Here is a 240,958-nt window from a genome sequence, read left to right on the forward strand (position 1 = left end):
GGATGGACTAGTATATGTTTAGTTGGACTTCTAGGATGGACTAGTATATGTTTAGTTGGACTGCTGGGATGGACTAGTATATGTTTAGTTGGACTGCTAGGATGGACTAGTATATGTTTAGTGGACTAGTATATGTTTAGTTGGACTGCTAGGATGGACTAGTATATGTTTAGTTGGACTGCTAGGATGGACTAGTGTATGTCTAGTTGGACTGCTAGGATGGACTAGAATATGTTTAGTTGGACTGCTGGGATGGACTAGTATATGTTTAGATGGACTGCTAGGATGGACTAGTATATGTTTAGTTGGACTGCTGGGATGGACCTGATGGAGAGCCTGTAATATATCATGGATGGACTTTAACCTCTAAACTTCTTCTCAGTGATGTACTCATAGATGCCATTAAACCCTACGCGTTCAAGGTTCAATTCTTAAGCAGTTTATTTAACTAACCTATATATCTAATATCTATAGTCTATACTACCTTTCAACCTTTCTACTTATCCTTCTACCTACCTATTTATCAATCTTCCCATCTGCCTTTCTATCTATCTATCTACCTACCTATTTATCAATCTTCCCATCTGCTTTTCTATCTATCTATCTACCTACCTATTTATCAATCTTCCCATCTGCCTTTCTATCTATCTATCTACCTACCTACATATCAATCTTCCCATCTGCCTTTCTATCTATCTATCTACCTACCTATTTATCAATCTTCCCATCTGCTTTTATGTCTATTTCCCTATTTATCAATCTACCGCATTCTCTGTTACATTTTGTATTACTAGAATTCTGTGTATCCTCTTATTCTCTCTATAGAGAACCATTGTAGCAAGGAACAACAAGATCTCATGGCAAACCTTATGAAGGTAGTTTTCTTTTTTAATAGGTGATCTTGATATAATAGGAATATGTTTACTCTATACAGCGTGATCTTGAAATAATAGGAATATGTTTACTTTATACAGAGTGATCTTGAAATAATAGGAATATGTTTACTCTATACAGCGTGATCTTGAAATAATAGGAATATGTTTACTTTGTACAGAGTGATCTTGAAATAATAGGAATATGTTTACTCTATACAGGGTGATCTAGAATTAATAGGAATATGTTTACTTTATACAGGATTATCTAGAAATATTAGAAATACATTCATATGTAATACCTTAAATCTTTACAATCCGATGCCGTAGACCTTTGATAGTTTAAACTATGAATTCTGCTAGATAAAGCAGTTACAGTTTGAAATATCAAAACAGATACTTCTAAATTCTTTTATCAATTATTGTTATTATGTAGATAAACAGGGTTACCCACAAAGTTTGAGACTTCAGACTCAGAGACGACTGTACGGAATTATTACTGTCTGTTTCCTTACATTCATGATTCCCTGCAACTGTAAACTTGTTTGTTCTCTGACAAATCATCAAATAAGCCATTAAAAGATGATATGAAAGTCTAAGGCAAAAGACTTAATTTTACCTTAAAATTGTCATGTTTCAGGTCAAGTCGTCTTTACAGTCTTATTCTTGGTTGGTAACCCAGTATATATATATATATATATACATATATTATTTAGGAAATACTTGGAGATATGTTGTACACAGACCCGGTGGATAAGAATAGAACAATGCTACCATCACCAGAAGATCTTAAATTCAAAGTAAACAAAAAAAAAACATTGAACCCAAAATACTATTTGCTTGTTCCGCTGGACGGAAAGCTGTTGATATTTAAAACTATTTAATTTTTACAGTAAATTTTGTGACCCCCCCCCCCCTTAAAGAAAACTAATTTTGAGGAAAAAATCGATTAAAAAAATGGAATTTTTTAGCCTATATTACCACCAGGGTACCTGTACTCATGGGTTCCCTCAAAAATTGTCAGCCCATTCGGTCCAGCCGTTTTGCCAGCTAGCTATAGCTGACAAATATATATGAGCGAAGAACTTTATTATATAGATAATATTTTTAAACTAGGACTGATCTAAAAATTGTTATCTGCAACCATTTTTTGGATTATTTTTCCTCAAGTCATTTCAGGGTAAATGTTTTTTCGAAGCTTCTAAATTCAGTTTTCTTGGTTTAAATAAAAACAAAACCGAAATCCGCCAAACATGAAAATTCAGCATATTTGAAAACTGGTTTTATTCAATGGTATCCTGGACAAAAACCATAAAATACAATAAAATATTTATTTCAAGATTCTGGTAAAAGCGAAGAAGATTCGTCTGACTGCTACCGGAAGTATCGACGAAGAACCGGAAGTTCTAACAAAATCCGCATTACAAAAACTATCGAATAAGGGAAGCAAAATATTAGAGAAAATGAACAGAATACTCGCCTCAAACAATAATTTTCTAGTCTAGCTTTGTCTGATCAAATATGAATTAAATATCATCTTCTTTATGATACTCCAGTATCAGATATTTCTTTATGATACTCCAGTATCAGATATTTCCATTAAACTCGGAATTTTTATTCTTTGAATAAATTTTATTTTTTAAATGTTTAAGATTTGTAAAAAATATCCCAGATACAGGACTGAACCAGTTAGGTTAGTATATTAAATATTTTATATATGATCGATAGTAAAACCTGGGAAAAATTAAATTTTAATGTCTGAGTTTTTAGTTTTTAAAATTTATATTGAATTTAATTCCAACATTGCATGATTAAAAAATTGTATTAATTAATTAATAAAAAGATATTTCTTTAATTAAAATAAGTTTGTTTTTGTATAGAAGGGACCAGTACGTCCCCACAGAAAAACAAGGTAAAGACTTAAAAATGTTGAAATTCGGTTTATTTAAATTGAAAACCATAAAAGGTTTAGAAAAAGTATCATTATTTAGAAATCGTAACGTCTCGGCTCATTTATAAGATTTTATGTAAAACTGATTTTTTAAAAATATTTTCGTTATTTAAATTTAGCATTTACTTGTGCCAAATAAAAGGGAAATTGGTCAGTAACGAGGATTTCCAAAGCAACTTTACGTTATACGTTACCCAATACATATCTAAAGCTTTCTCCGTCTTTAAAGGGCCGTATATAGGCGTAATTTCAAGTGATCCTTCTAAAGTTCGTGTTCGATCTACCACAGTAAATTAAAAACCTTTATCTAAGTAACGATTTGGAAGATATTGTTGGTTTCTATCTCGAAAACGTCAGCTGTTATGAGCTAGCACTGTAAGCTCGCGTACACTTCACTTAAACACCAGTTAAGAGATAAAAACACGTAGTTCTTTGCCCTCACTTGTCAGGAAAAGGTTTAAAGGGTACTGTTGTAAATCAGACACTTCCCTCTGTGCAAGGAGGGTCACTTACGCTTATTCAGTTCCTAGACTAAATCTAAAAGATATATATCATAGATTAATTAACAATAACAGATAGAACACTAGATGTCGTCTTTTCAATATTTAGGAGTTTTTCGTTCACAATAACTCTGAGGCCGCTCCTTTTTTAAACTAAAATGGTCAACAACTTGACGTCTCCTAGTTTGGTCGTCAAATGTACGAAGAATTATCTATCTATCAGATAAGAATTTAGCATCAGACATATAGCGGCCAACATATCGTCCCCCAAAGTCCGTGAACTACACGACCATTTTCTATGGAGAGAGCGGGCTCTGAGGCAGAAGCTAGAAGGATTTATGTGGCGTTGAGTTATAAGACATAGAGAGAGCATACGCATAATTCCTTTGGGCTTCTACCTTAGGGTTATTGTAAAAGAAAAACCCCTAATTCTTAAAAGGACGACATATAGTGTTTTATCTGATATTGTTAATTAATCTATAATAAAAATTTATATTTATTTCAGTGCTAAGGCAAAATTATTCTCAGCTCGTGATTTGGATATTAGCAATGAACCTTATGGACCGCAATCCTCCAAAGTTGACGAAAAAGACTCGAGTTCGAAAACTAAGACAGAGATCGGTTCGAAAGATGACCCATTGACGAAAGATAAAGGTCCGACTGTTGGACGATGCTCGATAAGCAACGAAACACTGGTTACAAACTCAACCCAATCCAGACTCCTCAGGAATCCGAACTTTAAAAATAAAATAAGAAATTTCAATAATTTTTATTATCTTTTTAGAAAGATTTTTCACATTGGAATTATCTTTTTTATATTGATCTTTTTAAAATAGTTTTTCGAATTGTCATTCCTTTATAAAAAGCTGGTTTTTGGTGTGCAACAATTTTGATTGAATCCTGCTCATGTGAAAACTTATCTATACAGGTCCTTGTTTAAACTAGCATTTTACAAAGGAATTTTATTTACAAATGATACCTTTAAATAATCTAAAAGTAAAACATTTTTGAAATTAATGTTTTAAAAGTTTAATATATTAGCGATATTGTAAATTACTGCGAGGCATCAAAATTTAAAGATTTTGAAGAAGGTAACACTGAACTTCTCCTTTTTATCTTTTTTGTTATATCTAATTATTTTAGAAAGAAATTATTGGGAAATGAGCTCTTTTGATGAGTCGAAGACAGAGCAGGTCTGACACAGGAAAATATGATTCAAAATACAGGGTTACTCACAGAGAATGAGACTTCAGAGACGACTGTCCAGAATATATACTGTCGATTTCCTTATATTTAGGATTCTCTGGAACTGTAAACTGATTTCTTTCGTTGCCATGTCAATAAATAGGCTGACAATATTCAATATTCAACATTGTATAATCGACATATTTTATGAGTTTCAGGTCGTCTTTTAAGTCTCATCCTTTGTTGAGATGTTTGGTACTTTCCAAAATGATTTTTCCCAAGTGGCAACTTCCTAAATGTGCAATTTCCCAAGCGGCAACTTACCAAGTCTGTCCTAGCCGCAGCTCTTGACCCCAGCCTGTTCAAGCCTCGGCGCTAGGCCCCCTAGCTCATTCTAGCCGCAGCGCTCGGCCCTCATTGCATCCTGCGGCGCCTCAGAGGTTATAACCTAACCTTTGGGAAGTTGCTGCTTGGGAAATACCCTTGGGAAAATGCTGCTTGGGAAAAATCCTTGGGAAAATGCTGCTTGGGAAAAATCCTTTGGGAAAGTACCTAACACCTTCGTTAATAATGATCACCCTGCATAGAAAATAATTTATTTTTAATTTTTAGTTTTGTACTTCTGATAGTACAGCCTTAAAGTTTGTGGAGTACAACAAGAGGAACTTGAGTAGAATATATCCAAGAGGAACAAGATTACTCTCATCTAATCTTGGTAAGTTTAACAAGAGAAACTTGAGTAGAATATATCCAAGATAAACAAGATTACTCTCATTCAGTCTTGGAATGAACTTAATAGACTGTTTTTAGATGAGGAAAAAGAAGGGGGTTCACTGATGACGGATGTTTCTTATCTGTTTAATGTTTCCGATATTTATTCATATTTATTCATATTTTACTTGGTCTGCTGGCTTACTCATATAGTTTATCTTATATCTTAGAAATACTATCTTAGAAAGTTAGAAACTCAGGGCGCTTCGTGCCTCACATTCACGTATTTTAATGATTTAGATCCTATCCTACCCTGGGTTTCTGGTTGCCAGATGGTTGCTCTAAACTTCCAACAGGTTTGCAGTACACTTTAATTCCTGATACCAATCCGCCTCCGCCCAATTGGAACAAACTACCAGAAATATAACCATTTTCGACTTAAAATATTATGGTTATATTTTTGTTCAGAAAATTGTGATATTTTCGATTAGTTATAGTTTTGAATGGTTATATTTTTAGAAGTTATATTTTTGGCCAGCAATTGATTAAATGTTTGGTCGATATATTTTTGGTGGTTATATTATTATAGAAATATTTCCCCCGCCCATCTTTGATTCTAACGGTCGTCTTTCTATTCCGCAGTTCAATAAGTCACATTGTACTCTAGGCAGACACGTACAACCTGTACAACAGGGCAATGTTCCAACAAAATGGCGGCTGTGGATACGTTCTTAAACCAGAATTCTTGCGGATTCCTGCATCTGCCTCAGCATCAACATCAGCTTTAGATTCATCATCCGCCGCTGATTCTATATCCGCCTCGGGTTCAGAATCTGTCTCTCATAACATTCCAGCCTCTGTTTCACCTGGTGCAAGCTCATCATTGTCCTCTTCATCTTATTCACCTTTAAGAATAGAAAAAAATATTAATTTGAAGGTAATTCGATAAATCGATTATCAGAAATTAATGGCAGTCTTGAGAAATATTCAAAATATGTTTTAAAAAGTATTGAAAATATTTACTTCTCCGAAATTTGTTAAGACTGAAAGGTTTTAATGGTATCTGATTTTTCTCAAATTTGTTTAATTTTTTTGGTTTGTTGATTGTGAACAAGTTTAAATGACTATTTGTTTTAAATGGATACAATTAAAATCTGTCAGAAGGTTTTAATTCTGATTAGCGATTTTTCATTATATTTCAAGAAGAAATTCTGAATGTAGATGTAAAACACATTTATTGCAAATGTTTTTTTTTGTTGTTGACTATATATCTTTTTCTTTGTTACAGTGTGTGAAACTAACTATTCGGCTCATTTCCGGTCAACATCTCCCTAACCCTAGTGACAGACAGGTAGACAAGACAATATTTAAAGGGACTGTTCAGCCTAATAACAGACAGGTAGACAAGAAAATATTTAAAAGACTGTTCAGTCTAGTAATAGACAGGTAGACAAGACAATATTTAAAAAGACCGTATAGTCTAGTAACAGACAGGTAGACAAGACAATATTTAAAGGACTGTTCAGTCTAGTAATAGACAGGTAGACAAGACAATATTTAAAAAGACTGTATAGTCTAGTAACAGACAGGTAGACAAGACAATATTTAAAGGACTGTTCAGTCTAATAGCAGACAGGTAGACAAGACAATATTTAAAGGGACTGTTCAGTCTAATAGCAGACAGGTAGACAAGACAATATTTAAAGAGACTGTTCAGACATGGAGACAAGAAAATATTTAAAGGGACTGTTCAGTCTAGTAACAGACAGGTAGACAAGACAATATTTAAAGGAACTGTTCAGTCTAGTAACAGACAGGTAGACAAGACAATATTTAAAGGAACTGTTCAGTCTAGTAACGGACAGGTAGTCAAGACAATATTTAAAGGAACTGTTTAGCCTAGTAACAGACAGGTAGACAAGACAATATTTAAAGGAACTGTTCAGTCTAGTAACGGACAGGTAGAAAAGACAATATTTAAAGGAACTGTTTAGCCTAGAAACAGACAGGTAGACAAGACAATATTAAAACGAACTGTTCAGTCTAGTAACAGACAGGTATATAAGACAATAAAAGGGACTGTTCAGTCTAGTAACAGACAGGTAGACAAGACAATATTAAAAGGAACTGTTCAGTCTAGTAACAGACAGGTGTATAAGACAATAAAAGGGACTGTTCAGTCTAGTAACAGACAGGTATATATAAGACAATAAAAGGAACTGTTCAGTCTAGTAACAGACAGGTAGACAAGACAATATTTAAAGAGACTGTTCAGTCTAGTAACAGACATGGAGACAAGACAATATTAAAAGGAACTGTTCAGTCTAGTAACAGACAGGTATATATAAGACAATAAAAGGGACTGTTTATTCTAGTAACAGACATATCTACTGTCTACCTGCAGGTGGACAAGACAATATTAAAAGGGACTGTTCACTTCTTCAAACTTTTAATCTCATCTTAATCAAGAAATTAACTTTTTGCGAAATTTCCAATTCGACTTTGAAACCTGTGAATGACATGCATGGAATTCAAAACTTTTGTTTCAATAGCTATTCAAAAAATAAAAAAACTTTATTTTTATTTTTTTACTAAATATCACATTTAATTACTAATAAAAGATTAGATTTTTATCCACAATTAATATGAATTTAAATAAAATTATTTCTTTTTAGGCAGGAGATATAATTGAACCTTTTGTTAGAATAAAAATAGTTGGACACCCTCAGGTATAAAGTATGCGATTGGAGGGAGGGGGGGGGGGTATCCCCCTGTTTTTAATTTCTTTTTAACCTCTTTTTTCTTCTAGATGTTTGAATTCTACTTATCGTGATACAAATAAAAATATTTATACGAAAATAAAGATTGCTATACAGGGTGTCCCAATAAACATGGGAATTAAGAGACGACTTGAAACTCGTCTTTGATTTCTGATATTCCGACATAGAAAGTACAAAAGTCTTTTAAAAATTTAAACTTTGAAATTTTGAAATTTTGAAACTCCCGAGACCGGGGTTTTCGATATCAGTAGTTTAACCTGGAATACTACAATAATTGTGTTCATGCAAAAATTGTCGCGTAAACCGAAGACGATATAAAAAAGTCGCCCATTAAATCTAATGTTCATTGGGACACCCTGTATATGACATATTAATTATTTCATAGTTTTATAGAAGAAAAGACGAATATCTTATTCTATTATTAAATCTATCATTCCACCATATAAGACTTTTATTCCCAAGGATTGCTGTGAGTGGAATTCGAAAACTGTTCCAAGAAATGGGTTTAATCCAATATGGGATGAACAGACGACATTTAATCTTCTCGTTCCAGATCTTGCAATCATATATTTCAAGGTCATCTAAACTCAATAACTAATTATTGATAAAAATACGCGTGTACATGGGCGTATACAGGGTTGCCCACAAGGAATGAAACTTCAAAGAAGACTATATGGAATCTATTCATTCTTTTTTCTTTAATTCCTGGCACTCTGCATTGGAAGGGAAGGCTACCCACACCCGTTTTACCTCCGACCCACAAATGACGGCACAGAATAGTATTTGCGGCATGCTCTTACTCCGACCCACACCCGTTTTCCCTTCCGGCAAAATGTCTGTACTTTTGTATGCTAATTATAGACGAATGCAGCATTAATTCAGACACCCGCAGACGAATATCTTCTCAAAATAAGTTTGGAACACAAACAAAAATTTGTGGGTCGGAGGTAACATGGGTGTTGGTTAATGTTTAGCTATACTTCAACTGAATGGCACACCAATCTGTGACATTTTGTTTGAAAAAATATTTTTTTATAATGGTTTCAATGCTTTGTTTGAAAAGATTATTTATAGCCCATATAAATTTACCATATTTGATAAAGAGTAAATTAAAAAAAAACATACTTTTTACTATGGATTTTCACAACTATTGCTTCCCTAAGCCAAGATATCTTCTACTATCACCAAAAAAATGATTATTAAGTATTATAAATATTAACTGAATTATGCATAAAAATTCAAGTTTATTCAGATCGTCATATTTCAAGAGTGTCAGGTCCTCATTAATGTCTCATCTTTGAGAGTAACCCTAAACAAGATTAACTCTATAATTAAGTTTACATTGCGGGAAGCGCAAAATTTGCTCATCTTCTTTTATTTTTCGTCTATTCATGGTAAATTTCAGGCCCCCCATGTGCCCCCCTTTTACCCCGGAAGGGGGGCACAGGGGGCACACTTTCTGAGACAAAAAAGAAGAAAATGAAAAAAGGAAAAAGGAAACGAAAAAATTGAAAAGAAGGAAAAAAAGGGAGAAAATTGACATAAAATCTTTTTTGTTTCTAATATTATGTGTAAAGGATTATTTTGTCTTCAAATTAAAGAAAAGTTTAGTGCTTTCTGAAATAAATTATTTGGGAATTTTTATTTCTATTCCCGTCTTGTGAAATATATTAATATATTAACCTTTTTAGTATTTTGAGAAGCTTATCCTTTTCACTTCTTTTCTTAGATTAATGATTTGAATGAACCATCGAACAGCAAAAAGTAACATTTTGAGGCATATGAAATTATATACAAAATATGACCAGGTTTAGGAGAAGCTGTTTGTACTTATCCTCAAGCTTGCGGTTTTTTTCTACTTCGAATTTGAGTTTTGAGAAAGCTTAATATTTTCATACTTGAGCTTTTCTTAAATCTTCTTAAATCCGCTTTTTGTTTTCTTTTGATGCAAATAGCTCCTCAATTATTGAATAGCAGTTAAGGGAACGAAAACAGGCAAAATATCTTTCTTAAGTATAACTCAGGGGGCGGGCATAAATCTCCTAATTTTGCCTGGCTAGGTTTATACTGTACAGTGAATTTTGTCGAAAAATGTTTCCTTATGACTGAGTTGGTATCATTGAGTACAGTGGGTTTAATCCTAAGTACATCTGTTTGTACGGTATTGTGTGGACAGTTAATTTTAATATTTTTCAACAATGAGATATTGTAGTGTCAAAAATTGTGTAAACAACGATGTTTCGGGTTCAGAAATTTTTCATAACATACGAAAAGAGTGGATAGAACAAGTTATCTGGAAGACAAAACACCCAATTTTTATATGCAGTGAACATTTTGACAAAAATTGTTATAGAAACAAAGATAGCAAAATACCAAGAAATGGCACAGTTCCCTCTATATTTGAAATGGGTTGTGTAAACAACTCATTACAGGTCGTAAGGCATGACCATTCATACCAAAGAGAGAATCTAAGCAAAGAACAGCTTTCCGAGGTGGACTTATTTATCCGTCGAAAGATTTAGTAATAAAAGTTTGTGAAATAATTGAGAAAAAAATAAGGGAAACCAGAAATAATCATAATCTTTTTTACAACAAAAACGTTCTTCATTATTTATGCTAAAGTGATATCTACTCTCACAACCCAACATCCAGAAATTCTAAAAGAATGCCAATCATGAAGCAATGCACAAATATGAACTTCTCAAAAAAATTTGCAGCTCCTACTGCACTCAACAAAAAGAACATGTTCACAATTTAAATAGAAGATGGGCGTGAAGGGCCTAAAAGCCTAGTAACTTTAAAATTAAGTCTAACCTAATTTAGATCTATTATTAGTTCAGAATTGCTTTTCATTCTAAAAGTCAGAAACCTATATTCCTAAGAGTTGATACACAATGTAGATTTCAGAAGTATTAAGAATTTTATAAGAAACAAGATGTTATTAAGGAGAAGGATTTTATTTTTTTCTCTATTTGTCATGTCTCATTTTTATACAAAAATCATATGGCCTTGTTTTCTTTGCTTGAATATTGTAGGCTTCACTTTCAAACAATATAATGTCTTAAAACACTGATCTACGAATTATGATCCTCCCAGGTAGAATTTCTGATCAGGTCATTGTGTACAGTGGCTGTACAACAAGAAGTCTAAAATTCCAGATGCCCCCTCTATTACTAATATCTCGATGGTATAACTATAATGTTTGATAAGTTGAAAAATTTAGTTTTTTTTTCAAAGATCGTTCTAAGGGTAGAAGAAATTAGGGATTTATCTGAATAGTGTGTACGCTCCGTACACTTGTAGATGACGTCATTGGTTGCAGATTGGTTTTGATTTCAAAACATCAACATTAAAACTTTAAATTTGTAAAATCGTTTACAGGATAGAGGATGCTCTCCTGCTGAAATAAAGCTAAAATTGTGATTTTGTTACGCATCTCATTTGTTTGAAAAATATCACATATTTTAAACTAAATTTGTTAGATGTGATTATTATGTATAGTTTTATAGAATTTTAGCCTAGTAAAGTGAGCAAGGCCCGTAAAAACCCTTGTTTAAAGGTGGCAACAAATTTCAACCCAATTACATTGCAATCTGTTTTAAGATATGCATTTCTAAATGCATATTGCGTAAAAAAGCAAGTTTTTGGTGAGACATATGCTTAAAAAGCCCTTAAATCTTTTTAAATTTTAGAACAAACGACATTCTGTTGCTTCTTAATCGAACCAATTGAGGGGTCTGGTTTTGCGTTAAAGTCCCAATGCCTACTCTTGTATATTACCAGCTCTTTGTTTTTTTAGTCTACATTGATTAATTTTTAACCTTATTGAGTTTATCAGGTCAAACAAAATTTTCTCCTGCGGCGCGCCTCTTACTTATATATGCTATTTATAACTTTTGTGCCCGCACTTTAGAAATTCCTAGCTACGGGCCTAATATTGAATGGTTTGGTAACGTTTAGCTGTAGAGAAAATTAGAAAAGCATATTAAAATAACCTTTCTAAAATCTTGGGAATTAAAAAATGCTTATACTTATGTATCAGGTGAAGAGTAAAACTAAGCTTGTGGATACATTAGATGATTACCTGGGATCTTATGCAGTTGCTTTCAATTTATTAAGGAAGGGATACAGGTTAGATTTAGTATAATTAACCCCCCTCCTGGAAGTGATTCTCGTGCTATTTTTAAAAAATTAAATTTGATAAATATATGATTTAAGATTTTTTGTTTGTTGGTTTGAATTGTTTGGAGCGCTAATGTTCCAGAGAGAAATATATTCTTCACCCTTCTTCCTTCAACTATTCTTTTCTTTATATGCGTTCCCTTACCTCTCCTCCTTATCCACTACTCTCTCATCAGTCACTCATTCACCCTCACATATACCCCCTAATCCCTCCTCAGTCACTCCTTCACCCTCACATATACCCCCTACTCCCTCCATCTCCTCAACTATCTATTCCCTCTCCTCAATTACTCGTTTTAAAACTCCCTTTTTCTTCAACTACTCCTCCTCTATCTGCCTACTTCTCCTTCCTTCCTTCCTTATAACCACTTTTCCTTCCTTCCTTCCTTATACCCTCTTCTCCTTCATTCTTTATTCCCCATCCTCATTCCCTAATTATACACTTCCCTTTCTCTCTTTCCACCATCCCCTCCTTCCATTCTTCCACTTTGGAGAACTTGGGATAACCACGGGAATGTTTTTAGCTTAGTTTTGAGATTCTAAGTTAAATGGGTCGACTTTTATCAAGAAAATTTAGTTTCCCGGTAAAATCGACTAAATGCGGGTAAACAGCGTGTAACAGCAGTGCGGCAGCGCCGTGTTCCAAACTCATAATCTGGAGATCAACCTGGGTTGATCAATTTAAATCTGAGATACCTCGAATTAAGGAATTCTTATAAAGGCGGAGAGGAAAAAAACTCAGTTCTGCGCAAAGTCAAAAAGCGGGAAAAGGATTATTTTTGTATCCTTACTGTTTATTATTCACCCTTTACATATATTCTCTTACTTTAGCTGTGTAGAGTCTACTGTGTACACTACAGTGCAGCGTTAGGATTGAATGATAGAGAATATATTTGCTAATCCATCATCTTACAGAATCTAAAGACAACAAGATATAAATCTGTCCATTGGGAGATAAATAGACAATTAGATAGCCAGACAGCTAGACATCTAGACAACTAGACAACTAGATGGTCAGACAAATAGATAGTTAAAAATTTAGACAGTTAGACAAATAGATAGTTAGACAACTAGATAGTTAGACAGCTAGCTAGTTAGACCACTAGATAGTTAGACCACTAGATATTTAGACAACTAAATAGTTATACAACTAAATAGTTATACAACTAGATAGTTAGCCAACTAGATAGTTAGACAACTAGATAGTTAGACAATTAGACATCTAGATAACTACACATCTAGACAAATAGACATCTAGACAGGTAGATAACTAGACATCTAGACAACTAGACATCTAGAAACCTAGACAACTAGACATCTAGATAACTAGACATCTAGACAACTAGATAACTAGACATATAGACAACAAAGCAGCTAAACAATCAGACAATTAGACAACGACGCAGCTAGACAGTTAGACATCTAGACAAATGGATGTTCAAATTAACAAATTATGATTTTTGTCAACTATTTATCTGTCAATATTATTAAAAGGTTTACGATGTAAAAATATTTAAAGGTTGATCAGGAGTAGAGAAAAGTATTAAATATAGATTATATGAATATTGTTATGATAAAAGGATTAATGAAGGAAGGATTGATGAATGGATAGTGTATAGATGAATACACCACTTACAACCCTATTGTCTGGGATGGATTCTAAACCTGAAGAAAATACTGCAGAGTTTTCTTCTTCAATGATTAATAACAAGTTTGAAGTTTAAACTATGTATTAATAAACATTGAAAAATATTCAGAAATATCGAACAATAGACTCATTGTCCTTGAATCGTGATCTGCAATGGGACTTATATAAAACTCTAGACAAATTTATGATATTTATGCGATCTTATTACACATGATTTGTGACCTCGTAGCTTCTCTAGTTATAATTTACATTTTAGTTCTTCTCAATAGATCTGTAACAAGAGGAGTTATTATTAAAAACATTTATTATTAAAATAATACCTACAATTTACTTCAGTTTGGCATGCAGTAATTAAAAAATCAAATTGTATAGTGAAATGGGCCTGCACTGCATAATAATAACCAACCAACCTATAATTTCTTTACGTTGTGGAAAAATCTATATATCTACATAATATATATGTATATTATAATATTCACTAGATGTATATATTTAACATACTATAATCATTAATCTCTCTCTGCAATGCGACTGAAAAACCAGCGCCATGTCAAGGCACTGCTCCTCTTTATACAATAGTTAAATAGAAATCAAAACAGGAATATCAAAATGTAAATAAAAAGTCAACTAACTTCAGACTTTTTTCTATCAAATTTCATGCCTTGATCTTCATCTCATGCAGAACCATAAATCAACTTAGTTCCTCTTCTATAACCATTGTTGGGCATACCGTACAGGTCCAAGGATACCAGACATGGTCCAGGGATACCAGCCAGGGTCCAGGGATACCAGACAGGGTCCAGGGATACCAGACAGGGTCCAGGGATACCATACAGGGTCCAGGGATACCAGACAGGGTCCAGGGATACCAGACAGGGTCCAGCCATACCAGACAGAGACCACATCTTCACATTTATTATTGCTCACATGGTATATCGAGATCAAGCGTTGAAAATGAAAGATATTCCACACAAAAGTTCAAACTTATAAAACTAGATATATACGAACAACTTAATTCAATGTGTTTTCTTTTATAAAAACTAAGAATTTTTGGTTTATTTAATCCAAAAAATGGTATCAGTAACATTTTGTTTAATTTATTTTAGTTTAATAACTTTTTGTCTAAGAATAAGGCATAGTCTAAAGTAACACTAGGTCTAAATATCATTTTGTCTAAAGTAACAAATTATGTATAATGTAACTTTTGGTGTAAAGTAAAATTTTGTTTAAAGTAACATTTCGGTTAAAGTAACATTTTGTCTAAAGTAACATTTCGTTTAAAGTAACATTTCGTCTAAAGTAACATTTCGTCTAAAGTAACATTATGTCTAAAGTAGAGACAGCATATTATTTAACATTAAAAAGGCCGCAGCACTCGGCCCATTAATCGTCTTAACCCTCCTATAACTAAGACCCATCACACTTTTCAAATCTGAGACTGAAGAGTGAAGAACATTAAAAAAATTAGTTTACTGTTTTTTTCTTCTAGTTTTGTTTAAATGAGAGATAAAGTAGTCCTTGTAAGGTAATTGGACTGTATGTGTACCTTGTTTTGAGTTTACAATTCCCCCCCCCCTAGGAGCTTCTAAGGGGGCAAAAAAATTCTTCTTAGTGCATATTTATTTCTTAATACTCCCTTGACTGAGTGAAAAGTACCTTCAGACTAAATGTTACTTTAGATCAAATGTTACTTTAAACTAAATGTTACTAGATCAAATGTTACTAGATCAAATGTTACTAGACCAAATGTTACCAGACCAAATGTTACTGCAGACTAAATGTTACTTTAGACCAAATGTTACCAGACCAAATGTTACTGCAGACTAAATGTTACTTTAGACCAAATGTTACCAGACCAAATGTTACTGCAGACTACCAAATGTTACTGCAGACTAAATGTTACTTTAGACCAAATGTTACCAGACCAAATGTTACTGCAGACTAAATGTTACTTTAGACCAAATGTTACTAGACCAAATGTTACCAGACCAAATGTTACTGTAGACTAAATGTTACTTTAGACCAAATGTTACCAGACCAAAAGTTACTTTAGACATAATGTTATTTAGACCAAATGTACTTTAGACCAAGAAAAGTTAACAAAATTGAACGTAGAAAAATGTTACTAAGACTAAAATGAATTAGACAAAATGTTACTGAGCCAAAAAATGTAGGATCTCTTAAAATGACGCCAATAAGCTGAAAAGGTAGCTGAACTACTTATACCGACGGTTCAAATCCTGAATCACCGATTCACTCTCCAATTAATTACCTGAATCCTCATGAACAAAAGTGTGGGACAATTTGGCACATTTTTATAAAACTGTTCAGATCCATTCAGCACGTGTCTTAAACTGTTCAGATCCATTCAGCACGTGTCTTAAACTGTTCAGATCCATTCAGCACGTGTCTTAAAAGTTTCTGTAATTATTTTTTCCTCCAATTATGTCGATATGGGTAACGTCATAAAACACTGAAATGTTAAAATTATAAAAATCTGTTAAAAACTGAACAAGTTATAGACAATTAACAGACTTTTCAGTGGAAATTTGTCCAAGTCCTCAAAAAACTAGTTTTTAACCCTATAAATTAAACCATTTAAAAATTTAAAAAAATCAACAAATGGGCAAAATTCAGTGGTTCAAGGGGCAATTTTATATATTTATATATCCATATCGACATGTTTTGAATAAATAGTAATTTATGTTTTTTTAACTTGCTTGCGCTGACAAAATTTAGAATTTTTTGTTCTAGTTTAAATGAACAAGTTTGGCTGGGTCTTGGTAATTTTTTTATTAAAATTACATATTGTTCCAGGGTTACTCTAGCTTAGAATTGGTGATTGAGGATTAGGTAGTTCAACGATTTCTAACAACTCATAAAATCCGGCCTCAGTCCCTTTAAAAAGTTTTCTATATTTCTAGAAACAAATATGAGCTCGGAATTTATTAATGATCTGTCCGATGTGCATGGAATCAGCATAAATAATTCTACAAGTTAATATTTTATACACGCCGGCTAATTTATTTATATATTCAATATCATTAATATAAAGAACAATATAAACAGCTCCCCTCCACTTTATAAGAAACCTGTTAAAAGATCTTCAATTTTAAACATAAAAAACGTATCAAAACCATTATGATGTAATTGGGGGCAGTCACTGAGTTGCCACCCGTCAACCCCTTGCCTCAAATTGCCCTTATGTTTATATCCAGGCCCGGATCTGAAAGTTTTTTTTTGTGGGAAGAGGGGAGCCCACCTAAACTCACTATTTCTTTGGTCAGAGCACTGTATATCACTGCAGTACGCACCCAAAGCTTAGTCCTGGGTGCCTGGAAAATGGCCAGTAACAATTTAGAACTTTCATAACCCCTGGTTTATTGCCGGTAACGATTTAGAACTCTCATGACCCCTGGTTTATTGCCGGTAAAGATTTAGAACTCTCATGACCTCTGGTTTATGGCCGGTAACAATTTAGAACTTTCATAACCCCTGGTTTATTGCCGGTAATGATTTTGAAATGTCACTTTAAAGATGTTCTGCGAACTTAATTTAGAACTTTCATGACCTCTGGTTTATTGCCGGTAATGATTTAGAATTCTAATGACCTCTGGTTTATTGCCGGTAATGATTTAGAATTCTAATGACCTCTGGTTTATTGCCGGTAATGATTTAGAACTCTTATGACCTCTGGTTTATTGCCGGTAACAATTTATAACTCTCATGACCCCTTGTTTATAGACGGTAATGATTTAGAAATGCAACTTTAAAGATGTTCTCCGAACTTAATTTAGCGTAAAAATAAAAAGGCTCACATGTTTAAAGGGGGAGGATGTTAGTTTTCGTTTACCTCAAAGTAACTTACTTCTTTTGTGTAGGGGGGGGGGCAACTGGCTTTGTTAATTGTCTTGAAGTTTTAATCATAGGTTTGCTCGTGAAATATATTGCATTGCCAGGCAGAGAATGAAGAAGTTTAAACCTGGAGGTCGAAATACTTTCGAGGTTTGGTGAAGTTTTGCCTAAAATTTACGAGGTAAAAAAATGCTTTTTCACTTATTTATATTTTCTTGTGTAAAGTAAATTGTACACTAGACTGCATAAATCTCTTCAAATAATATCTAATTTTGTAAAAAAAAGTTTTTTTAATTTTTCTAATTCTATAGGAATTTTATTTGTGTTTGTAACCAACCAACGCATAAAAGCAAATTAACCAAAATATAGGAAAAATCGCCAAAATTTTTTTTTATCGTTTAAAAAGGGAGATAAAAGATTCATTAAGACAAACAAATCTAAGTTATTTATGTACAAAAATGACTTCATGCATTTTCTAAGAAATAATAATAAAAAGAGTAAATATTATGATGTTAAATTTTTTAATGTGTATTTAACATTATGTATGTATAGAAAAAGCTTTTTTAAAATATTGGTTTGCAACAGTAATTTAGCATTGCTGCGACAAAAATTCGGGAAGAATTCATCATCGCTGGAGTACTATCGGAGACCCAGATTCATCATCGCTGGAGTACTATCGGACACCCAGATTCATCATCACTGGAGTACTATCGGAGACCCAGATTCATCATCAGTAGAGTACTATCGGAGACCCAGATTCATCATCGGAGTTCCCTATTCACCATCGAAGGCCCCTATTCATTCTTGGAGACACTTATTTATCATCAGACCCCCTTATACCTCATCGGAAACCCTTATTGATCATCGGAGACCCACACAATTTTATCGGATACCCTTTGAATTTCATTAGAGAACATCATTCATTACAGGAGGCCTATCGAATTTCATTGGAGACCATGTGTGCCCCATCGGAGTGGAGCCCCTTATTATAATTGGAGACATCATATATATATATATTTTTATTGGTATTCGAAAAAAGATGTGAGGTCCCCGATGAAAAGTAAGTTGGTCAATAACAAAAGGTGAATGAGGCTGCATGGTCTTTATTTCTACCATTACCCCTAACAAATTATTCATTAATAAATTAGCTCTAACAACCTTGTATAAATATGAGCATTAACCCACTAAGTATATGGACTGAATACTAGCAAGAATAATTGCATAAAATTTGCATTCCAATGCAATGCCAGAGCGAAGGCAGTTCTGAATTAATTTTTCGTGTTAATTTAAAAGAAAGTTAATATAACTTCCCATGATATGAAACCCGCACACAAAGAAATTAAAATGGTTATGTAAAATTTGTCTATGATTTAGCTTGAAGATTTCAATGGTTAAATTGTGTTTTTTGTTGTAATTTTTACGACCAGCAACCCCCCCCCTCTCAGGCTCTTCTTTTCTGTAATCTTAACCGAGTCTACTCCAATGTTGAAGAATTTAAATTAATTGAGCATAATTTATATTTTACTTAAATAAAATTGATGCGACAAAATTCAACACATTCAAAATTATAATTCCTTTATTTGTTGAACTTCAACACAGGATTTCAATCCTCTCAATATATCTATATATCTATATATGTATATTATTTTCTTGTCTGTCTGTTTGTATCCAATGAACGTCAACACGGCTGAACCGATCGGGCCAAAATTTTGTGTGGGACCTAACATGACCCCAGGGAAGGTTCATGGATGCTCAAAACTACAAAAAATTTAAAAACGAAATATTTATATTTCCAATTCCTGTTTGTTACATAAAATAGGTATTAAAAGTATAACATTTTTACTAAGTTTAACATTGCTATTACTATTATGAGTTAGGTACTCTGGATTGACTTTTAAGTAAGTTACAGGGTGTCCCAAAAACATGGGAATTCAGTGACGAATTCGATATCGTCTTTGTTATACATTAGCATTGTGATACCTGATTTCAACAGCCATATATTATTATGTCTGCTAGAGTTTATTTTATGTAAACGGTAAATGGCTGTAAAGATGTGTCTATAATGTCTCCGCAAGATGAACAGTGAAGACGGACAAATTTACTCTGTTTGTATACTGTAATTTTCTTGTTTTACTAAGTACAACCGTATGCAGTCAAAAAATAAGCAAACAAATTGTAAACATAGCAGACGAAAATCTTATGGATTACAGCTTTCTCAGTAGGTATCACTATACTAAATCGAAGAATTTTTTAAAAAGACGATATCGAATTCGTCACTGAATTCCCATGTTTATTGGGACACCCTGTAGATTATTTTTGCTGAGATTTAGACTTTTGTATTTTAGAATAAAACGGAAATGAATTCACGGTACTGATTATTCCGTGTTTGTTGACGTTTAAAGGCATTTACGCATAGCATGTTAAAAACGGACATTTTCAATGCATGGTAATTCAAAAGAGATAGGACAGAAAATCTTTAAATCCGTCGTATTATTATTTAAGATTTTGAATGATATATAAGATTATCTTGATATATGTGCACAAAGTAAGAGATTAAATTAACAGGATAATGTTCATCTCTTCATTTATCCCATCTATATATTAAATATGTTTATCAGAGATATTTTGCGAGTTTGAGATTTTGTAACTCTAAGTTTAACAACTTTAAACTTCGTAGACTAGATAAAAATTAAGTCTCTATTAATGAATTAAATCGCAAAGACGCGGTAATTATAAGAACGTTTTTTAAAACTTTTGACGGTTTTAATTTTACTCTAAATCTGACCGTCTCATCATACTTCACGGTCTGGAGAAGATCAAGATACTGCCTCTAGAAATAATTATCCCGTTAAAATCCATGGGTAAGTACGGGTGCCCCAATAACCATGGGAATTCAGTTAGAGAATTCGATATCGTCTTTGATTTAGTATAGTGATACCTACTGAGAAAGCTGTAATCTGTAAGAGTTTCGTCTGCTATGTTCACATTTTGTTTGTTTATGTTTTGACTGCATAAGGCTGTACAGACTTAGTAAAACAAGAAAATTGCAGTATACAAACAGAGTAAACTTTTCCGTCTTCACTGTTCATCTTGCGCAGGATATATGATATATAATATATGATATAAGATATATGATAAATGATATATGATATATGATATATGATATTTCATAAAATAAACTCTAGCAGACATAAAAATATTATGGCTTTTGAAATTAGGTATTACAATGCTAATTCATAACAAAGACGATATCGAATTCGTCACTGAATTCCCATTTATTTTTTTGACACCCTGTAGTTTTAAAAAGCATTTGTCAAGTTCTTCTTTATTGGAGAAAAGTTGACAATGTTGCAACGTTCTCCGTTTCTTGTAGAATCAACACTCGGGCTTCCTTCCTCTCAAACACTCGGTTCCTCCAACATAAACATGTTATATCATCTACAAAACTACAAAAATGTGTGTCCCAAAGTTATTAATTTTTGTAAATTTTTTAAAATGCGCGAAAAAAAATTATGCTGTCCGCTTACTTTTTTGTTTGTTATTTTATATTGTACACAGAGAAGATGCTCACAGATACAGCCACAATTAAAAGTAGAAATAAAAGATGTGAGCAAAGCAAAGAGCCTAGTCTATTTATATACTTTGCTTTACTGTCTGTCTGTTTGTCTTTCCTTTGTATCCAATAATCGTCAAAAGAGCTAAACCGATCGCGGGCACAGATTTTTGTGGGACCTCGTCAAGGGGCGGAAACGTCATGTGTGTGTATCTGTACCAAAAGAGTGTGTGTAAGGAATACCGAACCGAAGGCGCGTACTGTAATTATATACAGTACATGAGAATCTCGGTATTTGTACAGTCTAAGAGAGTACATTTGCTAATTATTAATAGTTTTCTTAAAATTTACATATTTAAGTCAACACTATAAGCCAAATTTTAATGCAAAGAATATAATTTGATTAAAGTTTACAATAAACTACTCATTATTCAAGCTTAATTATATTTGACGACATTGTTCTGCAATTTCCTTGACTGTAGTCATGTTGTGTGTCTGTACTAAAAGAGTGTGCGTGTGTGATACCGAACTCGTCTGAACAGCCGTGCGACTGGCTTTCTCATGACAGTCCAGCGCCCTTTCCGTTCTATGAGCTCCTAGTTTAGTCTTTTGTCTAGGGGTTCTCTATATATCTATGTATGGTGTACTCTGAGCTCCTAGTATTGTCTATTGTCTATGGGATTCTCTATATATCCATGTATAGTGTAATCTAAACTCCTAGTATAGTCCATTGTCTAGGGATTCTCTATATATCTATGTATGGTATACTCTGAGCTCCTAGTTTAGTCTTTTGTCTAGGGGTTCTCTATATATCTATGTATGGTATACTCTGAGCTCCTAGTTTAGTCTATTGTCTAGGGATTCTCTATATGTATATGTATGGTATACTCTGAGCTTCTAGTATAGTCTATTGTCTATACTAGGGATTCTCTATATATCCATGTATGGTATACTCTAAGCTCCTAGTATAGTCTATTATCTTGGGATTCTCTATATATCTATGTATGGTATACTCTGAGCTCCTAGTATAGTCTATTGTCTAGGGATTCTCTATATATCTATGTATGGTATACTCTGAGCTCCTAGTATAGTCTATTGTCTAGGGATTCTCTATATATCTATGTATGGTATACTCTGAGCTCCTAGTATAGTCTATTGTCTAGGGATTCTCTATATATCTATGTATGGTATACTCTGAGCTCCTAGTATAGTCTATTGTCTAGGGATTCTCTATATATCTATGTATGGTATACTCTGAGCTCCTAGTATAGTCTATTGTCTAGGGATTCTCTATATATCTATGTATGGTATACTCTGAGCTCCTAGTATAGTCTATTGTCTAGGGATTCTCTATATATCTATGTATGGTATACTCTGAGCTCCTAGTATAGTCTATTGTCTAGGGATTCTCTATATATCTATGTATGGTATACTCTGAGCTCCTAGTATAGTCTATTGTCTAGGGATTCTCTATATATCTATGTATGGTATACTCTGAGCTCCTAGTATAGTCTATTGTCTAGGGATTCTCTATATATCTATGTATGGTATACTCTGAGCTCCTAGTATAGTCTATTGTCTAGGGATTCTCTATATATCTATGTATGGTATACTCTGAGCTCCTAGTATAGTCTATTGTCTAGGGATTCTCTATATATCTATGTATGGTATACTCTGAGCTCCTAGTATAGTCTATTGTCTAGGGATTCTCTATATATCTATGTATGGTATACTCTGAGCTCCTAGTATAGTCTATTGTCTAGGGATTCTCTATATATCTATGTATGGTATACTCTGAGCTCCTAGTATAGTCTATTGTCTAGGNATTAATCACCCAATGCATCATACTAGTCTACAGTTAGCCTAATAATCACCCAATGCATCATACTAGTCTACAGTTAGCCTAAGAATCACTACATGCATCATACTAGTCTACAGTTAGCCTATTAATCATCCCATGCATCATACAAGTCTACAGTTAGCATATTAATCACCCCATGCATCATACTAGTCTACAGTTAGCCTATTAATCACCCCATGCATCATACTAGTCTACAATTAGCCTATTAATCACCCCATGCATCATACTAGTCTACAGTTAGCCTATTAATCACCCCATGCATCATACTAGTCTACATTTAGCCTATTAATCACTCCATGCATCATACTAGTCTACAGTTAGCCTATTAATTACCCCATACATCATACAAGTCTACGTTTAGTCTATATTAATCCCCAAAATATCACGAAAATCCTTTATCTCACAAAAAAAGTGTTTTTAAAATTACGATTTTTTGTTGTTTTTGTTGAGACGTTTATTTTCCTTAACTTTTTATTCTAAAAGAAAAAATGATCTTTTCTAAACTTTAGATTTTATTGCAGTTATGTTGCAGATTCAATTTATTGTTAAATTGTTAATGGTTGAATGAATCCACTGTGTAAAACTGTGATACATCCCGTTATTTTCCTACTGAAGCCAGCATTTTAATCTTATCATTCAATACTACATATTGTCATTGAAAACATTACAACTTTATAGTACAATCAATACAAGGTTGGCACATTGTATACAGATATAAATGTTTATTGTACATTCATCTATGTGTTCTTAGTAATCTCTGTTTGGATGTTCGATTATAACTGAACCGATTTGCCTTAAATTTTGATCAGGAAACTTGAGAGAACCACGGGAATGTTCTCAGCTTGGTTTTAAATTCTACGATTAGTGGGTCGACTTTGATAGATTAACTTCAGGCAACGCTGGGTGTCCAAGCTAGTATATTGATAAACTTTAAGTTCATGCTCAAATCTCATTAGAAAAAAACATTAATCTACTAAAATTATTTTGGGTAAGGCCTTGAGACGTTAAAAATCCTTAATCTATATTTTACACCAAGAATGAGAGAAGAAACTGCTCTTCAAGAGTTGTTCCGAAATAATTGCAGTTGCAATAATTTAGTATTTGATATATTAGCTTGGGAACACAGCTTTGTCTGGAAATTAAGTATAAGTCAATCTGCTCAACTTTAAAATATAAATTATGATCAGGTATAAAAACAAACTATATATATGAATATATATTTATTCTATATCCTCATTGCATTTATTCCACTCCTATCCCATGTTTATGAATTAACAAGCACTTATTCTTCTAAATCCACTTCTTTATTCCTCTCCCATCCCATGTTTATGAATTAACAAGCACTTATTCCTCTAAATCCACATCTTTATTCCTCTCTCTTTCGTTCTTTCTTATTTTTTTTCTCTCACTATTTCCTATAATTCATCCCAACTTTTTTCCTCCTGCTTTTTTTGTTTACTACCAGCTAGATGTCTTAATCCTTTATTTACCATTTTGGATCCTTGGACCCCTTCTCTATATATTCTATATTTTCTTTTCTATTCCATTAGTGTTGGCTGGTTCTTAATGAGGGGAGTTGAAAACCATGGAAATCTGATCCAACACTTAGACAGACAACCTACTCCTCAATGAATATAAAAGAACGATGAGAAGTACAGTATATATATATATTGAATATAAGGAACTGTATGGATGAGTATAAATGAATGATGTGTAGCACAGTATATATATATTGAATATAAGGAACTGTATGGATGAATATAAATGAATGATGTGTAGTACAGTATATATATTGAATATAAGGAACTGTATGGATGAATATAAATGAATGATGTGAAGTACAATATATTTATATTGAATATAAGGAACTGTATGGATGAATATAAATGAATGATGTGTAGTACAGTATATATATATTGAATATAAGAAATTGTATGGATAAATATAATTGAATGATGTGAAGTACAGTGTATATATATTAAATATAAGGAACTGTAGGGATAAATATAAATGAAGGATGTGAAGTACAGTATATATATATTAAATATAAGGAACTGTATGGATGAATATAAATGAATGATGTGTAGTACAGTGTATATATATTGGTGGATATAAATTCTAAATATTGGTTTCTAGACCAAGCCTTCTCAAGGGAATAGACGGCCTTTATGGTCACAAGAATAAAATATATTTCAATATATTATTCTAAATATGAAAATAATTATTTCTGTCTCTCAGCATAAATCTGAAAAAATATCATCCTATAAAACGTGTAAAAAGGGGTGGTCTACTGCACTGATTTTATTCAGTCATCTAAATATAATCTTTGTTTGTCTGTGAACATTAAACGCTCAAACTTCTGATCGTTTTAGGTCCAAAGTTGCGGCAACTTACATGACCCCAATTAAGCTTTTTGGATGGTTAAAGATGAAAGATTTTTTACCCCAAAAAATTTGTATTTTTTCTGATACGCAAACTTAAGAAGACTGCCAAATACTGTTTACCCAGAAAAAAGGGAGCTGGAAGAGAAACAGAAATAACAGCTATAATTGGGAATAGAATAGGGGCGCCCATAGAAAATATAATACATCACCCTGGGAAGAGCCTTATAACCCTTTTATTCTCTTAATAAATCATAATTAATATTATTTGTAATGCAGATTGAACCAAATAAAATGTTTAGATATTGTTATTTACAGAAGTACTTCTCATTCTATAAGCATATGAGTTTAGTGTATATGTATTTGTATTATGCATTGATTCTGTAATGTTTTAATATTTCAAGTCATGTTGTCAAATATTTTGAGATTACAAATATACTTCATGTTTTTCAATTAAAAATCCGAACTTGTTGTCTATGCTCTTAGGTTCTAGGTGACTATTAACTATCCTTTATTTTCAAATAAACTTATGACACAGCAACGTTGGTATTATGCGTTTATTGTCTTGATTTTAACAAATTTAAAATAAAATAAATAAAAGATAATTTAACAAATTAAAAAACATAATTTTTTTTTTTGAATGTTTAGCTATCAACCAAACTTACTAATAGTGGTCACATGTTAACTAATATCCACATATAAACACTAGTAGTGAGTTGATGGATTGTACTCTATATTAAACAAATGATATAATCCTCCTTCTCCTCTACTGGTAGTAGGTGTCCTCCTTCCCCACCCTCTACTTGTAGTAAGTGTCCTCCTGCTCCCTTCTCTACTGGTAGTAGGTGTTCTCCTGAACGGGGGAGCTGTACTCATTGTAGTAGATGGGGAGCTCGTAGTACTAAATATCAAAATATTTTCTCTTGGTATTTTTAAATTGTTCCTCCCCCTATCCCAAAAATACATTAAAAAATGAAATCGAGAAAAAAAGCTCAAAAATTTAAAGATATTATCAATCTGTTAAATGAGGTCCCAGTTTGTTTTATATTTGAGAATGAAGTTCTCCGGCTGCAAAGTTTAGGAATTGAATTTTTTTATCCTTTTCTCTATGATAATGGTTTTAAAGAGAATACTATGATCATAAATTTTTTACAGCATTTATTTAAAAGGGCAAATTATACATCAACGCTTGCTTAGAATTATCAAAAAAAAATTTTGTTAAAAAAGTTTGTATAGTATACCTGGGCCTGTGCAAGACCAGCTCTCTCAGATCTGACGAGGGCAGGGAACTCAGCAGCAGCAGCTAGCTCTATTGGGTCAACTGCGACCTGCTGGGGCTGGCTGGTGAAGAAGGAAGGAACATAAACACTAAATATTTAGAAATATTAGAACATGAGTAGAGAATATAAACTCTAAATATTTAGATTTTAGAAGAATTAGAACATGAGTAGACTATATAAACTCTAAATATTTAGAAGAATTAGAATTAGAGTAGAGTATATAAACTCTAAATATTTAGAAGAATTAGAATTAGAGTAGAGTATATAAACTCAAAATATTTAGAAGAATTAGAACTTGTTCATATTCAGAACCGGTAGAGTAGAATACAAAAATCGTTCTCGTTCTATCAAATACATCGTTAATGCTAAATTAGATACACATAGAAGTTATCAAAAAGCTTTGACAGGGTGTTAAAAAGTAAAAAATTTAAAAAGAAACTGAGTGTTTGCCACAAACTAAAATTTTCCAATCCATATATCTTTGTAAAACTGTTAAAATTTAAAATAAGATATTAGGAATTAACAGAATGTTTGAAATATTTTGTTGCAAAGATATAGAGATTATAAAATCAGATTCTATGACAAGAATTCAGTTCCTTTACTTTAATGCATAGCCTTCAGCCAAGGACGGAATAAAATTTAAAATCCCAGCATTGTTTTAGAGAAAGTCGGAATAACCATGAAAATACTTGTTGTAATCTTTCCTAGTCATAGTTTCTCAAAGGTGACTAAAGTTGTTAAGTGCGTCTTAAACTTGTTTGGGTTAAAGGTCATCAACATCATAATATAATTCAAAATCACGACCAGCATGATTTAAAAAACTAAGAACAAAACTTGTAGACTTATTTTTGGTTTAATGTTTTAGATTAAATTATGCAGAAACATTATCATTAAAAATATAATAATATAAATAATGATAAAAATTTTAGTATTTTATGTGAACTTTGCTTGTGGATTATTTTTTTATTTTTAAAATCCCAACTTAAATAATTTATATTGTTACAAGGGAAATCCAATTTTAAAATAGTCTTAATAGAAATTTCCAGCTGTCTCTCTAACTTAGTTTATTAGTTTTGAAAAATATTCAAAACTATTCGTACTTCACGTCAAACTAAAGTAAATAGCATGTCAGATTAAAAATTTTATATAATTTCAATCATAACTCCGCTTATTGAACAGCTTGTGAGAAGAACTAAAATGTTTTGAAAAAAATAATAAAATGCAACGAATGAATTTGGTTTATCTTGAGCGTAAATTCAAAACTAGAGAAGCTTCGAGGTTACAAAGTTGCATCAGTGATACCTTCCCTTGCTGTCTATGGTTTCCAATGGTATTCATGTTACATTATAATATCACAAGCGCAAATAAGGGTTTGCTGAGAAATCAAAGAAAGAAAATATTTGGACATGCCCGGAAAATTTGAGAAATATAAATGTGACCCTTTAAAGTGACTAGTCACGTAGTTTCAAGTAATCCTTCAATTGTAGAGTAAAAAATTTATTTCTAAATGGTTCCCTTTAAAATTTTGTTTGATCAAAGATGAATATGAGAGAGATATCTTTATTTCTCTATTTGAATATTGATTACTTTTAAATGTTGTTTCTCGGTAAAGTTCATGCTTGAAAACAATGAAGGAAATTATCAGAATTCAACACTTTTAAGCGAGAAAACACCGATATCTTCCTCATTGTTACTCAGATAGTGGTTTTAAGGGTACCGTTATGAATAGGACATACAACTCTTTTTCGTCAATTGAAATTATGCCTGCAGTTCACTGAGATCTTGACAACTGGGAAAATTATTCTGAAAATTTTTAGACAGCCTCCACTTTAAAGAGTCGCAACCACCCTCAACTAAGCTTTCGGTGTATTCTGCAGTAATCTGTGCACTACTCTAACCGTAGATATAGAAGCAGTTAGTGGAGAGTGCAACGCCTTGGCCTTTTCTTAGCCCTAGGGACATACAATTTTAAATTGCAACGCGCTTGTTTCTAGTTTTAGCAGAAAAGAAGTCATTGGTAAAATACTGCTATATTTTAGCATGAGAGCATCATCTTGTTGGGTCGTAGTGAGTTCATTTGAGAAAGGGGGGGGGAAGAGCCGAACGCCCCCCTCCTCAGTTTTCCAGGTTACCTGGTGGCACGAGCAGATCTTTCCTCCTCTCCTAGAGTGAGGGACTCGTCATTAAACAGGTCGAGGGCCATCTGGGCTGAAATATATCATACCATAGTTTAGCAATATTAAAGGAATTGTTCACAAAGTTCGACAGTGGTGAGGTTTAAGAGGCAATAGGCAAATTTTTCCGCTGGAGTGTCATAAACGACTAGTTTTAGTTTCAGTTCCGACCGGAAAGCCAACGAAAAACATTTCCATCTTTTAGAAAAACAGTGAAACCGGAAGTAACCTTTCACATAGTGACACAAATATTTTTATAAGTAAGACATTTAATTCGCAAGCTTTCCTTTTTTATAAAAAAATATTATCTTACAAGCTTTCTTAGCGTGAGACATATAGTCCGCCTTCTGGTTCATATTCTTGTACACGCCTCCAATACCAGTATACCCTCCAGGCCGGGACATAGCCACGCCCATCAAGCAGCAGATAACAATTATCATCTTCATCTAAACATGGGAATAATAATAATTATAATACTTCACTAAATAAAAATGGCTTAATAATGCACGAAACTGCAAAAACAGGGTTGTAAATTATTCTAAAAACTATTTTTTTAGTTGTTGGGGGGGGGGGGGGATTTGATAAAATGTTTATATGTAGAGATTAAAGATTAAAAAGTTAAGGCTCTATTTATGTATTACTTTAAAAATAATAACTTGCTATGGGCTGAAAAATTCATGATACTTTAAACAGGGTTGTAAATTATTCCAAATAGGATTTTTGTTTTTTTTTAGATTAAAAAGTTAAGGTTTTATTGTTGTATATCTTGCTATATAAAATATCTTAAAATGCTTATTCTAACTATCTATTTAAAAAATGTTTATTTGATTTTTTATTTTTAAAAAGGTTGTATAACAAAAACCTTTGTCTAGGTTCCGGTCTGAAGTTGGTTCCGTGTTGCCGTGTAATGCAAATAGCAAAAATATTTATTTGATCTAATTTAAAATTAAAAGTTTATCTATTATTTATGTATCTAATATATGACCTTAAACCTCAGTGAATAAAAATGTTATTTTTGTTTCGATACTAATAATTAAAATGATAGTCTAACCTTGGTATGTTTTGTACAGCAACGTTTGTTTAACACTGAGCCAATGCTATCTGTAAAGGCAGGTTTTCAACGAACGCTTAGGCGCCAGGCGCCAGGGGTAAAGAGGCGCCAGGCTAAATACCGGTTGGTAAAGTAGGAAGTCGGAGAATAGACTAGATACTGAGAATACAGGGCTACATATAGGATTAATATACATATCCATAAATTTTTTTCTAAGAAAACGGGTGCAATAGTATCATATTTAAGTTCGTCTGTAAATATGAACAATTAGTGAATATATGGGAATAACCTTTTGACGTCCGCATCGTCTTTTTTCTACGCGGCATTTTATCTAATCCCAATTTTTATATTCCAATTTGAAAAGTTAACTCCAAAAAGTTAGTCTAAAGATTTCCAAATTGTGGTCTGCCATTTTCGTTACTTTAATTTTCATGGAGTTACTGAGTAGGACTGCGGGCTAGGACAGACTTGGGAAGTTGCCGGCCGCTTGGGAAATAGCACCATTGGTAAGTTACCACTTGAGAAAGTACTTATCATCATTTTATATTCAATTTCGATTTGTCTCCATATCGATATATTTTGCTAGTATTAACTTATAAAAAGAATGAAGAAGGAAAAGTTAATCAAATACAAGAAATAATTGAAAACTGTTTTCTTCTATCGACTCATTTATTTCTGAAAGAAATGAACTTTCAAAAAATTACCTTTAACACGTATTACTGGTAATTTTTTATAATTTCTTGCCTCTTCCTTCACTTTTTTTTCGCATTCGTTTTTTTTTTGTCTCAAGAGTCTCAGATAATGGGCCCCCCATTTCTGGGAAAGGGGTGGCAACTGCCTCTCCCCCAGCTACGGGCCTGACATGTATTATTTCTAAAAAAATGAAAAAAAAGTAAATCAGAGAACAAACACGTAAATCAGTTCGAAGACTTTTAGTTCTTATTATTTGGGTATATTCATTGCAAAAGGTATTAATGTTCTGTACAAATATGGTTCAATGGTTGAAACAGGAAATCCAACCTTTAAGAAGTCTCAAGTTTCCTTCTTGATATTGCAAATTAACTAGGTTTCTAACATTACAAAGTCATATTCCCAGCCAAATGTTTTTATTCAGTATAGTGACCAGAAAACTCTAAACAGACTGCCATCTTCGTTCGTACTTTCAGGAGAAGTCGATGAAGATTTAATAATTTCTGCTTGTTGACACTGATTTATAAAATTTTATAATTTTAGAAATAAATTACCAAAATCTAGAATAACATTTCATGATACAAGAATATAAATAAGACAATGATTCCACTGTTTAACAAACAAGACGTGTCCTGCCAGTTTAGGAAAAAATGTATAGAAAGCTTCATTAAATATAACGTTTAAAGGACGAAAGGCAAAGTGATCTGTTTGTACGCGAAATTAATTCAATTACAACTAAATCAAAATCCACATAATTTGCCCAACTTAAGTCGGAAATTTAATTGAGTGTACTAGGGCTCCTAGGGAAGATATATAATTTTATCTATTAACTAGAGCAAACAATAAATTAATACCTTCAGGGTATAACCGTCACGGGATAACGAAGATGAATTATATTGATTCGTAGATCTGCATAAGACGGAGATCAACGCTTTATTCCAACATTTCTGTTATATGACATAAAGAATAAAGTTTAGGCTTAGCCGGATATCCATCATACTGAAAGTTCTGTTTTCGCTAATTTCGATTTTCCTCAATTTTTTTTCTGGGAATCCAGAAGAGATTTAGATGTGGGCGGATTATTAAATCCGTCCTTGAGAAGTCGAGAAGCTATTATCCTATATGCAGTCTAGAACGGGGATTTCCATAAAATGATCTCATGGAACTAATCTAGAAAAGGTCATGGAAGCTCTGTTTTTCACTGCGCAACATGCATTGTTATCTTGAATAAATGAAAGCTGTTAAAATATAAAATCTTAATATACGTTCAAGCAATAACAAAAAAGTAGAATTTGCCTCCATTTACATCAACGCATAATATCTTGTAAACTTCTGCTGTCCAGTCTAGTCGAAAATGTTAGAGAAAACTAGAGGCTTATGAGAACTAAAAGAAATTCATACAAAAAACAGATTGTGTTAGACGTATACGTTTGTTACTATAGTTTTATTTATTCTAACACCAACTATTAGCAGTTATAAACTTAAACCCGCTTTAAAGAAAAATATTAGGCTAAATTTTATTCTCATTTGTGTTTTCATACGCTTAAAGACAGTTAGTACGCAGAAACGTATATCTACTTATTACCAATCATTTCTAGTTTAGTTTAATGACAAAATTTCCCACAATTAGTTAATTTTATACATTAATCAAACTCACATCCGCTCAAAAGGTGAAGTACTCAGTACTCANGCTTAAATATATTAACTTTTATAAGAGGAGAGGCTCTTTATGGAGCTAAACCCCTCTTGAACAAGCCTAGATCCAACAGTTCGGTCCTTCTTCCAGCAGGTTGTCACATTTTACTCTTTTTTTACTTTTTGTCGGTAGATGCGATTTCAATGAAAAGTATAATCAGGACTTCTCTGTTTTAAAGATATTTGAATTCTATGGCAAAACGAAATTATTCTAAAATTGAAACTGAACGCAGTTGGTAAGGGGAGAGTAAGTAAATTTTCTTAGTTTTATCACCAATTTTATTTAAGTATCTATTTACATTTACAATTTTTTTTCTCACAGAACAATTTTTGAACTTCTTAACAATTTTCTATATAACATAACTATAGTTTAAATTAATTACATAAAAGCTAGTAGTCAACAAATATTATCTGAAATTCATAAAATTAATTCATGCTGAAATTTTGAGGTTTCTAAAATCAACGGACAAGTTTCGTAGTTATCAACGAATAATTTTTAATTCATGTTTACAATAAATCTTTGATCAAATTTAGAAAATATTCTAGGATCGAATTTAATGAATTTGAGCAAGGTCGCTGAATTGCCTACCGAAGATTCAAATACTTTTACTTAGTTACTAGTTATCATCTATAGAGCATGGGATCTTGAATCGGTGATTCAGTTTTCGTCTGCATGTTCTTATCTAAACAACTAAACTGCCAGAACTATACAGGCATTTGAATCAACGGTAGAAAGTTCAGCGACTTGGCTCAACTTCATAAAAAAGAGAATATAAACTAGCATTAGCATAACAACCTATCGGAGCAAAACATAAGCACAGAAATGTTTAAACCAAGAAGGTATATGATCTCTTAATGAATTTATCCACTCATGAAATGGATTAGGATTATAGAAGAGTTTTCAGATTAAGATGATCACAATCTTCTTCTAAACAATGGAACTGAGAGCATCCCTGTTTGGTAACATATTTATTAGTTATTTATAGCTCTGATATCTCTGGGACTAATGAAAAGTTGTACTACGTAGACATAGTTGAACCCCTATAGTCTACTACTTGAACCAGCGCACTAGAGAAATGATTGAACTCGTTTCCGATATCTATTAAAGGAATTGACTTTTAGTCAAAATTTCCCCATCCCTATATCCTCGCAACCTGGTGGTTTAAATAAATATGTTCCTGCCTTCAATAATTCGTTTGGTAAGAGGCTGTTTCCGTAGGATATTCTGTTGTATAGGACTAAATAAAATTCATATTCAACACCTTTTATCAATAAAAAATCGGCAACCGACATTTCATATTCAAAATCATAAACTTATCACTCAAAATTTAAAAACATACTTCTTAATCGTTCGGAATCTCATCCTTTATGGGTATCTCTGTAGAAAAGTGTTAAAAAACATAGAGTATTTATGAAGGCATAATCTGAAGCAGTGCTTAGAATTTGGTCCGCAAGATTTTGGCTTCCTGGATCCGGATCCGCAAAAATATGCGGAACCACGGATCCGGATCCTAGGGACAAAATATCAACCAAAAACTGTAAAAAGAAACTTTTTGCTCTCAAACCTAAATCTCAAATGTTAAAAAAAGAGATTATTAAAAACCATATAATCTCTAAATGGTGTATCAAGTTTTAGCATATAAATAAGAGAAAAAAGAAGAATAAAAATCGGAACTGTCTAGTGATGTCAATCAATAATCTTTAAGAAATGTTCATAACCTGGGTCCGGATCCGCATCAAAATAAAATGGATCCTAAGCACCAAGGAGAATTGAATAGAAGGAGGGGGCGATAAGGTTTCCGTACACTTTGCTGTGACGTTTTTGGACTGCTGAAGAACTAGTTTTTGCGTAACAACAATAACAAAGATTGTAAACATTAACACAAATGGTAATCAGACATCTGGCGCATCTCTGGCGTTAGATGAAGATTCACCGTATACTAACTCATGTTTGTTTACATTAGATCGGCTGCCTTTATTATTGTTGTTACGCAAAAACACTAGTTCTTCAGCAGTCCAAAAACGTCACAGCAAAGTGTACGGAAACCTTATCGCCCCCTCCTTGTATTCAATTCTCCTTGCTAAGCAACAAGATAAGGTAAGGTGATAAGAGAATTTTGTACTCAGAATACACCAAATTCCGTAATTTAAACAATGAACAAATTTTCGTTTGCTGTACAATTGTATGTGGGTTGTTTGAAAACAAATATGAAATTGAACCCAGTATTCAAACCTTGGTCGCAGTCCAGAGTTATAAAGTTACACATATAAGGTTAAATGGAGCGAGGTAAATTAATAAATTATTTTTAAATATTTATCAACCCCCCTCTCACGTCGAAACTGTAAATCTTTGTTTCGGCATTATCCTAATATAATTTAATGTAAACCATAGATGTAAACAAACCGCTAAATCAGATTTTCTCCGTCGAATATTCCAGAATAAATTCTTTTATGGCCCACCCTTGCTAAGCACTGAATAATGTTGAATATGTTTCCTGAGCATAGCAAGGTTGAGTTCTCTCTCAACTTCCAGTCTACACCGTCTATACGTAAACCAACCAACATGGAACCTAGGAACAGGTTAGATATACTATACAGTATACAGTGGTCTATACAATATACTAGGAACAGGTTAGATATACTATACAGTATACAGTGGTCTACACAATATACTAGGAACAGGTTAGATATACTATATCAGTATACAGTGGTCTACACAATATACTAGGAACAGGTTAGATATACTATACAGTATACAGTGGTCTACACAATATACTAGGAACAGGTTAGATATACTATACAGTATACAGTGGTCTACACAATATACTAGGAACAGGTTAGATATACTATACAGTATACAGTGGTCTATACAATATACTAGGAACAGGTTAGATATACTATACAGTATACAGTGGTCTATACAATATACTAGGAACAGGTTAGATATACTATACAGTGGTCTACACAATATACTAGGAACAGGATGGTTATGAACCGAATTCCCTGCTTCTTATAAAAACACTAGTGTACCTGGAGTAGTGTTGTAGAAAGATTAGAAAAAGCCAGCATTGAAGATAATAAGGAAGAATGTTTTGAAAATGGGTTGAAACCTTCCCCTGCTAAATAAACCATGGTTAAATGATTATAACAAATTGAAATAAGAATTGATTTTTTTTTCACAATCTCAAATTTTATAATCTTGACAACTAATGATGCTAACAGAATTCATACTTTAAAACATCAAAGGTCTTTAACATCGGGATACAAAGACATAGGGATTAACAGAGTTTGTGACAAAAACGCAATTTCTTTGAATATATAAATTATATTTACCCATATGTGCAAATCTTTACAGATTTGAAAAATATAAAATTTTTCAAAAACTTTTTAAAATGTTTGACAGCTTTCTTTTAAAAACAAGTCAGAAAACTACGCTCTGCAGCTCACGGGCAATCCGTTTAATAACACTCTCCATGCAAAGATGATGTCAAATTTCTAACCTTGAAACCTTTCTTGAAATAATGTGGAAGATATTGTCCTTTATCTAGGTTTAAAAGTGTTTAGTTATTTTAAATTTTCCTGCAGTAGAATGCGCAAGTCACTTTTGGTTAGAAACCACAATTGAAAATAATTAGTTTTCAAAATTATAAACAATGACATACAATTCGTAAATTATCAGACTAAGCTTTATGGGTACCGTTGTGAATCGGACATGGGAATCTTTGCATAGAGGGTCACTTGAAATTACGCTTTTTCAGTCCCTTTAAGGACTTTTTATCTAAACACAACCGTCAACCAATCAATTTCAATCAACAGTCAAACAGATATATTTAGTTTAACAAAAAAACTATTTTTACCAATCAATAAATCAAATAAACTGAACGTAGCAGACGACATTTCAAACATTGGTACTTTCTAAACGATGGATAAATGATCTTACCAGATCTAGATCTGCTTCATGTCTATGTTTAGTTCCTACAAGTCCACTCTCCAGACTTTACAAAGTTTGAATTCAAAATTTAAAAAAATCAGATTAAATAATAATAATAATGGTATATAAAAGTAAGTAGTGACAATAGAGGTTCGGTTCGGTTCGGTTCCGTTGAGTTGAGTTGAGTTGAGTTGAGTTGAGTTGAGTTGAGTTCGGTTCAGTTGAGTTCGGTTCGGTCGCGGTTCGGTTTTCTAAAATTTGTATTTGGGAGCTCAGTATATCCGCGGAAATCTTCTTGGTTTAGCTCATAAGCTCTTCGCGTGCGCATATATATTTATTTGTCAGCTATAGCTGGTCAAACACCTGAACCAAATTGGCTAACATTCTTTGAGGATATCCACGGGTACCCAGGGGGTGACATAGGCTAAAAAAACACCATAGATTCTTTTTTCAAAAGTGGAACACTTCAGCTAGTGTATGATAAAATGATTGATTTCTTTGTTCCTAAAGATGATGACAGTTCCAATGAAAACTAGAAGCTCGAACTCGAACCCTCCATCTGTATTCTCGAACCTGTATCTCGAGTTCTGGTGCCGGAACCATTCATCTCTTAAGATGGAACAGTAACCGATGATAACGCAGGCTGAACAAAATAAAATAATTAAAGCATCAATTAAATAATTGGTTATGCTCAATTCTCTTAAAATAACTACATTAATCAGAAACCTTTTTCTAAAGTTACTTAATAATGTGTAGGATTTTCCTTAAGCAATTTAATGTGATTTCCTTTATCAGTGCGATATACTAATATCTCAGCAAAATCCTAACAATCCCTAAATCGTTTTTTAAGGAATCTCTTCATTTTGGGGTTAGCTGGAAAATTGACTGAAAATACTAAATCCAAACATAACCTTTGTTCAATAAATGATATAATGAGGGAGCAGTTTTTACAAATATTAAAATTGTTTATTCTTAAACATTTGCTTTTTATTTTACGCCAGAGTTTTACCCCAATAAAAAATATATGCAATAAACGAACAAAAAACCATTTTTCCCCTTTTATTCTCTTTAGATAAAAATATTGCAAAGGAGTTGAGTTTTGCCACAAACTTGAATATTCGAATCCCTATATCTTTGCAGAATGATGGTGTAAACCTTTGATATTTCAAACTTGGGTTATTTAATCTAACAGAATACTTAGTTTGAAATATAAAAGTTCTACAACATTGGGTTGCAAAGATAAAGGGATTAGAAAATCGGAAATTGTGGCAAAAACTCAATTCCTTAGAATAGAAGCAAACTTTGCAGATTTTAGTTCTGAAATGCTGGAACTTCACAGTATTAGTGAGATGATCTCTTTAATGTCTATAAATCTTCACAAACGAACCAAACTATGTCCCCCAAAATCAAAAATTTTAAACCTTCTTCTAATTTATCATTTTCTTTACCTGAGCCACATAACTCTAGGATTATAGTAGTTGCCAACCTTCTCATATTCTCACCTTGAACCAGGAGTATCCAGGATACAACTAGGATATATAAACAATATAATCTTGAACCAGGAGTATCCAGGATATACAACTAGGATAGATAAACAATATAATCTTAAACCAGGAGTATCCAGGATATACAACTAGGATAGGTAATTAATATAATCTTGAACCAGGAGTATCCAGGATACAACTAGGATCGATAAACAATATCTGCTATAACTCTTGACTGATTTGCTTTGAATTTGTTAACTAAAGCTAGGGTTGAAAAATTAATTAGATCTCTATTCTCCAGGCAAAGCTCTGTTCCTACGCTAGCTTAACACTAAAAAGTATCTAATTAATACCTGTTAGGAAGGTGAACAGGTAAAAGAGGATAACCACAGCGCCAAATATCATCCTCACGTAGAATCTCATCCGTAGTCTTCGAAACAAAGGAGGAAACAACATCGGTAGCGGAGCAATTATGAAGGAGCCAATCAAACCTGAAATATATTTTACATTAGATTTAATATGTTGTGTACATTTATGTACGTATCCCTATTCCCTATATATAGATTAAAGTTTATGGCCAACACTCAATTCCTTTGCTGTGGATTTTAAATGTGTTTTATAAAAACGTTGAACTTGATTTTTTGTTGGAAAACAAAGGATTTTTAGTTAAAGCAAATCAATATATAGTTTATATCAATACAATGAAAACGACAAACAGCATTTAAATTTTTTTTTTGTTAGCGCGCGCGGACATTTTTGGCTTTAGAGTTAAATTTTATGAGCGAATACTTGTTTCAAGAGTATTAGGATAGATGTTCAAGTGCAATCAATGCTATTAATATTGATTTACTGCCATAAAAGTAGGATTTTTTGACAAAAAGCGCGCGCGCACATTTGCTCAAATCCGTTACAAACCAAAAACTCCATGCAATATACATATTTTTGGGTTCGCACGCAAAAAAAACAGCGTCCTAGCTAAGTTATGTTTATACACTGTTTAAATTTTCTAGAGAGTAATAGGTTTCGTGCCCCCCCCCCCTTTTCTAATAAGCTTTTTACACTACAAGTTAACCGTGTAGAAAGAGAAGGTTAATTGCCAGCTTCTCTTTGTTTATAAAGTATCCATGTTGTTAGAAAGCTTAGTATAAATCTAAATTGATGTAAAAGTCGTCTTCATTTTATTGATATATACGACGACGACTGTAGTATCATAAAAATTAATAATATGATGAACTAGTACAGAATAAACTCAAAAAATTTAGAATGTAGGTGAATAAGTACATTCACAAAAGTATATTTATCGATAATCATGAAAAGAAGTACTTTCCTATAAACTTATTTAAGTTCTCCAAGGTATGAGATCTCCTGTTTGAAGTGTTGAGATCAACGCCAATGGTTGCCGTATTGTCAGTGATCATGACGAAGCCCAGAGTTAACATCCAGAACATCATGCAGGCCCACACAACCATATATACCAGGGTTCGGTAGCTCACTGGACTAGGTTCCTCCTGGCCAAACAATAATTTGAAATTTTCAGACGAATCTAGAAAGATCCGTATCCGCAGCGTCTGGATATTTTTAAAGCTTGATTTAACATTTCGATGATAAGGGATGTTTTAATAATCTCTCATTGAAACTAAAAATTTGTATTTTGAGCGGATTTTTTTATGTTTTCGCATTTTTTTTGTAATTTGGATCCAAAACCGTGGATATTTTTGCCTCTGAAAATCAAAACTCAAAAGCTTTCTTAAAATTTCTCTTCATTTAGGTCACAAAATGTGAAATAATCAAAGAGTTAAATTTTAGATCATTAATTTACAGAGGCGCAGTACATCGGCATTTGGATATTTCATGAAAAAAAAGTTAATTTTCCACAGAAGACATGTTCCTCGTTAAATAGAAATAAAATGAGAAATGAATTTGTTAAAATGTAACATTACTGGTACGTTTTTATGATATTGTGGGTCTACTATTTCTGATTTTATGAACAATCATGAAAAAAATAAAGTTTTATAACTTCAAAACTATTTTTTTCTTCTTCTCAATATCTCTTCAACTACATAGTACTGATTTGAAACAGTAAGATTTCGATGGAACGTGCATTTGTCTTTAGTTTGACGTGATATCCATATATTTCAATCAGAATTTTGAAGAATTAAAAGACATCGAAGAATTGAAACAGTGTTTAGAATTACAACCTCTGTGTTAATATTGTCGACGTCCTCAAAAGAAATGTCTTGAATTGATTCCTCTTCTTCCTCTCTCTCCTGCTTCTTGAACTCCTGAGGAAAATTTCATAATTGTCTTGTTTGTTAAAATGATTTATATACAGGGTTACACGCAAAGGATGAGACTTCAGAGAGGATTGTGCGGAATTTAATCCGTCTGTTTCCTTATATTCACGATTCCCTGCAACCTTAAACTTTATTGTTTCTTTACCAAATCATTAAATAATATATTAGATAACTATATCCAAGGCAGAATACATAATTTCAAGGGTTTCTAGTCCTCTTTACAGTCTCATTCTTTGTGGGTAACCCTGTATCTTAAAACAAGAAGAATTACACGACTGATGACGTTAATATCTCAGTTACCAGTAAAACGACGTTTGAATAAACGCTTATAAGCTTGAAATGCAGTGTTTCCCGGACAAATGGAGAGGCAGCAAAGATAGTCTTTAATCTTAATTAGTTTCATAATGACAAACTTGCTCTGCCTTATGAATTCCTTGGGTATTCCATAGTTTTATGGGGACCACTGTCAGTTTATTTTACCTCCAATGAATCTATATCTTCGTCTATCTGAATGTTATGATCATTGACCACTACAGGCTCATCAGGCTCATCTTCTTCACCCTGCCGACTGAAACCTAATCCCATTTTATCTAAAAGCGTTTAATTTTTAAAATTTTGAACTGTTAAAACTAACCAAATATGACCTTCAGCACAGGAATAACCGCAAAGAATGAGAATTTAAAGGGACTGTAAAGGAAAAAAGAAAGGGGGTTTAGGATGAAACCTGAGAATCTCAGGCATTATACACGATACATATAAAACATCTATCTGATGTTCCTCTCTCCAGAAATTGATATGAAATGTGTCAATACGAAAATTCATATATATGCAATTCTGTATAAGAGTTGCCGTATTAAACAGATCTTATTCAACAACTACGCAACCAATTTGAAAACGACGATGTCCCACAGGAGTCTGAGAATCTCGGGTTTGCTCCTAATATAATTTTTATTTTGCATTTGAAATAGATATTATTGATAATATTATCTGTATTACGTCACCAGAGCTTCCGCCAATGGCAGTGCAGTATCGTTGTCACGTGATACAGAAGGAAATCACGTGACCAATACACTGAACTACAATTGGCTGAAACTCTGCTGATGTAATATGGACTATAGGGACTATATGTAATAATATTATCAATTATATTTATTAAAAATGCAAAAAAATTATAATAGAAGCAAACCTGATATTCTCTGGCTCCTGTGTGATATTGTCGTTTTCAGATTGCGCGTTGCTTATTTTTAGTAAGATATCTGCTTTTTTAAACAAAATTACATATATATGAATTTTTGTATAAAATTAACACACTTTCATATCAATTTCTCGAGACAGGGACATCAGATAGATGTCTTATACGTATCGTTTAACGCCTGAGATTCTCAGGTTTTATCCTATACCTCATTTCTTTTTTCCTTTTCAGTCCCTTTAATGACGACCTTAAGCTTTTTTTTCCATTTCTCCATGAAGGAATTAATATGATTCTAGTCCTTTTATATTTCATTTACCTTGACTCTTTATTCCTTTGTACATTAAATTTAACAAACAAATTGCAATTTAAAAAATTGTAGGATTTTTTGTTTTCATGGTTGGATTTCCAATAAATCTTAATTCTGGCAGTCGATAAAAAAATCAAACTTACATATGAATAAATTACAAAATTTTGACCGAATAGGATTTTTTAAAACTATAAATAAAGTCATCTGTCAAAAATTTAAGTGTGTTCATCGTAATGTAATACTTTGTTTGGTCTTTATTTCAGTAGGTAAAGTTACTTCTGTCCTACAGCATTTCCGATCTACGATACTTTGGCAATCTCATTTACATAGTGTACCTCTTTGTAATACTGTAGGAGTTCATCATATGATTATAGAAGGTAAAATTCAATTTAGGACTGTGGCAAGAAAATACCAATTATACTTTGTACTTTTCGCTCACATTAATTTCGAGTAACATATGGTAATAATTGAGCGTGAAATAAGGATAACAAAATTCCAGTCTCAAATTTGGGTCCAGTATGAGAAATCAATCTTTTATTTTTTGATCTTAATTGTTTCCAATAATTACGGTCGATGATTAGTATTGTGTGATCAACTTCAATGACTATACATCATTTTACTCAAAAACGTGGTCCAACGAAGACGTAATATAAGTGACCCTCTATTTAAAACTGTAACATGTCTGATTCAATACAATACCATTTAAAATCAGGTATTTTTTTTGAGCTAAAAATTGATTATATTCAATTTTGGGTTCTCCGTAAAAGCGACTTGCAGATTTATGCTCCAGAGACAATATAAGAAATTGCGAGATTTTTACATTGATGACAAAATATTTCCTATCTTTTAAATAGCACGGAGCACCGTTGTAGATTGACTATGCAACTATTTAAATGAAGAGACTTGAAATTGCTTCTTAAGTACCTTAAAGAAATGAGTCTTGAATCTATTTATTAATGCTGAAATCATAACGAACAACGGAAATGACTTCTATTCTACCTAAAAATGTATAGATCTAAAGTCAGGGTTGGTAGGACATGATAGAGGCCTGAAGTTTTATTGTGTAGCAAGAAAAATCAATACCTTGATGAAAACTGCTCGATTATTAGATCGGAAACCAATTAAGGCGGTTTCAACAAAAACATAACGCAACTAGATTATAATGCCAATTAACATGTTAAGATTTGAGATAGATCATAGAAAGTAATCTACAAGACAAGTTATCATACTAATCTTCAAAATTTGAGATATCATAGATCCATAAGATTTGAGATATTAATTGATCTTCAAGATTTGAGATATAAATTGCTTTTAAGACTTGAGATATCAATTGTACTTCAGGAGGTATATTCCTAGAGAAAGATTTTTGGACCCCCTCCCCCTCCTATCAATTTTGTACATGGGTCTGACAGGAATTGTGTCTCAACTTAACCTAACCCGTGGCCGCAGCGATCGGCCCCTTGGCCTGTCCTAGCCGCAGTGCTCGGCCCAGAAAGTGTCTTAACTAACCTAACCCGTGGCCGCAGCGCTCGGCCCAGAAAGTGTCTTAAACTAACCTAACCCTAAATAACAATAAAAATAAATAATAATAAATTTGCTGAAAAATAAATGGTCATGTCCAAAAATCGTTTTCTAGGACAGCCCTCTTCAAGATATAAAAAATCAATTGATTTAAGATTTGCGATATAAATTGATTTCTCTGGGCAAGTTTTCCATCTCTAGCCACTAATGAGATATCCAGCGATTCAGCATTTTTTCATTTTCATTTCATATTTTGAACCGTTGAAGGAGAAATGAACCGTGAAATCATAGGCTGAAGATTCAAAAGTTTCGCCCTCTGTATTAATGACAGAAAGTTTATTCTTTACGCCAGGAGGGAATTTAAGAATTTAAAAAGTCGCAGGCTCGTAAATTTTAAGGAAAAGGTTACGAAGAAAAAGTTTTATATTTCATTCCTTTAAAATCCAACATAATAACAGGTTTCGTAATATCAGAATTATTGAGCAGTTTAGATAAGTAAGAGAAGACATTTTAGTCAAATTCACGCACAATTTACAATATTGGACGGTGCTTTCTCTAACATAATAACAGGTTTCGTTATATCAGAATTATTGAGCAGTTTAGATAAGTAAGAGAAGACATTTTAGTCAAATTCACGCACAATTTACAATATTGGACGGTGCTTTCTCTAACAGTTAATAGGATAAGTTGGTTTGAAGTTTTAATATAAGTGAAAGATTAAACAAATAAAAAATTTAAAAAGGTAAATAGTAATTTCGTCAAGATTGTCCCAGTTTATATTTGCTAGGACGAACTGTGCGTGAAATTGAGCTAATGATACAAAAACACAGTTTCTAGTTTTTATGAACATTAAAAATACATTTTGCTGAAATACTTTTGATTATTGTTATTTCACAGACACAAATCCTATTAAGCATACATATATGAATTCAATTGTTTTCATCTAAAGGGTCAATGGAAAAAACACTCGTTACTGCGACTAAAAATGAAAAACTGTCATTTCTTGAAAAATTTTAAGTTTTAAATATTCACTTAAAGGGACTGTAAAGGAAAAATAAAAATGAAAGGGGGTAAAGGCTGAAACCTGAGAATCTCGGGAGTTGAACGATACATATAAAACGTCTATCTGATGTTCCAGTCTCGAGAAATTGATATAAAACTGTGTCAAATTTATACGAAAATTCGTATATATGCAATTTTGTATTAAAGTTGTAGTATTAAACAGATCATATTCAACAAATACGTAATCAATCTGAAAATTACGATATCCCACAGGAGCCTGAGAATCTCAGGTTTGCTCCAACTATTATTTTTTACTTTTATTTTGCATTTAAAGATGATATTATTGATAATATTATTACATATAGTCTGTATTACGTCACCAGAACTTCAGCAAATGGCAGTGCAGTATACTGGTCACGTGATTACCGTATGTATCACGTGACAACGATACTGCACTTCCATTGACTGAAGTTCTGGTGACGTAATACGGACTACATGTAATTACATCATCAATTATATCTATCAAAAATGCAAAATAAAAATTAAAAAATTATAATAGGAGCAAACCTGAGATTCTCAGGCACCTGTGGGATATCGTCGTTTTTAAATTGCTTGCGTATTTGTTGAATATGATCTGTTTAATACTTATACAAATTGCATATATATAAATTTTCGTATAAATTTGACACAGTTTTATTCCAATTTCTCGAGACAGGAACATCCGATATATATCGATTAACGCCTGAGATTCTTAGGTTTTATCCTATACCCCCTTTCATTTTTCCTTTACAGTCCCTTTAATGTTTTAAACAATTTTCACCAGAAACAGAAATGAAAAATTAGAATAAAAAACTGTATTTGATTTTCTCGGTATCTAGAGGCTACTACATTGATCATATTAAAACTAAATCCAAAAATAAAATATACCTAACCCCATTATTATGGGTATCATTTGAAGATTTGTTGAAAAATACAGAGATAATACAGATAGTTATTAGGAAATGCTAGGATATAGATACTTCAGATCAACAACATGTTAGCTCCTTGCAGATCCGGATCAGCAAAGTTATGTACTCGGGTGGAACATTCAAGCAAAACATAAAAAAAACTTTCTAGAGATATATCTTTAAGATATAATAGATTAGTAAATCAAGTTTCTATCAGAAGATTAGTTTCTAAAGAAGAAATTAGAAATTAACAAAACTTTGATGTTTTTTAAGCTGGATCCGGATCAAAACGAAATGGAGCATTTTTATGAGGAAAAAACATAGAAATTCAACAATTCGATTATATCAATATATTTATGAGCAGTGCTGAGGATCCGGATCTGTTGGATCCGCAACATTTAGGCTTATTCGATCCGGATCCGCAAAAATATAAGGATCCACGGATCCGGATCAAAGGGTCAAAATATCCAACAAAAGCTGCAACAAAAACGATGGCTCTCAAAACTCAAATTTGAACTGTTTAAAAAATGTCCTTATATCTAATTGGTTCATTAACTTTTAGCATAAAAATAACTAAAGATAAATTTTCATGACCCAGATCCGAATCAAGATTAAATGGATTCTAAAGAGCACTGGGGGGGAGAGGGCGTCACAAAACCCGCAACTCTTATTATTTCAACCCAAAAGAACTAAAGAATCCCAAAAAAGTTGCCTAATCCCACTTGAAAACTGTAAGAAATCTATCTCTTTTTTGGAATTCTTAATTTTTAAACTTTGACTTACGTTAGATCAACAAATCGAGGTTTAAATTATTGAAGGTTTACATAATCGGGTTACAAAGCTTAATTTGGAATTAGAAGATTTAGAGTTTGAGGGGACATCTTAATTACCCCACCTATTTTCATGATGAACGTTTTCATTATGAACATTAAAATATTTGACCTGGTAGGTGCAGAAGGTTTCTTCCTGTTACTGTCTCCCTCCTCCCCAGTCTCCAAGAGTTTAGCAGGACGGGCTGGTGGAGGGGGTGGAGGAGGGATACCAGAGATACCAGGGGGCAGCTTAGCTCCAATCTTGATGATCTAGAGAATATAACAATGGTAATTAACACCGATTGGACTTGATTTTTTTTCTTCAGAACTTGACAGAAATGTTTACAATAAATCTATCTTTCTACGAGTGCACCATTTCTTGGTTTGTTTAAAATACAACCCCTAGAAACCATTATCAAGTATAAGGATTACTCAAAAAAGAGTTACTCATTAGTCGATATACATACATGGTTACCCACAAAAGAGGAGACATCACTGACGACTTTACAGAATCAAAACTGTATATATTCCCTTTCTTCATGATTTCCTGCAGCAACTATCAACTTATTTCTTTCTTTGCTCTATCAATCATTTAATAAGCTATTAAATAGACAATATTAAAGGGAGTGTTCGCGAAAAATGAAAGGGGGTATAGGCTTAATGCGATAAAAAAGCGCTGTTGATCGCTACTAATCTTACTTCTATCTGTTGCGTCTATAAGGAGAAAATTGTTAAAAACGACTAATACTGAAGAACGTAGTGTCCATACAAATTCAGAAAGATGCAACATACGACTTAGACCGTAAAAAATCAATTTAATTTCAAACAAATCATTCAGATATTACAACCTTTAGTCATCGATTATCTTTTGCCACATTTGTATATAGTTGAATTTTCGTACTATATTTTAATTGTTATGATCTGAGAGTTACTTATAAAAACATTTATTCCTGTTTCGAGGATTTTTGGTAATGAAGACGACATTTTCATATTTTCCAGGAATGTTCGAAAACAAGTTGTAAGATAAATATTATTTTTTAAAATAAAATCAGAGCAAATTATGAAAAATCAACTATATACAGATGTGGCGAAGATAATCGATGACCATAGCTTGTAATATCTAAATGATTTGTTTGAAATTAAATAGATCTTTTTACGGTCTAAGTCGTATGTTGCATCTTTCTGAATTTGTATGGATACTAAGTTATTCGTTATTAGTCGTTTTTTCTCCTTATAGACGCAACAGATAGAAGTAAGATTAGTAGCGATCAAAAGCGCTTTTTTATCGCATTAAGCCTATACCCCCTTTCATTTTTCGCGAACACTCCCTTTAAAGCAGAACATACAATCTAACCTTGGGATCGTAATAACTTTAGAGTTTCAAGCTTACAGTCTCATCCTTTATTGGCAACCCAGTATATAATATGAATCCAGTCATATTTCTTTCATTTATAGCTGTATACTTTTTCTTCCAAATAATTGAGAATACCAATAGAAGACTTATTCAACCTTCCGACTGTTAATCTAATTTATAATACTTATTTTTTTAACCTTTGATAACTATGTGTTAAGATATATTATCTTGAGTTATTACGTAAGATTTATGTACAAATGATCTAAACACAGTTCTCTACAGAAATATACTTTAGGTCGTCAAAAAAGTCTCATGCGTTGTGGGTAATAAAATATACTAAGATTTCTTCATTTCTAAGCACTTTAAACTTTGGAACATTAGCTAAAAGTTCAAATAATTTTCAATCGGTAAATTCAAATTAAATTATATTTAAAAAAAATAGTTTTTCCAAAGTGAAGTTTATAAGGTTGAGTTTGAATCTATGAATAATAGATAGGTTGAGTTTGAATCTATGAATATTTGATGCAGGATTGGAGGACAGGGGTTATATGTGTATGTTGATCCTTGTTCCTATGTAACACGGTAGCAGGGGGTGGTATCGTTGACTACTTACGTAATTATTTGAAAGTTCTGCTTTGCTTTATTTTCTGTTCAGTCCTCCGTTTAAACCATTCCATTTACATATTATATAGCACACTTCAAATTAAAGCAAAAAAATAGAGCAATCTATGAAACAAACTATTATTTTATATATTTAAATATATATTTTCATTACCGATGATTTCGTATGCAAAAATTGACCATGCGATGTAAATATTTTGAAAAAAAATTAAATTATTTTTTTTATTAAAAAAATTGTATGCTTGAACTGTTGCCTTGCTTTTATCCAAATTTGTTAGCTGTTTATTACCGTGACTGCTTTAGTAGATTTTTGCCGGTTTATTTTTATAATTTTGATTTCTTCCTCTGATCAAGAAGAACATAGAAACGGTGCTATAAATTCAAAATCAATTTCCATTTTCACCCAAAAAAACCGCAATTTTTCCTGATACAGGGTGTCCCATTAAACATGACAATAGCAAGACGACTTGAAAGTCGTCTTTGATATTTGAATTTATTTGTGACATTTAGTCTTCTATCTACTTTAACATGTATGATTCTCGTAACAATTATCACATAATTCTCCTAGCCCTGGCGTTTCCAAAAAGTGGTCTGCGTTTTTTGTGCTTTCAATATTACCGGAGATATAAAGAGTTTGGTTCAGATCTCAATTTTGTTAAATAAAAGCAAAATTGTCGAAATCTGAACGAAATTGCTCATATCTCGGGCAATATTGAAAGCACAAAAAATGCAGACCACATTTTGGAAATGGCAGGACAAGGAGAATATTGTAATTATTATCTCTAGAAATTTACTTCTAAAATTAGGTTGACAAAAAAATGCAGCAAATTATATCAACAACCAAGACGATATTCAAGTCGTCTTGCATACTGTCATGTTTCGTGGGACACCATGTATATTAAAACCTACCAGTAAGTTTCAAATCTAAAATGTCTCCAACAGTCAAATTACAAAAATCTTGAAATTTTTTAAACTTAATTTTACTTTTTCAAAAGATTACAATAAGTGTTGAAAATGGAGACAGAAAAAAAGAAGTGTAGATTTAGTTCTTTTGTGAAATATCTAATTACAAATTCATTCGGTCTCTTCGTCCTTCTTATGCTGTATGTAGTTGGCGGAGCTTACCTATTCATCTACCTGGAGCTACCCTACGAGACAGAGCAGAAAAATGTAAGATTTAAAGGGATTGCTCAACTATTAGCAAATTAACATAGTATTACTTATGATTTTAGGAATTAACAACATCACTAAGCCAGTTTTATGCTTTTAAAGGCCAAAATCATCGATATTTTGACAGAAAATTTGGGTTTCCATGCAAAGGAATTATTTATTTGACAAACTCAAATTATTTGATCTAACAGAAATTCATAGTTTGAAATATCTAAGGTCTACGACAGATATGGGATTAGATATTCAGGGCCATCCATTTACGCGACAAGACTGACTAAGTTCTTTTTTAAATCCAAAAATACTGATGTTATGTGTATCTCCTATAAAGTTGTAATCTACATATGTTTGTTTGTTTGTATGTACGATCATAACCCATGAACCCCTTAACTGGTTTGCCTCAAATTTTTATCAAGGAACTCGGAAGAACCAAGGGAGTGTTCTTAGCTGGTTCTTAGTTTTCAGATTCTTAGTTGAGTGGGTCCCTTTTCAAAGGGAAAAATCGCTAAAATCTTGATTTACAACTAAACGCGGGTAAACGGAGGGAGTAACTTTGAGTACCTCGACAACGCTGGGTTCTCAAAGCTAGTTTACAAATAAGTTCACAATCCCTTTAATAAAACATACTTCTTCCCTACAGATAATGCTGGATGAGTCTGACAGGATGAATGCTAGTATGGTGTTTATTGCTGATTATTTGGCAGGTAGAACAGAAAACAGAAAAATTTCCCCACTCAAAATATGAAAATTTTAAAGATAAGTTCTACCATGTGTTAACCCCCCCCCCCCTCCTATAAACGCCTCTGATTTAAAAGTGTACAATAACATTCAATAACAAAATGAATAAAAACTAACAATAAGATATGAACTTAAACTTTGGCCGCTGTGAACTTAAATTAATTACTGAAATCTTCACAACTAAAATTAGTTTAACACTTTCGGCAAATCCGAAATAAGAAGTTCAATAAAAAAAACTGTACAAAAACTGAGATGTTGACACGATATAGGATGAATTTTCACAAGAATAACTACATTTGTTTAAACAATAAACAATGCCGACAAACTAGTCGCCATGTTGGATGGATCGGAATGAGGCTTCCAGAACAAAGACGACTTCACCGAAAGTTCGGAAATCGGAGCAACATATTCTTGAAACTAGATTATACGTTGTTGTAGACTGGTTCCAGGGTTTTGGAAAACTGAAACGGAACTTCTTCGTACATAATCTCCCTGAAAAAAATATTAGTTAAAAACTGTCAACGTGATTTCATGTAACTCTTCATTGATATTATTATTTATCATTTACAGAGCGTCCCATATCATATTAGATTATCTCCAAGCTTTGACGTCAAATCGAACACGTAATACTCGAAGAGCCTAGCATTTTTTGCAAGAATATTTTTATATTGGCCTTTTTCAATTTTTTCAAAATAATTCAATCTTCTTATTTTTTCATTAGTCCCGAAAATCGTAATTTAGACCCATTGACGATTTAACATGATGTGGGACACCCTGTACAAAATAAATAGTTTTGTAATTTAATATTCATAGACGTTACAAGATTTGAGACAGATTTTTTGCAAACCCTCCCCCTGGAAATTCGTAACTTCCTTGTTTATACTCCTTGCAGATCCGGATCAGCAAAGTTATGTACTCGGGTGGAACATTCAAGCAAAACATAAAAAAAACTTTCTAGAGATATATCTTTAAGATATAATAGATTAGTAAATCAAGTTTCTATCAGAAGATTAGTTTCTAAAGAAGAAATTAGAAATTAACAAAACTTTGATGTTTTTTAAGCTGGATCCGGATCAAAACGAAATGGAGCATTTTTATGAGGAAAAAACATAGAAATTCAACAATTCGATTATATCAATATATTTATGAGCAGTGCTGAGGATCCGGATCTGTTGGATCCGCAACATTTAGGCTTATTCGATCCGGATCCGCAAAAATATAAGGATCCACGGATCCGGATCAAAGGGTCAAAATATCCAACAAAAGCTGCAACAAAAACGATGGCTCTCAAAACTCAAATTTGAACTGTTTAAAAAATGTCCTTATATCTAATTGGTTCATTAACTTTTAGCATAAAAATAACTAAAGATAAATTTTCATGACCCAGATCCGAATCAAGATTAAATGGATTCTAAAGAGCACTGGGGGGGGGGGGGCATCAGAATTCACACGGCTTTTACAAGAAAGTTTAATTGTAAAGAAAGAAAAAAATTGCATAAAAACCATGGGTCAACATTTAAATTTTTCCCCCCGTAATTTTTAAGTTTTTAAATGTAACAATCATGATTGAGTATTTCTTTTCACCAGATATTAATACTATATTTTTGTGTGTGTGAAGGATACAAATAAGATTATTGATTATAGTTTGCTTCAAAGAAAAAAAAAATCTTATTTACATTTTAGGAATACTAGAACTGAGCTTACAACTACTCCTACCTGGAGTTATTTAAAGTTAAAAATCTTCAACTCAAAAATAGTAATCGATTAGATGTACAATGTACATAAAGCCTTTGATTCGGAAGACAATTTACTCAACAAAGAAGATTTTAAGTCGTAGAATCAGAATTCTTTTAAGACACATTTGGTTCAACTTTATAAGTATGCATACCCACTAATTGGCTTTACCCAGACAAACCTAGGTTTACAAATCTCAATTCAGCTTCATAAATATATATAAATATAAATATCTTACCAATTGGGTTTACTCAGACAAACCTCTAGACTTAAAGATTTCATTTCAATTTTATAAATATATATATCTCTTACCAATTGGGTTTACCCAGGCATACCAAAGTTTACAGATTCCATCCAGGGTTTCTTCTATACTAGAGTATACCAAAGAAACCCCGGGTTTACAGATTATATCTCTATACTTGAATATACAGATGAATCCCCAGGATTACAGATTCCATACAGGGTTTCTTCTCTATACTAGAGTATGCAAATGAAACCACAAGTTTACAGATCCATCCAGGGTTTCATCTCTTAACTAGAGTAATGAATGAAACCCTAGGTTAACAGATTCTGTCCAGGCTTTTATCTCTTAAACTAGAGTATACGGATGAAACTCCAGGTTTACAGATTCTGTCCAGGGGTTCAAATGTAAATTAGAAACAACCGATGAAACCACAGGTTTCTTATATCCGTCCAGGGTTTCATCTCTATATTAGAGTATAGCGATGAACCCCAGGTTTAACTCTCTATCTCTTTAACTCCATCTACTCGGACAAAACCCGAGTGTACAGACATAATAATTTCATAAACAAGTGGTAGTATCCTTATAATAACTCAAGGATATATATTTTCCACCCCATAACAAAATAACTCTTTGTCCCAATTTTGTTATATTTTCCAACAGAAAAGTAGAAAATTGTCTGAACCATATGAACACAATGGTACCAGTAGAAAACCTTTGTTTTTAAAAAATCAACCAAAATTCAGGAAAACATATACCCCTGCAAATAATACTAATATTTTCGTCAAATCACCCCACACCCTCATATTCAGAATGGGGTCGTAAATATAATGCATGCCATGACAAATATCAATGAGAAAAGAATCTGAGTATGTGCGAGTATGCTGTAAATTGTATAGATTATAAAACCCCAATAAATTCCAAGATTTGACCATGTCTCTTGATCTAAGCTAAATATAATAAGAAACCGGAACTTTTAAATAAAACCATGGAACTCGATAACCAAGATAGAAACTTTTGATTGAAGGAGATACAAATCTGTGAAAACAGCTGTTTCGTTATTTCACAAAAATACACACTCGTTTCTCTCATATGTAAATATACAATAGTAACAAAAAACTTTGGAATGATTGACGTCTTACGGTCTTTCTTCATTCTTTTTCATCAAGAAATGTCAGTAATTTCAAGTTTTTATAGAGCATAAGGGCATATTTTTAAAAAATAAGGACAATTAAAAAATCTAATAATCATAGGGTTAAGAAAGAAAGAGGACGACAATTGTTCCAATATTTGTAGCTTACTACTGTATCCGTTGATATAGTTACCTAGACAGGCCTAGGTTTACAACACGACATGCATTTAAAAAAAATCCCTCACAGGAGAAATCAAAGTTTAAAAATCGGTAAAATGATAATAGTTGACCCAGACAAGCCCAGGTGTACAGTTGTACGGCAGTATGATGATATATACATACATGTACACAACCTTTACATTCGTCATATAAGGCTTTAATTATTATTTAGGTGGATAAATAACTTTTGTTTAGCGGGCCTTTCAGTAAAACTATTTAACTTCTAAAGAATAAATAATTGAAATAACCAAATGTAAAACTAAAAAAATTTCAGGTACAATGAGTAATGACAGGTACTGATTTTTCACATTTATATCACAGACGTTGCTGGCACAAAGAAAATAAGCCCCCTTCCATAGAAATACGTTAATTTTCCCCCCCATAATATTAAAATAATCCAAAACCCAACAAACAATAAAATAAATTATATAGAAAGCAGTAAAAATACCAACGAAAACTTAATTACGTTCTACTTTCACTGCTTTAGTACAGAGAAAACAACAATAGTTATCAACACATCTTTATTGAATTACAGAAAATAATTAAGAGAAGAAATGGTGTTGGGATTTCTGCAGGTTCTTTTAAACGATCGATTAAATTTTCTTCAGGATTATCTGTTTTAAGTTTTGACATTAACGAATCACTAAAAGCGAATTTTCTTCTTTGTTTGAAAGATGCATCCATCCTAAGTTGAATGAGGATGGAAACCACACAAAAGGAACATTCGGATCATATTATTTCACGTGTTTTTAAAGAATTATTATCAAGGGTAAAATTTGATCTAGGAGATCATTTATCTCCTCTCCCGTTCTACACGTTCATCCCTCCTCTCCCGATCCCTAGGTTCCTCCTTGATCACCCTGCTACTGGATTCAGGATGGTCTGGACCACGTTCTCGTTCTCTCTCACGCTCAGGGTCTCCCCTTGGACGTTCTCTCTCCCTACCACGATATCTATCATCGTAGTACTTATCATCTCGACGATAATCGCGCTCCCTGTCTCGACTACGAGATCGCTCTCGGTACCGATCGTCATACCTAGGAGATCTATCTCTGTAACGATCCGGAGTATGATGGCGACCGTAGGATCGATGTCTTCTGTCCGGAGATCTTGAATGATGTCCCCTGGATCCATAGCTCTTACTCTCAATACCGTGCAGTGTATCCTGTAGAGATGTAATCAAGATCTTGCATCTCTCATCGTTGGCAACCTTACTCTGCTTAATCAAAGATATAGCAGTGACCAGGGTCTCGATGGCACTCGCATATTCTCCGTTGGCAGCGTCCTGTACTGCACGGGCTATTGCACTGCTGGATACAGTACGGTTCCTTGACATAATTTCCTCAAACTCTGGTTCCGACAAACCGTGAGGTTCATGGTAGACAAGTGGTGCTCCGCCGGGGAAAAATGCGGGATTGACGTGAACACCGGCGATTGGCGGCGGACGACCGGCTAAGCCTGGGGGAGGACCAGTAACTGGTGGAGGACCATGCATGACTGGAGGAGGTCCTACGTGAACACCGTGAGGGAGATGACCAGGGGGAGGACCACGAACTGCAGGAGGAGGTCCTCGGACTGTCATAAGTCCTGGAGGTGGTTGACTGATGGGAGGAGGACCTCGGAGACCTGGTGGAGGCTGTCTGTATCCGGGAGGTGGCATACCTGGTGGAGGTAGCCCTGGAGGTCCTGGCCGTCCTGCCTGAGGTCGGAAACTTGGAGGAGGTAAACCAGGAGGAGGAGGTCTAGCCCCCGCAGGAGGCTGTGTGGGAGGACGAGTTTTCGACTGAGACTCAAATTGGGACAACGCTTGTTTCGTAGCGTAGGTGACAACAGGGTTTTGTCCATGCATCTCCTTCTTGGCAAGGTTCTCCATTATCTTCTTGGAGCTTCCTTCACTTCCAATAGAGATACAGCAGAACCCTTTACTCTGACCGTTAGCTCGATTCTCGTAGAACTTGACCTCGACAAAGTCTGGAACTCCAAGGCTTTGAACTGCATCCTGGATATCTTGGTCCGTGGTCCACCAGGTTAGATTTCCAACATAGAGTTGAAATACACGATCCCCCTTCTTGACAGGACCAGGTTTAGTACTCAGAGTAATATCTTTGCTGGGAGTAACGTCCTTCTTTTCCTCCTTAGTTCCAGCGGTAATAACGTCGTCATAGAGATCAGTGTTCTCTTGTGAGAAATCATCGTTTGGGAACTCTTGTTCCACATCCGCGTACAGATCTATATCCACACCATCCGCCATATTGGCGGGGATCAATATCTGAAAATAATGAATTTACATAGGAGGTTTGTTAAAACCAATATCCGCTAGAAATTAAACGGAAATTAAATGTTCATTACTGCTATTGTAAGAAAACCAGGGGCGTATAGGGGGTTGAGCCCATTTCTGACAGGTTAACCCCCCCCCCCCCTCAATATTTATATCTTAAAGTCAACTGTTGTTGCAATTTCAAGTAATCCTCCATTTATACAGCGGCATAATCAACTCACTACAGTACCTTAACCCCTATATCTGATAAATTTTCCCACTTTAAAAGTGGTTTATTCTGACTGTTCCTTCGTTGTTTCTCTTACTTCTAAATAGAAACCAGAAAGGAAATAATAAATTTTATAAAAAGTATAGTATTAATTATTCATTCTAATTCAGATAGGGGTTTAAATGGTACTGCTGTGAATAGGCCATGCCACCCTTTTTTTAAAATGAATGGTCACTTGAAAATACGACAACCTTCCCTTTAATTTTAGGTCTGCACCATGAGAACAAGGTTGATATGGATAATTGCACTACCTTCCTCTCCAGCCCTTACTACTCATACCATGAAAATTACGCTAAGGAAGTTTATTCTCACATTAGATCGAAACAGATACTGATTCATATCCAGCTCATTATGGTTTCTTAAAAAATTTGCCAATTTCTATTACCTGAACAAATTCCTAAAATGTTCTTTTTTTTACTCTTAAAACTCTATAACTATTGAATCCGGATCCTAGTCACTGGAGTTCAAAATTTAAAAAAAAATACATAATAAATTTTAAAAATGTAGAGATAATCAAAATTTTCTAGGCTTGTCCTGCTTTGGCGTTTGAAGATCCATTTTGTATTTGCATAAAGGAGTTAAGAAGCAGGTAGGAATTATAAACCTGACTTTAATGATCAAGATCAATAGAGTTACATTTTTACGGAATAAACATAGCTTTTTTATTCAACAAAGAAAAATAAGTGAAATACCAAAATGTCATTTATCAAATACAAAACGTTATTCATGGTTTTAAGTTCAATCATCAAATACAAATTTTAATGATTTGTCCAACAATTCAGAAATTCATGAAAATATCAATTTTTATCTTTCCTTTGTTCTGATCGTCTTTCAGCATTTATTTCTCTTGTTATCCTTTTAATAGAACCTTTCTTAACAGGAACTAGAGGAACAAGCAATTCAAGTTACTCTCCACATAAAAAATGGCATGTCTTATTCACAGTCACAATGATGTCCTTCAAAACTTTAAAATTGAGTTGAACAGTAAAGAAGAAATAGTAATTTTTTTTATCGAAAGAAGTTTTAATATTCCTGAACTGTTTTTGCAGCATAAACCAAAAAGAAAAATAATCATTTTAAGCTTGATCAGAGAAAGGTTCTAAGTGTACCGTTGTGAATTTTTAGATATTATTTAGATATTCTTTAGATATTCTTTAGATATTATTTAGATATTATTTAGATATTGTTTAGAAATTATTTAGGTATTCTTTAGATATTATTTAGATATTATTTAGATATTCTTTAGATATTATTTAGACATTATTTAGATAATATTTAGACATTATTTAAATAATATTTAGAAATTATTTAGATATTATTTAGATATTATTTAGAAATTATTTAGACATTATTTAGATATCATTTAGATATTATTTAGATACTATTTAGATATTATTTAGATATTATGCCGAGGCTGAAGATAGTTTAAGGAAAACAATTGATCAGATTCTGTTTTTAACCAGCGAGTACGGGTATGAAGGTTTGTAAAAAAAAGTGCTACCTAACACCCTCTTATTCCCATAGCTTATATAAACTGTTTTTAAAAGTTGGCCAGCATTTTCTTCTATTGTAAATCTTAAAATGGCTCTAGAAAAGTCGCAAACCTTTATAATTTTAAGACTTATTAATTCAGGACCTGGGACTGAATGGCATGACAACTGGAGTGTAACTAACTCCATGCTTTTTACCCTTACTACTCTCACTCTTATAGGCTATGGACATATTTGCCCTAAGTAAGGTTTATTATAGTCTCTCATTCGTTTATTTCTTGTCAAATATTAAATAGTTTACGCAAAATACAAGGTCAAATTCTAAAACTTGTCAAAATTATTCAAGTTTTGGACTAGATGTCAAAAAGCGGAAACCTTAGGTCTCTTATATTTTATTCCTAAAATCAAACTCTACATAGTTAAAAGAATTTTTATTTGAAGGCACTTAGTGCTTTATCTGTAAAAAATGGCTAACCTTAAAAGATCTGACCACAAAAAATTCAGATTGGTGTTTTAAGAAGAAATTAACAAACTAAAGTTTGGAGCTCTAAGTCAATAAAATACATTCTTTCAAATTTTTCTTTTATTGTCTCTCTAATTTCTCATAATTAATAACCTTTATATGGAAGAAATATATCACAAGAGTTACGGATTTATGTTGATGTTTTGTAAAGGGATTAACAACACAAAAGTTCCTACATTTGGTCCCAGAAATACCCCCTTATTAATTTGATCTTGCAAATCAATTATTTAGAACCTTTATGGGTAAGCTGATGTTAATCCTCTACAGCATTTTTGGGCTTCCCCTCATGATGGTGTTTCTGGCAAATATAGGTGGACACTTATTAAAATTTAAATATTAAAACAAGCAGATGTAACTTCACATAAGGGTTTATATTTTACTAAAACGTCAGATTTTCCCATGCCTTGGAGTAATTCAATACTTCATGTAATTAAGTCATATCTATATATAAATACATTGAAGAGAACTAATTTTGTTTGACTGAGGTGACTTCATGGCCGATCTTACAAAGAGAACTTACTCACGAATTGCTTGCCGAATGTGTAGAGTTAGAAGACGCTACTCAGAGTTGGAAGATAAGGTAGCTTGTCATTTACAAATATATTTTAGCAAAGTATAACTAATTTGTTTTCAGTATACCCCAAGCAACAAGATATCAAATGATATTGTGGGGAACGAAGATTACATGCCCTCAGACGAAATAAATGTTCCGATCATCATTTCACTACGTAAGATAATTTACAATTGTATAAAATGCTAAATAAATCTAAAATTTTTATAAATCTGAAATTTAAAAGTAAAAAACATCAAGGCTTTAGTTTCAAAAATAAAAGTTTTACAGATAAAAAGGGGATTGCTACAGCTCCATACACATTGAACATTAAATGAAAATGTTGTTCTTGAATAGATTTTAGAAACATGGTTCAAAATTGCAAACATAGCATTCTAGAATGATTTATGAATCACCATAAGAAGTTATTCAACTTCTGATTACCGCAAACTATTGCAGTGTTTATGGGCTCCTACATTGTGTTTGGTGCGTATGTGTTCTCTGTTTGGGAGGACTGGGACTTCCCTAGTTCTTGCTACTTTGCATTCATAACACTGACTACTATAGGTAAAGTTTTTTTAACACTATTTCGAGTTGTGATTAAATATAAACCATACATTTTCAGCCCATGATAAATAAGGTTCAATTCTTAATAAACCCGGCCAACATTGTTAGCATTTTATATGACTTGACATCTGTGGATGGTAAGCTTCGTAAAAAATGTAATTTTCTAATATTTTTTTTGCTATATCAACAAACAACATTGTTTTTATCTACTTAATATTTTTTGCTGATTCCTTGAGTTCGTCAACTTTGATTTGCCCTGTTAATACAAAGTATATTCAAAAACTGACTGTCTTTAACTTAACTCATATTGTCAGTTTTATTTCAATCTTAGGAAAAACTCCAGGAACGTACCCAGGAATTTGTCTAAGGAGGGGGGCCCTTTATTTTTTCTTCTTTCCAAGGAGGGTTTAGTTACCGTTGGGACCTGAAACCCCCTTGGAAACCATAGCCCCCCCCCCCCTGTTTCCGCCTCTGAACAACTGATTTAAATCTAATCTTATTTCACTTCACTTCACTTATACAGGATTCGGTGATTATGTTCCTGGCAGCAGTTTTACTGGAGAATTAACTCTTAATCAATTCATAAAAATGACATTTACAACATTGTACTGTTTGATGGGACTGGCTCTTATTTCAATGGGAATAAATTTGGCATCTGAACAGGTTATGTAAATAAATTTTTAGAAAGAATTTATTTTTTCGAGATACATATAAAAATACTTGGGCAACTGTGAAGAAACTAATAAATTGATCTTTATCAGATTAAGATCAAGGTAATGTGGATGGCTGAACAAACCGGAATGGCAGAAAATGAGCAGACAAGGAAAAAATACTTGATAAAAAAATCTAAAGGTAATTTGTAAAAAAAACTGGAATAAAAAAAATAAATTCTGGAAAACATTGAAAAAAAATAATTCCCCATCCGGCCTTGAAGATAAAAGATGATTTGAAAGGGAACGTTAATGATATTTTGGATAAAAAAAGAGGAGAAACATTCTATCCAGTTAAAGTTTAACAATCCGAATCTTTGGTAAAAGCTTAATTTCCCTTACTGCATAATTTCTAGGAATAATTTCCCCAAGCTTTTATTTTTAATGTTCCAGGGGTGAAGGAAACCCCTGTGAACAAGATGGGGAAGAGGTCCTGGTGGATCAAGAAGAAACCAGCGATGAAGGTTGAAGACCTTGATACACTGGAAGAGGTGGACGAGGGCGGAGATGAGATTGTGGATTATTAAATTAAAATAAGTATTGAATATATAGTTAGTTTTATCCTGGAATAAATAAATGTATTTTTTATTCTCTGTTTTGAGAAAGATGAAACAAGAAGCTTTATCATGACTTACCGGTTTGAGAGCTAGTTCAGGTTGGGTTTCTTCATCCATCTCCAATCCTGCAGCCTGGATAAACATATATAACAAGCGGAATAGAATTTTCTGAAAACTAATCACTATAACCCTTTCCCCCAATCCCCTTTCAACAATGGAGGATCTTATCATTTAGGCTTTTAATAATATAGCATTTTTGGAAGAATCAAACGTAGTCGGTAAAACTACTCGGTCTCTTAAAAGTCAACATTGTTTCAGAACCAACAATTATTTACTGAAATAAATATCACGTTGGATCCAGATTAAATTTTCATGAGACAGATCCACATTTAAATGGAATGAATCTAAGCACTGATTTAACAGTTAAAAAAGAATTTAGTAACCTGTGTAATATTCTTGTAATGGAAGCAAAGTGTAGAGAGACTGGAACCTAGAGCAATCTCCAGACAAAGAATGGCTGCTCTTGCTCCTCCAATGGTTTTCTGAAGATATAGATTGGTTCAGAGAAATAGCAACTTTAAAACTAATTTTACGGTTTTCCAATGATTTTCATTGATTCATAAATAGGAGTTATGTTCTAGGAAATTACCAAATCAAATTGATTCATCTCACCTTATCGGTTTCTGGTGAGTAACTATAACTATTGATTGTTTCTATTCTTGGGCTATAATTTTCTGTGAGATAGTTTCCAGTTGAGAATACTATGTTCATGAAGACCATGAAGCAACCCAGGATACAGGATATAAACAGTCTATTGCTCGAAGAGGAGTAGAACTCTCTAAATATTGAAAAATATGTTTAATTAAGAATAATGTGTAGAAACAAATTAAACATTTTTAACTTTACGTCAATGCCGTCAAGAAAAAGAACCAATTCATTGTTCACGGAGCAGGGATAATCCCCCATAAAATATAATCAGTGTTACTAAGAAATTTAAATTATAAGACAAGCTATAATGACATGCCTCAAGGCGGTTTAGAGCTATTAAATAAAATCTGCAAAATAGCAAAGAGAATTTTGACTAAAAGAAAGTGTTAATCATAAAAGCTATATGATTCCTATCGGTCAAGGATACAGAATCAAACCTGAATCTGCATAAGAATCCCTAGAAGGATGTATTTTAAAAAGCATATTTGGTACCTAGGGAACTTATTTTTGGTCGAGTATGTTAGCACCGGCAAAAAAGCTGGACTTGATAATTTGTCAGTACAGTTATTCTATGAAATCCTTGCTTACTTGGGATTCGTACTTTACTTTAAGTTCTTAAAAATATCTATTACTATATTTTGAATGAAGTTGAGCACGAGGCGCAGAAAATGATAGTATTTTTTTTTCGGCGCATAATAACTATTGGGGTCATTTGGGGAAAATGGCCGATTTTATGTGAAAAAATGGTGTTATTTTCTGTTTGGATAAAAATTTTGCGTAATTAAATAAAAGCGAATTTTTTACAGAAATAGTGACAGTATTTGTGTAGTGCCTTTTAAAGTCCAAAAACCTTAAAAGTTCTAGAAAAACGAACCAAGTTATTTCCCATCACTATTTGCTAATTTGTGAAAACTTCGGCGATTTGTCCTACTGAAAGGAATGGGAGTAACCAACCTAGCCTTTGTATCGTATGTCTTGAACTGAAACGCCATGAAGATGATGGTTACACTAAGAAGAGCTTGAATCACACTCACTCCTATACCAATTCCAGTCACCGTCTAATGGAAACAAATTCAATCTATATAAATATTTAACAGCTGAACCGATCGGACCCCACAGTTTTTGTCGTAACTCCAATGGCCCCGGAAAAATTTTCGATTTTTGAAAATTCACTAATTTAAACAGAAATTTCCGCTAAAATATTTGTTTACAGAAGTACAATAACAAAATAGCGACTTGAAAATCAACAATTAAAAGCTAGAACTGTAACTGGAAACAGGGTACAAAGGATCCTAAAAGCGTAATACTGCAAGATTTCATTAGTCAATGTGGCCATTAATATTCACTCACAAGTAAGATAAAATAGCAAGTTCAATATGTTCAGAGGCCATGATTAAAAACCTAGTCTTGAGTCTCATGAGTCTACTTCCTTAGTCTCAACTCTGAAGTTAGACCGGAATTGACTTAATTATTAATGTAACGCCAGTCTTATTTTAGTGACAGCTTTGTCTTGAAGACAAATTCTAACAGAATTTTTAAAAACAAGGCCTTAAATCAATATAAAACCTAGCATTTCTGGGTCCCTTCTTCTTGCAGTTCTAATTATACGTAAATCAAAATAGTTGACAAACTTTAAGGAAAAAATCGACCAATAAAACTTGATAATTATCGCCTATTGACAAATTAAAGACACGACCATCATTACCACGTCAATTTGATTTATTCATGAACAAATAATTACAGATAACCTAATTCTTGACAAATTTGACAGCAGCAAATCTTTTGACAAAAAAAGCCTTTTATTTGCCCTCAAAATCAGAGAAATAACATCAAACTGACGGTGTTACAGTTTATCCAAAATCAAATTGAGACTAGCACGACATTTTTTTGCTATTACAGTGTCGCAATAAGGTTGTCCGATTTTAAAATAACTAGCCGAGGTGTCCAGAGTTTAGAAAACAACCTTTCGTGTCGAAAGGGAATAATTGCAAGGTTCCAAATGTTAACATTCCGATAAAGTGGATAACTAACTGGGTGAATTGGGCAATAATTTTTTTTCCTCACTACAAAAAAAAATCTTTTAGAACTGTGACTTTACCGGCAGATCTAAATTTTAGTTACCGTTCGTATTAACCCACTTTTACATTTCGCAAACACTCCCATTAAGTCCATAGTATTTACTTACGTTAAAGGTGTACAAGTATCCGATTGGTTGTGTAATAGAGTAGAGCTCCACTATGAAGAGGGACAGGGATAGTGCTAGAAGACTGGTGGAGAGTAGTTTAACCTTACTGATCACTTTAATCAGATGAGCAGGAGTAAACTCAACCATTATAGATCTATCAACATAATAACAGAAACATCATATATGGATAAGTAACTTTTTAAGATTCTCAGTTTTGAATTGGAATCGAGAAAAAGTAAAAAATAGAAGTTTAAACCAATTTCAGATTTAAATATTATCACAAGTGTTCTTAAAAACATTGTTTTGCTGTTTGTATTATTTATATATTTGCAAAATGATAACAATCAACTAATCCATGGATCTGTAAACAATCCCCGCCCCCAGCTCCACTCCATCACAGCTGACCACGCCTTTCGTTAGATCTACTGAGAAGGATGCCTCGCTAGGTATCAACGTGAGACCCTGGAGCTGATTCTCAAGGTTTGGTACTTTCCTGGGACCCAGAGTTGAATCCGTCCAGCGGTATAGAGATATCTTCTTGCCGTCTATAAACAAGAAAAAAATTTAGAAAAAAATAAAGGAAATGACGTTCTTAAAAGATGATAGATATGTATTATAATTGAAAATGATCAATTTTCAAAGAAATGATAGGTATTCCATGAATTCCTTCCTAATCCACAAATCTTATTAAGGGTATCGTTTTCAATCGGACATTCCACTCTATAAATGAAGTCAAATTAAGTTTTGTCTACCGAAGTCATGTGAGGTATCAAATCATAGGTTTTAGGGAGTTCTGATTCCATTCTGATATCTTTTTAACCTCAGCTGATTCTGGAGGCATTTGACTTCCAGATATTAATGACCTCCGGAGGTCAAAATATGAAATCAATGAAATCTGATACCCCTTTTTGACCTTAGATATCAAATCTTTTATGTGGTTAACTTTTATATATTGATAACCCTGAATCAACAAGAAATTCATGCCTCAGAGAGAAGTTTTAAACGGATGTTGTTTCCTTTAAATGGTTAGAAGAATTGAAGATTAGTTAAGATGTTTTATACATATCTTTTCAATTTTAATTTTCTAAGTCTAATAAAGAAAATCCACGAAAAAACTGAGAAGTAATCTGCCAGTTCTGCGCACCTGAACAGTGTTTACCAGCAAGCATGTTATTATATTGTTAAAACAATTAAAAATTTTACTCTCAGATTCAAAAAAAGTTAAATATTGGATTCAGAAAAACAATGATTTGATATATAAAATGACCCATTTTCATTGATTTTATCCTTAGACTTACGGAGATCATCGATATTTGGAGGTCAGCGACCATTAGAACTATCCCAGTTCCAAAAGGGGTACCAAAATAAAATCAGAACACAAAAAAACCTATGATTTGAAACGTATGACTCATTTTCATTGATTTCATATTTTGACCTCAGGAGGTCATTAATATTTGGAGGTTAAATGCCTCCAGGATCATCTGAGGTCAAAAGGGGTATCAGAATGGAATCTGTAACTCCCAAAAACCTATGATTTGATACCTCACATGACTTACTTTCAATGATTTAATATTTTGACCATTTTTGGAGGTCATTATCGAAGGGAGGTCAAATAGAGGTTGGATATATGTGTCAATATCAGCGCTCGACTTATTTGGCAGCAAAAAGTATGAAAACATGTCTGATTATCAAATCATATCATAAGTTGTAGGGATGGCCGAAGGCTCCAGTTGTGGATCGGAGTTTCAAGTCCTCTCCATTTCTGGTTTTTCAGCCCTGGCCTTCCGAATGTAAGATTAATGCACTCTTTTTTGTAGTTGCGAAGCGCCAAGCCACACGACCAAATTTGAGCCATGCCCCGCTTACGAATACCTGACATCCAAGGATTGACTACAATTTTTATAATAAGTTTGGATGTTGGGTATTGACTTATTATAATTGAATTAGAGTGAAAGTGGTATTTTTCCGTATTTTCCGAGTTCATAGAGGATGACCTTAGATCTAAAATTTTCTACGTGGTCAATGTAGATGGCCACAATTAGAGGCTGCATGCAAAATTTCAGCCTTTTATCTCAATTATTAGGACCTAACGCAGCCTGTACAAAATTTGGTGTCACAAAGTGTCGAATTGCCACCCACCCTTTCGTCTAGCGCCTCTTAAAGAAAATTAAATTCCGTCTACCGCCCCTTTAAGAAAATTAAATTTCGTCTACCGCCCCTTTAAGAAAATTAAATTTCGTTTACCGCCCCATTAAGAAAATTAAATTTCGTATACCGCCCCTTAAGGAAAATTAAATAAGAATGAAAAAGTAAAAATGTTTTTAGTTTTTAACCTTTGACAGCTCTCTCTGTTCTGGAGAGCCTGGTGGTGATCTTGTTGACAGTGTCCCCGTCTAGGATTCCTAAATCTAGGCTGAACAGACCAGAGTGCGGCTGGTTGTTGGTTAGGGTCATCTTTACACTTGGCTCCGACCTAAACAAAAATCAAATTTTTATTTCATTCTTTCCTAAATCTGGTTTTACTATTTTAGCAAATATTGACAGACTGAATTTGGAAGAATTAGGTCCTAAAATAATGTCAGCATACCGTTATTATAATAATGGAGGCTTCAAAATTAAATCATTATAAAATTGCTAAAAGCTGCAGCTTTCAAATTTTAAGAAGTCAAAAACAGAAAAATATGACGGATTTGTCCTATTCTAATAAATAAGTTTAATAAAAGTCTATTAGATTATAATTAAGGAGAGGGGAATATATTCTACTACTATGACGTATTAGGACAATTAAGAAACTAGTTTTATTGTAAATTATAACAGTGATTGTAGACAAGGTTTGGCATCCCTGAGTAGGGATGGAGGACCAAGCATGAGCAATTACTGATTACTAAAAATTGTTTTATGACAATATGACTTATTTCATCACAGTCGTAATTCGTTGCAGTAGAATGTGAACAAACCCTATCCCCCTCTCCTTAGTTTTATTTTCCTTGGTAGCTTGGTAGAAATTACCTGAACGCTATTAGAGGTTGTCCAGGTTTACAATCCTCTCCTTTCTCTCCTAGCTCCGTACTCCAGGATAGCTTGCAACCCTCTAACTGCAGACTGTTGACGATGTACTCTAGGTTTTCCTCGAGAACCTTCATCTCGTCCCAGGGGAGGGAACTCTCTAGAGCAGACAACCCGGAACTCTCAACCTTCTCCTTCATGAACGCAACAAAAGGCATGACGCGTTTCATGAACTTCTTGAGCTCCGGGAGTTTACCCATCTCTACACTGATTGCCTTATTGTCCGGGACCCCCGTCTTGTACATCTCCTTCAAGGTGTCCAGAATAGTACACTGCCAGGTTGGGTAGGACTTCGCTACATACACAGTGCAGTGGGTTGGAGGTTCACTTGCAGCAGGGGCGGGACCTTTCTTAGCCTTGGGCGGAGCTAGGGCAGCCTTCAGCTTCAATCTGAAATCTCTAACAGCCTCCATTAGGTATTCTGACTGTTGAATCACAGTCAAATTAACCTTGGCGGCCTTAGGCCAGTCAGTAGAGAGGATAGATTCCGGTTTACGCAGTAAACCCCAGATATGCTCGCATACATGAGGACAGATAGGAGATAGGATTATACACTGCCATTCAATATACTTGAGGATAAGATCCCGACACATACCATCCTCCCCACACAGCTCACGGTATTTATCTCGAGCAGTTTGCAGTTCAAAGAATCCTGTCTTCAAGGCCTCCTTGAACAACAGTTTATCGTAAGCATCGTGCGCCTGCGCCAGCTTCAAGTTCATTTCATTCAAGAACACATCATCGTGGAAGTTTGGTTTAGTTCTCTTTTTTAAACTTTCATCCGCCAGGGTTTCCTTCACCCATTCAATAAAGGTGTAAAGGCGGAGGATACCAGCATCGGCGGAAGATGTTACAAAATTTGCATCCTCGACGGAGTCCCCGGCATCTGCCAACGCCAGTCTCATCCCATCCGCCGAGAACTTGTTGATCGCCTCACTCAGGGTCAAGAAGTTTCCGGTAGATTTGGACATTTTCTCCGAGTTGAGAAGAAGATGACCGTTAGCTCGGATACCCTGGATCCAGTTCTCTGGAGTATCCGGCCACATTGCGACATGATTGTAGATCGTATACGTGAGATGGTTCGGAACTAAATCCTTCCCGGATACACGGATATCACAAGGATACCAGTATTCAAACTCACGTTTCAATCTATCCAAGGCTTGTTTAGGGATCTTGGTTTCGGCAGGGAACGGAGCTTTCAGGAAAATATAGTCCCAGACATCCAGGCTCATTTCTTCAGCCTTGATATTCAGAACATTAGGCTTACTAGAGTCGTAGGTCCCCCCCTGGAGAAGGTGAGCTACGGTATAGTACGCCATGTAGATGGTGGAGTCCGACAATCCTTCGATCAGCCAGGATTCATCCCACGGCATTTTACTTCCAAGCCCGTACGTTCTACTGCAAGCATGCTCCTGGAGCCAACCCAGCGTCATTTCAAAATTTTTCCTCACATCGTCGCTGAAGGTGTTCATCCTGTCCAGGGCCTCCTTGGTTCCCTTCTTCCATTCAGCATCACCGTAATCCAGGTACCATTGATCACATAGTGCAACTACACACTCATCCTGGGACCTAGAATAATTTTCATTTAGTTAAAACCTCCTGAAATCGGGAATCTAGAATGTTAACATTTTAAAATATTACTTATTCAGAATTTATGACTCAATTTTTACATGAGGGTAAAACATTATTACATTTAGTTAAGTATAAAAAGATCTATAAAATAAAACTTTAAAGAAATGCATTTTAGACAATTTAAACTTAGAAGTCATTTTTTAAACATGGAAATTCAAATTGAAATGATTTAAAGATAAAAATTATGTAAAACCAAATCCAGAATAAAAAATAAAAATTAGCGAGAAAGGGCAGAATCGAGCAACATTTCCATGTCGAGACAGCAATACAAGATTTTGAAATGAATTTGCTTACCTTGAGATGATAGTTTTCTCTGGTTCCATATAGGTGACAGCAGACCCCATATCCACCAGTTCCTTCTTTATCAAAGGTTTAGCGTCCTGTACACTCTTCCCCTTGTGCTCCCCAACCACCATAGTTCCCTCGTAGAACCCCTTCAAGTAAACCATCTCTTTCGCCTCCGCTAACTTGTCCCGGTCGTTCTGACTCTGGATTTTTAACTTGTCGACGACGGTGACAGCAGCGAGGTCGCCGAAGTCAGGGATGTTAATGATGGGAACAGGGTCGAAGGGAAGAACCATCTCATCCGTGAGTCCATACTTTTCCCTATTAAGGAAACAGTTTAAAAATTACATTTCAATTCATAATTTTACTGCAGAATGTGTTTAACAACAAAACTCAAATTGACTTGCACCAAATGGAAGCGGCATCAAAATACCATAACTCTGACTAAATAGTCCATATCGGAGAAGTTTCAGTAACTCAAAGAATACCAAACTCTAAGCAATACGGGATTGAAAACAAAAGTTTCTTGCAGATCTCATTCTCATAAGTCATAAGCATAAAAATTCTGCTATAGACGACAAACTATTTCACCTGAAAGGTTGTTTGTTCTTCAAGTCCCTGAGGGCGGCCCAGTCGTCCGGACTATCACTAGGAACACTCGTCACTACACCAGTACCCTTGTCGTCCTATTCAAAAAGTAATAATTAAAACTTTGAAATATTTTAAAAAGCTTTAAATAAATCATCCCATCAATCATTCATCAATCAATCAATAAATCGGTAATATAATCTTAAAACGTAAAAAAGCTAGAACTTCAACTTAACGTAAATTTCAAGTTAGATTGCGTAAAGTCTTACAGGTTTTCAATCAATGTTCTTATAAAGTTCTAGCATGTAGCCAAATAGAGTAGTTTATTTTTACTTATACGTAAAATAAAAACTAGGAGCTACGAGGTCACAAAGTAATGTCGCATAAATTCTACTTTCTCATTCTGTCTAGTGTAGTGTTGGTGTACCTTGATGGTTAGCATAGGCAGTGTGTAGATGATTTTGTAATGAGCTAGAGGAGCGGAGAGAGCTAGTCCTAGAATATCTTGTCCTGTCAGTTCCAGCAAGATTGAAGGGTTTCCTTCCTCCTTCATGAACCCTTGGTAGCAGAGGTTCCTAGCAGCACGCTTAGTACACACCCACACCTCACCACTCTTCAACCTAAACAGGGTAATATGGTTAATATAAGGTTAGAGGAAACATACCCGTTTAGAGCACTTCTCAATACAATACTATTTCGGGGTCAAAAGAAAATCCATCAGTATTGGGACAAAATACCCCAAGCATCGACTCTATGACAGGTAAAAAGGAAAGGTTTAGAGAATATATTAAGGTTTAGAGCACTTCAAGGTTTAAAGAATATATCAAGGTTCAGAGGATATATCAAGATTTAGAGAACATTTAGTGGCTTATTGGATATATCAAGGTTTAGAGAATATATCTAGATTTAGAGGATATATAAAGGTCTTGAGAATTTAGCAAAATTTAGAGAATATATTAGGGTTTATAGAATATACCAAGGATTAGAGGAGATATCAAGGATTAGAGGATATATCAAGGATTAGAGGAAACATCAAGGTATAGAGGATATATAAAGGTTTAGAGAATATATCAAGGTTTAGAGAATATATCAAGGTATAGAGGATACATAAAGGTTTAGATGATATATCAAGATTTATAGGATATATCAAGGTTTAGAGGATATATCAAGGTTTAGAGAATATATCAAGGTTTAAAGAATATAGCAAGGTCTAGAGAATACATTCACAGTACAGTGTATACTGTATAAATGTATAAATGGTTCCGAAATACATCCAGATTTATATACGAAGGATGAGCTGACCTGCATGCTGCATACGCCATATCCGGCCTGACCCAGCAGTTTGTCTGTCCGTACATTGTCTCCGGTCTAAGAGTAGCTGCAACAAGGTAGACTCCATCCTTACTATACTTCTCCAGTACTCCACTGCAAAAATAATTAATAGAATTAAGTAAAAAACATGGATTTTTTTTGTAGTATTCTTTAAAAATTTCACAGAAAAAAATCATTTAGGGATGCCATGCATACTAGATTATACATATAATATAATATATATATAATATAATTTTATTAGTGTTAAAATCCAAAACATCATTTTAAAAGAAAACCCGGTAGGTGATCATGACGAGGGTTTACTCCTGGAGAATCCTACCTGGGTTTTATGACCTTCATCTTTACAAGGGTGTACTCCTGTGGACCAACTCCTTCTCCTGAACTCCTGTCGTGATCCATGCACGGTTGTCCGTCCTAAACAAATTACATACATCCTAACAGTACTGGACATTGGTTGCAAGAATAAATGGAATTTGAAAGACAAGATTTTTCATATTTACGCTAATTCTCCACAATCTTCCCATAAGATATAAGATATAAGATATAAGATATAAGATAAGAATATGTACCTTGGGCGAATAGATGGTGTAGCGCTTTCCAAACTTAATCTTGTTCCTCTCCTTCAGCTTAATGAACTGCCATCTAACGAAGGAATCATAGAACGGATTTGCGTCGGTCGTGATGAAGCTTCTACGCCAATCAACGCGAAGACCCATAGCCTTAAAAAACCATTTATTTTCAATAACAGTGCTAAGGGTCCAGGATCCAGATGACATTTTTTGACATTATATTCTCCCAAACTTAGGGAGAGGTTGGATACTAAACTTGGGACAGTTTGGATACTGAACTTGGGAGAGGTTGTACATTAAAATTGGGAGAGGTTAGATACTAAACTAGGAGAGGATGGATACTGAACTTCTAGAGGTTGGATGCTAATCTTGGATAGGATGGATATTAGACTTGTAGAGGTTGGATGCTAAACTTGGAGAGGATGGATATTGGACTTGTAGAGGTTGGATGCTAAACTTGGAGAGGATGGATATTGGACTTGTAGAGGTTGGATGCTAAACTTGGAGAGGATGGATATTAGACTTGTAGAGGTTGGATGCTAAACTTGGAGAGGATGGATATCAAACTTCTAGAGGTTGTATGCTAATCTTGGAGAGGATGGATATCAAACTTCTAGAGGTTGGATGCTAATCTTGGAGAGGATGGATATCAAACTTGTAGAGGTTGGATGCTAAACTTGGGGCTCAGTAACATTTCGTCTGGTACACTTTCGTCTTAGTTCACTTTTGTCTAATTCATTTTCGTCCAGTAACCTTTGGTCTAAGTAACATTTGGTCTAAGTATCATTTGGTATAGAAGTAACATTTCGTCTAAGTAACATTTGGTCCAAGTAACTTTTGGTCTAAGTAACTTTTAGTAAGTAATTTGGCCTGAAAAAAATATTACGTTATTTTATATATACACTGCAAAAAAAAAAGAGAAAACCCGTGAAATAAAATCAAGAAATCCGCAATTTCTATAGGAGACATTCTCCGCTCTTCTAAAACACGTTGAACTGGGAGGAACTCAATGGCGGGATTAATAAGATACTCAACCATAGACCAATAGTAGCGTATGAATGAATATGGGAGTGATGAAGTACTTTTGACAACCATTTTATATGGGGCAAGGTTCACATTCTAAAGAAGATTGTTACATCTTTCTGTAGACGCACTACTTCACGGAACCATCTCATTTAGGCAGTTTAGTTTTAGACCGAATTCCTTACTAAAAAGTACTTATACCAAAAGTTACTTGGACAAAATGTTACTTACTCCTTTCTTAAAGTAACTTAAACCAATTCTGTAGTTTTAGAACAATTTACTTACTAAAAGTTACTTAGACCAAATGTTATTAGACGAAAGTGTACTAGACGAAATGTTACTGAGCCGGGGAGATCTTAGTACTTTTGAAGCATCCTGTATACCATGATTATGATCATAAAGCAACTTGTTATTGAGTCTATTGACATTTCTGAAATATTCCTTTGTGATTTCTAGATCAATTATTAACTTTTTTATTGTCTAGAATGTTCTTGAAGCTGAAATGAGGAATGAAATCTGTGAATAAATGTTTTCTAAAATTCAGTTTTTATCATAAAGTGAGCTTTTTAAGGAGGGATACTAATCTTGGAGGATGGATACACACCTAGAGAGGTTGGATACTTAACTTAGAGGATGGATGTTGGATAATAAATTTGGAGAGAATAGATTGGATGGATACTAAACTGAAGAATTTATATTGCATAAATTGCTCACCCTGAGGTCTGCTTCTGTTTTGGGTGGAAAGTATTGAAGCCAGTGATTGACATCAGCAAAGTTTTTAATCTCGTCGTCCTGGAGTCCCAGGGATCTCATAATCTGCCATTGATACTTTCCTACAAATATTGATATTTATGCTTATCTGCTCATATGTACAACTATACAAACTTAGTTCAACTGCTATTCACTAACTTCAGTTATGATTTAATTAAGCATTTCAAAGGATTGGCATCCAGGGGGCAGAAACGTCATGTTTGTGTATCAAAAGAGTGTGCGTGTGTGATAAGGAACTGAATAGTTGTACAGTCTAAGAAAGTACATTGTTTGCTAAAAATAAGTTTAATTCAATTCAATACATTATTTATAAATTCAAGTCAACATAAACTACTCGTTATTAAAGCTTAATTGTTATTAGCGACAAATTATTCTGCAATTTTCTTGACTTTAGTCATGTTGTGTGTCTGAACCAAAAGAGTGTGCGTGCGTAATAAGGAACTCGTCTGCAAAACAGTGCGACTGGCTTTCTCATGCCAGACCAGCGCCATTTCCCTTCCCTTTATTCTTATTCCCTGTTGCCACCCCCCCCCATCCCCCACCATCCATTCGTGTTAAAATAAAGATATCAATCGACATTGCATGTAGTTAAATATGCATTGTAGTGATTAAATTACTGAATTAAACAAAAATAGGAGAGAAAAAAAAAACATTTTTGAATTATTAAAAACTTTAATAACCTGTTCCAGCTTTAGCCATTGCCTTGCTCTTTTTTCCTTTAGATTTATCCTTGATAATCGGTTCATCACTCTTCCTTTCCTCCACCACTTCCTCAACATCCTGTGATAAAAATTACGTTGATAGTTTTTCCGCCAAAGTCCTGCATCAAGCAAGAATGAAGTAGCTGGACCCATGGCTGCCTTTTTATGCTCGTCAAAACTGTTTATAAAAGCATAAAGGGCCATAAACCTTTAAACTGCCTCAAGCAATTGGTTCCAGCCTTTAACAACTCGAATGGAAAAAAGTTTTTTCTTATATCCAGGTTTGATCTCTTCATCTCCAGGTTGAATGGAGATGAATTCATTCTCATGATTTTGACGTTGGGGTGCGGGGGGGTTATTTCTGTTAAGGGTAAAATATGCCAAGAACTGGTACTTTTTTTGACAATAACACTGTGACAGTTTTATATCAGTTTCTCCAGACATGGACATCAGATATGACTTTCATGGGTCGCGATCAAGAGCTAAAGTGATTACTTTCAGACTATACTCCCTTTCATTTTTCCTTTACTGTCCCTTTAAATCAGATCAATTCAGATTACTAAACGCCTCTAGCTCTCTCTTGATCTTGTCTGCGCAAGCTTTGATCGGCATACCGGTCACATGGAACCCGAAGGGAAACAAACATTTCTTTCCCTGATAACAGAGTTTCTAATTTGCAATATTACCGCAATCAGAATTCAACACGTCTGAATTTTAAATCCGTAGATCCAATCAAATCAAGTTTAAATCTGAAATTAATTATTACTTATTTCCTGCAAGTTCTTCATATCGAGATTAAGATACTAATAAATCATATTAATTTAAACCTCATTCCTTGTACACTAAAAACAAGCTACCCTGGTTAGACGGGACTATACTTCATGGTAAATTGTGAAAGTTTATTTGTAATAACTCATGCTTTGTAGTTCAATAAAAATATGAATATGAATATTCCATGGAGCATTATTTACAACAGAAAGGAAATTTCAATTTTAAAAAGATAAAGAATAATTCCTTAATAAAATTTAAACTTATCTGGGTAACAAACAGCTACTTGACTGAGGATGAGTCTAAAACTTTACCTTGAGGCGTTGAAATCCCACGGCAAACTCGCATTTACAAATAGTGAAGGTGTGCCCCAAGTGTAATCGACCGTTCATGTACGGATAAGGGAAGGTTACCATGTATTTCTCATCTAAACATTTCGTTGTATCATTGTTTTTATTTTTGGATCCGCAATAAATTAATAGGTCGGCACTTCAATCCTCGCCTTCTATACGTTTACTGCGGTCGGCAAAATCATGGGAGGAGACTTATGCGCCAAAACATTTAAATCCTGCAATTCTGTTAAATTATTTTTGCACAACTTTTTATTTATGTATATTACATTAAAAATAAGTTAGAGAAAAATGTATGTGACAAAACAGGTTCGTTAAAGTGCGTAAAGATCAGTTAGAAGGTGTACGTCAATGTTTTTAAGATTCCATTAAGCAAAAATGACTGGAAAGTATTACACTTGCAAAAATATTATAGTTTTAATAATAATGTTGGTCGAGACGAATCACACCAACCACGTAAGCCTATTTTTGTGCATATGACGTGCTGGACTGGGTCCACTACAAACTTATAACACTAGACCAGCCGGTACCACTAAATGATTAATCCGGTTCGGATTATGCAACCATTGTACTGATGTGGAATTAACAGGGTTGTTTAGTACGATTGCTTACTCTCGCTGCGCTCCAATGCACGGGAAATGTTGGCTACAAAGCAAATGGACAGTTTAAATCCTTAAATGACGTAACAATTTATCATTACTTAGGAAGACGGTTGGCTGTTACAAAATGAAACCGGTCCGAGAACCTTCAAACCGTCTCTCTAAGCACACTGTCCAATAAATTTTTACCTCATAAAGGGTTACCAACAAAGGATGAGACTGTAAAGACGACATGAAAATATGACGATCTCGAATTAAAATTAATTCTTGAATCCTTGAATATTTAATGATTTGGTAAAGATTGAAAGAACTTTACAGTTGTAGGGAAACATGAATAAAAGGCAACAGACAGTAACCATTCCGTACAATCGTCGCTGAAGTCTCATCCTTTGTGCACATCAAGAGTAAACAACTTGACTAAACAACCGTGGGAATATCGTACCTGTTGTTCCTTCTCCTTCCTGTGGAGCATCCACCTCAAATATCTTAAGGTTCTCCCACTTCTCCTGCGCTTCCTTCTCCACCTCCTTTAGAAACTCAACCTTAAAGGTTCCCTTCCGATCTCCTCCTGCCATTCTACCAAGCTTCTATCTGAAATATTTAATAATGTAAATTTAATGTGCCGAGATGATAAGGTACGATATATATATAACAACTATGGAATAAAAACGGTGTAAAATTATGGTTATACTTGAGCTAAGAAATAAATCTAAGGGTTAACTGTTGCAGTTATTAAATGAACTGTTGACGTAATTGTAAGTGACTCTACATTTAGAGAGGGACAAGTTCAATTCCCAACGGCACCCTTTACACCTTTGTCTGTTGACTAGAAGTAATTATGTTCCAAATTATATAACAATTTATATAAACTACTGTAATAATATACGAAATTTTGACTAGGTTGGACGGAATCAGGTGAGTATTGTGCATTTTCAAGTACGTAAGAATTATTAAGAATAGACCTTAAATACATGTAACATATATATATGTATATATAACTGATTTGTAAAACTATTTGCACATTTCCTTCAGTGGTGGAAATAAGAAGACACTCTTTCACTTCCTTAGGACTTGATTAGTATCTCCTAAGAAGATACTGTTCAGGACTCCATCAGCATCTCCTGGAGTAGATGGAGTAGAGTGAAGTATACAAGAAGATACTGTTTAAGACTCCATCAACATCTCCTGGAGTAGATGGAGTACAGTGGATTATTTAAGAAGATACGGTTCAAGACTCCATCAACATCTCCTGGAGTAGATGGAGTACAGTGGAGTATATAAGAAGATACTGTTTAGGACTCCTTCAGCATCTCCTGGAGTAGATGGAGTACAGTGGAGTATATAAGAAGATACTGTTTCTCTCCCTCCACCATCCAGGGATGTCTCTGCTTCCTCATCCCCCTGACCAACTCTACCAGGCAGATCTCCTCGTTTAACACGATCCCAGACAGACACTCAGCTGAACCAGTCTATACAAGGAAGAATATAATAAGGGAAAAAATTTAAAATTTTAATTTCTTAAACAAATCTTGATGCATTCTTTAACAAAAAAGGGAAGATTTAAAGGTTTGTTTGTTATCATTGACAATTTAAATAGACAGTGCTAAGCAAAGGAAATAAATCATATTTTAAATTAGTTAAATAAGAATTTGTGAATAATATTTTAATATTTGATTTTAATGAATTAACTTTTATTGGTTTAAATTGTGCTGTCAGTTCTAATTTACCCTATATATGCTGAAGCTAACTGCAGAGGTACTTCAATCCCAATTCTTATATGAGGAGGGGGGGGGGGAAGACATTGATCCCTGTCTAGCCCCTTAAAATCCTGTCTCGGATGTTCAATTGTGATACGTGATCTTTACTTGGGAATCAATGATTTTCCAGAAAATACCCCTGAAGTAACTACAGACTTACCTCAACATATTTGTTTAGAAGATAGAGGACGGATAATATTGATGTAAAGGCTCCACTCCGTCCTATACCACCAGAACAATGCACTATCACTGGACCTTCACAAACTTGGGTTGCATCTAAGATCTAGAAATAAAAGAAAAACATTATTCCTTTTAGTACGTTCAAACTTTTCTACATCTACTTCCAGAATTGATTCTAACTAAATTGAATTCAGCCGAGTTTAAACAAACCGGATGCAAATAAAAACCGGATATCCAATTAAATTGAAAAAGTGTACTACAATAAAACACCATTTCATTGAAAACCTGTATTTTACCTTTTTGACGAAATCCGCGAGCTGAGAAACATTTTCTACAACTCCATAGTTGGGCCAAAGGTTGAACTGGGAGTGGTTTATCATGCGTGAATTTCCGTCCCAGGTCAGGTTCAAGGTTCTGTCCACAGAAACATCTTCCTGGCTAATCTCCTTGTCCAGTGTTAAACTGTACTCATCGAAGGTCACCAATTCTTCTTGTTCCGTTGGGAAGTACTGTGCACAGCCTGTATACCCAGACTCAATCTGATTTTCAGAAAAAAAATATTTATATTTTTTAAGAAGTTATCTCAAGGTACTATCGTTTTGACTTCAAATGACTCTCAATTTCAAGATAGGCATGCCAATTCACAACAGTACCCTTGCAACGTTTATCTGATCAACTATGTGTTTAATTTTTATAATTCCTGCATTGTTTTCCTGCAGTAGTAATGCGCAAGTAACTTCAAAGAAAACCCAAAATTGAAAATAATAAAGGCCAGTCCAAGAGTCCGGTATCTTAAGAGTGGTATAAGAGCGGTATTAGCTATTCAAAATTAAATGAATTTTAAGCAATGTTTAAATATTTATCCTAACCTTACACAGCATTATAACCCTTTTTGAATCCGTTTGTTGAACCATTCTCCAGAAGTCAGCACAAGTTGATACGGAGCTATTCATCCCGAAATCAACAGGACGGGAGGAACTGAAGCTACTGGGATGAAGCGGAGCCATTGTTAGGATAAACCTGATCTCTACTCCAGGAATTTTAATCCAACTAGCGTTGATATAATCTGATTTATCTTTCGGAACCTGCAGTTTCACTCGATCCGAGTCAAAGGGGAAAAGATTGCAGTATCGATTCTTTTCACTGTTTTTAACAGCTGCCTCGCATAGTCCTCTAAAGAAGGAAAGTAAGTTCATCATCATGATACTATTATGTATCCTATTCAAAAATAATCAACAACGCGGGCTTTCTTACGTTAAAAAAATATTATCAACAAAAAGATTGGATGTTGTTATTATTATAATTATCCAACTCAATTCTTAAAATCCCATAAGTTAACTAAAATTTATGAACTCTAGCCACATTTTCCTAAGTAACAGTAAATGTAAAGGTTTAAACTTAAAACGTGAACAGTACTTGGTAACCTTTACTAACCTGCTGACCATCGCATCATGCTGGGCCCAGGCATCACCAGGAGTGGGTCCAACATCTTCTACCTGTAGAATTAGACTGTAAAACCTCTACACGTCAAATTTACTCTTTCAAATTTTTATTTAGAAAAAATACCGACATGCTTGGGTCTGTCCTAGAGAACGATTTTAGGGACCCATAGGAAATTACCGACATGCTTAATAAATAAAATGCGTTAATGACAAAACAAGTCGAGATCATTGCGACTATTGTTTACATCTGACATATAGACATATAAATGCAGCAATTTATTAACATGTAAGTGTTAAAAAATACATTTAGTCTTTAAAAAGTGAAAATTCAAACATTACTCAAAACAAATTTAATTCCTGAATTACCTGTTTATATTCTTCACTTAAACCTTTTTGATACAATTTCACCAAGGTGTTCTGCAGAATAATTTCCAGGCATTTCCGCCGTGCAGACTCCATTGCGCCATAAGTGAAGTTGTAACTATTAACTAAATTATTTCGTCAGCATGCATGCGGTATATTTTACAAATTGTTTTCGTCTGCGCCTGCGCAATCTGTAAGGTTTGCCGCGTTTATTCTTGAAGTTCGAAAATCGGGACAGTTGCTTCTGTGAAGACGATTAATTTTTGTAAATCTTGACAAAACTTTCGCGGCAATCAATACAGATCATTCGTAATCGTATTCAAAATTATAACTTTTAGTTGTTTTTTCTCATCTGAATCAAACCTTAACGTTTGTATCGATCCTTAACATTCGTAACCAGATTGGATCAACAATCAAATCCATCCTCATAATTGCTATTCAAGATTATAACTTTTGCTGATTTGAATCAGACCTTAATATTCGTATCCATCCTTCTTGTATCGATTATCGGGTAATTTCCAAGAGAACGATTTTGGACCCCCAAGCGCTCGGCCCTCCTAGCCTATCATAGCCGCAGCGCTCGGCCCTGAAAGTGTCTTAACCTTTAACCTAACCCTAAATAATAAAAAAAAAATACTAATTTACTAATTTCGTCATGTACAAAATTGATAGGAGGGAGGGGGGTCCAAAAAATCGTTCACTAGGGCAGACCCCAAAAATCGTTCTCTAGGACGGACCCGATAATCGCATACATCTTTTGCTATATTTGAATTCAACCTATATCGGTAATTTCCTACAGAACGATTTAAGCCCCCCCGGCCCCCCATGGATCTTAAATGTAAGACATGGATATAATTGACCATGCGGCCCCAGCGCCCGGCCCCCTAGCCTGTCCTAGCCGCGGCGCTCGGCCCCCTGCTTGTCCTAGCCGCAGCTGCTCGGCCCCAAAAATCGTTCTCTAGGACGGATCCCCTATATCCATACTTTGACATTTGTTCATAACATTTGTATCGTATCAATTTTTAACATTCGTATCCAGTCTGGATCAACATTTGAATATATCTTTTATGTCCAATATCTATCCTAAATCAACGCCAAGCTACGGGCGATGCCTACGATTTTCGAACAGAGAACGATAAATAGACGCAGTTAAACTGGTTTATAAACTTTAAAATGCCTCAAAAAGTTTTTTACCCCCCACTTAACCCCTCAAAATTTTATTTCGCCCCCCCCCCCCTCACTAAAGTGCTAGTGATTGCATTAGAGTAATACAGCACATTAGTGCAATTAAATGTGTTAAGGAGATGAATTAAAAAATATTTGAATTTCATTCAATAATTCACAATCGTCAATCTTGAGAATTAGTTTTCCATAGAGAGAGCTAGTCTACTTCTATAAGAATTGAATTTACTTTGTTTCTGGCATGGATTGTAAATGTTATAATTGAAATAATTCTTTAGTTTTAGATGAAAAGACTTTAGAAACTGTGCTGTTTCTATAAAATACAGTAAATACCTATCACACATTTAATTTATTAGGGGTGAAAACCCACTGAAATAGGTGTATTTTAAGTGTTCACTAAAATGCCTGTAAAGTGGTTGTAAAAATATTTTGGATTTGGTCTGAAATATGTTGGCAACCCTGCGTCCTCATTCGTAATCGTAGAAAAGACTCGAGCACGCTGTGGGCTCAAATTTCTCTCCGGAAAGTTTGAAGTGTAGTTTCAGAGTGGTTCTTTGTAGATTTCTTAATTTTTGTATAAGATTTACCAGTAAACTTTTAATTTGAAAAAATTTCAATAGTTAAGTCTAAAGTTGAATATTTCGCATGAATAAGTATTAATATTCTGAAAAGTTTTTCGTTTTTCATTGAATATTTTGTCTTCATGTTATCAAGTACTTGAATATATATAGCGCGATCAAGCCAATATATATATTTCCTTTTCCTATGAAAACAGTCGATAGCCGATAAACCATTTCGCAAGCTTGTAGAAATTTTTCAACCATCTTCCATATTTGCAAGAAATTCTTTGCGTTTTTTTTATTGCGTTCTGTCTTTTAATATGTATCAGAACCTATGTGTTAAAATATGTTTTTTTTTAAATAAAAGTATTTGAGGAGAAGAAGTATGAATATTTTAATATCTTGTAAATGATGGAAGTCGTAAGTCATGAACAAAAATTAATTGAGGCTGTCGGGGGGGGGGGGGGGATTTAACTTTTTTATTTAAAGCATTTCGTAGTAGTTCGTTAAAATTAAACATCAGCTGTTGTTTTTATTGACTTTTGTGTGTGCATTTTCACGTTTTACAGATTCCATGATATATTCTGTTTTCTCTGTGCTCCTGATCCTGGGGTCTCTGGTCTCGGGCACGGAAGATTTTTACCCGGAGAAAGATGAGATCAAGAGTTATGCAACAGTTCAGTCCCCGTTCAGGATGCAGAAGATAAATCTAGGTTGAGTAACAAACCAGTTTTTATCCTCGAAATTTTTTTTAAGCATGTATTTTAGGATACTTCATATCTTTCAAATAGTAAGCCTTTTTATGTATATTTTTCTTGAGATAATTTGGGGGAACATTAAAAAATACTTGCCAGCTTTCCTATCTCGTTATTACTTTCTTATTGTCCCGAAAATAATTTATTTACAAATTAATTCAATATTACTTTGATTAAGTTTGGGAGAAGGCGAGATTGAAAATGGAATTGACTGAGACCAAATTATCTAAACTCTACAGTGAGCTGAAGGTTTGTATTTTTATCAAGTATTTGTTATTATTTGATTTTAGATATATATTAAAAACTATAAGGAGGATTTCTTAAATAAAAAATAAATTATTCTGAGGCCAAACTTTTAATTCTTCCCTGCCATAATATTTTCAGGGGTCATATGAGTTTTCACAAAAAAAATTGCGTAATCGGTTGAGTTGTTTTGACGTTTTTCGGATATAAATAAACAAACAGCCTGGCTATACAATTAAATAGACTTCTTAGATTGTGTTTTACAAATTCTTTGTTTTAGGTTCAGGACAAGGAGGAGCTAACCTTAAAAAAGTTTAAATCGGAAGGTGGAGACAAGGTTGGTTAAAGAGAGTATACGCGTAATTTCAAGTCACCCGCCATGCCCGATTTGAAAGGGTACCCCTAAAAGCCTTGTCTGCTCTATGTTTTTAGCCTTATGCTGATGATTTTCCATCGTATTTTGTCTACAAAAGGGACCAGTGAAATTTCCCTGCAGAAAAAACATTAGGAATTATTAAAATACGACAATATCTTTAATTGATCAGATCAAGGTTTTGGAGACTATTGAGAATCGGGTATTGTCATCTTCGCATGGAGGCAAGAGGGGCACTGGAAATTACGCGTTCAGTCGATTACTTAAATGGTTATTCTTAGCTTTGAAAGTATGTTTATATTATTTTAAAAATATTTAAGAATTTTGAGAAAACTTAAAATATTTTCTAGAAATAAAAAGTAAATGCAAAAAAAATCATTTAAGTTTCCAAAAATTCCTTAAAAATCGAAAACATTTCTCCCAAATTTCTCCCTGTCTTAACCAATACTCCACCATTTCTATCCAAATTTAATCTAAAGTCACAGCAAGATTATTTTCTTAATTAAAAATTAAGATCGAATTTATCTGTAAAAACCCTCTCACATGGTATCCCAAGGCTGCTGTTTAAAAATCTTTTATGAAACATTATGCACTTCATGGATACGCTCGGTGGACAGGAGCGCCGGCCCCAACTTCACTGAACGACGGGTTGTCATTTAATATATAATGCACTTCATACTCAGCTAATGCTCAGTTCCATTAAAGCAGTGTTATAAAGTAATCATGCTATAATGTTGAATTAGCTGTATTTAATAACACTGTTTTCTTGGTTCACGGAATAGAAAATAAAGTTGAAGTAAATTTTTATGTTTAATTTTGTCAAAAAGATTTTTAAATTGTATCAAGACAAACACTTCACAAATTACCTTTTTTATTATTTCTAATTTCTAATTGTAGGAAGGATTGAAGGAGAACGAGATCAGAAAGAAGTTCAGTATGATCTTGACCAGATATGGTATGGGAGGATCAGGGGCTGGTAATACAGAACAGCAAATACAAACAGAGATACCTAAGGAATTCTTTAAGGACAAGGTGTGCTCATTTTTACCTATAGGAGACCAGGTAATAACTACAAACATAAGAGCAAACATGAACTCTTTCTCTTCCGCTCACCTCTATTTGCACTGATTAAATCTTATGTATATATTTCAGGTAGGCAGTTTATACAGGACTCAACCGTGAACTGAAAACACAATAAATCAGTCCAGGGTTATTATAAAAATTGGCCTTTAAATAGTTATACATTAAAAATCTCAATTAATTATATAGATTTGAACACGTGATTAAATGTAGAAAACTGTGCATGTAGAGTTCCGTGTGATTGATCGATTGTTTGAAGATAATTCCTGGTTGAACACACTGAATAACATCTTGTCGCTGAACACCCTGAACACACATTAGTTTATAAAGATCCTCAGATCTTACACAAGGTATACATTATTCAACATACACTTATACAGTAGACAGTATACACACTAAAAGAAATCCCAAAAAAATTTATTTGGTAGAAATCAACGAATGTACTAGAATCTGTAGAAATTTAGAAATGTTCTAAAATCTGTGGAAAGTAAGGAATATACTAGAGACTAGTGTAGAAGTAGTGTGTAGAAAATAAAGAGATTGAGATATTTACGTATCTGTAGAATAGAAACTCAAGAATATTCCGCATCTTCAGAAAGTACAGAATGTTCTAGAATCTATTGGAAAAAATATCCTAACATCTAGAGAAAAAAAGAATATTCTAGAACCTGTAGAAAATGAAAAATATTCTAGAATCTGAAGAAAATATAAAATGTTCTAGAATCTAGAAATTGAATAATATTCTAGAATCTGTAGAAAATTAAGAATATTCTAGAATAATAAGTAGAATCTAGAGAACATTCTAGAATCTGTAGAAAATTAAGAATGCTCTAGAAGTTACAGAAGCTGTGGGAGAAAGCTGAGAAGTCTGGTTTGACCTCCATGGAACTGGTTGCTCTCCAGGAAGAGTTTTCGCATCATCAACAAAAGGCAAATACTTAAAATGATAATGATTGCAATTAACCATCATTTCTTGGAAAGCCGGCTTGAATCATCTTTACAAAATTCTTTTTACTGAGCTTTTGTTGTTTCTTGCAACTTCACTTTAGTTTTCTTCATATTATACGAGTTTTAATTACAACAAGAAATTCAATCTTTTCCCCAAAATCATAAATTCAGCGAAATAAACCCAATGAAATATATTTTCAATTCACTCAAAAAAGTTTATAAAAAAGCTTTGTCTGATCAAGCATGCATGAAATAGAAAGGAAATTGTCAGAATTAAGCATAATCAAGACGAAAAAGCGATATTTTCTATATTATTGATCAAATAAAGGTTTAAATGGAGGATCACTTGAAATGTTGAGACAAGGAAGGGAAATTATATGTTGACTCTGTGTGTCTAGGTTGATGAGTATAACAGGTTGCTGGAGTTGGCAGGGAAGGACGAGTATCTTCTCTCCAACAATATTCAGAGGAATTCAGAGAATGAGGCGTTCGATATCAGGTGAATCCCCCCCCCCTCACCCCCTCCTCCAGGGGTATTTATTCTCAAGAATTATCTTCCTCAAATACAAAAAACAAACATTTATTTTCCCCCAAAATCCGTTATTTTCCCCATTTGACATACGGGGGTAAAATGATTGTTGAAGGGGAGGGGCCCCAAGAAAGTATATACCCCTCCCCTCCTAGGCCTATCTTCAGGTTCCTTCCTTCCCTTGGTTGATGGACGATGGTCTTCCATATTGGGTTAAATATGCTGTTATACAAGAAAATGGTCTGATATTCATTTAAATTTTTATGATCTTCATTTTTTATCTCGATCCTAATGAAATCGTGTTGCTAAACAAATTTAGAATATTGTGAATATTTTTTTTTGAGATTTTCCTTAGGTAACATTTTGTTTTATTTAGAGATACAAATTCCCTGAAGAAGAAAGCAAAGGACGTGAAGAGCGGGTTTGATCGTCTCCACAGACTAGCAACTAATCAGGTTCTACATTTTAATAGAAGTACATTAATCTTTCAGTTTTTATTATCTAAAAAAGTAATGAAACACATTCACAATGGTACTCTTTAAAGAGACTGTGAAGGAAAAATGAAAGGGGGTATAGGCTGAAAGCTTATCTCATTAGCTCTTGATATAGTTATATCTGATGGTCCTGTCTCGAGAAATTGATATAAAATTGTGTCAAAATACGAAAATTCATATATGTACATTTTGTATAGAAATAGTAGGTTTAAACAGATCATATTCAGCAAATATGCAACTAATCTGAAAACGAAGATATCCCAGAGAACTTTGTTTTTTTCCAACTATTATTTTATTTTTGAGTCCGTATAACTTCACCAGAACTCCCGCCAAAGGTAGTGCAGTAAAGTCAAATAGTCGATTTTCAAAAGAATCTGATGTATATGCAGCATTATGCATTTTTTATCAGAGCAAGCTTTCAAGGGTATATCCGAGTTGTGAATCGGGCATGCTACTCTTTTGAAATGTATAAATTTCTACTGTAGTCCCTGTGAGCGCAATAACTTAAATTTAAAAAGAAAACCTTAAAGGGTGCTATAGGGTTTGCACTACTGCCGTTTGAACTATTGACTTTTTTAACTCTTGGTTGTTTGAACTATTGCACGTGGTACCACGTGTAGTAGTTCAAACAACCAATAGTTCATTTGAACTATATTAAATATAGTTCAAATGACCCAAAAAGTAGTTCAAATAAGGAGAAAAATAGTTCAAATGAGCAAACAAATAGTTCAAGTAACCAAAAAATAGTTCAAACGAGCAAAAAAATAGTTCAAACGAGCAAAAAATAGTTCAAATGACCAATAGTTCAAACGCTCAAATAAGCAGAAAAATAGTTCAAATGAGCAAAAAAGAGTTCAAACGAGCAAAAATAGTTCAAACGACCAAAAAATAGTTCAAATGAGCAAAAAAAATAGTTCAAGAAGATTTTTTCAGCTAATTGGTAGACATATTTAGGATTATTGGTCACGTGGCCGCAGCGCTCGGCCCCATAGCCTGTGCTGGCCGCAGTGCTCGGCCCAGACATGTGGCCGCATCGCTCGGCGTCCTTGCCGCAATGCTCGGCCCAGAAAGTGTCTTAACCTAACCTAACCCTAAATACGTATACTCGCAGCGCTCGGCCCCCTAGCCTGTCCTAGCCCTAGCGCTCGGCCCAGACATGTGGCCGCAGCGCTCGTCCCCCTAGACTGTCCTAGCCGCAGCGCTCGGCCCAGAAAGTGTCTTAACCTAACCTAACCCTTAATATGTATACTAATTTTTTTAAAAATAAAAAAAAAATAGCTCATTTGAACATTTTTTTGCTCATTTGAACTATTTTTTGCTCATTTGAACTATTTTTTTTGCTCATTTTAACTTTTTTTTTGGTTAATTAAACTATTTTTTTGCTCATTTGAACTATCTTTTTTTGCTCGTTTGAACTATTTTTTTGCTCATTTGAACTATTTTTTTGCTTATTTGAACTATTTTTTTTTCTCATTTGAACTATTTTTTTTGCTCATTTGAACTATTTTTTTGCTCATTTGATCTATTTTTTTTGCTCATTTGAACTATATTTTTTTTTTGCTCATTTGAACTATTGTTTTGCTCATTTAAACTATATAAGTCATTTTTGAAATATTTTTTGATCATTTAAACTATATTGTGATGATTGTTTGACCTATTATTTTTCATGAAATATAAAAATTTTAAACTGCAAATTTAATAGTTCAAATGAGTACATAATGTGTTGTTTGAACTACAGGAAATGACGTCATTATCAGAAGTTAGAATGAACAATAGTTCAAACAATCAATAGTTTAAATAATCAATAGTTCAAACGGCAGTAGTTCAAATGCGGATCCACCCCCTAAAGAATAAATACTAATTAATGTTGGTATCTAGGGTGAATATCAGGGGTTTGTTGAACCTAAGGTAGCTGGACTCTGGAAAATAGCACTAGAAGCAGATTTTGAAGCTGAGGAATTAGAAAGCCTTAGACAAGAATTAAGGAACTGTGATTATTTTCTGATTTTTTTTTTAATTGAATGCTAGCTCAAGATCCATTTCATTATGAATCTTCCATTTCGAAGTTTCGGTTCCATGTCAAATTCATTTACTGACTAAAAATAAAATTACACTTTTTGATTCTTTTTTTGGCGATCCTTATACATTTTAAAAAAACAATAGGCCCAGAGTTAAGGTCCTAAATGCCCAGTCTGTGCTTTCTTATGTTTTATTTTCATAATTTTGATCACTTGTTGGATGAAAAAATACTTAAAATGATAAGCTTCAAAGGTTACCAGTTATTAAATCTAATCATGTTTCTGCAGCCATTATGAGAAACGGCTTGAGAAATTAAGATTTCTACAGAGTGAGCTCGAGCTAGTCGACGAAAGGTAAATTCGTAAAATTCCGCCAGCGGAGTGAAGTTCAATCGGGGACGACAGGGGTATTTTTCTCATAATATTAATTCGCAAGTTCCAATAATGGGGCTGTAAAGAAATTACATGACTGAGGAAGAGAAAAATCGGGATGTTTTTTAAATCAGAACTTATCTATTTTTCGTATTTAGTGATGAAAACGTTGCATATCTATGGTTTAGACCTTTGATATTTGCTACTATTATTCTGCTAGATCAACAGTAAAATTTGTAAAGATAGAGAGATACGAAAACTAGAGTATGGAAGTATTGAGGGAACAATTTTAATGAATAGTGAGAAGTAGTTGAACCTTGCTCCGCCGGTTCAACCAGTTCTCCTCTGCGCTGGGCCAAGCTGATGAGAAGGGGTTCAGTTTACATGTTAAATTAATTGATTCATTAAACCTATTTCCTGATCCTATATTCTTAAATAAACATCATTTATGAACATTAACCCCTTTTTGACCTTTGAAAGGTGTTTACTTTCCTAACTACTAAATCTATTATTTAGACGCAATACGAAGTACGAAGATGAAGTTGATGATGATGATAAAACAGAAGGAAGACGAATTATGGACAGGTGACTTGGTCCTTTTAATATTGTAAGTTACGCGCTAATATTTTTAGTTTTTAATGAATGCCCATTGCCANGCGCATTATCCAATTAGAGTTATGAATTTTTCAATCGGCACTATCAGTAAATGGAAATATTTACTTCTATTGAAACTAGAGTGTGGAGCAGTATCTAGGATACTATCAGAGGTAGTATAGAACTCAAACCGAGTGTCCGAAGGTCAAGGAGCAGCTCAGCTTCCGTCGGCATCACCCTGCATGTTCCAGACTCAGGGTGTCAATATTAGTATGTATGTATGTATGTCAATATGAGGAGGAGAGATTATCTTCATCTTAAAAGACAAGCATACAGGGAAGGTTAACTGTCTGCTGTTGTAGGGTACAGCTCATCTGCGAGTCAGCGGAGAGGATACAAGTACTGGAATTAACATAGACTCAACGCAAGCCTTAGCATGAAAATTAAGTTTTTGTGAGATTTTAGCTCAACTTTGAATGTTCATACTTAATCACCTGGTTCAGTGCGTGGAGACGTGCACGGAATTATTCGCTGTCTCGCATGTTCTGCTGAACCAAGAAGATTCATTAACATTATCATATCCATGTAGAATTTTCCAGGTCTGTATTAAATCACCACGAAGTCGTCTGGCCTCTAGAGAGGTCAAACCAACCTCAATCAATCTTTCCTCATACATACATACATGGTTACATTTTAAGGGTTGATGGTATTGCACGTGCTTCCTTTTATATAGTTTAAAATCTTTTCTTTTTGCTTCAATTCACATATAAAATTGTAAGTTATGGAATAAACAGAGTAAATATGCATTTAAAAGCAGGGTTGAATATAGGCTAAATATTATGAAAGTTAATAAAAGTACTTCATATCTTCATATGGTTGATCTGGTGATTATGCTTGAATTCAGTTCAGTCTTGAGTTCTCGGTAGGTTTCCTACTTCAGCCTTCATTCTAGTTCTTTCCTAAACAGGGCTTAAATATAGGTTTTACACTTGATCTGCCAATTTTAATCTTGTCTTGATCTGCCAATTTTAATCTACTCTAGATCTGCCAATTTTAATCTACCCTTGATCTGCCAATTCTAATTTACCCTTGATCTGCCAATTTTAATCCACTCTTGATCTGCAAATTGTATTGTATACTCGTGATCTGTCCAATTTTAATCTACTCTTGATCTGCCAATTTTAATCTACTCTAGATCTGCCAATTTTAATCTACTCTAGATCTGCCAATTTTAATCTATTCTAGATCTGCCAATTTTAATCTACCCTTGATCTGCCAATTCTAATCTACTCTTGATCTGCCACATCAATCTTTTTATCTAAATCATAAACAAAATTAATAATGCTTGTTTTTAGAAAATCTTCATATTCTATTTCTTATTTTATTTAGAAAGCTGGCGAAGAATATAGATGCAGTGGATAAACTTCATACCAGCCTGGAAAGCAAAATCCTTGCGCGGCATAATGAACTTTAGAATCTTTGCGCGGCATAACGAACTCAAGAAACGAAAATAAAAATCTAGGATCTAGGTTTATGCAATAATTGTTATGATTACTAATTTTTCACAAAACTGAGCAATATTTTTCTTTTAAAACAGATCTTCCAATGTTAATATTCTATATTTAGGGTCAACTACCAAGAATGAGACTTTAAAAACGATTGTACAGAATTTGGTCAGTGTTTTTTCTTACATTTATCATTTCCTGCAGATAAAATCTAGTTTTTTCTTTGGCATATCATTCAATGTACCTTTGTGAAACTTTATAATATTTACGGCAACGACTTTCTTTAACTGACAGTTACAAAAAAGAGTTTCAGGTCGTCATTTAACTCTCGTTCTATGTGGTTAACCCTGTATAATGTATATGCATGCATTGATAATATAAAGATAGTATGTATTATGTAATGTTTAGAATTACATTTATTGCTTCTAGTTGTAAATACATTATAAATAATGAGTATAAAAGGAGAGGAAGTTGATTAGGTCTTCTCTTGTTCCAGGATCTGACACTACTGATTTGCAGATCTTATAGTCCTCGTTCGGGGATTTCTTCCTCTACAAATGGCATTTTTATTTACTCACAAAGTCAGTATTCCAGAAAGCAAATGCTCCTTATATAATATTTTTTATTTTCATATCTAGTTGAAAATTAGTACTTTTTAAATTCTTAACTGTTGTCTTCCATCTTATGTACGTATAATCTTTTACAATGATTGTGCTGAAGTTTTATTTGATCTGAAAATATACACTAGACATTTATAAGATTTACTTTTTGAATTGCATTATAATTTTATTTTAGTTTTACATTTTAAATTCCTGTCACTTATAATACATGTCAAGTGCTATATTCCTGTGTTTTTAGTCTAGGCAAAGTGTAGTTTACGTTTATATTTGTGATTTAATTGATCTGATCATTTGTTTAGTTTTCAACAATTAGTAATGTTATATTGAAATATGATTATGTTTTGTAACATTTTAAAATTGTATTTGAATATTAACAGATTTTAATATAGATCTGGTTTCATAGTTCCGAGATTATTTGCCAGCTATTGATTGTTACTCAACTAAGAACCACTATCAGTTTCTTGAGAAACTTTTTTTTCTGATCCACATTGAAATGCATGAATAGTACTTTTTGAATAATAAAAAATGTCGTCATTACAAGCTTATGTTAATTTCTAGTTTTTAAAGGAATCTTCCATTCCAACCAAATAAAGAAAATGAGATATTGATTCTTGAGGGGCACCAAGCACCCTCAATTCTAGGTTCACACTAAAACTGCACAGACACACACTAAACACTCACACAAACATCTTTTCTTTCTATCTCACCTTACAAAACAAGATAAGAATGAAATTTTTAGTTTAAGATCTAATGTAGAATTGCATGTTTAGAATAGATTCCTCTTTACTCCTTTCATTCTTCTTTATATACTAGATCGATCATTCCTCCTTACTCATATCTTTCATTCCTGATTTAATAGTTCTTAGGATCTTCATGGTTCTTCCTTGTAAATATATATCCTTGTTGTCCTTTGTTTATCCCTCTTCTCTATTCAGACTCATTTCACGTTATACTAAATATAAAATGTTATTAGTGTTGTGAACTGTTTATTTTGAGATAACATGTATTTTATTAAGATATTATTCGAATATAGTGCTTTAACTTATGTTTTGAGCCCTCCCTTTTTATCTAAAAGAACACAGAAACTATATATATATATATAATTGTTCAGAAGGTATTTTGTTAGAAATTTTATTGATTAAATATTTTTCAGAAGATCTTAATAACGCTATCATGGAATATTTTGCATATGAGGACCTCCTTGACTCCAATATGACGTATACAGAGAAGTTCCGAGACGAGAATATAGATAAAAAGGATGGATTGGAAGATGTACAGATGAGCGGATAGATGTTGATGCCATAGATGAAAAAAGTGTAGATGAGAAGAGTGCAGTACAAAACGTTCAGAAGGATTTTGTCCGAAAGGAAATAAACCAAGTAAAGTTTGAAGATGAATATGATATTATTGGTGCCCATAAGGAAAAATACATGGCTTTATTAGAGGAGGTATTGATGCCAGTAACATTGTGATAAATAATCTACTTAAGAATGAAAGGAGAAAATACAGTGGGAAGGAGCAAGGAAGGAGATTGTTGAACTAAAAGCAGATCTTTAGACTGATCATGATATTGATTAACCCAAGGCAAAGAGACCTAAGATTATGTTTACCAAGTCAAAACAAAAGAAAATTATTGGTTTTCAGAAGAAGATGCAGGAGTGGGAGCTTAAGTTTCAGCAGGAGATGCAGGAGTGGGAGCTTAAGTTTCAGCAGGAGATGGAGCTCAAGTCAGATCAGGAAAAGCAGGAAATTAAGCAGAAGCTAGAACAAGATAAGTGGGAAATGGAGCAGATGCTAGAACATCTGCTGACAAAGGAACAAAATGAGAAGGAAGACTTACGTCAAAAGCTGGCGAAAGAACGATATGAGAAGGATGAACTATGTAAGAAACTACAGGAGGAGCTGAGTTGTCCAGTCTGTTTTTCCATCCCAAGGAGTGGTAAAATACCAATGTGCAAGAACGGACATATCTTCTGTGACAAGTGTATCAGCAAAGAGTTAGTATTTAAAACTTGAAAAGAAAGAATGTTACAAAAAGTACACATACATTTTTATGTTACATAGAAGGACTATAAAACATATATTTTGTGTTTGTTTCCATACAAATGTAGCCACTTTTTAGTAATTTTATTTTAAAGGAATTGGAACAAGACTTGTCTGGAGAAAAATATATTTAAGGTTTATGTAGATTTTCGTATTAATGACCATAAATGAATAATGTTCGAATCCTATCTTAGAAAGTTAAAAGCTGCCCTCTTAACCCAGTTGAACTCTCATTTCTCCAGGGAGGAGACCATCCCAATTATTTCAATCAGTCTTCCAATTCCTTCTAGTTATTGACCATTTTTCATTTTACCATTTTACTTCACATTTAAATATTCTATAATGTATAATTTATATCTAGGGTCGTAATGTATCTCTTCGTGGACTGAAACTATTGAAGGAACATGAGAATACTTGTAAATACACAGAGAACATACCCTGCCCTGGTTTGTATTTAATGATTATTCACCTGGGGATAACTGGAACTAACACCTTTGTCATAAAAAATAAATAACAATTGTGCTAGTTTATGTTTTTTAGCGGGTGTGGCAGTTTGTTATTGATTTGAATAAAGATTTTAGTTTATTACTACTAGGAATGGAATATTTATTTTCTTAGACCTTTTTAAAGTCTATCGGATGTGAATCAGACTTGCCACACTTCAAACTAGGTCCATTTGACATCATTGCTGTGTACGTTTAGATGTTTCTTTCAAGCCGTTAGTTAAAACCGTTAAAAAATTCACGTAGCCGTTCGTTATTTATTTTAAGAATCTCATTTTTTCACTTTATTTTTAAAAGTTACCGTTTTTAACGATCTATTAATGTCGTTAATAAAATATAATTAAGAAATTGTTAAAAGGTACCATCCGTTAATGATCTATTAAAGATTATTTCAAAAAGCTAAACAAATTTGATGACAACATTGAAAAACATCAAAATAAAAAATTTCTGCACGTTTCATGCAATTTTGAGTAGCGTTATTTAGAAACAACTCCGTCCGATCTTTTTTAAATTGTTGACTTCTTTCAAGCATGGCTATTTCCGTTATGTAACAATTTAATTAACGGTTTTTGCTATTCGTTAACGAACTCTTCCGCTAATTTGTTGCACTCCCGTTTGGAAAACTGAAATTACTTCTACAGACCTTGAACGGATTTATATTAACGAATGATGTTAAGTCTTAATTTTTCTAGGTTACAAGGTATCCTGGATGAGTAATACTCATTGAGTATACAAGAACACTGGAAAACCTACCCTGGCTTCTATAGAGAGAAGTGCACAGCAGGCTTGTTAATGAGAACCCAACGTCATTTGAGGTCATCCGGACAAAGGTTCATCAGGTCTTATCAGTTTGTCAACATTGATGAGTTATTCTTCCTGGTTGGAGTTAAGATCGGAGAAAGAACCGTTAAAGTTAAAACTATCAGGAGTAGAGAAGTGTATATCCTACCAGCTTGATGCTGTTCCTTTCTCCACTGTCCCTGGTAGTGCTCTGAGAAAAGGGAATGCATTAGAAGTGCAACCTAGTAGTTTCCAGAAATTCATAAGGACACCAGAGGGCGGATTAAAATGTTTTGATTAAAGTAACAAAAATGTAAAGATTCATCATATCAATTTAATCATATTCAGATTTTTTAATTATGTTTTACACATAAAACTTGAATAAAATCTGGACGTAAGGATGTTACCTTATTTCTTGATCATGTGTGCAAATATTATTTCTCCGCTATCAAATCCGAATGCATAAGCGGAAATAGTTGATGGTGAGGGCTTTCGGAACTGAACGTTCATATGTCCACTGATGACCAATTTAGAAAATAAATTCGCTTGGTAACTTTTTCCATTGCCCTATATACCCTAACCTTTCTTCGACTATACACCATGAGCACTAATCTGAAATTTTAGCTCAATATATCAAGAACTAAAGGATATTTAATCGCAAGTAAAGTTTTAAAAGCCATATAACGTGCACCCAAAAAATTGGAAGATTTGAACCAAAAATGAAGGCAGGGCCCCCCCCCCCCCCCTACATCAAATGTGCCAACTCCACCATCCCCTTTTCATTTCATGCTATTGAACGACCTTGAAGTTTTAATAATTACCAGATTAATATTGTAACTATTCATATAAAGTTAAAGTATTCTCTGTTTTATCTTTACTTTTATTTGTGTGTCTGATAATAACTAATTAACCCTTTACCAATTTTCATCAAATATTTATTGGGAAACTCGTTAAAACCACCAAAATTTCTACGTCTGGCTTTAAAAATTCAGATTTAAGTAGGTAGAATTTTCCGAATTTTTTTATGGCGTTATTATCCATCAAGTACTAAATTACGTGGAGCGAGGACACATAGTAAGCTTGGACATATGTATTATGTATGCTGAAATTTCAGCCATATTTGCTCAGTCAATTTTTGTTAACAAATGGCTGACAAAAATGTTTTTTACTATTTCCCTTAAAATTCCTTAAACATGAAGTTTGGCACAAATATTATCCATTTTTTAAATATAAGGTTAAACTTAGTTCAACATATTTTGAAATTTGCAAATTTTGACCCATGGATTGAAGAGATAAGTCTGAACAAAGCAAAATCAATTGTTAGAAATCGAACCCAAGACTAGGTTTATGGCGAGTACATACAGCTTTGATTAGACTATTTTAAGCTATTTAAGTGAGTTATACAATACATGGTGCTAACTGTTAACTGTTTTAGGGTTGCACTGTAAAACCAAGGTATCCCGGATGAGTATACTAGAACACTGGAAAACCTGCCCTGGCTGCTATTCCTGCTATAGCGTCAATGATGAATTGTGTTCTGGAGATGAAAGAAGGGAAATAGAATATAAGCATCCAACACAAATTAAGAGAATCCGTACAGAGGTCTATAAGTTTGACAAGTTTAATGAGTTATTTTTCCTTGTTGGAATTGAGATTGGAGAAAGAATCGTGTTCCTGGTAAAATATGGTGGATTAGAGACGAGATACACTGTCGAGTTAAAACTATCAGGAGTAGAGAAGTGTATATCCTACCAACTTGATGCTGTCCCTCTCTCCACTGACCCTGATAGTGCTCTGAGAGAAGGTAATGCACTAGAAGTGCATCAAAGTACTCTCGAGAAGATCACAAGGAAACCAGAGGGTGGGTTTGAACTGGTTGTCGAGATGAAAGTAACAAAATTGTAGAAATATGATTTCAAAGTTCAGATTTCTGGACACTGTCGAGATCAATCATATGACGATTATCTTGAACGACTTGAACATGTTTTACAAACACTTGAAGTAAGAAAATCCATTATTAAGGAATTTACCTTTTAAAAAATGTAAAAGAATTTGTAAATTTGTAAATTTCTCAACACTTTGAAAGAGAACGTAAATACCTATGAAAATTATGATAAAATAATTTCAATATGATATTTAATTATGTGTGAACTATTTCAGATGATTTTACGCAACAAGAGAATGGACAATGTTGAATATAAGGACCTCCATGGCACCAGCAGAATGGATGTTGAGAAGTTCTAAGTTAAGACTAAATCAAACATAAAGATGGATGACAAGAATGGATTGAAAGATGTATACAGAATGAAAAGATGATACTAAAGATGAAGTATAGGAGGGAGAGAATTCCAGTAATATTGTTGATGAAGAATCTACTGTTGGAAGAATGAAGACGACAATACAGGAGTTGGAATGAGCAAGGAAGGATATTGTTGAACCAAATTCCGATCTTCAGACTGATCATGATCTTAAACAACTTCAGGCAAAGAAACCTAAGATGATGTTTGCTAAATCTGAACAAAAGAATGATTAAAAATGACATTAGATTTGACAGCTTGATGATCGTCTTTGATATGTAAAGTCATTTGCGGCATTTATTCGTCAACCTGGTTTTATTAGTAAAATTCTTGTAACAATAATCTCATAATCACTTTAAATATAGATAATTTCCTTCAGATTTCATTTTATTAAATGAAAACAAAACTGTCTAAATCTAAACCAAATTCTTCTTAACTCTGGGACGAAATCACTAAAAAGGCAGACCACAATTCGGAATATCTTTAATTATTGAAAAAGTACTGCAGACCCTGGATAGCAGACTAGGAATTATTGAAAAAGTACTGCAGACCCTGGATAGCAGACTAGGAATTATTGAAAAAGTACTGCAGACCCTGGATAGCAGACTAGGAATTATTGAAAAAGTACTGCAGACCCTGGATAGCAGGCTAGGAATTATTAAAAAAGTACTGCAGACCTCTGGATAACAGACTTGGAATTATTGAAAAAGTACTGCAGACCCTGGATGGCAGACTAGGTATTATTAAAAAAACGGAGCCAAAAAGTCAAACAAATAATTTTTATAAATATCTAAAGATGGTTACCATTTTCTATTAAGAATTATAGATTTCAGAAATCAGACTTGCGATAACTTTAAATGAATCAAAGAAACAAAACAAAAACATAAAACTCGGTCCATTAATTATTTTAAGCAACTATAATTCTGGGCATTCAGTCCCTTTTATTTTTAATGTGTGTAAAACCCAAATGTATATTACTTGGCTTTCCAGGCTCTATTTTGATTGTCAACATTTTTTCTTTGTATACCATGGATCCATAAGGGAATTTTTCATGAACATATTTATATTAACATATTCTGTTAAGTCTTAATTTATCTAGGTTACAAGGTATCCCGGATGAGTATACAAGAACACTGGAAAACCTGCCCTGGTTTCTAAAGAGACAAGTGCACAGCAGGCTTGTTATTGAGCACCCAACGTCATTTGAGGTCATCAGGACAAATGTTTATCAGGTCCTATCAGTTTGACAAGATTGATGAGTTATTCTTCCTGGTGACAGTTAAGATTGGAGAAAGAAGTGCAACATAGTAGAAATGCATAAGGACACCAGAGGGCGGATTAAAATGTTTTGATTAAAGTAACTAAAATGTAAAGATTCATCGATATCAATTCAATCATATTCAGATTTTTCAATCATGTTTTACATATAAAACTTGAATAAAATCTGGACGTAAGGATGTTACCTTATTTCTTGATCATGTTTGCAAATAATATTTCTCCGCGATCAAATCCGAATGCATAAGCGGAAATAGTTGATGGTGAGCGCTTTCGGAACTGAACGTTCATATGTCCACTGATGACCAATTTAGAAAATAAATTCGCTTGGTAACTTTTCCCATTGCCCTAAATACCCTAACCTTTCTCCGACTATACACCATGAGCACTAATCTGAAATTTTAGCTCAATATATCAAGAACTAAAGGATATTTAATCGCAAGTAAAGTTTTAAAAGCCATATATACAGAGCTTCCTATATCATATTTGATTATTACTCAGCTTTAACGCAAAAATACGCACATACTACTTGAAACCCCTAGTATTCTCTGCATGCAAATTTTTATTTTATGTTTACACAATTTTTCAAAATGAATCATTCTTTTTTTATTTTCTGAAAAGCCCCGGAAATTGCAATTTAGAGTTGTATACAATCCAGTATGATATGGGAAACCCTGTACTAAAGATCTAAAAAAAACTTTCTTGATTTTATCATGTCACACATTATTGTCTATTGAAAAGTCCAGAAAAATGGAATCAGGTTGGAATTTTTGCAAAAAATTTAAGTCAGTATCTTTTAGTATTCATTTTCTCAATACTTAGAAATAGAGCGGAACTAGGCAATTAATCTATATAATAAAACAAGACATTCATATATATATGTTGCGCATAGCCGGCCAAACGGCTGGACCAATTGGGCTGTAATTTTTTTGTGGACGCTCATGGGTGGCCCCCCGTTATAGGCTAAAAAAATCGATTTTTTTTTTCAAAATTCGAAATTTCTTTTCCACGGTCAAACTCATTTTATTCGGCTTTATTTATTTGTAATAGTTTCTAAGCTTATTTTGGCCGTATTCTTATAAACATACTTGCCATACTCATTATACAATATTTATATTAAACTACACACAAGTCAAGAAAAGTGTTATATTCCTGTATAAAAAGGTTTTCGTACATTGTGATTTATATTTATATTTGTGATGACATATATCTGAGCATTTATTTCTAATGTTATTTTTACTTTTTAATGCTTCATCAAGCTATTATTCATGTTATTTAACTATTTTTGTTTTTGTTTAGTAATTCCAAACTTATCTAAACTTATCTAGACTTATCTGCAGTATTATAATTGATCCATTTATTTGCCAGCTTTTGTGTCATAGCTAAGAACTATCATCTATTTCCTAATAAACATGTTTTTTTTCTATTATGAAATACATGTGTGCTAACATATGACATCTGTTAAAAACAATGTAATTTTTGATCTGATTTAATCTGCAAAAGAAAACTAAGGAATCTGGCGCTGTGCTTTGTTGCTGCTTTGCGAAGCATGAATATTAAGAACTAGCTTGGGAAACCAGCTTTACCTGGAACCTGATTTTTCTTTATAAAAATTAAACCACTAGACTTAGCATTTTTAAACCAAACTAAAAACATTCTCTTGACTTTTCCAAGTTTCTAATCCAAATTTGAGGCAACAAGGGGTTCCTGAGTTATGATCGAATATATACATATACAAACAAACCAGGATAGATTACAACTTTATATATGTAGATTAGGCTTGAAGTAATTGAGTTATTGTCCAGATTTTTTAGAGCACGTACAAAATGTTTCCTGCACAAATGTTTCCTTACATATTTCCGAAACAAAATGTACCCGACACCGAATGTTTTTAACCACAAAATTCCGACCACAAAACGTTTCTGACTCAAAAAAAGTTTTCAATCAAAGAAAGGCACATTAGATGCGTTTTTCTGTTATTTTTTAGCAGAATTATATAAATACCAAAGTCTAAACTTGTTTATATCACTAAGCTTGGGTATACAAGCCATGCACAACGATACCGGTTTTTTATGCGACCAGCTCTCACAAAAACATCCAAAAATAAATTCTTTTTTTATTTTCAAAATCAGCCGAATCTGATTGAAAAGATGTACGAACAAGAAGAAAATGAAGAACAAGAAATAAAGAAATCTCAAAATATTTCCATCTGATATCATATAAATAATTAAAAATATTGTAAAATTTAATTAAAATAAATTATTAAAGTTTTAAAGGCTCTCCATATAAACTTTCAATGGTACATTATTACAGCCTCCTGCCAGAGCTTTCAGATCTTTCCTCCTTTGCTCGAACCCCATCAGCAAGATACACTGCCAACATAGAATCTTTTCTAATAAAAGCATCAATTCAAGCACATAAAAAATAATTCATATTAATTTAACTTTCAAATATTAAATATTTAGAGATTGGAAAAATTTTGTGGTCGGAAACATTTTGCGGTTGGAAACATTTTGTGCCAGAAACGTTTCGTTGGGAAATATTTTGTGGCTGAAAAATTTTGTTAAGAAACATTTTGTAAGTGCTCGAATGTTCTAATCCATATATCTTTGCAACTCAATATTGTAGACCTTGGATATTTCAAACTATGAATTCTGTTAGATAAAATAAATTGAAAAATTAAAGGTTCACGCCATCAGATTGCAAAGATATAGAGATTAGAAAATTTACTTTTGTAGCAGAAACTCAATTCCTGTGTAATGATCTTAACTTTTTGTTACTTATAAACTTCTTTTTTCAGTTTTATTCTTATTCAGTCTTATTATTAATTAAAATTGGTTTATTGATATATCAAGATACAAGAAGCATAAGTCTGGTGATAAATATTAAACTTAGAAGTATTCTTAGCTTTTATTGGATATGTTGAATTATATTTTTGAAGTATCATTAGTTATAACCTATTGCCTTCTATGCCTGCACCAAAGCTTAATATATAGAAACTATGCCTTATCCAAATCATTATCAAATTTTTAATGTTGTTCTCAAGATGCCATATTTTTTTAATTTCGATAATTATTTGATTGATTTCTAAAAAATTACATTTTTTTATTCAATCTTCTTCAATTTCGACCGAATATGAACTTTTTCAACCTTTTTATGAAGTCCAAACAAACAAACAAATATTGCTAGGATTTCTGACAATATAGGGTTGACAATAATATTCAATAACTTTTGTGTTAAATTTTATTATAATTACTTTTCCTATTTTATTAGAAGCAGAATGAGTATAAAGGATGATGACCTTTCTACCACAAACCAGATGGATAATGAACAGGAGAAAAGCAAGGTTGAGGATCTTGGAACTGAGAATGAAGAGAAGGGAAGAATGGAGGAGGACAGAAGCGATCAGAACAGTCTCAGATACGACAATGGGAAGATTGAGGAGTGCGGTAATGATCAGAACAGTCTCAGATGCAACAGTGGGAAGAGTGAGCAGTGCGGAATGAAGAAAGAGGAATACAAAGTTCAGAATGATAATGAGGAACACGAAAATGGAAACAAAGATGAAATTGGTAATAACAAGGAAAATGTCGAAAAAGATGGAATCAAGAATGAAAAGAAAGAGTTCACCAAAGAATGGAAGAACGACATCAACGACGATGAAAGAGACGACTTTAACCAGAATTGTTTTGAAGATGAAAAAATGCAAGAAGATCAGATATACCAGAGAAATAGAATTGAAGACATCTCTGAATTAAGGAACAAATCTTCCACTCTTACAGATGGCCACTGCAATGGGCTGGAACAATTTGGTGGAACAGAGAATTCCTTGTTTAAATCTCAAGAGGAACAGAAGAGAGAGAATGTTAAGATTGAAGAAGATACTAGTTCTGGAAATCTCACACCTGGAGTTCAGAAGGAGCTGGAGAATGAACCTGGAAAAGTGGTAAAATACCAATGTGCAAGAACGGACATATTTTCTGTGACAAGTGTATCAGCAAAGAGTAAGTATTTAAAACTTAAAATGGTAATCACTAAACATGGTACTAAAAAATGTAGATTAAATTTTAATTTTTTAAATTTTTTTCTTTCTAGGAACTGGAGCAAGAGTTGTCCAACCTGTAGGGTTGAGTTAGATATAAACAATATCCAGCATTCAAGTCTAGCTGCTAGTATTATAGACCTACTAGAGATTGCTTGCATTAACCAGGTATACATATTTATTTAACCTGAGCTGAAAACTTTAGAATGGTGGATATCAAGTTTAACGCTTAAACCACTCTTTTTCTTAATATCCAGTTTAAATATTGCTTGTTCTCCACATGAATTTAAACTCCAGAAGAGTTAACCGATCGGAATTAAGGATATCCCATTCTAAAGTTTTCAGCTCAGAACATTTTTAAAATATAGATTTTTTGGGTTTTTTTTGCTTGAATGGAAAATGCAGGCTTTGTTGAGTGTTCATAAAAAATGAGATTGATACATTTTTTTTTAAAATTTTCATTTTATTCTATATAACGACCTTGAAGTTTTAATAATTACCAGATTAATATTGTTTCTATTCATATAAAGTTAAAATATTCTCTGTTTTATCTTTACTTTTATTTGTGTGTCTGATAATAACTCATAAACCCCTTTACCAATTTACATCAAATATTTATTGGGAAACTCGTTAAAACCTCCAAAATTTCTACGTCTGGCTTTAAAAATTCAGATTTAAATAGGTAGAATTTTCCGAATTTTTTGATGGCGTTATTATCCATCAAGTACCACATTACGTGGAGCGAGTACACATAGTAAGCTGTGACATATGTATGCTGAAATTTCAGCCATATTTGCTCAGTCAATTTTGGTTAACAAATGGCTGACAAAAATGTTTTTTACCATTTCCCTTAAAATTCCTTAAACATAAAGTTTGGCTTAAATATTATCCATTTTTTAATCATTAAGGTTAAACTTAGTTCAACATTTTTGGAAATTTGCAAATTTTGACCCATGGATTGAAGAGATAAGTCTGAACAAAGCAAAATCAATTGTTAGAAATCGAACCCAAGACTAGGTTTATGGCGGGGCTTTGCCACAAAATGATTTTAAATTTTTTGTTTTTTTAAATCCACTAATAAATCTGAAAAATCTGCGAAATCTTATTTTTTTTATAATTTACGAAATGTTTTGCAGATGGATCAGGAACAAAAAGTTAAGATTATTAAACCAGAAAGGTAAACGTAGTATTTAATATTTAAACATTTTTAACTTTCCGTTTATCTAGGGTTGTAATGTATCTCTCCGTGGACTGAAAGCATTGAGGAAACATGAGAATACTTGTAAATACACAGAGAACCTACCCTGCCCAGGTTTGTATTTTATTTTTACTCTCCTGAGGTGGGAGAGGGGGGAGGTGAATAAGAACCAACACCAGTGATGGAAGGTGGGAGGGCCTTTTTATTAGAATTTCAAATTCAACAAATTTTCCCCGGTCATTTCAGAATATTTAAAATTATCTAAAGCAGTATGCCCGGCCAAATGATAAACATTTCTTGTAGCGTACATTAACATTAACATGTGCTTCTGCTCATAAAATATATATTTGGGGTTAATTTTAAATGATAATAGTGTACTTGAGAATAAGGTAAACTTTCTCAATGGTTTTGGCTCTATAACTAACTGAAAACCACAATAAAGGTGTGAATACTTTCTTGAAAATCATTCCCCCTTATGAAAGTAAAAATGTCTCACCAGATGTTAAACCCCTACACTGCAGTACATAATGTTAAGATTGAAGAAGATACTAGTTCTGGAAATCTCACACCTGGAGTTCAGAAGGAGCTGGAGAATGAACCTGGAACAGAAGGATTTATTATTGGAATGTGTGTAGCTGGGCTTAGGATGTTACGAAATATTCAAGGATTTGTTCTTAGTCTGATTCTCTTTCTACGATTGCTAATACAGGGGTTCAGACTTGTTCTCATCTCTCTAGATAAACCAGAAGTTACCGAAGTTGATCTGTGTGAAACCACAACTATCTCTGACAAAATACAAGCTGGAGATGATGAAGTAGTTTGTGGTCAGGAAGATGTTGGTGATGAAGATAGTTCCACCGAAGTTGATCTGTGTGAAACCACAACTATCTCTGCTAAAGTACAAGGTGGAGATGATGAAGTAATTTGTGGTCAGGAAGATGTTGGAGCTGAAGGAGATAGTTCCAATTACAACGTTGATTTAGAATCTACTCTTGGAAGAATGGAGAAGAAAATCCAAAACTTGGAGTCAGTGTTGCATTTAGCGAAGGAGGAGATTGTTGAACTGAAATCAGATCTTCAGACTGAACTGATCAAAAACACAGATCTTCAGTATAAGGTGGAGAAGTTAGAGGCTGAATTAGAAGACAAGGATAAACTTGAGAGGTCAAATTATCTTGAGTTCAAGCAGGAGAAGTTGAAGATTGAGCAGAGGCTAGAACAAGAGAAGAATGATCTTGTACAAAGTCTGAATGAGCAACTGACAAAGGAACAAAATGAGAAGGATGAACTATGTAAGAAACTACAGGAGGAGCTGAGTTGTCCAGTCTGTTTTTCCATCCCAAGGAGTGGTAAAATACCAATGTGCAAGAACGGACATATTTTCTGTGACAAGTGTATCAGCAAAGAGTAAGTATTTAAAACTTAAAATGGAAATCACTAAACATGGTACTAAAAAATGTAGACTAAATTTTTTTATTTTTATTTTTTTTTTCTAGGAACTGGAGCAAGAGTTGTCCAACCTGTAGGGTTGAGTTAGATATAAACAAGATCCAGCATTCAAGTCTAGCTGCTAGTATTATAGACCTGCTAGAGATTGCTTGCATTAACCAGGTATACATATTTATTTAACCTGAACATTTTAAAATATAGATTTTTTGGTTTTTTTGCATGAATGGAAAATGCAGGTTTGTTGAGTGTTCATAAAAAATGAGATTGATACATTTTTTAATATTTGTTGAAAGGGGATGGTGGAGTTGGCACATTTGATGTAGGGGGGGGGGGNTTGGCTCTATAACTAACTGAAAACCACAATAAAGGTGTGAATACTTTCTTGAAAATCATTCCCCCTTATGAAAGTAAAAATGTCTCACCAGATGTTAAACCCCTACACTGCAGTACATACAGCTTTGATTAGACTATTTTAAGCTATTTAAGTGAGTTATACAATACATGGTGCTAACTGTTAACTGTTTTAGGGTTGCACTGTAAAACCAAGGTATCCCGGATGAGTATACTAGAACACTGGAAAACCTGCCCTGGCTGCTATGACGGCAATGATGAATTGTGTTCTGGAAATGAAAGAAGGACTTCTTATGAGCATCCAACACCAATTGAGAGAATCTGTACAATGGTCTATAAGTTTGACAAGTTTAATGAGTTATTTTTCCTTGTTGGAATCAAGATTGGAGAAAGAATCGTGTTCCTGGTAAAATATGGTGGAGTAGAGACGAGATACATTGTCGCGTTAAAACTATCAGGAGTAGAGAAGTGTATATCTATCCAACTTGATGCTGTTCCTCTCTCCACTGACCCTGGCAGTGCTCTGAGAGAAGGGAATGCCCTGGAAGTGCATCAAAGTGCTCTCGAGAAGATCACAAGGAAACCAGAGGGTGGGTTTCAACTGGCTGTCGAGATGAAAGTAACAAAATTGTAGAAATATGATTTCAAAGTTCAGATTTCTGGACACTGTCGAGATCAATCATATGACGATTATCTTGAACGACTTGAACATGTTTTACAAACACTTGAAGTAAGAAAATCCATTATTTAGGATTTTACCTTTTGAAAAATGTAAAAGAATTTGTAAATTTGTAAATTTCTCAACACTTTGAAAGAGAACGTAAATACCTATGAAAATTATGATAAAATAATTCAATATGATATTTTATTATGTGTGAACTATTTCAGATGATCTTAGGCAACAAGAGAATGGACAATGTTGAATAAAGGACCTCCATGGCACTAGCAGAATGGATGTTGAGAAGTTCTAAGTTAAGACTAAACCAAACATAAATATGGATGACAAGAATGGATTGAAAGATGTATACAGAATGAAAGGATGATACTAGAGATGAAGTATAGGAGGGAGAGAATTCCAGTAATATTGTTGATGAAGAATCTACTGTTGGATGAATGAAGACGACAATACAGGAGTTGGAATGAGCAAGGAAGGATTTATTGAACCAAATTCCGATCTTTAGGCTGATCATGATCTGAAACAACTTCAGGCAAAGAAACCTAAGATGATGTTTGCTATATTTGAACGAAAGAATGATTAAACATGACATTTGATTTGACAGCTTGATGAAGACCACTTAATGAAAAGCTCGTCAGACATACAGCCTCGTTTTTCCCCTTTTTTGCTATGCATTAAATATCAGTATCAAAGACGACTTTCAAGTCGTCTCTCAATTTTATATTTATTGGGACACCCTTTGCTATGAGGTGGGACAAAATGATTCTTAAACTTTTCCAAAACAATTTGAAAAAATTGTAAATATTTAAATATTCTTATTCTCCCGAAAATTTAAATCTTTTCAAATTCTTTTGCTAATCTTACGAATAAATATTTTTACAGAGTTCCTTGTATATGGTTGGTGCACCGATAAATAAATAAAAATATTTTTAAAGATTTTTAAATCTTTTTTCTTATATACCAGAGGTTGATACTTTCGTGTGGATATTGTTAATCTTAAATTCTTGATCTAGATATTCACTCTAGGCGCTTTTATATTTGAGAATCACCCTAACTAAGCTTTCGGGTGTTTACATGCAGCGATCTGCAATGCATGGAGAGTGAGATACATGCTTTATCCCTCAATTAAAGTTATCTCCTGCAGGTTATGACCATCACTGGATATCAATAAAGATGGAGGTCAATGCTTGATGCTGAGATTCGCAACACAAAAGTTTTGACTTTTGGGGGCATTTAGAGGAATTTTTCAAGGGAACGGAGAGAGGTAGATACCTTCCCATTGTTCTTGTAGCGGAAATCTTTAATTATTTTGTAGGAAATTTTATAAAATATTACAATTTAAATTTTAAAAATTATTAAATTAAAAATTACTAGCTTGTGAGGCTATGGCCCGCAAACTTTTAGTCTCCGACATGCCGATGTCAAAACAAGAACATTCCGATGGTTCTACGAGGGGAGGAAGGCCAGCCACAACAACTTCTCGTCTGAGCCACATTCTCCTCATTTTATCGTCCAAGCCACCTCGAAATCCTCGTCCTTCGATTATTATGTGTTTTTAAGTTTCAATTTCTCGAAGATAAAACTATTTTTTTAAATATGGCCACGTTAGGGCATAAAAAGTATTGCAAAAATGTTTGAATCTTCAACCCATGAGAATGATGTCAAACTTTATTTAGGTAAAACTTAAATCTCTTCTGCCTTCTTAATAGCTAACCTTCGCGGTATAAAATAAATAGCAAAACATTTGGCGTACCTCTGCCTGTAATTTTTCCCATTTAAACACCATGACAAATTCTATGGGTTTCACTATAGTTAACAAAAAAAGATCAAAGTTCTATAAACTCAGAATTATTTTCGGCATTCTACTCTAGGATTATCTGAAAATGCGCGTAAAAAAATAGAAAATTTTTAAGGACATTAAGCTTGAAAACTTTGATTTAATTTAAACTTTTTTTCGATCTACAAAAATTCAGTAATTCTTATGCCCTTACGTGGCCCGATTCTTAAAAAATAGTTTTATCTGGGAGGATTAGACACTTAAAAACATAATTTTGAAATGACTAGGATTTCGAGGTGGCTTGGACAAGAAAATGGGGAGAATGTGGCTCGGACGAGTAATTGTTGTGGTTGGCCTTCCTCCCCTCGTTCTTCAAAGTTTTCCCAAGTAAAAATGTGAAGCAAATTGATCAAGGGGTTCATGAGTTATTATCGAATATACAAACCAAGATTTCTACGTCATATATGTAAAGATAATCGAATTAAACCCGCAGTTTTGTGTACTTTTAAATTAAACGCTATCATTAATATATAAAATAAAGTGAGTATTTTTAGGGTTAATTTTAAATATAAAAAAGGCTATGGAAGACGATGAAAGAGTATTTATATTTTGTTATAAAATTAGGTAAAAAATTACAATAAACGCTTTCGTTTTCTTCTAGAAGGTGGGGAGGGTTGAGGTAGGTTCCTGAAACAAACAAAAAACGTGTTGATCAGAGATATTAACAATTAATAAAAGTATTTGTAAATGCGTTTAATTGGATATTAAAACATACTTAGTTATTCCGGGCAAAACTACTTTTTAAATGGTATATTTAGGGTCTTTAAAGTGTGAATTTCAAAAATCCAGCCGCGTCTCGCAAAAAACAAATATTTAAATCTTTATATTTAAGTGCTAATATGAAAAAAGGATGATTCCTCTTAATGTAAACTGCAAAACTTTTTTGCAAATCTAAATTTTAATTTTCATAAAAAATGGCTTGTTTTTGAGAGCAATATGAATATTTAAAATGACGCACCATAAAATAAATTTTAGTTTTAAAGGGTACCCTTGTGTGAAAATGTGCAATGTGTTAAGAGGAAATCGCTAAAAACGTTATTTGATAAAATCTGTATTGCACAGTAATGACAGTAAATATTGTGATTTTTATAATATTTTGTTTTATTCTTTAGACTACTCTTAACAATTTTTCTCTGCTCCCACAATACGAAAAATGACTTAGTTTACCTGCTAAAATATAAAACAAACGACCCCTTCTATATATAAATTTGGCTTGTCTGTCTGTTTGTTTGTATCCAATAAGCGTCAAAACGGCTGAACCGATTGGGCCCACATTTTTTGTGGAACCTCAGAAGACGAGGGTTTCCAATCAAAAAATTTTTTGCACGAAAATCGGGCAATGATCGCGCAAAGATTTTCTTCCGTTTCGAGTAGAAATTGCACGAAATTTCGATATAATTTCGCATTGATGCGCAAAAGCTATTTTAAGCAAATTATGAAGAAAATCTTGGTTTTTGCGCATTTCCCTATTCCTGCTATTTCTTTAAATTTCAATAAACAATTCCAGGAAATGATAAAATCTAAAATTAAACCAATCAGAGCCCCACACTCCGGCCCGCTCTCACCCTCACCTTTGGCAGTGACCTCACCTCTAAGGTTATGAGTAAGTCACCATTTAAGATAGGTAACAATAGGTAACACCCAAACAAGAGAAATGTATACATATCTGTATACATTGATACATATATGAACATCTAGTGCCCTCTTTAGCGTTTTTCAAACCATATTTATCATAACAAATTTTTTTAGAAAGTAACCAACATTTTTACCGTGTCAAATTATAGAAAATGATAATATGAAATTATTGTTCATAAATAAAATACTGCAGCTATGGAAGTTGTTTATTACTGAAACTAATTCACATCATACTGTCCAAATATTTAAATCTTTTATATATTTGAGCAATATGTCATAAAACAAATATAACTTATTTTTGCATTAATGCTCAAAATCATGCAAAAATTAGGACTTTTATTATGTATTCATCCGGAATTTCGTGCAAATAAATAACATTTATTTCGAATGAAATTTCGTGCATACCTGGTTTCGTATTGATGCGAAAATTATGCGAAATTTTGTGCAAATAAAGTCAGTTCGTGCAAAAAAAGGAAACTGTTGCGTAAGAGAATCTACTGTTTCGTGGAAACCCTACACGTGACCCCAGGGAAGGTTTATGAATGATTAAATTTTAAAAATTTGTGTTTAAAAGTTTTTTATTTTTGTAAAAAATTTTAACTGCGCGAAAAAATATAATGAAATCTGCAAACTTTTAAAAAAAAAAATTTTTATACTGTACACAGAAAAGATGCTCGCAGATAAAGCCACAATGAAAAGTTGAATGGGCACGAAGCGGCCTATAAGCCTAGTTTTATATATTAATCTTATGTAGAATTGAGAAAATGGTTTGAGTTGTGCTTTTTGCGTGACGTAGATGGATTTTAGAAAATCACACTTCAAAGGCTCTAATTATAATAAGAGAAAAAAGCTAATATGTGACACGGAAGGGGAAATAATGGTGACTTATGTCCGCTAGCCTTCCCCCGCACCTCAGACTGCATGTCAAAGAAAACGCAAATAAAGACAAAACAAAAATGATAATTGAGGGGAAAGAAGATTAGTCACAACAGTTTCTCCTCTTTTTTTCGTCACCTCGAAATCCTTGTTCTTCCAATATAATAAGTGTCCAATCAAAAAATAAAGTTTGACATCATTCTCATGGATTCGAAGATTCCAATATGCTGAAATCAATGCAATACTTTAGTTTGACAATTTTGGCCAGATTAAAGAAAAAATAGTTTATATTTAAGGATTGGATACTAAAGAAAAATATTATTGGATCGAATGACGAGAATTTCGAGGTGGCTCGGACGAGTAGATGAGGAGAATGTGGCTTGGACGAGAAATTGTCTGGCTGGCCCACCCCCCCCCCCCCCCCCCCCCCAACGATTAATAATGCTCCGAATTATTTGAAACAAAATAATGTCTAACCTCTGGACAGCTTCCATTGGATCATAATCTTGAAATAATATATGTGAATAGGCGGATCTATTCGCCATTGGCAGCTGGAGTTCCCCTCGCTCCTCCGCCTTAATAAATACATTATACAAGGTAAAAATAGGTGTCATATCAATTGGAAATATATTGATAAAAAAAACATATATCTTAATTAATAAACTATATTGATCGAAAAAAAACATATTTCCTAAATAATTAACTATATTGATCGGAAAAAAAATATTTCTTAATTAATTAACTATATTGATAAAAAACAAACATATTTCTTAAATAATAAACTATATTGATCGAAAAAAAACATATTTCCTAAATAATTAACTATATTGATCGGAAAAAAAATATTTCTTAATTAATTAACTATATTGATAAAAAACAAACATATTTCTTAAATAATAAACTATATTGATCGAAAAAAAACATATTTCTAAAATAATTAACTATATCGATCGAAAAAAACATATTTCTTAATTTAAAAAGACAATGATAAGCTTCTGAAAAAAAGATAAATATAAAAGATCTTTTTATAATGTTTCACCTGAAGAAGTTGACCGGCAACTACATCAAACTCTGACGGGGTCATGTTAATTGCCTCCGCCATCTCCGCCTTTATAAACTGTTCATCACAATACCTAACATTTTTAGATTTAAAGGGGCTGTGGACATGCATACCAAGGGTACCTTCAAAAGTTGATCACTTTCACGTATGAAGATATTCATGATTTAATTTTTGAAAATGATCATTCTCTAAAAAAACATTGGGATAATTTTCAGATCAGATAAAGGATTTAAGGGTAGCGTTGTGAATCATATGCATGCCTCACAGACACGTAAGCAAAGAGTCACTTTAAATTACAAGGACAGTCCCTTTAAGTTCTATATTTTGAGTTTTTAAATCAAATTGTTTTACCTTCCTAGTCCTTCGCTGGTGAGCGCTCTCTTGATCAGTTTCTCCCCTGGCCTTTCCTTTCCCAGCTCAGAGTAGCGCAGGGATCTCGTCAGATGGGTGTCATCCGCCTCTCGGAAACTGACCACACGACCTTTAGGGGACCGGAGGTCAGGGTCAAACAGGGCGACGTCGTGGGGTCGGTTCGGTCGTCGCAGCTGAAAAAAAACAATGGTTATTTTAATTGTGTCTTTATCTTGGAAACTAAAATGGACATCAAAGATAAAAAATGATTAGTATAGATATGTAACTGGAACTCTTATATAAAATTTACGTAATTCATACTGTTTTTAGGACATTAGTTTATTGACATTTCAGTAGATTCTTTTCAAGAGAAATATAAAATAATCTGCTCTTTTCATCCACAAAATTCAACCCAGCACTTTTTCTATCTTATCTTCCAATCCAGAATTCGAAAATTGTTCAATCCTTTAAATTTTCCCATCATCACAAGAACCCTTCCTCGAATACCCTTAATTCCACTCTACCTCCATTACCCTTAATTCCACTCTATCTTCAATACCTTAATATTCCACCCTATCTCCAATACTCTTAATTCCATACTACCTCCAATACCCTTAATTCTAGCTATCTCCAATCTCCTTAATGCTACCCCTCCTATAGTCCTTATAACTCTACCTCCAATACTCTTAGATTTGTCTTCCTCCAATCCTCCCCCCTTCATCCTTCTTGTCATTCCTTTTCCTTATTCCCTGGCTATGGACCTTGGGAAGTAAAAGAAATATTGAGGTTGATATCAAAGAATTATAGTTTCTTCTCCAGATTTATATTCTCAATTATTCGAATCTTCCTTTTCTACATTTCCTTTGAATATTCTTATTTCAAGGACCAACGAGAAATATTACAGTTTAATATTTAGACCCAGAGGCTCAGAACTTTCATTACATTTTCATGTTTTACTAAAAAGCGTAAGCCTCTAAAAAAATATTTTGGCAAATCTTTTTTGAGTTAACTAAAACTTGTACAGTACAGTATGGAACTAAACTACAGTTGTTGACTTTAAAAGTCACTATAATAAAATAAAGAGATCCAAATGGATATTTCTAACATTTATTTAAAAAACGAAAGTTTTGAAATATTTGTATTTAAGGCGGAGTTAAAATTGGTTGATTTAGAAATTAACAAAGGAATTAATGATGGATATTTGATGGCGCTTCATGGGAGTGTTGTAGAGCTCATGTTGGTGGAGCAGATCAACAGGAACTGGGACAACAGGGCTTATCAATGGAACTAAGGCAATGCAACTCGAGATAGCGGAAACTTCGGATCGGAGCCGTGTATATGTTTCCTAGGTAAGCTTCTCAAGAAGTTAATAGGAGATCAGAGGTATAAGCACGCCTGCTGTTAGCTCAGTATCTGCATCATCAGCATGAAGGAGTCAAGAGGCTCCCTGTGTCGGAGCTGTTACCAGCCCAACTCTCCTAACCTGACTGAGGGCTGGGGTGTGTAGGGGTGAGGCGGGGGGACGAAGGAGCGAGTGTTACATGGGTTTGCTTCATGGCGGAAATGGATTGTGTGTATACACACATAGTTGACTGCAATTGAGTCGGTAAAATTGTCTTCCTTATATTTCGAATTTGTGTTAACTACAGTACAGTAGAGGAACTAAACTACAGTACAGTAGAGGAACTAAACTACAGTACAGTAGAGGAACTAAACTACAGTACAGTATGGTAACTAAACTACAGTACAGTATAGGAACTTCAGTACAGAAGTGGAGCTAATTATATTATAAGAAGCTGAAAAGCTTGCAGTTAATAATTCCCTGAATTAAACAAGAGAAGTTTGCCTGGAGGCCAACAGGGAAATATATCTGAACAGTGTTATCTAGAGAATCTAGAAGGGATTTTGCATAGGAAAATATACCAAATATTCTTAAATCTAGGGAATCAAAATCCATCTTTAATATTCATGAGACAGAGACGAGTTGGGGGGGGAGAGTGGTTAGAAATGAGAGGGTAGGGTGGAAGGTTTAATTTGGGTTGTATAAGATTGGATAGGGGTTGAGGTTAATACAAGATGGGAGCGAAGGAGGGATCGAGATTAAATTGTAAATTTTTTCAGCTCCATTCAAGCACTAATCCTCCAATTTAAAAGTGCCCATAATGGATATAGCGATCAGGTTCCGACCTAAGGCTCTATAAATTGACGTGACGAAGAGAAATATAGCGGTGGCTATAGGTCTGGTAGAGAGGCAGAGAGTTGTTAAAAGAAATAATTATTTAGTGTAAATAGTGAAAGAAATGGAAGGTTGATGTTTTTATGTAGACTTCAAGAGAAATGGGCAAAAAGTTCATTTATTAGCCAAATAAAACGAAACTTTGTTGAATGAGAAGTTGTGCTGAAAATATATATAAATATAACTTCATTTATAATTTCCGGAAAAGGAAATACAAGTTTTCAATTAGGAAAAATATTTGGCAAACAAGGATAAATAATATCCTGCAGATAATCAAGTTATTATTTAACTAATCAAACTTTATCAAAAACTTTAATGCATTTCATAAAGTTTAAATATATTTGAATATTTTATACCATTCATTATAAAAGAAAGAAAAAAGATAAGCTACATACTTTTTATTTTAAACCCTTTTTAGTGCGGCCCCATTTATGCGTCCTGTATTGTGCGCCCATTTCTCTGTAGATGAGGGAAATTGGACTAATGAACAGTATATCTATTAATATTATAGAAGCTTTTCAAAACAAAATGTATCTTTTTTTAATAAAGAGGGAGCAAAGTTTTTAACCCTGGGATATGGGATATGGATACAAAGTTGTGAAGTTTTTTATATAAGTTCCAAATTAAAGAGTATGCAAAATTACAGAGTTTTTTCAACTTGTCGCAGTGTATAATTGTTTACCCCTTGAGATGTGTTAGGAACGCTGCAAAAACGATTTGTCTTCGAAAAAATCAATGGGATCTCTCTGTGGAAACTTTTTTCGAAATATTAATAGTTTTTCATCAGAAAAAGATCATTATGCCATTATAAAAATAAACTGCTGACCAATAGGAATGCAACCTGGTAACCTTGAACTATGAATTCTGTTAGATCAAATAGTGTAAGTTCAAAGATCTGTCAGATTGGGTTGCAAAAATAAAGAGATTAGAAAATCAGTTAGTTTGACAGATTTGAGTTGACCGTTTTAATACATGGTCGAAACCAATAATAGCATTTCTCTATGAGAAAACAGTTTAGAATTTTCAATAAAAACTATCAAAATAATTCATAAATACATCTCAATAAAAGCAAACAGCCTCTTTTCATATTTACCATCATCTCTGTCTACAATTTGAAAATAACGCTGGTTAAAAATGTCAAGAATAAACACTATATTTGTTCAATATTACTTCACATAAAAATATTAACAACATAACTGCAGAAGATTTTACCCGTAAAATGGGTGTAAAATGAGAACAAAATTCTTCTAAAACAATTGTAAAATATTTATCGCCGGATTCAAACTGAATTTTAAAAAGGAGAATTCGAATAAAGAAAATGGACGTTTTAGACAAAATTATAAAGTTCATTCATTAAATGTTTGTTGTTAAACAAACATTATAAATAAATAAATAATATTGAGTTTTGCTACAAACTCAATTTTCTAATCCACATATCTTCTTAACCTGGTGGTGTGGATCTTGGATCGTTCAAACTTAAATTACTTGATCTAACAGTGTCCGAATTTAATGAGTTTAAGACGCGTCTCAAATACCCCAAAAACCGGTTTCAATAGAGCGCCGGCTTAAATCTTGAAAAATTTAATAAAAATTTAAGTGGAATCACTAAAATTTAAGCCGTGACTTACATTTAAACCGCGGCTCAAATTCTTTAAATTCAGCCTCAGAATTCATAGTTTAATATATCTTGAGGTCTAACACATTGGGGATTAAAAAATCTGAGTTTGTGGCAAAGACTCAATTCCGTTACAAATAAAAGTGACCAAATCTGTGTAAAATATCAGATTCAATAACTAATCAAATTCTAATCAATAGTATAGAAAAATAATCAATCTCTTTTTTATCAAAATAATCAATCTGTTTATTATCAAAATAGTCAATCTGTTTAAAGAATTGAATTTTATTTTTAATTAAATGTAAGAAATTGAGCGTAACATATTAGTGATCCATAAATTTCTCTGGGTTCCAATATATTGAAAATTGCTGTCTCAGTCTTCAATGCCGATCATAAAATGTTTAAGAGCATGGAAACATTTGGAAAAAATAATCTTTTCCAAAGGTTAAAAGGTTTTTTCTTCGATCAGGGGTGTTCATGCTTTCTAATTTTTATGTTTTATTATTATTTTATGGTTTGTTAGTTATAAAACTGAGATTATTTTAAACCAAAAACACAAGACTTGTAATCAAATAAATAAAAAAAAATTTTATTCATGAAATTTGTTTGATTTTACTGAAATCAATTGAATTTAGATTGAAATTTCTTTTTTTTTATCATTTTTATATCTATAAAATAAAATAAAATAAAATAAAAAAACAAATTTGAAAAAATAGAATTTGAAAAAAATGAAATTAAATTTTTTTAACCTATGTTACCCCCTGTGTACTCAGGAGTTCTCTAAAAAAAATCAGCCAATTCGGTCCAGCCGTTTAGACAGCTATAGCTGACATATCTACAAACAAACTAGCTGAAGTTCCCGGTGTTGCCCGTGGAATTTTTTTAAATCAATATTTTAAAAAAAATTTTTCTTTCGATTTTTTGGTACCCATGGGTTTCTTTAAAAAATGTTAGCCCATTTTTGGCCAACTATACATATATATATATAAATATATATTTGACCGAAGAGCTTTATTATATAGATTATATATACTGCCGGTTTTTTAAAAGCAGACGTAAAAAATAATGGTATCATTCCAATTTCAAATTTAGAAAAGTCCATAAAAAATAGAAGAATCTGCTGTTTGACGAAAAATGCCTTCAGCTAAAAGAAAATTAAGACTAAAAAGATAAACACGAAGCACCACAGGATCGGAGTTTATAATATGTGTAACTTAATTACAAAACATGCATTGCCTGGACTTACCCCAGGACAAGATGTATTCAATCACGGGTTTGACTGTAATTCAGCAATACTTTATATTTTCGACTTTTTATTTAAAACCAAAAAAGGAAAAAAGTCATTGATCATGACCGAACCGTTGAATCATTGTGAACAAAGGGTATACGCCGTGAAATAGACAGACGGAGAAGGTCAAATTAATGCGATATTACTGGTACGGTTTTGTGACCTCATAGCTTCTCCAGTTTTTATTTTATAAATAAGTATTATTAAAGTAAATATATTCGGTTACAAATTACAAATTGTAAACATTTTTGTTCTTCTCAATAGCTTTTCAAATAGAGGAATCGTGATTGGAAACTTATATGATTTCCATTTTACTTGTGATTTGCTTTAGTTTGACGTGGTTAGATATTAAATGGGGGGGGGGGTAAGAATAGAAGTAGGTAAATCACAGCTCCTGTTTCTAGATTAAGCTTTATCTTTTAATCCAGTGAAAAGCCATGTCTGACCTGGAAACTAATGGAATATTTATACCTAGAACATTTCACAGGGTAAATCCTGGTATTCTCTTCTCCATACAGATTATTTTTAATTTTGAAGAAATTTTTATTCACAATTTTGTGACGTTAGAGGAAACATTTTTAGACTTATTACATGTTTATTTTCTAGACGCATGAACTATGCTTCAAAGGGATAAATTTAAAAAGTTAATTTAGAAGTTTAACCTTTACGTTTTCACTTCGAATTTCTTATTGATTGCGAATACGCAAACTTAAGGTAAAGATCCGCAAACATAAGATAAAGGTCCTCAAACATAGGATAAAGATCCGCAAATATAAGATAAAGACCCGCAAACACAAGATAAAGATCCGCAAACATAAGATAAAGATCCGCAAAAAATAGGATAAAGATCCGCAAACATAAGATAAACATGTAACGCCGTAACATATGTAAAAGAATGTAATATCTTTTATCAAATAGTAAACTATTGGATTTTAAATAAATATCTAGATTTTTTAATTTTTTATTGAGCAACACGTCAGACTCAGATCAGATGATAGATCAGAGCTAGGGACTAGTTTAACTTTTTCTTCCATTTAAAAGATACCAGATCATTTTTCTCTTATGCCAAAATGTTTTATAAATCTAATTAGCAGAATCAAACATCCTCTGAAGTAATTAGCAAATTTTAGTTTAAAACTTTTTGCATTTTTTAAAACTTTTGGCAGTTTAGTGAATAATTGGTACATTTGTAAATAATACATAAATATATTTAATTCATGTAATTTAAAGTTAAAACTCGATGTTGTAATTTGCTGTTGCGGTTGTGTTTAAACATTTCCAATGGGTTCCAGGAAAGGTCAGAATAGTGACGAACTAAACCCCTTTGAAATATGACAATTTTGTATTAGAATAATAATCTTTCAAAAAAGTGTGTGAAAAAATGGCTGCCGTAAATTTTGTTTTTTGAAAATCAACAGCGAAATAAATTTTCAAAATAGCATAAATCGGACATTTCTTAAACGAATGCAAGTAAAAAAATATCCCCCAAGTCCCAACACGTTTGGATAGGACATTTTTTAGAAAATCCGGCACAGAGAAGGAAAATTATACATTTTTAGAAATAAATCTGCATTCGGAAATCAGTATTCATTTCTTAGAAACATCAAGCGGTTTACAAAAATATTGAAGTTAAAGAAAGAAAACTTTAAAAATTGAAAAAACGTACCAAAATCCCGATTTCCATTTCCTCTACACAAATAGCAATACATATAACAAGAAGTTTTTTTTCATAATTCATTTTACATTTTCCGTGTGGTCAGAGACTGTGTCAGCATATTTTTAAATTTAATATTCATAAAATCATAGAAGGAGTTGAAGGAAAATAATTAAATTAAATGCAGAGGGGGCGGAGTCTTTTTTTCTTTTAAACTTTTGCAAATGTTGTGTATAATAGAAAGTAAATACAAAGAGAAATGAATTTCTAGTTTTGTAATTCTTTAAAAGCTCTTTCCTTTTCCTTGTTTACAAGAGTAAACAAGGAACTTACTGAAGCTACAATATACAATAGGACAGATTTATACAGAGTTAAAGTTTTAGATAATACTTTTATTAGATTTATAAGTTATTAGTTTCAAATTGGGGCCGTTTTTGTGAGGGAGGGTGGCAGATTAACAGTTTTTGGTGGGGGAGGGTGGCAGATTAACAGTTTTTGGTTGTGGAGGGTGGCAGATCAACAGTTTTTGGTTGGGGAGGGTGGCAGATTAGCAGAGGCGCAAACTGAGATAGTTTATGAGGAGGGGAAGGCAAAGTTTTTATGAACGAAATCTTTGAATGTTGAATAAATCCCTTTATTCACTATTTTCCCCTAAATTGCCATCGAAGTTCTATTTTCAAAATTTGTATTCCTCCTCCCCCTGGAGTTAACAAAAATTACAGATTATCACTAAAAATTGGAATTTTGTTTACATAAAAAAAGTTCTTTATAATCCCTTCTTATTGTAAGTTTGTCCGATCAAAACTCATGTTTGTTTGTATGTTTGATCATAACTCTTGAACCCCTTGACTAATTTGCTTTGAATTTTGATTGAGAAACTCGATAGAACCACGGAAATGTTCGTAAATATCTTAAGCAAACAAATTCTTAGAAAGATTAGTTTTCCAGGTAAAGCTGGGTTCCCAAGCTAGTTTTAAAGTAAAGTAAGTGAATAGTTTCTTAAAGATTCAACTTGGAAAATTCCTTTAAAAGTTATAGAATATAGGTGCACAAAACATGGAAGTGTTTCCAGGAAAAAAAGACCATTGTTCACAAAATTTATGTAAAAAGTTGAGACTTAAAATTGAATTATGAGACTGAATTGTAGGACTTGGAACCTAACTCCATAGAAACATCTTGAGATTTGAGAATTTTTAGTTTTAAGAAAGTATTGATTGTTTGAATTGTGACAAATATTATAACAAGCCGGCACCTCTAGCTGTCACCAGCAGAACAATCAAGGATATTATTAATCTTAAACAAACACGAAACGGAGACAAAATATGCAAATTCATTTCGCTAGATGCAGGGTGTCCCACGAAACATGACAGGAGCTAAACTATTTGAAGGTAGTCTTTGATCCTGGAAAACATTTGCGACGTTTATTCGTAAAACTAATCTAAAAGTAAAATTCTTGAGTTTATAATCACAAAATACCCCTAATCTTGGCATTTCCAAAATGCGATCTGCCTTTTTTGTGCAATAATAAGAAAATTTCGTTCAGATTTGTAGAGTGTAGATAGAGTTGTCTCTGAAGTTTGTTTTGGGGTTAAACCTGCACCATGTAATACCATAAGAAAAGTATTGTTCAACTTTTTTGTAATGTTTAGAAGAGGAGGAGGGGGGGGGGTGGTTAATTTATGTAAGTTCTGTATGCCTGATTATAAACTTTGTTTCTTCTTTTGGTTTGGAAAGGTTGCCTGACACCAAGAATTGCCTAAAAGTCCAATAAATCCTAGACCTTACTTCTATTCTATATTCATTCCCTATTCTACAATTTATTACTGATATTTTATCTATCTATCTACATCTATTGGAATTCAGACTCCCTGACTAATTGGTTTACACTGTTCCAAAAGTATATTAAAAGAACTAATTTCAGTTTGTTCATTTCAACCTGAAATTGCATGCCGGAGGCTGGGCAGAAATGTGCAACCTTTTAGAGACTGGGTTGAAAGTTGCAACCCCCGAGGCCGGTTTTAAAGTTGCAACCTGCCCCCAGCTGGAAAGGAAGTATTGATTCTGGGTGGAGTTAAACCGAACCAGGCACAGCTGATATACAAACTGCTTAGAAGACAGCAGACAGAAAAAGAAAGATAAAAACAAGAAAATGAAGTGAAAAGAAGAAAACGTGATTATAATGATTTTACGCTTTAGATAAGAGACCTAAGTATACAGTATATAAACAGACTATATATATATCTATTAAGATTGAATTTAAAATAAAATGAACAGGACCTTTCATTTAATCTGATAAAGCTTGCTTACTCCTTTCTCTTGACAGATTGTGAGTTTATATAAAGTATCATGCCTAAACCTAAACTTCCGCCGCAGGGCGGAGAGAAATGGCTTTGCCTTGGCATGTTTTTAACAATAATGTTCAGCGTTGTTATGGTAGTCACTCTGATCTACAGCACTGTTATCATCTATAAACCATCCTTTGAAGAGATGTCTAAGAACATCATTGGACCTAAACGCTGTACTACAACCCTAGTACAGAGGAATATAACAGGAACTCCAGAGGATGGAATCTGTGCCTGGTCCTCCTGTGAAGAATGGTGTTTATCCAAGGGTGCTAGCCCCTGCAGCAAAGTGTTTGGAGTGCTAAGGGATCGTGGAGCAGACATGACCTGGGAAGGATGTACTCTAGAAGAACCCTGGTTCTTTGATCATGTTTGCACCACGCTAGCAGATCTAGAACCTATGAACTGTAAGAGATCAAAATGGGAAATTGAACGGAACGGAAGTAAGGAGATATGTAAACAGTTTGATGACGTCATATCCTGTGAGATGGGAGAATGTAAGAACGTGAGTATGATATACAGTTGCACCTTCCAGGACACCCTGGAGGATCTCAAGATGTCCTGGGGTAAGGAAGGATATGTAACGGATGGATACTGTAACTGTAACCAGTGTCCTGAGAGTAATGTAAGCCTGGTGGTGGATGTAACTCTAAGTGCTCTCCAGTGTCCTAAGGATACAAGATACTGTTTTGAGAAGGATCGGAAACCTGAACTCTATAATGCGGAGAGAAGAGAGCTTTGTAAAGCTCCGAAATGTCAAACCTGCGATGACATGTGCAATGATCAGTTGCATTGTCTAAGCATGCACTCAAGACAAGATGTTGCATATTTTGGTGTTGATATGACGAGAAACCCTCCAGAGCCTAAACTAACCTACTACAGTTGTAAAAAAGGAGAGTGTACAAAGATCTATGACCTAAAATGTCAGAGAGTTTGTGATTTTAAAAAGTTTGATTTAAAAGACAAGAACATGGTTTTGTTTAGCGGTGAGCGGGTTGTCATGGGTCACTGTAGAAAGGCGTTTATCAACGGGAGTACGGAAACACCGATGCCAGCTCAGGCTGTACAGAACGCGAACTGGACCCGCCTAGCTGCAACCTGCTCCAGGATACGGATAAACCGTGAGATGAATACTATATATGGATCCGACTGCACTAACGGAACCTGGTTGGATGATCTGGGAGTAACCAACTACTCCCACCTCATGTCCGTGTACAGTGTAGCGAGGGAGGATAGGGACAGGTTCATCAAGTACAATGCGTCCAACTTCGAGAGTTTGATCCCCCTGGAGTCTGATATCACTATTGTAAATAATACTAAGATAATGAAGAATGTAGAGGGTTGTGTGAACACCCTGAGTATGGAGTGCATGAACTTCTATGCTAAGTTTGCTAAGGACGGAGCAAACTACACTTCCAGGTGAGAAATAAGGAAGTAATAAGTGAAACCTAGCATCTTATTTAATGCGAAGAGGTTGAACTACGTTGACTTAATCTAACCACTTCTCTTGTGCGTTGGTTCAAGTTCACGTGGTTTAACGTTGTTTACGTTGTCTATTTTGAATTACTGTTTCGCTATTTAAAACTAACAGATTAAAAATTTTTACCAAATGAAAACTTTGGTTTTATTAAATCAAATTTTTTTTTTGATGATAATTAAGTTGACTTATATCCGATTTTAATCCAAAGTTGGTGCACATCATCTAAAAAATTGATTAGGAAAAACGATGATATCTTTCTCATTGATAATCCAATAAAAGGGTACAGGCCCGACAAGGTACCATTGTAAATTGAGCATGATGTGGTTAAAATTGAAATTACATCAATAATCCCTTTAAGCATTAATGTTCAGGGTTTCCTTTGATTGCTACCACGACCCTGAGTTTCCTGATTTTGTTGTTGTTGACTACACCCCTGACCGGACAATGATGTGGTTACTGCTGTGGTCAGTAGTTCCAGCAGCTGTTATGGTCTGTAGCTGTCTATATATATGCATCTGTAGCAGGTACCTCAATAAACTTTTAACATGATGCAAAATAACTATAATTAATATGCTCTTCTCTGATACGAGGGTCCTGTCTTACTAGTTGGTGAAATATATTCGTAGTTGTACATGTTCAGGTTTATGTACAATATCTACAATGTACATGTTCAGGTTTATGTACAATATCTACAATTTACAAGTTTAGGTTTATATACAATATCTACAATGTACATTTTAGGTTTATGAACAATATCTACAATGTACAAGTTTAGGTGTATGTACAATCTCTACAATGTACGTACATGCTTAGGTTATTGTATAATATCTACAATGTACATGTTTAGGTTTATGTACAATATCTACGATGCACATTTTAGGTTTAGGTACAATATCCGCAATGCACATTTTAGTTTCATGTACAATATCTACAATGTACAAGTTTAGGTGTATGTACATTGTACACAATATCTACAATGTACAAGTTTATGTGTATGTACAGTATCTACAATGTACATGTTTAGGTTTATGTGCAATATCTACAGTGTACATTTTTAGGTTTATGTACAAATCTACAATTGTACATGTGTAGGATTATGTATAATATCTACACTATACATGTTTAGTTTTATGTACAATATATACAATGCAGATGATTAGGTTTATGTGCAAAATATAGATATTGTACATGTGTAATGCAATATCTACAATGTTCATGTTTAGGTTTATGTACAAAATATATATATTGTACATGTGTAGTACAATATCTACAATGTTCATGTTTAGGTTTATGTACACTGGAGAAGATGGTCATATGAGAATATTCTGCTGTGGGAAATCTGTGACTGGAATCGGACATGTCGTCGTTTACAAACCTCCCCCCAAGAAAGAGCGACCCAAGAAGCGAAATTTCGACAACGAAAAGAACGACCCAGTCGCAATATAGCAACTCTTAGTCGGACACCAAGATTCCGACATTGAAGAAAAATAAGTTAATCCACAAAACTGATGAGTTGGTTAAAAAAAAACTAAAGTAAACTAAACTGATCACACACCAATCTACAAAAAGTATTAAAAACATTCAAATGATTATATAAAGAATGCGTTTTCTTTTTAAAAAAGGAAAGAACCATGAATTGCACAATTCGACATGAATCTGTAGAAACTAAGTTTTGCAAGTACTCTGTAAATTGCCAAATTAGTTGTTGAACTCTAGATGATGAATTGGCAGTTGAAGATAAAGATAAAAAGTTGAGTCCAAGGAGTCCAAGCTTCCAACGATAACTTGGCTCCGCTCAACAAAGAAATAAAAGAATGAACAGGGATGAATAGTTCACACCTCATTATCTATTCCCTCAAAAACAGCTGAGCCATTCATGTAAAAACTGCTGGATATTTCCCAGATATATTCTCCGGTTTCAACCTGTTTATAATGACCAAGTTTAGCTGCCAATTAATTTTTATTGAAAAAAGTTTATCTTCTTTGGAAAGAAAATTACTGAGTAATGAACCATCGGAGGAGTAATGAGGAGAACAGGGAGAAAATTATTTCAAGTTTTAATCTTAATATATTCTCTAAATTAGCAGTTTTTGGCACTTTTCGAAAAAACATCGTTAACAGTTTAAAAAACTGGCATTTTTCAAAATGAGAATTTAATACACGCAACAAATGTAGTAGAATTAAGTACAAGAAGCCGAAATAAGTTTAAATAAGTTGAATCAAGTTTTCATGAGCTCATTAGAGCTGATTTGAGCTGAATTGAGCTGAATTGAGCCACAATGAACTAACCTGAGCTAATTTAAAGGGACTGTTGACATAATTTCAAGTGTTCTAAATGTTAAAGGTTGCTTGCACGATTATATCTTCACTGTAATCCACAATGTATTCGGTCAGAGAACGGCAGATTACAACAGTACGGACCGGAAGCTTAGCTTAGGGGTGGATTTACAACAGCACTCTTTAAACCTCGTCTCAGCAAACATGACAAAGATATTCTTGTGATACCAGCTGAAAATTGATCATTTTTACAATTTGATTCTCTTCTAAAGTGTCTAGCAGATTAATGCCGAGGCAAAGAAAGTATTTCACAGATTTCAGCAAGTTAAATTCTAATCTTAATTCATCATCGTCGTTCAGAGATATCATGCCTCAAAGTGCCATTGTGAATCGGATGCATCCGTCTTTTATTGGGGAATCACTTCAAATTACGCTTACAGTCCCTTTAAGCTGAGCAGAGTTGAAGTCCCTTTAAGCTGAGCCGAGTTGATTGCTAAAATGAGAATTTACAATAAATCCTAAATATTTCCCTCTCTCATCCTTTTGTCACTTTATTGACAGGAATATAATTAAATATGCCAAGCTCACTAACCTTACCCTGTAAACTATAAACCAGGTTGTTGAAAATATATCTTAAAAAAGCTGAAACTAGTCTCCTCAAAATAAAATAACTCAATATTGCTCAAATATCCAATAATCTTAGTTTTTGTCATACATTTCCAAATGAAAATGGCACAGTTTATGTTCAATGTATTTAAATATTGGAAAATTTCTCTATTATTCTGTCCTATGGAGTGTGCCTCAAAAACCAAGCCTAAATTAATTTATAAAAAATATAAAATTTTAACAAAACTGTAAATATATTTAAAATATATTTATCTTCGCTTTGCTTTCTCTAATGTCTAAAATGTTGTGCTTGCATTATAATTTATTCGTAGACACACTTTTAAAGTGTTGAATTTAACATTTTGTTGAAATTAAAAATATTTTAAAATCTTTTAAACTTATATGTTCCTCCATCCTCCATCCAAATGATCAATATTGCATTTAACAAGATTTAATTTTTCTAAACTTACATAAACTGTTCCGGTTTATAAATTTTAAAACAAAAAAAAAATTAAATATTATTTATGACAATAATCGTGTTCTAAAAATTTTAATGTACTTGCTTTAATGCTGCTTCTAAAACCCCTTAATGAATGTAAACTGTACCAGTGGTGTACACTGTACAGTGTTGTACACTGTACAGTGGTGTACAATGTACAGTGGTGTACACTGTACAATGAATGTACACTGTACAGTGGTGTACACTGTACAGTGGTGTACACTTTACAATGAATGTACACTGTACAGTGGTTTACACTGTACAGTGGTGTACACTGTACAGTAGTGTACACTGTACAGTGGTGTACACTGTACAGTGGTGTACACTGTACAGTGGTGTACACTGTACAGTGGTGTACACTGTACAGTGATGTACACTGTACAGTAGTGTAAACTGTACAGTGGTGTACACTGTACAGTAGTGTACACTGTACAGTGGTGTACACTGTACACATGCCTATTGCCTAAAATGTAAAACATTTAACAGTATATATATATGTAAAAAATTTACTAAAGATATTTTGGATTTTCATGATTTTCCTTTTTATTTAATTTTCCTTTAATCTTATTATCTCATGGACTTAAGATTATGCCTGTTTAATGGATTTCTTCAGAATCTCAAAATATAATGTATTAGCTTAGGAACCCAGCTTTCCAAGGATACTAAACTATTAGCTTAGGAACCCAGCTTTCCAAGGATACTAAACTATTAGCTTAGGAACCCAGCTTTCCAAGGATACTAAACTATTAGCTTAGGAACCAGCTTTCCAAGGATACTAAACTATTAGCTTAGGAACCAGCTTTGCGAGGATACTAAACTATTAGCTTAGGAACCCAGCNGTACGGTACAGTACAGTACGGTACAGTACAGTACGGTACAGTACAGTACGGTACAGTACAGTACGGTACAGTACAGTACGGTACAGTACAGTACAGTTCAGTAAAGTACAATAAAGTGCAATTTAGTATACAATACAGTACAGTTAGTATATGAAAGCAAATCCTTGGACAGTTAAGTATATGTAAAAGTTCTCTGTTTTACTAATTCTATAATGTTCAGATAATCATATAATGAACTGCATTTAAAAGTTTCTATAGTTCTATCTCTTGATTAGAATGCACAAATAACCCACGGGAACTGCACAGCAGGGAAATGGTCTCCAAGATGATATCAGTAATTAATATTTATTGTTTTAAAGGGAGTGTTAGCGAAAAATGAAAGGGGGCATAGACTCACTGCGAAAAATTATCGATGGTGATTGCTTTCTTCTATCTGTTGCGTCTTTAAGAATAAAATTGTTAAAAACGACTCCTACAGAAGAATGTAGAATTCAGAAAGTTGCAATATTCGACTTGGATCGTAAAAAATATATTTAATACCAAACAAATCCTTCAGATATTACAACCTTTAATCATCGATAATTTTCCAGCGCATTCGTATATTATATAATAAATTCCCTGGGTTGATTATGCAAACAGTTTATTCTCTATAATATATGGTTATTTTGTCAATGAGNTCTATAGTTCTATAGTTTTTCCTTCATGATACCTCACCAAGTTTTGCTTCAATAGCTGCTTTTTTCGTCCTTATCTTTTGCTTCCAAATACGTGACATGATTATAATGAACAGGTTTGAAAATCCTTCTAAATCCACAATTAAGAAAATTAGGAAATCATACAAGTTAAAAGAAAACTGAAAACTTTCTCAAATTCTAAAGGAACTTAGTTCATGCTACAAATCCCTATATCTTTGCAGTCTAATGTCGTAGAACTCAGATATTTCAAATTATGAATTCTGTTAGATCAAATAACCCGAGTTTGAAATAACAATGGTTTAAATCACCAAGTTTCTTAAATATAGGGATTAGAATATTTGAGTTTGTGGCAAAGAATCAATTTCTTTACCACTTTATATATTTAAAACTTGATGTTGTTGACCTTGATATTTTAAACAATGACTGCTGCTATATCAGAAAGTCAAGGTTTGAAAGATGAAAGGTTTACACCATCAAACTGCAAAGATAAAACAGCATAAAACATGGAGAAAATTTGTAAAACGTTTTCAAAATTTAGATCATTATTGCATAGTATTTCGACGCGCTGCAGTTAAATATAACATTAATATTTATTTATTGTTTGATTTGTAATAAATAACACATATTATAATGTATGAATATATGCCTTTATGTTAACTGACAATCTAGAATAAAATATCTAAAAAGATAATTTTTAAGAAATTTTTATATTGTATGCAGAGAGGTCAGAACTTTCATTCTTTCAGAACATTTATATTCGATTTTGTGGAATGTCAAAAGATAGCGTTTTTTTCAATTGGATATCTCAAAGGCCTGACCAATCAGAATTCGCAAAAAAATTTCTTTTAGCCAATGAGAGTTCGTGAAAATACAAGTCAGCTGTTTGACCTGGATATCGAGTTTATGCGTTGTAGATTAGCGCTTTCTCATTTAAAAGTTCACACTTCCTGGCCGGGAAACCGATAAAAAATGCCTTTCTACGAAGTATGATGACGTTCTACAAATGTTTTTGTCTCGAAAGGAAAAATCCTTGACACATTGCTGAAAGTATAATAAGGGGGGGGGAGCTGATGCCTATTTTTATCCAGCTTCATCTAACTTTTCCAGACTTTATCACATCTAGTTTTATTTAAAGTATATTTGAAAGAACTTGTAATGTTCCTTTAATCCATGTTAAGAGCGCATAATGGATTAACTTTCATGTTAGGACAGAGATAGAGAGATATAGAACCTTCTCTTAATTTTCAAACCTTCTGTTAATTCATAGACTTTCTACTCTTGTATGTAGTACTAGTGTTTCGGGCGCTTCACACCATCATCATAAATGTTCCTCTTAATCATTTTATTTATATATATATATATATATATATATATATATATATATATATATATATATATATATATATATATATATATATATATATAATATAAATTCAGGATTATTGGCAACCTTTGTTTTCATAACATTTAAGAAATTTGCCCTTGCTAGATACTTGTGACGTCAGGGCTGGGCGTCGTTCCTGGGGAACAATCATTTTTTCAGGAGAACAAACGGAATTAAGATCAATCTCATCGTGCCCAGCCCTAGTGACGTCAGTATGGGGCAGCACATAGTTCGTATTTTAAAGCAAGATTTTAAAAAGGCGCGGAAAGCGTGGGTGGCTTGGGTTTATCTTTGTGCAAAAGTTTGTAGAGAAACAGTTTTGAGAATAGTAAAAATCGCTACATTATCCATCTAAATAATAAATTCACGCTCAAAGAGTTTAAAGTTTTCTAGTTGTAAAGAGAAGTTTAAATATTACAGTTCCAAAAGAGTAGAAATATTATATTCTAAATATTTTGAACTTATTAAACCAGCCAAGATGGAACCTGGAAAATGTTAAACCATTCTCTCATCCAACTTTGAATTTATCCATTTTTTTTCAGCTAAAGTAAATTCTTGCTTAATAATACTTTTTCATGATGACAGACAAACAAAATGACGAAACTAAAATGGCAATTTAAAAAATATTGGTGAAAACAGTTTTAGTCCTACTTCTTCTTACGTACAAGAGATTTTAACAGAACTCATTGTAAAACTAGGTCTAGCAAAGGTTTAGAAATCTTCAAAGCTCTTATCTATTAATTAAATGAATCAAAAAGAAGAATTTCAATGACAAAAGTTCCATTTTTCTCCGCCCGGAAACATTTATCAAGATAAAATAATATTTAATATTAAAACCTGAAACTCAGGAGTTATTCATTCTCCAACAAATACGTATTCAGATACAGGGCTACCCACACATTATGATACTTTCAAAGACGACCTCAAACTCTGCAGATATAACAGGTGGAAGGTTTAAATTCTGAATTAAAGAATATCAGTTTAAAAGGTCTATTTAATGATTTTGAAATATAATAAAAAGAGTAAAGTTCTGGAAAACTATGAATAAGAATTTAGTCCGTATAGTGTCTCTGAAGTCTCAACTTTTGTGGATAACCCTGTGCTGAATTATGGGATCGCGCTTTTGTCGTTTTTAGTTGTAAAGAAAATTTTCTTTTCCAAAAACCACCCTCGATCAACCTATATTTAGTTCATAAAACTTCCTGGGTCCACGAAATACACACTAAACTAAACTTTCGGTGCGTACTACCGGGATCTGGGGTACTCTAACCGAAGAAATAGGGGGTGTTAGTAGAGAGTGTACAAACTACCATCCGGTACATTTAAAGTTTGTACTGGTTTGGATCAGGCTTGAAGATTAAACTGATATGTCAAGTGTCCACTCCTAGTCACAAATGTGTAAAATATTGAAAGGAAATGAGAAAAAATCACGAAACCTCCGGCTTCAAAAATCGATTATTCTCAAATATATAAATATCACTCAAGGTTATTAATAGATCTTTCAAGTTCTTCATGATATAAGTTTGACCAGTTTTGTTTTTTCCTTTGCAGCATTATCACATCTTCAAACAGTGTGTCCAAACAAAATCTAGTCAAAATTAATTATCTTTGGTCAGAAGCATTTTTTGTGATAATCATTTGAACCATTTATCTGTGATCATAACTATTTATTTTTGGTCAGAACTATTTATTTTTGGTCAGAACCATTTATTTTTGGTCAGAACCATTTATTTTTGGTCAGAACCATTTATATATGGTCAGACATTTTTATCTATGGTGATATCCATATGTATGGGCAAAACCTTTTATATATGCAGAATATATGGGCAGAACCAACTATATATAGTCCAAACCATTTATATATGGACAGAACCAACTAAAATAGTCCAAACCATTTATATATGGACAGAACCAACTATATATAGTCCAAACCATTTATATATGGTCAGAACCAACTAATATAGTCCAAACCATTTATATATGGGCAGAACCAACTAATATAGTCCAAACCATTTATATCTGGACAGAACCAACTATATATAGTCCAAACCATTTATATATGGGCAGAAATAGTTGTCAGAACATTATTTTTGTTTGTAAGAAAAATTTATGTTATTTGTTGACCAGGTATGGCTGTGGTACACCCTATAAAGTATTCTATCAAGGATAAAGAAGTTTGTATATAAAAAGCCTGGAACTACTCAACAAAATGAAATTACAAGAATTCTCTGAACTAGGTACGCACATTTGCAGTCAGATAAAATAACAAACAATTGTGGGAAAATTACATGAACCTCAAAAATTAAAGGGTAAAGGGAAGGGGGAGGGCGGGCGTCTTTTTTCTATCATGAAAAGTGGTAATTTCTCACAATTTCCTTAATTTGTAGTTGTTTCTGCGGCATCTGAATCCGCAAGATACTGTTGACAGTAAAAAAAACAAACAATTAAAACTGATTAATTTTCAGCTAGAAAACAAGGATGATAAGGCATCTTTGATCAGATAAAGATGTAAAGTGTACCTTTCTATTAACGTTAAAAATTACGTTTACAGTCCCTTTAAGACAGAAAAAGAAGAATTTCTAAAGAGAGAGGAGGGGGGGGGGGGGGGGTTAATTTATGTAAGTTCTGTATGCCTGATTATAAACTTTGTTTCNTTTATTCTATGTTAAAACCAGCAATTTGTAAGCAAAATTTTAACAAATGTTACAAATTTTAGAAAGTCTGACAATGCAAAAAGAAGGTAAGTTTATTCCAACCATTTCTTTAGATTTTCAAATTCTTAAAACATTTTCATATTTTTATTTTAAATTGAATTTCCAGACTTTTTGATTCTTTGTTTAATTCATTTAACTTCAAATAACGGTAACAGTCCCTTTAAATATTTAAAATTACTTCTATAATTATATTCCAAAATAAATGACGGACCAGAATTAAGTAAAAAATAACATTTTGTAAAGTTATTTTTCTGTAAATAAAACTCCCTCTGCTGTATTGTGGGTGTGCATTTTCAGATTAAAAAGGATATATCAAAACTACCGTTTCACAGACAAAGAGTTTAGGGTAATATTGTAAATTGTAGAACTTAAGAAATAAAAGGAAACAATCCCTTTAACCCTTGCTCAATGATTGGATAGTTCTATGACAGGTGTGGTAAATTTATTAGTGTTTAAAGGAGGAAAAACTGTTTCCGGTACACTTGTCTTCCACTTCCTGTAGGAATAATGTTTAAAAAGATTTCTCTGATATATCATGTGAAGGGTGTCTCAAAAACATGGAAATTAATTGACGACTTTTATATCGTCTTTGATGGTTTTAATCATTAATACAATAATAATTAAATTTCAGAAAAAATAGTTACCAAGGGAATATAGTGATTTTGTCACAAACTTTAATCTTCTGAAGCCTTTATTTTTGCAAGTTTCATAGTTCATAAAATATTTAGACAGCCTAGAGTTCAAACTGTTGCAACGCCTTTGGCCTTTGGTTTTAACTCACTTACACTTTTTTTTCCAGCCGAATACATGTAAATTTAAAAAGTTTAAACTTTAATTTTCAAAAAACTTATAGATTTTTGCTTGAGAATATGTACATCTAAGTTTGCGGTGAATTCCTTATTAGGAAATATTTAGTTTACTAGGCTTTTATGGCGCTTCGCGCCCATCTTCTATTTAAGTTGTGAACATGTTCTTTTTGTTTACATTTTAAAAGAAAGAAGAAAAAAATTTTGCAGATTTTTAAAAAACTCGCGGATTTTCAAGAATTTTTTTTTTTTACAAAATTAAAAAATCTTTAAAACACATTTTTATTTTTATTTTTATCATTCATAAACCTTCCCCGTGGTCACGTAATGTCCCACAAAAAAATTTGCGTTTTGACGTTTATTGGATACAAACAGACAGACAAACAAACAGCCAAGCCAAATTTATATATAGATTTTGATAAGCTTTAAGACACAAAGAAGATTATTTTTATTGGACGTATAAACCATTTTTATATTCACTTTTTGCATTAAAAATAAAAACAAAGACGATCTCAATTTCCACGTTTATTGGGTCACTCTGTAGGAAACCAACATTGCTAAAAGGGTCCGAACTTCCGGAGTATATTTGGAGCATCATGATATTGAGTACAGAGTAGGATAGAATCTAGTTTAGTTTTATCCCTGGCTATTTATCATCAGTCTAATACTATTCAAATACAAAACCATATTCAATACTCTACACTCGAGGTAGACAGAGCACAGGAAGAGAAAGGGGCGTGTACAGAATATAATTTTATTTAGCATAGAGGTTTCAAAAATTTATATTTTTTATACTTTTGGAAAAATACTATTACCCTGTTTAACAATTTTAAACAGACACTTTTAGAATTGAACATTTATTTTAAATGGAGTGACCGGCTATGTATGGTAGTTGAACTGAGTATGCAGTGTTGTAGAATACTTCTTTGGGATTCATTTGAGACATATCAAACTTTTTAAAAATCTGTAAATCATGAGTTTGAGCGCAAATTCGAAGTTCAAAACCCCTACTTTGAGGGTGGATACGCTTTAAGAATTAGTTTTTTTTTATTATTAAATAGTTCAACAACCTTACATAGCCGGTCACTCCCTTTAAACACATGGACATTGGACGTGTGAAATACATTTGATTAAAAAAATTGAAGTCTTAAATGTTTTTTGTTTAAATTGAAAAAATTATAAAACATACCTTCAAATATTACTTCCAGCATAATTGCTTATAATAATTGATTTTACTAACCCTGTACTAACAGGTTTATTTGGAATTAAGTAATTACTAAGCAATTATTCTTTTTCATTTTCCATAACCATAGAGTAGACGTACTTATTTCTAATTCTTTATGTTTTTATGCAGTTTTTTTATTCCTGGGATATTTTATTTCCACAATAAATGAGATAAAATGAATGAGAAAATATCTAAAAAGTTTTCTCTTAATAGCACTTGTTTCAGAAGAATATACTTATGTATAATACATATTTTATTCAGACTAAAACTTAACCAAACCAAACCAAACTGAACCAAACCAAACTAGGTATGGAAAACTTTGAGAAGATGAGAGTTTAGAGATGTAAAAATGAATAAATGATGGAAGGAAGAAAAGAAATCTAATCCAAAAAATTTCGCTACTTCTGGGAAAGTGATAAAAATGAAATAAAATAGTTAAAAGTAAAACTAAAACAGAAGCTATTGATCAAAAAAGTTCTATGTTTTGACAAACCAAACGTCGTACATCTTTCATATTATTTCAAACTGTGAATTTTATTCGATCAAAAAATCTAAGTTTCAAATTTCAAAGGTTTATACCATCAGATTGCAAAGATATAGGGATTAGAAAACTTGAGTTCTTTTACGAAAAAAGATTTTCAATGTGAAAAAAAACACACTATGATAAGCATTTTTTAATTTTCTACATAAATATTTATAGTATTGATATTGAGGGCATATTTCTGTTTGAAAACTTGGTGGTTTCTCCAACAGAATTTTATATTTTCTCTATTTCACAAAATCCTTTTAAAGTAACAAGGTTTCCTGCTAAATCTTATTTTAAAACTTAATTTAATTAATAACAAGATTATCTAGAGGTAAAAGAGACTTTACAGAGGTAGATGTAATCATAGTTTAATTTCTTTGTCAATTCAAATAATGATAATATTCTCCTTTAAAGGGACTGTTAGGTGGGTATAGGCTGAAGCCTATAAATTTTAGGAGTTGATCGCGACCAATATTAGTTCTCTCTGTTGTCACTGTCTCGAGAAATTGATGTAAAATAATATATCATATTCAGAAAAGAAAAGAAAGGAACAAATCTAAAAAATTAGGATAACACAAAGGAAATTCCACCAATGGCCTTTCAGTATCTGGTCACAATGCTCCGTTGACTATATTAGCTATATATTAGTTTTTCTAGAACTTGGACATGCTTTTATTTCAGTTTCTCAGGTAGAACTAATATTCCCTTTAATTTTATCTTAATAGTCCCTTTAAAGGGACTATAACCTCATTCTAAGTTACCTTTGATTTAAAATGGGGCATGACCAATTCACAACAGTACTTTTAAAAGGCGTGTCTGGTCAAAACTGAATAAAGTATTCATATGTCTCTCTCAGATAAAACCGAAATATCCGAATTCAACACTTTCAAATCTAGAAAAACGACAATATTTAATTATTGTTAATAAAGGTGTAAAGGGTATCGGGTATGTCGCTTTTAAAAGTTTTTTTTTTTATAAATTATCGTCACTTTAAACCTTTTGGTGTAAACTATCGAGAAGAAAAATAGTTCTTAAACTTTCCTAAAATCTAATAAAGTGAATATTTGCAAATTAATTTTATTACATATCATGTTGTAAGTAGGTTTCTTTTATATTAATCCTTCGTTTCCTTATTGTGATTTAAACTTACATTTTTTAGATATTTTACCTTAATTATTTTAATTGTAATATTTTCGTTTGAACTGGAGATGGTCAACCCTGACCGAAATGTATTTTCAAAAAATGTGGAAATAACATCTATTTTATTTACTTAGTAACACCACATTTTCAAGGTAAAAAAGAATAAGCCCCCCCNCCCCCCCCCCCCGTATGGACCCCATAAACCTCCTTTTTATACCAGGCTTCGCTATAAGTATAATCCATGTTAATCTTTATATTTAAAAACTTAAATCTCCTCTTGTGATTAAATCTTCCAACAAGTAGATACAACATTTGAAAAAGTGTGTCTCCGTCATGAATTTAATCTGGATCGATAATGGAATTTGTCCCAGCTTGTCCAGTGTATTGTCCCAGCTTGTCCAGTGTATTGTTCCAGCTTGCAAAGGGTATTTGTACCTGCTTGCCAAAAGTATTTGCCCCAGCTTTCCAAGGGTATTTGTCCCAGCTTGCCAAGTGTAGTTGTTCCAGCTGCAAAGGGTATTTGTCCCTGCTTGCCAATGGTATTTGTCCCTGCTTGCCAATGGTATTTGTCCCAGCTTGCCAAGGGTATTTGTCCCAGCTTGCCAAGTGAATTGGATCCAGGAATTTGTCCTAGCTTGCAATGGGTATTTATACCAATTTGCCAAGTGTATTTGTCTCAACTTTCCTAGTGTATTTGTCCCAGTTTGTCAAGGGTACTTGTCCAGGCTTTCCATGGGTACTTGTCCGGGCTTTCCATGGGTATTTTCCCCAGCTTGCCAAGTGTAGTTGTCCCAGCTTTCCAAGGGTATTTGTCTCAGCTTGCCAAGTGTATTTGTTCCAAATTCCCAAAGATATTTGTCCCAACTTGCAACGGGTATTTATCCCAGCTTGCCAAGGGTTAATTTCCCAGCTTTCCAAGGGTATTTGTCCCAGCTCGCAAAGGGTTTTGGCCCAGCTTGCCAATGGTGTTTGTCCCAGCTTGCAAAGGGTATTTATCCCAGTTTGCCAAGTGTAATTTTCCCAGCTTGCCAATGGTATTTTTCTCAGCTTGCCAAGAATATTTGTCCCAACTTGCCAAGGAAATTTGTCCCAGCTAACCAAGTGTATTTGTACCAGCTTGGTAAGGATACTTTCCAGCTTGCCCTTGCTATTCGTCCCAGCTTGCCAGGGGTATTTGTCCCAGCTTGCTAATGGTATTTGTCCCAGCTTGCCAAGGGTAGTTCTCCCAGCTTGCAAAGTGTATTTGCTCCAGCCCCCCAGCTTGCCAAGTGTATTTGTCCCAACTCGGCCAAGATATTTTTCCCAATTTGCCAAGAGAATTTATCCACGCTTGCTGTGGGTGTTCGTCCCATCTTGCTGCGGGTGTTCGTCCCATCTTGCTGCGGGTGTTCGTCCCATCTTGCTGCGGGTGTTCGTCCCATCTTGCTGCGGGTGTTCGTCCCATCTTGCTGCGGGTGTTCGTCCCATCTTGCTGCGGGTGTTCGTCCCATCTTGCTGCGGGTGTTCGTCCCATCTTGCTGCGGGTGTTCGTCCTATCTTGCCGAGGGCACTTTTTATTTTTCCTCTAAACTCCATGCAAAGAATATTTTTACATACAATTGGCTGCGGCGCTCGGCCCAGACCTGCGGTCAAGACCAGACTGTTGGTAGTACACAAGATGTGTTCAGGGATTAAGATTTTGCCGCCTTTATACCAATATTACCGACCTATGATTCTTAACGTCCCTAGGGACAGTTATGTAAAACAACCACCCGTTCTGCGAAGTTTTCAGAAAAAAATTTGCGCATTTTCATCTCAAAAGACGATAAAATTGTGTACAACAACTTTTTCGGGAAATTAAAATTTTACTTCACAACGGGTTTTCTCGACCAATTTTGTCTACAAAACATCCCTCGCTGCGCTCTGGATGCTTTATAGGCAAAATTGGTCTTGTAAACCCTTGGTAAAGTAAAATTCCCCTAACTTCCCTGTAAAGTAGTTGTAAATAATTAAAAATGGCTCCTTATAAAAATCATAACTTTATCTTTTCTAAAAAGCCCCTGAAAGAAACTGATATAAATTTTCTCCGATATTGTCCTGGATTGAAACGAATTTCAATGGAAATAAATTACAATTTGTTCAACAAGGTTTCACATTCAATATCCATAGATATTACACTAAACTAGTCAGAAGGAAAAGTTGAAATTCATGTGACATTACTAGTATGACTTTGTGACCTAGTGGCTTCTTTAGTTTTGATTTTATGCAAAGTATGAAAAAAGAAGAATTTATTCGATTACATTCTAGAAATTTTTCTCAACATTGCAGCCCTTGAATTGATTGAAAACGTATAAGATTTCAATCTTCCGTAAAAGGAATTGAGTTTTTGCCACAAACTCTGATTTTCTAATCTCTATATCTTTATATACAAATGTCGCAGACCTTAGATTTTTCAAACTATTTATACTTATAGATAAAGTAATCTAAGTTTGAAATATCAAAGGTTTGCACCATCAGGTTGCAAAGATATTGGGATAAGAAGATTTGAGTTTGTGGCAAAAACTCAATTCCTTTATACACATTTATGAACGATATATCCTTCTTTTCTGGCTATAAATGTATACATGTATAAATGTCGCCACTTGCGCTTTTATGCTAAAATTAATAAATAGAGCCGCTCGCGGTTTTATGCTAAAATTAATAAATATAGCCGCTCGCGGTTTTATGCTATTCAAGCGATGAACTTTTCAAGTATGGGTCACTTTAAATTGTGTCTAAAATCCCTTTAAATAATTGACACAAATTTAGTTCCGAGTTTTAATTTGATAATACATGGAAGGTGAAGGTTTTCTTTTATTGAATTTTGTAACTCTTAAATCAATTAAATAGAACTTAGAGATTTCATTAAAAATTAATCAATTAAAAACTAAAACAAAAGAAAGAGAAGTTTTTTAATAGTATTATCTTGCAGTACATTATTACCTTGCAGTACATTTATGCTTGGAATACATTATTACCTTGCAGTACATAATTAGCTTGGAGTACATTATTACCTTGCAGTATATTATTACCTTACAGTACATAATTAGCTTGGAGTACATTATTACCTTGCAGTATATTATTACCTTGCAGTACATTATTACTTTGCAGTACATTATTATTTTGATGTACATTATTACTTTGCAGTACATTTTTACCTTGCAGTACATTATTACCTTGTTTACTAATAATGTGCGTGGAGTCTGATAAGTCAATAAGGCTTCTGTTCTTACCTTTTTTTTTACCCATTAAATAGATTTTTTTTTGCAACCAGGTGTCGTAGACCATTGATATTTCAAACATATGAATTCTGTATGAAATATTCTAAGTTTGAAATATCAAAGGTTTACATTATTAGTTTACGAAGATGTAAGAACTAAAAAATTTGAGTTTGTTGTGGAACTCTGATTTCCTGTATTTTCCTTTTTTCTCCCCTCACCACCAAGATTTAGACCATGGATTAATTACCAAACATACATCCTGTAGGTCTTGCTAAATAAAATGTTGTAATTCAACATTTTGCAAAAAGATTAAAATGTCTGAATTTCTGAAGTTTGAAGAAAAAGCTAATTCCCTGCAGATTTACAGATTCTGGTGTAGCTTAATTATGCAAAGGTTATTAGCCAACTTTAATGAAATATGAAAGAGAACTAAAGTTTAAAGTGTCAGCCATTTGTTTTATCTTAACTAGACACAATGATACAATGATACAATGATACAATTATACAAGGATACAATGATACAATGATACAATGATACATGATACAATGATACAATGATACAATGATACAATGATACAATGATACAATGTTACAATGATGCAATTATACAATGATACAATTATACAATGATACAATAATACAATGAGTCAATGATACAATGATACAATGATACAATGAAACAATTATATAATGATACAATGATACAATAATACAATATTGATACAATGATACACATGATACACATGATACAATGATACAATGATGCAATGATACAATGATACAATGATACAATGATACAATGATACAATGATACAATGATACAATGATACACATGATACAATGATACAATGATACAATGATACAATGATACGATGATACAATGATACACATGATACAATAATACAATGATACAATAATACAATGAGTCAATGATACAATGATACAATGATACAATAATACAATGAGTCAATGATACAATGATACAATGATACAATGACACAATGATACACATGATACAAGGATACTAATATAAAATGATACAATTATACAATGATACAATGATACACATGATAAAATGATACAAGGATAGAATTATACAATCATACGTACAATCATACAATCATACAATGATAAAATGATACAATGATACAATGATACAATGATACAATGAAACAATTATATAATGATACAATGATACAATGATACAATATTGATACAATGAATTTGATACAATGATTTTCCTGTGGAAGGGGCTTTTAATGCCCCCCCCCCTGAAATCCATCCCTGATAAAGAATAGAAAAATCATTCAAAACCCTTCCCTATCTCCGAGGGTAAGATTGAACTAAATTTTTGGACGGATCTAAATACAGTTACGTAAAGAACTTAATTGACATGCATCGGAGAAATTATAGATTATCGATGTTTAATCATGTTTATAGAATGTATATTATTTACACGCATATTTATAGCATTTATATTATGTACATGCATATTTATAGCATGTATATTATGTACACACATATTTATAGCATTTATATTATGTACATGCATATTTATAGCATGTATATTATGTACACACATATTTATAGCATGTATATTGTGTACACAAATATTTATATCATGTATCAGTTGAAACACAACAATCTTTTTGTAACATTTTATTCATAAACAAATTGTTTCATGCTTTTATGCAATCAATGTATATTATGTGCACACATATTTATAGCATGTATATTATGTACACAAATATCTATAGCATGTATATTATGTACACACATATTTATAGCATGTATATTATGTACACGCATATTTATAGCATGTATATTATGTACACACATATTTATAGCATGTATATTATGTACACGCATATTTATAGCATGTATATAATGTACACACATATTTATAGCATGTATATTATGTGCACACATATTTATAGCATGTATACTATGTACACACATATTTATAGCATGTATATTATTTACACACATATTTATAGCATGTACATTATGTACACACATTTATATAGCATGTTTATTATTTACACACATATTTATAGCATGTATATTATTTACACACATATTTATAGCATGTATATTATGTACACGAATATTTATAGCATGTATATTATGTACACGCATATTTATAGCATGTATATTATGTACACACATATTTAAAGCATGTATATTATGTACACGCATATTTATAGCATGCAAATTTTTTACACACATATTTATAGCATGTATATTATGTACACGAATATTTATAGCATGTATATTATGTGCACGCATACTTATAGCATTATGTTCACGCATATTTATAGCATGTATATTATGTACACGAATATTTATAGCACGTATATTATGTACACGCATATTTATAGCTTTTATATTATGTTACACACATATTTATAGCATTTATATTATGTACACGCATATTTATAGCATGTATATTTTGTACATGCATATTTATAGCATGTATATTATGTAAACACATATTTATAGCATGTATATTATGTACACGCATATTTATAGCATTTATATTATGTACACTGCATATTTATAGCATTATGTACACACATATTTATAGCATGTACATTATGTACACACATATTTATAGCATGTATATTATGTGCACTTATATTTATAGCATGTACATCATTTACACGCATATTTATAACATGTATATTAAGTACATGCATATTTATAGCATGTATATTATGTACACACATATTTATAGCATATATATTATGTACACGCATATTTATAGCATTATGTGCACACATATTTATAGCATGTACATTATGTACACACATATTTATAGCATGTATATTATGTGCACTTATATTTATAGCATGTACATCATTTACACGCACATTTATAGCAATTATATTATGTACACGCATATTTATAGCATGCATATTATGTACACGCATATTTATAGCATGTATATTATGTACGCATATTAAAGTTTGATACAAAATATACTTTTTCTCTTACAAGCAGTAATTAGAAGAAGTTCTAACTTGACATAATTTTTTTATTCTGGATCATAGAGATAAATAACACTACTGCTCTTATTCATTACTCGATTGTTACAATACATTTGCTCTGAAGGATTTGAGCCTTTGCAAAATAAATCGAATTTTCCAATTCATATTTCTTTGCAAGCTGATGGCTTAAGCTTTTGATATTTTAAACCTAGATTATTTGATCTATCAGAGCTGAAAGCTTTAGAATGAGATATCCTTAATCCCGATTACTTAATCTGAGTATCCAATGGACACACTTTTGATTTTCTTCTTTTACCGTTATTTTTTTAATATAGTGGAGAAAAATAAAAAACCGGTTTTTAAAATTTGAGAGTTCCTCCCGTTTCTGTATATTAATCTTGAATGGCGCTCAATATTTCAAATTTATCGGCTTCATATACGCAACTCTGATTGGTTGAATTTTATACACTTTTTAGGATACAAGTAGAAGATTAGGTTATTCTCGATATTAAGAAAGAGAGAGGATCAAGCATTAATCTCGATATCCACTATTCTAAAGTTTTCAGCTCAGAATTCATAGTAAACTAAAATAAATATGGTGTTTCTAAGAATGTACATTTACTCTATAACACCCCCCCCTACCAAGGCCCCATCTTATATTTCTAGAAAAATATTATACGTATTTTGTTTTAGAATAAAGAATGGTTTGTCTGCTAAAAGTTGATCATTTTCTACGCATTGTACAGAGAGAAAATTACACTGAAACTCGTGTATGATACGTACATGCATTCTATTATCATATTCATGTACATAAGGGTTGGTCGATTGGCCCACTTTTTCATTTGCGACCTAGAGGGGCAGTTGGCAAAGTTGGTCAGAACTATTATCGGTAGGTTTATATTTTTTTCGCGCGCGTACCATTTTCGCGAGGCCTTTTTCGCAAAAAAGTAACTTGTAAGACCGAAAAGAAATTCTCCAAAATATGTCAACAAGGCTGTAAAAAGATCCGCCTTAAAACACTGAATTCAGAAAAGTTTATTTGAGTCGGGGCTCACGCTCTCCTCATTAGTTTATTTCAGCCGGGGCTCACGCTCTCCTCATTAGTTTATTTGAGTCGGGGCTCACGCTCTCCTCATTAGTTTATTTGAGTCGGGGCTCACGCTCTCCTCATTAGTTTATTTGAGTCGGGGCTGACGCTCTCCTCATTAGTTTATTTCAGCCGGGGCTCACGCTCTCCTCATTAGTTTATTTCAGCCGGGGCTCACGCTCTCCTCATTAGTTTATTTGAGCCGGGGCTCACGCTCTCCTCATTAGTTTATTTGAGCCGGGGTTCACGTTCTCCTCATTAGTTTATTTGAGCCGGGGTTCACGTTCTCCTGATTAGTTGGACTTGTGACGCCGACCTATAGGATGAACAGAGGACTAAGTGAACCTTTTATATTTGCAAATTTAGTTTTAGAAAAAGAGAACTGTTTTCGGTATTTTAGAGGTGTCGCTTAGTATAAGATGTAAAGTAGAAGAGAAATAAAATAAAATATAACATTATATTTAATTACATCTTAAAATCTGAAAAAAGATTACCATTTATTTTTAAGAAAAGTTTTGTTGATTTAATGAAACTAAATTGATTCTAGAAACAGAATCAAGTTAAAGTTTTAATTACAGTTTCAGGATTTATTTAATACCACCGATTTGTCCGATTTAAAATAATATTTTAAAAGTTTTAAAAGAGGTTTCTTTTTTGCAGTGGCATACGAATTTTCGTTAACCTATTTTCCCAAAACTGTATCTTCCTTTTGCCTAACATATAGGGTTACTTACAAAGGATAAGACTTCAGAGACAACTGTACGCAATTTATATTTTCTGTTTTTTTATATTAATGATTTCCTGCACCTTTTTTTCTTTGATAAACCATTAAAAGACTAAATTTATGGCGTCTTAATTCAAGAATGATGTGTAGTGAATCCATGGATCAATCGTTGTCTTTTGTGTCTAAAGGATGAAATATTTTTTTTGATATCACTTTAGGGCAATATATGATCCAATAAAAGTCCCAAAGATATAACCCTCTGCCAGCTTTGTTTTAAAGTCAATTAACTATATGTTATAATTTGAATTTTTGGTTGGAGAGGTATATTGGCAGTAACGATAAATTTAAGTTGATTTGTGTTCAAAACTCCCTTTCTAAAGAGCCATTGATAACTATAGGCTTTGACCTCCTTATTTTAACTTGGTTTTTGTCACAAACTCAAATTTTCTTATCTCTATATATATCGTTGCAACCTGATGGTTAACCTTTATTATTTCAAACTTGATCTACTATATGTAGTTAGAAATAAAAAAGTCTACGGCATTGGGTCCACAAAAAAATAATTGTTTAAAAGATCTGAGCACATTCAGTTTTGTTCATTCATATTTTCTTTATTTTCTAAGTAATTCACTAGTTTCATGTTAAAATAAACCTTAAAACATTAACAGGGTTTTCATTTTTAGTTGAAAAGTAATTTTGTTTAAGGTTCTTAAATACTTAAGTGCTTACAATTTCTACATTCATAATTGAAGAAGGTTAAAACTGTTTCTAAATAGCTTTTTCACTTTAAAATTTAATCTTTTTGTTGAGAGTAGCAATAAATTCCTATATTTTCTAGTTTTATTCTAAATAACAGATTTAATCATTTAAAAAAAGTGATTTTAAACCACAAACATTGGTTAAGATATTCAATAACTTTATTTTCAAGCAAAAGTTTACCTGCTCCCCCCCCCCTCACCCTTAACAATAAATTCCCATCTCATGCCTAAGTGCTCCCTGGAAAGAATAAGTTGACAAAATTTTCTGGAAAACTTTCTCAATTTCAAATATATAGTATTCAAAATTGAAATCAGTTCTAAAAACCTTTTTCTCCAGAAGAAGAGGAGAAAGGCAAAGTTTTAGGAAAAATAGTGATTAAACTAAAGTTAAATTTTTTTGGGGGGAAATTCATATCACCTCCTGGGATCAAGGTTTTATTTAGAAAATACTTTTATATTTTTGAAAATATAAACAGGATATCTTTATATTTTTGAAAATATAAACAGGATATCTTTATATTTTTGAAAATATAAACAGGATATCTTGGAAATATTTACAAAGAGCTCAGATTATAAACGTGGGAATTTATATCAGTCAGAACTTTTGTGTTGTGAATCGATCTCGGTATCTTATGCACATCTACGGATTAATTAATTAATTAATTAAATTCTTCTTCGATATCCCGTAATGATCATATCTTGTAAGAATAATTCTAATAGAAGGATCAAGGATCTATCCTCAAATTTAAAAGTTCACATATGGATATTGAGATCAGGCGTTCAAGATTAACGATACTCATAAATTCCGGTCTCTCGTGACATACTGATTACTGAGCCTCTAATGCAAACTAAAATGTAAATCATATATGTTGAGCCTCTGAGTATAGCAAAATCAAGATTTATTTAATTTATAATTTAAAGAATGAAAACTCTAAAACAGATTAACTTTTGAAAACTGTCAAACTATTTTAATTGTTTTGAGAACTAATCAATCCTTCTCTGCATTCTTTATAAGCAACTCAAAATATTTCCGAGAGGAAAATATGTTTAAAATATCTTAGAAAATTGTATAATGTATACCCATGAGTTTTTCAGTAAAATAAAATTTTCTAATCCTTATATCTCAACAACTTGATGGTGCAAACCTTTGATATTTCAAACTTAGATTATTTGATCTACCAGAATTCATAGTTTGAAATATCTAAGGTCTATGACACTGGGTTGGAAAGATTGGAAAGAAAATTTGAGTTTGTGGAAAAGACTCAAATCCTTTTCTGAAAATATTTTAGAACTTGGTCAGTTTTTTTTCATAGAATCTACAACATTTTCTTAATTTTTCTTAGAAAGAGTATAATAAGGGCATAAAGAGAAACTACAAAGAACCTCTAAATAATGGAAAAATTGTGTCACCATAAATTTGTGTCGTTTTCCGTTTTTAAAAAGCTTCCCAGCACCTAAAATGTTATAGGGGTAGGCTTGGGACTAATGACATGTTGTGTTTGAAATAAATTTCTAAAATGTAACCAAAACTTGCTTTTTTCATACTTGGACATAAAATCAAAACTAGAGGAGCTACGAGGTTAAAAAGTCGTACCAGTGATGTTGCATAAATTTTACCATCTCCTTCTGTCTCCTTCAGTGCAAGAATTGACCAAATAAACCGGTATTAGAATAAACCAACCGGGCTTTAGGAACATCTTTGAGCGACAAAACATACTAAGTTGTGTCCCTGATCTCAAAAATGGGGAAAGTAAGAGCTTTTTATAATCCGGGAACAATCTCTTTTAGGAGGAAAATATAAAGGAATATATCTCTGTATTGTTAATTAGAGCTGAGTCTTATGAAGGTATGAGTAAACAATATACCTTTAATGTTTGTTCCTCATCCTATTCTTACAAAACAAATAAGAAGAATAATGTTTAATTATTCCTATACATAAAAGTTGAGAGACAAACTAAAAATCGTCTTGAAAATCGTTAGTTAATAAATGAGTGTATATTGCACAAGTTTGTTTGTCAAATAATGTTTTATTAAAAATGTTGTCTACCTTCTATAAAATTGCTGGAAATTTAGACAATTTTGATTATCTTATAACTATTATTGAAACTTGGACAAATATTTTAATATCTCCGCAAATTTTTAAGAAACAAATTAGTTGACAACATTTCCGAAATTCCGAAAAATTATGTGCTTTTTTGATGTCAATTGTTTTAACTTGAATATTAATGAGATTAGGATTACCAAATGGATATACACCATATACAGATCTGGTAAACCAGTTTCCACCAGAACCTGGATATACACTAAATACAGATCTGGTAAACCAGTTTTCTTCAGAACCTGGATATACACTATACAGATGTGGTAAACCAGTTTCCACCAGAACCTGGATATTCACTATATACGGATGTGGTAAACCAGTTTCAACCAGAACCTTGATATACACTACACAGATCTGGTAAACCAGTTTCCAACAGAACCTGAGCTGAAAACTTTAGAATGTGATATCCTTAATCCCGATCTTTTAATTAATCTGGAGATTAAATTCATGAGGAAAACAAGCAATATTTAATCTGGAGATTAAGAAAAGAGTGGATCAAGCATTAATCCCAATATCCACCATTATAAAGTTCCCAGCTCTGGATATACACATACAAATCTGCTAAACCGGTTTCCACTAGAACTTGGATATACACTATATACAGATATAGTAAATCAGTTTCAACCAGAACCTGGATATACACATACATAGATCTGTTTAAACAGTTTTCTTCAGAACCTTGCTATACACTATTTATTGATCGGGTGAACCAGTTTCAACCTATATTCAGGTCAAGTAAACCAGTTTCCACCAGTAAAAATGGAAATACTAAATAAATAAAGAAAACTGAATAGATAAATAGAATATTTTAAAATTTCAATATACGAGATATAACATTTCAATTTGCGTTGAATACTTTTTAGTAATGTGTGGTAATCTACAACTTTTTAGAATGTTGGTAGAAAAAGCAGTTTGAATAACTATCTATTGTATTTGTAAAGAAAAAACAAAAACCGAACGTAGATGGATTTTATTGAGTTGAGTATTACATATTAAAATAGTTAAAATCAAATTGTGCTTTTAGTCAAATTTCGCACTATTTAAATTGGAAGACGACTTTTATGCAATCTTTTTACTTATTTTAAGGCGCTCCAATGTACAGACAATGTCGTCTTCATAGCGATGGACACTCAAAATCCTCATATGACGTAACTGATTATTGGCGGAAATTATAGTGACAACGTTGCTGGTGAGAGGGGGGAAAGGATTAATTCTTCGCTTTTCTGCGCGTCTAGAGTATCTAATCTTAATAAACAACCTTGGTGTACGTACTTCTAGCTCATGGTACTTTTTAAAACCAGAACTTTAGTTTAACAGTCGTCTTCCTTTTCCAGAGTTTTATAATCCCACTTGAACTACTCTGACATTCTTACCTTGACATATGGACCTACTGCTCCGAAGAATGGAATAGTTCTTCTAACTGTCGGATCCTAAATTTTTTAATTCACTTCAAGCTAGGGACTGTAAGCGTAATTTCAAGTGACCCTTCATGCAAAAATGGCAATGCTCGATTCACAAGCTTTGTCTGATCTTAAGTATTAATTAGGTATCAATGTTTATAATCTTGATAACAGATAATTTTCAATTGTGGTTTCTCTACGAAGTGACTTGTGCATTTCTACAGCAGGAAAACAAATATAAACGACTAGAATGAAACACATTTAAAACTAGAAAAACGACAATATCGCCCACATTATTGATAAGATAAAGATTTTCATGGTACTGTTGTGAATTAGGCATTGTCATCTTTGTATGGAGGGTCACTTAAATTTACGTGAGCGTAATTTAAAAATAGAGACATACTCAATTCACAATGGACCCTTTAAACCTTTCTCTGATCAATAATGTGGAAGATATCTTGAGAAGTAATTTATTCTGGCAATTTTCTCCATGTTTCTGATCAGATGCGCACGTTACTCTATAGAGAAACCACAATTAAACATAGTCCGGTTAATGCATTCTTGAATAGACAAAGGTTTAAGGGGTACCATTGTAAATCGTACATGCCACTATATAAAAGGAGTGGTACGTCCCTTTAGCTTCCTCTTTTTGTGTGACTTTTGCGCGGAACCTTTCCGAGACCAATTTATTTGTTATCGGTTAGATAAGTTCAAGATAGAATAATTATGGGAAACTAATGCCATATAACATGGTGTAGATAAATCGTAATATAGCTTTAAAGGACAATTTACCTTTTTTATAATTAGGATAACTTCAACTAAGTCTATTTTACCGCAAAAGATATATTACTGGGAGTCCAAACGTTAAAAGATCTCATCCAAATATTAATTTAGTAAAACAAATATAAATATTAAATTACGTTTGTGTGCATTTTTAAATATTTATTGTAGATTAAATCAACGAATAAGAAGGTATATGGAAAATATAACGAATGGGCCATCCAAAGTCTTTTATTACGAAAAATTTCAATGTACTGATTATCATTAAATTTGGGCTGACATGGAATCGTTCCGTATCAATATAAGAAGACGTATATGATGCTTTAAACTTTATTAAGCAGAAATCTGATACAAGTTATTCCTAAAGTTTAGATAATTTTCGTCATCAGAAACATCTTTGAATGGTAAGATAAACTTAGTTATAATTATTTGTTTTACCTCTGTATCAATCATTTGGTTTAGTTGTCCGCTAATTGTACGCTTTAACTCAGGACCTGATTCATGCAGTTGCCTAGATAATAGATTCATGCAGTTGCCTAGATAATAGATTCTTACAGTTGTCTAGATAATAGATTCATGCAATTGCCTAGATAATAGATTCATACAGTTGCCTAGATAGTAGATTCATGCAGTTCCCTAGATAATAGATTCATGCAGTTGCCTAGATAATAGATTCATGCAGTTGCCTAGATAATAGATTCATGCAATTGCCTAGATAATAGATTCATACAGTTAGTTGCCTAGATAATAGATTCCAGTTGCCTAGATAATAGATTCATGCAGTTGCCTAGATAATAGATTTATACAGTTGCCTAGATAATAGATTCATACAGTTGCCTAGATAATATATTCACAGTTGTCTAGATAATAGATTCATGCAGTTGCCTAGATAAGATATTCATAGAGTTGCCTAGATAATAGAGTCATGCAGTTGCCTAGAAAAAAAACACGCATTTGCTTAGACAATAGACTGATTCTGTCAATTGTCTGTATATAAAGAGAGAGCTAAACTTCCATTCTTAAAACTTTTTTGGATAAATTAGACTCAGATTTTAAAATGGAAATAATAATTTAAACTGTAAGTATCTAGTGAACCAATAGTGTACAACACACAGTGTATACTATACAGCAACAAGTTTTTGTTTAATTATTTATTAACTAATTAAAATAATGTCATGTCACTAATTAAAAGTATAGATTTAACTACCTCAAATAACATGAAAGAGCAACAAAAGGTTTCTGATTAAGAAATGTCAAAAGAAAAGGTTCTTTAAAAAATGTTGTTCTGCTAAAAACCGTTTTCAAAATAACTTAAAAACATAATTTAAATGTTAACAAAAAGGACAATTCCTTTTTAATATTCAGTCCAACCAAGGAGAATATGGGAATATGGTTCTAAAAATGGAATAACATGGTTTTAAAAATGGAATAACAAATGGTTCTAAAAATGAAAACCTGAACCTGAAGCTTGATATATATGCACTGCAGTGTGAATAAAATATACCAAACATGGAATAAGATATGGTTCTAAAAATGGAATAACATATGGATCTAAAAATGGAATAACATGGTTCTAAAAATGGAATAACATATGGTCCTAAAAATGGAATAACATATGGTTCTAAAAATGGAATAACATGGTTCTAAAAATTGAAAACCTGAACCTGAAGCTTGATATATGCACTGCAGTGTGAATAAAATATACCAAACATGGAATAAGATATGGTTCTAAAACTGGAATAACATATGGTCCTAAAAATGGAATAATATATGGTTCTAAAGATGGAATAACATATGGTTCTAAAAAGGGAACAACATGGTTCTAAAAATGGAATAACATGGTTCTAAAAATGGAACAACATGGTTCTAAAAATGAAAAGACGCACTCCTATTATTTTACCTGAGTCCTGCTAACAGAGCCATGTTGGTGTTTGCCAAAGCAGATTTTTTCTCTCTACTCTCGCGTTCAAACTTCTTCTTTGTAAACCTTTTAAAATAAGAGTTTGATGCAAATAATTGGTTTCTTTTTGCAGAAAATATCTTAACATTTCATTATTTGTGGAAAATATCGAAAATATCGCAATTTTTTTTTTGAAAATTATTTAAGAATTAACAAACATTTGATCCCGGAACACAGTTTAGAAAAATCACGAATCTAGTCTGGTATAGGTAAAATAAGGCATAAGGGAGTAAATATTTGCTTTTTGCCTAACAAAATGTAAAGCAGCCTCATACCAACATAGTTTGTTTGTCTTAAAACGTCGGAGGGGGGGGATTCTCAATTTATTTCTTTTGTTAAAGGATTTTATCGTTCTTCCTGATTTTTTTTCTGAAAAGAATTTTACGACAGAGAAGAATAGAATTGAATAAAAGCAGAAAGATTAAATTATGTTGGAATAAGGAAAAATTATTCTAAAATTAAATCTTTTATCCTGCATTATACTAAACCTTTTCATATTCTGTATTATGTAAATACTTATTTTTTTACACTAAACCTATCTCCTGTATTCTTTACACTAATTCTATCTCCTGTATTCTATATTCTGTATTCTTTACACTAATCCTATCTCCTGTATTCTATATTCTGTATTCTTTACACTAATCCTATCTCCTGTATTCAATATTCTGCATTCTTTATCTCCTGTATTCTATTCCCTGGATTCTATACTCTGTATCCTTTACACTAAACCAATCTCCTGTATTTTAAATTCTGATTCAGGAAGGGTTTAAATCGTTGATTTGTACCGGTGGCAGACATTTCAACGACCCCGCAAACACAATAAGTTCGGTCCCAGGATTTTTGAATTGTAAATGTGAACTATTTTCGATAATTCTATAGAGGCATTTTTTTGAGGCTGGTCTTAAATTCTTCGTAAAAAATTTAAAACCATCTTCAAATTAAAAAAAAATTCTTCTAAATCCAATATTTTTACCTTCTAAAGCAATCTTGTATAAGTATAGAAGCGTATAGTTTTCCTACAGCTATCTCGGAGCCTATCCCTTCTCCAGACTGCGGTAATAGTAAATCTAAACAAATGTTAAACATTTTTATATCCAAGGAAAGGTGTTTCTTTTGTGTTTTGTTGTTTTTTCTTATTTCTTTTTTATAGTTCAGAGCTAAAAACTTTAGAATGGGATATCCTCCATCCTGATCGGTTAATTAATCTGCAGATTATTAACAAGTGGAGAACAAGGATTTTTTAATCTGGAGATTAAGAAAAAGAATGGAACAAGCATTAATCCCGATATCCACCATTTTTTTCGTATTTTTCAAAAGAAATACTCTTTTTTGTAAGCATTTGTCATTCTTGGAAAGACAACATGAGAAAGTTCCCAGCTCTGTACAATTTGTATATGTATGCACACTGTACACTTTAAAGTGTACAATACACACGTTATATAGTTTTATTACTTCAATGAAAATTAGTAATCTCATTCGTTTGTTTGTTTGTCTGAATATAACTCTTGAACCCATGAACCTAAATATTTTATTGGGGAACTCGTTAGAACCAAGCAAATGTTCTTTGCTTGGTAGTGCAGAGAAATAGAAAAAATCCAGGCAAAGCTGGGTTCTCAAGCTAGTTTAGTATGCATGAAAGAATAGTTTAAATGATCAACTTGTTCCATCCACCTAATCTTTTCTAGCCGCAGCGCGCAGCCCTTTCAACCGGTATAAAATATTTGTATTGTTTTACAACTTGTAGTATTCATTATTAGACTTCCTGTAAATAAGTTTAGCTTTAACTGTTGTTCTGTAAGTCGGCGATCATTCTCAAATTTTGACGGATTTTCTATTCGAATTTGCGCATTTTCAAAATATTTTTTTTTTCAATTTAGATGGTCCATAAACCTTGTCTTGTTAGGTCCCACACAACATTTGGGCGCAACCAGTACAGCCATTACGAAGTTTTTTCGATACAAACAGACAAACAAACAGATAGACAGTTCAGATAATTAAACCCTGTAGAATCAAAGATATTTGAACAACCAGGCTATAGGTACTCATGGGTACAGTATTAAACATATTGGCACATTTTAGCTTTGTAAAATGTTGAACACCCCTGGCTGCACAAACACATATGAAGAAGATTTATAAATATTCTCGGCTGAAAGGAAAGATAGGATTTAGAATTTACAAATATATTTCTGTAAAATGCAAGGAACAGGGCTCACCATAAACAAATATATATATTTTTATATATAATGTTAGAAGCAGGGTTCACCACTAACCAATATATATATTTTTATATATAATGTCAGAAACAGGGCTCACAATATAAAAATACATATTTTAACGATGAACGTAAGAAAAGGGTTCTCTAGGGTTAATTATGATTAATAAAGTTTTAAAGTAATGCAAAGACTGCAAAGAAGACACAGTAAGGTTTAGAAGTCGTCTTTCTACAGACTCATACTTTTAGTCCAACCATGCACATTGTACAATCCATACATCAATACAGATTTACTGTAAGTCCTGGAATACATTCTAGTCCTTTTATACTTCAGATAACTCACAGCTCTAAATCCAAATAAATATTTTAAACAATTCAAATGTTTATTTGACTCGAATGTTTAATAAATCACGCATTTTAAACTTTTCAAACCTTTGATATTTGTTTTGTGTAACCAGAGAGAATAGAATATACATTAGAGAGGAATTTAGAGAATCTCTCGGTATGAATTCTTTCAGTCCCTTTCAGCCTGAAAGAGAGTTCAAAGTGTACAAATTATGTAAATGTTCACAAATCATATGCAGTAGAGTACATTAATACTGTATGCTCCCTAGACTATCCATTTCAATTTCGAATTTTTTAATGCTGTTTATGAATAAACTTCATAATGATTTAGGTGAATAAAAAACATCATTTGATTTCAAGTTATAACGGACAATCATCGTTTGTAAAGTGAAAGGCATAGAGTCTATGTGAAATGATCATTGGTCAATTATGAAACCAGCCTATTTCATAATTTGGTTTTCTTTTAATATTAATTTCAGACTTTCTATAAAATGATATTCCAGGGCCCAAAAGGTTATATAGCATAAATATGTGAAGTACACCTGCAGTATGGAAACAGTACTACAAAATGGCCGTTTTACACTTTTTTCTAGAAAATTCTCCTCTAATATATATTCTATTCTCTTTGTGTGTAACCCTTTACTCCCTGCACATTGTATAAAGATGTTCGATGCTTGGCTTTATTAAAAGGGTAGATGTATAAAATCATATTTATATAAACAATTAACACCTAAACTGCCTGTCTCGAGATTGTGTGACCTACCCTTTTTGCACCTTCAACATTGACGGAGATATTGAGAAATTGGTCCAGATTACAATTTATTAAAAAATAACATAATTATTTAATATCTGTGTTAATTTTGACGTTACAAAGAAAAACGACCACATTTTGTAAAGCTCTCAAAAGACTTAAATCTTTTCAGACACTTTTTCATATTCCTCAAGTATTGGAAATTTTCAAGTTGTTTATTGTATGTTTATTGGGAAACTCCGTTTAAAAGAAATTCTATAAAATTATAAATAAAACCCTAAAATTATAAACCTATATATACGTTAGCATTTATATGACAAAACCATACAATTTGCTTCTAATATTGTTATCATTAGTTTTAGTTTGTTACCTAGCATTTTATCATTGGCCTGTTTCTTCCAGATATTTTTCATCGTTTTCCTACAAAAACTCTTCAATCAACAACACTATTTTTCAAGAAAAATTTAGCTAATGGAGTTAAAAATAAACACAGCTAAAAAAGTTAAAAATATAAATAACGCGTTGGTTTTTTTCTTTTCGGAAATTGTATTTTGAGCACAAAGGCCAAGTTTGCCTTGATATTTTAGAGGGGTAAATATTAAATGTCGATATTCAAAATTCAAGCGAATGTGAATATAACTAAGGTCAGGCTCCTAGAAACTATAGTTTTAACAAAACAATAACAATCATTGTTAGCCAAGGCCACGCTTGTAGCAAAATTAGATTAAATAGATCTATTTACTCCAATGTAACAACCCTGTCAATTCTAACTGGTTTTCATTTATAAAAATTCTAAGCAGCCGTAATTCGTCAAAGTAATAAACAAATTCTATCCTACGACCCTGACCTTAGTTCTAATCACATCGATTTAATCCATTAGCCGTAGAGTGTGAAATTAATTCACAGAAATATACAATGGAAATATATAAAACGTTAATTTAAAAAAATCTTCGAATGTTGAGTATTCTTATTCGAATGTACCTTTTACCGGCCAAATCCTCAAAAAAACGATTCAAGAAAATAATATTTTAAATGAAATAATTACGATTCAAGAAAATAATATTTAAATGAAATTAATCACGATTCAAGAAAATAATATTTTAAATAAAATTAATTATGATTCAAGAAAATAATATTTTAAATGAAATTAATTACGATTCAACAAAATAATATTTTAAATAAGACCATTACGATTCAAGAAAATAATATTTTAAGGGGGGGGAATACTTTGCAGGTAAAAACTTTATAGATGGAATATTGTCGTCGTAATTTCATTTGACCCTTTATTTCAAGAAGACATAATTCAAAAGGATATCAATTAAACCTTTATCTGATCAATCATGTAAAAGATATCGTCGTTTTTCTAGCTTAGCAATTGTTCAGATATTGCAAATAAGAAATGATTGTCATCCTAAGCCTTTTTTGCAAGCAAAAGGTTTTAGGATAAACTGCTGTGAACAGGACACTCTATAAACTGCTGTGAGTAGGACACTCTATAAACTGCTGTGAATATGACACTCTATAAACTGCTGTGAGTAGGACACTCTATAAACTGCTGTGAATAGGACACTCTATAAACTGCTGTGAATAGGACACTCTATAAACTGCTGTGAATAGGACACTCTATAAACTGCGGTGAATAGGACACTCTATAAACTGCTGTGAGTAGGACAGTCTATAAACTGCTGTGAATAGGACACTATAAACTGCTGTGAATAGGAGACTTTGTAAACTGCTGTGAATAGGACACTCTATAAACTGCTGTGAATAGGACACTCTATAAACTGCTGTGAGTAGGACACTCTATAAACTGCTGTGAGTAGGAGACTTTGTAAACTGCTGTGAATAGGACACTCTATAAACTGCCGTGAATAGGACTCTCTATAAACTGCTGTGAATAGGACACTCTATAAACTGCTGTGAGTAGGACACCTATAAACTGCTGTGAGTAGGACACTCTATAAACTGCTGTGAGTAGGACACTCTATAAACTGCTGTGAATAGGACACTCTATAAACTGCTGTGAGTAGGACACCCTCTTCATGAATGTGAAGCTACTTGAAATCATTTTTCCAGTTCCAATAAGCTTCAAAACATGAGTTTCCGTAAGCTTTCTCAAGCAATTATAATTTCGTGGAGTGATGAAAATAGTTACAGAAATTAAACCAAAAAATTTCTTTTCAAAAGTTATTGGACTGAAAAAGTAACAGAAAACGATAGGAAAACTGCAATAGATTCTTTTTTAAAGAAATTATCACAAAAATGACAGGGGGTGTTGATTCATTCATACAGTGATATCCAGGCATCTCTGAAAAAGGAAGACGACTTTATAGCAATACTTAAAGGGACCGTTCACTTATTTGGGTAATTTCAGGGTAAACTAAACAGCCTATTCGCTCTTGATTAGTAATAGTCTTACTTTTCAAAGACAACTGTGGCCGGAGAAAAAGTCGATTTTTCGTTCAGAATTCGAGCGCAAAGGGACGGTCCTTTTTCATAGACACTAATTGATGTTTTTTCAGCATGTTGTGAATCAAAATAAATTTCGAATATAAAATTAAACTGTAGTATCTAATCGTTAATTGTAAATGTCATTATTTTTATTTTTTTTTGTTTTTTAACTTTCTATTTCTAAAATAACACTATTTTATCGCATTCAAAATTATGTATTGCCTGTGTAAAAAGTTGAATTGGACGCGGCATGACAAATGGAAAGTTGTGCACATACGGGAAAAAAATCTACAAAATCTACGAACCAAAATACGAGTAATGATTAATTGATTGTCGTAGAGACGTCGTCTTTGTAAACATATTTTACATGTTTTAATACGAAAAACGTAAATTTCTTGCTAACTCAAATATCAAAAGTTTTCAGATTTTAGTACATAATAACGAACACATAATGACATTAAAATATAATAAATTTAAATGTTATTTGGCTGCTGTTACTGAAAAAAAAACATCAAATAGTGTCTATAGAGAGGGACCGTCCCTTTCCGCTCAAATTCTAAACGAAAAATCGGCTTTTTCTCCGGCCACAGTTGTCTTTGAAAAGTAAGACTATTACCAATCAAGAGCGAATAGGCTGTTTAGTTTACCCTGAAATTACCCAAATAAGTGAACGGTCCCTTTAATTGTAATTGATGTTATTACAAAGCAAAAAGTTTTTCTTTATTATATCACAAATAAAGTAAAATGGGTCTGTTTACACTGGAAAATTGCTATATCCCATGCACATTGTACTATTTAAAGTCATAAATTAAGTCTAAAAGTCGTCTTTCTGGTTATCACTGTAATAGAATTATTAATCGATTATTACTTTTTTATTTCAATCCAATGTTACTGTGATGAGAAAAATGGTTTTCTTGCAAATGTTAAGTGAACCCAGTACGAAAAGTCTGAGATCGAAACAAAAATGATACCAAAAAAATATGTGATTTGATTTTGGTTCACTTTCTACCGCCCCTTCGAATTCATTGAATTTCTCCATAAAGTTGTCCTCTCTTGGAAGATAATTTATTTGAATGTGTGGTGTAGGGTACACAGAACATGCTTAATGTTATTTCAGTGCTGGATCTCAAAGAAAAACTACTCTAATGAAAAACTAAACGAAAATAGTTTAAATTTTTTTTACCATCATTTGAAAATTTAAGTTTTTTTTAAAGTTGCTTTTGGCCGAAAAATTGTTTTTAACATTTTCGTTTTCATGAATTCAGATTTGAACCACAGTGTTTTTAAATTTCAAAGTTTAAAAAGTAAGAACGCGCTTAAAAACTAAACAAAAAATGTTCGTCCGTTTTTAGGTGCAATAATTTCCAAAACAAAATGAGAATAAAAGTTTGGTAAATAATGTTTTAAAAATTGAATTTCCCTAAATTAACGAGCTTAAAAAGTGCCTCGAACTTTTCTGATTTTTACTTTTGCCTGGACTGTAGTTTATATTGGTATATTGGAATCCTAGCTCTAAGTTAGGCTGAGGAAGATGAATCTGGAATGCAGCAACACAAATTCAATTTATTTTTCGCAATAATCCAAAGTTATGTTCGCAATAATGGGGTTGGCAACAAGGATTGAAAAATATCCAAATATCCTGTTTATCCTTGGTAGAAATATAAAAACCGGAGATAAAGTTGCAAAATATAAAATTTTCCAAGTTTTGGTAAAAATTCTGATTGAAGAGTTCCTGAGATCATCGTTAGCCTCATCCAGTGCTCCCTCCATCTTTATACTTAGAGAGGTTCTCACCAGAGCAAACAGTGTTGGTTTGAACTCTACTGTACCATCATCGTTTAGGGGCATATTCATTGCAACCAGGCGCTTACAGGCTACACGAGGGGGGCACAACTTACCAAATCCTAAAGATATTTAGATACCGTGAAAACCAAATAGTGATGGGCAAAAGCTTGCTTTTTTTCGAAAACTTTCAAGATCTTTGGCTTTTTATTTAGTTTCGTTAAAAGTCACAGAAATGTTGTAAATTTATTATTCTACAAAGGAATTAGGTCTTTGTAATAAACTCTGATTTTCTAATACCTATATTTTTTCCACCTGATGGTGTACACCCTTGATATTTTAAACATAGATTTTTTCATCTAACAGAAATCATAGTTTGAAATATCAAAGGTCTGCGACATTGGAATCCAAAGATTAGAAAATAAAACTTTGTTGCAAAGACTCAATTCCTTTATTGTTCAAATTTCAATCTGGAAAAAATGATTTCAGGATAAACCTTTTTCATAGTTCAATAAAAACAAACTTTAAAAAATACAGTTTTGAATTGTTGGAACCTTTACAATTTTTTATGGTGCCTTTTCAAAGTCCAAATGCCTAAAAGTTGTATTTCCTATTAACGATATAAAGCAGAATTAACGTAGTATTTTCTCTTTAACATTTCTAATATTTTACAGTCTACACATAGAGTTTAACCCTGAGATTTTACAGTTTACATTTAGAGTTTACCTCTGAGATTTTACAGTTTAAACATAGAGTTTACCCCTGAGATTTTACAGTTTACACATAGAGTTTAACCCTGAGAATTTACAGTTTACACATAGAGTTTAACCCTGAGATTTTACAGTTTACACATAGAGTTTACCCCTGAGATTTTACAGTTTACATATAGAGTTTACCCCTTAGAATTTACAGTTTACACATAGAGTTTACTCTTGAGATTCTACAGTTTACATATAGAGTTACCCCTGAGATTTTACAGTTTAAACATAGAGTTTACCCCTCAAATTTTACAGTTCACACTAAGAGTCAACCGCTCAAATTTTACAGTTTACAAATAAAGTTTACTCCTGAGATTTTACAGTTTACACATAGAGTTTACCTCTGAGATCTTAAAGTTTACACATAGAGTTCACCCCCCAGATTTTACAGTTTAAACATAGAGTTTAACCCCTTAGATTTTACAGTTAACACATAAAGTTTACCCCTCAGATTTTACAGTTCACACTAGGAGTTAACCCCTCAAATTTTACAGTTTACAAATAGAGTCTACTCCTGATATTTTGTGTGGTTATAAAGCTAAATATCTGCAGCATTCCTTTATCAGAAAGTTAAGAATACGACATTTTATAAATTTGCCCGATGTCTCTTTATATTTAAACTTAGGTGTACTTTAAAAATCGAGAGTAAAACTCAAACCCAAGCAATTTACAGAATGTTATCAATTTACAGAATGTTATCAATTTACAAAATGTTATCAATTTACAAAATGTTATCAATTTACAAAATGTTATCAATTTACAAAATGTTATCTGCCTTTCCTTTACAAAATTTGATTTCATAATCCCAACTTAGTTTAGACTATTTCTACTTTCCTTCTTATTCTAAAAAAAAACATTTTCTTTTGATAAAATTTGAATAAATTACCTAATGGAGGATTTATCTTACGAAGAAGAGTAACAACATCCATGTGTTTTATTTTTCCCTTTCCATCAGGATCATATTCAGACCAGAGGTTCACAAACTCATCCAGGTGATGTGCTCCTAAGGAGTTGAGTCTTTGCCACAACCTTCAATTTTCTAATCTCTAAATCTGTGAAACTTGATGGCTTAAACCTTTGATATGATATTGAGATTGAAATATTTAAGGTCTACGACATTTGGTTGCAGAGATATTGGGATTAGAAAATCGGAGTTTGTGGCAACTACTCAATTCCTTTGAATTAACTTTTTGTGTCTATCTTTTGTGTTTTGTGAAAATAGCTGAAACATTTCATTATAAAGGAATTGAATGTTTTTCACAGACTATGATTTACTAATCTAATTATATCTTTGCAACCCAATTTCGTAGATATTTTAAATTATGGATTCTGTTGGATCAAATAAACTGAGTTATCAAATGTTTAAACCATGATAGGTTGCAAAGATATATAGATTAGACAGGTTGAGTTTGTGTCGAAGACTCAATTCCTTTGTACAAATTCTCGAAAGTTAATCTGTGCGTTTGGAAAGCCTACCTAGGATAGACCAGTCCCGGGTTAAGTAGTCAAAGTTATCCATGATGACCGCCACGAAGAGATTGAGGATGAGGAAAGAGGTCATCACGAAGAAGGTGACGAAGTACGGATACGCGAGGTTGGATCCACATCCCTCCGGATTCCCAGCCTCGTCACTCAACGGATCACAGGTAACATCAGGTGTCTTAACACAGGACATCATAATATCCTGCCACACTTCTCCAGTAGCACATCGGAACAGAACCAGGATACTTTGCTCAAAAGTTTGAAAATTATTGTTTGAATGAATTGCTGTATGATCTTTAAGAGCAATTTTTCCAAAAACTTGCATCCCAACAACTCCGTAGATAAAGAATACGAGGGCTATAAGAAGAGCAACGTATGGAAGAGCCTGGAAGGATTTGATAAAGGTGTAGAGAAGCTGTCGGATAGACTCTCCTTTAGCTAGTAGTTTAACTAGACGGAGAGCACGGAATAATCTAAGCATAGAGATACTAGCACCTCCTCCTTCAAGAAGATTTGCCATTGCAATATCCAGGAAGGATCCTATGACGATTACAAAATCAAATGTGTTCCAAGGATCTGCAAAGTACTCTTTGAACCCGAATCCAGCTAGCTTGACAGTGAACTCGAAGGTGAAGAAGGTTGTGAATACAAGGTTCATGACGTCCAGGAACTCAGTGTATAGCTCAGGCTGATCGTAGAACCCCATAGCTAGCAGCAGGGTGTTAATACAGATAGCAGCAAATACAAGATATTCAAAAAAAGGGCTGGTCACAAAAGACCAGATTTTATATTGAACCGGATGTTTGGGTATAAAAAGTCTGGCTGGTTCAATATTAAGAACATAATCAACACAGTTTCTTTGGTTCTTATCTAGGCCACAGTCAGCATAAGGGGCTTCACCTTCTCGTTGGAAAGTGACGATAACAAAACCAACAAAAATATTGATCATGAAGAATGCGAGGATAATAATGTAAACCATGTAAAAGATGAATATAATCGGACGATTATTAAACACCGGTCCAACGTCCTCATCATATGTATCAATAGATGTATAAAGTATCTGGGGCCAACCTTCAAAAGTCTGAACTATGAAGAGAGTTAGCATCCCACTCCCAACATTATCATAATGAAAAGGATATCTCACCCATTCTCTCTCCACAACCACAGGTTTACGTACATCACTGTAAGCATACGTGATAAACTGTCCTTTGCAGTCCTCCTCCGTAGTTTTAGATAAATCTGTGCAGGCGTTAAACTTTCCTTTAAACAGTTGAACTCCTATAACGGAGAACATAAACTGGAGGAGAAGAGTAACCATCACTATATTCTGTATAGAGGAGACGGAAACTATAACTGCTTGAATAACTGTTTTCAATCCTTTAGCTCGGTTGATTGCTCTCAGAGGACGGAGAACCCTGAGTACACGAAGGATTTTCAGGACAGATACAGCTCCAGCACTTGAACTAAATATAATAGATACAAGGGATACCCCCACTACCAGGATATCTAGTAGGTTTGCAGCTGATCTACAATATCCCCCTTTCTGAACTGCCCCGTAGGATATCACTTTTAACGTTATCTCCAGAGTGAAGATTGTTGTAAAAAAATAATCAAAATATCCAAGAACTCGGTTCCGTTTAGAGTTAGCATTCATTGGATCCTCTGCTGCCAGAGATGCGGAGGATATCATGATACAGACAAGGATAAAATTACTGACAATGCTATGATTGATAAAGTTATAACATCCAAGACGGAACGGATTGGTTGGGCTGAGAAAGAAGAAAACGTATCCTGGAGGGATGGGTTGTTTACTCTCTGCAGATGAATCAGGGCGCAGTTCTTGCACCGACGCTTTTCCTTCCACAAACCCTTCGTCATCACTGATCTTGGTATCAGGTTCAGGTTCAGGATCACCTTCATTTTCTTCCAGATTGTCCAGCTCTACAGATCCGTCTTCATCCCTTCTTTCCTCATCATTATCACCATTCCCCAGTGTATCCTCGAATCCTTCTTCTATTGTTTCATCTTGTGGACTTGCAACTACTTCATCCTTTTCTACTTCTTCCTCCTCCCCGCCAGCTAAACTATCAACAGCAATAGCCAAGAAAACATTAAGAAGAATATAGTTACCAAAGATGAAGAGAATGATAAAGTACAGGCTAGCCACTAAACCTAGTTTCTTGGGACCTCCGTAGGCCATAACTCCGTCATACAAAATCGTATTCCAATCTTCTCCAGTAAGAACTTGGAAACAGGAAAACAAACTGTTGGAAAATGAATCAAAATTCATTCGAGTCTTTTCCAACTCCAGTTCTCCGGGAAATTTCCGTTCTTTAAACTTTCCTCCAAAGAGTTGTGATCCAAGAAGAGCAAAAATACCCAGAAATAGGAAGAGAAGAACTAGAAGAGAAGCGATGGCTTCGATCGAGCTGATCAAGGATCGGAGAAGGTTTTGAAGAGATTTCCAGTATCTTGTTACTTTAAATGCTCGAAGGAGTCGGATACAACGGAGCACAGACATGCCTAGGGGGGGCATAACATTAAACATTGTCAGACCCATCTCTAGGATAGAACTGAGAACAACAAAGAAATCAAATCTATTGAAGAGAGGGATAAAGTAGAATTGTATACCCAGAGCGTACATCTTGAACAGCATCTCGAATGTGAAAAGAATGACGAAAAAAATGTTTGTGATTTCCTAAAAAAAATATTTATTCAAATTGAAGGGGAAATGTACCCAAAAGGGTTAATTACAATTCGAATGCAGTCTTTCGATCTTTCTAACCATTCAAATTAAACAGATTGTAGCAAAAAAAAGTGATTTGCTAGCGTCATTTTTTATATAAATAAAGACAGAGCTACTTTTTAGAAACAAATGAATAATAAATTGAAATACTTTTCATAATTTTTCTTGAAAAACTTTATATACAACATAAAAAAGTTTTGCAATGGAAATAACGAAAATTAAAACCTTTCTCCGGATTGGTAAAGCTTTAAAATGTAGACCTGAAACAGACCTCTCATTGGTCAACATCCCAAAAGAAGAAATAAGAAATGATTTAGTTTAAATCCCTGTGGCGGCGAGCAACGATTTAATGCTAAATAGGATTAGCTCTACCGGTGTATTCAAAAGTTAAGGTTTTCAAAGGTTTTTGAATAAATTCCTGAAAGTTGCTTAACCAATCTGGTTGATTATGGTGTTCTGTTGCTTGAACACATGTGTTTAAAAATACAAGACTAACAACTATCCAGAACATTGCCTGAAATAAAAAACTAAAATAAAAACACTAAAAATTATTCCGATATTCTTTTTATTCTTTTTCTTCTTCTTTATGAACAGTATTTGGAATTCCCTAAATCCAAGATTCTAATCTAAAAAATTACAATTTCACGAAAAGTTTAACACTCAAATTTTAAAATATTTAAAAATGGCCAAAAATTACCGCCTTCTTTGTATTTTTTTATTTTGGATCTATCTTAGTTTTTAGGAAAAAAATAACAAATTTTACAGAGCCGCTCTAGAGTTTGGAAAAGAGTTAATTACTTAATCAACTGCAGGTTGCTAAGAAAGGAATCAAAGGTCTACATCAACTGCAGGTTCCTAAGAAAGGAATCAAAGGTCTACATCAACTGCAGGTTCCTAAGAAAGGAATCAAAGGTCTACATCAACTGCAGGTTCCTAAGAAAGGAACTGAAGTTTTGCAAACAACCATGATTTTCTTTGCAACTCAACGTCGTAGACCTTTGATATTTAAAACTATGAATATTGAATACTGTTAGATGAAATAGTTTAAGTTAGAAATATCACATATTTACACGATCAGGTTACTAAGATAAAGGGATTAGAAATTTTGAGTTTGTGGCAAAGACTTAAGTAAGAGTTTGATGAAAGAAATCAATTGCTTTGTGTTGCGGTTTTAATACTATTCTATATCTTAAGTTTGACTTATTGACAACCCTTTAAATCATATGTCGTAATAAATCCATTTATCCATTTAATTATTCACTTTTATTCACATAAATTGATAAAAGTCCAAAAGTTCATATTTAAAAAAAACGAAAAGTATAAAGTCAAATACTTATTTTGCATTTAGGTTTATAAAATATACAGAAAAAATCTGAATAAATAAGATTAGTCAGACTCGGATTTGAGATCCTGATGTCTTCATGCAATAAAATAAAATTATTTTCAGAAGTTAGATATAGATAGATAGATAGATAGATAGATAGATAGATAGGTATATTTCGGCATATAACACGAGACATATATGCATTTATTATCATTCGTGTTTTAACCATTTAAAAAAATATATTTCAAGAAATACTTGAAGTTTTTTTTGCAGAATTTCTGCAAAATGTATTTTCAAAACTTCTGAAAGTTATAAGTTAAAAAAATTTTGTCATGTATATTTTCGGAAATTCAGCCAGATATATTTTCATAAATTATTCTAAATATTTTGACAAATTCTGTCTGATTTAAAATCTTGACGTTTTTCCAGATTCAGATTTCAATCGTTAAATTAATTTTTACCCCTTTTTTATTTTAATATAGTGTATTAAGGAATATATTCTCACAGAAAAACGACAATATCTTCCACTTCATTAATCAGATCAAGTTTTTAAAAATATCATTGTGAATTTGTCATTACCATCTTTGCATTTAGGGGTACTTCAAAATACCTTTCCTGTCTCCTAAACAAATATTTCTATTTCTATTTTCTACCTGAGATTTAACAGCTTTCCTGCATTTAGGTTTAACTCTACGGTTTAGATTATCCATTCTCTCCCTAAACCTTCCAAACCATCCAACCTCTTTAACATCCTCTTCTACTTCCGCTTTATTCACTTCCGTTCTCCTTTATAATTGAATATGGTTATATTTACTTCCGTTCTCCTTTATATAAAGGAATATAGTTATATTTACTTCCGTTCTCCTTTATATACAGGAATATAGTTGTATTTACTTCTGCGTTCTCCTCCACCATTTACCCGTTTACAGATATGTAAAGTTGTTATCTCTGTTTGTCTTTCTGTCTGTTTGTGTGTTTGTCCGATCATAACTCAGGAACCTGACCGATTGGCCTCAAATTCGGGAGACCCACGGAAATGTTCTTAGTTTGGTTTTGTGATTGTGATTTATACAGTACACTCAATTTCTCGAGAGAGGAACTTCAGAACTCTTATGGGTCTCAATCAACTCCAAAAACGCTTAGGTTTCAGCCTTTCATTTTTCCTTTACAGTCCCTTTAAGTATAAGATTAATAAAAGCCAGATATTTGGATTTACTGGATCCCAAGTTTCGATGTTTTGATATGAATAATGAATAATTCTAGGTTCTCACACGAATAATATCCAGTGATGTAACAGAACATTAATAGATAATATGGGAATTTAATATAACATAAACACACTGTGTTCAGTACAAGTATATAAATAATCAAGTACACGTTAGGTGCATCAGTACACTTAGATACCAAATTCATTAAAAGCAAGGAGTGAGATCTGTTAACAGGATGAACAGTCACATATTCTGTTGCAAGGAGAATTGAATAGAAGGAGGGGGCGATAGGGTTTCCGTACACTTTGCTGTGACGTTCTTGGACTGCTGAAGAACTAGTTTTTGCGTAACAACAATAACAAAGGCAGCCGATCTAATATAAACAAACATGAGTTAGTATACGGTGAATCTTCATCTAACGCCAGAGATGCGCCAGATTTCTGTTTATCATTTGTGTTATTGTTTACAATCTTTATTATTGTTGTTACGCAACAACTAGTTCTTTAGCAGTCCAAGAACGTCACAGCAAAGTGTACGGAAACCCTATCGCCCCCTCCTTCTATTCGATTCTCCTTGATTAAAAGCAGGTCCGTAGTATACAACAATGCATAATGTTCATGGGCGTAGTGGATGTTTAGCTTGGGTGGTGGACTTTTGGTGCGCGTAAGCGAGCCGGATTTTTTTTTGTGCGCACCCCCCTAACGGCTGATGGGAAACCCCTCTAAAAAACACGTATTCAGAAAAAAATTTAGGTTTCAAATCTATTTTAACTATTAATCTATTTTACTGATGAAGATTTTTCAATCCTGGGGTTAAAGTAATAAAAATAAATGAATTTTTGGTAAAAAAGTTATGGAAACATGCAGTTGTTTTATTTTAAACCGGGTTAAAAATATCATTCCATTCAAAAGTACGGCCCTAGAAATAAAAAAAAATTAAAAGCTTTGATAATACTGCCTCCAAATTCAAGAATTCTGGCTCTAGGGGAAGCCTAAGGGGTGAACGGGAGTCTGCACCCCCCCCCCCCCAGAACGCCACTGATAATGTTACCTCTTTTTGGTCCATAAATACCAGAATACACCATAAATAATTTTTTGAGTACATTTAGTGAATCTTAAAAGAGTATTTTGGATTTTGTAATTGTGAATTCTATACTTTTAAATTCTTCAATTTTGAATTCTGAAATTCTTTATTTTGGAGTTCTGAAAATTGAATTCGGTAATTTAAGATATTGGTAATTTTAAATTCAGAAATTTTGAATTATGAAATTTAGAATTATGAAATTTTGAATGTGAAGTTTTGAATCCTGTAATTTGGAAAACTGAAAGTTTGAATTCTGTCATTTTAATTCGGTAAATTTGGATATTGGTAATTTTAAATTTATCCTTTCGGTCCTTATATCCTCTCATCTCCCCTTTTCCCACATCATCCTCTCTTATCCTCTCTCATCCCCCTCATCCCCCCTAAACCAAACTCATCCGAAGTTGAGCACTAATACATCTCTGTACTCATCCATTGCCAGCAGTTAACTAGGTTTTCAAGTTTTGAAGTGTGGTTAAACTTTAAACAAAGTTCGAGTTTTCTACTTTTCTCTTCAGCTACATGTAATAGTAAACCATAGACGGCTAGAGATAATCTAAAAGAGTTAAAAAGAAAAAGTTTTTAATAAAAAAGATAGAAGCTGAATAATAAATACCATTATAGAAGTTGTAACAAAGTTAAATCTCGAATGAGGTCTTACTTTAATCTTAAAATTAGAAAAACGTTCGTTTAATGCAGAAATACTGGTGTGACTTTTGTGACCTCTTAAATCTTCTATTTTTCAATTACACCCCACTTTTAATTTTTCCAGGCTACATTTTTTTTGCATAAAACGTGCACTGTATAGTTCAGACTGGATATGTACGACTGAATGCATATAAAGTACAGTACACGCGTTGTACCGGCTCAGATCATGCAACCGTTAGCCTGGGGTAACTAATTTCCAAACGTTGCAGTTAGGATATATTAGTTAGATATATTTCATTTAGAAATGTCGTAAAGCAAAAATAAGGCATAAATATATACCACATTGATCCAGACTGCTTATAAAAAGTTGTGATTTCAAGGTCTCAAGCTCTAAAGCAAAAATCTAAGAATTTTGTCAATTACTTCTGTAAAACCAAAGCTAACCACCAGTGCTTTATTGTGCTAAAATTTACATGAAAAGGGCTACAGAAGAGCATAATTGAGTTAGAGCAGTAAAATCAAAGATCAAGGCGTTGCGACACTTCAAAGTCGACCCTGTCTTAAACATTTATGTGACTTTATTCAAACAGGCTGAATCTATGTGGTAGTAATTCAACTCATTAGACGTTGATTTTATCTCACTAATTCACTTATATATTTTGTGTATCCCTAAACACACTAAGCCTGAGTAGGCTTTAGGTTTGAAAATAGTGTATGGAACTTCTTTTTTAATTTTAATGGAAAACATCTGATGATTTTATAGGAATAGTATTTAGGAAAATCCAAAAATCAGAAAAAAATCCAAGGCAAATATTGCATATTTTCGAGAATTTTCTCATTTTCTTAAAATATTCATGTAAAATTTAACATTTTACTGTTTGCTATTTGCCACATGGGGGCCTGCCATACCAAAATATCATAGATTTTTAACATTTTTTCAACATAAAGTTTGTTTAGCAAAATATGAAATTTTATATGAATATTTTAAGAAAATAAGAAAATCCGCGAAAATATGCGATATGTGCCTTAAGACATACTTTTTGGATTTTCCCTAAATACTATTCCTAAATCATCAGATATTTTCCTTTAGGATCCAAAAAACAATTTTTTAAACCTAAATCCGACTCAGAGTAATTTTGAGGAGTAGAATAGAAACAAAAACAATGAAAATAGAAACATAAATCAGTTTTTTTAGCTTTATGGTTTTTATGAAGTAATGGACAAAATTGATTTTCCGTGAGAGCTTAAAACTTTTGAATGACTGTGATACCTGTAGTTTGTTGGATCTATTTCCTCAGCATGAGCTAACCAATCCAAATATCCCTGACAAACAACAACTTTATAATTTATAATCAAAATAGTTAATTTTATATAATTTAAATTAATTTTATTCTGTACTAGCTGAAGGGCCCGGCGTTGTCCGTGGAAAAAAAACATTTTGAAGAAAAAAATAAAAAAATAAATAAATGTTCGAATTTATTTTTGCCTATAACACCCCCCGGCCACCCATAAGTCTCCACAAAAAAATCAGCCCAATCGGTCCAGCCGTTTGGTCGGCTTTACGCAATATATATACGAATGTCTTGTTTTATTATACTGATAATAAAGCTAACTCATATAATATATATGTATATATATGTTTGCTATAGCTGACTGAACTGATATAACATATAATATATATGTATATATGTATATATGTATATATGTATATATATGTTTGCTATAGCTGACTGAACTGATATAACATATAATATATATGTATATATGTATATATGTATATATGTATATATATGTTTGCTATAGCTGACTGAACTGATGGACCAAATAAGCTGAAACTGTTGGTAGGTAACCTTCAGGTATCCCAGAGACTACATAAATTCTTTTTTTAAAATTACATGGGCAATGTGAGAACTAATTATAAAATCTAGATTAATACCATGAGCGTGGTGGGTAAACAGCGCCATTAACTATAAACAGTGATATATACCTGGACAGTGCCGGGACTCCAGAAAGAAGCAATAAATACTCATATTACCTTCATGTCGTCTTCCATCTGTGCTCTGAGTTTATTTTTGTGGTATACGCCCCTGAAATAAGGAAACGTGGTATTATTATTCAAAATCAGTTAATTTTAAAGGGTCTGTAAACGTAATTTCAAGTGAACCTCAATGATGACACGGAAATGTCTGATTCACTAAGGTACCCTTTAAAAGCTTTGTGTTAACAAGAATGAGTAAGATATTTTTATTTTATTTTGAAAGCTAATTATTTTAAAATGTGGTGAAATTCAGATAAAGGTTTCAAGGGTACTGTTGGGAATCTGGCATGCCCCTTCGCATGTATAGGGTAAAATACAACTACTGCAGTCCCTGGGGGATTGAGAAAAGTAAAATATCAAATATCAAAATAGTCCAACAAACAGTTTTTGAATAAGAAGGATTCTAAGGTAAAAAATAGTTTAAATCCAAACAGTGTTTAGATGTTCGTTGTTTTTCAACCAAACTAATCAGTAAACGAACGGTTTGATTTCGCGAACGTGAACCTGTTATATCAGAAATTACCCCACGGTAATTCAAACAATGATCACAGTTAAATTAAACCGGTTAATTAATTAAGATATAAGCACTTTGATTCAAGATTTTCCCCAATTTACAAACAAATATATAAAATGATTTAGTTTTACTGTTGGAATAAAACTAAATATCAGATTAAAATACATTTTGCATTTTTAATGCATTTGCTAAAAACAATCTACAATCAACATTTGTTGGTCTCTCCTGCAGTCAACATGCAGAAACTAAACACTTTTCGAGTTGGACAAACTATCTTCCACATTTTGATCAGATTCAGGTTTCAATGGTACCGTTGGAAATTGGGCATTGTCATCTTTGCTCGATGGTAGCAATGTGCAATAGTTAGATTCGTTTTACAGAACTTTTAATATTTTTAGACTTTTAGAATTTAAAATTGTATTCTGTAGAAGTTTGCGTTCATCAAAAATGAAAATTTGTTATCCTAGGTAAAAATAAAAGGCAAAAACGAACCAAAAGCTATCGTTTTAAAAACCCAAACACAATTGTTTCTTCGAGGGTAACAAATTTGCATGTTTGATAAAAGCAAACTTCTACAGAATAAAGTTTTAAAATGTTGGAACCTTCTCATAGCGTCGTAAAACCTTTTAAAAGTCTAAAGTCATTAAAAAATTTTGTAAAACGAATCTTGCTATTGCCCATCCTTACTTGGAGGGTTCCTTTAAAGGGAGTGACAGGGAATGTATGGTGGTTGCACTGAATATGTAGCATTGTGGACACATTTTTAGAATTCATTTGAGACACATAAAACGTTTCTACAACGCATATTTACTGAGTTTGAGCGCAAAGTCGACGCTCAAAATCATAAATTTGGTGGGTGCCTTTTCAGAATCGTTTTTTTTAATTATTAAATAACGACAACAAAAAATGTAAACAGAATTTTACAGTAAACTAATAAGTTGTTTAGGAACAGATTGAGAAAAAAAAATTAACTCTCATCATAAAAAATAAGTAATCCTATTCAATTATTAGTTTCTATAATCTCTGATTATTCACAAAGATTTTTTGCAGATATTTTAGAATTTTAATTGAGAAGACGACAGAAAAAGAATTTGTTGAAATCTGCGAACAAATTCATAGAGAATAAGAAATTCAATATTATGATGAAAACGAAATAATTGATTCTAACATTGATTTATTAACAAGTTTCTTTTGAGAAATATGTTCATAAATATCGAACACGTTTACTGTATAATTTTTACTTTATTTTTCGTCCTCGTTATTTGATAATTTTTAAAAACCGATTCTGAAAACGTACCCGCCAAATTTCATGATTTTTAACGTCGACTTTGCACTCAAACTCAGTAGTTATACATCGTGGAAACGTTATATATGTCTCAAATGAATCCAAAAAAGATTTTCTATATTAATGCATACTCATTTTGACCACAATACATTGCCGGTCACTCCCTTTAAATTACGCTTACAGTCCCTTTAAAGACCAGCGATGGGACCTGTTATTAATCTTGAACGCTTGATCTCGAATGCTTAAACCCGAGATTCACAACAAAAAGGTTCTAACCGAAGATTTAATTTAGCCTAGCAATGGTTTTAATCTTGTCAATGAGACCAAAAATGTGGATTATTAATAAGATGGGTTCACTGTAGAAAAAAACTTAAAGGTCTCTCTTTTGGACTTCATAAAGGCATTTGATTAGTCTGAAATGTATATTAAAATCCACATGAGAGGCCACTACAAAATTCTAATTCTATTAATTATTCTAAACAGATATTCATCAAAGAATAAACTCTTGAGCAAAAGGAAAAGTTTCAATTATTCATATCATGAATATGGTATAGATTTTCATTGCAGCAGTTCTAAAAGTAGATATTATTAAGAGTTGATATTATATTCTAAAGTATGTGTGATTATTATTCGACAAAAATATAAAGGCGTGTTTTTTAATCGATTTCGTTCTACAGAACACATTCCCTATAAAGTAATTTGTCTTTCAATTTTGCTTTTGTAAACATTTGATATTGTCGTATTTTCCAACAAATAGAACTGATACAATAAATTTATTAACTAAATAATCTATAAACTTGATAAGGTCATACATTAGGTCTTCTCCTATTGCGGATCAGTTCCCTATATGGTCCATTATATTTGTACCCTGGTAATACCCTGTAATGAAACGATTAGGCATTGTACATTTATTTATACACATTATATAAATGAAACATATTGATATATTATTACTGTTATGTGACAGATTAGCATTGATCATGATCCTTATTTATTAAGATCATGATCACGATCACTGGGGACCTTATCAAATGAATAATAATGATCCTATTTAGGATCATGAGCAGGATCCCTTGAGATCTCTGCAATCCTATCAAGCTTGGATCCCATCATCACAAGGAGGGATAAACCCTCTAATAATACCTCATACTCAGGGATCATGTTCAATCTCCGTTGCTCCTCCAGATATCTCTTCATCCTCAGAACCTGCACGAACAAACGGTCCAATATCTTCTCCCTGGTTGAATGGAGGAACTCATGTAACTGGGCTCCATGACGTCCAGGAGGATCCCAGATACTAGGGAGATAAGGTGTAGTAAGTGCCTGTTCACCAAAGAGCTGAGGACAATCTTGATCCTCATGATCCACGTGATCTCTCAAGATAGAACTCCTTCCTTCTGTCCCAGGAATGTTGGTCTGGTCGTCATCTGATGAGAGGTCAGTCTCCAGGCTGGGGACACTTCCATCCTCCGACTCCCTCTCATCCACAGCTGCATCTTTAGCTGCATCTTCAGCTGCATGTTTAGCTGCATCCTCAGTTGTATCTTCATCATATCCATTATCAGGTGTCACTCGGTATGCGGGGTTCATCATCATCTAATCTTCGCTGCTCATCTTCATAGGAACTCAATGTAAATATATAAATATCCTGTACGCTGTATGTAGCACAGGGCCCGGAACGATAGTGGCAGATGGACGATTTATATGCGTGTCTACTCTTCTAAGGTTCGGGCTGAACTGAATCAATCTGGTCTCTCCGATCTCTCATTGTATCTTAGGGACTGTTCACCCTTTTCAGGTTCAGTCCGGAATACAACAATATTTTTAATATTGCAATTTAGTTTGGATTTCCTAATCCCGTTAATCTTATATTTAGTTTGGATTTCCTGATCCCGTTAATAATAAATTTAGTTTGGATTTCCTGATCCCGTTAATAATATATTTAGTTTGGATTTCCTGATCCCGTTAATTTAGTTTGGATTTTCTGATCCTGTTAATAATATATTTGGTTTGGATTTCCTGATCCCGTTAATAATATATTTAGTTTGGATTTCCTGATCCCGTTAATAATATATTTAGTTTGGATTTTCTGATCCTGTTAATAATATATTTGGTTTGGATTTCCTGATCCCGTTAATCTTATATTTAGTTTGGATTTCATGATCCCGTTAATAATATATTTAGTTTGGATTTCCTGATCCTGTTAATAATATTTTTGGTTTGGATTTCCTGATCCCGTTAATTTTATATTTAGTTTGGATTTCATGATCCCGTTAATATTATATTTGGTTTGGATTTCTTATCTCGTTAATATTTTATTTGGTTTTGATTTCATGATCCCGTTAATTTTATATTTAGTTGGATTTCCTGATCCCGTTAATTTTATATTTAGTTTGGATTTCCTGATCCCGTCAATATTCCCGTCAATATTATATTTGGTATGGATTTCCTGATCCACTTTATTTTTAGATTTTTCATTCCACTCTTATTAAACATATTTATACAAAATGTTCTTTGGGACTTTTTATTTTGAAAGTTCTATTAAGGATATCAATATTAAAACGATATTTCAAACAAAAAGTTATGGAATTTTATATTTTCAATGTTTTGCAAAAAGGAGACCATTTTTCTTTTTTGTAATTTAAGATATTTGACTTTTTCATTTTAATATATTTGTTTGAATATCGGGAAAAGACAAGATATTGGGAGAAAAAATGATCTAAAAAGATTAATGGAGAAATGTAATCTATTGAATAAATGACACAGTTACGAGAGAAAAAAGGAAGGATTGGTAGAAAATAGAATAGAAAATAATACAGGATAGAAGGAGGAAATAGAGGATAGAAGGAGAGAACAGAGGATAGAAGGAGAGAATAGAGTATAGAAGGAGAGAATAGAGGATAGAAGGAGAAAATAGAGGAAAGAAGGCGAGAATAGAGGATAAAAGGAGATAATAGAGGATTAAAGGAGAGAATAGAAGGAGAGAAAAGAGGATAAAAGGAGAAAATAGAGAAAAGAAGGAGAGAAAAGAGGATAGAAGGAGAGAATAATGAATAGAAGGAGAGAAAAGAGGATAGAAGGAGATAATAGAGGATAGAAGGAGAGAATAGAGGATAGAAGGAGAGAATAAAGGATAGAAGGATAGACTAGAGGATAAAAGGAGATAATAGAGTAAAAAAGGAGAGAATAGAGGATAGAAGGAGAGAATAGAAAATAGAAGGAGAGAATAGAGGAAGATAATTGAAGGGGAAGAGATAAAATGGATAAATGGAGCTTAAGTAAAAATAAAATGGATGAATGGACGATAAGAAAAGATAAAATGGATGAATGGAGGATAAGAAAAGATAAAAGGAATAAATAGAGGATAAATGAAGATAAAATGGATGAATGAAGGATAAGAAAAAATAAAATGGAAGAATTAAGGACAATCAAGATAAAATGGACGAATAGAGGATAAGAATAGATGAAATGGATGAATGGAGTATAAAAAAGATAAATGGATGAATGGAGGATAAGAAAAAAGAAAGATAAAGGCTAAAGGAAGACAATATCCATGTATTAGATCAGACCTAATACAGAAAGTATAGTTTAATTCTCTTCAATTTGATTTCTCTGACCACAGAGTGTCCAGATCAAAGCTAACCTGAAAGGTTTTATTATTACGGTGAGGAGAAAAAACATCGCAAAAACCTATATTTGATCAATTTGTTAAAAGGATCCATTCGCGGGAAGAGAAAATAAATAAAAAACTATTTAAAAAAAAAATTCTTCTGAATTATTCAATTTTAAACTTTAAACATGTTTACGTTCAATCTCGGCTTGGTTTAACACGTGATACTGTTATGGGTGGCAGTTCTCTTGAAACATACATCGGAAAGAATAAATAATGGGACCAAATTATAATTACTAATCTGCAAATACATTATTACCATTTAATACTTCAAGTTGTGACGTTTGTTAGATTACACAGCCCACTTTTGAAATATTAAAGGTTTACACCATCAGGTTAAAAAATAGGGATTAGGAAATTTGACCGATCAGTTACTTTCACGTTAGATTGAAATCGTGAATGTTTTTAATGAATGTTTCTAATCGTAACTCCTCATATTTAAGAGCTATCGAGAAGAATAAAATTGTTTTAAAGTTCTCATGTAACCATTTACATTTGCAAAAAAATTATTACTTTAGAAGCCAGGATATCGCAAAGTCGTCCCAGTTAATGGCACATAAAGAGTTCACAGTGCTCTGCCTTTAAAGTCAATGAATTTTTGTAGAATTCTTCTTATATAAGCAAACCCCAAATATTACATCGAGAAATGTGAAAATACTCGAGACTAATTTAAATAAATTTTATCACACGGCTAGAGATATAACAATAAAACAAGGGAGAAACTAGTTGACGTAAATTACAGGCTGTCCTAAAAAAACATGGGAATTGAGAGACGAAGACGAAGTCATCTTTGTTAAGTATGCAGCGTTGTATAACCTAGTGTCAATGAAAATAGATAAAGTTACGTCTGCTAGAGTGTATTTTATGTAAACGGTTTTTATTTTTCAAAACGTTGTATGATGTTCTGTAATATGTCTGCAAGATAAACAGTATAGAGAGGAACTAGTGTAGTTAGTAGTATGTTTGGTACAGCTTTCCTACAAGATAAATAGTATAGAGAGGAACTTGTGTACTATGTTTGGTACAGCTTTCCTACAATTAAAACAGTATAGAGAGGAACTAGTGTAGTATGTTTGGTACAGCTTTCCAACAAGATAAACAGTATAGAGAGGAACTAGTGTAGTATGTTTGGTACAGCTTTCCTACAAGATAAACAGTATAAAGAGGAACTAGTGTAGTATGTTTGGTACAGCTTTCCTACAAGGAATCACCGTACACTAAAAAACCATTTACAATGACGATATCAAAATAATCACTCAATCCCCATGTTTATTGGGACACCCTGTAGATAAATAGATAGATAGATCTTCTTAGTACACCAACTGTGGAACTAAAGAGATATATGTATTGTAGAGTAAGCATCGTGTTATCCAGACTTTAAACATCATTTTCGGGTTTTCACTTTAAACTCCAGTTCATTTTAAGTACCGGGTCGACTGTTAAGTAGTTAAAGCAAGCTGTACAGTACACATACAGAGCTGAACATTTTTGTGTTGGATACTCTTAATTTCGATTGCTTGATCTCGATATCTTCTGTGGGCTCTTTTAGTTCAAAGATCAATGTATATTCTCTTTCAGTAAATCCTCCCATGATCGAAGCTACGTTCAGATGGAGAGATAAATAGATAGATAGAATAGATAGATAGATAGATAAATAGATAAGATAGGTAGATAGATACCTGCTGGTTGCTTTAGCTCTCTCCTTGGAGAATTCTCCTGATAGAACACCAAGGATAAGATTCATAACGAAGAATGCTCCAAGAACAACTAAAGACAGGAAATAACTCCATTGCCAGGATTTACCCATAGCATCCTAGTAACAATACATATATTATATGTGAGAAGATATTTACTAACATTTCGTTCGAAAATACAACCATTTTATTCAAAATTATGAATAGAATGTTAAGGAATACGCATAGCTCACTATTTAGTATATTCTTTATGCTAAAATTACACCATATTGAATTTTGGTAGGTTTGGTTGTGAAAAATAGCTCTAACTAAATTTGGTTATGTTAGCTTTATTTAGGTTAGGTTTTGACTTATGAAGATACAGGGATACCCTCAAAGGATGAGAATTTAGAGACGAGTGCACGTACTGCCTGTTTCTTGTCTGTAAACTTATTTGTTTCTATGCAAAATCATTAAATAAGCCATTAAATTACAGAATCAATTGAAATTAATTTAACATTGAGATCGCCAGTCATCTTTCATTCTCATCTTTGTAGGTAAACCTGGTTAATTTGGATTGTTGCATTGTTGGGTTAGGGATCACTTTGTTACTATTGGTTTGGTTTGGTCTACCTGTATCCAGTAGAAGGTTTGGTTTGGTCTACCTGTATCCATTAGAAGGTTTGGTTTGGTCTACCTGTATCCAGTAGAAGGTTTGGTTTGGTCTACCTGTATTGTATCCAGTGGAAGGTTTGGTTTGGTCTACCTGTATCCAGTAGAAGGTTTGGTTTGGTCTACCTGTATCCATTAGAAGGTTGGTTTGGTCTACCTGTATCCAGTAGAAGGTTTGGTTTGGTCTACCTGTACACATTAAAAGGTTTGGTTTGGTCTACCTGTATCCAGTAGAAGGTTTGGTTTGGTCTACCTGTATCCAGTAGAAGGTTTGGTTTGGTCTACCTGTATCCAGTAGAAGGTTAGGTTTGGTTTACCTGTATCCAGTAGAAGGTTTGATTTGGTCTACCTGTATCCAGTAGAAGGTTTGGTTTGGTCTACCTGTATCCAGTAGAAGGTTTGGTTTGGTCTACCTGTATCCAGTAGAAGGTTTGGTTTGGTCTACCTGTATCCAGTAGAGTACATCTGTCCACCCTTCCAGTGTAATACACTGGAACACAGTTAACATCGCCAGAATAAAGTTATCAAAGTTAGTTATCCCTGAAATACAGGAAACTCATCAAATTATGCTTTTAATAAGTTAAGTTTTTTTTACTATACTATACGACCTATAACGCTGTGAAAAAGGAAGACGACTGTGAATTATTATATTGAAAAGGCAAGTGAACATACACACAGCAATTGTGCGGTATATGTAACAGCTAGAGCCAATTTCACTTTAAAAGTTTTTTCAAGCAACTGTGAAACTATTGGCTTTCCAACAATATCGAATAGGCAAAAGATTGCTTAAATTTCGTCTTCCTATTCCACGGTATTATGGGTCCCACTGTACAAATATATATATATAGTTTTTATAAGTTTGAAGAGTGTGACTATGATTTTCTGAATTAATGATTTATGTCGAGGAGGAGATGCAAGTTTCAACTCTGTAATGTCTGGAAACTTTAGTTAGTTTTCAACCCAACCAAGTTCAGTCTGAAAGGGAGTGTTCACGTGTCTTGAAAAAGATATAATACATGAACTTTCGGTATTTAGAAGTTTTATTAAGCTTAGGTGAGGACAGAATGATTAATGCTTGCAATGGAACTAAGCACATCCTGGAATAGTTAGAGCGAGATGCGTTCGGTGTCTTTGATTTTAGTTCAATCGCGTTTTGGTTTAAAATTAAACATTCGAGTAGTTATGATAGTTATGCAGGGCTTGGAATTACAGAACAAATTCAATGTTAAGTTGGAATAATATATAATATAAAATTAATGCAGAAATAATTATACAAAGGAATTGAGTCTTTTCCACAAACTCTGCTTTTCTAAACCCTATATCTTTGGATTCCAATGTCGTAGACCTTAAATATCAAAGATTTGCGACATTGGAAGATATTAAAATTAACAATATTAAATAATTAATAAAATATTAAAAATTCTAAGTTTGTGGCAAAGACTCAATTCCTTTATGTTTAATGGGTCAAAAGTTGATCGAAAGTCACACCCTAAATCCGAATGTACGGGTAATAATGTTGAAAATCCCTGTAATCTTGAAAATCTTAGTAATGGGTAAAAATATAGACAAATCTTTAGTAACTGTTTCTTACCTTCATTAGGTCCAACCCAATACTCTCTACACACCTCACCAGCACTTTCATCACACTGGTAGGAACCTCCACACGGTCTTAATATAGGTACAGGTACAGGTACAGGTACAGGTACAGGTACAGGTACAGGTACAGGTACAGGTACAGGTACAGGTACAGGTACAGGTACAGGTACAGGAAAATAAAAGACAAACTAAGAACAGCAAAAAGAAGAAATCTATAGATGTCAGTAAGAAAATGGTTGCCCCGGAAACAGTAAAAGGTTGAATTAAAGTTATTGTTTGTCTTTTTTAAACTATCCTGAAGTACCATTCAGTTTTTTGTAAAAATTCTCGTAGTGACTAACTCTCAGTCTTGAGAATTTTGTCTGTAAAAGGAAAACAAATTTGAATGGAAAAATAACTTCAATTGTATAGAGTGAAACCAATTTGTTAAAAACAATTTTTACGTGCTAGTAAATTTTTTATTTTGTGTTTTGGCAAAATCTTCTTTTCATTTTTGCTATTAATTGATTACTACGTCACTATAAAATGCATTGTTACAAAGGAATTGAGTCTTTGCCACAAACTCTTATTTTCCAATCCCTTTATCTTTGCAACCCAATGTCTTAGACCTTATTTATTTCAAACTAAGTATACTGTTAGATCAAATAATTTAAGTTTGAAATATCAAAGGTTTACTCCATCAGGTTATAAAGATATAGGGATTTAAACATTTAAGTTTGTGACAAAAACTCAATTCCTTTCTGGATATTCTAACTCAACAGAACATATATACACTATACACAGCATTAGAATGTTGTAATATTATGTACATATAAAATGTTTTTAACTTTGCATTTATTAAAAATAAAATTGTAATAAACCTGTGCATATATATATATATCAAGTGCAACAGCAGTCTAATTTTTAAGAGATATATTGTAAAAACCCATTTTTTTAGTAGATTCATTCAATATGAAAAAATCTATGTTACCTAATTTGTCAGAAGTTTGCGTAAAAAAAATTATTGTTTTTATGATGGATTTCAACTAATTATCGTTCCGTATCAATTTATACTTCATTCAAATGCTAGTTTTTTTAACTCGCAATACTGAATAAAGGATATCTTCAGTATTCTAAAATTTTTACGTAATTTTTCATTATTTTGAAAAAAGTGAACAATCATCTTAAAAAGATAAAAAACCTATTGTTCCAAATCCTCTTCTTTGAACCGTTTTACATTTTCAAATAATTGAATAGTATTCTTTTTTCCAGGGAGTCCGCGGGGAAATATTAGGGCTGGCCAACGCTCGGTTAAAGAATGACAAGTATTTCAAAATTAATGTTTCTGTTAACGAACTCAAAAACTGTTAATTTTGAAATCGGTCAGTTGGTAAAAAACGAAAAAAACGAGCAATTATGGGTTTTTTAAAGTGAAAGCGAATTTCGTTTTTTTTTCTGTCAAATATTGCATGAAACTTACTGAAAATAAAGATTTTTTTTACTTCTATTTTTATATAACAAAATCGTTAACGTCTCGTTTTGCCATTAGCGATTTCTAAAACATCTTTAATAAACTTCGAGAACAAGATTGGGATTGTTAACAAACAGTAACTTAAAAAAACGGAAAATACCGTTAACTGAATAGAACGACCAATTCTTTGGTCTTTTGAACGATTTTAGCAAACCGTTGACGAACGTGGTTTTTACAAAGTCTGAAGATACCCAGCCCTAGAAAATATTGAGTGAAAATAATCTTTTTTGTTAAAAGCATTCTTCTTTCTCTTTCTACAATGTAGTGTTATACTCTCTATACTGTGGCAAACTATCAGGAGAAAATATTATGTTGTCACAAGTTTTAAAACTTTTAAAAGTTTTTTTTTCTCAATTTTTAGGAAGTTTGCTGTTTATTGTGCTACTATTAGCTTAGCTTTATTTACTGTGCAAGAATACATTTTGAATGAATACATCCTAGAAATGAGATTTTAATGTATTTTGTAATTATATTTGTAAATGAATAGAGGAATAAGTAAAAAGTGATGATAAACTGAATAATTTAATGAATTGATAAATAAATGAAAAAACGAATAAATGAATAAATGAATAAATGAATAAATGAATAAATGAATAAATGAATAAATGAATAAATGAATAAATGAATAAATGAATAAATGAATAAATGTAAATGAATAAATGAATAAATGAATAAATGAATAAATGAATAAGTAAATAAATAAATAAATGAATAAATGAATAAATGAATAAATAAATGAATAAGTAAACAAATGAATAAAAAAATGACTACCTAGGATCATTGGAGGCTAGTTTCCCAGTTTGATTGCTGAAACAAGCCTGAACAAGGTTATAATACAAAGCTGAACAAAAAATACGAAAAAAATACATCATGAAAATTCTGAGTACGGAGCTAGGTGTCTATATAAACATTCAAATCTTCTTCCAAAGTTTCGTCATGGGCATTGGGAGTTGAAAATTAAATTATTTTATGAATATATAGATCTCACTTAATTACCGCGTTTTTGGGACTTAAAATACTCTTAAATATTGGAACTGTTGAGATCGGGCCGGGTTTAAAGTGTTTTCCGTCTGTCTTAACATTTGATTTTAGCGAGCACTTTTTGGTGGTTTTAGATCTAATGATTTCAAACTGAATTGTTTATTCTTTCATTCATTTTTGAAAAGTAATTCGGCATTTTCTTAATAAGAGTCGGAATGGGAATACTTTAGTTTACTTAACCTTTTATGATAATTAAAATTTATATTTTTATGCATCGTTTTACGTTTCTTAACAATTTAAAGAACACTTAGAAGAAGATAGTTTTTTATGGACGTGTACCATTTTGTTTCTTTTAGTATTTGTTGGTTGGATCGGTTTTAAAATAATATTTTAACATTTAGTTGAGTTTGATAATTATTACCTTTCAAGTTTAAAATATTTAATAAAAGGATTTCAACTGTTTGCCAAATGTGAATATTTAATAGTTTCCAGTAATAAATATAATTTAAATATTTAACAAGAATTCTTCTTGAAATATATCTTTTTTTTAGCAATAATACTGTAAGATCCAAACTACTGCGGATTGAATTTAGTGATTTTTATTTAAATATTACCTTTAAAGATATGTTCTATCTATTATGTATGAAAAAGTAATATCTGTTTGTTTGTGTGTCCAATCGTAACTCAGGAACCAAATAACCAATTTGACATAAATCTTAATTGGGGAACTATATAAAACCACAGTTCTTGCTCATAATAAGCAATGCAGAAATTTTCAGAATTAAAGAATTTTCGAGTGAGACGACTAAATAAAATTTTGACAGTCGTCTCTGAAGTATTATCCTTTGTGGGTAACTCTGTATGTAAATCAATAACCCAAAATAAATGATGATGTTTACCATATGCATGACTCCCATGAACATCTCCAGCCCAATGATTGCGTAGATGATGATGACGAACAAGACTAGAAGGGCGATATGGAACAATGGGATCATAGCCATCACTATAGCGTTCAGCACAACCTAAACATACATAGCTAGTAAACTGTGAGCTGTTCCTTTAAATCCAGATTTTCCTTCTAAATATTTATATCTCCTCCCCCCGCACCTCTTCCTGCATAAAACAATATATTTCAAAGTAGAATTCTTTTATGACTGGATTGTACATATTGTGAATTGGAAGAATTTCTTTTAGTTTGTTTTTAGCTTTAAGGGACACTTGACGAAACTCGTTATCCCCTTCTGTCAGCAACCTTCTCCCACCTTTCCCGACCTTCTCCCACCTTCTTCTTCCGTTTACGACCTTAACCTTCTCCCTCCTTCTCTTCTTCTCCCCACCTCCCCCCTTCTTCTCTTCTTCTCCCCACCTTCCCCCACCTTCTCCCTCCTTCTCTTCTTCTCCCCACCTCCTCCCTTCTTCTCTTCTTCTCCCCACCTTCTCCCTTCTTCTCTTCTTCTCCCAACCCTCTGTTCTTCCCCTTTCCTAGCTTGTTTCTCTCCAACTAATTTTAAACAAATTATATAAAAATAATTATTCCCCTTAGTCCTATGCACTGTTCTTTAAATCTGAATAATTTAAACCTAAATTAAATATTTAATTCTAAGTCTAGAAATATTTATGAGTAGCTTATCCACTGTCACAAACTATCAGCAAAGTGTGTTTTACATTATATACAGATAAACGTTGTAAGTTGCTAATTTGTAATTTCAATATTTTTCACAAATTAAACATTTGCAGTTTATTAGACAGAAGACATATGAGGAAAAATGAAAGTTAAAATTTTAAATTCAATCATATCATCAAGTCATACCATGGATTAAAAAGTTTTACGTGTAATTTAAATGCGTATTTTGAAAATTTTGAGAATCTAATTCTTACAATTTATAGTTTACCTGTAAACTTGGTACTCCAGAAACAAGCCTAAGCGGCCTCAGAACTCGAAATGCCCTCAAAGCCTTTAATAATAAGTAATTAATTTAGAGTAACTCTATCAGGAGATCCAATGCACCAAGGGAAGGGTAGAGGGGGTGGGGGCAGCAGGGGATGCGCAAATTCAAGGAGGGAAAAACTTTTAGAGGGAATACAGTATTAAGATTTAGCTTACTTTGAAATGTTGCCTCAGTTTACAAGATTGGTCGATTTTGAAGTGTCTCAAAGCGTTGGGCTTTGATTTTACCGCTCTAACTCACTTTTGCTTTATAGTAGCCTTTATCATAACATTAACATTTAAAAATGGTAAAGCTGTTAAAGAGAGATATTGGAATTTGGTTTTGGGAGTGTTTACATCATCTGTATGTTTTAAATATAACTCTGTTTCTATTTTCCAGCAGGATAAGTTGGGTTGACATTTCTCTTTTAATGGTTTCCAATATAGAATTAAAATCCTTTGTTTAAAAACAGATAACTGCGCACTGTCCACACTCTTTTTAACCCCTTCTCAAGAAATTTACAAAAGACTAAAACATCAATATCTGCGTATACTCTTACCATAAGAAACCAGATAACCGTATATACTTCTACCATAAGAAACCAGATAACAGTATATACTCCTACCATAAGAAACCAGATAACCGTATATACTCCTACCATAAGAAACCAGATAACCGTATATACTCCTACCATAAGAAACTAGATAACCGTATATACTCCTACCATAAGAAACTAGATAACCGTATATACTTCTACCATAAGAAACCAGATAACCGTATATACTTTTACCATAAGAAACCAGATAACCGTATATACTTTTACCATAAGAAACCAGATAACCGTATATACTCCTACCATAAGAAACTAGATAACCGTATATACTCCTACCATAAGAAACTAGATAACTGTATATACTCCTACCATATGAAACTAGATAACCGTACATACTTCTACCATAAGAAACTAGATAACCGTATATACTCCTACCATAAGAAACTAGATAACCGTATATACTTCTACCATAAGAAACTAGATAACCGTATATACTCCTACCATATGAAACCAGATAACCGTATATACTTCTACCATAAGAAACTAGATAACCGTAAATACTTCTACCATAAGAAACCAGATAACTGCCTAGACTCCTATTAAGGGAAACTAGATACCTAAGTACAAATAATGGAAACCAGATAACCGTATATACTCTGTACTCCTACGAAGGGAAACTAGATACCTGAATACTAATAAGAGAAACCAGATAACAGCGTAAACTCCTACTAAGGAAACCAGATAACCTTGTATGCTCCTACTAAGTGAAACTATAGGTATACCTGAGTAAAAATATGGGAAACCAGATAACCGCATATACTTGAGAAGTCAAAAACTTTAAAAAACCAACCTTAGCGTCGAATCCTTCAATCTCCATTGATGAGAGAAAAATATCGAAGAACCCGATCATAACGATTGTAAAGTCGAGAAAATTCCACGTATTCCTAAAGATTATATATAGTGGTCAGCATATGTATACTATATACAAATTCGATGTGAGTTGGATGTTATTGAAGCAAAACGTTCCACCAGTATAATAGATTGAAAATCTACTTATATAGTAAATTTGGTCTTTTTTCACTGCACAATCGCTTTGCTTAATGTTCATTGAGCTATATTAAATCATAACTTTAGTCATATCAGTCCTTTCCAATAGTTTTATGCCTCCCACTGTACGACAAATAAAACAATTTAAACTCAACCAGAAAAGAAAGTTCTTAAGATGAAAATTCCAGGGGTGGCTAGAGGGTGGGGACTCACCCCCTGCCTCCTCGCCCTTCCTTTACCAGAGCCATAAAGTAATTATTCTTGCAAATATTTTACCTTAAATATGCTTCATCATGCTGCCATAGACCATAGGCTATTATCTTTGCGAAGCATTCAACAGTAAAGATTACCATAAAAATTACCTAAGTGAAAAAATACTAAAAATCAGAATTTGTTCTTTTTGCTTGAACACCTTGCTTTTTTTTGAGGCAAACATTCCGAGGACTGCCACGTATTTTCTGTTTTTTTTTTTTAATATTAATATCGTTTAAATCTTTATAAAAACAAATATCTTTGTATTTTCCTCCTTGGAAAATTTTCATGTAATAAGCAAGAATATCTCCGAATCAGCCAAAGGTTTAATGGCGTCGTTTAGATCGTAATTACGTCGATTATATCTATGTTTTCTTGTAACCCTTAAGTTGGAATAAAGTAGAAAAATATTTTCTATATTATGAGTAGTTGAAAGAAATTGTTCCTATGAAGAAGATTTAGCAAAAAATAAACCGGAAAACTACATAAAGGAATTGCGTTTTTGCCACAAACTCAGATTTTTAATTCCTGTAACTTAGCAGCCCGTTTTCCTAGACCTTTGATTTTTTAAACTATTAAATCTGGTAGATCATATAGTCTAAGTTAGAAATATCAAAGGTCTACACCATCAGGTTGCAAAGATATAGGGGTTAGAAAAGGTAAGTTTGTTGCAAAAACTCATTTCCTTTGGCTCCCGCTTGTAATGATATTTTCTGTATACTTACCAATTTTGTTAGTTACAAAAGAAAATAATATTGGTCTATTTTCAGGAAATAATTTTCAAAAACAGATTTATTATTTTTACATAGATATCGATATCATGTTATTGCTTCGCAAAATAAAGGAGTTGAGTTTTTGCCACAAACTATGATTTTCTAATCTCTATATCTTTGTAACCCAATGCCGTAGACCTTAGATATTTCAAACTGTTAACACTTATAGATAAAATAATCTAAGTTTGAAATATAAAAGGTTTGCACCATAAGTTTGCAAAGATATTGGAATCAGATGATTTTAGTTTGTGGCAAAAACTCAATTCCTTTGACAATTTTTTGTCGTTGTACTACGAAAAAATATTAAAAATGTTCACCTCTATATCTTCTAAAAGAAAATATAAAAATGTTCACTTCTATATCTTCTAAAAGAAAATATAAAAAATGTTCACCTCTATATCTTCTAAAAGAAAATATTAAAAATGTTCACCTCTATATCTTCTAAAAGCTTGTTTGTATCATCACTATCATTGTTTGGGTAGGGGGTATTTAGACCCAGAGATACACAAGTAGCTAAACATAATAGATTAGATACAGGGTTACCACAAAAAAATTTGACTTAAAAGCGAGAGCTTTGTAAGATCAAAAAATGAATGAGATATCCATGTTTTTAACTTTTTTTCTGTTTTTCTTTAGTAGTGTATTCGGATATCAGAGTTAATTGTTTAAATTCTGAAAAAAAATCAAACTATAGAAGAGAATAAAATTTAGAATTATTAAGTACATTTTCCGAATCCGTCTGAAATCCTAATATTCTTAAATGTTAGAATATGTGTCATGAAGATTAAATAGTCTTTCACTCTCTGAATCTCTATATTTTGGTGAATTCCAACTTTGTCACCTCATACCTATTTCAATTTTCAACTTACACACAATATCTTGTGAAAAGTAAACTTCTAACGGCTCGGAGGAATTTTAAAACTTAATTTTCTTAAGACTAGCTCTTCAGAAAATAATGTTTTGTTTATAAACATGTGTTGCTTACCTAAAATCGTCACTAGGATAAAATGTTCAAAAGTTTTTGATTCTGAGAGAGCAATGCATGCTTTACGAACAGGATTCTTCAGTTTGAAGCAGTAAATAGAACGTGGGGCCCTAGAAACAAATATGATAAAAATTTTAATTTTGTGGAGTGGGGTTGAGAGTGTGTGATACCAGTTCTCGTTAACCCTATCCCCGCTGGGGTACTTGAAAACCAGGATACGCTGGGGGGGGGGGGTCAATTTGACCCCCCCCTCTAAATCCCATGTTTTTTGTCCAAATATGACAAATGATACATCATTAGAAAGCTCTTGTGCTCTACTTTTAGAATCTGCAAAAAAATTTGCAAATTTGCGAAAATTGAATTTTTTATCGCAAAATCCAATTTTATAGTAAAAATGTTTGCAAAAAAAATTTGTCCAAAAAATGACAAATTATACATTTTTGAAAAGCCCTTGACCATGCCATTTCAAATATGCAAAAATTTTTGCAAAATTTTAAATAACCTGATTTTTAATCAAGAAAAACTAAAAATGTGCAAATTTTCTTTGACAGGTTGTTTGCAAAAAATTTGCAATTTTTTTTTTCGCAAAACTTGGGCAATCCGTTTCCTTAGGTCATAGGCTTTCCAAAAAGCTAAATTTTATCAAAATCTGACAAGTGAAAGTGGGTCAAAACAAAGATTTAGTTTGCTACAGGCAAAAGCAGTCATTCAGGCAGTGTGCCTGAGGACTCAGGCAGTTAGTATTAAAGCCCGGTTTTAGGCCTAAAGGGAGGGCTTTGGGTATGTAAGAAAAGTCAGAAAATTTCAACAGCCTCAGACCAATACTTTTTGAGTTATGTAAAAAAAACTACAGGGGGGGGGTCAAATTGACCCCCCCCCCCCAGCGGGAATAGGGTTAAGCACACTTGTCCAAAGCCAGTAACTGGATTGGTGTCCAGACTGGTGTCCCGTACTCCACACAAAACTGTGGTTTCAAAAACATCTGAAGCCGACATCTGGTTAAGCAGTTATGACCTGACGGATGTAGGAGGACAGAGAGAAGGCGGTCAACAACTCTCGCAGACAAAGGGTGCGTTCTTTCTACTCAACGAGAAAGAAGCTTGAAGTGGATTGATCCAAGTGCCAATGATGATGAAGAGAGGAGAGGTGGACAAGCAGGGACAGTCTATGATTGCCGGCTATAGGTACCTGGGGGTATCCAATCAGGGGTTAAAGATGTTAGGGAGAAATGAGAGTGATGTTTCGTGTCTGTATGGCACTCGAGCCTCATTCCAGTATATCAGAAGAGTTCCTGCACTCTATTATTCTAAGGCCTAAGAAGCTGGAATCTTGTCAACCCTCTACTCAATGTGAATGAAGCGTGGATGGATGAATGTGCTGCCAGATTACAACCCCTGGTAGATCAATATAAAAACCCAGACAACACCAAACTTTCGCAATAGAAAAATTCCGAGATTTGATCGTAACAACCCGATCATGTCCTGGGGACAAAAAAATCTCTTTTAAAAAAATCTAAATCTTTAAAAAAGTTTGTTTCTTCTTTTATAAATAAATAACTTTGTATAGAACCATATTTTAAAATAGTTTTTAAAAAATTTTCTTCTGTTGACGATTGAAGACTCATGTTGCAGATACGATCGGTTGAAACATGTGAAAGTGAAGCGCAAATTCTAGCTTTGAGAGAAAAACAAACACTTGGTAAAATGTAAAATTAATTAAAAAGAATTTTCTGTTTGTGTCATTTTAATGTAATTTACTGTTTGCTGAGTTTCTTAACTTTTAATAGTTTTTTATCGGTATAAACGAGTTTATTAATATATTTTGTTTGAAACAATCGTGTTTTAAGTAATCGTATTCAATGCAACAAGAAATAATCATAAAACGATGGTAAACAAATTATAACAAGTAAAAAACACTTTTTTTGTTAACACAATTTTAATTCTTAATGAATAATACATCGACACCCCTGAAAAGTGTAGAAAAATGCATGGTACAGTTTCTGCAGGAGGAATGGAAACAACCAAAGTAGAGGAGTTGCTTATATAATCATCACGGAACTTATGCAGAACACAGATTGTTAACAAAGGTTTGAAGAATCCTGCTGTTTCTTCCTTTGTTCTCCGCCAACTATACGCAACTCCTTTGAACTGCTGCCTCAGGGTTATTGTGAACGTAAATCAACATCTAGTGTCCTATCTGTTATTTAAATTAATCTATGACTCGTCTAAACATCTTATATCTTATCTATATTACTTTACAGCCTGATATCGTAGAATATGATTTCAAGTCGACTACCAACTGGAGTATTCTCATTTTTTTTAACCTTTATTAACCCCAGGTTACCCATGGGGGTCCTAAAACAATCTGCCAATTTGACCCATGACCTTTTATATATATGAGGTTAAAGCTTTTACTATATAGATAAGCATAAACCCACTCTAAAATATCTAAGATATACTCCATCAGGTTGCAAAGTAACAGGGATTATGACATCACAGTTTGTGTTGTGTGATGAGTTCCTTTATACCTTTCTACTGGTGGTAGAACAACCCTGGCCCCTGCTTTAGGTTTGGCTGCTACAACTTCCTCCTGAAGCTTCCTAAAATCCGTTTCCTGATCCATCACGAGTTTCCTAAATAAATATCTGTTTCTTGATGTATCACGAGTTTCCTAAATAAATATCTGTTTCTTGATGTATCACGAGTTTCCTAAATAAATATCTGTTTCTTGATCCATCACGAGTATCCTAAAATCTGTTTCTTGATTCATCACGAGTTTCCTAAAATCTGTTTCTTGATCCATCATGAGTTTCCTAAAATCTGTTTCTTGATCCATCACGAGTTTCCTAAAATATCTGTTTCTTGATCCATCACGAGTTTCCTAAAATCTGTTTCTTGATCCATCACGAGTTTCCTAAAATCTGTTTCTTGATCCATCATGAGTTTCCTAAAATCTGTTTCTTGATCCATCACGAGTTTCCTAAATAAATTAAAACAAAATGACAAATTTTAAATTTAGCATAAAGTTTATGCAGGAAAATTTGCTACAATATCATGAAATGTTCCTTAACCTGATAATAATAACAAATTTTTATTTCTTGTGATTACAACATTTTTATATTTTTGCTTCATGATTTCAATAAATAATTGTTCATACAGTGATTTGAAAACGATAGTTTTTTTTTCAAAAAAGAATCATTCGGTTTTTATAAAAAACGCACATAAAATTCAGACTTCTTTAAAATGTTCTATCAATTTTAAAGACTGGATCAGCTTTAAAGAAACACAATTGATTGACCGAGTCTGATGATGAAACTCTGTAATTAGAAATATGCACTTCTGCCTTTAATATAGTTTTCGAAAAATTCAATTGTTGATGAAAAACAGATTAAATGGATTCGATAAAGTCGTCTCCGAGGTTTCATAATTTGTGGGTGACCCTGAATAACCTATCTGCAGTTTTTTTCTTACATTTTTTTTGATGAAAGGGATTACTTAAGAGATACTGAATTTTTTAAGTTTCATATCCAATTACAACGCGATACCCTTAAATACCGTAGAACTCCATTTTTTTTAGCAATGTCTTTTTTATTGTCTAAGCTATGTCCAACGCAGTTTTAAAACATTTTTTCCCCTTAGATTCCAGGAAGGTACATACACCATTTTTAGATAAAAAACAGGTTGCAACAAAAGTTATTAACAATAACACGCGTGTTGTCGAATAAAAATATGGATCTTTTATCTTTGAAAAGTTAAAGGGTACCGTTGTAAATCGATCACCATTCTACAAATGAAGTTCTATATTGTTATAAATCTAACCACTTGTATCCTTCAGGTAGAACTAGATCTGCTTCAGTATAAGGGGTTGGTTCCCTGGACTCGGCATGGGAAAAATGTCGTTCAAAAAATACCTGAAAAATTAAAATTTAGAATTTTGCATTCATCTTGTATTCTGCAGTTTCTAAAACTTGCTGCAAAAACTTTGCTGTGAGTTCGGAGAAAATCAATCTTTTCTGTGTCTTGTGTTTCTGCTTTACAACTGATAGGTCTTCTTTAAGTTTCAAAACTTTTAGAGACAAATTTTTAAATAAAAATATGGATTTTAGACCAAATTTCAAGTAACCCTGAATTAAAAGCGTTTCATGTCTGATTAACAACGGTACCTTTGTTTCCCCTTTTTCTCTCTTGAATACAAGGGTAACTCGACATTGTTTTCAATGCTAAAGTTGTGAATCGAGCAGGCACTTCTTTAAATAAAGGGTAACTTGAAATGGAATTAGTTTTTACCCAGGAAAAAGTTTTGTTTACAAATTAGATTTATGAGTTAAAAAAACATGTGGTACTTGGATTCTTTTATGGTACAAGGATACACTGTATAGTATAAGAATACACGCACTGTATGGTACAAGAATACACTGTATAGTACAAGGATACGCTGTATAGTACAAGAATACACTATATAGTACAAAGATAAACTGTATAGTACAAGAATACACTGCATAGTACAAAAATATACTGTATAGTACAAGGATATACTATATAGTACAAATATATACTGTATAGTACAGGGATACACTGGCACTGTACAGTACAAGGATACACTGTATAGTACAATAATACACTGTAAAGTACAATGATAAACTGTATAGTACAAGGATACACTGTATAGTACAAAGATATACTGTATAGTACAAGAATACACTGCAAAGTACAAAAATATACTGTATAGTACAAGAATACACTGCATAGTACAAAAATATACTGTATAGTACAAGAATGTACTATATAGTACAAATATATACTGTATAGTACAGGGATACACTGGCACTGTACAGTACAAGGATACACTGTATAGTACAATGATACACTGTAAAGTACAATGATAAACTGTATAGTACAAGGATATACTGTATAGTACAAAGATATACTGTATTGAACAAGGATATACAGTATAGTACAAAGATATACTGTATGGTACAAGGATACACTGTAAAGTACAAAGATATACTGTATGGTACAAGGATACAGTGTATAGTACAAGGACATACTGTATAGTACAAAGATAAACTGACAATGTATAGTACAAGGATATACTGTATAGCAAAAAGATAAACTGTATGGTACAAGGATACACTGTACAGTACAAGGATATACTGTATAGTACAAAGATATACTGTATGGTACAAGGATACCCAGTATAGTACAAAGATATACTGTATGGTTCAAGGATACACTGTATAGTACAAAGATATACTGTATTGTACAAGGATAAACTGACAATGTATAGTACAGGGATACATTGTTTAGTACAAAGATATACTGTATGGTACAAGGATACATTGTTTAGTACAAAGATATACTATATAGTACAAGGATAAACTGACACTGTATAGTACAAAAATACACTGCATAGAACAAGGATACACTATATTGTACAAGGATACTGTAAGTGTATAGGGTCAGGTATAAACTGACCCATGTATATGCTGAGTAAGCTTTATCTCTGGACACTCTCAAGCGGGATCTGCAGCACTTAGAGTAGATCAATTCATAGACTTTATGCTTCAAGTTAAAGGGAAGTGAGGGGAGGGGAGGGTGCTGACGTAGTTAATCATTAAACTAAGCAAATTAATTCACACAAATTGTATGAAGCGGGTAGGGCAGTCAAGGGGGGGATTTTATTCAGTAAAAAATGGGCTATCTTAGTATTTCAGAAGAATGAACATATTTCCGGCTTCACTTTGATTTAAAGGCCAAAACTTTGAGAATTTTGCCAATTACTTCTTAAAAAATCAACAAGTGCTTTATAGTGTTAAAATGTACATGTAAAGGGCTACAGAAAGTATAAGTGAGTTAGAGCGGTAAAATCTAAGCCCAATGTGTTGGGACACTTTAAAGTTCACCCTGTCTTAAAAATTGATGAGACTTTTTATAAGCAAGCTGAATCTATGTGTCTGAAGAATTAACTCTAAACATTGGGGGGGGGGGGGGGGTAGGCGTTTAGTGCGTTTCCCCTCTAATGTTTTTGCACTCGCAGCCTCATTTTTGACAATATCTCATTAAAATAGCCCATAACTGGTTTCTTAATTATAGTACAATAGATCTAAACTTACATTTTTGAAAAGCCATTGAAACTATTTTTGTTTTGCAACATCATATCTTTAGTCTAAATGACTTTTTCTAAGTTTATATATTAATACATGACCCTCCCCCCCCCACCCCCTTTAATGGGATTAACAGTTTTAAGTTGAGACACGCAGTTCAGTCGGCAAATATGAATAATGTCATTTCAATTGATTAACTTCATTCAGTTTTTGTAAAAATCAGATTTTTCTTCACAAAAAGTATTATTTTTTACCTGTTTCAGCATTTTGATTTTGTTTAATTATCCTTGTAGACAAAAGTCCTGTATTCTGCTCTTTGTGTTCACTCCAAACTAGAAAAAGGATTAAAGGATGAGATCAAAATTATTGAGATTTTTGGGTACTACTCTTCGATGTCGTAAATCCAGATTCAATGCTCGAATTGTTGTCAAAACAGGTTTTTGAATTTAGATATTAAACAAAAACTTTTGCATAATCTTTTAAGAAAAATAAATAAAATTAATTTATCTTCAGTAATTCTTGTTGATTTCGGATCTCCTTATTATTATTTCAATCTAAAAGGAATTGAGTTTTTGCCACAAACTCTGATTTTCTGATTTCAATATCGTTGCAACCCAATGTCGTAGACCTTTAATATTTCAAACTATAAATGCTATTAGATCAAATAATATAAGTTTGAAATATCAAAGGTTTACATCATAAGGTTGCAAAGATATAGGTTTTACAAAAACTGAATTTGTGGCAAAGACTCAATTCCATTAAAACTCCAAAAAACCGACATTTTGATTTGTTCGGACCTCAAATATTTTGATTTGTCCGGACCTCAAATATTTTGATTTGTTAGGACCTCAAATATTTTGATTTGTCAGGACCTCAAATATTTTGATTTGTCAGGACCTCATATATTTTGATTTGTCCGGACCTCAAATATTTTAATTTGTCCAGACCTCAAATATTTTGATTTGTTCGGACCTCAAATATTTTGATTTGTCCGAACCTCAAATATTTTGATTTGTCAGGACCTCAAATATTTTGATTTGTCAGGACCTCATATATTTTGATTTGTCCGGACCTCAAATATTTTGATTTGTCCGGACCTCAAATATTTTGATTTGTCAGGACCGCAAATATTTTGATTTGTCAGGACCTCAAATATTTTGATTTGACCGGACCTCAAATATTTTGATTTGACCGGACCTCAATTATTTTGATTTGTCCGGACCTCATATTTTTTGATTTGTCAGAACCTCATATATTTTGATTTGACCGGACCTCAAATATTTGTACATACTTAATTTATTTGGTGAGCGGTGGGTAGCATATAGAATTCAAAGTTTGCCGTAGATTTACATTTTTTTCTGTAAATAGTATAGATTCAGAATAATCTGATTCCTCTTGGATATCCTGCAGCAGCTGGATAGCGAGAATTTAATCAATTATTTAACCCTCAAATAAAAAAGTTGTAGGAGTGGATTTTAAGATTATTATTTTACACAAAGTCATGACCTCTGATCATTTATTCAATATTGTAATCAATGAAGTTAGAAATAGAAAATAGAAAAAATTAAATTAAGGCTTTAATAGTTTTTCTTGTATAATTTGCAAAGAGAATAGAATATATACTAGAGTGGAATTTACTAGAAAAAAGTGTAAAACGGCCATTTTGTTGTACTGTTTCCATACTGCAGGTGTACTTCACATATTTATGCTATATAACCTGTTGGGCCCTGGAATATCATTTAATAGAAAATCTAAAATTATTGTTAAAAGAAAACCAAATTATGAAATAGGCTGGTTTCATAATTGACCAATATTCATTTAACATAGACTCTATGCCTTCCACTTTACAAACGATGATTTTCCGTTATAACTATAAATCAAATGATGTTTTTATTCACCTAATTCATTATAAAGTTTATTTAACAGTTTAAAAAATTCGAAATTGAAATGGATAGTCTAGGGAACATACTGTATTCATGTACTCTACTGCATATAATTTGTGAACATTTACATGATTTTTACACTTTGAACTTCCTTTCAGGCGGAAAGGGACTGAAAAAATTCATACAGAGAGATTCTTTTAATTCCTCTCTATATATTCTATTCTCTATGATAATTTGACATGAGGATGAAAGATATAACAAAAAATTCTTAAAGGTGGGCTTTAATGGGAAAAACGAAAAATTCTTTGAAGTTCTTCAGGTTCTGAAGGAGAAATGTTTTTTTAGGGAGGGGGGGGGGGATTTCTCCCTACCATCCCCCCATAAACAAAGACTTAAAAATATGATGTTAAAAGCTAACTGTAAGTTTACAATGAAGAACCATAAAATCAATTCTTGAACTATTTTTAGTTTTAATGCAACACAGAAACAATAATTGCATGATGGGTCTGGTATGCCTGGTAAACCTGGTAGGCCTGGTAGGCCTAGTAGGCCTAGATGGCAAACATAAAAAAATATACAATCATTTTGTTCGACAGAAAGCCAAAAACCTTAAAATTTTGGAGATATTTTAGCTTGTTCACTTTTTTATCAGAAATTATCTAATCCCTTTATCTTTGTAACCTGATGGTGTAAACTTTTTATATTTCAAACTTTGATTATTTGATCTCTCAGAATTCATAGTTTGAAATATCCAAGGTCTAGACTATTGCGTTGCGTTGCAAAGATAATTTGAAAATCAGAGTTTTTGGCAAAGAAACAATTTCTTTAGAAAATAAATGCAAATTATATAGGTAAATATCTAACTGCATATTTATTTCGATATTAGTCAATATTAAAAATAATGTTCTTAATTTGATTAATCGTATGTGCCCTTTTTTCAAGTTATTTGAAGGAATTATGATTAAATACAAAAACAAAGAACTTGGAATATCAAATCCTAGATAAGAAGATACGTACTTAAAATTAAGAACAAAACAGGTCAGTTAGGCAATTTAGGATTTTAGGAACAAGGTTAACAAAAAAAAGAACTATGAACATTATAGGTTTGAAAAAAGGAACAATACAATAACACAAATGTTGGGTGAGTTAGGAACCAAAAAGGAAGAACTAGATTAGGAACATCAAATGTAAAACATTGACTATAGAGCTAGGAACAAGCAAAAAGATTTTTAAGAAATTAGGAACAAAAATTAAGGATTTAAGACAGGGATTTAGGGTCTAGGGACACAGTGTTAGGAATAGGAACAAAAATAGGAACATTAAGCAAGTTACAAGTTATAAAAAAAAACTAGAAATTAGGAACAAAAATTAAAGAACTAGGAACGTAATCCGTAAAGCATGAAATAGTGATCAACATGTGAAGGTACATCCTACAGGCTTATTAAGTAAGGAACAAAAAATGCCCAAAAACATATGCGCATTGTGTAAAGAACGTCATTCATAATGTACACGAATTTGAAAAATATTCAGAAACTTAAATTGCCTCAGTTTCAATATTTTGTCCAGACAATTCAAAATTAGTGAACGTGAGTATTAATATCAAAATTATCAGTCAGTAGACAGTCAGTAGACAGTCAGTAGACAGTCAGTAGACAGTCAGTAGACAGTATTGATATTTGACAATATTGGATTTTTTTTTCAATATTGCATATTTTTCAGTATTGGATATTTGTTGATATCGGATATTTGTTGATATAGGATATCTACTACTATAGTGAATCCCAGATATATAAATAAATGAGTTTTGTATAATGCATAATTCTAAAGAAACTTCTTTTTATTTTTAATTCAAGGTAAATTAATATCCCTGAAATATAAATGCAATTGATATATAAATATTAAACTCTTTTTTTTTTCGCGGTATTTGATCTTAAATATGTAATACGACATTATAAAAAACTCTTGCTATTCATATATCTGGGATTCACTGCATGAGTCTGCGACGTGAGTAAATATCAAATTTATTCTAGGATAAAATTATGTAAGTCATGAAATATTTCCTGTTCGCATTCGAACTTGGCACTTTCGCTGAAATAACGATTTATTTGTACTCTTTTCTTAGCAATTGGGATTACGCGTATCATTTTTATATAAAGTCCGTAATTTGAAATAAAATTTTGTTTTAATTTCTTTTTGTTTGTAATTGTATGTTTGATTGCATCCACCGGACACACATTTTTTGTGGGACCTCACGCCTGACTATGCAGTATGCATCAAGACTAAGATTCATAGAGAATAGAATATATATTAGAGTGGAATTTACTAGAAAAAAGTGTAAAACGGCCATTTTGTTGTACTGTTTCCATACTGCAGGTGTACATATATCTGTATATCTGTATATCTGTATATCTGTATATCTGTATATCTGTATATCTGTATATCTGTATATCTGTATATCTGTATATCTGTATATCTTTATATCTGTATATCTGTATATCTGTATATCTTTATATCTGTATATCTGTATATCTGTATATCTGTATATCTATATGTCTGTATATCTGTATATCTGTATATCTGTATATCTGTATATTTATATATCTGTATATCTGTATATCTGTATATCTGTATATCTGTATATCTGTATATCTGTATATCTGTCTACCAGCCTATTTGGTCGGATCACCTTTATATTTATCTATAAAGAGTATATTCTAGTATCTTCGTGGAAGGGATCATGTCCAATTGAGCATGGAATGGACGGAGCCAGAAATTTTAGAAATTATAAAAGGGCGGAAGAATCAATGATATTTATCAATTATCAATTTATCAAATATGATATAGGAAATTTAATTTTGTTTGAAGGACTTCTTTTTATATATCAAAAATATAAGAAATTACAAGAATTTATAGGAGATTCTTTTAAATGTGAAAACTTTAAAATTCTAAATTTTTTTATGGGCGGCCAGTCCTTCCTGAGTTGGATGTTTTGTCTCTAGTAGAATGATGGTGGTATTATCAATAACAATGCAAAAGGTAGAAAAATAATGTAATATAAAATAAAATAAGGAATAGAAGAATAAGATGTTCAATAAATGTCTGGAAAATAAGAATATTCTCTATTGAATACAATCAATCGTATTCCTGTACAAGATTATGCTAAAATAAAAGAACCAATGAATTTGCAAAATATAAAATTTTATTAAAAATGCCTCTGACTCACTAACTCAGTTATGTTTTTTTGTGGCCCTAGACATGTGCTTTTTAAAACTGCAAAAACTTGCTTTCAGTCTGTAAGAAGTAATTGGCAAAACCCTAAACGAAATAGCTTGCAACCTTCAGATCACTGTGCAGGCTTCTTTTATTAAAAATTACAATAAAACTTAAGTTTTTTATTATCTCTTCCTACCTAAACAATTTCAGTTTCGCAAAGGAACTGATTTCTCTTCATAAAATCTTATTTTTGCAACCTTCTTTTGCCTACAATTGAAATATTCAAGGAATACATCATCAGGCTGCAGAGTAACAATGCTTTTGTGATCTTAAAAATGAGTTTAATGCTAGTATTATTAAATTATTTTCTCATTTTTTACAAGTTCACAAAAAATTGGGCATAGCTTGCTTTGTACCTTAATTGTTTCATTTTTTTTATATTCTCTGTATTTTTCGTATTATAAACTCATTGTATTACACTGTCACCGCCAGATCTGTTAAATTATGAAATTTAAATTCAATATTTTGGTAAATTTTAATATCACCATAGTTTAAAATTCAAATTCAATGTTTTTTGAATTTTTGATATCACATCAGGGAAGAATAAAAAAATAATCAAGAAAAAAAAAGAATTAAAAAAGAATCAAAAACTAAATTACGGTAAAAATCTGATAAAAAGTGGTTTTTATTTACAAACAAATATTTTCATTCAAACAATTATTTTTTGAATACTCCTTTTATATATTCAGATATTCTAGTTCTGAAAAATAATATTTTTAGGACTTTTCAACAAGTAAACAAAAACAAATGTTTAAATTTTATACAGCACCAATATGTCACATCAAATCAACCTCAAATTACGTTTCTGAATTTCGAATTAAAATTATAGAAATGTTAAATAATAAGCAAGATGTACACTGTACACTGCTTGTAATACAATTTAATTACAATATTTTTTTAGTGTAAATATTAAAAATCATCAAATATTTATTCAAGAACATAAATATTTGAATGAACATACAATACAATCAGATTAACATTTCATGTCCTTTGTCCAAAACCTAATTTAGTTACCTCTTCATTTCCTTTTTCTATGTATTTATCAAGTTGAAAAATATGAATCCCCTGCTTTAATATTTCCCTACTTTCTGCAGATTTATTACTTGTTACAAGCATTCCTTCACGAAATAAACTTCATGGCGATAACTAACTATTCCTCCTTTAAGCTCTGGTGCAGAGCAGTTACTTATTATTCCTCCTGTAAGCTCTGGTGCAGAGCAGTTACTTACTATTCCTCCTGTAAGCTCTGGTGCATAGCAGTTACTAACTATTCTTCCTGTAAGCTCTGGTGCAGAACAGTTACTTACTTTTCCTCCTGTTAGCTCTGGTGCAGACCAGCTACTTACTATTCCTCCTGTAAGCTCTACTGCAGAGCAGTTACTTACTTTTCCTCCTGTAAGCTCTGGTGCAGAGCAGTTACTTACTATTCCTCCTGTAAGCTCTGGTGCAGAGCAGTTACTTACTATTGCTCCTGTAAGCTCTGGTGCAGAACAGTTACTAACTATTCCTCCTGTAAGCTCTGGTGCAGAGCAGTTACTTACTATTCCTCGTTTAAGTTCTGGTGCAGAGCAGTTACTTACTATTCCTCCTTTAAGCTCTTACTTACTATTCCTCGTTTAAGCTCTGGTGCAGAGCAGTTACTTACTATTCCTCGTTTAAGCTCTGGTGCAGAGCAGTTACTTACTTTTCCTCTTGTAAGCTCTACTGCAGAGCAGTTACTTAACCCCTGCCACCTTCATTCACCACCTCCCCCTCCCCACCTACACCAACCCCGCCATCTCCCGCTGCACCAAAACCAACCCTCCCACCTTCACTAGCACCATGCTACCTTCCCCTCCTTTATCAACCCTTCCACCCCCACCTTTGCCTTCATGAACCACAATTTATGTGTATGAATATAAATGCAGCAGTCCCCTGGCTCTCATAAATACATCTTTTAAACATACTTTTCCTTTTTATAAAATATACTTTCATTGTGTTTAAGGTCTAAAAACCAAAGTTTTCAACTTGTATCATGATTTAAAGCGTAATTTTTAAAACATTTCCGTAACTATACAAAACATTGAACAAGTGTCATGAAGGATATAATTTGGCAAAGTAATTGAGTCTTTGCCACTTAAATTAACATTCTCAACCCTTTATACTTGCAACTTGTAAATCTTTGATTATTTGATCTAACAGAATTCATAGTTTGACACATCTAAGGTATACGACAATGGGTTGCAAAGATATAGGGATTAGAAAATCATAGTTTGTGGCAAAGTCACAATTTCTTTGAGTGAAACCTTTATCTTTATCTATGGATTTTACAGAAAACAAACTAAATTGCTGTGCTGTGATGTACAGCTTATAATTTGTGAACATTTACAAAAACGTACACGTACTCCTTTTCCGGTCCAAAGGAACTGAAATTATTCATATTTCATACCACGCAAGGCAAAATATTCCTCTATGTTTTCTTTACTCTGCAGGGAATGAATCATCCAGCACTGTATTCATGGAAAATGTTGCTTTGATTAAACATGACTTTATAGTTTTTAAACCTTCGGCAGATCAAAGATTAGAAGATTATTTAATCTGCAAAGTGTCAGACATATTTAGCTGACATACATATATATATAGAACATATTTTACATATATCAAAAATACATAAAGATTACAGAATACAGATTCAGTGTGAGTATTAATATATTCATTGTACATATTAAATCCATTTTATAAGTACTAGTTAGAAATGGGCCAAATCTGCAAAATCATCTTTTAAAAGAGTATATCTTTATATCCAAGACGAGTAGAACAAAATTACACAACATATTTATAAAAATGGCTAAAACTTTTCAAATATTTACGCACTTCCGTAACAAAACAAGATTTTTTGATAAGGTAAAATATAAAATAAACAGAAAATAAAAACAAACCGTTTTATATAAATATAAAAATCATTAAAGCATCGAGAAATCAAAAAATTATTGTTATTTATTCTTACAATATAGATAGATGGCCCCCTTTAGTTGCGCTACTATAGATTACACCGGAGACAGTATTATTCAAAGCTTAATAAAACTCTGCGTCAATCATCTTGCTCTGAGGAGACTGAAATGGATTTTAAATGAAACCCCGCGAAAAAAAATATTGTAAATAAAATTAAGGTACAAGAAAGAATTTGAGAAATATCATAAAATGGACAAATTGTGACATTGTCGATTGATAAGAAAAGTAAAAAATCTGAATATATGTAAGTTTAATAAATTAGAGGCTGCCTCTGGCTCTAGGGGTGGGCCTAGGGGGTGCATGTCTAGGGGGGGACACAGGGGTACCGGCCCCCTCCACTACGCCCCTGGCACACCACTTTTTCCAGTTTATCAAAGAAACAAAAAACACCAGTGTTCTTTGAATCAGATTCTATTTTCTCTTTTCAACAGTATGATAAATAGTTTCCATCATTATTACGCTAACTGTACATAATACATATAATATATATATATAAACGTCGAGAGTAGATGTATAGTACATGATCAACACATAATATAAACCATTTTGTATTTGTTATAAACACTTTGTACTATTTTCAATAATAATTTAGTTTTATTCCAATACATTTAACAAATGTAAATTTACCATTAAACATTTAATCGTCCAATGCAAGAAACCATTTATTGAGATGTGAAGTCAAGTATTATGAATCAATCCTGATCAATCTTGCATTAACTATATGTGAAGATGGACTTGAATCTTTACCACAAACTATGTTATCTAAAACTTGTATATTTGCAACCTGCTGGTGTAAACCTTTGATATTTTAACCTGAAATAATTTGGTTTAGCAAAATTCATAGTTTGAAATGTCTAGGTCTAAAACAAAAAAAGGTTACAAAGATGTATGATCATCATGGGAACCCAGTGTGTTTTGTGTTTTCTCGATAATAAAATTTAAAATTAAACATTAAGGATATTCTACAGAGCTTCCCAATCCAAATTTGAGGCAAATTGGTGAAGGGGTTTAAGAGTTATTATCAGACATATAAACAAGCGGACAAACAGAGATTACTTTTACTTTTTACGAAAGGAATTACTACGTGTTCAAATAAATGATTTATGACAGATATGTTTTTTTTTGTTTGTTTTTGAACAACATTGGTTAGCTCAAGTTAACGGAGAGAAACTCAAATATACGCCATTGTTTCTGGTTTAATAAAAAATAGAAGGATCAGACCAAATAAACTTAATTAAACAACCCATTTTTAACTTAAACACAATATAGTAGAACAATTTTACAAACATAGAATCATTTTCACACTCAGTTATAGCGATCACTAATTGTGATTACTCACATTTATCACAAAACAACTTTTTTATCATTTTAATTCACAAAAGTACATGTACTCGTAAAACTCTAAAGGACGAGTATCCATGTACACATGAACCTCTATAGAACGAGTACCTATGTACACATGAATCTCCGTAAGACGAGTATCCATGTACACATGAACCTCTATAGGACGAGTACCTATGTACACATGAACCTCTATAGGACGAGTACCTATGTACACATGAACCTCTAAAGGACGAGTATACATGTACACATGAACCTCTATAGGACGAGTATCAATGTACATGTGAACCTCTAAAGGATGAGTATCCATGTACACATGAACCTCTACACAACTAAACTGATCCTGATCCTGAGTTCCTAAGCTTGGATACGCTTGTCTGAAATCTAAAAAATTCCGTAAATGAGAAATCTCGATAGAACTTGAAGCAAAACCTAATTTGTGTGGATTGATCAAGGTTCTGTTAAAGGAGAAAAGGGAATATTTTGCACTCTCTCATTTGAGATAATTATCAGGTACTAAGTCAGGAGACATAATACTTCAAGAGTAGACGATTGAACTATTTTGCAACAAGCATCGAAATATTAACAAATAAAATTAGCCTCTGAAAGGAAACCTATTTCAAGTTGTAAGGAAACCAAACTTAAAGGGACTGTTCGTGAAAAATGATAGGCGGTAAAGGCATACGACAAAATCGATAGTGATTGCTACTAATTTGACTTCTATCTGTTGCGTCTTTAAGGAGAAATTTGGTAAAAACGACTTATACAGATTTTTAAAAAATTAATATTTTGCTAACAACTTGTTTTCACGGCTGGCGCTGGATTTTCAAACATTCCTGGAAGATATGAAAATATTGTCTTCATTATCAAACATTTTCGAAACAGGAATTAATGTTTTCAAAAGTAACTCTCGGATCAAAAAAATATAAATATTATGAAATATCAACGAATGCGTCGAAAAAAAAATCAATTATTGTAACATCTGAGCTGGGAACTTTGGAATGGGATACCTCTAATCCAGACTGCTTATCCGAATATCCAATGTTGACACTTTTAATTTCTTGCTGAATTCACTCTTTTTTGGATATAGTACAGAAAAATCAAAGACCGGGTTTTCAAAATTAGAGAGTCCCTCCAGTCTCTTAAATGGCGCGCAAAATTTCAAATTTATCGGCTCCTGATACGCAACTGTGATTGGTTTAATCTAATACACTTTTCAGGATACAAACACAACTTTAGGTTAGTCTCGAGATTAAGAAAAAGAGAGGATCAAGGTTTAATCTCGATATCCACCGTTCTAAAGTTTCCAGCTCTGATTGATTTTTTCACGATCCAAGTCGAATATTGCAATTTTCCGATTTTGTATGGACGCTACGTTCTTGGGTATGAGTCGCTTATAACATTTTTCTCCTTATAGACGCAACAGATAGAAGTAAGATTAGTAGCAATCACCATCGAATATTTTTTCGACGTAAGCCTATTCCTTCTTTCATTTTTCGCGAACACTCTCTGTAATGAACGATCTTTTAATATCGAATGTCACATGTGACAGATCGGTAAAATTCTTTAAGCCGGGACCGTTTTGGAGTTTACACAAGTAAAATTTAAATCTTTAGATATAAAACAAAACAAAAATGAAACAACATGGATATTTTAGAGTATTCTTTTTCTTTAACAAAAGCAAATTACCCCCAACGACTGAAGTTTTATATGAAATCTAATTCCAAAGATGTGAAAAGTTTCCCGCATTTGAATTAATTCTCCCACATTTTCTCTTTCATCTTTTTTCTTACAAAAGTGGAAAAATTCACAAGGGAAGGTGTTGACATTTGATGCTCACTGTGCGAGTTATCACAGTTATGTAAATAATGCATCAACTGCGGAAACCGGACTTTTACTCTTTGGTTGGATCACACCAATACTCCTATACTTTTATTTGTTGCTTCGGATGTAATGTTACAAAGATTGTTTAAAGGGACTGTAAATGTAAGTTCAAGTGACTCTACATTTATACAGTGACATGCTCGATTAACAATGGTACTTTGTAAATCTATCCTGTTTTCCTGTTTTTTCATCTTAAAATGGATTATTTCTCTATAAATATGACACACAGATTTTTGCAGAAAAAGTAAAGGAAAAAAATACAAAGAAATTACAGAATACAAGAATGCAATATTTTGCCCGTTAATCTCACAAAGGTCTAAAGGATATCGTTATGAATCGGGAATTTGATGGTTTAAATTGAGAGTCACTTGAACAGTTGTAGCCAGTCCCTTAAACCTAAAGAGAATTTAGTAAATCCCTAATATAATATATTTTTGATTCAGAATACGCATATTTTAGTCTATAATAAACTTGTTGAGCAGTCCCATTAGATCGTCTAAATAATAAGAAAAAATGAGATTTATCATACTGGACACTTCTTTTCTTTTAGAACTCTAAAAATGACAATATCCAAGAATAGGACATTTTTGTATAAATTTTAGTTTAATTTTATTTAAAGGTGATTAAGTAAAAAAAGAATTTTTTAAATAAAATATTTATAAACTGGGTAACACGTCAAATTATTTGTATGATTTCATGAGTATGTAAATCTTGCTTTTCAAAACTGTTGATTTATGAAATACATATACATAAACACAATCAATTTATTATTAAAACAAAAAACCAGATAAACATCCTCATACATAATGTTTCATTGAACAATTGACATTGACCAATCTTCAGTGAGGATATACATACATATACATATACAAATATACATATATATATACATTTACATATACATCTACATCTCTTATAGCGGTCCTGGCTTTTCAGTTTGGTGGAGTGCTGCATTTACTTGCACATCTCGTAGTCTACAGGGGAGTAAGGAGTGTACATAGAATAAAACAAAACTTCATCTTCAGCCTGGTATAACTGAAAAAAGAAGTTTAATCCCTGATGGGTATACAAGCCATGCACAATGATAGCGGTTTTTAACTTGACCAGCTGTGGACAGCTAGGAAAGGGATAGTGCAGTTTTATCCTACAGGATTATCGTTTGAGAGGTGTGAAACAGGGGTGTTTTTCACAGAAATGTTGAAAAGGTTCTCACAAGTAAAATATGAGGAAGGCTGGAAACAAGAATACCTAGACAGGAAACAGCAAAGTGGTGAAATACCAGAGAATATTATACTGACAAGATGAGGATATTTGAAACAGGAATACCTAGACAGCAAACAGGAAAGTTATAAAGATACCAGGGAATATTATACTGACAAGAGGAGGTTATGGATACAAGCATACGCTCCAGACAAAAGGAGCCTGATAGAATTCAAGGATGAAATGCTCATGGGACCAAGGAGAATTGAATAGAAGGAGGGGGTGATAGGGTTTCCGTACACTTTGCTGTGACGATTTTGGACTGCTGAAGAACTAGTTTTTGCCTAACAACAATAATAAAGATTGTAAACAATAACTCAAATGATAAACAGACATCTGGCATCTCGGGCTCGTTAGATGAAGATTCACCGTATACTAACTCATGTTTGTTTACATTAGATCGGCTGCTTTTGTTATTGTTGTTACGCAAAAACTAGTTCTTCAGCAGTCCAAAAACATCACAGCTAAGTGTACGGAAACCCTATTGCCTCCTCCTTCTATTCAATTCTCCTTGCTGGGACTGTATAATGCAGAGTGGAAGAAAACATGCCTGTTTTTTATGCCTAAGGAGCTGCAGCATGAAAACGAGATTAAGGCATGTGCTGGACCACTAGCTATCCCATGATATAAATGGGTTAAAGACTACATATATGCACAGATAGTTTTGAGACAGTGGAAAACAGCAAGAGAGCTAATAAGATGTGGGAAACATGAAAAATATCCATGGTAGTAAAAACAATGCCAAGAATAATTGTTAATTAGCCTAAAGATGAAAGAGGAAAGATGCCTGGTGATGAAGAGAAAGCTCTGGTCGAAGGAGAAAAAGATTGAGTTTATGTAGATAGGCTGTTGAGAAATAAAGATAAAGTTATGATTGAATCCATGTTAAGTGATGAAGAGGAAGCTATCGTAGAGGGTGAAAATATACAGTTTATAAAGACAGGTTAGATCAAAGTTTTGTAGTGAAACCCATTGTGATAGAATTTGGACACGGACAAGTTAGTGAAACAGGAAGTGACAATATTCTGTTGAGAACAAGAAGCAAAATTGGTAACCGGAATTAACCTGGTTTTGTATCGGACTCTCCTCCCCAATTATGAATAAGGAAGAGAAGATAGATTCAAAAGGAAGGAAAGCAGAGAAAATCCTTATCCAGTCCCCTACTGTGAATTATATACCGGAAGTAGGAGAGAAAGTGTCCATTCAGACTGAAAGTGCCAAATTAGTGAAAATAAGAATATGAGGAGGATTGAAAAGGCAAGGGGTTTGCAAAATCTTTGCTAGCAGAAGAACAAAAAACAGGCCAAAAATAAGTACTTAAAGAAAATACTTATAATTTGAGGATGAATCCTGGAGTAGAGATACAAGAATCAGAGTATTCTACAGAAGAAAACAATAAGAAGTTTATTTGGGAAAGTTTCAAGATACACAAAATAAAGATGATATTTGCAACAAACCTGGAAGGGAGATCCGGCAGATAAAGTTAAGGAAAGGCGGAAGTCTACTGGATATCCGCCTGCAAATATACACACCATGAATCAAGGAAAACATTAAGATCAAGAGAAGCATCAATGGCGCAGGAGAAACTCAAAGTACATGAATTACTAACAGTGAGATAGTTATTCTATGTTATTTGTGATGCATAATGGTGACTTCTGTTCTTATGAACACACTGATCCAACTAAACCATTAATGCTGAAGAGGGAAAGCAAAATCGAAGAACCAGTGATGTTAATAATGAAGGAAGGAAAAATCGAGGAACCAATGATGCTAATAATGAAGAAAGGAAAAATCGAGGAACCAATGATGCTAATAATGAAGAAAGGAAAAATCAAGGAATCAATGATGTTAATAATGAAGAAAGGAAAAATCAAGGAACCAATGATGCTGATAATGAGAGAAAAATCGAGGAACCAATGATGCTGATAATGAGAGAAAAATCGAGGAACCAACGATGTTAAGAAAAGAGAGAAAAATCGAAGAATGCAGGTTTATATAGAGGGAAAATCAAGGCTGGTTAGAACAAGTATATTGAAGAGTTTATAAGTGACAATAATGCACAGGATTTTCTGAGCACAGTCATAAGACAGATGGGTACATGGAGAGTGAACCTAACATAAGAACAAGAACAAGAACAGTATCAAGAACAAAAACTAGAACAAGAACAAGAACAAGAACAAGAGCCAGAACAGGTACAAGGCCAAGAACACAGAAACAAACAAGTCTTAACATAAACATCACCGTGCATATTGAATTAAATAATGTGATTTTTAAACCTAGAAGTTGAATTAGAGATGGGTCTTAGTTATAGGCTTCAGATCTACACAGTTTCGCACTGTGCGCAGATCTGAAGTTACATTTAATATACATTTCGATCATAACAGGGTAAAAAAGAAACTTAAAAAAAAAGATTCATAAATTTTAATGTTAATTCCAAAATTTGCTGCGTAAATACTAAATTAAATTGTATTCATACTTCATATTTTAATAACAACTTGACTTTTTATGCACACTTGATACTTACATTTAAATTCAATAGTTTGGTTTTGTAAGTATAATGGTCATACTTTCTCAGTAAGGTCTTGATAAGATGGCATTTCACATAATTAGATTCTATGACACTGGTTCAGTCATAGAACTAATGTTGCCAATTTAACAATAATAATGATATAATTGTGAGATAAATGAATGGTCCATGTGACATAAGACATGTTTCAACGGAGTATAGTTCTGATTAGATGGTACACCGCAATATTACTATGCTGCGTAGTATTGGTGCTATGGCTTGTACCCATAGAGAAAAGAATATATAGAGAGGAATTAAAAGAATCTCTCGGTATAAATTTTTTCAGTCCCTTTCAGCCTGCAAGGGAGTTCAAAGTGTACAAATCATGTAAATGTTCACAAATTATATGCAGTAGAGTACATTAATACAGTATGTTCCCTAGACTATCCATTTCAATTTCGAATTTTTTAAACTGTTAAATAAACTTTATAATGAATTAGGTGAATAAAAACATCATTTGAATTATAGTTATAACGGAAAATGTGAAATGATCAGTGGTCAATTATGATAACAGCCTATTTCATAATTTGGTTTTCTTTTAACAATAATTTTAGATTTTCTATAAAATGATATTCCAGGGCCCAACAGGTTATATAGCATAAATATGTGAAGTACACCTGCAGTATGGAAACAGTACAACAAAATGGCCGTTTTACACTTTTTTCTAGTAAATTCCTCTCTATATATTTTATGCTTGTACCTGTGGTAGGATCATGAATGAAAAGTACCATTCGGTTGGAACTGAAATTGAAAGAAATTAATATAATGTTAAAATACATATGTACAAATTTAAACACTGCAGCTGTAGGAGATGGGGAAGGGGGTTGCTTATACCTAACCCTCTTCCCCCCTCCTAACTGTCTCAATGCAGCTGGCTATGGATGACATAAAAAAGTTTAAATTGTCTGAAAATCACGAAACCTCATAGTCAAAGATAAGACTAATAGGATTTATATATACATATATATAATTAAATATATGTCTTTATATTTACATATAAATACTATTTCGTGTGCATGATAAACGAATTGAATTCTTTTCCACAACTCTAATTTATATATCCTGGTGTACGCTTTAATATTTGAAATTTTGTCTGATCTAGCAGCAATGCTTAAAATATCATAGTCTTAGATTGACGTATTTATCGCATTCAAAAGGTGCAATCTATCTTAGAGCGTACATATCAAGGGGGGAAAATACAAACTAAACCTGAATATTTTTAAAAGTAAATCACAATTTGTCATTGAATTTATTGGCAAGGATCCTTTACCGCTACTTTATCCTAGTTACTATTTAGTTCTACACTTTATGACTGCTCCTGCAATTCTCTAAACTCCGGCCACATATAGAAAAATACAAGAGTAATTTGATAATTTCCCTTTTTATCCTCTTTTTCAAGGATCCGTCTACGTAATTTCATGAATATAAAATGCTTGATTTACAATGGTGTTCTTTAAAGCTCTGTCTTAACAAGAATGCTGTAGATACCCTATAGTTTTCAAAAAGTGTAAAGCATGTTAATTAGACACGAAATTCTAAAATATTGTAGAGAAAACTGTTTTACTGTTTCCAGTGTCCGAATTCAATGAATTTGAGCCGAGTCTTAAATCCGCCATAAACCAGTTTCAATTAAGCGGCGGCTTAAAGATTGAAGCAATGAATACGATTTTAAGTGGAACCAACCATGCATATTTAAGCCGCGGCTCAAATTCGTTCGGCCTCAAGTCATTCTATCAAAATGTTTCGATGTCTGCTCACGCTCTAAAGCAGGGCAGTATTAATTGGCTGGATTTGCAAAAAAAAAATGGTCAAAAGGAAAATAAAATGACAAAATGACAGCCTTTTCTGATATTTATAATATTTTTTTAAACCTTTCCTTTCCTTTTTTTCAGATTAGTGCATTTAAATCTGCAATTTTGTTTGAATCAAATAAAGAAAAAAATAAACATAAAGGAAAAATACTGGAAGATTCCTATTAGATGTATCCTATTATTATAAGACATCTTGCAAAATATTTCCTAGAACAGAGTCTAAAACTAAAGAACGAAAAGTTTTGACTTAAATTTTAAGTTCATGGTTAAATGCCACTTCTGACTTAATTTAAACCTGAGCTTTAACCGTGTGGTTAAAATCTTGAAATCCCGCAATCTCTATTTGTCTATTATCATTCAGTGGTAAGTGGCATCCAACTAATTATGATATATTTAGAAGTAAAAACCGATTAAATAAATTTCACGTTATAGATTTATTAATGTTTGCATGTAAACCCAAAATACTGTTGTAACTGGAAATATGTTTTGTCTTCCGTTACGTAAATAATTTAAAATTTAAGAAAACAGCTGATCATACCGATACTTACGTAATAATTCTCCGTAAATCCTTTTCTCTGATTGGTTCAGATTTTTCCCGGGAAATTCAAATTTAAAATTGAGAAAGTTTAATATTTAATTAGCTATTCATTATTTACAGAAATTTTAAACTCGAACTTAAAATTCGCGCATTCTTTAGTTTTAGACTCAGGGTGAAATAAAAAATAAACCTTTCTATAGCCTCAGAAAACACATAAAAATTAAAAAAAAAACTTGTTTTGAAAAAATAAAAACTTAAAAATTGTAAAAAGAAATTGAGTCTTTGCCACAGCATTAAATTTTCAAATCTTTGCAACCTGGCGGTGAAAATATTTGACATTTCAAACTTGGATTATTTGATCTAACAGAATCCAAAGTTTGAAATATTCAAAGTCTATGACTTCAGATTGCACAGATATGGGGATTAGAACATTAGAGTTTATGGCAGAAACTCAATTCATTTTGTTTGAATTTAAAGATAATATTTTTATAACAAAAGTTTTAGTTTGCCAATATCGCGTTTATTCCTCCGTTTCAACTAAAAGTTCCGACCATTGGATGAAAAAACCGCTCACCCATCTTTTTAGACAAATGTTTAAAGGAACTGTTCTTGTAATTGAAATTGTTCTCCCATTTAACAAGGAAAACACTCAATTTATATTTTATATAATATATATATTGTCGCATTTCTTACTTGAATTCTGATAATTTTCCCACTATTTGGAATTGTAGAGAAACCAAAATTGAAAATAATCAGTTTCCAGAAAGAGAACTATGAATATCTGTTTATACTTATAATCAAACAAAGATTTGAAGGGTACAGTTGTAAATCGGACATTCCACTCTATAAATAGATGCTGACTTGAAATTACGTAACAGTCCCTGTCTCACCGCTATTCAATTTTCAATTGAATTGTACAATGCATCAGAATTGTTAACTAACTGAACTGCATTGGATAGATTTCCTAGGTTTCCTCATCAGAATGGTTAATTAACTGAACTGCATTGGATAGATTTCCTAGGTTTCCTCATCAGAATGCTTAATTAACTGAACTGCATTGGATAGATTTCCTAGGTTTCCTCATCAGAATGGTTAATTAACTGAACTGCATTGGATAGATTTCCTAGGTTTCCTCATCAGAATTCAGAATTGAAAAGTAAATAAGTTTAGAATATAAAGAGAATTTTAAAGATGAGAGAAAAGAAAAATTTCTAAGTTGAATTCAACAAATCTTAACTTTAATGAATAAGTTATTGTCTTTCCTGTTTCCTAAAATTAATTACATTAGTTTTTCGACAATAGAGAAACATAGAGAATAGAAATAAAAATAAACATAGAGGAAATAAAGCCTATAATGTGGAGTAAATAAAGTAATTTTGAGTTCGAAACTTTTGAATAAATCCCATTAAAATTTTAGAAATCACTGAATTCTATCTTTTATATTGTGAAAGATTTAGTAAATTTCTAATTGAATATTTAATCTTGTTCAACTATTCAGAAGACATTAACAAATCTAAGTTCGGCAATTGAGATCCCACAAATATAAGCTAGCTGTTTTTATTCTTTCTTTGCAGATGCAGGTCTTTAAGCTTTAACTTAAAAGTTTTAACTCTATACACTAGCAGCGGGTTCAAGCGTTGTAGATTTAAAAGTTTTTACCTCCAATGGTACAAATTGAAATGACAGAAAGATTAAACTATATTCGTCAAGTGTAAATAATACAGTCCCTCAAACATATACTCCTGCTCTTGCTCCATTACAGCCTCTTCAATCTCATTTGAGAAAATATAAAAGTAAATATGAAATAAAATGTATTCTTTATCTAGGATAAACCAAGGGGAAAACCTTGTTATCTAAATGCTCTTGTAGAGATTAGAAAACTGCTAAATGAGCAGTGAGCACTGAAAGCAACGTTGTAACAGAAAAGGACGGAAAGGGAAACCTTTGAACGGGAAGGTTCTTAACTGCAACGACAGAACTTGAAATCACCTTTACAAGATAAAATAGTCTAAAGCTTATTCTAGTTTGTTTATATTTTTCTGTGTCGTATTGAGCCAAACTGAACAAACGTTGCTGTAAATAAAAACAAATTATAATTTCAAGTACCTTCTACTTGAAGATGTGCATGCTTGATTTTAATCCTGATAATTTCTTCCCCCTTTTTCTGCAGCTGGAATATGTAGGTTTTTGTTGCTGAGACAGAGAATCTAGAATAAAAAATAATGAATAATTAGAGAGCTGGGAAATTTCTTTTATTTCTGATCTATCAAAGCTTTTCAGGAATCCTTTGTAAATCAGACGTACACTGCACACTTTAAATGCGATATGCTTGAAATTAAGTGGTCCCTCTAACCTTTCTCCGGGTCCCTTTGTTTGTCCGATCATAACTAGCTCAGGAACCTCTGGACCGATTTGCCTCTAACTTTGATTGGGGAACTCGGGAGACCCACGGGGATGTTCTTAATTTGGTTTTGAGATTCTAAGCTGAGTGGGTCGACTTTTATCGGGAAAAATAGCTAAAATAGTAGTTTACGACCAAGTGCGGGTAAACGGTGGGAGTAACTATGAGTAACCTGGGCAACGCTGGGTTCCTAGGCTAGTATAAAACTATAAAAAGTAGAAATCTCTATTTGTTAATTGTTTGTTTGTATGTTATATCATTACGTATAAACCCCTTCACCGATTTGCATTAAATTTCTCTTGGGGAACTCAGCAGAACAACGTGGATGTAATTTGTATTGTATGGTTTAAAAGTTCTTAGTTGATTGGGTTGACTGTTGTAAGGAAAACTCCTGGCAAATCTGGGTTCCCAAGCTAGTTTTCTGGGAGAATTTTTATCTTTGTAATGGATTTTGGGGAAAATAGTTCTGGAATATTCTGGAAATAAAAGACCCCTGGAGCTTGAGTGTTTTAGGGTGATTACTGTATAAAGTTTAAAGAAGGGGGTTGAACGAACAAATTGGATGGATACTGATTACAGGATTCTTAAAGGGGGAATTTACTAACATTTTATTACGGGATATATGAGGTAGTGGCTGGTGGAAAGTCGAAGGGGGGCTAGAGATGATAGCCTTTAGATAGGTTAGCAGGTGTATGGAGGGGGGGGGGGTATGTATAAGGACTGTAGTGACTGTAGACGTATACTTTCAAGCTGTAATGGCATTTCGATTCACAACGGTACCAACGGTATCAATTATGGATGGCAGATATATTCTTATTTTTTTAAAAATGAAGTTCCATGGTATCGTTGTGAATGGGACATGTCAATCTCTGTAAATTACGTACACAGCGCTTTGAAAAACGCTTCTCTAAAATTATAATAGAGATGGGTTTAGAATGGGGAGTAAATAAAGAAGAGAACATGGGGGGGGGGATGTGAACTGTAGAGAGTTGAAGGGGGAGAGAATCTACTTATGTTCAAAAATCTAGCTGAGAGTAGGGGAGAAGAGATTTAGAACTAGTTGAAAGGAAGGGGAAAGTTAGGAAAGGGGAATCTCGGTGACAACATAAAGAAGTGATGAACAAATTGAATGAATTTGACGAAACCACAAAGAGCTGGAAATAATGAGGGGAAACCAAGCAAACACGAAGCCAAGGAAAACCCAGGTATGTATTTACGAATATTTCATAAAATAGAACTCCTCACATATATATATATATATATATATGTCAGCTATAGCTGGCTAAACGGCTGGACCGAATGGGCTGAAATTCGTTAAGGAAACTCATATCGACCATGTTTATAACTGATTATTTTCAATTGTGGTTTCTCTACAGAAAAGACAGGCGCATTTCTGCTGGAGGAAAACAGGAATCATCAGAATTAAACGGTTTTCAATCTGGAAATACTACGTTATCTTTCACATTATTGATTAGACTATGGATTAAATGATACCGCTGTGAATTGGGCTTGTACCTCCTGAAATAAAGGATCACTTGAAATTACGACGACAGTTCATATGCATTCTCCCTTCACGTTTCCGATCCTCAAATATGGACTTTTTAATTATAGTCAAGGTTTACGGTAGACCGTAGTGGTAAACCTGCCTCCAGGTAGTGGTAAACCTGGCTCCTGGTAGTGGTAAACCTGGCTCCAGGTAGTAATAAACCTGGCTCCAGGTAGTGGTAAACTTGGCTACAGGTAGTGGTAAACCTGGCTCCAAGTAGTGGTAAACCTGGCTCCAGGTAGTGGTAAACCTGGCTCCCGGTAGTAGTAAACCTGGCTCCTGGTAGTGGTAAATCTGGCTCCAGGTAGTGGTAAACCTGTTTTTCAGTAGTGGTAAACCTGGCTCCTGGTAGTGGTAAACCTGGCTCCTGGTAGTGGTAAACCTGGCTCCTGGTAGTGGTAAACCTGGCTCCAGGTAATTGTGAACCTGGCTCCCGGTAGTGGTAAGCCTGGCTCCCGGTAGTAGTAAACCTGGCTCCAGTCAGTGGTAAACCTGGTTCCAGGAAGTGGTAAACCTGGTTCCAGGCAGTGGTAAACCTGGTTCCAAGAAGTGGTAAACCTGGTTCCAAGAAGTGGTAAACCTGGTTCAAGGAAGTGGTAAACCTGGTTCCTGCCAGCGGTAAACATGTTTATTGGTAGTGAAAAACCTGGTTCCAGGCAGTGGCAAACGTGGTTCCCGAAAGTCGTAAACCTTGTTCTAGGTAGTGGAACGCCTGGTTCCAGGCATTAGTAAACCTGGTCCCAGGCAGTGGTACGCCTGGTTCCAGGCATTAGTAATCCTGGTTCCGGGTAGCGGTAAAACCTGGCTCTAGGCAGTGGTAAACCTATAGGTTCCGGCAGTAATAATCTTGATTCCAGTCAGTGGTAAACCTGGTTCCCGGCAAAAGTAAACCTGGTTCCCGGCAAAAGTAAACCTGGTTCCAGGCAGTGGTAAACCTGGTTCCAGGCTGTGGTGAACCTGGTTCCCGGCAGTATTAAACCTGGTTCCCGGCAGTAGTAAACCTGGTTCCAGGCTGTGGTAAACCTGGTTCCCGGTAAAAGAATGGCACTAAAAATTAATTGACTTATTATCAAACATTATGATCTATATAAATTATATTTTTTTATTGATCAACTAAATAAGTGGATTTGTTCATTGTAAATTGTATTTGCAGTGTAAATAAGGAGCTAAGTATTTTGTTATAATTAAGGTTCTGAATGGTACTGGTGAGGAGTACGGTACAGAGAGTCCAAAAATATTTGGAGATAAAATGACGAGTTTTTATATACATTTTTCTTTCACGCGGCAATAATAATTAAATATTTGTAATAGTTTAAGATAAAGCAATTAGAGTAAGCTTGATTTTGAGTAAGCTAGATATTGAGTAAGCCAGATATTGAGTGAGCTAGATATTGAGTGTGCAAGTTATTGAGTACTTTACATATTGATAAAGCTAGATAGTGAGTAAGCTAGATATTCAGTAAGCTAGATATTCTGTAAGCTAGATATTCTGTAAGCTAGATATTCTGTAAGCTAGATATTGCATGAGTAAACTAGATATTGAGTAAATTAGATATTGAGTGAGCTAGATATTGAGTGAGCTAGATATTGAGTAAGCTAGATATTGCGTAATCTAGATGATATTGAGTGAGCTAGATATTGAGTAAGCTAGACAATGATATAATTATTATTATTACTGCGGTTGTCTGTAATATTGAATAGTCCCAATGTAGTCACTATATATATAGTATAAATAAATATATACTATTTTATAAACTATTCTTCTCTAACCATTCAGAGCCTGAAATATAATACGTTTATAATGTTTTTAGTACAGTGAATCCCAGATATATGAATAGCAAGAGTTTTTTAAAATGTCGTATTATATATTTAAGATTAAATGCCGCTGAAAAATGAGTTTAATATTAATATATCAATTACATTCATATTTCAGGGATATATTAAACTCATTTTTACGCGGATTTGATCTTGAATATGTAATAAGACATTATAAAAAAAACTCTTGCTATGTATTCATATATCTGGGATTCACTGTAGTTTAATGCGTTTAGAAGGGTAATGATAAATATAAATTTAAAATGATACTTTTAACTAAAATAATAAAACCAGCTTAACATATTGGTCTGGGTGTTTGTGTCAAAAATGATTCGAAAATGTTTTCACATTTTATTTTATATTTGAAATATTTGAAATACATGTTTTATTGCCATTTACAGTAAACAATTGTCATGCACATGTTCTCAATTGTTTTTCTTTTGCATAAATTCAAAATGTCTGATAAACATTTACTGTTGAAGGGTTGGTATAAAAGTATACAACTTTGTTTAAACACTATTTTTGTTATTATAAGTTTTGTTAAATGCAAAGTTTCAGGTATTAGGGAATCATTTTTAGAGGGAACTGAAAATAAAATATAATTTTTATACAAGTTTTATAAGGTTGAAATATTGGAAGAATAAAATGTAATTTTAGTACAAGTTTTATAAGGTTCAAATATTGGAAAAATAAAATGTAATTTTAGTACAAGTTTTATAAGGTCGAAATATTGGAAGAATGAAATGTAATTTTAGTACAAGTTTTATAAGGGTGAAATATTGGAAGAATAAAATTTAATTTTAGTACAAGTTTTATAAGGGTGAAATATTGGAAAATAAAATATAATTTTAGTACAAGTTTTATAAGGTTGAAATATTGAAAGTATAAAATGTAATTTTAGTACAAGTTTTATAAGGTTGAAGTATTGGAAGAATAAAATATAATTTTAGTATAAGTTTTATAAGTTTGAAATATTGGAAGAATAAAATACTTGATTAAGCAAAAAATTGTATTCTATAAATAAAAATCAAAACAAACAACAAATTAAACTGTTAAATTAGTGTACGTTCTGCTTCTGAAAATGAATCTACATAAAACGTTTTCTGAGACTTTGAAACGCAGTTTGTGACCTCTAAGCTCCTCTAATAAAGATTGTACGCATAAATAGCGCTTCAAAGGATAAGTTTAGAAAAATACATTTAAACTTTGAATCTATACGTGCAATTTACTTCAGTTAAACGCACAGACAGAAAACCAAGATGAAGAAAAAATACTTTAAAAATAAAATTATAACTTAGAAAAGTAGCATTTAGTTTTTGTTTTGTAGAGCTTGTAGAAACGGATGTTGAGGTAAATGTTTTTAATTAAAGTTTCAAGAATAAACCACAACTTCTAGAACCATTCAAACTTGTGGAGTGGAGAAGGGATTGCAAGGGAGTACTTGTGGAGTGGAGAAGGGATTGCAAGGGAGTACTTGTGGAGTGGAGAAGGGATTGCAAGGGAGTACTTGTGGAGTGGAGAAGGGATTGCAAAGGAGTACTTGTGGAGTGGAGAAGGGATTGCAAGGGAGTACTTGTGGAGTGGAGAAGGGATTGCAAGGGAGTACTTAAAGGAACTCTCCACCTAATATCAAGTTAATATTGCTTTAGTATGAATTTGAAAATTATCCGTATTTTTTATTTATAAATTAATAATTTTCAATTGTGGATACTATTTTAAAGCGACTTGTGGAGTCATGTAAGAATAAGGCAAAAATTAAGAGAAGTTTCAGGTTTCAATGGCCGGTCACACAGGTCTACCGCTTTAGTAATTGCAAATTGGCGGTACAGTCCAAACTAGGACCGCAAAGGTTGGCCCAGCACGGATATTTAAATGTACACCGGTTGTGGGTGCGGTAAATACCGTGTGGTAAATACAGCATGCCCCTCTATTTTTTATGAAGGGTTATTCAAAATTACATCGACAATCCATTTAAAGGGAGTGTAAAGTAAAAATGAAAGGGGGTACAGGATGAAACCTGAGGTGTTGAACGATACATATAAGACATCTATCTGATGTTCCTGTCTCGAGAAATTGACATAAAACTTTGTCAAATTTATACGAAAATTAATATATATGCAATTTTGTATAAAAGTTGTATTATTTAACAGATCATATTCAACAAATACGAAACCAATCTGAAAACAATTATATTCCACAGGAGCCTGAGAATCTCAGGTTTGCTCCTATTATAATTTTAAAATTTTGATTTTGCATTTTGAATATATTCAATAAAGATATAATTGATAATATTATTACATATAGTCCGTATTACGTCACCAGAACTTAAGCTAATGACAGTGCAGTATTGTTGTCACGTGATACAGACGGAAATAACATGTCCAGTATACTGCACTGCCATTTGCTAAAGTTCTGGTGACGTAATATGGACTATACGGATTAAATGTAATAATATTATCAATCATATCTATTGAAAATGCAAAATAAAAATTAAATAATTATAACAGGAGCAAACCTGAGATTCTCAAGTTTCTGTAGGATATAGTCTATTTCAGATTGGTTTCGTATTTGCTGAATATAATCTGTTTAAACAACTTTTATACAAAAGTGCGTATATATGAATTTTCGTATAAATTTATATCAATTTCTCGAGACAGAAACATCAGATAGATGTCTCATAGGTATCGTTCAACTCCTGAGATTCTCAGGTTTCATCCTATACCCCCTTTCATTTTCCCTTTAAAAGAAAAATTTGATGAAAAATTTGTTCTATATAGCACAACATCTAGCTACCATCTAAATACTCTGTTTTTCAATCCTAAATATTTACATAAAAGCTAACTATGTGAGGGGAGCTGAAGCTAATGTAAAACTTGAAGGAAAACATAAAAGATTATCTAGAAAATCCTCGCATCAAATCTATGAAAAAGAAAAACTTTTATTACTGTGGAAACGACTGGGTCGGATTGTAAAGACTAAAGAGAGACTATTTGATTCTATACAGTCTACTATACTAACAACCAATAGTTTTTATATAAACAAAACAAATCCCTAATCCTCGCAGTAATTCAAGCACACCACTCTAAAAGTTGCGACATCCGAGCCGGTACAACATGTACTGTACATACAATATGCATTCACTTGTACTCGAACTTGTACTCAAGCAACAATATTTTTCACATTTTTTATCAGATAAAAGTTTCAAGGGTATCTTTGTATCTCTTGCATTGCCCTCTTTGCATGGGAGGTCGCTTTAAATTACACTCACAGTCCCTTTAATGTATCTAAGTATGTAGATTGTAAAATGTACATACATTACAAAAAGTACATATTGTAAAATAGTGAATTATGTTTACAATATTTAAAAACTCCTCAGTTGCTATCATAAAACTAAATTGTCTATAAAAATAATTTACCCAAACTGATGTGATTTAAAAAAATGATTTTTGAATTTATTGCTTAATTAAAAAAAAAAATTGCAAGTATTAAAATAACATTTCTATATTTGACACTGTTTTCCTTGTTTGCTGTTGTTTTGCAAACTATTTAGTACAATTCCAAAGTTATAACTTTTTTCTTTAAATGTCTGGCCTACTACAAATTTCGTAATAAAAGCTCTTTAACTTGATTTCCGTATTTGAATTTCTGGGCTAAGTACACATATTTTATACAATTGTGCATATTTTGAATATTAAAATATATTAAGTCTTTTACGCTTGTTTTAAAGGTATTTCTGGGCCAAGTACAATTATTTTATACAATTGTGCATATTTTGAATATTAAAATATATGAAGTCTTTTACATTTGTTTTAAATGTATTTGAATGAGAGAGTAAAATATGAATGAAAATAATCCAATACAGACGTGGATTAACTTTGTAGTTAATTTTACGTAGGATTTTTCAAGATTTATGCTAAAAATGGTAATTAATTTCCTAGAGAACGACTTTTGGACCAAAAATCGTTCTCTAGGACAGACCCCTATTAATTTTAAGTAGAGCAACAAAGACGATATTTAGCGATATAAAGTGTAGGTTTGAAACATTACAAGGCGTACCTGTACCATTTTCCCAAGCCCTTTATTCTATATCTCTGTAAAAACAACTGTTATAATAAAAATAATAATATTTTCAGAAAAAAAACAATATTTGTAGAAATTAAAAGACATGGGATAAAGAAGTGATTAAATATTACATATTACAATTTTAGAAGTGTTTAGACTGGATAAACTAGCCCAGCCTAGTTTTAGATACTTATTTTCATTTTGAGATATTGGTGGTATAAGATTAGGTTTAAGTAGTGCTTATTTAAAGTAGCCTTTTGTGGTAAAATCAACTTTATTTTATATCATAAAATAATGTAAAACTATTTTAAAATTGTAGAAAAGTCTAGATTTACTAAGTTTGAAGTTATAGGTTGAGAATTACAATACTATAAAGGATCATTGAGTCTTTGCAACAAACTTAAATTTTCTCAGTTCAATAACATAATAATATCATGTCCTTTTAGATATTCTAAACATACAATTCTTAAACTAACTCAAAATTAAATGAAAATAAAATAAAGATAATTAAATTCCTCTAAGTTACATTTAAAAAATTAATCCTAAAGCTGAGCATTCTTGGTAGTTCCTAGTATAGGATTTCTTCTTTATTTAAAGTTTAAAAACTTGGATCCAGTGTAAATCTTTAACAGGGCCCGGCGTTGCCCGTGGAAAATAAAATAAATTTTTTTTTAATCGCGATTTTTTTAGCCTTTAACACTCCCCTTGGCCACCCATGAGTGTTCACAAAAATTTCAACGCAATCGGTCCAGCCGTTTGGCCGGTTGTAGGCAACATATATTTATGCGAATGTCTTGTTTTATTAAATAGATTATATATATGTGCCTTGTAAAGTTTTAACATTAGACAGGAAAGGTAATATATTCCTATTATGTGCAAATTGTCAAGTTAATGCTCCCAAAAAGGAGTTTCATTCCACCTTTAGCACACTTACATACAGATTAACATTATTCTCTAGTATCTTTAAACATATTTAGATACAGATTAACATTATTCTCTAGTATCTTTAAACATATTTAGTTACAGATTAACATTATTCTCCTGTATCTTTGTACATATTTAGATACAGATTAACATTATTCTCCTGTATCTTTAAACACATTTAGATACATATTAACATTATTCTCCTGTATCTTTGAACATATTAAGATACAGATTAGCATTATTCTCCTGTATCTTTAAACATATTTAGATACATATTAACATTATTCTCCTGTATCTTTAAACACATTTAGATACATATTAACATTATTCTCCTGTATCTTTGAACATATTTAGATACAGATTAACATTATTCTTTAGTATCTTTAAACATATTTATTATTTAGATACAGATTAACATTATTCTTTAGTATCTTTAAACATATTTAGATACAGATTAACATTATTCTCTAGTATCTTTAAACATATTTAGATTCAGATTAGCATAATTCTCCTGTATCTTTAAACACATTTAGATACAGATTAACATTATTCTCTTGTATCTTTAAACATGTTTAGATACAGATTAACATTATTCTCTTGTATCTTTAAACATATTTACATACAGATTAACATTATTCTCTAGTATCTTTAAACATATTTACATACAGATTAACATTATTCTCTAGTATCTTTAAACATATATTTAGATACATATTAACATTATTCTTTAGTATCTTTAAACATATTTAGATACAGATTAACATTATTTTCCTGTATCTTTAAACATATTTGGATACAGATTAACATTATTCTCCTGTATCTTTAAACATATTTAGATACAGATTTTTGAATTTTTTAATCTAAATAATTATAGTCTCGTTAGTTTATAGGTAAAATTTTTTTTGGTTTTACATACTGTTTACATTTTATAGCATTTATTACATTAAAATTGTACATTGTGCACTGATTATGCGGGAATTGTGTTTGCGAATTAATTTTCAAAATTAAATTACATTATTTTTGTTGACATTCAATTTTTTTCTGTGCAAAAACTAGAGAAAAAAGACAATTTATAGTAATTCAATGATGTTACCGTGCTTGATTAAGTTAGTGTACGTTTAAATAAATCAAAATTTATTTGTTTCAGGAATGTTTTCACACCGGTATGGTTTTACAGCGGAGAATATGTTACGTATAGTCATTTCCTCCGTTGTTAAGATCAATGAGTAATCTATATTTACGGAGCATCAAACAGGAAGGATTAAAAATTACATGATTTACTGAGGGGTATTTGTTACAAATAGCTATTTCCTCCATTGGCACAAGGGTGTAATGCAAGGAAAGTTAATTGCGGTCGTGTATACTCTGCGTACATATTGAAACCAGTTCTGTTTGGGCGGAATTTGTAAACAAGAATAGATGCATCAGTGTTCGTTTCGTATCCGAGGAGGTTAAAAGCATTAAATTTGAAAATTTTGATAATTTACATAATAGTTTCCTACGAACAGAATATTTCATTGACTTTTTATGTGAAAAATGGATCCCATGTCAGGCGGTAACATCCGTCTTGTGCTTACATTACCGCCCAGAGACAGTACACTGCAGTACAAAAGAGGTGTACACTTCTGAAATAGCTTTCTTTGCATTACATCTTTCCATTGACATAACAATGAATAATCTGTATTTATGGAGTATTACAAATATATTGCGCTGTACTCAAACGATACGTTTGCTAGCGTACATACTACAGAGGAAATTAATATTTTTGGTCTTTTCACATTCATATTTTACCGTGAACTTGATAAGGATGCTACTAAGATAAATATATTATAGTTTCACGTCCCTATTTTGTCGTAAAGACGACGGTTGTCTCTAAATGGACATTTATCTTCTTTTTTCCCCTTTCTACTCATTCTCGGTCCAGGTTCCACAGCCTAATAATATAGATATATTATATTTTATCATCAAGTCTCCCCTTTTCAGGGCTGACATTCAGACTTTTGACGCGATCTGGATTTAAAAGTCTTTTTAACATAAGAGTTAAGCTTTTAAAGTTAAATAACAAATTCTCTTTTTCTTTCAAGTTTAATTTATTTATATTCAAATAAGAATAAGATTGAACCAAAAATTTATAAACCTTGAATTTTAACAATCTTTACGTTTTTTAGTAAAAAATAACATAATAAATGAAAAAGGATTATAAGATTGAAGGAACACCGAAATTTTCTTCAGAATGTGAACCTTTTAACCTTTTCTCGAAGATCTATCTATATTTTAAAAAAACTGTTGTCTACACCCCGAAAGCTCTATCCCCAAGCTACACCCCCCATCAAAGTTTACAGCTACGCTGGAAAAGATTCCTTTAGAATTGATATATCGTTCTTATGGAAGTGATTACTTGCCACAAACTCTTAACCCCTATATTTGTTTAATCTGATGGTGTAAAAACTACAGGTCCCAGACATCAGGCTTGCACAAGGGGATTGAGCCCTTACTACAAACTCTGATTTTCTTTTCTAATCCCTATTTCCTTGCAACTTAATGTCGGAGCAAGGAGCAAGTAAAATTTATGCGACATCACTGATACAACTTTGTGACCTCGTAGCTCCTCTGGTTTTGATTTTATGCACAATTATGTGAATAGTAAATTTATTTAGTTATATATGAGAAATTCAAAACGTTCTTGGTCTTCTCAATAACTCTTTAATTTTAAGATTTATGGTTGGAAACCAACTCTACGTCCAATCTACTTTAGTTAATGACGTGGCTTCTAGTTTATTAATCATTACAAGTTAAACCCTAGTGTCCTCGATACTACACGAGCATTCTATTAATTTAATCTTTTGTTTTATAAAAATGATTATCTCTAATTATTTTATTTTACTCATTTTAGGAAATGTGAAAAAACAAATTAGGATAATTATAATTACTGATAATAATGAGGATAATTGATCAAATGATCTTGATAGAAAAATATTTTTAAGTGAGTAGAACTAGAAAATATAACAAGAAAAACAAGTGGATTAGTTGGGAGATGCTTTCCCGTTATATCAAAAACACTTTCTTCATACTTTTACAGATATTTTATATTCAATTTTATTTTGGAATTTAAAATGTCCAACAATAAACATCACAACTTTAAGAAAAAAGGAAATAGTTTTTTTTTGTAAAATTAAAATTGCTATGCGAAAATTACTTTTAAGGTGAAAAAAACCAAAAATGCCACTCGTAAAGACAAAAAAATGTATTTAAAATATTTTGATGCACCAGAAGCGTCTGAATGATGTCCATTTGTTTACATTTCGATAAATTAAAAACAGATTTTTTTATTTTAGACGATTTTTCGGCTCAAAATCATTTATTTTTATTTTGACATTTAGTTTTTAACCTATTATGGTGATTTCCACGCTTCTAGATTCAGCATTTTAACACGGATCTTTTGATATCCAAATCCATGTATTTAGAAAAAATTTGTTATGCTTGCGTCGGTGAATTTTCAACTTAAACACTCACAAAAACCGGTTTCCGCATGACAATTTTGATTAGCAGTAAAAACGTCTTCAGTAAATGTTGGTAGTATATTCTATTTCCATTCTTAATTTCTATTTTGAGTAACAATTGTGCAGTTGTACAAATTGCCCCCCCCCCCTTAGTAAATGTATCATGCACGTCAAAAATAATGAAAATTTTACTTAAAATTTTTGCATGTTTTCAATCATAACTCCTCGTCATAACAAGAAAGTTTTTTTGCAACCGCAATTAATTATTTTGCCAATATTGGTTTCACATAATTAAAATTATAGAAGCTACAAAGCTGTTTCAGCAAAGGAATTGAGGCTTTGCCACACACACTCTTATCAACCAAATGTCGAACACATTAAATACTGTAAACTATGATTTCTTTTAGATCAAATAATCTAAGTTTGAAATATCAAAAGTTTATACAATCAAGTTAAAAAGATAAATAGAAAGAAAAATTCGATTTTGGGGCAAGGATTCAATTCCTTTAACCTTTTCCTCATCTCTAGATGAAGCCACATTAAAACTTAAAACTTAAGATCCTTGCCTGAGTCTGGGGTTGGTAAAAATTTAACGAAAATCATCATAAAACTAATCTGAATATTTAGTGTATTTATTCAGGTTTAATCTCATTCTTGTCAGACACCCCTTTAATTCAGGTTTCATCTTTCTGTTGTCAGACACTTACTTTAATCCAGTTTTTATGTCACTGTAGTCAGACACTCCCTTTATTCAGGTTTAATCTCACTCTTGTACTACACTGCCATTAATTCAGGTTTAATCTTCCTGTTGGCAGACACTCCCTTTTATCCAGGTTTAATCTCCCTGTTGGCAGACACTCCGTTTAATTCAGGTTTAATCTCCCTGTTGGCAGACACTCCCTTTAATCCAAGTTTAATCCCCATGTTGGCAGACACTCCCTTTAATCCAGGTTTAATCCCCCTGTTGGCAGATACTCCCTTTAATCCAGGTTTAATCTCCATGTTGGAAGACAATGCCTTTAATCCAGGTTTAATCTCCCTGTTGGCAGACACTCCCTTTAATCCAGGTTTAATCTCCCTGTTGGCAGAGTTCCTAATTACAAGATTTAACCCGGGATCTTTGTTTCCTGATTGACACCTCAATCTAACTTTAAAACAACTAAACCCTACTTCTGTCTTGAGATAGGGGTCACGCCAAACTAACACCTAAAATCTAGTTTCATCTAGAGATAGAGGTCACGCTAAACAAAAAAAACTGAAATCTTGTTTTATTTATTGATAGGGGTCACGCTAAACCAAACAACAACTGAAATCTAGTTACATCTAGAGATAGGGGTCACGCTAAACTAATTATTTAAACCCTAGATACATCTAGAGATAGAGGTCACGCTAAACAAAAAAAACTGAAATCTTGTTTCATTTATTGATAGGGGTCACGCTAAAGTAAACAACTGAAATCTAGTTACATCTAGAGATAGGGGTCACGCTAAAGTAAACAACTGAAATCTAGTTACATCTAGAGATAGGGGTCACGATAAACTAAACAACTAAACTCTAGTTCCATCTAGAGATTGGGGTCACGCTAAGCTAATTATCTAAACCCTAGTTACATCTAGAGATAGGGGTCACGGTAAGCTAATTATCTAAACTCTAGTTACATCTAGAGATAGGGGTCACGCTAAACTAATTTTCTAAACCCTAGTTACATCTAGAGATAGGGGTCACGCTAAACTAAACAACTAAACCCTAATTTGATCTAAAGATAGGGGACACGCTGGAAAAAATTTAAATAATCATGCAAAATTTCTCTTTTTTACTTATTTAGAGGAGCAAATTTCAATCAAATCTCAGTGAAGTTCGGTCTCGGCGTGGAAAACATTAATATTTACATTAATATTTTTTATCATTGAATAATTGAACTTGTTACGTTGTTTTTGCTCAATCTGGCTGAATTCCGTGTGGAATGTTTTATTTTGTTCATAATATTAGAAATTTCTTTTTCATTTTTGCAAAATTTATTTGCCAGTATCCAAAGCCGGAATATTACATGTATTATATGCATTATATGTATTATAAATGTACATTTGCCTTTGCAACAATATCCAATCTCATTTCAAGTTTGGGACTGAGAATACCTTCCAGGTTCCTGTAAGATAATCGTTTCTCTTTGTTTATCCAAATTTTATTAAATAGAAAACAGGTTGAGCGGAAGTCAATAATTTTAATCTGTTAACTAGTTTATGATCATTTTACTTATATAAATAAGCTACTGGATTTAATCTCTTGAATATATTGAGGTAAAAACTTTTGTTTTCTTAGTTCGTTTGCTCGTTTCTCTCTCCTCTCAGCGGTTTTATCTAATTTATCTTTGTAACGCATCTTTGACCTCTTCCGTCTTCTGTAAGCAACATTAAAGTAACTCATATAATTGTTCTTTACAAACCAGTGTACTGCATTTTCTGAAAAGAATTTAAACAAAGCTCAATCTGAGCAACAGACCGTCTTTACCACTAAACTAAGCTAATGGGGTAGATAAATTAGGCCTATGATAGGCCGGGTACTGTAAAAGCCTGGCCGCGCCATCAAAGTTTAAAATGGGGTGACATAGGAAAGGGTCGGGCTTGTACATTCTTCCCAAAAACAACATAATCAAAGCTTTTAAAGTTCCGGGCATTTTCCCTTGGTTTCTTCTTCATAACCTTCAGATATATTCGGGATTAGACCAATGAGAGGTCCTGAAATAGTCTTTGTCCAATCATAAGCCACGATACAAAATGAATTGAAATAGTTTTCGTTGAGGAAATCAAAATACAAAAATTAAAACTAAATATTGTTCAAAGCCTAACAATCAACAAAAGGGAATTTACGGTATCATGGATAAATCATATTGTAACCAGTGTGAGCTTAATAGCTCAGAATAGGGATAGTTCCATTGATATAACCACCTCAGTTTTCATATGAACCTGGAGCTAAACTCAGATTTGATAGTTTCATTGATGTAACCCCTTCAGTCCTCAAACGGACCCAGACCTAACTAAGCTCGGATTGCAAGTAGTCCGGCCTATAAACAGGACAACGTTTTAGCTCTTTTGTTTACAGCTATAGGTCAGACAGAAAGTGGGGTGGATGATAAGTGGAGAAATATTTGTGGTTAGAAAGTGTCAACCCAGAAAACATGCTTTGAACGTATGTTTGAATGTGTGGAAAACAGAAGCCACTGTTGCCCCAGATCCTAGTTTAATTTCAAGCCAATAGGTATGAACCACGGCTTCCAAGGGTTTGACGACCGAAGATTAATTCAACAAAAAGGGCAAATGAAAGAGGGAGAGTCTGACAGAGGGCTCCGGCTTTCCAGGATTCAGTAGTATTATTATATTTGTTCATTTTTATACTTGTAAATACATTTTTTCCTACACTCTAGATTTGCTCACATCAGTTTTCAGGCTTTAGATGTCCTTTAATTCATACCACTTTTAAAGGGGTAACAATAGACAAGCTTTGATGTAATTTTCTGCCTGGAGTGTCATGCAGTATATTCGACACTGGACCATGGAATTTGTCTGCGCTTTTTGTTAAGTTAACAGTCGTGAATGGAGTATTATACGTCTTTTAAACTTGGTAAAATTAAGCCTCCTTCTTTGTATCAAAGAAACTGTCGGAGATACTTCAGATTTAAGCAACCTTGGTAGTATTTAATAATTTAAATTTAGGACAAATTTCTCAATGTCAATATCAATATCAATTCATGTTGTACAAAAATGTCAGACCACTTTTTGGAAATCCAAAAACAAGGAGCAATAGGTAGATAGAATCATATCTATAAGCGGGCCGTGGTATTTATTAATGTAAGCAAATATTAATTGTATGTTTTAAAACCATTCGTGTTTTTTTCAAATAAATATTTTATTTTGAAAAATTTATTTTTCTTATCATTTTGATCAATTCATTTATTGGTGACATGCTGTCACGGTTCCACCGAACTAAATGAAAAATGTTAAACTTTGTGAAATTTCACATAAAGGAGAATTTAATATAATTTCCACTGTGTAGAATAATTAAACATTTCCCTGCATTTCAAATAGAAATGTTTCATTGTTGTAATCCATAAATTCAAGTACACACACTCAAACTAAAATAAATTTTTTTTGGAAATTTTTTATTTTTTTCTCGTATTTGTTTCAGCTGTTTTAAATATAAAGAGATATTCCAACCTTGCTTTTTTTCTCAGACAACCATTTTCATTCCAGGCATGGAACCTTTTTCTTTTACTTAACGAAATACGGAATATTGACCCTCTATCCACGTACACCATTGTTTAATATTCCTGGTAGCGTCTGATCCAGTCAGGGTTCAGTCAGCTTGGTCACGATTCAAAACCAATAGAAATAGCAACGACTGTAACATCTATCTATATATCTATCCATCTCATCATAAATTAGATATGAATCCTTAATTCCAGCTGGGGTGGTGTCCCTGGGACCCCCTGTCGTTTTTTGAAGATAACTCAAAAAGTATTGGTCTGAGGCTGTTCAAATTTTTTGAATTTTCTAACTAGCACATGCCCTTTACTTTAGGCTCAAAGCGGGGCTCTTATACCTACTGCCTTAGTCCTCAGGCAATCTGTCTGAATGCCTTATTTTACCGTTACCCGACTAAATCTATATTTATTCCTACTTCCGGTCATTAGATTTCGACTTTTTATAGTTACAAATTCAGTATCGATAATTTTGCAAATATTTTTGCCTATTTGAATTTTATATTTTGCGCTCTTTTTGTTTTTGCACATTTTTTACTTATTAACTTGATATTGCAATAAATATTTTTTAAATTTTTAGATTTTTTAAGACGTCGATAGGGTTAAACAGTATACGGAAATGCATATTTCTACTAAAACTAGACCCCAGCCTGAATAGGGTTAAACAGTAAACGGAAATGCATATTTCTACTAAAACCAGATGTCAGCCTGAATAATGTTAAACAGTAAACGGAAATGTGTATTTCTTCTAAAACAAAACCTCAGCCTAAATAGGGTTAAACAGTAAACGGAAATGCATATTTCTACTAAAACCAGACCTCAGCCTGAATAGGGATAAACATTAAACGGAAATGCATATTGCTACTAAAACCAGATGTCAGCCTAAATAATGTTAAACAGTAAACGGAAATGTGTATTTCTTCTAAAACAAAACCTCAGCCTAAATAGGGTTAAACAGTAAACGGAAATGTGTATTTCTACTAAAACCAGACCTCAGCATAAATAGGGTTAAACAGTAAACGGAAATGTGTATTTTACTAAAACCAGACCTCAGCCTGAATAGGGTTAAACAGTAAACGGAAATGTGTATTTTACTAAGACCAGACCTCAGCCTGAATAGGGTTAAACAGTTAACGGAAATGCATATTTCTACTAAAACCAGACCTCAGCCTGAATAGGGTTAAACATTAAACGGAAATGCATATTTCTACTAAAACCAGAATGTATTTAAGAAGTTACATGTCCTCCTCTCAGCAGTAACCTTATATAAAACGTGAGTCTACAGGGTGAGTCAAATTAAAGTGTGATTTGCAGCGCCTGGTGCAAAATTATACATTCTTTTGTGCGACTCTTCTGTATGGTTCATAAAAATTTCTATTTTTTTGGTACTTCAATGACCCAAAAAAAATCCGCGAACCTTTTTTTCTCTCAAAATCAAAAGTTCAGAAAAATAAAAATATGTTTATAAATTGCTTCTATCGAAATCTAAAATTTTAAAAAGATTGAATCACTGAGTCTCAGAACATTTGCAAAATTGTAAAAAGAAAATTCGCAATTTTCAGTTCTGGAACAATCTTTACCGAAAAATAGTTTTTCGATGGTTCTTAAGGATACAAATGAACAGCGTACATTTAATACTTAAGAATAAACTAAGAAGAAAGGAACTAGATAATTTAAATAACTTTTCCTTAAAAATTAGACCAAAACTGAAAATTGCGAATTTTCTTATTACAATTTTGCAAATTTTCTGTGATTCAATCTTTAAAAAATTTAGATTTCGATAGAAATAATTTATGTATACATTTTTGCTTTTCTGAACTTTTGATTTTGAGAGAAAAAAGGTTCGCGGATTTTCTTTTAGGCCATTGAAGTACCAAAAAAATTACAAATTTTCAAAAAATGTTGAAAATACACCAAACAGGAGAGTTGCACAAAAAAGGTACAATTTTGCAATAGGCGCCGCAAATCACACTTTTTTTTGACTCACCCTGTATATAGCGACAATGTGGAATATATCGTCGTTTTCATTTTCTGTAAAAAGGTAAATTTTCTTTCTTGTTACTATTACATAAATTCTATCGTCAATTACTCGTTGAAAAGGACAAATTATCACTTTTATGTTAAAAAAACAATATTTCTGAAATTGTAGAGCAGACAAGTGGGTCCCTGAAAAATAAATTTACGGTTCTATTAATTGTTAAATTCTAAAAAATATTGAATTTAATCAAACATCAAGCTTCTTTTTTCCCTATTTTTCTCAACTCGCAGAATGGCTCAAATCTGTCAGAAAAAAATTATGTTCATTTAATAAGCAACTAGTTGTCAACTTTTAAATGTAATAAATTAATGAAGCATTACTTAAATAAGCTGAACACAAAATTATATATTTAAAGATGGCATCACGTTCTCAACAACAATAGTTGGAGCTTTTAATCAGTATATATATATTCAATGATAATAATAAACCGTTCATATTTCTTTTAAGATCAACTGAACGGGTTAAACTTTATAAGCTGTTCCCCTAAACCTTCTTAACACACCGTCTTATCCCCAATGCAGGCTCACCGTAATCTAGAGGTTCTGGTTAAAAGCTCAGTGAGTCTAATGCTCATGAGAAATGTAATACTAATGAGATATGTAATACTAATGAGATATGTAACCCTAATAAGATATGTATTCCTAATAAGATATATAATCCTAATAAGATATGTAATCCTAATAAGATATGTGATACTAATAAGATATGTAATCCTAATAAGATATGCATTCCTAATAAGATATATAATCCTAATAAGATATGTAATCCTAATGAGATATGTGATCCTAATAAGATATGTAATCCTAAGAAGATATGTAATCCTTATAAGATATGTAATCCTAATAAGATATGTAATCCTCATGAGATAAGTAATCATAATAAGATATGTAATCCTAATAAGATATGTAATCCTAATAAGATATGTAATCCTGTAATAAGAGCCTGTTTGTGTGTTTGTATCCAATAAACGTCAAAACGGCTGATCCGATCGGGCCCAAATTTTTTGTGGGACCTCAGGGAAGTTTTATGGATGATCAAATTTCAAAATTTACCTCTAACAAAATTCGATTTTGAAAATTTTGAAAATCCACGAAATGTTCACAATTGAAATAGAAGATGGACGCGCAGCGCCCTGAAAGCCTAGTAATTAAAAATATATGTATCTACATCCATTCTAAACATAAACAACATTGCACATAGAAATCTCTAACATTGCACATAAAAAGTTATACCCAGGAAAACTCTACAAATAGAACAACTAAATCGAATAAAAAAGTTTACCGCAGGCAGCGATGTAAATTCTTTGGTTATTAAACAACGGGTTAAAAACAACCATATTTAAATCTTAAATGGTCAGACCGCTGACCGGCTATGTAAGGTAGTTGAGCTGAGTATGCAGTGTTGTTGACATATTCTTTAGGATTCATTTGAGAGACATTTAAAAGCGTTTCGACGATGTATAGTTACTGAGTTTGAGTGCATAGTCGACGTTAAAAATCATGAATTTGGATGGGTACGTTTTTAGATTATTAAATAAGGATGAGGAAAAATAAAGTAAAATTATACAGTAAACTAATTAGATTTTTAGGAACATATTTCTCAAAAGTAATTTGTCAATAAATCAATGTTAGAATCAATTATTTCGTTTTAATCATTATATTAAATTTCTTATTCTCTATGAATTCGTTCGCAGATTTCTACAAATACTTCAAATGTCGTCTTTTCTATAAAAATTCCAGAAAATGTGCATAAAATATTTGTGAATAATCAGAGATTATAGAAACTAATAATTAAATAAGATTACTTATTTTCGATGATAAGATTAATTTTTATTTTCTCAACCTGTTCAATAAACAACTACTTAGTTTATTGTAGAATTTTGTATACATTTTTTGTGGTCGTTATTTAATAATTTAAAAAACAATTCTGAAAACGTATCCACCCAGATGTACGATTTACCAATAACCAAGTTAGAATTGATTCAATAAAGATACGTACGTACTATCTAGCCTCTGAAGCTAGTTGAAGGCACACATTAATCAAGATATATAAGCCCTCCTCTGGTCTAAAAGAGAATATGACTATATAAACAATGTTTATTTTTTAACCACGGGCTTTTGGTTATAATTTGAGAGCGAACATTAAGCATGTCATGCGAAAACAATTTTAGTGACTTTTCATTTCATTTTACGTCTCTAAGTCTAATGAGCTACATATGACAATTTCGAACTGAACTAAAGCGTCTTTAATACTTTTGTAATGTGTTTTGAAAGGTATAGCGAAAACTCGCAGTCAAAATATAAATTGAAATGCCTGTTCTTAGAGTATTTATTGGTAAACAAGGAAAGTTTGGTATAAAAACTACAGTGACTACAGTTTGCTCTATGAAATTATTTTTCCGCTCCATTTCAGCATCGTTATTTGCCAGTTTTGAAACAAGAAATGCGGGAAGATAAATTCACAAATCCGCAAAATAGTTTCATAACGGCAGTTCTCCACGTGACTTGGAAGCGGAAACATACGTAAAAGATTCCTCAGAAAAATTGATTAAATCTGGCTTAATTAATAAAATAAGTTCATATATTTTATTATTTCTCATGTATATGAAATGTTATTGAGCTGTTTCTTGAAGGAGGGACAAGTTGACTTTTTAAATTAGTGGGGTTAACTGAAATGTATTTTACTTCTGTTCAACTGAAAACGTGAAGCATAATCATTAAAGTGAAATGTATTTTACTTCTGTAGATAGGAAAACCACGCTCATTTTTGACAACGTTAAATTTTCTCTTCAACATTATATATAGTCTATATAATATGCTTGTAATGCATGATGTAGAAAATTCCTTGCGAACCATTGATTACAGCTAAACGTACAATTGTGGTATCGACTATTCACTTTATTTGTAGATTTAAAATGGATCCGAAAGATCTTGATCCACTGTACTACAACCCGGAGATCATAATTGATACGGTAACCATTTTAGAATCATTCCTTTTTGTCATTGTCTCCTCATTTCATTACTATAGTTGAAGTTTTTTAAAACTTTATTCATGATGGTTTTCTTTGAGAATAATATTTTTATTATACCTTTGTTTGCTAAAAAGTCTTTAAAAAAATATGCGCAAAATATATTTTTAAAAATTCCCAATCTTCTTTGAAGTCTTTGTGTCAATCTTCTCTCAAAACTTTGCAGGTTGCATTGAGTCAGCGTGTACGTCATTATCTGACCTACAATCAGATCAAGTGGGAGAGGTTTGGCAGACTCGTCCTAGGAATAGGACAAGCTCGACTTTCTGTATTGCTCGGGCATCCTAAACCATGGTCTGCTCTACGACTCCGAGTAAAAACTTACTATCAGAGGATGTTAGAATGGATGGAGACCAGAGCCACCTATGGAAGTAACCCATACATGAAGTACAGTAAAAAAAAGCTGAAGAGATTGATTAAACCAAAGAAGAAGGTTCCGGTTCAACGTTTCCGCGGATTGTTTCAGTGGGACACAGGAAGATCGGAGATGGAAATGCAAAATGCAATTGATTATCTTTCGAGAATGCATGAAGTTCAACAGGTGAGCACAAGCTTTTAGCAAATTAAGTGTTTTATTTATTTCACATGTTTCACACTATCTATAATTTCTTTTCATTCGTAAATACATAATTTATAGGGTTTACAGAATAGTGGATCAAACAGGGAAGAAACCTTGAACAGTGGGACAAGTGGATATAATACTCAAACCATTCCTCAGATGCACGAAGCAAACAACATCGACTTCTCTTTTAGTTCAGATGAGGAGGATCTGACTGGAATGGAACTTGAGGTTGAAGATGATAACGATGAGAATGTATTGACAGAATTAGCCGCAGATCTAGATGATATGGTCAACAAGATGGATCTACCAGAATTAGCGGAGATAGATATGGATATTCTAAATCCTGAAAATTTACTCTATAAATATCCAGGTTTGTTTGTCGAAATTTGTTGTAGTTCTATACATTGGTTTGTATATTAAGAATTTATAATTGTAAAGGTTTAAGTATCACACGAGTAGAACCGGTAACAACGTCTCACAATCAAGTCTCAGCTTCAGATTACGAAGAATCTACCTCAGATTCTCTTTGTGAAATCAAAATTACTGGAACTCACAGTATTGGTAAGTATTTGTTACTTTTTATGCCCAAATACAAATTAAGAAGTGGTCGTCAATACGTCCAAGGTTCAAAAGTTAGTCAAAATAGTTAAAAGTATATTTTATAGGATTGAACGATATGTTCCGGGTAAGTGACAACTCTTACTCAAGCGCTAATGAGTTTGACCTGAGTACTTACAACATAGACCCTTCTACAGGTTCATATATAGTCTCGGCTCCGGAGAAGGGAAGATATCAAGTTTCAGGATCCTCTTTTTATCCTCAAGGTTCTGCTTCTGGCTCACACACAGATTATCCTCCGGTTCCATTCCGAGATCCTGATTCCTATAGAGACTCAGTTCCTTGTTACTTACAAGATACAGTTTCCGGTTCCTTGAGTATTCCTGCACCCGGTTCCTACCTAGATCATAAACCCAGCTCTGGAGGGAACAGTGCAGTCACAGTGCAGGCTGTCCTTTATGATTATTATCATGGTCTTGTAACTGGAGATACGAAATATCAAGAGTTTCAAGATTCCATAGCATATGAAAAATGAACTTAATTCTTCGGAAGTTTTTGCAATAAATATCTGTATTCAATTTTCAGCTTTCATTTTGTATCCAACATTACTCTCTAACAATGTAGTGAATAGTTTAAATCAATTTTGCAGACATTCAAAATTTTCCTCGTTAAACAAATTCATTTTACATTATTTAACTCAACAAGAAGTCACAGTTGAAAAGAATAGCTAAGCGTTTTAATTCCAAGTCAATGCTTTGTAATTCTCCTCCAAATCTAACATATCGGGTTAACTCTTAAAAAAGCCAAGATCATGAATAGGGGTTGAATAATTGGTATCAGAGACTTAACTTAACCAATGCGAAATTTTTGGATATTTTCAGTATCACTCAAAATTTATTATTCTAAATAACGGTGATTTTTCGGATTGCTTTCATGTTCTTGGCAGATTTGTTCAACTCTGAAATTTTGAAAAACTCTGATATGATTTAAATATAGATATCAAAATGAAAATTTTAGCCACTTTAAAAGAAAACAAATTATAAATGATTAAATAAAAAACCTTTTGTGATTTATTTGAGAAATTGAAACACTATTTTGGTATCGTTAAAAATTGTTAAATCTGTTAAAATATGACTTTAGAACCAAATATAAATATATTTTAATAATAAATCTCACATTTGTGTTGGTACAGTGGTCGGCACATATTTCAGTGCATGCATGATATATTTATGATATTCGTTTTATTTTTATACAAAGCTACTACTTTAATTAAAAGTTTTTTAAATATTATTATTTTAGAACATGAATTAAAAATTGACCCTATAGGGGCTGGCGGTCTGAATCTTTGTATAGCTGGGAGGGGGGGGGGACTTAGAGTAAAGGTTTAGAGTTTCAATGCATTATATATACCGGCCCTGTTGCATGATCCGAACCAGTACGAGAATTTACCAGTCTTGTTTAATGGTACAATATATGCATTTACTTGAAAATGAGCCTTTTCTTTTTTGTACGTTTAATTCATTATTGCATTGTATTTTATTGTTTGTTTGTTTATTTGTCTTCTCTGCTGTACGAAAGCTTGGTGGTGGTAATCAAAACTAAAATGTCAAGAATCGAAAATTGGTGAAAAAATAAAAAATACGGTTCTATATGAAGTGGTCTTAACAGTTTTAAAATATATTTGAGAAAATTTATATTTTCGCGAAAGAAGATTTGTGTGTTGTAAGGATTCTCTAGAAAAACCAGAGTATTTAGTATTTTTGTAGAAAAGAAAAACATAATAAAGATTTCCTTCCTTATCCTTCAATAGAAGTCCGATGAGAAGAAATGGATGTTACAAATAGAAATGTGTCTAATTATAGGGATTAAAAAAAATTATGAAACCAATGCATGGATAAATATAGAAATAAAAAGATATTTTGCAAAGATTATATATTTCATGATTTTGAATTTACATAAATTTTCAAAAATATTCAGAATTATTCACGTTAATAAAGTAATCCAGATGTTTAACCCAGTGGTTTTAAAGTTATGCCAATTTTTGATAACAAATGCCCAACTTTTTTGCATTTTTATTTTTTTATAACAATATGTTTTATAACAAGTCCTAACAGTAAGTAAAATTTATATTTGAAAACCTATTAGACCTGTTAGTCCTGTTAAACCTGTTAGACCTGTTAGACCTGTTAGACCTGTTAGACCTGCTAGACCTGTTAGACCTGTTAGACCTGTTAGACCTGTTAGACCTGTTAGACCTGTTAGACCTGTTAGACCTGTTAGATCTGTTAGATCTGTTAGACCTGTTAGACCTTTTAGACCTGTTAGACCTGTTAGACGTGTTAGACCTGTTAGACGTGTTAGACCTGTTAGACCTGTTAGACCTGTTAGACCTGTTAGACATGTTAGACCTGTTAGACCTGTTAGACGTGTTAGACGTGTTAGACCTGTTAGACCTGTTAGTCCTGTTAGACCTGTTAGACCTGTTAGACCTGTTAGATCTTAGATCTGTTAGACCTGTTAGACCTGTTAGACCTGTTAGATCTGCTAGACCTGATAAACCTGTTAGACCTTTTAGACTAGTTATACCTGTTAGATCTGTTAGACCTGTTAGACCTGTTAGACCTGTTAGACCTGTTAGACCTGTTAGATCTGCTAGACCTGTTAGACCTGTTAGAACTGTTAGAGCTGTTAGACCTGTTGGACCTTTTAGACCTGTTAGACCTGATAGATCTGTTAGACCTGATAAACCTGTTAGATCTGTTAGATCTGTTAGATCTGTTAGACCTGTGAGACCTGTTAGATCTGTTAGACCTGATAAACCTGTTAGACCTGTTAGATATGTTAGGTCGATAAACCTGTTAGACTTTTTAGATTAGTTATACCTGTTATCGACTTGTTAGACCTGTTAGACCTGAAGCACTATGTATGCATACTGTGCAGATAAATTTGCATGCATTGTGTGCAAATATATTTGCATAAACACTGTGTGAAAGTATGGAAATAAACTCATGCAAGAAGAACTAAAAATATCGTAAGACCTGGTTTAAGACCTTGCATATTTCAAGTATAAATAAACTGCTAAAGAAAACTTTTATTCCACAATTTACAGTCTTCATTACAGTATTGTGTAGCTGACTATATTTATTCACTATTTACTTCAGAAACCATAGTTTAGATTTATACCTTAAAGGGACTGTAAATGAAAAGTGAAAGGAGGTATAGGCTGAAAGCTAATCTCGACCCATGAAACGTTTATCTGAAGTTCCTGTCTCGAGAAATTAATATAAAACTGTGATACATTTTTATCAATCCAGATACAATTCTATCTGTATTATTAAGTGTGTATCAATCCAGATGCAACTCTCTCAAACGCTATCCTCTCTACCGAACGAGGTAGGTCTAAGTATGTATTTATCGACACACAAAGCTCTACTGTGCAATGGTATCTTTAACTGTCCGTAACCAGAGTCTATATTCCACTAAATATATTTGAGTCTAAGGTACAGATAAGATTAAACTATCCGATAATACGGTCAGGTGTTTATAACGTAATATATATAGGTAGGTTCAGTATCCAATATAAGGGGTTTATTATTATATTTATTACATATACCCCATTCACTTGATATAAAATCTGAATATATATACAGGTAGGTTCAGGTTTCCAATATAAGGGGTTTATTATTATATTTATTACATATACAACCCATTTACTTGATATAAAATCTGAATAAATATACAGGTAGGTTCAGTATCCAATATAAGGGGTTTATTATTATATTTATTACATATACCCCATTCACTTGATATAAAATCTGAATATGTATACAGGTAGGTTCAGGTTTCCAATATTTGGGGTTTATTATTATATTTATTACATACAACCCATTCACTTGATATAAAATCTGAATATATATACAGGTAGGTTAGGTTCAGGTTTCCAATATATAGGGTTTATTATTATATTGATTACATATACAACCCATTTACTTGATATAAAATCTGAATATATATACAGGTAGGTTCTGGTTTCCAATATATGGGGTTTATTATTATATTGATTACATACAACCCATTTACTTGATATAAAATCTGAATATATATACAGAGGTAGGTTCAGGTTTCCAATATATGGGGTTTATTTTTATATTTATTACATATACAACCCATTTACTTGATATAAAATCTGAATGAAAATCTAAAAATATCTAAATAAAGAGTTTACGAGGCCTGTTAGCATGAATAAAGTTTCGGAGCAAAATTCAATTTTAAATCCTGAAATTTAAATTTCAGCAATTTTTATTAAAATTACAAACGTGAAATATGAGATTTTGTAAAAACTATGTAGTTTAAAGTTTAAAAACATATCGGCGTAGTATACGATACAGTAATGAGGACTAGATACACTATGTAGAGGATTTAGGAGTTCCTAGATTTTACTTATTTTACATCTAGACAAAACCATTTCCCTAAGATCGGTGAATGAAAAATGTCTGCTTAAAATGAGTCCTAAATGAGTCCGACATCAATAAAATAAATTGAAATCATTATATAGTAATAGTTCATGTCTTCACGTCAAACTAATGTAAATTGCACGTCAGTTTGAAATCTTATATATTTTTAATCACAAATTCTGTTATTGTAGAGGAATTGAATAGAAAAAATAAGTTTTGAAGTTTTAATATGTAACTTAATACATAAGGTAAAAAGGTCATACCAGTAATGTCTCAAAATTTACTTTCTTTTGTTTATATTGTTAAGGGGGCCGTTTACTTATTTCGGTAATTTCAAGGTAAACTAAATAGCTTAGTAGCTATTCATTGGTATTAGTCTTACTTTTAAAGATAACTTTGGTCAGAGAAAAAGCAGGTTTATCGTTTAGAATTTCAGCGCAAAGGTATGCGATACCCTTGCAAAGACAATTTGCACTCGAATTCTAAACGAAAAATCGGCTTTTTCCTTGGCCAAAATTTTCTTTGAAAAGTAAGACTAATACCAATGAATAGCTAATATGCTTTTTTATTTTACCCTCAAAGGAATTGAGTTTTTTCCACAAACTCAAACTTTCTAATCCCTATAGCTCTGCAACCAAATGGTTAAAACCTTTGTTATTTCAAACTTAAGATTGTTTGATCTAGCAGAATCCATAGTTTGAAATATTTTAAGTCTACGACATAAGGTATAAAAGATATAGTGATTAGAAAATCTGAGTTTGTGGCAAAAACTCAGTTCCTTAACCAATAAAGTGAATGAGAGTGTTCGTATTATTAAATGGACTGAAGTTCTAATTTCAACTGACCCTTTTGTGAACAATAGGTTTGCTTATTTCACATCAGTACCCTTGAAATCTTTATCTGTTAATGATATGAAGATATTCTAGTTTTTTGGCATTAAAAAAGCTGTATGCTGATTATTTCTCCCATTGTATCTGAAAAAGAAATGCACATTGTGCAAGAGAACCCACAGTTATTAGAGAGAAAAACAAGAATATTTAAACCATTGTTTATCTGACAAATGGTTTAAGGGTACAAGCGCTTAGTGGAGATTTAGCCATGGGGTATTACGAAAAAATAATGTTTAAAATCTATTTTAATCTACCTGAATACTATTAGTCATCTGACCATAATTACCAATCATGTTTAATAAAACCCCGCGAAAAAAATAGTGTAAATAAGATTACTAGGTACAAGAAAGAATTTGAGAAATGAACATAAAATGGACAGATTGTGACATTGTCGATTGATAAGAAAAATAAAAAATCTGAATATATATGTTTACTGTTTAACAGATTAGAGCCTGCCTCTGGCTGTCTAGGGGGGTGCTTGTTTAGGGGGGCACAGGGGTACCGCACCCCTCCACTACACGCCTGTAACTGACAGCCCACTCTAGGATGTTGAGTTGAAGTTACGAAAGGTATGTTTACGTGGATCTATTTCATGTTCTAACTTCTAATCATGTTTTTGTTTGGAGTATAATAAGGTGAAGAGACTGAAGAGAGGGACTCTAGAAGAAATATCTCTGGCATGTATTTGTATAAATACATACATAATATATATATAAATATATATACATATATATGCATAAGTGATATGTAATCTCATGCATAAATGGATAAAGTATATGGTTACACTTGCAGCATACATCCACTATCTGCAAGAAAAGAAATATAAAACAACTTCTTTTACATTTAAGCATTTAAGTTTAAAACTACGTTGCTAATAAACCTGGTTGGAATTCACTTTTAAGCCCCCCCCCCCACAGTCACACACATTTTTTAGGTTGCAAAATGGGTAAGTCAAAATAAATGGGAAAACCTAAAAAAATGGCTTCCCCCGATTTGGATGAAATCGTTAACACTTTTTAATTTTCTAAAATTTGTTGTTGGATCTTAGTCAATATACTCAATTAAATTTTTTCGATTTTTTAGGGGTTAAACAAAGTATTACAATACCAAACGTAGCTATTTCAACTTTTGTAAATATTAAGTTTTTACTAAAATGAAGAAAAAAAATCGGACTCCTCTGGAACACTAAGGGAGCCTGAAAAAGAAACTATTTTTGTGACACCCTTCCCTTGAGTGTCCAGATGTTTATCTTTATTTCTTTCTATAATAACAATAAATATTGTTTATTGTTTAAATGCGCCCATCTTTAATATTGAGATCACATTCTTTTCATTTCCCATTAATATCTCAATATTTCCATTTATCGAAGAATGTTTTATATTTCTCCAAACCTTTGTCCGATCCGATGAAAGTACTTACAAACACAAACAAAAACAAGGTTTATTATTTTTTGTTTTATCATTTAAATTTCATATTTTATGAAAAGATATAAACATAGAGAATAGAATATATAGAGAGGAATTAAAAGAATCTCTCGGTATGAATTTTTTCAGTCCCTTTCAGCCTGAAAGGGAGTTCAAAGTGTACAAATCATGTAAATGTTCACAAATTATACGCAGTAGAGTACATTAATACAGTATGTTCCCTAGACTAACCATTTCAATTTCGAAATTTTTTAACTGTTAAATAAACTTTATAATTTGAATTAGGTGAATAAAAACATCATTTGATTTATAGTTATAACGGAAAATCATCGTTAGTAAAGTGAAAGTCTATGTGAAATGATCATTGGCCAATTACTCAATTATGAAATCAGCCTATTTCATAATTTGGTTTTTATTTAATATTAATTTTAGATTTTATTTGCAAAACATTTAGTTAAAGAAAATTTTTGAATTGAAGATTCTGATTCCAAAATAATTTTCCCATTTGAAAATTTGTAAAATGAATTTAAAATATTAAGTTTATCTCCATCCTCAATTTTAGTGGAAAAAAAGTTGAACCATATGTTGATATCTTGAATATTTCTAAAATATTGGCTTTCAAATAATTTTCAAGAAAATTTTTGTATAAAATGATGTTCCAGGCCCAAAAGGTTATATAGCACAAATATGTGAAGTACACCTGCAGTATGGAAACAGTACAACAAAATGGCCGTTTTACACTTTTTTCTAGTAAATTCCTCTCTATATATTCTATTCTCTATGGATATAAATCATTTATATTCGATGATTAATTTTTGATCATTTTTCTATCCTAATTCCTAATGTCTCCGCAGAATATATATTTAACAGTCAGTCACTTTTATAGGAAAACCATTATTGAAAATAATTCATTTTTTGCCTGAAGAAATCAAGTTATCTAATGCATTCTTCATCAGACAAAGCAAGGTTTAAGGGGTACCGTTGTAGATATATAAAATGCCACGTATATTTATATTTTGATATACGTCCACAGTCTCTTTAAGGTCAGATTCTAACTGATAGACTGATGGAGTGGGTCTACTTTAATCAAATTTATATACAGCTGGACCTATAAATCAAATTCTTTTTTTCTTCAGTTTATTAATGATTGTATTAATCGCCTATATATTAAACCAAACTAAATATTAATAAAGTTTTTATTCAGAACTTCTATTGAATTTGAAATACAAAGGAGTTCAATGTTTAATCA

General features: G+C 32.7%; 15 protein-coding genes across 19 annotated transcripts; 7 read left to right on the forward strand and 8 right to left on the reverse strand.

Annotated features, from left to right (window-relative positions):
• The first annotated feature begins 11 nt into the window (after positions 1-11).
• LOC111701838 (1-phosphatidylinositol 4,5-bisphosphate phosphodiesterase zeta-1) lies at positions 12-12,146 on the forward strand. The gene is made up of 15 exons (XM_023473284.1): positions 12-422; positions 795-875; positions 1,589-1,672; positions 2,213-2,314; positions 2,753-2,784; positions 3,829-4,050; positions 4,365-4,414; positions 4,467-4,516; positions 5,121-5,223; positions 5,520-5,575; positions 5,887-6,156; positions 6,508-6,570; positions 7,895-7,948; positions 8,462-8,575; positions 12,042-12,146. Exons 2-15 carry the CDS (start codon positions 858-860, stop codon positions 12,144-12,146), a joined length of 1,323 nt encoding a protein of 440 aa, XP_023329052.1. The 5' UTR covers positions 12-422; positions 795-857.
• A 13,876-nt stretch (positions 12,147-26,022) lies between these two features.
• LOC111701837 (uncharacterized) lies at positions 26,023-30,089 on the reverse strand. Its single transcript, XM_023473283.1, has 5 exons — positions 29,985-30,089; positions 29,247-29,379; positions 28,892-28,967; positions 26,721-26,847; positions 26,023-26,380 (listed from the first exon to the last, which is right to left on the reverse strand). The coding sequence occupies exons 2-5, from the start codon at positions 29,377-29,379 to the stop codon at positions 26,312-26,314; spliced, it is 405 nt and encodes a 134-aa protein (XP_023329051.1). The 5' UTR covers positions 29,985-30,089; the 3' UTR covers positions 26,023-26,311.
• Positions 30,090-32,741: 2,652 nt separating this feature from the next.
• On the reverse strand, positions 32,742-40,686 carry LOC111701836 (uncharacterized). Of its 3 annotated transcripts, XR_002765277.1 has the most exons (12): positions 40,559-40,686; positions 39,983-40,066; positions 39,112-39,292; positions 38,138-38,275; positions 37,749-37,829; positions 36,805-36,943; positions 36,310-36,364; positions 35,400-35,488; positions 34,865-34,939; positions 33,552-33,607; positions 33,115-33,322; positions 32,744-32,954 (listed from the first exon to the last, which is right to left on the reverse strand). XR_002765277.1 is itself a non-coding variant. In XM_023473282.1 (11 exons), exons 1-11 carry the CDS (start codon positions 40,661-40,663, stop codon positions 33,285-33,287), a joined length of 1,038 nt encoding a protein of 345 aa, XP_023329050.1. In that variant the 5' UTR covers positions 40,664-40,686; the 3' UTR covers positions 32,742-33,284. The 3 variants fall into 3 exon arrangements, 2 of the variants coding, with proteins under 2 accessions (XP_023329050.1, XP_023329049.1); XM_023473282.1 differs by having other exon boundaries at positions 32,742-33,322; positions 35,400-35,485; XM_023473281.1 differs by having other exon boundaries at positions 32,743-33,322.
• A 5,200-nt stretch (positions 40,687-45,886) lies between these two features.
• LOC111701828 (uncharacterized) lies at positions 45,887-63,087 on the reverse strand. Its single transcript, XM_023473272.1, has 6 exons — positions 62,902-63,087; positions 61,671-61,774; positions 60,681-60,846; positions 60,452-60,550; positions 60,087-60,140; positions 45,887-46,129 (listed from the first exon to the last, which is right to left on the reverse strand). Exons 1-6 carry the CDS (start codon positions 63,046-63,048, stop codon positions 45,890-45,892), a joined length of 810 nt encoding a protein of 269 aa, XP_023329040.1. The 5' UTR covers positions 63,049-63,087; the 3' UTR covers positions 45,887-45,889.
• Positions 48,811-60,041, forward strand: LOC111701825 (TWiK family of potassium channels protein 7). The gene is made up of 13 exons (XM_023473267.1): positions 48,811-49,004; positions 49,642-49,705; positions 55,820-55,908; positions 56,139-56,200; positions 57,012-57,091; positions 57,245-57,344; positions 57,856-57,935; positions 58,110-58,204; positions 58,259-58,352; positions 58,634-58,741; positions 59,265-59,404; positions 59,503-59,593; positions 59,845-60,041. The coding sequence occupies exons 1-13, from the start codon at positions 48,849-48,851 to the stop codon at positions 59,976-59,978; spliced, it is 1,293 nt and encodes a 430-aa protein (XP_023329035.1). The 5' UTR covers positions 48,811-48,848; the 3' UTR covers positions 59,979-60,041.
• On the reverse strand, positions 53,572-55,488 carry LOC111701824 (cleavage and polyadenylation specificity factor subunit 6). Its single transcript, XM_023473266.1, has one exon. It carries the CDS (start codon positions 55,314-55,316, stop codon positions 53,859-53,861), a length of 1,458 nt encoding a protein of 485 aa, XP_023329034.1. The 5' UTR covers positions 55,317-55,488; the 3' UTR covers positions 53,572-53,858.
• An 80-nt stretch (positions 63,088-63,167) lies between the features above and the next one.
• Positions 63,168-72,969, reverse strand: LOC111701823 (leucine--tRNA ligase, cytoplasmic). Its single transcript, XM_023473265.1, has 11 exons — positions 72,848-72,969; positions 72,111-72,229; positions 70,374-70,523; positions 70,124-70,218; positions 69,775-69,897; positions 68,900-69,092; positions 68,476-68,570; positions 67,894-68,205; positions 65,911-67,536; positions 65,235-65,374; positions 63,168-63,446 (listed from the first exon to the last, which is right to left on the reverse strand). Exons 1-11 carry the CDS (start codon positions 72,864-72,866, stop codon positions 63,250-63,252), a joined length of 3,069 nt encoding a protein of 1,022 aa, XP_023329033.1. The 5' UTR covers positions 72,867-72,969; the 3' UTR covers positions 63,168-63,249.
• Positions 72,970-73,414: 445 nt separating this feature from the next.
• LOC111701833 (leucine--tRNA ligase, cytoplasmic-like) lies at positions 73,415-94,755 on the reverse strand. Its single transcript, XM_023473277.1, has 5 exons — positions 94,740-94,755; positions 93,508-93,511; positions 75,028-75,178; positions 73,951-74,063; positions 73,415-73,522 (listed from the first exon to the last, which is right to left on the reverse strand). The coding sequence occupies exons 3-5, from the start codon at positions 75,158-75,160 to the stop codon at positions 73,415-73,417; spliced, it is 354 nt and encodes a 117-aa protein (XP_023329045.1). The 5' UTR covers positions 75,161-75,178; positions 93,508-93,511; positions 94,740-94,755.
• Positions 75,179-78,500, reverse strand: LOC111701827 (tyrosine-protein phosphatase non-receptor type 1). The gene is made up of 6 exons (XM_023473271.1): positions 78,331-78,500; positions 77,957-78,018; positions 77,392-77,695; positions 76,819-77,061; positions 76,503-76,625; positions 75,179-76,054 (listed from the first exon to the last, which is right to left on the reverse strand). The coding sequence occupies exons 1-6, from the start codon at positions 78,421-78,423 to the stop codon at positions 75,878-75,880; spliced, it is 1,002 nt and encodes a 333-aa protein (XP_023329039.1). The 5' UTR covers positions 78,424-78,500; the 3' UTR covers positions 75,179-75,877.
• LOC111701826 (alpha-2-macroglobulin receptor-associated protein) lies at positions 80,610-90,137 on the forward strand. 2 transcript variants are annotated; one of them, XM_023473270.1, is made up of 12 exons: positions 80,610-80,782; positions 81,003-81,073; positions 81,348-81,404; positions 82,338-82,472; positions 83,355-83,450; positions 83,867-83,967; positions 84,374-84,452; positions 86,370-86,476; positions 86,798-86,863; positions 87,398-87,466; positions 87,838-88,074; positions 88,865-88,951. In XM_023473270.1, the coding sequence occupies exons 1-11, from the start codon at positions 80,644-80,646 to the stop codon at positions 87,890-87,892; spliced, it is 975 nt and encodes a 324-aa protein (XP_023329038.1). In that variant the 5' UTR covers positions 80,610-80,643; the 3' UTR covers positions 87,893-88,074; positions 88,865-88,951. The 2 variants fall into 2 exon arrangements, with proteins under 2 accessions (XP_023329038.1, XP_023329037.1); XM_023473269.1 differs by lacking the exon at positions 87,838-88,074 and adding an exon at positions 89,364-90,137 and having other exon boundaries at positions 80,611-80,782; positions 88,865-89,102.
• LOC111701829 (probable cyclin-dependent serine/threonine-protein kinase DDB_G0278487) lies at positions 90,715-97,269 on the forward strand. 2 transcript variants are annotated; one of them, XM_023473273.1, is made up of 3 exons: positions 90,715-91,597; positions 92,005-92,089; positions 96,323-97,269. In XM_023473273.1, exons 1-2 carry the CDS (start codon positions 91,203-91,205, stop codon positions 92,030-92,032), a joined length of 423 nt encoding a protein of 140 aa, XP_023329041.1. In that variant the 5' UTR covers positions 90,715-91,202; the 3' UTR covers positions 92,033-92,089; positions 96,323-97,269. The 2 variants fall into 2 exon arrangements, with proteins under 2 accessions (XP_023329041.1, XP_023329042.1); XM_023473274.1 differs by lacking the exon at positions 96,323-97,269 and adding an exon at positions 92,839-93,586 and having other exon boundaries at positions 90,716-91,597.
• A 2,435-nt stretch (positions 97,270-99,704) lies between these two features.
• LOC111701834 (uncharacterized) lies at positions 99,705-104,797 on the forward strand. The gene is made up of 5 exons (XM_023473278.1): positions 99,705-100,369; positions 102,274-103,145; positions 103,235-103,349; positions 103,735-104,157; positions 104,720-104,797. The coding sequence occupies exons 1-5, from the start codon at positions 99,779-99,781 to the stop codon at positions 104,795-104,797; spliced, it is 2,079 nt and encodes a 692-aa protein (XP_023329046.1). The 5' UTR covers positions 99,705-99,778.
• Positions 104,798-106,574: 1,777 nt separating this feature from the next.
• Positions 106,575-192,065, reverse strand: LOC111701830 (muscle calcium channel subunit alpha-1). The gene is made up of 30 exons (XM_023473275.1): positions 191,997-192,065; positions 190,960-191,037; positions 188,421-188,512; positions 187,130-187,234; positions 184,603-184,712; positions 184,048-184,130; positions 182,869-182,954; positions 182,396-182,489; positions 180,957-181,019; positions 179,964-180,086; positions 178,855-178,901; positions 176,569-176,645; positions 175,423-175,517; positions 174,312-174,445; positions 167,161-167,212; positions 166,396-166,448; positions 162,843-162,975; positions 161,284-161,379; positions 158,114-160,817; positions 157,524-157,640; positions 155,830-156,001; positions 152,017-152,066; positions 149,312-149,405; positions 148,279-148,365; positions 146,817-146,889; positions 145,572-145,628; positions 109,974-110,167; positions 109,602-109,695; positions 109,040-109,137; positions 106,575-106,678 (listed from the first exon to the last, which is right to left on the reverse strand). The coding sequence occupies exons 2-30, from the start codon at positions 190,969-190,971 to the stop codon at positions 106,624-106,626; spliced, it is 5,250 nt and encodes a 1,749-aa protein (XP_023329043.1). The 5' UTR covers positions 190,972-191,037; positions 191,997-192,065; the 3' UTR covers positions 106,575-106,623.
• Positions 118,592-122,271, forward strand: LOC111701831 (uncharacterized). The gene is made up of 3 exons (XM_023473276.1): positions 118,592-120,527; positions 120,960-121,112; positions 121,875-122,271. Exons 1-3 carry the CDS (start codon positions 119,113-119,115, stop codon positions 122,032-122,034), a joined length of 1,728 nt encoding a protein of 575 aa, XP_023329044.1. The 5' UTR covers positions 118,592-119,112; the 3' UTR covers positions 122,035-122,271.
• Positions 192,066-231,279: 39,214 nt separating the features above from the next.
• On the forward strand, positions 231,280-233,519 carry LOC111701835 (uncharacterized). Its single transcript, XM_023473279.1, has 6 exons — positions 231,280-231,315; positions 231,701-231,764; positions 231,988-232,362; positions 232,459-232,753; positions 232,822-232,944; positions 233,049-233,519. The coding sequence occupies exons 2-6, from the start codon at positions 231,708-231,710 to the stop codon at positions 233,474-233,476; spliced, it is 1,278 nt and encodes a 425-aa protein (XP_023329047.1). The 5' UTR covers positions 231,280-231,315; positions 231,701-231,707; the 3' UTR covers positions 233,477-233,519.
• Positions 233,520-240,958: the final 7,439 nt, after the last annotated feature.

The sequence above is a fragment of the Eurytemora carolleeae genome, unplaced genomic scaffold (genome assembly GCF_000591075.1).
Source record: "Eurytemora carolleeae unplaced genomic scaffold, Eaff_2.0 scaffold476, whole genome shotgun sequence".
In the NCBI taxonomy this organism is placed as follows: Eukaryota; Metazoa; Arthropoda; class Copepoda; order Calanoida; family Temoridae; genus Eurytemora; species Eurytemora carolleeae.

Excerpts from the sequence above, each read along its gene's own strand:
- LOC111701833 (XM_023473277.1), bottom strand. The coding sequence starts at position 75,160 with ATGGCAGGAGGAGATCGGAAGGGAACCTTTAAGGTTGAGTTTCTAAAG. Across the intron at positions 74,064-75,027 it reads GGAAGGAGAAGGAACAACAG|ATGAGAAATACATGGTAACC; the intron begins GTACGATATTCC and ends CGAAATGTTTAG. Across the intron at positions 73,523-73,950 it reads TGGGATTTCAACGCCTCAAG|GGAAAGAAATGTTTGTTTCC; the intron begins GTAAAGTTTTAG and ends CTCTGTTATCAG.
- LOC111701831 (XM_023473276.1), top strand. The coding sequence starts at position 119,113 with ATGCCTAAACCTAAACTTCCGCCGCAGGGCGGAGAGAAATGGCTTTGC. Across the intron at positions 120,528-120,959 it reads GGAGCAAACTACACTTCCAG|GGTTTCCTTTGATTGCTACC; the intron begins GTGAGAAATAAG and ends ATTAATGTTCAG. Across the intron at positions 121,113-121,874 it reads TATATATGCATCTGTAGCAG|GTTTATGTACACTGGAGAAG; the intron begins GTACCTCAATAA and ends GTTCATGTTTAG.
- LOC111701834 (XM_023473278.1), top strand. The coding sequence starts at position 99,779 with ATGAGTATAAAGGATGATGACCTTTCTACCACAAACCAGATGGATAAT. Across the intron at positions 103,146-103,234 it reads GACAAGTGTATCAGCAAAGA|GAACTGGAGCAAGAGTTGTC; the intron begins GTAAGTATTTAA and ends TTTTTTTTCTAG. Across the intron at positions 103,350-103,734 it reads AGATTGCTTGCATTAACCAG|GTATCCCGGATGAGTATACT; the intron begins GTATACATATTT and ends TGTAAAACCAAG.
- LOC111701824 (XM_023473266.1), bottom strand. The coding sequence starts at position 55,316 with ATGGCGGATGGTGTGGATATAGATCTGTACGCGGATGTGGAACAAGAG.
- LOC111701823 (XM_023473265.1), bottom strand. Across the intron at positions 70,219-70,373 it reads ACACCATCTATTCGCCCAAG|GACGGACAACCGTGCATGGA; the intron begins GTACATATTCTT and ends TAATTTGTTTAG. Across the intron at positions 68,571-68,899 it reads TGCCTATGCTAACCATCAAG|GACGACAAGGGTACTGGTGT; the intron begins GTACACCAACAC and ends CTTTTTGAATAG.
- LOC111701829 (XM_023473273.1), top strand. The coding sequence starts at position 91,203 with ATGTTTACCAAGTCAAAACAAAAGAAAATTATTGGTTTTCAGAAGAAG. Across the intron at positions 91,598-92,004 it reads GACAAGTGTATCAGCAAAGA|GGTCGTAATGTATCTCTTCG; the intron begins GTTAGTATTTAA and ends ATTTATATCTAG.
- LOC111701838 (XM_023473284.1), top strand. Across the intron at positions 4,051-4,364 it reads ACCCAATCCAGACTCCTCAG|CGATATTGTAAATTACTGCG; the intron begins GAATCCGAACTT and ends TTAATATATTAG. Across the intron at positions 4,517-5,120 it reads ATGAGTCGAAGACAGAGCAG|TTTTGTACTTCTGATAGTAC; the intron begins GTCTGACACAGG and ends TTTAATTTTTAG.
- LOC111701836 (XM_023473281.1), bottom strand. The coding sequence starts at position 40,663 with ATGGGATTAGGTTTCAGTCGGCAGGGTGAAGAAGATGAGCCTGATGAG. Across the intron at positions 34,940-35,399 it reads TTTCTACAACACTACTCCAG|GTTCCATGTTGGTTGGTTTA; the intron begins GTACACTAGTGT and ends ACCTGTTCCTAG. Across the intron at positions 33,323-33,551 it reads TACCAAACGAATTATTGAAG|GGATGCTCTCAGTTCCATTG; the intron begins GCAGGAACATAT and ends GTTACCAAACAG.
- LOC111701828 (XM_023473272.1), bottom strand. The coding sequence starts at position 63,048 with ATGGTTGAGTTTACTCCTGCTCATCTGATTAAAGTGATCAGTAAGGTT. Across the intron at positions 60,847-61,670 it reads ACATACGATACAAAGGCTAG|AGAGTTCTACTCCTCTTCGA; the intron begins GTTGGTTACTCC and ends TTCAATATTTAG. Across the intron at positions 60,141-60,451 it reads ATTACAAGAATATTACACAG|GCTGCAGGATTGGAGATGGA; the intron begins GTTACTAAATTC and ends ATGTTTATCCAG.
- LOC111701827 (XM_023473271.1), bottom strand. The coding sequence starts at position 78,423 with ATGGAGTCTGCACGGCGGAAATGCCTGGAAATTATTCTGCAGAACACC. Across the intron at positions 77,696-77,956 it reads CATGATGCGATGGTCAGCAG|AGGACTATGCGAGGCAGCTG; the intron begins GTTAGTAAAGGT and ends TTCCTTCTTTAG. Across the intron at positions 76,055-76,502 it reads TTCTAAACAAATATGTTGAG|ACTGGTTCAGCTGAGTGTCT; the intron begins GTAAGTCTGTAG and ends TTCCTTGTATAG.
- LOC111701835 (XM_023473279.1), top strand. The coding sequence starts at position 231,708 with ATGGATCCGAAAGATCTTGATCCACTGTACTACAACCCGGAGATCATA. Across the intron at positions 231,765-231,987 it reads CGGAGATCATAATTGATACG|GTTGCATTGAGTCAGCGTGT; the intron begins GTAACCATTTTA and ends AAAACTTTGCAG. Across the intron at positions 232,945-233,048 it reads TACTGGAACTCACAGTATTG|GATTGAACGATATGTTCCGG; the intron begins GTAAGTATTTGT and ends TATATTTTATAG.
- LOC111701830 (XM_023473275.1), bottom strand. Across the intron at positions 148,366-149,311 it reads ATACAAGATTGCTTTAGAAG|GTTTACAAAGAAGAAGTTTG; the intron begins GTAAAAATATTG and ends TTATTTTAAAAG. Across the intron at positions 145,629-146,816 it reads ACCAAATGATTGATACAGAG|GATCCGACAGTTAGAAGAAC; the intron begins GTAAAACAAATA and ends TAAAAAATTTAG.
- LOC111701826 (XM_023473269.1), top strand. The coding sequence starts at position 80,644 with ATGATATATTCTGTTTTCTCTGTGCTCCTGATCCTGGGGTCTCTGGTC. Across the intron at positions 83,451-83,866 it reads TTTCGCATCATCAACAAAAG|GTTGATGAGTATAACAGGTT; the intron begins GCAAATACTTAA and ends CTGTGTGTCTAG. Across the intron at positions 84,453-86,369 it reads ACAGACTAGCAACTAATCAG|GGTGAATATCAGGGGTTTGT; the intron begins GTTCTACATTTT and ends GTTGGTATCTAG.
- LOC111701825 (XM_023473267.1), top strand. The coding sequence starts at position 48,849 with ATGGAGACAGAAAAAAAGAAGTGTAGATTTAGTTCTTTTGTGAAATAT. Across the intron at positions 57,345-57,855 it reads TATGGACATATTTGCCCTAA|AACCTTTATGGGTAAGCTGA; the intron begins GTAAGGTTTATT and ends TCAATTATTTAG. Across the intron at positions 58,742-59,264 it reads CATAACACTGACTACTATAG|GATTCGGTGATTATGTTCCT; the intron begins GTAAAGTTTTTT and ends TCACTTATACAG.
- LOC111701837 (XM_023473283.1), bottom strand. The coding sequence starts at position 29,379 with ATGAAGATGATAATTGTTATCTGCTGCTTGATGGGCGTGGCTATGTCC. Across the intron at positions 26,848-28,891 it reads AGATCTGCTCGTGCCACCAG|TGTTTATGTTCCTTCCTTCT; the intron begins GTAACCTGGAAA and ends CTAAATATTTAG. Across the intron at positions 26,381-26,720 it reads CTGGTCTTGCACAGGCCCAG|TACTACGAGCTCCCCATCTA; the intron begins GTATACTATACA and ends TTTGATATTTAG.